At 41.5% G+C, this 208,165-nt stretch overlaps 2 protein-coding genes and 1 long non-coding RNA gene across 8 annotated transcripts; 1 reads left to right on the top strand and 2 right to left on the bottom strand.

Moving 5' to 3' along the window:
- Positions 1-3,455: 3,455 nt before the first annotated feature.
- FBXL22 (F-box and leucine rich repeat protein 22) lies at positions 3,456-7,401 on the bottom strand. Its single transcript, XM_072809027.1, has 2 exons — positions 6,950-7,401; positions 3,456-4,124 (listed from the first exon to the last, which is right to left on the bottom strand). The coding sequence occupies exons 1-2, from the start codon at positions 7,282-7,284 to the stop codon at positions 3,788-3,790; spliced, it is 672 nt and encodes a 223-aa protein (XP_072665128.1). The 5' UTR covers positions 7,285-7,401; the 3' UTR covers positions 3,456-3,787.
- A 2,706-nt stretch (positions 7,402-10,107) lies between these two features.
- On the bottom strand, positions 10,108-121,359 carry USP3 (ubiquitin specific peptidase 3). 5 transcript variants are annotated; one of them, XM_072809021.1, is made up of 16 exons: positions 120,979-121,359; positions 89,990-90,050; positions 85,673-85,804; positions 65,654-65,737; positions 62,131-62,212; positions 60,627-60,709; positions 58,988-59,101; positions 55,826-55,939; positions 47,939-48,085; positions 47,247-47,291; positions 44,522-44,628; positions 44,283-44,363; positions 17,146-17,264; positions 16,020-16,133; positions 15,813-15,880; positions 10,108-13,612 (listed from the first exon to the last, which is right to left on the bottom strand). In XM_072809021.1, exons 1-16 carry the CDS (start codon positions 121,067-121,069, stop codon positions 13,447-13,449), a joined length of 1,608 nt encoding a protein of 535 aa, XP_072665122.1. In that variant the 5' UTR covers positions 121,070-121,359; the 3' UTR covers positions 10,108-13,446. The 5 variants fall into 5 exon arrangements, with proteins under 5 accessions (XP_072665122.1, XP_072665125.1, XP_072665126.1 ...); XM_072809024.1 differs by lacking the exon at positions 120,979-121,359 and adding an exon at positions 120,841-120,935; XM_072809025.1 differs by lacking the exon at positions 120,979-121,359 and adding an exon at positions 119,060-119,193.
- On the top strand, positions 120,848-125,474 carry LOC140623072 (uncharacterized). Of its 2 annotated transcripts, XR_012022748.1 has the most exons (3): positions 121,423-124,180; positions 124,334-124,553; positions 125,008-125,474. It is a non-coding gene; the product is annotated as an uncharacterized lncRNA (long non-coding RNA). The 2 variants fall into 2 exon arrangements; XR_012022747.1 differs by having other exon boundaries at positions 120,848-124,553.
- The last annotated feature ends 82,691 nt before the right edge of the window (positions 125,475-208,165 follow it).

Here is a 208,165-nt window from a genome sequence, read left to right as displayed (position 1 = left end):
GCAGCTTTCTTATCCTCCAATGGTGGATGGGGAGGAGTTGTTCAAGGGGCTGGGGAAGGGGCTACGCTCTTAGTGCCTGAACCTAGCCCTTGAGGGCCCTGGGCAATGTGCACATTGGTTCAGGTGTGACAGTGTGTGTGTGGTTCTGGGAGGAAAGGCCGTCTTGAGAGCAGCTGTGATGGCTCTGGCTGCTGGGGGTGGGAAGATGAAGAGGGCAAGGCCTTTGGGTGGTTTGTCTTCATCTACAGCGAGTTCATGCCACAGGCTGCTCCCAGTGTACCTCACCGGTGGCTCAGGCTGACAGCCTGCTCAAGTGAGGTGCCAGGTGGAGAGCTTTGCAGGCAGTTGTTTTTCACAAGGAAGATAGAAAACAACTTTTCAAAGAGAAGTGGGAAGGAGGATACCGTTTTGTGGTACATAGATCTTTCCCAGTAAGAATGCAATAAGTATTACTATACTTTAATGGAAAAAGGCTTTGTTTTATTGAAAAGAGGTTTATGTAGGGATTGGGTCTTGGAGGAACTACAGCTTCTGGGGGGCCACAGGGGCTCTGGACAAAGATGAACTTTTCATACTTGACATAACAGCTCAGTCAGGAGGAGCGGTGAGGAGCCGTGGCCTCTGGGTGGGAGGGCACACCGCCCAGGCCTCTGGGCCAGGAGGGAACTGGGAGGAGAGAGGCCTCGGTGTGCTGCTGAGACCCTGGACAGTGCCGAGAGGGCTCCTCTAGAGCCTCTGGACTGGTTCCTGGTAACAAGTTGGCTCTTCCCTCTTCCTGGGCTGGGCTGAGGGTGTGTTGAGCTGAAGAATACAACCCGCAGTCTCAAATTATTTTAAATAAGAGTAACACAAGAGTAACACCTCAACCTTTGAGAGGCTCTGGCCTCTGCTGCCACATTTGGCTTTGGACTGAGGGACAGAGGTGCCCCAGCAGGTTGGTGCTTATGGCTCCAGGCCCCACCTGTCAGGCCTCAATGATGGCTTCTTGGGAGGTCTGACATGCAATGAAAATCAACACAGGCACCTTGATTTTATAACAGATGCCATTTCTTACTGGAAAGCTGTCCTGTTTTTTTTTCATTCTCTTTTAGGAGCCCTGGGAGACCGAGGGCGGTGTGAGTCTCTGGTCTGAGGGGCTGAAAGGGCCTGGCACAGGTAGTTCATCTTCCCTGGTTCGTTGTCAGCCCCTCTGTGGAGACTTGGGCAGGTTTTTTGTTTGCTGGATCATTCAGTTAAATATTTGTAGTTTTTATGATCCATAAATAGCCCCCAGAGAACTTGGACCCCTGGACCCCGGCCTTTACAACGTAAGATCTCCCCGGGGCCCTGCCGAGCACAGCTGTGTTCTGGGCCTCCCAGCTTCGGGGCCTTTGCCCAGCACTGCCCGTCAGATGAAATCTGTATCTCGTGAACTTAAGTTTTTAGCAAAAAGCAAGTCCCAGGCACAGAATCTTAGAGTGGAGAAATCCTAGAGCTAAGAGGTCAGGTGATCTTGCCCTCTACAGACCTTGAACCTGAAGTCAGGAGAGGGAACAGTCTGGATCACAGATGTGTCCAGCCAGAGCCCTGGCTTCCGGTCCGCATGCCCGCCGACGACAGTGGACCCGAGAGAGCTGCGTCCCCCTCTGACGTCCAGCCTGTGCGGAAGGGCCAGTGTGTCCCTGTAAGGCTCGCCTCCACCGGTAGACACTCCCTGAGGACCGCTGGCACCAGCCTTCCAGGGGGAGCCCCGTCCTGCCCGGCGGAGGCTCTGCACCCTCCCTGGCTGTCCCTCTAGGTGGCCATTGGCTGCCTCGGCCACAACAGAGGGACAGGAGCATCCGGGCGCCAGGGCAGGTTTGTAGTCTGTTCTGACAGAGGCTGTGAGGACGCAGGTGACCTCCGGCCGTTTCCACGCGGCTTGGAACACGGGCTCCATCTCCCCGCACCGCCCGCGACAGCACCCTCCCCGCTGGCCCTGTGGGAGCTGGGCCCGGTCCTCAGGCTCGGCTCCGAGTCCTCCACCGGGCGCTCCTGGATCACCCCCGGACGCACCCAGCTTGCTCCGTCCCGGGACCTCGGCCCACGGATGTGAGGACGCCCGCCTTTCCCTACCGCGGCCTTCCAGGCCCTGCGCACTCAGACATCACCTCACCGAGTGTCCCAGGGAGGGCACCGGTCCCGTCTCAGAAACGAAGGGTCCGAGAGGGCATGACCTGCCCGGTCCGGAGGGCCCGCTCCGCCCGCGAAGGCAACGGCACGCGCTAGGCGGTGGCGAGGAGGCCGCGGCCGCATCAGCCCGCCCTCGGCTCAGGGCTTCGAAAGGGCTCTCGCGGGGCAGGGCCGGGCGCCTGGGCTTACCCTGCGGGCTGAGCTCGCGGCGGCCGCGGGGAACAGTCCCACCGGCGGGGCCCCTGCAGGCCCGGAGCCCGGGGCCCCGAGGCACACCTCACCTGGGGCCGGCGCGCCGCGGGGAACTCGGGCCGGTCCGAACCAAGGAAAGCAAAGCCCCGGGGTTACAGCAAACATGCGACCCCCGGAAGCGGGGCTTTCTCCCAACGACGCCGCAGGCGGCCGGGGCTGGCCCTCCGCACACGGGGCCGAGCGCCGCGCCCCACCTCCGCCCTTGCTCCCCCGGCCTTCACCCGGACGCCCCCGCGCGGGCGCTGAGCAGCCGGACAGGCGCCCGCGTCCCCGGTTCCCAGCCTTCCCGCCGCTCCGCCGCACGGCTCGCCCCTCCGTCACCAGCCACGCGGGGGCGCTCCCTCACCCGAGGTTCCTCCCGCCCCTCCTCCCCCAGCAGCCGCCGCCTCGCCGCCGCCTCGCCCCCGCCCGGTGCGCCCGGCCCCGCCGCAGCCCCTCTTCCTGCCGGGCATCCGCCGGCCCCTTGCCGGAGGGGAAGCTCCGTGACACCGGGCTCCTCCTTTTCCCTGCTCATCCGGGGAGTACAGGGTCGCGACGCCCTTTCCCGGGGAAAGACCACCTGGCCCGAGGCGAGCGAGGGCCCGGGGCTCCCCGCCGTCCTCGCTCGGGTGCTCGCCGTGTCCCTGGGACCAGCGGCCGCCGGGCCCGAGCCCTGCGCTCCGGCGGCGCGTCAGCGACCAGGCCTGAAAGGGACGTCCGGGCGCGCGCCCACGGAAGGCCGCTCCGGCAGGCAGGGCCGATCGCGCCTCGCGGTCTCCCCACCAAGGGGCTTGACGGGGCTGCTGCTTTGGTCTTCAAATCTTCACTCGGGCTTTTTCAAAGGATCTCTTCTGCCTCCGTGACGGGAGAACGGTCGAAGAGCGTAACCGTGAGGTTTACGTAAGAATCCCTGGGCCGGCGAACACTCCGGAGGCCGCGGGAGCGAGCGGTCACCGCGGGGCACCGGGCGGCGACTCGCCCCGCTCCCGGGCAGCCCCGCCCCCCGGGCAGCCCCGCCCCCGGGCAGCCCCGCCCCCCGGGCAGCCCCGCCCCCGGGCAGCCCCGCCCCCGCGCCCTCCCTACGGCCCCGCCCCCCGGTGGGGCGCTCGGCCCCCGCGGCGGGCGCCGTCCCCGGGGCAGAAGGGCGTCGGGACAGGTGCTGGTGCTTAGCGAGAGCTGGTCGAGTGCTCTCCCGGCACCCGGCTACCTCATCCCGCAGTCCCGTGCGCAAAACCAAAACGTGAGGTAGGCATCAGTGTCGCCATTTCGCAGACAGGAAAACGGAGGTTCAGAGGCGTGGCGACAGTCTGGGAGGTGGAGGGGCCGGGGCCGGGGCCGGGGCCGGCACCCAGGTCGCCCCTTCCCCGCGGCCCTCGGCTGGCTCTCGCGCCCCGGCGCGGCGGGCCTAGCGCGGCAGCAGCTTGCGGAGCGCCGTGGCGGGCACGCCCGGGAGCTGGTCGGGGATCATGGCCGCGCTGTGCTCGGCCCGCAGCGCCAGGCGCGGGCACGCGGCACGCAGGCGGCGCAGGCCGGCCGCGCTCACGTTGCGGCAGAAGTCCACGTGCAGCGTCTGCAGCGCGCGCCCGTGCGCCGCCACGGCCGCCAGCGTGCGGTTAGTGACGCGCGCGCAGTTCTCCAGGCGCAGCGCGCGCAGGCGCGGGCAGCAGCGCAGCAGGCGCGCCAGGCAGTCGTCGGTGACGTGGCCGCAGCCCGAAAGCGTGACGGAAGCCAAGTTGGGGCACCTGCGGAGAGACGGTGGTGACGCCGGGTCGGGGCCGCCGGCGGGCCGCTGGCGTCCGCCCCGCCCCGCCCCCCCCCCCCGCGGCCCCGCCGGCGGCCGCCTGACAGCCCGTGCGCGCGGCGCGACTGCGCCCACTGGGCGAGGGACCGGGGACACGGGCTCAGCGGCTTTGCGGACCGAGCGTGCGGTGGCGCGGCCCGGAGCTGCCGGGGTCCCCGTGCCCTGTCGCCTGCTCCCCGCCTCTCCTTCCCCCCGCCCCGAGTCTGCGCGCTCCGCCTCCTGGGCCGCCCTGGGCCCGCCGTGGGCCGCGAGGACGCCGCCGCGTTCTTTGCTTTTCTCGGGCTTGTGGCGTGGGGGTGGGGGTAGGGGTGGGGGAAGAGACGCGTGGCGACCACTGCGGGCAGCGGGGCTCGGGGTTCCCGTGGGGGTTCCCGTGGGGGTTCGTGTGGGGGTTCCCGTGGGGCGGCCTAAGGACAGGCAGGGTCCAGCCCGTGAGCTGGGGGCCGGGCCGCGCGCTAGAGCCCTTTCTGCCCCGGCCGACCGGCACAGTTAGGCGCGCCCCTGGGATGCGAGCCCGGAGGTCGGGAAGCCGCGTGGCCAGGACCGGGTCTGAGGTGGGCGCAGGCAGGGCCGCCCGCGCGGGAAGCCGGAGGCCGCTTTGCCCCACCTTCCTAGCACCCGCTGCGGAAGAAGCTCTCAAGCAAAGGTAGATCTGGCTGCTTTGCGGCGGGTGTGACCTCGCGAATCCCCCCTGGGCGTGTGGGCAGGGAGGGGATAGGGCCCAGCAGGGGCTTGTGGTGGGGAGAGCGCCTGCACGGGGCCTCCTGTAGGCACCTGTAACCCGCTTCTCCAGGGGCACCCAGACCGAGGGCTTGCGGTCGAGGGCCTGTGGCCAGAGGGAGCTGGGTCTAGACTGGGCTGTCCCTTTGCACATCAGCTGCCCCACCACCTCGACCTCACGAGCCTGGGCAAAGGGGTGAGGAACTAACACAGTTAGTTGCACACGCTGAGCCCGCCCCATCTCCCCAAGTTCACGTGGCTTCTTCCATCTTCACCTCAAACCCTCCGCACCCTGTTTTGCGAATCAGGAAACTGGCCTCGGGGGCTCCGGTAACTTGCCTGTGACTCTGCTCTCTGACGCAGGACAAATGCCTGAACTGGGCTAGTCCTCTTTTGTCAAGTGGGGGAGATTGTTAGCTCTAGGGTGGTTATGACCATACGGTGTTTAAGCCCCAAAGGTGTTGAGTGGTCCCTTTTGCTCTAAGAACCTTTAGAATAATCCTGATGTAAAGACACACCAGAGAGGGCAGCAGCTCCTTCCCTGCCATCCTTTGCTGTCTCCCATCTGTCCCTGCCCAGAGCTGATTGCTGGAAGAACCCAATTCAAGGGATATTGTCAGTATGTATTGTGGGCCAGTGCCACCGGGTCATTTAATCTGTTATTAGCCTGTGACATAGGTGATTTATCCCATTTTACAGGTGAAGAAATGAGGTTAAGAGTTTAACTATCGGATCCAGGGTCCCATGGTTGGAGAGGAGAACTGGGGGACTCAGCATAGAACCTCACCACCAAGCCCTTTGCTGCACCCAGAGGGTGACATGAGAGGACCGCTCCACACCTTGCTGGTTTGGGAAATTAAGTTCTCTAGCAGCAAGGATGCGACAACTTTGGAGCAGGCTTGCCCCTCCCATACAAATCACTCCACTTGATTTCTGGGCCTTGCTAAGCCCATCGAAGTGGCCTCGTCCCAGCATGGCCCAACCCAGTCCATCTTGTTTTCTTCTGACTGCCTTAAAAAAAAAAAAAAAAGGCAAGGCGGGGCCACCACTCTGTTTCCTTCCACTCCTGTCACGCTGCCAGCAAACGGCAGCTATTAAACCTGGGCGGCAGCAAACTGGCTGAGCCTAGTTTGAAAGCACTGAGAGGTGCTTTTCCTCAAAGGCAGGACAGGACTGGTCAACCTGGGCTCAGCGAGAGGCTGGCAGCGGAAGTCTGTGCTGAGCGTGGGCTGCCTTAGGCAGGAGGCTGGGACTATGGAGGGTCGCCTGTGGCTTAGCCTCTGCCCGTGGTAGAGTTGACCAGTCATGTACAGGATGCATTTGGGACATACTTAGACCAAAAAAATTATTTCATCTATTCAAAATTCAAATTTAAGTGAGTGTCTTGAATTTTTATTTTCTAAAATCCGGCAATCCTAGACTGTGGGCAAATCACATGACCTCCTTGAGCTTTGATTTGCTCATTTCAAAAATTAGGCTAAAACCCTCCCTTAAGGGTACGGTGAGGTTAGTAATATTCTAATGAGGAAGCCATTCTTCAGTATCACCACCCCTCCTCCTGGAGTCTGGCTTGGTTCGGCTAACCCAGAGCACCCTAACTCCTTCCTGAGCTGGGTTCCCCGCGCCTATGGAGTTTGTTTGCTAGGAGAAGAGTAGAGGGGAAGCTGACTGCTGAATCCAGGACCTTTCCCCAGGGCCTGACCTTGAAAATCCAGGCCCAGCCGGACCCCCTGAGCTCTTAATGGCTGCCAGGAAGGACAGCGACAGCCGGAGGCCAGTCTTCCTGTTTGCCCCAGAAGCAGCTCCAGGGCCTGTGAGGCTGAGGGGCAGCCCCCACGCGCACCCCCAGCACCACTGTGGACTTCTCTGGGTCTGTGCCGGGGGTGGGCCTAGACCGACTGTCTTGGGCCTAGTCTGAGGCTCCCAACATGGAGCCGTCTTGGTCTGTAATTAGCTCTTCCCTGCCCCCACCCCACCCCCCAGAAGCCTCCTAGAGCTCTAGGAGCCGGACCGTGCAGAGCCCGTGCTGCTCAGGAGGTGGCCTACCTGTCGCACACCTGGGAGAGGAAATCATTGACTAGGCTCTCATGGCGGCTGCAGATGCTCCTCTGGAAGGCGCTCTTGAGCCAGTCCTCAATGCTGCACACCTGCACGCGGCTGGAGTACCAGCAGATGGAGAGGTTCTTGAGGGCCGGGCTCAGGAGGAAGTTGTCCTTCTTGAGTTCTATGAGGGAACGAAAGTGCAGCAGGGGCCAGAGTGTGGGGTCCTCGAACACGTCCTGGAGCTGGGGGCAGGTCCGGGCCAGGTTCTTCCTGCTGTCCTTGTCCAGGAAGGAGAAGAGGTGCAGCAGGCACTCCCGGTTGAGCTGGGTGATGTGCATGGTGTGTAGCAGCCACGCTGCCTGTGGCTGGAGCCTGGGGACCTGACCTGCCGCCGCCTCCTCCCCAGCTCTGGGCTGGTGGACATATATGGTTGAGGAATGGTGTTTATTTTTGGCTAACAACTGGTGCTGAAGCTCGGAGAACGGGGCCGGGGGGGGCGGGGGGTGGTTAGCCAGGATCCAGACATACGTGCAGCAGTCTGTGGCTCGGCTTATGTTCAGAGGAATTGAAAATCCTGGCAGAAAAGCAGCCTATTGAAGTTAAATAGCTTCCTTAAAAGGGATTTCTTTCCTTTTAGCTGACAGTGGTGCTTAGCAGAGAGCGCTTTTGCCTTTTTCCGAGGCATTTCCATTGAAGGTGGCTGGCCAGAGCACCTGTCTGGGCCTGCAGTCTCCGCTCCCTGGGAGGGACCCGGATTATAAATTGGATCTGTCTTCACTCTCTGGTGTATCACCGGAGCCTCTGCTCCACTCCTGTGGGAGTCGTTGTCTGTGAAGAGCTAAGGGTGACAGCTGCATGTGCAGAGCTGGGCTGAAGCCATGGGTGATGCCCCTTTCCCTGTGCTCTGCGCGGTGCTGATGGTTTGAGGGCTGGGCTGACCTACCTTCGGACCCTGCTGCCCTCTGCCAGGCAAAGGGATTTCCTCGGCCTCCCCGCTGGCTCTGTTTCTACCCTGAGTTGTTTCACAAAGATCTGTCGTAAGTAGCTTACGTCTCCGAGGCCCTTCTGGGTGTCCGCGCATAACATTTTAGGCTTAAGTTTCCTTGGCTTTACATCTTAACATTTTCCCAGTTACGTGCCATGCTGGAGCTTGTGTTTCCCAAATGTCAGGATGGGTGAGGGAGCTCTTAGTACAAGACTGCTCGAAACGATTTTTTTTAGGTTTTTTTTCTTTTTAAAGATTTATTTATTCATGAGAGACACAGAGAGGCAGAGACACAGGCAGAGGGAGAAGCAGGCTAGGCTCCTTGCGGGGAGCCCGATGCGGGACTCGATCTCTAGACCCGGGATCATGCCCTGAGCCAAAGGCAGGCGCTCAACCACTAAGCCACCCGGGCGTCCCTGCTCAAAACAATTTTAGGCTGAAGTGTTTTAGGATCAGCGGGCCCTATAAGCCCGCCACACACCACTGTTTTGTGCGGGCCTGCAGTGCCGGCCGGAGCTGGGCAGGCTGCCTGGAGGGCTCATCCCCTGAGTCCTGTCTCCTGCAGTCACGGCTTCCTCAGCGTCGGTTCTGTGATACTGCTCCACTCCAGGCCCACCCCAGAGCCTCCTGTAACTCTGCGGCTGTGAACTACGAGCTCTGCGTGCCGCCCGTCCTGTCGTTGGGGGTGCGGAGGGGAAAGGCTGTGTGGTCTCTGGCACTGAGGGAACACCCCCAAGTGGTTACGTTTGTTCGTTCTCCCGTCTGATTGGAGTTGGAAGGAAGGGAACACTGTCCAGTTGTGTGAAGTAAGGCAGAGCAAGCGGCTGTGTTGGACCCGCTTCTAGAACTAAGGCCTGGTCGTTCCTGGCGCAGCTTGGCCTCTAAAAGCACAACGCAGCTAAGGAAACAGGAGCCATTCTCACCAGCTCCATCTGAGACACCCCTCTCTGCGGCCCCGTGAGCTTGGTCACCCCAACTGCCAAGGGGAAGAAGGGGCGGCTTTTCTTAAAAACCGCCTAAACAGGGGGATCCCCGGGTGGCTCAGCGGTTTAGCGCCGCCTTCGGTCCAGGGCGTGGTCCTGGAGAACCTGGATCCAGTCCCACGTCGGGCTCCCTGCGTGGAGCCTGCTTCTCCCTCTGCCTGTGTCCTGCCTCTCTGTGTCTTTCATGAATAAATAAAATCTTTAAAAAACAAAAACAAAAACCGCCTAAGCCAAGAAACAGCTGCAGGAAGCACTTAAGGGCAGGGTAACTGGCTACTGCTAATACCGCAGACCCCTCGCTAATGGTCCCACCACGGCTGACAGCCAGCGCCCTCCGGCTCCTACCTACGCCGTCGGGAGGTCCGCGCGGCACCTCGGGCTTTCACAGGAAGCCCGATTCTCCCCACTTCTCCTCCCTAATCCTTTCCAAACCAGGACTTTCTAGTGTGCTGACCTCTGGAAATAGGCCGTTCTTTCAGCTTCTTGTAAGGCCGGCCCCTGGGAAGTCCCGGTGGAAGCCCCTGGTGGAAGCCGCCAGACTGGCAGGGCTGCCCCCCGAGCCTGGCCTGCGCACTGCCGCCCGGGGCCGGGGGGGGGGCACCCGGAATGCAGGGAGTGTCTGCGCCGCCAGGGTGGCGTCGTCGAGCCGTGCTGCATGGGACTTGGAGGCCAAACGAGTAGCCTGTGTCCGAAGACTGGTAGGAGCAGGCAAGGAAGAGAGACCAGTGAAGGGTGTGGACAGAGCGTGGTTGTTTGTTTGTAGGTCCCGCCGGGGCCAGAAAGGTCCTATGTGGGAACTACTGAAAAGCAGTAATGTTAATTTTTAACAGTGGCACTTACTTGTCTGTCTTCCTTTAGAGGGTGACCAGTAGCCTTTGCTCAGAGCCCAAAAGTGGGTTCCTCCGGGTGGGGGCTAGCGGTGAAGGAGGCAGTGGATCTCATTTTATACAGCGAGCTGTCCTCGGTTCTGCTCACGGGTCACTCCCCCAGCGGCCCCCTACAGCACTAGGGCACCCCTTCCTGCCCCCACCCGCCCCTACAGGCTTCCTCAGCCCAGGCTCTGTACACCCGCAGCCCTGGAGGGTGAGGGTTCTGGAAGAACTCAGTACTGCGAACTGACCGGGCCTGTCGCCTGAGCAAGACCATCACCTACTTGACTTCCCTGAAAGGAGTTCAGAAATAATAGTCAAGAGGAAAGAGACCAGAACTTTAATGATACTTTCATCCATAGAAGAGTTCAGGTTGGTGAAGCAGAAAAGGGATGTGATTACAACGTAAATGACATCAGTCACTTGCAGTTAAGCCTCTCGCATCATACAGACTAGGCTTCCATGGGAATGATCATGTCAGCCACAGCCAGCAGTGGGGGGCAGGGGGGCTGGAGCCCGTCGGGTCCGCACCCGAGAGACCCGTCACAGCACTGAAGGGCTGCGGGGACATCGCTCTACCGCACAACCCCCCCGCGTGCACAGTCCCAAGGCTGCACCCTGGCCACCCGGACCCGGGCCCTGGCGGCAGGAACAGACTGCTCCTGAGCCTTTTCCGGGCCCGACTGAAGAGGCCACTTCAGCAACAGAGTATGTGAGGGAGTTCAGGGACAGTGGGGATGAAGGTGGATGAAGTATGTCTAAATAAACGTATGTACACGAAACCAATGAAAGAGCAGTTTGGCTTTTAAGAAATAAATATGTCCCCAACCCCAGAAACCAAGCTGCTGAGCAGGTTCCCCAGGTGAGATACACATTTAACACTTAACCAGGGCCTGTACACTTTACTTGTTTAATTCTATTACATATGTCATCACTAGACACTGAGTAGAATACAGTGGATAAGCAAAGGTTTCTCCACCATGGAGAGAGATTTGTGTTGCCACAAACTGTTTCTATCACCCACGTGTGTGGGAGGACTTCTGAGGAAGTTTCCTTGTTCCAGGGAGCCATGTGGCAGAGTGAGGCACTGCCTCCGCGTAAGGTCTCCATGCGAGAAGCCACACACACAGAGACGACATGGCATGAGGGGAAAGCCCTGAAGAGCACACAAAGATCAGCTTTTTAAAATAGGTGTGATAAGGCTACACAGTTAAATTTTTTAAATACAAATAGGCACATTTACATCACTGGTGTTCAAATGCACAATTCAAATGGATCCAATCACTTTTCCCAAGAGCCTTCATAATGTCTTTCAAACATTTCAGCTTAAGTAAAATCGAGCAATAAAAACGCTCCAGAAACTCAAAGGGGAGATGCGTCCATCTCTTAAGCCAGCAGTGCTGCCTGTCTGAGGACCACTCTCCCCAACAAAGTAGTCTGGCTGTTGCCGAGTTCCTTTTGGTATCAAAAGACCATTTTTCTCCACCAACATCAGCACTGTCCAAGGCTATATTATATTGCCGAAGTCCTCCAGACTGCCCATTCAGAGAGATGGAGTAAGTGCAAATGTTAGAAGTCACAGCTGTTTACCTTCTAAGTCAGAGAGGCTGGATTCCCGGAGATACTGAGCAGATCAAAGAAGTGCACATTCCAAGTTCAACTGCATGTGGTGTTAATGTATTAATAGATTAGGTCAAACTAATCTTTCACTTTTGTAGATCAAAAGGTTAAACACAATTTCATATGGTTCAACCTAATGTATTTAGCATTAACTATTGTAAATATGTTTCCCTCTTAATTTCCTTCTAGACTCTAAGTTGTAAAGCCCAAACACCAAAGCTTTTCTCTCTGTCCCAAGAGAACTCTACATGCTGATGGAGCTGCCCTACCCCTAAGCGGTCCTATGCCACGGGTGGCTGCTGAGCACTTGAAATGTAGCTAGTGTGACTGAAGAACTGAGTTTTAAACTTAATTTTAATTAGAATGTTAATAACCACATGTGACTAGCGACTGCCATACTGGATGGTACAAGTTTAGATGCAACTGCAGTTTGGTCCTGGTCATGTTAAAGTGTTCAGCAGCTGATTTCTGCTCTAAGAAAACACGAAATTTATCTAATGAATATTAGAATGGAAATGGAGCCATCTCTGCTCCTGCAGCTTCAAATATCTGACCCACAAGGACAGCCAGACTATTAATATACTTTTAAATTTTTTTTTCTTTTAATAGAAAAGACAGGATTACCAAAAAGTCTGGTTGGCCAGCTTAATCTGAATGACATTCTGCCTCTCACACAACTTGTAGAGAAGTGAGAAGAAAATACCTGACTAGAACAAGAGATGCGCTGAAAATGGTGCACGGTACTACGCCACGGCCCTACTTGGAAGTGCGTTCTCCCTATAAATAAGTACTGCCACCACCCACTGCCTGCCCACCAAATCAATAGACTGGCCTGAAATTTTGCAAATTCACAGTTACCTTCCTTACATGGAATTCTGGTTCCAAATTTCAATTTAAGTTAAATCTTAATAGTGTTTGTACCTATTTTTCTTGAAAACAATTATTAAACAAAGACTCTTAAAAGCTCAAGAATACAAACTCTTCAAAATGAGAATGAGAGTTTGCTCTGCTCTCAGGATAGGCCGGTGAGTGTTGTAAAGGTAGCAAAGACTCCAATTTCCTTCTGTAGAAGCAGACCCCATAGTGTTACCTGAAGTGTAGGTGAAAGTCAGAATCCACTCTGGAGGTCAGCATCTCCATCTCGGATGACCAAGCAAGAAATAAGACAAAAGTGGGCATGTAGTTATTCCCCGCACTAGCCAGTGGGGGAACTAGATGCTGGTTTGAAAGGTAAATAAGCTATGGTTTTCTCTCACTGGGCACCATCTAGACCATGGGGAGGAGTCAGAGATTTTTAAACCATAAATGTGTTTGGTCTTATTTGGACTTTTCTATACTCCTATCTCCACGAACACGCACACAAGCAAAAAATATCCCCCAAACAAACAAACTCAAAAAGAGTAATTCTTGAATTTGCAGGACAGGTCCAACTGAACCAACCAATTTATTTAGTTTGTGCTGATAAACAGCAGCCTTGAGATACCAAGAGCAGCGATTACCTGGTCTACTTAAGGATGCCCTCCCAGTTCTCTTTTACAATCAAAAAGAACGATTACTGAGTAGTCACTGAAATCTTGTGGGCCACAAGTTACGTGCACACATGATCCTGGATTTAAGTCAACCTGATCTGTTACAGCTGTGAAAGGCAGCAGGCAGTTATGTTGCTCTTCACTATCAGGAACACATCTTGCTTTCAGCATGTGAGAGTAACAAAGCATTGATGTAAATGTGCCTCAAAGTGAGAACTGAAAACATTAATATAAAAAAGTCAAACAGAACTAAGTTCTTGAAACTACATATAAAAACTGAATTATTACAACTAAAGCAGCAAATCAAAGTATCTGCTGAGGTTTTCTGGTAGAACTAAAAAAACAAATTAGTTGGTGCCCATGTTCAATATGTCACTACCATTGACAAAATAAAACTAAACCCAAAATAGGAAATTGAAAAGTGCATAATGAAATTAAATCTTGGATCAAGTATTTACGGAAAATTGGAAATGTTTGTCCGGTATAGTTGACAAATAATGATTTGAAGGAGGTATTAAAGTTTATCTGATCCAGCTTTGGCCTGGCGTTCCACATAGAAAAGGATGTAGGCCTTTGCTTTCACGACGGTGTCCTCATCAGTCAGTGTCACAGTACTGTCATTGAAATGGAACCAGCGACCTTCGTGAGTTGCATATGCTGTGTAATGTCCAGAACCAACCCTGTAAGGGAAAGTAAAAAAATGAAAAGGGCTACAGAAATAACAGGATCTGTGCAATCATGTAATTTGTTAGGTATACGGTAAGTTCTAAGTGCCATAATAAAGAATACACCCTAGAGGCTTGTTTAAGATGGCTGATCGAGCTCATGTATTCATGTTCCTCAAAATCCATGGAAATGACAAGAAATATACTGACCTTGGAAATATAGGAAAGAGTGTCATCGGATGACCAGAAATTGAAAGATTTTCTACAACACATAAAGCAGTGTTCACAGGGCACTGAGTTAATGAAGAAACCAATGGGCTAACTAAGCACTCTCACCTGAACAAGTAGAGGTCAAGGCCTACGGAAACCTGGAACATGTTTCCATCACAGCCTTGGAAAAAAACCTGAGCTTGAGAAAGTAACCTGCCTCCAGGGAAGTACCTTCCTTGTTCTATGGCCCACAAGAACTTCTCTGTCAGCACGACTCACCCACAGAGCCCACCAGGAAAGAGTCCTCAGAACAAACACCCCGTAACTGCTAGAAGAACCCTTACCATTTACCAATAATGATCAATCTCATCATTTACTATGACTGAGTAAACAGCCCCAAATCATCAACCCTTGGCAGGTGTGGATAGTATGAAAGAGAAGCGCTGGGAAGAACAAGTAAAGCAATTAACCACCAACAAATTTAATGTAAAAAACCAAAGAGCTTTAAAAATCCTGGGATCCCTGGGTGGCGCAGCGGTTTGGCGCCTGCCTTTGGCCCAGGGCACGATCCTGGAGACCCGGGATCGAGTCCTGCATCGGGCTCCCAGTGCATGGAGCCTGCTTCTCCCTCTGCCTGTGTCTCTGCCTCTCTCTCATCTCTCTCTGTGTGACTATCATAAATAAATAAATTAAAAAAAAATTCTAATACCAGTGGTTTCAAAAAGATACTGCAACCATAAAACAAGAACATTCCTGTTATGAAAGAGAGTTATCAGAAAAATGGGATTGCCACAGTATTAAAAATTTCACAGAGGAGCTTATCTTCAGTTTGGATACAAATGAAATCCAAATTGGTGATTTGGAAAAATAGGTCATGGCAGTCTTAAGAAACAGAGATGGAAACCACTGAACAATAGTTTAAATGTGTGAACCAGAAAATTCACCATTTCCCCACCCCACCCCCACCTTTATCCACGGCTTCGTTTTCCAGTTTAGTTACCCACAGTCAGCTGCAGTCCAGAAGATGATCCTCCTCATCAAAAGGTCAACAGAAGCTAACACTATCACAATTATAATGAATTAATATTAAATTATAATTGTTCATGTATAAGAAAAAACAGAACATATATATAGGGTTTGGTCCTATCTGCGGTTTTAGCCATCCACTGGGGGTCTTAGAACGTATCTGCACAGATGGGATGGGGGCTGCTGTGTATGTTATTAAATATAAGGGTTCCAGAAGAAAGAGTAGAGAAGGCAGTAGAACAAATACTATTTCCATGAGCTGAAGAGTATCTCTATCAACTGCCAAGCCAGGAATACATTTACTGTAATTTCTGAAATCCAAAGAGCGGATCCTACAACGTTCCAATGAAGAAAAAAGTTGCCTACCAAGGAATGAGAGTCAGACTTGTAGTGGACTTGGCCCTTATAACTATGAATGATAAAGTCAAAGGAGCAATGTCATAAAGTTCTGAGGGAAAAGGGTTTTCAACATGGTCAGGGGTTCTCCACATCTGAAGGTAAAATAGCCATTCTCAAGAAATCAGAAGGTATAAACTAATACAACTGTTCAGAAAAAAATAAAAAATAAAAAGATTCAACAAAAAAAATGAATCTTTAAAAGAGATGACATGAAGTAAGGTCCAAATAATTTCCCATTTTCCCCCCACTTTAAATGTCAACTGGCAAAGGAAATAAACAACTTTGGAGTAAAGACTACTCAGGGTTTTGTGAACAAATAGCTTAGGTTCTGAATGCTGAGCTCAAATGAAGCTTTCTCCATTTTACCTTGATGTGCCTTCTTCCTTCACAACATCCTTTCAAGAATATTCTTTCACACCAAGATGGAAGGAAACTTCTATCTACTTCGCCCACTTTAATGTATCTGAATCCATTTTTGAGGGAGTTAAGGGAGAATTATCAAGAGTGGTGCATGACTGCTGGTCTTCACTGTGCTCTTCCCAACCACGAGAAGCCACTGACACATGTATGACACACTTACCCGGAACCATGGTGCACCACCACAGCAGCAAGGTCGTACAGGCAGTGCTCTGGGCCACTGTTCTCAGGCTACGGAACAAGGGAGAAGACATCCCAGGACTCAGTTAGGAGCAGTGGTCAATGACACCCTATCTCCTACCTCAAAGTGAAGATTTGATTTTACTGAAGAGCCATTTTTCCACCATCTAACAAAGGTATCTGATCTTACCTCTAGCAAGTAGCATTTCATGTCCAGGCCTCTCAGGGGAAATTCTACATAGGTATCAACTTTGTTTCTTAAATATGCAGTCCAATGAAACCGTTTCAAATGTAAGCATAGCACCTGGATGAGAGGCACATCAGACAAAAATTATAAACAATTTACATTTCAATAAAATTTACTTGGTACTAATGTCTCAATAACGTATTTATAATAATGTCTCAATACAGTTTTTCTTCTTCCACATACTTTATTGTGATGATGAGATTTATAATACACATGTGAAATTAATATTACACGGTATGTTCAGGAACTGAAATTAAACTATATATAATATTTACAAATAAGTAGGTCTTTATCCCCTTTCCTTACAGAGCTACTAAACCCTTAGAAATTCCTAAGTGATAGCCATAAAGGTATCTTTGTTATGTTAATGAGGTGACTTTCTGACTGCACCTAAGGATGGGGCTGGTTGCCAGGGGACCCAACCATGTGATCAGAGGGTTAGACCTTTGTTTCCCCCCACACAACTCCAGAGAAGGGAAAGGGGCTAGAAGTTGAACAACCGCCAAGAGCCAGTGAGTTAATCAGCCGTGCCTATGTAATGAAGCCTCCATAAAATCCAAAAGGAGGGGTTTGGAGAGCTTCCAGATGGGAAACCAGAACAGTTCAAAGTGCCTGTGCCAGGCCCCAAACCCCACAGGGACAGAAGCTTCTCTGTTCACCGCTCGGCCCTGTGTATCTCCTCATACATCTCTGTAGTTTGTTGGTCAGAAGCACAAAGTAGCAAGCTGGACTCGTGTCCGACTTCTGAAGCTGAGGCAGCCTGTGGGACTGAGACCCGAACCCAGAATCAGACTGCCATCTCCGGGGAGGTTGTGTCAGAGTTGCCCTGGGTTGTAGGACACCCAGGTGGTTGCTTAAGTGGTGGTGTGCTGGGAAACCACCCCTCTGCACACTGGAAACTGTGATCAGGATACATTAGTTCTGCATTCTCAAAGGGTTTATTTACCTTCACTGACAATTCTAGAGACCACTACAGAACAGATCTTATAGGCTAAAGTCATAAAAACGATTTCTTTTCATAAACATTTTTCCCTCAAAATTGCATTATTACTTGAAACTCAATGCTTACCTTGGGTAGTTTCTGAATCCAAAACTTTTTAGTGGACTTTTGTTTCTTTTTGCATTTGTGGCACATATATAACTCTGTCTCATCAAGTTCTTCTAAGTCGGTAAAACTGCGAAGACAATCTAAAACCAAATTGATTTTGGCAGCATTAAAACAGGATGCCTTCTATAGAGGCAGTATGCTGTAGAAAACAGACTGTCCACTTTGAGCTGGACAACTGTGGCTCAAATCTCAGCGTTATTTAACTCTGTGACCTTGGAAAAGTCAGCCTTTCTCGGTTGCAAAATGGAGACCAAAAAACCAAAAAAACCTACTTTGAAGCACTGCTGTGAGGAAAATAATGTGTGTCAAGTGCCTAGCATCATGTCTAACATCTGGTAATGATCAGTTAATGACAGGAGGTTATCATTGGGTTTGGTGCTATTAATGAAGAATCAGTCTGGATACTTTGGCTAAGGATGGGTTCTTTAATGAAATCAAGGTTTGAGCAGCAATTTCTCTCAATATCTTACATTCTAGAGGACAAGGCCCCCAAGATGCTAAAAAAAAAAAAAGATTTAGATCAAACATTTTCACGGTCATAACTTACTAAAAAATAAACACAGAGATTATAGGAGGCAACCTTACCAACCTTCTAGTGAATCCTCTAGTGAATCCTTTGTTCTAGGCTCTACTCAATCCCTTGAATAAACCAGAGATAAAATTTTTAAAAGGTTTTATTGTGTAATCTTGGATTTGGTAAACTGTACCCCAAGCCAAATCCAGCCACCTGGTTTTGTGAATAAAGTTTTCTTGGGACACAGACATGCTCACTCATTTATATATCATCTGTGGCTCCTTTTACACAACAGCAGAGTCGAGTAGTTGGGACGTAGGCCTTACGTGTAATAGTAATGGCTTAAGTATTTACTATCTGGCCCTTTACAGAAAACATTTGCCAACTCCTGTTGCAATCAGTATGTATTGTTCTGTAGCGAAATAATAATATATTATTCCCTTTAGAGAAGAATATGAATGCCTATGTACCCAGCACTCAATAAAGAAATAGATTGTCTCCAGTCCTTGAGGAGCCGTACTTTATGCGAATGGTATCCCCTAGAGTTGTACAGTGAGCAACCTAAGCGGTCAGGTGTGAGAGCCCTGTTAAGAGTTGCCTGTATCTTCCCAGAAACAGACCCTATCTTTCCTCCTAGAAATAAACATTATCCTGAATTTTGAACTCCCTTTTTGCTTGCCTTTATAGACCATATATATCCATGTATGCACCTTTAAACAATAAAATGTTTAGTTTGAAAAGTTGGGTAGCAAGGACTAAACTTAGCTATATAAGGAAAAGCAACACTGTCTCTGTAATTGAGTTTTCAGGTTGTAAGTCCCCCTTGGCTTCCGTGAGAGTTTAAGAACGAGCCTGGTGGCACAGGCCAATGTGGGGCAAAACAGACCATGCAGGGTTGGTGGTTTTTTTTTTTTGAGGTAAAATTAGCATATATTAATTTCAGCCATACAACATAATGATTCAATATTTGTATCATGACATGATCACCACAATAAGTCTGGTAAATATCCATCACCATACCTAGGTAAAAAAATTTGTTTCCTGCAATGAGAAGTTTTGATTTATTCTCTTAGCAACTTTTCAGTATACAATACAGTATAAACTACAGTCACCATGCTATAACTCTAAGTTTCTACTTTTTGACTCTTTTACACATTTTGCCCACCTCCCATCCCTCACCTCTGTTAACTACCTATTTGTTTTCTATGTCTATGAGCCTGGTTTGGGGGCTTTTTAGATTCCACATATAAATGAGATCATATGGTACTTGTCTTTCTCTCACTTTAACTTAAGCAATAATGCCCTCAAGTTCCATCCATGTTGTTATAGATGACAAGATTTCATTCTTTATGACTGAGTAATGTTCCATTGTATAAATATATTGTCTTTAGGGATCCCTAGGTGGCTCAGCGGTTTAGTGCCTGCCTTTGGCCCAGGACATGATCCTGGAGTCCGGGGATCAAGTCCCATGTCAGGCTCCCTGCATGGAGCCTGCTTCTCCCTCTGCCTGTGTCTCTGCCTCTCTCTCTCTCTCTCTCTCTCTCTCTGTGTGTGTGTGTCTCAATGAATAAATAAAATCTTTAAAAAAATAAGTATATTGTCTTTATCCATTCAATAGCTGCTTCTTTATCTTGATTATTGTAAATAATACTGCAGTGAACATAGGGATCATATATCTTTTCAAGTTAGCATTTTCATTTTCTTTGGAAAAATACCCAGAAGTGGAATTGCTGCATCATATGGTAGTTCCACTTGAATTTTTGAAGAACTTCCATACTGTTTTCTATAGTGGCTGCACCAATTTACATTCTGACCAACTGTGCATGAGGGTTCCATTTTCTCTACATCCTCGTTAACACTATTTCTTATATTTTTGGTAGTAGACATTGTAACAGTTGTGAAATGATAGCTCACTGTGGTTTTGATTTGCATTTCCCTGATAAGTGATGTACAGAATCTTTTCATGTACCTGTTGGCTGTCTGTATGTCATCTTTGGGAAAATGTCTATTAGAATCTCCCCTTTTTTTCCCCCCTTGATTTTAAATTGAACCAGTCGTTGTTTTGTTTTGGCTACTGAGTTGTATGAGTTCTTTATATATTCTGGATATTAATCCCGTAACAAATAATATTTGCAAATATCTTCTCCCATTCAGAAGGTTGCCTTCTCACTTTATTTCCTTTGCTGACAGAAGCTTTTTGAAGTAATCTCTCATATTTAATTTTGCTATTGTTGACTTTGCTTTTGGACACAGATTCAAAAAGTCATTGCTAAGATCTATGTCAAGGAGTTGACTATGTTTTCTTCTAGGACTTTCTTGGTTTCAGGTCCTAGGTTCCAGTCTTCAATCCATTTTGAGTTAATTTTTGTGTAGGGTGAAAGAAAGAAGTAGTCCACTTTCACTCCCTTGCATGAGGCTGTCCAGTTTTCCCAACATTATTGAAGCGACTATACTCTCCTCCTGCATATTCTTGGCTCCCTTGTTATAAATAGACCATGTATGTATGGGCTTATTTCTGGGATCTCTGTTCTGTTCCACTGATGTCTGTTTCTAAGCCAAATATATTTTGACTATTAGGCTTTGTAATTTAGTTTAAAATCAAGATGTGTGAAGCCTCTGGCTTTGTTCTTTTTCTCAAGATTTCTTTGCCTATTGGGATCTTCTGTGTTTCCATACAAATTTTATGATTAATTGTTCTACTTCTATGAAAAATATCAATGGAATTTTGATATAGATTGCACTGCATCTGTAGATTGCTTAGGATAGTGTGAATAACAACATTAATTCTTCCAATCCATGGGCACAGTATATCTTTGCATTTATTTGTGTCATCTCTAATTTCTTGCTTCATTTTCATTGTCTTCTAGTTTTCATCGTGTAGGTACTTTACCTCAGTTAAATTTATTCCTAGGGATGCAATTTTTGATGCAAGTGTAAAAGGGATTATTTTTATTTGATAGTTCATTATTAGTGTATAAAAATGCAATAGATTCTTGTATATTGATTTTTATCCTGCAACTTGACTGAACGTATTTTTTGGTTGAATATTAAGGGTTTCTATATATAATATAATGTCATCTGTAAACAGTGACAGTTTTATTCTTCCTTTCCAATTTGGATGCCTTTTTTTTTCCTTTGCCTAATTGCTCTAGTGGAAATTTTCAATAGCTTATTGAATAAAAGTGATGAAAGTGGGCATCCCTGTTTTATTCCTTCTCTCTGAGGAAAAAGCTTTTAGCTTTTCACCACTGAGTATAATGTTAACTGTGGGCTTGCCATGTATGGCCTTTACTATGTCAAGGAAAGGACTCTCTATACCCGCTTTCAGAGTTTTTCTCAGGGCAGCCCAGGTGGTTCAGTGGTTTAGCACCGCCTTCAGCCTAGGGCCTGATCCTGGAGACCCGGATTCGAGTCCCATGTAGGGCTCCCTGCATGGGGCCTGCTTCTCCCTCCGCCTGTGTCTCTGCCTCTCTCTCTCATGAATAAATAAATAAAATCTTCAAAAAAAAAAAAAGGTTTTTATCATAAATGGGTGTTGGGGCACCTGGGTGGCTTAGTGAGTTAAGCCTCTAACTCTTGATTGTGGCTGAGGTCATGATCTCAGGGGCATGAGATTGAGCCCCATGTCATGTTGTGTACTGGGTGCGGAGCCTGCTTTAGATTCTCTCTTTCCCTTTGCTCCTCCCCCCACCCCTACTCATGCTGTCTCAAAATAATGTGTATTGAATTTTGTCACAAGTTTTTTATGCATCTACTGAGATAATCATAATTTTTATTGTTGATTTTGTTAATGTGGTGTATAACATTGATTTGTAGATGCTGAACTATCCTTGCATCCCTGGAGTAAGTCATATTTGATTATGGCGCATGATCCTTTAATGTACACTTGATCCTTGAACAACATGGGGGTTTCAGGGCACCATCCCCCTGTGCTGTTGAAAATACCTGTGTACCTTTTGACTCCCTCAAAATTTAACTACTGTTAGCCTACTATTGACCAGAACCCTCCTGATAAATCAGTTAACACACATTTTGTATATTGTATGCATTATATACTGTACTCCAATAGTAAAGTAAGACAGAGAAAAGAAAAATGTTATTAAAAAATCACAAGGAAGGGGCACCCAGGTGGCTCAGTATAAGGATAAGTGTCTGACCCTTGGTTTCAGTTCAGGTCATGACCTCAGGGTTATGGGACTGAGCCCTGCATTGGGCTCTGTGCTCAGTTTGGAGGCTACTTGAGATTGTTTCTCTTTCCCTCCCCTTACTTGCACACTCACTCTAAAATAAAATCTTGAAAAAAGAATCACAAGGGAGAGATAATATAATACTGTACTGTATTAATCAAAAGATTTCACATAAAAGTGGACCTGTGTAGTTCAAACCCATCTTGTTGAACGATCAATAATGTTGAATTCAGTTTGCTAATATTTTGTTGAGGATTTTTGCATCTATGTTAATCAGGAATATGAAGCTGTAATTTCCTTTTGTTATGGTCCCCTTGCCTAGTCTGGTATCGGGGCAATTGTAAAATGAGTTTAGAAGTGTTCTGGGACGCCTGGGTGGCTCAGTAGTTAAGCGGCTGCTTTTGGCTCAGCGTGTGATCCTGGAGTCCCGGGATTAAGTCCCACATCGGGCTCCCTGCATGGAGCCTGCTTCTCCCTCTGCCTCTCTCATGAATAAATAAAATCTTTAAAAAAAAAAAGTGTTCTTTCCTCTTCTGTTTTTTGGAAGAATCTGAGAAGGACTGGTATGAATTCTTTGCATGTTCAGTAGAATTCATTACTGAAGTTATACAGTCTCAGACTTGTGTTTTTGGGAGATTCTCAATTACTGATTAAATCTCCTTGCAATCATCTGTTCATATTTTCTGTTTCTTCATAATTCAGTCTTAGTAGGTTGTATGTTTCTAGGAATTTATCCATTTCTTCTAGGTCGCCCAGTTTCTTGGTGTGTAATAAATTGTTCATAGTAGTCTCTTATGATCTTTTTATTTCTGTGTTATCAGCCGTAATGTCTTTGCTTTCCTTTTTTTTTTTTTAATTTTTATTTGTTTATGATAGTCACAGAGAGAGAGAGAGAGAGAGAGAGGCAGAGACACAGGCAGAGGGAGAAGCAGGCTCCATGCACCGGGAGCCCGACGTGGGATTCGATCCCAGGTCTCCAGGATCGCGCCCTGGGCCAAAGGCAGGCGCCAAACCGCTGCGCCACCCAGGGATCCCTTTGCTTTCCTTTCTGATTTGAGTCCTGTGTGTTTCAATAAGTCTAGCTCAAGGTTATCAATTTTATCTTTTCAAAGAACCAGCTATTTCATTGATCTTTTCTATGGTCTTTTTAGTCTCACTTATTTACACCCAAATCTTTATTTCCTTCCTTCTACTAACTTTAGGCTTTGTTCTTTTTCTTATTCCTTAAGGTGTAAAGTTAAGTTGTTTATTCGAGACTTTGTTTCTCAAAGTACTTACTTATTGCTATGAACATCCCTCCTAGAACTGCTTTTGCTGTATACCTTAAGTTTTGGTACATTGTGTTTCCAGTTGCATTTTCACAAGGCATTTTTAAAATTTCTCTTTTGATTTCTTCTTTGACCCACTGGTTGTTCAGGAGCACATCACTTAATCTCCACATTATTTGTGGATGTTCTACTTTTATTCTTAGTTGATGTCTACTTTTCTTCTTAGTTGATGTTCATACCACTGTGGTCAGAAAAAATGCTTGATATTTCAGTCTTCTTAAATGTATTTAGACTTCTTTTGTGGCTCTGAAGAATGTTCCGTGTGCACTTGAGAAGAATGTACATTCTTTTGCTTTTGGATGAAACATGCTGTGTATATCTGTTAAGTCCATCTTGTCTAATGTGTCATTTAAGGTCATGTTTCCTTACTGATTTTCTGTCTGGATGATCTATTCACTGATATACGCAGAGTTATTAAAATCCACCTGTAACTGTAATATAATGTTATTACAGTGTTATTGACTATATTCCCTATGCCTTATTTCCCATCTCCATGATTTACCTTGTAACAGGAAGTTTTTGTCTCTTAATCTCTTTTATCTGTTTCACCCATCTTCCCATGCCCCTCCCCTATGGTAATCACCTGTTTAATCTCCATATTTAAGTGTCTTCCATATCCTGGCTATTATAAATAATGCTGCAATAAACATAGGGGTGCATATATCTTTCGAATCAGTGTTTTCCATTTCTTTGGGTAAATACCCAGTAGTGGAATTACTACTGGATATTAATTAATACTGGATCATATGGTATTTCTTCTTTTAATTTTTTTTGAGGAATCTCCATACTCTTTACCAAAGTGGTTGCACCAATTTACATTCCCACCTACAGTGCACTAGGATTCCCTTTGCTCCACATCCTTGCCAACACTTGATGTTTCTTGTCTGATACTAAGCCATTCTGACAGGTGTAAAGCGGTATTTCATTTGGTTTTGATTCGCATTTCCCTGATGTGATGTTGAGCATCTTTTCATGTCTAGCCATCTGTATGTCATCTGTGAAAAAATGTCTATTCAACTCTTCTGCCTTTTAATCAGATTTTTTTGGTATCAAGTTGTATGAGTTTTTTATATATTTTGGATATTAACCCCTTATGGGATGTATCATTCGCAAATACCTCCTCTCATTCATTAGGCTGCCTTGTTTTGTTGATGGTTTCCTTTGCTGTACAAAAATAGCGTTTTTTATTGGTGCAGTCCTAAAAGTATGTTTTTGCCTTTGCTTTCCTTGCCCGAGGAACCTATCCATAAATATGTTGCTAAGGGCAATGTCCAAGAGATTACTGCCTAGATTTTCTTTCAGGAGTTTTATGGTTTCAGGTCTCACATTTAGATCTTTAAAATATTTTGAGTTTGTTTTTGTGTATGGTGTAAGAAAGTGGTCCAGTTTCATTCTTTTGCAAGTCCAATTTTCCCAACACCATTTATTAAAAAGACTTTTTTTCTCAGTGTGTATTCTTGCCTCCTTTGTTGTTGATTAGGTGTGGATTTATTTCTGGGCTCTCTATCCTGTTCCATTGACCTGTATGTCTATTTTTGTGCCAATACCACACCATACTAGCTTTGTACTGTATCTTAAAATCTGGGATTGTGATACCTCTGCTTTGTTCTTTTCTCATGATTGCTTTGGCAGTCTTTTGTGCTTTCATACACATTTTAGGATTGTTCTACTTCTGTGGAAAATATCATTGTTATTTTGATAGGGATTAAATCTGTAAATTGCTTTGGGTAGCATGGACATTTTGACAATATTCTTCCAACCTATGAGCATGGTATATCTTTCCATTTCTTTGGTCAATGTCTTAAAATTTTTATATATAGATCTTTTACCCCTTTGGTTAAATTTATTCCTCAGCATTTTATTCTTTTTGCTGCATCAATAAATGGAATTTTCTTTCTGCCACTTCATTATTAGTTTTTGGGCAAAGTCTTTAGGGTTTTCTTAGATGCTGTTGTATCATCTATAAATAGTGACAGTTTTATTTCTTCCTTACCAATTTAGATGCTTTTTTTTTTTTCTTGTCTGATTGCTGCAGTTAGGACTTCCAGTGCTATGGTTGAATAAAAATCGTGAGTGAATGTCTTTGTCTTGTTCTGATATTAGAGGAAAGGTGCTCAGTTTTTCACAATTGAGTTTGATGTTAGCTGTGGGTTTGTATCATAAATAGATGCTGTATTTTGTTAACTCTTTTTCTTCATCTATTGAGATGATTATATGGTTTTTATCCTTTCTCTTGTTAATGTCATAGATATATCACATTGATTGATTTGTGAACAGCAAACTACCTTTGCATCTCTGGAATAAATCCTACTTAATTGTGATTTTTTTATGTGAGTGATTTAAAATATATTGTTGAATTTGGTTTGCTACTACTTTGTTGAGTATTTCTGCATCTATGTTCATCAGAGGTACGGGCCTATAGTTAGTTTTTGGTTTGTTTTTTGTAGTGTCTTTGGTTTTGTTATCAGGGTAATGCTGGCCTTATTGAATGAATTTGGAAAATTTCCTCTCTATTCTGTTTTTTGGGATAGTTTGAGAAAAACAGGTATTAACTTTTCTTTACATGTTTGATAGAATTCACCTGTGAACTCATCCAGTCATGGACTTCCGTTGTTAGTTTTTTTATTACTAACAATTCAATTCAATTGAATTCAATTTCAATTAATTCAATTTCATTAATAGTAATTGATCTGTTCAAATTTTCTATTTCTTCCTGCTTCAGTTTTGGAAGATTGTATGTTTCCAAAAATTTATCCCTTTTTCTTAGGTTCTTCAATTTGTCGCATATAATTTTTCTTAATAGTTTCTTATAATCCTTTGTATTTCTGTGGTGTCCGTTATTTCTCCTTCATTTCTGATTTTTACTGGAGTCCTCTTTTTCTTGATGCATCTGGCTAAAGGTTTATCAGTTTTATCTTTTCAAAGAACTGGCTCTTAGCTTCATTAATCTTTTTTAAAATTTTCTATTTTTAAAAAATTTCCTTCTACTAGTTTAGTTTTGAGCTTCATTTGTTCTTTAGGTATAAAGTTAGGTTGAGATTTGTTTCTTGAAGTATGCCTGTATCATTACTAACTTCTTAGAGCTGCTTTTGCTGCATTCCAAAGATTTTGGATCTTTGTGTTTTTATCTTCACGTGTCTCCATGTATTTTTTTAAATTTCTTCTTTGATTTCTTCATTGACCAAATGGTTGGTTGGTGGCATGTTGTTTCCGCCTTCATCTGTTTGTGTTTTTTCCAGACTTTTTCTTGTAAAGAATTTGTAGTTTCATATCATTGTATGCAGGAAAAATACTTGATATGATTTTTTAAAAATATTTTATTTATTTACTTATGAGAGACACAGGGAGAGAAGCAGAGACACAGGCAGAGGGAGAAGCAGGCTCCATGCAGGGAGCCCAACATGGGACCTGATCCTGGGTCTCCAGGAACAGGCCCTGGCCTGAAAGGGGTGCTAAACCACTGAGCCACCCGGGCTGCACTTTATATGATTTTAATAGACTTGTTTTGTGGCCTAACATGACCTATCCTGGAGAATGTTCCATGTGTACTTGAAAAGAATATGTATTCTGCTGTTTTCTTGGGTGGGCTGTTCTGTATATATGTTAGGTCCACCTGGTCCAATGTGTCATTGGAAGCCACTGTTTCTTTACTAATTTTGTCGGACTTACCCACTGATTTAAGTGGGCTGTCAAAGTCCCTTACTATTATTGTATTACTGTCAATTTCTCCTTTTATGTCTTTTAATATTTGCTTTATGTATTTAGATGCTATTTGGATGCACAGATATTTACAACTATTCTATCCTCTTGTAGCACTGGATCCCTTTATGTAGTGCCCTTCTTCATCTGCTACATTCATTCATTCATTCATTCATTCATTCGAGACAGAGAGAGACACAGACACAGGCAGAAGCACTCAACCACTAAGCCACCCAGCGTCCCTACAGTCTGTCTTTTAAAGTCTGGTTTGTCTGATAGAAGTATTGCTACCTTGGTTTTGTTTGTTTTGGGGGCTTCCACTTGTGTGTTTCTGCAAACCTTCACTTTCAGTCTATATGTGCCTTTAGGTCTGAAGTGAGTCTCCTGTAGGCAGCATATATATATTTTTTAAAAAATCCATTCCATCACCCTATATCTTTTGATTGGAACATTTAGTCCATTTACATTTAAAGTAAGCATATATTTACTGCCATTTTGTTAACTGTTTTCTGGTTGTTTTTGAAGTTCTGTGTTCCTTTCTTATTGTCTTGCTCTCTTCCCTTATAGCTTGATGGCTTTCTTTAGTGTTATACTTGGATTCCTGTTTTTATTTTTTGATTTGTGGCTACCACTGGGTTAATATACAACATCTTGTGTTTATTAGCAGTTTATATTAAGTTGATGGTCTCTTAAGTTCAAAGACATTCTAAAAGCACTACTTTCTACTCCTCATTTTATATCATATTTTGCATCTTTTTATTTTATCCCAAATTTTTGTAGATAAAATTTTGCTATTTTTGCATTTTAACCTCCATTAGTGATTAATCTACTACCCTTATATTTGCTTTTACCTTTGAAACTTTTGTCATAATTTTCTTCTAGTTATGGCCTTTTCTTTCCATTTAAAGAATTCCCTTTAACATTTCTTATAAGGCTGGTTTCATAGCAATGAACTCCTTTAGTTTTCGTCTGGGAAGCTCTTTTTCTCTTCTATTTTGAATGATTACCTTGCTGGGTTGAGTATTCTTGGTTTGTATGGTTTTTTTCCTTTCAGCACTTTGAATATATCTTGCCATTTCCTTCTGCCCTACTGTTTCTGCTGAGAGATCACTTGATAGCCTTATAGGGTTTCTCTTTTATATAACCGTATATTGTTTTCCATTTCTACTTTTAAAATTCTCTATCATTATTTTGCCATTTTAATTATTATGTGTCTTGGTGTGGACAAACTTGATTCATCTTGTTAGGAGCTCTCTGCTTCCTGGCCCTGTATGTCTGATCTCTTCCCATATTAGGGAAGTTTTTAGCTTTCTTTCAAATAAGTTTCCTGCTTCCTTCTCTCACTCTTCTCTGAGATCCCTATAATGTGAATGTTGGTATGCTTGAGATCACTGAGGTCCCTTAACCTAACCTCATTATTTTTTTTTTCTTCTTCCCTATTTAGGTTGGTTGCTTTCCACTACCCTGTCTTCCAGATAACTGATCTGTTCTTCTGGATCCTCTAATCTGCTGCTGATTTCCTCTAGTGGTTTTCTTGGTTTTTTTTTTTTTCTTAAAGATTTTATTTATTTATTTATTTATTTATTTATTTATTTATTTATTTATTTATTTATTTATAGAGCGAGCAAGTATGAGCAAGGGGAAGGGGAGAGGGAGGAGGGAGAAACAAACTCTTTGCTGAGCAGAGAGCCCAATATGGGCTCGATCCCAGGACCCTGAGATCATGACCTGAGCCAAAGGCAGATGCTTAACTGACTGAGCCACCCAGGCACCCTCTAGTATTTATTTCAGTTATTGAATTCTTCAGCTCTGACTGGTTTTTATATTTTCTATTTTTAGGTTCTCACTGAGTTCATCCACTCTTTTCTCAAGTCCAGTGAGTATCTTTATGACCATTACTTTCAATTCCTTATTAGGTACACTACTTATTATCATTCTGTTTAGCTCTTTTACTGTGATTTTTGTCTTATTCTCCCATTTGGACATAATGCTCTCTCTACTCATGTTCTGTAACTCTATGTTAGGTCCCAGTAGGCTACATCTCCTGCTCTTCAAAGTGGTGGACTTGTATAGAAGAGGTCTCTGGTGCTCTGCAGCACAGCATACATCTCAGTCATCAGAACCAGGCACTCCAGGTGAGCCCTCTATATGGGCCACATGTGACTAACTGTTGTAAGTCCGAGACTGTCTCAGCTGCGACTGTCTTCAGCCTAGGGAGCCACAATGATCCACTTTGCTTGCTGTGGGTGCACTGCTCAGAGTTTGATCCCCATGCCATTAACATGCCTGTCTGAGGCTGCCCTGGGCTCATTGTAGGGTAAAATCCACATTCAGCCTGCCTGCTTTCAATTAGTCTCTCTGCTACAGCTGTGGGGGCACAGAAGGGCATGTTTTGCTCCATGCCTTTTTGAGAGGCTTAATCTCAAAGTGTGACCAAGTAGTCCCAAACAGACTTACGGATAAGATAATGCAGTTCTCTCTTCTTCATGTGAGGCCATGTGATAAACCAAAATACAACAGAAGATATATGAAAAGCTCATTAGACAATTCATAACCAAGCCATACAAGCTGAACCTGTTTTTTTCACACATTCTATTTAAAAATGGTGGCCCCAATTGCTTCTTAGAGCCATCCTGTACTCTCACACCTCTCTCTTTGTTGCTGCAACAGGCTTGGAGCCCATTTCTGCCGCTGTACCCTCAGACAATGAGGCAGCCTGTCACAGCTGCATCAGAAGGTCAGAAGACTATTGTGTCCATGGGCAGCCTCTAGAGAGTTTTAATAAAGAAGCAATATTACAAACCCTAGTTGGATTAGTAGAGAACTACCCAATTAGTAGAGAACTACCCATCTCATATGGATTTTAAAAGCTGCTTTTTAGTGCTCTGTAAAACTAATGCCTACTTGTAATGACTTCTATGGGTTAAAATAACAATCCACAATAATTCTAATTTTCTAACTGCTGCCTTTTTTAAGAAAAGCTTTTAAATTAGTTTTTAAATAAAAATGTCCTTGGGGCACCTGGATGGCTCAGTCAGTTAAGCATCTGACTCTTGATCTCAGGGTTGTGAGTTTAAGCCCCTGGGCATGAAGCCTACTTAAAACACACACACACACACACACACACACACACACACACACACACACAACAACAACAACAACAACAAAAAAAAACCTTAACCATAGTATTGCTGGATAGTAATTTATTTTCCTCTTTGTACTCTTGAATTTTCCCTAAATTCTACTATGAATATACAGGCTTTTCTTGATGTCCTTCAATTTTTACTACTGAAACATACATGCACACAGTTGTTATTTCTTAAAGAGGGAAGACTGCCTAGATACAGCCTATCCTTGACATTCACAGATTTGACACCTACCATTTTAACTGTTTGAAGTCTGAATAACCTTGAAATGTACTACAGTTTAATCTTTTGCATCAGCAAGAATACAAATTGAACTTTTCAAAGCTCATATGTGGAAGTGAATCACATGGCCAGTGAACAGTCTACTAGCTACCCGGCATTCATATCTCAGCAAAGCTTTGTTGTTCTCCACTTACCTTCACACCTCCCATCTGAGGAAGCTGCTTATTAAACTTTTTTCATTTGTACTTTATTGCATTTCATGAGGAAAAAAAAAAAAAAAAAAGCCATGATGGTTTTTGAAACTCCTAAGATTCTCAAAGGTTTCAGGGCATATATTTCACAAGTGTCAGTCTGCCACATTATATAAACTGTTAAATACATCCCTATGGAGAGGAGGGAATAAAACTGGTTTGTTGATGTTATTAGATCCCCTTTATGCACTATGTAAGTTGAAATTTAGCAAAGCATCAATTGGGAAGTATGTATAAGTAATCCACATTTTGTTTTACTCCCCCAAAGCAAATATATAATTATAAAGCTGATACAATAGGTTAAAAAATTCAGAGCAGGAAAAAGGAAGTCACAGTTCACTTTCTTCTGGAATCCCTACCCCTAAAAAATCACTGTGAACAGACATAATATGCTTGCTACCCAAGACTTTTAATGCACATATGAATGTTCATTTTATACAAATGGTCATTCTACAGACATATTTCCATATATAGTGTTTTACTCCACAGTATTTTAGTGGCTATCTTTCTGTGGCCTGCCTATTGATCAACTTAATATTTCTTAATTATTACACAGTATTTATTAAACCAGCACCCTACTAGTAGCCATATAAATTGTTTTTGATTTCTGCAATAACAAAAAAAGCTTTAATGAACATCTTTTACAGGTGTTAATGTCTACATTCAAAAGTAAAATTACTGTCTTAGGAAATGCTCTTTAAAAGTGGTAATCAGGGATCCCTGGGTGGCGCAGCGGTTTAGAGCCTGCCTTTGGCCCAGGGCGCGCGATCCTGGAGACCCGGGATCGAATCCCACATCGGGCTCCCGGTGCATGGAGCCTGCTTCTCCCTCTGCCTGTGTCTCTGCCTCAATCTCTCTCTCTCTGTGACTATCATAAATAAATGAATAAATAAATTTAAAAAGATTAAAAAAAAATAAAAGTGGTAATCATCCAAAAAAAAAAAATAAAAAGTGGTAATTACGGTCTTCCCAAACTACCAATTTATACTAATACCCATATGTGAGAGTATCCATTCTCCAAAACCTTTACCAAGAATGGATATTAAATTGGCCCATATTGGGGCAGCCTGCCCATTTTGTCATTTTGACCAATTCTACTTTACCAAGTACTCTTTTTCATATGTTCTCTCCTTTTCTACTTTAAGGTATCTTTCACCATCATGCAGTTAAATTTATGAATGTTTTCCTTTCCAAGTTCTGGTCTTGGTGAAAGATTGTCCTTACAAGATCAAAAATATGTTTGCCTATGGTGTCTGATGGTTTTATTTTCATATTAAATCTTAAAATTCAAATACTGTTTTCCCAAGTTTTCATTTTTACTATATTTTTCTTTGCTCTATAATAACTTCCCAGTTACACGTTTCTGCACTGGTACCTGCTAAGTCAGTATATATATATAGGTCACACATCCTACCTCATCTCTATCCTGCCTTCTCATCTTCATTTTAAAAACTTTTTAAGCTTCTCTTAAGAGATACCTAGGTGTCTCAGTCTGTTAAATGTGTGCCTTCTGCTCAGGTCATGGATCCCAGGGTCCTGGGATGGAGACCCACGGTGGTCTGCCTTGGGAAGTCTGTGCTTTTCCCTCTTCTTCTGCCCCTCCCTCTGCTTATGCTCTCTCTTGCTCTCTCAAATAAAATCTTTTAAAAAATAATAATTTCCTTCTGCTTACATAAAAGGAACTTTTGAGCAAATCAGAATAAATTTAGGGAGTAGTTTGGCAGAAAATGTACATCTCTACCACATTGGTCTTCCCACCTAAGTATATGACATGGCTGTTTATTCAGGCTTTTTATCTATTCTTATATAAAGTTTTATAATTTTCTTCATATAGGTTTATATGTTAATAAATTTATTCTTAAGATTTTATTGCTATTGTGAATAGGACTTTTGCTATGTGTATTAAAGCAACTGTTTTTTTTTATTTGTTTTGTTTTTGCCTATTTTTTATTTGGCTGCCTTATTAAACTTTTTAGTTCCAGGTTTAGAACTTATCAAAATAATACCTGTATTTAATTTTTTTTTTAATCAAGAGCTTTTAGAAAAGCAGGTCTCCTGCCCAAGGCTGTTCTCTCTCTCTCAGCAGCAGGTCTCCTGCCTGCTTCCACACTGTAATGGAAAATCATTAGTGCTTCACTGTTTATTATGATCACTGATAGCTTTTGTGAGATAATCTTCATCAAGTTAACATTTCTATTCTTAGCTTAATAAGAGTTAATAAAGAGGTTTTTTTCCTTCTTCTTTTAATCCATAATGGGTTTGAAATTTTATCAAAAGTTATTTGTTTTGGCATTTTTATCTTCTTCCATTATATTTCCTATAACATCTTCAGGGGCCTGGGGCAGGCTGCCCCAATATGGGCCAATTTGACATGAACATTATTTTGAGTTAAATCAAATAAAACCCAGCAGATTCAGGAAAAGTTCTTTACTTCCTCCTCAACTGCCTGCTTATACCCGGAAGAGATTTCTCTTTACCTAAGAAACTACTCTGCCTAAATAACAGGACAATGTTTTCCAAGCATCTCCTCTCACCTTCCTGCTAATGGTCCTTTCTCCCCTTTGTACCCTCAGGCCCTACCCTTCTCCTTAGCTCAGAGAAGCCTTGGGTTGCTGGTCTCCAGTATTTCATGTCTGTGTGAATTCCTTGTATATACAAAACTAAATCTGATTTTTTCCTGTTAATCTATCTTGAATCAATTTGGTTCTTCATCCAGCAAGAAGGACCTTGAAGGGCAGAGGAAATGTTCCTCTTCAACAGCTGACATAGTCAGCAGGATACTTTAACTTGCTGGACATGACTGCAACTGAGGCCCTACAGCCAGCAGAAGGTAAGATTTCTTATCCTGTCAACCTCCCAGAATCCGCAGAGTCCAACAGAGTAAGAGTGGTGAGAAGTCCTTTTCTCTCTGCTACATTTAGATTAGAAGGAGAAAATATTTGTGGAACCTAGTTCCTAGTTATTAAATTGCTTACTTAAATGGTCTCTGGTTAAATTTGGTAGCGTACTCCTTTGGTTACTGATTCATTTCCTCTCAGAGATAGTCTTTGGGTTTTTTGTTTTTGCCTGTTTTAAGTCATTTCTCATATGAACTAATTGCACATAAGGTAAAGACTGTTGCTAAGGAATATCTTGGGAGCTAAAGCCCCCAAATTGGTAGACACAGATCAAACACTTAAAAGCTATTATAGTTCTCACCCTGTCAAGCAGACCCTCATGATAGAGTAAGTTGGTCACAAAACAGGTTAGATTGACCCCTAGGTCACCTACTAACGTCTAGCAAACTTCTTTGCAACAAGGTACATTGTAAAACAACACAGTCCCCAATCCTGCAGCATATCCCTGCTAGGTATTAATGTGGCTCTAAGAAATGCACGGCTTAGCCAAGGCTGTTAGAATGAGAAGAAAGGAAAAAACCTCTTACATGCACGCTGTGTCCTAAGAGTTTGGCTTTGTGACCAATGAGAATATTCTCTGGTTTTCACCATCCAGAGGGTGCACTTACCAAGGTGCAGCTTCATTGCCAGGTGAATAGACCATGGATCTACCTCTCCCTCTGGCCATGCCAGCTCTCAGGGGTGTGCCTCTTGAGAGGCCCCAGCCCTTTCAAATTTTTGTCATCTCAACCTCTATCACCTGTTATTGCTGGGAATCCCAATTCAGTAGCAACTGCCCTGTGTCACAGGTTAACTGGTCTGTGACTGGAGGAATCTTGTGTTTTCATGGGAGACCAGAGGCCCCATTTCACCATCCTTACTGCCTATGCAATGAAGGCCTTTGCTTTCTTAGACTAATTTTGGGAGCAAACTTTTAGATCACGGGGGCCATTATCTGTGCCCCCTTTGGGGATCAGGCTCCTTGCTCAGTAGGGAGCCTGCTTCTCCCTCTGCCTGGCACTCCCCCTACTTGTGTGTGCTCATGCTGTCAAATAGATAAAATCTTTTTTTCAAAAATTGCTTACATTGAAAAGAAAAACATCCTGTATAGAGCACTCTCCATTGTCTTATAACGGCAAGCCTTAGAGACTCCCTTGCCAAGATGAACAGAAATTAGGCCTAACACTTAAGCAAAATCCCCTTAAAATCTAGCCTCATCTGCTTGTTTTAACTTCCCTTTCCTTACAAGATTTATAGGGAGCCAAATCTCCATGTTCAGACTATATAAGTTGTTCACATAAAAGCTGAAAGCCAGAAAATGAATTTAACAAAAGCACCTGAAATTGGCAATAAGGCTCCTTTTGCTCCTACCTTTCTAGGGCTCTGTAGGAGGCTCTGCCAGCTTCAGACATTCCTATGCAATGTATATTGCAGACATATCCTAGCCACCCCCTCCTCCACTGAAAGAGACGATCTTTTAAATTATGAAGTCCTTTTAACCCCTATTTTGAAAAGATGCTACCAAATTTAGAAATGAGAAGGATTAATGATTATTCACTACCTCCTCTTCACAGAGAAACACCACAGAGAAAACAGACCAAAACATTTCCTAGGCACTCCCACAAATGATCTGTGAAAGGCCAACATTCAGGGGCTAATAGAAGCCAAAGTCGAATTATGTATGCTGCAAGAAAGCTTTTGTTAAAATGCTTTATGCAGGCTTTACAAAGATATAAGTCTTTTTGATTCCCATTTTAGTTAAATATCCCTGATATATATTTTTTGAAAGTTTAAAAAGGCAGGTCAGTCCCTTGATATTCTGGCTTTATCCAGTTCTTTGGAAAATAGAAACAACTGCCTTACAAATCTGTACAGAACCAGAAATGCAACTCTAGAAACAAGTCAAAGCCCATCTATCTTTACCAATCCCTAAACCTCACCTATTCCCCTCAAAATGTGCATAGCTATTATAAAGGATCAAGATATTGGAACAAAATTGTAATTGCCCTAAAACTCTAAAAAAAAATTTTTTTTGGCATCCTTTCTCAGTTCCTTGAAATTATAAATCTTACCATGTCTTTAAAATGTAAATACAGCCCACAATCACCTGAGACTAAAGAAAAAATGGGGGAAAGAAGCCTTTCTAAAATAGCTCTTGTGGCCAGACTCCTGCACCTCTGGTAATAGGCAGACAGGCTCCAGATTCCACCTTGCAGAAAACTTGGGATTCTTTCTCTATTCCTTTGTGATGTTAGTTTCTATTCCCATCTACTCTAGGACCTAAGAGCCATTCTTTGAAATACAAACTTTAGAAAAGAGGTATTTGGAAATTGGGCCTTTAATGGAAATTGGGCCTTTAATTTCCTCTCCACAAATATTAGTAAAAACAAAAATAATAATTTTGTTAGCATCTTGTCTGTACATCCATATATGTTGTAAATGTAAGATATTTTCTTTACCTCCAATTGATCAGTAAAAATAATTTGTAAAAGAGCTCTTTTTAGTTGAAGTCAAGTGTGTTTAAGTTTTGGGAATTCCAAAATTCAGAAAGATAGAAACTAACACAAATGTTTTCCAAATTTACATGATCTGGGAAAATATTCAGTATTAAAGCTAATTTTAGGTTGTTGGTTTAATTTAAAAAACGTATCTTTAGGGCAGCCTGGGTGGCTCAGCGGTTTAAGCGCCTGCCTTCTACCCAGGGTGTGAACCTGGAGTCCCAGGATTGAGTCCCATGTCAAACTCCCTGCATGGAGCCTGCTCCTCCCTCTGCCTGTGTCTCTGCCTCTGTGTGTGTGTGTCTATCATGAATAAATAAATAAAATCTTTAAAAAAAACTGTCTTTAGAGTTATGAGCACTAAATATATGACTGTCATTCTACCTGTGTTTACTGCAAGTCAAACAAGTTCATCTCTGGAAATTTATGATAAAAAAATTTAGAATGATGATTGATTTTTTTCTCTAATGCTTCATGAAGTTTTGTGGGTAATCTAAACATAAGAAGAAGTAAATTAAACAGATGTAAATAAGATAAAAAGGTCTGTAGGCTGGAATGTTTGGGTGGCTCAGTCGTTTAAGTGTCAAGTCTTGATTTTAACTCAAGTCATTGTCTCAGGTTGGACTCTGCTGGATGTGGAGCCTACCTAAGATTCTTTCTCTCCCTCTGCCTCCCCCCACCCAAGAAAAAGATCTATAGCTAAACTTATAAATAGCTTTTTTAAAAAGTTTTTACTAAGTTAAATGATGAGCTAAATTTATTGAATATCTAAGTCATTTCTAGATAATTTACTTGTGTCTTACTACAGAGAAACTAAAGATAAATATAGGTCTGTTAGTAAACCTAGTTTGTGCTTTATTGAAAAACTATACTATGAAAAAGCACATTTTTAGGAATTATGAAATGTGAGTGCCTGGGTGCTCAGTGGTTGAGCGTCTACCTTTGGCTCAGGGTGTGATCCTGGGGTCCTGGGATCAAGTCCCACATCAGGCTCCCCTTAGGGAGCCTGCTTCTCCCTCTACTATGTCTCTGCCTCTCTCTATGTCTCTAATGAATACATAAAATCTTTAAAAAATTATAAAATGTATTCACAAATATGCTATTCTAAAGAATACTGGTATAACAGTTAACAATTGCTTACTAGTTTTTACTAGAAATTAAGGTTTCTAAGAGTTAAGAATTCTAATAGATGTAATTAAGACTACTAGAAATAATAAGGGAAACAATTCCAGGGCAGTCCCCGTGGCGCAGCAGTTTGGCGCCGCCTGCAGCCTGGAGTGTGATCCTGGAGACCGGGGATCGAGTCCCACATCGGGCTCCCTGCGTGGAGCCTGCTTCTCCCTCTGTCTGTGTCTCTGCCCCTCTCTCTCTGTGCCTATGAATAAATAAATAAAATCTTTTAAAAAAATTCCATATGCAAGGAAAGAAAGATGTGTTTTCGGTAAAAAAAAAAAGGTATGTGGAACGGGAATACATTTTTTGTTAAGGGAAAAGAAATTTTGTCCTAAAGTGAAACTGGTTTTTTAAAGAGGAGACAACTTAAAACAAGAGCTGAATGTGAAAAAGAAAGTTCCACAAGTTTTCTGGGAAAGGAATCTTTGGAAAGGGATTTCATGTGTGATCAATATTGGCTAAGATTAGGATACATTTAGTAAGTTTTAATATCGACAATACACTGCAAAATAAACTTTTTGTTGTTGAATGGACAAACTGCAGATCTACTCTTAATATAAAACTGTAAACAAATGTTTACATTTGTTATCTGCCCACCCAAAAAATGTTATCTGCCTAGAAATCAAGGATTCTGTGTTTTACCAAAATAATTTCCTGTTTATCAAGTCTTTGATTCTTTAAGAAAACTGAGTCTTGGGCGGCTCAGTGGTTTAGCGCCTGCCTTTGGCCCAGGGCACAATCCTGGAGTCCCGGGATCAAGTTCCGCGTCGGGCTCCTGGCATGGAGACTGCTTCTCCCTCCTCCTGTGTCTCTGCCTCTCTCTCTCTCTATGTCTATCATAAATAATAAATAAATAAATATTTTTAAAAAACTGAGTCTTTAAAAAAAAAACTGAGTCTTAATATTAAAAAAGCTAAATTTTGCTTATAACTATGTAAGGTTTTATATTTTTGTCTTTTTTCCCTTTGAAATCTTTTATTGTCACTTTAGTTAGATAATAAAAGATCACTTCATAATGATCTGTGATCCTATTAATCAAACATTCAAACCTTTTAAATCCTAATATGAAATCTTTTGACCACAATCTGAAGTGTTCCAGATAGTAGGTCCTAAAATATTTCAAAGTTTTTGTGAGAAATTAAATTAGGCTCATTTGCTATGTTAAATTCTGTGGGAAGCATTGTCAAGTAAGATAAGTGTTCTAAAATTATATAAAACTCCTAGAAACCTGATGTCCCAGTAGTTACATGTTGGGCATCACAGATACAACCGAATTTCCTTGTCAACTACATCGTAATGAACTCTAATATAGTTGCCATTTCACTCTGATGATATTGCAAATGTGCTTTATCTTCAGTGAGACTCATAAAAAGAACTCTCAGTTCAGGTTTCTGATAACCTTAAGATCATGAAACTGAACTGAATTCTTACCATAAAACTGGTAAGAATTTCTGAATTAGCAGAAAAACTAGATTCAAGCAAAACAAGAATAACATGGAACTGAAACAACGAAAAAGGATAATTGTAATTTTTACGACTTTTTAGAACATTCCTGACTTTCTAAAATGCTTTGTTTTTCCAAATTTGAAATTTTTTCTCTTAAGCTAATTGACTTAGAGCAATTTAACAGAATATATTTTTGTGAACAAACTGAAAAATTTATCTTTTCCCTACCCACACTCTCCAGAATTCAGAAACTCTCAGTAAGTATTCTTTATATCTTTATGGCAATATATTTGCATAGGTTCAGCACAATTCTGTTCTCCTTGTAACAGGACACAATTGAAAACACTGGTTATATAACCAAGGCTTTGACTGGAATGTCATATTTGAAAGAGACCTGCATAAACTCAGATATGACCAGACAGCTTTAAGAAACGAGGTTGACTTTAAGAAGCCAGTAAAGCCCCTGAGAAAGGAGGAGTTTGATACCTTGCTTACAGAGTTCCCAGCTGCCTTACCAAGTGAGTACAGGTTGTTAATTTCTGGCAAGTACAGGAACCTCAGGATACTTTGGCGAACTCAAGAAGAAAGGAATTCACCCAAACCTACAGGTATTGCAGCAGAAGTTCTAATGGGAAGTGTTTGGCTTGGTTTCTGGCCTGTAAAACATCAATCTAGAAAAAGTTCCAGCAGGTTTTGAAGAATCACCTCATTTTGCAAACAAATTAGTAACATTTTTAATTTTTCTTCCAACCTTTGAGAACTAAAACTGCCCTTTTCCTGAAGCCCTACAAACTAAATTTATGTAAACTTCAGAGAAATCACAACAGCTCATCTTCATGCCTGCTGCTCTGTGAGCCACTCAAAAAGATCACCAGAGACAGCTGAACTACAAACCAGGAAAATCTATCCCATTACCACTGTACTGAAGATGGTGCAAGCTTGACAGTTAGAAATCTACTACCTCAGGCAGCCCCGGTGGCCCAGCTATTTAGTGCCCCCTTCAGTCCAGGGTGTGATCCTGGAGACCTGGGATGGAGTCCCATATTGGGCTCCCTGCATGGAGCCTGCTCCTCCCTCTGCCTGTGTCTCTGCCTCTCTTTCTGTGTCTCTCATGAATAAATAAAATCTTAAAAAATTAAAATTAAAATAAAAAAAAAAGAAATCTACTACCTCAAAATTCAGAAACCAGTTTATAATTTGATCCAATCATTAACCACTGTTTTTTGTTTCCAGAGAAATGCCCATTATTTCAATACCTGATTGCTTCGACCTTAGGCCTAACTCTTGAGAACACCCCTACATTACTGCCTCCTGAAATTAGTTTAACTGAACTTATTGTCAGTACTGGTTCAGTAAGACTGAACAATCGGTCAGCTCAATGCTAATGTGTGAAATTTCAGGAAAGTTTCACCGGGGAAAACTGCAGGGGCCCAGGGCAGGCCACCTGAAGACAGGCCAGTGGCATGAACATTATTTCTTGTTAAAAGCAAACAAAGGGGCAGCCCGGGTGGCTCAGCGGTTTAGCGCTGCCTTCAGCCCAGGGCCTGATCCTGGAGTCCCGGGATCGAGTCCCATGTCGGGCTCCCTGCATGGAGCCTGCTTCTCCCTCTGCCTGTGTCTCTGCCTCTCTCTTACTCTCTCTGTGTCTCTCATGAATAAACAAAATCTTTAAAAAACTGGTCAAAATTAAAAAATATATATATATATAAAATAATATATAAAAATATATATAAAATATAATATATTTTAAATTATATAAATATTAAATAATTAAATATTAAATATAAATAATTATATTTTAAATATAAATATATATAAAATAATATATATTATATATATATAAATAAAATTTAAAAAATGAAAGCAAACAAAACCCAGCAGATTCAGAAAAGCTCTTTACCTTCTCCTCAAATGCCTAAATTTACATTGGAAGGGCAAGCCTGTACCAAAAAGAGATTTCTCTTTATCAAAGAAACGTACTTGCCTAAGAGGACAATTTTTATTTTCCAGACATTTCCTTTCACCTTCCTGCTAACACAGTCCTTCTCCCCTTCATATCCTCAGACTCCTACCTCCTAGCCTTAGCTCAGAGAAGCCTCATGTTGCTGGTCTTCAGAATTTCAAGTCTGTGTGGATTCCCCATACATGCGAAATTAAATCTGATACTCTCCTGCTAATCTCTCTCATGTCAACTTGGTCCTTAGTCCAGCTAGAAGGACTTCAATGGCCGGAGAAAATTCTTCCTTCCCTATATATCAGTCCTATGTTGCTGGAAAAAATCCTACTTGATCTCTGTAGGTTGTTTTTACTATAGTATTAGATTCTACTATTAGCTAATATTTTATATATGATTCTTTGGTCTATAATAATCTTTCCTTTTTATGGTATCTTTGCCAGATTTTAGAATTAGGATTATTTTAGCCTCTCCTAATACACATGTTTTTAGTTAAACAATTTCAAATTCCAGGGATCTTTCTCACTATCATCTTTCCTTCCTAAATGAAAATTAAGCTTATCAATTAACATTCCAGGGACACCTGAGTGGCTCAGTGGTTGAGCATCTGCCTTTTTCCCAGGGCACAATCCCAGGATCGAGTCCCACATCGGGCTCCTTGCATGGAGCCTGCTTCTCCCTCGGCCTCTGTCTCTGCCTCTCTCTGTGTCTCTCATGAATAAATAAATAAAACCTTTAAAAAAAATTAACATTCCAAAAAGCATGCAAGTAATCTTTGCATTAAAGCATCTAAAAGCATATAAAATGTAAAAATCATGACTCCATCTCTGTTTAATAAAGAAATGCATATCAACTAAACTTCATCACACTTTGGATGTCCAAGAAAAGGAGTACCCTTAATTGATAATAGTGGTAAACAAAGAATGAGGAGTTACCCAACTCTACCATCTAGTTTTTTAAGCCAATAGTAAGCTATTTAACAAAATAAAGTCTGAAAATTCCAAGGAAAACCAGCTGAGAATATAGGAAACCTGTTTCCAGCCAAACCAGAAACCCCTCAAGATGGTCCGGGCCCCCTGAAGCTAAATCCCAATTACATCAGATTTCAGTGAGTCTATGCCAAGAAAAATACTACTTAGGAAGCAAGGCAAATGCCATTTGCCACTTGTTTGTAGTACCAGTCAACCACTGAAGCTATGTCATACACTCTCCTCCTGAATAGTCTTAAGAAAGTAAGGTTTCAAAACAAACAAAAGTAAGGTCTCTCAGTATGAGAGCATTCTGGGATAGGTAATAAGCGACAGGGACAATAAAAACCACGTTATGTGACCAACACAGGATGAGGAGGTAAGTGCAAAAGGAAGAAAGAAGCCTGAAAAAACTAATGTTTCTGGGTCTTCCAAATATCATCTGGACTTGGCAGGTTTTGTTTAAGAAATATGGTTCAAATACATATCCACATATTTATGCTAAGGAACGTTAATGGGTTTTTGTTTTTTGTTTTTGTTTTTGTTTTTTTAATTAATGTCAGGATGCCTGGGTGGCTCAGCAGTTGAGTGTCTGCCTACAGCTCAGGTTGTGATCCCGGGGTCTAGGGAATGGAGTCCTGCATCAGGCTCCCTGAGAAGAGCCTGCCTCTCCCTCTGCCTCTCTCTCTCTGTGTCTCTCATGAACAAATAAATCTTTAAAAAAAAATAAACTAATGTCAATATTACTACTGTTCTCATTGAAAAAATTATAAAATGATGTCATAATCCACTTTACATTATAGTGTTTAAGGCTAATTCCTTTAATAATCTCTCCCTGCTTGCCTCTCTAAATGATCAAATGTTTTATGATTAAGTTAGCTTATACTTTTATACTTACATGCCATCAGTATAAAGAGAAAATAATCTGACATTTGATACCAAGTACATTGTGATATTTTTAAAACCTATAAACTGTAGATTTCAGAGGAAAGAAGAGGGGATGGGGCTTCCTTAAATTTCTTCGTGTACTCTTATTCAAAAGAGATCAACACTGTTGCAAAGATGGGGAACTGAGAGCATCTATAAAATATTTTCATATATAGAGTTACTATCCTGTGTGACAGTAGTCCTGTGTATCTTACAGCCACCCCTTGAGGGATTTTAAGGACTACCTGAGGAATGGGGCTATAAGCAAGACTGCTGCTGCTCCTCTTTTAATAAGCCCAATGCTGCCCAATGTACCTGTGACACAGAGAAGCCTGTCCCTCCCCCAACAGTTATGTTTTTACTAGAATTTTTTTTTAGAGTGACCGGCAGTAGGATAATTGGATTCTAGAGCAGCACTGCCCGATACAACTTTCTGCAATAATGGAAATGATCTCCATCTGTACTGTCCAATACAATAACCACTAGTCCCATGTCGTTACTGATCACATAAAATATGGTTGGTGCAGGGCAGCCCGGGTGGCTCAGCAGTTTAGCACCGCCTTCAGTCCAGGGCGTGATCCCGTAGACCTGGGATCGAATCCCGCATTGGGCTCCCTGCGTGGAGCCTGCTTCTCCCTCTGCCTGTGTCTCTGCCTTTCTCTCTCTCTGTGTCTCTCATGAATAAATAAATAAAATCTTTAAAAAAAAATATGGTTGGTGCAGCTAAGCAACTATGTTTTTAATTTTAATTTACATTTTACCAACCATACGTGATTTCACCATAGTGGATAGTGCAGTGTTAGACCAGTCAGAATCATTTGAAAAGACTGCGTGTGTATGTATATGTGTATGTGTGTGTATATATATATATATATATATATATATATATATATATATATGCAAGACTTAAAAAGACTATAAGCAAGACTGCTGCTGCTCCTCTTTTAACAAGCCCTATATATATGTGTGTGTGTGTATATATGTATATGTAAAATCCTTTTGACAGTATTCTCTAGAACAACTGAAGAAGAAACAATTACTTTTAGTCGACAACTCAGGGTTGCAATTACGTTATTTGCCCTCAGTGTAAAATTACTTAATGATAGAATACACACTAGGCCCTCTGTCTTTTTCCTATCCTAGTTTCTTTTTATGACCAATAAGAACGATTAGGCACTTTAATGAGTGGTCAAAGATCAGTCTTTTGAGGCAGCCCTCGTGGCTCAATGGTTTAGCGCCGCCTTCAGCCCCGGGCGTGATCCTGGAGACCCGGAATCGAGTCCCACCGTCGGGCTCCCTGCTTCTCCCTCTGCCTGTGTCTCTGCCTCTCTCTCTCTGTGTGTGTGTGTGTCTCTCTCATGAATAAAGAAATAAAATCTTTTTTAAAAAATCAGTCTTTTGCCTTAACAAAAGTAGTTAACACTAATCAAGGAAAAAAATTGTTCCAAATCTCACAGTCTTGCAATTAAAAGCAGGACCTCAGCCTTAACCAACAGATGTATCATCACTAGATTTCTGAAACTATTAGTCATAGAAAAGGATAACACCATAACTTACAAAATTTAGCTGAATGTTCTTTCCTCCCATGACTACTAGTGAGACACACATCCACAGAATAAATTCTATTTCTCTAAGTCAGAAACTGTTACAGACTCTCAATTTTAAAGTTAGTAGTAAAGAAAAAGGTGAGAAATGTCTTAATATCTCTGGCAACCATTCTTTTTTCTTTCTTTCTTTTTTTTTTTTCTTTTTTCTTTCTGATAGGAAGAGACCTTCAGGTCTGACTTTGAAAAATTATAACACAAATTCATTCAAGCAATTAACAACATAGCACAGACAGATGGAGTTTATGAGTCTATTCAGGGATTTCAGAGGGGAGAGGAATTCTACAACATTAAAGTATCTTTACCTCGTAATGAACAAACTGGTCCATTTTCTTGATTCTTAGAGCGCTTATTTCTGAACTGACTTGGAATATCTAATGAAAGATCTTAAAAGGAAATAGGAAAATAGCTGTTAAAGGCATACACCACACTTAGCAAAGACTCAACAATGTATTTTTACGTTTATCTCATACGGTCTTACATTTTCAAAGGAAACATTAAAATTTTAATACAATATCATCACTATATGCCAAATAGGTCTTACCTAGGAATGGATCAAACTTTCTAGATTCCGTCCCACATATGAGGCAGTTAACTTCATTTTGGAGAATACCTCCGAATATAGCCGTGACAACTGTAGATGCTCCATTTCTAAAGAAAATCACCACACAGGAAAATATCTCAGTAAAAAACTAAAATATGTATAAAAGTAAAAAAAAAAAAAAAATAAAATAAAATAAAATATGTATAAAAGCTACTACAGATAACTGTTTTGGAGAAATGTGTATATCATTTATTTAAATTATGAAATAATACAAGAACTTTTAAAAAGCTATATAGATATATAACCAAATAAAAGGCTGAAGCCACTGGCCTCCCCACAGCCCCACTTCCAGTCCTACTGATTTCTCCAAAAGCCACTAACACTGGACATTTGCCATAACTAACAAACAGATCACATACATGCCTATACTCAGAGCAAAAGGACCCTCTTCCCACAAAAATATCCCTCAAAAAAAGAGAGAAACCACCTTAAACTTTTGTAAGGCCTCTCATAGGGAGCTCTCTCAATTACTTTGGGTAACCTCACTCAGAGATAGTTTTAGATTTTTTTTAGATGGTCAACTGTCAGATTGGGGAAAAAGATAAAGAAATCTAATACATATTTAGTAATTACTGGTGGAGGTATGATTTCACAGTTGAGATCAGGAATATACCACTTTAAGAACAATAAAAAAACCCAGCTGCCCTAATATTACTTAACTTCTCTGTATTTCAGCTTCATCAGATTTTCAACAGGAGTAACATCTACCTACCTCAGAGGCCTGGTGTGAAGATGAAATGGGATATATATGTAAAGAGCTTTCAGATAGGTGCTTACCAAAACAAAGTCCTTAGGTTGTTTCAAGGCTTTTATTAGCATAATAATTAGGATCTTATCTGCCTTTGCTTTTATTTTTTCTTCCAAAGAATGTATCTTGAACATGTACCTCACTCTTTTTGACAGCAACATGGCATGCCACAGTACAAACACAGAATATATGGAAGAGCCACCAAGAAAGAGCACCATGAAAGCATGATTAGCAAATGCTTATTCAGCACTTACTCTTTGCGGAACTCCATTCAAAGTACTTTCTGTGTATTAAATCAATTAATCCTCAAAACAATGCTATGAAGCAGATACCATCATCCCCATTTCACAGACCAGGAAGCTGAGGTCCAACTTGGTCCAGGGTCACACATTTTTAACACTATGCTCCTTTTCTTAATCAATATAACATTAATGGTTTTTCAGGTTGTTTCGGTTGTTTGTTATCATTAATAGTTCTACAGCAAACCCATGTTAACCTTTGTGCACTTATGTATGCAGTTAAGTCAGTAAATGCTCTTTTTTTTTTTTTTTTTTTTTTTTTTTGCTAATAGTCGTTTGAGGTGGTTTCTCTCTCTTGTAAACAATAATACTCTTAGTACACTGAACCATACTTTCTGAGTTACTCCAGATTAAATCTACTGCAATGATGAGACAGACAAAAGCTTCTCCAGCATTATATTATTTTAAAAGTTTGCTTCCTTTTCTATAAAAGAGCTTCCTTTCTGTACTGGCAGAAGAAATATACTGCAGCTTTAACTTAAAAAAAAAAACTGTTCAGAAGATACAACTTTAGTAAATTAAACAAAAAGGGAAGATACACTGGAACTCTCTGATATAACAGCCATTTCAGGTTTCAGATCTATGTCAGGAACAAAGGACATACCAAATAAACTACTGGAATCAAGGCACTATGATCCTTTCATATTGATGTTCACATACAATACTGCCCTTAATAAAATGGAAACTACTTTATTAAAAAGCAATACATTTAAAATCAATGTAGTTCCTTAGAATTTCTTCCTCTGAGAAAAAGATACTCATTAAGTCTTGGCTATGTGATGAGTATGGCATTAAGTTAGGTATACAATGACTGGAAACAAGATTCATAAATGATTTCAAAATCGCTTTCCCACTTATTTTAACTGTATACCAAGGGTGTTTAAATACTATTCAGACTGACTCTGATGCTAGTAGAGCCTTTTATATTGTAATGATTTTCTACACACTAAACAGAACACATCTGTCATTTATTTCTATCATCCCTACCTTCAGCAGGGTTGAATGTGTTTACACAAGTAAACACAAATATTGCACTGGAGACCTTTTTCATAGTTTTAGTAAATATGATCCTCAGATCCTGAAATGATTATTTTGTGTTTCTGTTCCTCACTAATGGAACCTAAAATTACTTCTCTTTAAAACATCATGAAAAGATACAAGTTAATAGTGAAAACTCATTGGTTACTAGAAGATCATCCTGAGACACAATGTGACTCATGAGGGTGTCTTGGGCATCAAATAAAAAAGACATCTACCCTCTCACTTCCCAAAGATTTTCCTTGATAGAGCCCAATTCAATATTCTTGGTGTATGAAATGCCATCATAAAATACAAAGCAGAATTTTTTACTTAATACTATTTGGTGCTAGCAGCAAGAATAATTCTCCCAGGTCACACATCCTTCCCCTTCTGTACTGGATTCTAGTTGGAACCATAGTTATCAGGACCTAGAGAGCCAAAAATTTTGAAAAAGTATGGCGATTTGAATGGTTGCTCTGCTCTGATACAGCCAGATTAGCTGTGAGGCTGCTCTGTCATTAAAAGGACCCTAACTCAACACTAAATCAGATTTGTGAACTGTGAGGCGGTACTACAGTGATCCCTATATATTACTTACGCTTTTCTTTCTGTCTTTGGGGAGTTTGTCTTGTAAATCCCTTTCCTGTACAGGTCAAAAAAAAACTTTTCAAAAAATTTGAACAAAAGAAGACTATAATTAAATAAAATCAGACTGAAATAACAGTAAATCATCCCTACCTCAGGCAAAATAAGCTTTCTAATCTCAATGCATTTGTTGGGATATTAGTACCTGGGAAAGCAATCTAAAAGGTTTGATTTGTTCACACTGAGAGGCAAGAAAAATTCTGAGAACTGACAAATGCCTCAATTTCATTAAAGAACAGATGTATTTTAGGAAAATTCACATTCAAAAGATTTTTAAGCCTTTGTCTCTAGTGAATAAACATAATTATTTTAGTATAGAAAATTAAGTCTCCCAAACATTATTTAAAACATTTGGCAGGGAATTTTTAAATGCTAAATTGTACAAAATCCTTTCTGTTGTTTTTTCAAGTTTTAAAGTGATCTATACCGAAAACAATCAGTACTATACTAAGAGGCAAGAATAAGATGCCTCTGCTAGAGAAGCAGGAGGCATGTACTAGTCCACTTGTTTATAAAATTCAAGTCCACAGAAGTCCAAGGAAACTCTCCACCTTCCATTATAAATGTAATAAACAATAACACCATCAGAAACGTCTGATCCTCCTAAAAAAAAAAAGAGAGAGAGAGAAGGAAACCACATCTTACATGCAACATTTGTTACTTGCAGATAGAGTAGAATTCTCCTGCAGAATTGCTGAGCGGGAAACACCATTGAAGCCACCCTGGAGTTCCAAGTGCAGGTGGTCCAAAAGGTAGCGCATGAATTCGTGGGCATCCTGTTGCTGATAGCCCCTTAAAGCAAAAAGAAACAGGCCATCACTGGGGAGGCTCCACCTGCCCAGCCAAACACGCAGGAAGGCAAAGTGCTGAGAGGCGCTGCAGCCTGCACTCAAGAGCTCAGGGAGGCGCCCTGACAGTTCATCCCCACTTGTGCCAAGTTTTACTTCTCTTCAAGGAAAATGTCTAAAATTTCTCTACAAGGAAAAATTCTGCTATAACAAATCTGAAAACACAGAATATCAGAGCTAATTGGACGTGTAGTGATCTCAACTGACCTCATTTTAGAGATGAAGAAAACTGAGGACGGTGCATGACGTGTCTGAGTCCTCCAACAAGAGAACAGAGATGGGATGGGCTCTGACCCACGACTCTGAGATGGATTCTGGTTTGCCTACTATCCCACATGGCCCCTCTAAAAGATTCTCAAATGTTAAAATGTTACATCTTTCCCTCATCAGAAAACTTGGTCTTATAAACCACCATTTTAAGAGAGAAGGAATTTAAAACTCACTTTTTAGACTGAAAGATACTAATTGTTTAACACTGGCTGAAAGGAAGAAAACCTTTCTAACACAGTCTATACTTGGATCCTAATCTCTGATTCAAAAGACATTTTTCATAAAAATACTTTTAAAAATGCTTGATTCATATACAATTATGCTCTAGCCTAGGGCTTGAATATAAGCAGCAACAAATTCTTAAGCTATTTCTTATATTACATTCAGACAGAAAATTATACAGATTTTTTTTTTTTTTTTTTTAAAGAGAGAAAGCCAGGGAAGGAGGGGAAAAGGAGTGGAGGGAGAAGGAGAGAGATTCTTAACCAGACTCCACGCCCAGTACAGAGCCTGACTCAGGGCTTGATCTCACAATCCTGAGATCACGACCTGAGCCAAAATCAAGAGTCAGACGCATAACTGACTAAGCCACCCCAGCATCCCTGTATGAAATTTGTATACTAACAGAGACCATGACACGTGAACAGTAATGAAGGCTGACTGAAAATGAAGTTGGTACAGTTGAGAGTTATAGAGGTTTATGTAGATAAAATAAATCAAGCAATGATATACACATAAAGTACTTAATAGAATATGGAAAGAAAAGATTTCTGTCTACATTCTGCCAACAGGGAAGGCTCCTTTATCTTTTTTTTTTTTAAGTATTTTTTTAAATTTTTATTTATTTATGATAGTCACAGAGAGAGAGAGAGAGGCAGAGACACAGGCAGAGGGAGAAGCAGGCTCCATGCACCGGGAGCCCGATGTAGGATTCGATCCCAGGTCTCCAGGATCGCGCCCTGGGCCAAAGGCAGGCGCCAAACCGCTGCGCCACCCAGGGATCCTTCCTTTATCTTTCAAATGACAAGTTTTTCTGGGTTGGTCTTGAGTCAAAACTTCCACCACTCTTCCAGGCAGTGGTTCCACAAACAGATTTCTTTTCAGAGTTTCTTTCCCTCAATATACATTTCTCCCCTTTCCCTAAAATTTCTCCTGGAAGTCATAAATTATGAAAACCATATACCTAATCAATGGAACTTAAGTCAGAAGATACTTTAGCATTTCACTAACTTTTTTCTGAACTATTTAACAACTGATTATCAATATATGTTCGAGTAGTTCTTCTAAGACTCCTCTTAATAAAAATGTTAAAATTCAGCCAAAAGTTTTCAAAGTTGATGGTTCCTTTACATATCTACAGAGGTGCTTTAAACTTTTTCATTACAACATCCATTTTTTATGACTCAAGGGGAAGATTAGTATCTTAGGTCATATTTGAAATTCTATCACATATAGTTTTATTCTCATCAAAATAAACTAGCATCTAATCATTTTTCTAAAATGGATCATGAAACCAATACCTTGTAGTTACGCTGATTTGTACTTTCAGCAAACACATATCCATCCCTTTTTTAAAAACAATCTTCCTTGTGTACATTCATGAATGCTTCCAACCACACTGTGATACTTTTGATTCTTTCTTATATCAAAACACATTGTTTTCTAATGTTTCCTTTACAATTAGAAATACTTTTTAAAAAAATCTACATGAGGGGATCCCTGGGTGGGGCGGTGGTTTGGCACCTGCCTTTGGCCCAGGGCGCGATCCTGGAGACCCGGGATCGAATCCCACGTCGGGCTCCCGGTGCATGGAGCCTGCTCCTCCCTCTGCCTATGTCTCTGCCTCTCTCTCTCTCTCTCTCTCTCTCTGTGACTATCATAAATAAAAATTTAAAAAAATAAAAAAATAAAAAATAAAAATAAAAAAATCTACATGAGATCATGCAACACTCAGCTGTTTTATAAAGGTATAAGTTATGCTTCTGGGGGATCCCTGGGTAGCTCAGTGGTTTGGCGCCTGCCTTTGGTCTGGGGCGCGATCCTGGAGTCCCAGGATCAAGTCCCGGGGATCGAGTCCCGTGTCGGGCTCCTGGCATGGAGCCTGCTTATCCCTCTGTCTGTGTCTCTGCCTCTCTCTCTCTATCATAAATTTAAAAAATAAAAAAATAAAAAAAATAAAAAAGTTATGCTTCAGTTTCAATTTGTAATCTTTACCAAAAAGTACAAAGTCTCTGCTTCTTCTAAGACTAGGAAATTGGGACGCCTAGGCGGCTTAGCAGTTGAGCTTCTGTCTTTGGCTCAGGGCATGATCCCACGGTCCTGGGATCGAGTCCCACATTGGGCTCCTGGCATGGAGTCCGCTTCTCCCTCTGCCTATGTCTCTGCCTCTCGTTCTCTCTGTGTGTTTCTCATGAATAAATAAATAAAGTCTTTAAAAAAAAAGACTAGAAAATTTTTCTGATTCTGACTAAACAGACATTTACAACTCCATTTTTAAGCACTTACATAACAGCTTTACTGACTTATCTGAAAGTTTTTCAAAATACTATTTAGTAAGTTAAATTCAACAAACAAGGTTTTTTTTTCAACTATTTCCCAATTATATAATCTGGAGCTTCATCATTTCATCCACTGTCAATGTAGGTCTCTCTTGCTTGGTAATCGTGTAAAATCAAACACTCCTCACATTCAGGTTCAGTGTTTACATTTTGTATACAAATTACCTCAGTGATGTCACTCACACAAGTGCTGGTGAAGTAGTGAGGAAATGGATTTATAAAGAACCAACTGTATCTCTCTGTCAGAACAGAATTAAGAGAGAAAAGAAGACAGAGGGAAGTAACAATGGCTCCAATTTTAATACTGTTCCTTATCTTCACTTTGTAACCTTAGGTAAAGATTACCTCCTTAATGCTTACAGAAACTCTGTGTCATAAAGATGCTGTGAGAAATAATGGTTGGAGAGCACAATGCAAAATATAAAAGCCCAAAAGATCATGAAGCACCCCTTCTGAATGAAGGGGCCAAGAAAGAGGGTCATTACTAAAGCACAATGCGCAGGAATACAGGGCAACTGCTTCTCCACAATTTTTGGCACAAGGAGACAAGCTATATTTACCCAAATCTTACAAAGAAATGTTCCAATAAAGAATGATGAAAGAAAATGTTACTTTGTACCTGTGCTTAAGTATGAAAAGCAGACATTCCAAATACTGAAACAAATGTCACAGAATGCAGGCACACACAAATACTCCTATGAGGCCAACACACATAACTGTGACATACAGCTGTGTATCACTACCCTCTGCATTTTGGCAGTACCAGTACATAATAGGTAAGATGCAAAGACCAAACAGGAACAGGGTATGACTAAACAGAGTCAAATTTTATCACTCTAGAATAAACTTCTAGAATACCTAGAACACACTACAATTTTAGGTTCTGTTATTTTTTAAATATCTTTAAGAAAAAAACAAAATATCTTTAACACTCATAAAAGAGTTCTTTTCTTTTTTTAAGGATTATTTATTTATTTATTCATGAGAGACACACAGAGAGGCAGAGACACAGGCAGAGGGAGAAGCAGACTTCCTACAGGGAGCCTGATGCAGCACTCGAACTCAGGACCCCAGGATCACAGCCTGAGCTGAAGGCGGATGCTCAAGCACTGAACCACTCAGGTGCCCTTCACAAAAGAATTCTAAGTTGTTGTTTGACCCAAATTGTCTATAATACCCAAAACAATTAAATTTGGCTATTTATTCCTATCCATTTTGTGGCACCAACCATGGCTGAATTTCTCGAAGACAAAAACACCAGAAAATGAAAATGACAAAAATAACTGTTTTTGTTTACAAACACACAAAAAAACATACAACTGCAAAATTCCTAAGCAAAAGAATACTGCTTAGTTATAAAATATCAGTATACCTAGAAAGAATATTAAAATATCACATCCAGATACCTGTTTTCCAGAAAGATCTTTTATATTTACTATTTAGCCAAACAGAATAGCTAGTAGAAATAATGTTTTAATAATTTATTTATCCATCATTTTTAAATATTAATTACAACAATAACTGATAAAAATAAAACTAAGACAAGTCCTTGGGAAGTTAAGGCTACTATATTATTAAATCAAGTTTATGTGACAGTAGAAGTAGCACATATATGATGTGAAAAGAAAGGGAGTAAATACCATGACCCAATTTGAATTATTCAGAGACTTTCTTGGAGAGTTAGCATTAAGCTAGACCTTAAAGGAGTTAGAGGTCATAAGGCAAATCCCATAGGCCAACATGACAAAGATATAGAGGCAATAAGACAAAATCATATTAAGGAAGGCAAAGAGTAAAAAAGAAAAAAAAAAAGTCTAGCAGAAAGACTATCAAAACTAAAAACAAATCTCTCTTTTTTTAAAGTAATCTTTATGACCAATGTGCAGCTCAAACTCATGACCCTGAGACCAAGAGACTCATGCTCTATCAGCTGATCGATTAGGCACTCCAAAGCAAGTATGTTTTGACCCAAAGACTGCTCTCAGAGAGCCTTGCATATGCATGTATGAGACTATCTACTGTGGCACTGTCTGGAACAGCAAAAGGTGAAAAACAACCTATATAACCATTGGTAGGGGACTACACATAAATTATGATACAATCATAAAGTGGAACATGATGCAGCCATAAAATGAAAGGCTAAAGTTATTTAGATATTAGTATGAACTGCCTCAAAGCAGGGAAAAAAACTATGTTACCATTTATGTTAAAACATAACATATACAATATATATAGAATATCAACGAAAGGATACTCAAAAATCTAATAACTATGGCTGCTTCTGGAAAGCAAAATGAATGGCTGAAAAATAAAAGAAAAAACTTTCATTCTATACCCTTTCTTTACCTTTTGAAATTCTCAGCCATTTCTATTTTATCTATTTAAAAAACATAAACTTAGTGGCACCTGGTTGGCTCAGTCTATTGAGTGCCTGACTCTTGGTTTCAGCTCAGGTCATGATCTCAACCTTGGGGAATCAGGCCCCACATTGGGCTCCGAGCACAATGAGGAGTATGCTTGAGATTTTCTTCCTCTCTCTCTGCCCCTCCCTATCTGCCCCTCCACCTGTGAGCACATCTCTCTCAAATAACTAAATACATACATACATTTAAAAAAAAAAAACAGGCTTTAAGGTACTTTTATGAAGAGGAAAAGGGCAGGGAAGCAGGGCATACCAGGAATCCATAAGAAGTGTGGTATATGCACATCAGAAAGGTCAACTTTGGCAACAGTTTACCTGCTGGGTAACTGGCTTTTGGTTTGAGTGGGGGGGGAGGGGGGAATAGTTTTGGTGATTTCTATACCCAAAGCAGCTGATTATATTTACAGTGCTTTTTTTTTTTTTTTTTTTGCATTTACTTAATGAATGAAAGTTGTCCCTACTTCCACATGCATGTGTGTATTTGAGAGTCCTCATACTTCATTCCAAGGGATCAAACCTAGACCTTGTCATAGGTTAATCGAGGAATATGGGCTTCCTAACCGTTTTTTAAAATTTATTGTGATTATAAAAGATATAAAAGGCCTCAAGTACTAGGCACATAGCATTTAATAAATAAAAACTATTTTTGGGGTGGGGGGGGATCCCTGGGTGGCTCAGCAGCTTAGCGCCTGCCTCCGGCCCAGGGTGTGATTCTGGAGTTCCGGGATCAAGTCCCACATCAGGCTCCCTGCATAGAGCCTGCTTCTTCCCTCTGCCTGTGTCTCTGCCTCTCGTTCTCTCTGTGTGTCTCATGAATAAATAAATAAATAAATCTTTAAAAATATATATATTTGGGGCCAGCCCGGGTGGTTCAGCAGTTTAGTGCCACCTTCAGCCCAGGGCCTGATCCTGGAGACCCGGGATCAAGTCCCATGTCAGGCTCCCTGAATGGAGCCTGCTTCTCCCTCTGCCTGTGTCTCTGCCTTTTTCTGTCTCTCTGTCTCTCTGTATCTCTCATAAATAAATAAATAAAATCTTTTAAAAAAACTATTTTTATATAATAATAAAACCCAAAGACTAAGTCCCTATCAAGAGTCTAACTAGGAGACTATATTACAAATGTTATAGTAAGTCCAAACCTGGTTAGTGGTAACTTAGCAGTCATTTCCACCTTTCCTACTTAGAGTCAAGAAACTTTAAAATCCTTACAAAATTAGTCTCTTCTGAGAGGAGATTAAATGTCATAATACAGAAAAGAAGTTTCTTTCAAAACAAAGACCAAGGGTAACAACAGTCAATCATATCAGATCCTTAAGGCTAGACTTTTTGCTTAAGGCAACAAACAGTTCTTTGAGTTATTACATTTTAAACATTTCTCTATACTACTAATATATCTAAACCACTATTAGGCAATAAAGCAAAATAAAGTGCTAAGTTTTACTACAGCATGCTGTTCTTTTATGTTTTGTTTTGTTTTGTTTTTTTCTAAACAAGAGGGATATACATTAATTGCCAAAAACCTGACTAGCAAGAGAACAGACCTACTTCAGAAGGACAGAATCAGCAGAAGGTGGCAAAGGCTGTTGTCAAATACCTGCAGTGCCTCAAATCTGCTGTTACCTGAATCCCTACAGAGATGACTAACCTAGGAGAAGAGGCAGATTCCTCTGACAGCAAGGCTGTTTCCCTCCTCAAGTGATGCTAGAGAGAGAGCAAGGAAAACACAGTGACTCCACAGCCACATTAGGATGTGGCCCAGCTACCTTCTGAAAACTGAATCCCAATGGTCCTGACTTCAGAACCCAGCCCAGAACAATTGTCTGAATTTCAGACCGGATGGATTTCTATGGATTACATTTGGATTTTTTTTTTTTTAGTTGAAATAACAAGATCGTATATGATGATACATAAGATTTTGAAGGAATCAATGAAATTTTGTTCAGCTTGTTTTCCTAAATTATTTATAAGGGCACATAAGTTATTTATAAGGGCTTTGTTTTTAGAACAACAAAATATCCTACCATTTGTTAAAGACATTTTTAATGTCTATATATTATTTAAACATACACATTTGTCTAGTCAAATAATCCAACTGCTGTTCTTCTCCTTTTAAAAACAAAACAAAAGGGGCGCCTGGGTGGCTCAGTTGGTTAAGTGTCTGACTCTTCATTTCTGCGGAGGTCATGATCTCAGGGTCATGGGATTGAACCCTGTGTCGAGCCCCACATTAGGCTCTGCGATGGGTATGAAGCCTGCTTAAGATTCTCTGTCCCCACCAGCCCTCCCCTGTGCCTACTCTAAAAAAAAATTAAAATAAAATAAAACCAGTCTTTCTTATTTAGAATATCATCACTTCATAGGAAATCATTCCAGGAACAGTATAAAGATTAATATATATTAATGTTTTAAATAACCTTCATTAAGTAATACTTACCTAAAATTTGGCATAATCTTCCAAACGACATAAAATAAGGACTCTGGGCTAAATGCAGTCTGGCTACCTTGCCATAAAGCACAGAGTGTCTTTCTAAACTCTTCCACCAAAGACCTGGAAAAGAAGAAGGGACAATACCCCTGGCATTAGTGAGAGGCTACTATTTCAACACCTGTTCAATTGTCAAGATAATAAAAATAATAATAAAAAGTGAATATAAAAAGGGTTTCGTTTCTTCTAAACCAATTCTGAGAGTTAAGCAAGAGCATCTCCAAAACCCACATAAACTGTAGTAATGACAGACAAAACTAGTTTTTTAACCACATAGTGAACTTTGTGCCAAAGTAATGACAAACTTGCAAAATAAAGCAATAGATAAGTTATAAAGCAAATTACTTCACAATGTACATTTTTTAAAAACTTAAAACAAGGAACAGAATCTCTTTCTCCATTTCCTGCAGTTCTCCTCCTTGCCCCTCACAAGAAACACTTCTCAGACCTCAATGTGTGACCATCTGTTCATCTCTGCCAAAGACAATTCATCTGGCCACAAAGCTTCAACACTCAAGTCTATACCAGGACTCCCAAATCCAAATCAGAAAGACAGATTTTCTCATGAACTGTCAGGTTTCCCCAGTTTCCAAAAGGAATTTTCTCCTGCATGTATGTCCTCCTGTCATTTCAAACTCAATGTGCACTAAAGCTGCTCTCCATACTCTCCCTACTATCCTCAATACCCATTTTCCTCAGGCAGCCCTGGTGGCTCAGTGGTTTAGCCCCACCTTTGGTGGAGGGTGTGATCCTGGAGGCCCGGGATTGAGTCCCATGTCAGGCTCCCTGCATGGAGTCTGCTTCTCCCTCTTCCTATGTCTCTGCCTCTCTCTCTCTTTCTGTGTCTCTCATGAATAAATAAATAAATAAAATCTTTTTTAAAAAGTACCCATTTTCCTCTTCTCTCATTTTTGCTTAGCATAAGGACTCCTGGGATAAAAACCTTTGAGTGTGTTCAACTTCTGAGAAATTTCTTTAAAGAGTAGTCCTTCTCATTAACCCTTCCTTCTTCCTCCTGAGCAACATTTCAAGGATGAAATGGCATTCCAGCACCACTTTGAACTATATGGATGACAGCCCTACACTAGCACTGGTGGAACAGAAAGCTAGAAGGAGCCTGATGATTGTGGCAAACAGCCCTAGATGGATCATCTCCATCCTTTCCATGAGAAAATAAACAATGGATGTTTAAGTCACTATTAATTTTGTTTTTCTATGCATGTAGCTAGAATGAAACACCTCCAATAACCAGCTAAACTGAAACATCTCCAAACAAATTTAATATCTGTATCTGCCAATACAACCAACATACTAATGGATACCTAGATTTTATCTCAGAGAATCTCAATAACTTCTTGCTCACCTCCTATCATCCAATAGGTCCTGAGATACAAATCATACTTTTTACTTCCTAGTACCTGAAACCCTCTCCCTGCATTTGAGGAATTCCCCACCTTAAGAGTCTTGGTAAGAGTCAGAAGCTGCCTTCCACTATGGAAGTTGAAAAGGCCAGACACTTGCTTTCTCAAACCCTTTTGCAGCCAGGGCTCAGGTACATGGCCTGGGTTCTGCCTATTTGAAGCAGAAGTTAGTGATACAAAGAAGCTGGAGCAGTGCCAAATCCTTTCCGGTGACAAAGAGCATGACCTGGAGTGCAGGGGCAGCAATACCAGCAGCATTCACCCAGCACCCAACCCCAGTGTCACACTGGGCAGTGTAATGTTATGGGACAGTGATGTTATGGAAGCAGTAATATCCTTATGGGATAGTTCCATGGGGGTGATTGTGGCTATGGTGCTGGATGTCTAGATTCTAGACCTGATTTTCCATCCAACCAGTAATAGCTCTTCATTAAGTTCTTTTTCCGCCTAAAATGGCCAGAGCCAATTTCTGCAGTTTGTAAGTAAACCCTAAATGACACTAATGCATCAAGTACTAATTCTCCCTTTAACTTTAATGAAAATGTATTTCTTCTTCCTTATTTCACTGCTATCTCTTCCAACCCAACTACTATAAACTGTGAAATCTCCTTGAATGCACGCATTTTTCAGTTCATCCTATATGCTGCTACTAAAGCAAACTCTTAAGACATCAATTTTAGTGGTATAATTCCACCCCTACTCCAATGCCTGACTTTAAAGTTCCCTGGTATTTTGGCTCTATCCATACACTACATACTATTCTAACATGTTCTATCCTAATCTCCCTCAGCCACTTATGCAAACAATGTCAGATTGTAAAATGGCTTTTCAAAACGTGTGTGGATGTGGTGTGTGGGAGCAAGGATGGGCAGGCAGAAAGAATATTACATTAAAATATATGCAAATTAGGGGTGCCTGGGTGGCTGAGTCCGTTAAGCATCTGACTCTTGGTTTCAGCTCAGCTCATGATCTCAGGGTTGAGCCCTGAGATGGAGCCCCATGTTGGGCTCTGCGCTGGGCATGGAGCCTACCTGGGATTCTTTCTCTCCCTCTGCCCCTCCCTGCCCCAGCTTGCATACATGCATGCTCTCTCTAAAAAAAGAAAATACACACACACATACATATAGATCAGAGCCTGATTTCAGTAATGTTGATATAAAAAAAAGTGCCCATTACAATCATAATATAGATCTTCTGAACCCCAAATAGAGCATACCTGCACTGAATTTGCATACATATTGGTTCTCAATAATCATTTGTCAATTTTTCCTTCTCCATATCAACTAAAAATTGACTGTATTGCCCCTAATTAATTTGATGACTACAAAGTAATTTTATTAACCAAAACAGATTTATCTAACCTATAAGACAAATCAATTCACAAAAACTAATGATATTCATGCTGGTCTACACCTAGAACTGTGACATCTACAGATGTCCATTTTAGAGCTCAAATCCACAAACACTTAATACATAGAGAACTAAATTTATCCTATTAGGCAAACAGAAATAAAAGAATTCCAACAATTATTAAGATTACCAGCTAGACAGTTAACTCCAAGTTTTAGAAGAAGAGTGTTTTAAAATGCATGTGCCTATTAACTCACATAATGAATGCAATGGAAATCCCCAGTTAAGAGTCACTTGTTTTGTAGCTCAAAGCCAAAAAGGATATATTCTTAGAACTCACACATTGTTATCCCCTTGGCTCCTGGTGTGGTATGTTCGCCTTCCTGCTGTTTTCCCATTCCTTAACTCCACAGCGGGCAGTTCTTTGAAATAACAGCAAAACTGCTCAATGTTACTATTTAAAAAGGAAGGGAAGAAAATTATTTTTTTTTAAAAAAAGAAGTTATTAGGACTGTAAATTAAGTTACATATATATATATATATAAAACCTATATATGAATTTTTAAAATGTGATCTTTCAATTTCTCAAGAAATTGCTTTGAGTCTCCTTGTTAAGTTTTCCCCATTTACTCTAAGAAAACAGTATTAACAGACGACTTTGTAGAAATGAACAAAGAGCTTAAAGCAAAATCTGTTCAAAAAATCCTGAATTCTGGAGCACCTAGCTGGCTCAGTTGGAAGAGCACGCAACTCTTAATCTTGGGGTTGTGAATTCAAACCCCACACTGGGTGTAGAAATTACTTAAAATAAATAAAAATTTTAAATTGCTCTGGGGGGGGGGGTGCCGGTGGCTCAGTCAATTAAGCATCTACCTTCAGTTCAAGGTAATGATTCCAGGATGCTGGGATGGAGCCCTACACATTGGGATCCCTGCTCAGCATGGAGCTTGCTTTTCCCTCCCTCTCTGCCCCTCCCCCTACTTGTGCTCTCTTGCTCTCTCTCAAAAAAATAAATAAATCTTAAAAAAAAAGTTTTTTAAAACCTCAATTCCCCTTCCCCCAAAGGTTGTCAGCATTTCTTTCATTTTACGGTGGCTGTTTCCAGGTATTCAATAATTTCCTCAAATAATAAACTATGAAACCAACCATATTGTTTAGATACACAGTGCAGAGTAATAATGAGAATTCAGTAGTGACTTGAATTTCTTATTTGAACAAGACTAGATAAACCAAGAAATAGTACCTTTAAGGAAGGTTCAAGTATAGCTTCTGCTCCTTATTTGCAAGGTAGCCTTGGGAATTTATTCTGGCCTTTGATGCCACATTAAAATCTACAAGTACATTACTTTCAAAATAATTTCTTCTACATAACTGAGGTAGCATTGTTGGGTATTTTAGTTTTACTACTTATCTTACATTTTAAAGATCTTCTAAACATCCAATCTTACAACCGTATTTAAGACTCAACTAATGACTGGATTAAATTCTCTGAACAAGGTTCCCTTTAGTCCAGGGTTCTGCATACTACAACCCACAGGCCAAATCTGGTCCTGTACCATGAGTCTTTACATTTTTAGAGTTGTTCAGAAAGGGCGGGTGGGGGGGGAGTAGGAGAAGACAGGAGAAAGACTGTGTATGGCATGCAGAGACTAAAGTATTTACTATCTGGCCATTTACTGAAAAAGTTTGCTGACCTCTGCTCTAGTTTATTCAAGAAGCAAGAGGAAATAAATAATAACAACTAACAGTTATTTACTGCTAGGCACTATTCTAAGCCCTTTATATAAATTATATTATTTAATCTTCCCAACCATCTTATGAGGCAGATCTATTATCCTCAGCTTTACTGATGAGGAAACTAAGGCACAAGGAACTGATTGGAGTTAGTGGCAGAGAGAGAACGTGAAGCCAGAGCCTTTCCTCTAACCATTTCACCAGAAACTAACATCACCATCTTAAAGCTCTGACTTTCATGGTACCTGAGTGACTGGAGGATGGCATTCATGAAACAGGTGTTTCCCAGATTCCGGAGGCCTGTGGCACAGATGGCAGCAGTGCTTCCCTGCAAAATGGGACAAGAAAAGGCCATCAGTAATTCCAAGAGAAGGCTATTTCAGACATCAAAGCAAAGGCCTGTATGTGAAACCCTGGCATCAAGCCAATTTGGAACTGGTACTTTTCTGTCCAATGAATATTTCAAACTCTCCTTCTACTCTCTGTATAAGAATCCAGATATTTTTAGATGCCTGTTTCTGATCCAGGGATTGTCCTACTTGGGAGTACCTCATGGAAACTTATGAGGAAAGCAGCATTAATTAAAACCATGGAGTAGGGCAGCCCTGTTGGCTCAGCGGTTTAGCGCTGCTTTCAGCCCTGGGTGTGATCCTGGTGACCCGGGATCGAGTCCCACGTCAGGCTCCCTGCATGGAGTCTGCTTCTCCCTCTGCCTGGTCTCTGCCTCTCTCTTTCTCTCTCTCTCTCATGAATAAATAAATAAAATTTAAAAAATTAAAAATAAAAAAAAACATGGAGTACACAATATGAAAACTAGGAAGATCCTTAAAAGAAATAAAGTTTAAGACCTCATGCTTTAATAAGATTTTATTAAAACTACTACAAATTGAAAAAATATAAATATATATACCTGAAATATTTGTCCCCAAACCTTTAACTCTAAGCCATACACAAAGGATTAATACATGTATTCCTAGCAATGGGATCGCAGTCTTTAAAAACTACCCGAATTTCCCTTAAAGACCAAGGCTTGATATTCTGAATAGCTCTACGAACACACCATGACATCTGAATATTACATGGGGGAAGCGAATCTAGCAATCCAACCCAAAGCATCTCTGTCCATAACTCAGATGGCCAGAGAGCACTTTAGCTCTTTCTTGCACAAAATCCTAACACTTTAATTAAGTGCATGTCTAAACATGACTAGCATGACAGCAGAGAGGCAGATGTGGAGGAAAATTACTGCTGTACTTAAAAACAGTGATCTTTAAATTTTATCAATTTATTAATGGCTCATACATCTGGTAACTGATGTCCAACAGAATGAGGAAGCATATTCTTTCATGGTGAAATTGTATTAATAAAGTCCTAAGAAAGAAAACTTACCAAAACTTCAGACCCACAGAATTTGCACTTAGGACCTTTAACAGAAGGAAGCAAAGATCTTTGGGATCCTTAGAAACAGAGTAGTAAGATACATGAATAGACTTTAAGAAGGAACACTCACTAAGGCAGAGGAGCACAGCAGTAATCTTGATGGAAGAAAAGGCACTGAGAGATGGACTCACTGGGGTATTTAGTCACATCAAGAATCATTAGTAAGTGGCAAACATTTTGTAAGATATCCCAAATCCAAGGCATACATTTATGAAAGTTTGTAAGGAGCTACATTAATGTTAGAGTTGTAATAAAATAGTGACTAGGTCTCAACCAATTCTTATATTTATATGTATTTTAATTACTTACATTTACTTTTAATAACTTGCTGTTTAGTGATGAGTTTTCCAAGAGTTTTCTTTTCCTATGCCTGTCAGCTGTGAAAGCTGAGCTATTAAAACACAGACAAAAAGACATTAACACAAACATACTAGACAGCAGGTTAAAATATAAACATGGCTGTTCTAAGCGTTTGGAGTATAAAGCCTTGCCTGACTGCTTAGGAAGGCCAGAAAGTGACCTGTTGGGCCCATTATGGCCCACAAGTGTTTGAGGTAAGTGAGGAGTTCCACTTTCCCTGGCAATCCCCACTACTCCTCTAGCAAGGTGGGCTGCAGGCATCTACAACAAGGTGCTTCCCAGAAAGGCTGGCCAGGGAGACATAGTCTGTGAGACAATCCTCATCCACCCCCACTCTGTGTGCCTGATCAATTAACTGTGAAGCTTCAACAATGAGAAGACCCATTCCTCATAACAAAAGGAAAATCCTTGTTTAATATGATTATTCTGAAATTTAACATTAAGTCTCCAATGCTATGCTACTTCTTTATTAATTTTGATAAAGAGATACTGTTTTGCTCATTTGTCATAACAGATTATGATATAATCTGAATTTCTGGAATGATAAATAAATTACAGGCACACAGATACATATAAATTAATTTGATTCAGCTATGCTACAAAGAATAGTCTGAAAAAAATTCTAATTAGCACAGGTATTCTGAATTAAAATTTTTCAGAATTTTTCTTAAAGAGGTATTTTGCTTAAATTTTATCAGAAAATAATTCTTTCAAAGGATCACTTTAAATTTATGTATCAGGGGACCTAATCTAAAAGAAGTAAAAATTATCATTAAACAACATAGACTTCTAAGGTCTGTCAATTCTTTCCATCTTCTAAAAAGTACCAGGCTAGTCCAAAGTAAATGTATAATTATTTCATTTCCACATGAACTATAGTATCTTCAGGGCATCAGATCTAGTGACAGTTACTTCAAAACTAAAAATATTCTTAGGCAACGTGCCCTCAGAACTGTATGTATATCCCTCTCAGAGTATCAGTGACTATAAGGTAAGAAGAGACCAATTTCATATATTACAGTGTCAAGTTATTTCTTCACAATCTGTAAGTAAAAAGGTTGAATCACAAGCAATATATATATATATATGCTACTTAGTGACAATACCAGTTAACTTCCAGTTTTCACCTATATAAATAAAGCATTTAGCTTTTTAAAATACAAATTATTAAATTTTACCCTCAGCAATTCTCAAAATGGAACAATTCATTAGATCCACACTAACATGGTAGCCACTCACTACATGTAGATATATAAACTTAAACTTAAATAAATTTAAAATTCAGTTCCTGGGTTATGCTAGTCACTTGGCTACCATATAGGACAGTGCAGATTATACACTTTCTTCACTTCAGAAGTTCTTTTGCACAGTGTACTTCTAGAGGATGTGCAGAATGATCTAAAGTTAAATAAAACACAAATATAACCACAGTTTTAAAGCTGTAGTTTCCACTACAGACTGAAGTCCACATCTGAAGCACAGAAAACTGAACCCAAGTAATGGTTTTCAACATAGGAGAAGGACTCCAAGGTAGATTTTTCAGTGGGACCAAGCAGAAGTATAGACAAGGAACTCAGACTTTACCTGATAAAGTGGTCAATGGAAATAAAAGATCTGATAACTGCATAAATGCATGCAAGTTCTTAAATGTCCTCTTTTCCCTTTGATTTAGTTCTAATACATTTATATTTGGGATTGAGATGATAGTCTTTTCATAGAGAAAACTATTAGTGGCAGAAAAAATATTCTGGTAGCTGCCCACTTCTGTGACAAAAAGTCAAATCAATTAAGATCTTCACAATGACATCACCACATGAAAGAGTGACATCACATAAATTATTGTCAGAATCTCTTGTTAATTATGAAAATTTCAAACAAAAATATTTTGGGTCTGTGTAGCTGTACCTCTGTCTCTAAACCTAGATATGGCTTCTGCTATTTTATTCAGATTACAAGATGGGAGGAAGCACTTTGAAAAACAAAAAGAGAGGAGCCAAAAGATAACAAGCCAAAAAAGTACTTTAACTCTGTGTTTTAACTAGTTTAGATTTTATAGAAGTTGATCCGGGCAGCCCCGGTGGCACAGCGGTTAGGCGCCACCTGCAGCCTGGGGTGTGATCATGAGGACCCGGGATGGAGTCCCACATCGGGCTCTCTGCATGGAGCCTGCTTCTTCCTCTGCCTGTGCTCTGCCTATCTCTCTCTGTGTTTATGAATAAATAAATAAAATCAAAAAGAAGAAAGAAAAAAAGAAAAGAAAAGAAAAGAAAAGAAGAGAAGAGAAGAGAAGAGAAAAGAAGAGAAAAGAAAAGAAAAAAGGAAGGAAGGAAGGAAGGAAGGAAGGAAGGAAGGAAGGAAGGAAGGAAGGAAGGAAGGAAGGAAGAAAGAAAGAAAGAAAGAAAGAAAGAAAGAAAGAAAGAAAGAAAGAAAGAAAGAAAGAAAGAAAAGAGAGAGAGAGAGAAATTGATCCTTCTTCCCTTATCAGCTTTATAATCTATTTGGTCAACAAGACATGCATAAGGACTTTGGTTAACGAAAACTGTACAGTGTTTTACTCAAAGAACTTGGGCTATTTCCTCTCAATACGTGATTTAAAAATATTCTATTGCCTTTAAGTTTGCTAAGGGACTCTTCCTTTTGGTATGTTCTCACAATAGTTTTTTAACATCAACTGTCAAAATAAATTAGGTGGCACCTGACAATCAGAGGTGATTTAAATAAATTTCACTAGAGTCAGCAGGCATTCCAGGGCCATGCTTCTATGCACTGCAGCTTTAAAGCCATCACTATTTGGAGTTCTGTTTCAACTTTGGGTTCAGTGAGTTGTATCTGAATAACCCTATCTGGTTATAACAAAAAAATTCTATCCACGTAAGTACTTTAATTTCTTTTTTTTTTTTACTTTAATTTCTTTATGATGACAAAGCATTTTATAACCAATTGTAAGTTCAAGTGACACATACAGTCCCTAACAAAAGAGGAAAAGAAGAAACTAGGATCTTGTGCTATCCTATAGATACAAAATGGACAATATAATAAAACCTAATTTCCCTTAAAAATAATGCATTATTTTAGTGATTCTGAGAAGACTTCATGAAACATTTGACAAGGATTTTCTAGTATCAAAGAGTCTCTATAATGATTTTCTATAATTTTATGCCCTTTTCTTATACCTCCAAAATTTCCCTTGCTAATCAACTGAGTAGCTTATAAATTGCTGGGTAGTAACTAAAAAAAGGCTCTCAGACTCTTGGCTATGATTTATGATAAATATTAAATGAAATGAATGCTAAGCTATGACCATTAACTATGGGCACAGTTTCAGATATCCAAAGTTTACTTTATTAACATTTCAATCACACTAAAAACATGATGAAGTTATGGAACTCATTAACAAAACTCCCACTCAAAAATCTGCGAAGACCCCTCAACCCCATTCTATACCCTTCCTTTCCCAAGGCCTACTACTTACTTTTCCAAGTTCTGTAAGTGTTCTCTGACTTTCTGTACCAGTCCCAGCTTGGTGTCATTAACCACAAAATCATCACAGCGATAACTGCAAGAAAAATATTAATCAATGTGTGCAAAGAGCTTGAGGAAACCACAGTAATGAAATCACTAAAAGGCCTGGCTGCTGCCAAGTTGATCACATGGCTCTGCAGGCAGTTACTGTCGGTGGTTAAGTTTAAAGAGGACTTGGAATCCACAATGGAATGTTTTTTAAGAGCCTTTTTAAAAAGCCACGTAGGCAATGAACACTAGCTTCTTTTCACATTTTTACTCAAAAGCTCTTCAATTTCTCCTTCAAAAAAACAAAATAAGCTGCTACATGTGTTACATTCTTTTTAGTGCTGCACAATACAATGGAAAATAAAAAGCACCAAATCGATTTATGTAGCATTAAGCCTAAAGCTTTCAGGTGATACTTCCCAGCTCAAAATAATGGGGAATTTGGGGGGAGGAGAGATTTAGCTAAGATTAGGGAAAAGGTAATTAACCTATAGGAACAGTTAAATTTAAGGAGAAAAAAAAACCTAACTAAAAATAAAACTATACATTTAGAGTAATTTAATTAGAATAAACTGGATTCAAATGGGTAAGAATAATAATCTTCATTCTGAGGTGCTAGAAAACAAAAATATAAAACAGTGGCTACATCTTTTAGGAAACTGGTAACTCTTTAAAGAAAGATACTGAAGGTGTTCTTTAAAACTGGTATTTTGTGTGCAAGTGCATTTTAGCAAGTCAATAAGCAAATATAAGGACTCACACATAATAAACTTCACCTTGTACATTAGCATTCAATTTTTTCCTGGAATAAGGCCAATTTTAACAAAAACAACTTACAAGCTAGTATCAATATATTCTTTTGAATAGCAGCTTTGTATAAAAGTACTTATTATAACTACCAAAGAATAATGACAGTAACGCTGCCATTCTGAGCAAGTGAAACTTTGAATGCGTAGCAATTAGTAATAATTAGGTCATCTCTAGCAGAATCCAAAAAACATTTCTTATGTATCTGAAATCAGTCTATTAAAACATGAGAATAAAATAGGGGGAAGTAATGAAAAAAAAAAAGATTACACAGAAAAGCATGTCTCCCAAGGTCTTTTATTCACAGAAGGTAAAATTTCAAGTGAATGCTTTCGGAAACTTTAACTAAAGCAGTAATATAGATGTAATTATTTAACACCCTTCCCCCATTAACTGAGTGCCTATGCTGTTTAACAAGAGTCCCTAAGGTATTCTCCAAGTTTCCTGACATTTACACAAATAGCAAAAGCTACCTTTTTAATGTCCTGAACTTTTTTTTTTTTTAAGATCAAAGTACCAAAGTACCAGCAATGGCAGTTTTATGATAAATACATAAAAAATTAAATTAGTGAAAAGGTTTAATTCCTTGCTTTTCAGTATGTTGAGAGAGTTAGGTCTATTCTGTAAATTTAGACTTAAGGCACCTGGTTCCTCCATGAAGCTTAAACATTCACTGAAGAGTAAAATTGCGCTGCTACTCTAATTCCTCAACATTTTCATCTTATGTTTACATAAATTTATGCATGTATTACAGATAAAACAATACTCAGTATTCAAAGCAAAAACAGTATTAAGTGCTAGTGTTCATCTGGGGAATGAAGTCTAAGAGTAAATTTGTTTTGGGGATCCCTGGGTGGCGTAGCGGTTTGGCGCCTGCCTTTGGCCCAGGGCGCGATCCTGGAGACCCGGGATCGAATCCCACATCGGGCTCCCGGTGCATGGAGCCTGCTTCTCCCTCTGCCTGTGTCTCTGCCTCTCTCTCTTTCTCTCTCTGTGACTATCATAAATAAATAAAAATTAAAAAAAAAAAAGAGTAAATTTGTTTTATCATTTATTTTTTTAAGAGCAAATTTAGATCACCTTTCAGGTATTTACAATGTGCCATAATATCTAATTGAAAAGCAAACCCCTGAACCTCCATAAGAAATCTGTCGCTTTGTTTAAACAAATTGTTTCCAATTAAATTAAGCAAATATTTTTTTTTCTTATGAAAATAATTCTTTTTGGGGGCACCTGGGTGGCTCATTCAGTTAAATATCTGACTCTTGATTTCAGCTCAGGGTTGTAAGATCAAGTTGCTCCTCAGGCTCAGCACTGGGTATGGAGCCTGCTTAAGATTCTTCCCCTCTTCCTTTGCCCCGCCTCCCTGCTCTCTCTAAAAACATTTAAAAATAAATTAACTAACTCTTTTTGGTGTGCTATGGATTTAGTTAGCCTAGGATATAAAATAACATTTGTTAAAGTAATATTTTTCCTATATTGAAAAATAGATTTATTTATGGTTTTGCTCTGTTCTCTAATCTGGCTTAACTGGATCTAGTTGCTTCATCTCCCTGAACTTGCACCATTAAAATAAGTAAGTTGCTGGGAGTAGCTCAGTGATTGGGCATTTACCTTTGGCTCAGGGTGTGATCCCTTTCCCTCATCGGGCTCCTCGCAGGGAGCTTCTCCCTCTGCCTGTGTCTCTGCCTCTCTCTCTCTGTGTCTCTCATGAATAAATAAATAAAATCTTAAAAAATAATAATAAAAAACAAAAAAATAAGTTGCCGGGCACCTTGATTAAGGGTCTGCCTTCAGTTCAGGTCATGATCCCAGGGTCCTGAGATCGAGCCCCAATCAGGCTTCCTGCTCAGCAGGAGTCAGCTTCTCCCTCTACTCCTCCCCCCTGCTTATGATCTCTCAAATAATTTAAAAAAAAAAAAAAGGTAAGTTAGTTGTTCTAGACTCTAGAGCTGTGCTAATGTGGCTGATTCAATTTAAGAACTGACTTTTAATTTTAAAAAAATTTTAATCAATACAAAATTTCACTTAACAACTAAAGCAGTAAAAAAATACTCTTCCATTAAACACAATTTTATGGTTTGGGCAAAACTATATTTCACTTTCATTATTACATCACCTAAGATGTACTGCAGTGCGCATGATGGGTACATGTGTCATTTCTAGTATTTACATGTAGGTATATCACCAATCTAGTTTATGTCAACAGAATGGGTTATTTTTCTTTTTTTCTTTTTTAAAGATTTTATTTATTTATTCATGAGAGACACAGAGAGAGAGGCAGAGAAACAGGCAGAGGGAGAAGCAGGCTCCATGCAGGGAGCCCGACGTGGGACTCAATCCAGGGTCTCCAGGATCAGGCCCTGGACTGAAGGCAGCGCTAAACTGCTGAGCCACCCGGGCTGCCCGGTTGTTATTTTTCTATGCAACAGTGTAGCACTGCAACCTGCTTATTTGAATATTTTATGCAGACAGCAGAGTAATAGTGCTATCTATGTAAATAGTAATTGGTAGTTAAGCTGCAATGCTTATTTTAATTATAATGCAAATTATCTTTCTAGCTTAAAAATTAAGAATGAAAAAAATTTAACTTTCAAATGAAGGCACACTAATGAGGCATTATCAAGCAGAGAAGGTACATCACAAATTTTACACAGGATGGCAATTACAATTTGCCATGGCAGAGAAAAATGAGTAAGTTGTATAAAAGAAGTTTAAAACTTTTAAAGTAGACAATATTAATAGTCATTTAACTTAAATTCAATTTCCCAACATATAGTATAACACCCAGTGCTCATCCCATCAAGTGCCCTCCTTAGTGCCCATCACCCAGTCACTCCATCCCCCCACCCTTCTCTTCTTCTGGGATCCTTTGTTTCCCAGAGTTAGGAGTCTCTTACACAGTTTGTCTTCCTCTCTAATTTTTCCCCACTCAGTAAGAGTCATCTTCAACAAATGCATATTCATTTCATAAGAAGTTGCCTCTCAACAGTCAAAAAATAAAGCAGCTTATAAAATTACAATTAAACATATAACAAAAATGGGGGGAGGCTTGGTGATTATTAAAGGATCTGAGCTTATCATTTTGGCCAACTATGAAATGGCCTGGATTCTTGCTCAAGAAAGAAAACCATTTTTAGATGAAGAGATTAAAAAATCTAATTATCATTTCAGTTACGGGAATTAGGTTTTAAAAGTTGAGGAAAAGATTCAAAAGGATATTTTACAAAACATTAAAGATCACACCAAGTGAGTGTCAGTGAATAAAAGACTTTTGTAACAATATTAAAGATCAATCAATTCAACATTTGAAAAATTGCAAGTACTTTTATTTTTAGCTTTAAATGAGTTTCACAAGAGATACTGACCAATTAACATTCTGGGTATGTTTTGTCTCAAACAACTTCTAAATTTACAAAGAAATGTCTTCATCTTATCAATCTCAAGTTGTAGATACTATATTCTTTAATCTTTTACATCTGTCACTTTCAGTTAGACAGGAAAAAGTTTCACTCAAGACAGACAGTGGGCCAGCCAGGGGCGCCTGGGCAGCTCAGTGGCTGAGCATCTATCTGCCTTTGGCTTCATGATGATCCCAGGATCCTGGGATAGAGTCCCACATCGGGCTCCCTCTGGGGAGCCTGCTTCTCCCTCTGCGCCTCATGAATAAATAAAATCATTTAAAAAAAATGTTAAAAAGACAATGTACCAGCTTTATGAGGTCTAAAATCTGGATTTACTAGATTTCCCTTACTAAATATTTCTTCCTATATTGTATAGTTAGTATTCATTTTCTTAACTCTAAAAATTCAGAAATCAATTTTTTTGAAAAAAATTGTTTGAAAGTAACTGTTAGAAACTAAGTTAATAATTTAATCCTGACAACTGTTTAACTTCATATTTAACTCTAGAGTCTTCTAATTGTTGCCTAGGTCTTTGCTTCCTCTTGTGTATATATCCCTCTATTGAATATTTTACTCTAAAGATATACTTAAGTAAAAAAAAAATTGTATTTATTCCACTGTGCGATGTAAATTTTTTTTTACATTTTTATTTATTTATGATAGTCACAGAGAGAGAGAGAGAGAGAGAGAGAGGCAGAGACACAGGCAGAGGGAGAAGCAGGCTCCATGCACCAGGAGCCCGACATGGGATTCGATCCCAGGTCTCCAGGATCGCGCTCTGGGCCAAAGGCAGGCGCTAAACCGCTGCGCCACCCAGGGATCCCCACTGTGCGATGTATATTGAAAATATCTGTGTTCTGAAATAGACTGTATCATGGATTTAGTTATTAAAATTATTCAGTATAGGGGATTCCTGGGTGGCTCAGCAGTTTAGCACCTGTCTTTGGCCCAGGGCATGATCCTGGAGACCCGGGATATCCCGGCATGAAGCCTGTTTCTCCCTCTGCCTGTGTCTCTGCCTCTCTCTCTGTGTCTTCATGAATAAATAAATAAAATCTTTTTAAAAAATAAAGTAAGGGCAGCCCTGGTGACTCAGCGGTTTAGCGCCACCTTCGGCCCAGGGCAGGATCCTGGAGACCCGAAATCTAGTCCCACTTCAGGCTCCCGGCATGGAGCCTGCTTCTCCCTCTGCCTGTGTCTCTGCCTCTCTCTCTCTGTGTCTTTCATGAATAAATAAATAAAATATTCATAAATAAATTAATAAATAAATTTAAAATAAAATAAAATAGTTCAGTATACATGTACAAATGCTATGAATTAAATGATCTTTAACACTGTTAGAAAAGTTCTTTGCCAATGTTCACTGCTTCAGTGTGAATCATGGAAGAGTTTTATAAAGATGTATTGTACCATTAACTCTAACTTAAGATCTTTCTTTCTTTCTAAAGATTTATTTATTTATTTTAGAGAGAAAGTGCACACACATACACACACACACACACACACACACACACACACACACACGGGGGTCAGGAGAGAGGGAGAAAGAATCCTTAAGCAGACTCCCTTCTGAGCACAAAGCCTGACACAGGACTGCATCCCAGGACCCTAAAATCATGACCTAAGCTGAAATCATGAGCCAAAATCAAGAGTTGGCTGTTCAAAAAACTGAGCCACCCAGGCACACCTCTTTTTTTCTTTTTTTGTTTAGTTTTTTTTTTTTTTTTAATTGTATTTTTAAGTAATCTCTACATCCAATATGGGGCTTGAACTCACAACGCCAAGACCAAGAGTTGCACACTATGAGTCACCTGGGTGGCTCAGTTGTTTAACTGTCTGCCTTCAGCTCAGGTAAATATCCCAGGGTCCTCGAGTCCCCAGCAAGGAGCCTGCTTTCTCCCTTTCCCTCTGCCTGTCACTCCCCCTGCTTGTGCATGCTTGCTCTCTCTGTCAAATAAATAAATGAAATCTTTTAAATAAATAAAGTTGCACATTCCACCAAATGAGCCAGCCAGGCACCCCTCTAATTTAAGATTTTCTTGAAATGAAAGAACACTTGCCAGTATTCAACAAATAGAAAACATCACAGTATGATTTACATTTTTCTCCTATATCACAGGGCACATGAATGAGCTGAATTTAAACATCCAAGGAGAAAAAAGGCTTGTGACCTGGCTAGACAGGTACAAGAACACATTAAAATTTTAAATTTTTATAATACAATCAATAATGATTTTACACATTTTTCAACATGAATAAATATGCAGACAATTCTAATTATAAAAGCATTTTATAAATTGGCTATAAAATCTATGAGAAAACTTGAAGAGCATATTGTTGATAAAGATACATTCAGAGTCGACTTTCAGTTTATATAGTGCCTCTTTGAATTCAATATTGATAACACTAAATTGTTAGAAGAGTTAGATTTACTTAGATGTAGTTTTGAAACCCATATGTTTCTGCTTCAGAGTCAAATCAGTTGTTCTAAAAAGATGAGTCTGTTTTGCCAATACATATACAAACTTTTAAAATAGGATTTTTTTGTATTTCATTCATTGGAAAATACACACTGGATTTGGAAGGTTTTATGTAAAAAAACACAATCTCTAATAATTTTATGTTGATTACATGTTGACATGATAATATACAACTAATTCACCTTTTTCTTTTTGCTTTTTTAATGTGACTATTAGAAAGTTTTAAATTACATGTCTGACGTATATTATTTGTTGGATAGTACTGGCAATCTCAAGGGTATCTAGGACATTACCTGCTCTAATATTTTATAATACTACCCAATATCACAAAGGGGTAACAAATTTAACTTTATTGAACTATAAGAAATCAATTTTGTTTTGCTTGGGTTAATTTTCATTGGTTTAAAAACACTTTTTAATGTTTCCACAACTGTCCTATTTCTCAAGAGCCAATTTTAGGTTCTCTTACAGTCACTAAGAAGGACACTTTTTTAAAAAATTTAAATCAATGTGCCAACATATAACATCCAGTGCTCATTATATCACGTGTCCTCCTTAATGCCCATCACCCAGTTACCCGTACCCCCACCTACCTCCCTTTCTGCAACCCTTTGTTTCCCAGAGTCAGGAGGACTCTGGTTTGTCTTCCTCTCAGGACACTTATTTCTATTATTATAACTTACATGCCTTCTGAATTTACCACACTATGCAAGTGTTATTTGATGATGATAATGATGATGATGACGTTAAAAGGAAAGTACCTACTTCTACAGGCCAAACTTCTATGACTGCCTGGCATGTGGTAGAGATCTATAAATGTTAGTTTCCTTCCTTTGTGTAACCAAGAGCTGCCTCACAGCAAGGGCTTCTCTCCCTGCCCACAATTCCTTTTATTTCTTCTTCCTCCCTGACCAAGAGGTCAAAAGAAAGTAAGTACTAAAAGTAGGATATAAATGAGAATTTAAATGTCTGGTTGCCTTAGTCTTAGCTGAGACATTGCTTTCAAAGTGGAAACTATCCCACTAATACTGGTATTAAAAAGTCCCACGGTAAACAGGACTTAAAGTGAACAAATTCTAAAAATCTCTCCCTGGTTTACAACTGTGTTGAAGCCAATTAGTAAGAATTATACTTACACTCAAATACTTGAAGAAAAAAATATAGTCACTCTTTCCCTTCAAAAAGATTACTACAAAAAAGTACTTAACTTGTAGGTTGGGTTTCCAAAGCTTGTAGATCTCTGAAACTTGGAATGCATTTCTCATTTTGAAACAAATGTTATAAAATATGGTTAAATGTTATAAGGTGAAAATATACCTGGTTCCCAAAATGTAGTTGAAGTAATATTATAAAAAGTTGTATTCCTCTTTTACTTCTTTCTATACTGCTGTCACTAAGATACTGTGATAGGAGGAAGCTGTTCAGAGTTCAGATAACCTGATTAATACTTCACTAGGAGAGAAGTCCAGGGGTTAGCATCTCATACACATAGAACTTGATGCATCTAACAAACAAAAGTCAAGAACTACCTATATTATATGACCAATTTTTAGGCTATTAAATTTACACTTAAGGAAGTTTTTACTTAGTGATTTTAGATGATTCTCCAAAGTAAAGATGACCTCTACTTCTAAATACACTACTTATCAGATAAGGAAAAGGTTCACTTTTGTATTTGGATAAAACAAACAACTGTTCAAGAAAACGTAAGTAATTTGAACATTAAAGACAAAAAAAAACCCACTTAGAAATCATACCACACAACATATTAGTGATGTTAGACAAAGAAACAGGATATAAAAAAAAGCAAGGTAGGAGGGAGATTGGTATCTTTCTTTACTTCTAACACCTTGAGACAAATTATGCTGTCATTTGGCCATGTGAAGATTGGTCTTAAATCCAAATTCCTTGAGCCAAAAATGATCATAATTTTAAATTACTTTAAGGCCAATAGTTAATAAAGAAATTAAGCATACAGTATGGAATTACATGCACAATGATGTTAAGAGAAAAACTGATTTTAAACCTTGTACTGAAAGAACATACCTAAAGGAGCAGGTAAATTTTCATAAGAAATACAAGTTATTTATACTACTTATATAATTAGGGAGGTAAAAAAAAATGGGTAAAATAGCAGCTTTACTTCACATTTTGCTTACTCTAAAAAATAACAAAATTATCCAATTTCTTGATTACATTGATTCCTTATCTGCATACCTTTAAGTTCTCATTTATTTCTAATTTCTAACATTTAATCATGTCTAATCCTTTCTACCTTACTGTCTTTAATTTCTCTCAGGGATCCCTGGGTGGCTCAGCAGTTTGGCACCTGCCTTCGACCCAGGGCATGATTCTGGAGTCCCGGGATTGAGTCCCGTGTCAGGCTCCTTGCGTGGAGCCTGCTTCTCCCTCTGACTGTGTGTGTCTCTGCCTCTCGCTCTGTGTCTCTCATGAATGAATGAATAAAATCTTTAAAATAATAATAATAATAATTTCCCTCAAATCCATCTTTTATCTCCTCCATTTCAACCAACATTCTATTCTATACCTTGGTTATCTCCTTTGGTGTGATCTCCCTCACCCTATCCCCTTATACGGTGACTTTGAAATCCACAGATGTCTATAGCCAAATTAAGGTATAATATTTGATGGTTCCACAAAATTAGCCTTACCTATATTTTCTTCTCTCTTACCTTTCCCTCCCATTCTTCCCCTTCACTTCAGTATTACCTGCTTTACATTTAGCTTTAAGCTTTCATCCCATATACACCAAACTCCTTTATCCCTCCCCTCAATATTTTCCATGTAGCACATTCACTTGTTTAATGGCAAAAATATCCCTCACTTGGGAGCACCTGCATGGCTCAGCTGATTAAGCAACTGACTCTTGGTTTCCGTTGGGATAGTGATCTCAGGATGGTGAGATCAAGGTGAGATGAAGCCCTGTGTAGGGCTCCACCCTCAGGATGGAATTGACTTGGGATCCTCTCCCTCTCCTGCTGCTCTTCCCCCTGCTGGAGCTTGTATGCCTGCACACTCTCTCTCTCAAATAAATAAAATCTTTAAAAAAAACAAAAAAAAATTCCTCACTTGGTCATCCCCATCTGTGCTTGCTTTCCCATTCTCCAAAAGTGAAAACAGCATGACTTAATCACTTTCTTATCCTAAAATTTAATATGTTTTTTTTTTTTTAATTCTAACTTTAGGGGACATCTGGGTGGCTCAGTGGTTGAGCGTCTACCTTGGGCTCAGGGTGTGATCCTGGGGGGGGTCCCAGAATGGAGTCCCTGTTTCTCCCTCTGCTATGTCTCTGCCTCTCTCTCTCTCTCTCATGAATAAATAAAATCTTTTAAAAAATTATAACTTTAGAAACACTTGTTGCTTTCCTATTTTTTCCCCTGTACTACATGCTCCCTCTAATTCTAAAATGCAAAACACTATTCTATTAAGAAGAAATCTTCAGGGCACCTGGGTAGCTCAGTCAGTTTAGCATCTGCCTTTGTCTATTCAGGTCAGGATGGAGCCCTAGCTCAGGTTCCCTGCTCAGGAGGGAGCCTACTTCTCCCTCTCCCTCTGCTGCTCCCCCTGCTTGTGCTGTCAAACAAATAAATAAAATCTAAAAAAAAAGAAGAAAAAAAATAAAAAAATAAAAAAAAAGAAGAAGAAGAAATCATCTTCAAATTAGTTTCATGAGGTACCTAATCAGGTTAAAAAGTAAACCACAGAACTGGGCATCCACTACTCCCAATATATTCATACATGTTTCTATATAAGATTTCATATATAAGGAAATCTAAATTAATGTGTATATAGTATTTAAAAAGGGACATCGGGCAGCCCTGGTGGCGCAGCGGTTTAGCACCGCCTGCAGCCAAGGGCATGATCCTGGAGACCCTGGATCGAGTCCTGTGTCAGGCTCTCTGCGTGGAGCCTGCTTCTCCCTCTGCCTGTGTCTCTGCCCCTCTCTCTCTGCATCTCTATGAATAAATAAATAAAATCTTTAAAAAAATAAAAAGGGACATCTTAAAAAATAAATTAGAAAAAATAAATAAATAAATTAGAGGTGAAGTAACTATTTGAAAATGTCCTATTCGTGATATCTTCACACTATGATTAAACAAATATCTCAAAGTACAATATATACATAGGGTGAGATTTGACATTAATGATAATAGATATCAATTCATACTTCTTGTAGCTTAAGCCTTTTGTCCAACTTATTAAATCTGATTAGTCTGTTTTTATTAGATACCCAATATTTTCTTGAAATTTTAAAAGTATTTATAAGTGTCTGCTTAACTTTTCCCTTTACATGTTTTCCCCTTTTACATGTTTATTTATTTATTTATTTTTTTTTTTACTTTTTTTTTTTTTACATGTTTATTTAAATTCAACTTACCAACATATAACACCCAGTGTTCATCCCATCAAGTGCCCTCCTTAATGCCCTATCCTCCTACCCACCTCCCCCTTTCTGCAACCCTTTGTTTTGCAGAGTCAGGAGTGTCTTGTGGTTTGTCTTCCTCTCTAATTTTTTCCTCAGTTTCCTCCCTTCCCTTATGGTCCCTTTCACTATTTCTTATTTTCCACATATGAGCGAAACCATATAATTGTCTTTCTCTGATTGACTCAATTCACTCAGCATAGATAGTATTTTTACCTTGTCATGTGTTTTAGGAAAGCCTTTTCCTAAAGAAAAGCTGCTCTTTTCTTGTTCACCAGTATTTGTGATCTTATTATCTTACAGGGCTTGTTTGGTAAAAATCTCTTATTTAAAAAAAAAATTTTTTTTAAGTAAGGTTCACCCTCAGTGTGGAGTCCAACACGGAGCTCAAACTCATGATCCTGAAATCAAGACCTCACAGTTGAGATCAAGAGTCAGATGCTTAACTGAGGCACCCAGGCATCCCTTTTTAATTTTTTTAAGTAGGCTTCACACTCAACATGGGATTCAAATTCACAACCCAAGACCAAGAATCGCATGCTCCACCAACTGAGCTAGCCAGGCCCCACATTTGGTAAAAATCTTTTTTTTTTTTTTTTTTTAAGATTTTATTTATTTATTCATGAGACACACAGAGAGAAAGGCAGAGACACAGGCAGAGGGAGAAGCAGGCTCCATGCAGGGAGCCCAATGCAGGACTCTATCCTGGGACTCCAGGATCATGCCCAGAGCCAAAGGCTCAACCACTGAGCTACCCAGGCATCCCTGGTAAAAGTCTTTTAAATAGTTTATCCATTTGATGAGGGTTGACTTGGACAAACTAAGTAAATCCATGTAACTAGGCCGACTGCAATACAGTATAAAATGAACAAAGGTGAGTACTCAATAAGTGAAGCTCTGTTTGCAGACATTCTGTTCACAGAATGACACATGACCAATTTATCGAAAGACCACTGGCAGCAGGTATATTATTGACTAAAGCCTTTTTTTTTTTTTAAATAAAAACTTTTAGGGGTGCCTGGGTGGTTCAGTTGGTTAAGCAACTGATTCTTGATTTTGGCTCAAATCATGATCTAAGGGGTCCTGGGATAGAGCACCCCATCGGGCTCCCCACTCAGCAGGGAGTCTGCTGGTCTCTCTCCCTCTGACCCTCCCCTGCTTGTGCTCTCACCATCTCACTCTCAAATAAAAGTAAAAATATATTTTTTAAAAAAACCTTTAGGGACGCCTGGGTGGCTCGGCAGTTGGGCGTCTGCCTTTGGCTCAGGGCATGATCCCAGGATCCGGGATCGAGTTCCACATCAGGCTCCCTGCATGGAACCTGCTTCTCCCTCTGCCTGTGTCTCTGCTTCTCTCTGTGTGTGTCTCTCATGAGTAAATAAATAAAATCTTTAAAAAAATTTTTTTAATTAAAAAGAACTTTAAATAGAAGTTCTGTATTTTCTTTCCATCCCCTCAAGTGCATTATTTTGGAGACTGATGGCACTAAAAACTAGGTTCCCAGCACAGAGTAGGTTCTCAATGAATATTTATTTACTGAATAAGAGCAATACATCTGCTATTCTGAGTTTTTCAGATGCTGTTCCCATTTTGTTTGAGGGCTTGCACATAAATTAGACTCAAGTAAAAATTGTGAAGGTAAGGGGCACCTAGGGAGTCAGTTAAGTGTCCTGACTCTTGATTTCAGCTTAGGTCATGATCTCAGAGTGGTGAGATCAAGCCCCCCATCAGGTGCCGAAATCAGCAAGGAGTCTGCTTAAAATTCTCTCTCCCCCATCTCTCTGCCCCTCCTCCTGCACGTGTGTGCTTTCTATCATCCTCTCTCTCAAATTAAATCTTTAAAAAAAAATTTGAAGATAAAAAAGGGGGAAGGAAGGAGTGTTTTTAATACCAAATTTTCTTCACAAAGCATCTACAGCTTTGCTTTGTGTCTTCTTTAATACATTTATTCCTACACATAGTTTATAATTTTTATCATTTTAAATGGTTTTTGTTTGTTTCTTTCGTCATTTCCATTTTTGGCTGATGACTGCTAATAAAGAGAAAGCTGTTAGTATTTGTATTTATCACATATCACCATTTCAAAATTTATTAATTCCAGTTGTTTTCTACTAAAGTTTCCTTGAACTTTCTGGGCATTCTATTAGATAATCTGAAAACAAAATTTTTTTTTCTTCTTTTCCAATATTTATACCAATTATCTCATTTACTTACTATCTTATTAGAACTGCCAAAACAATATTCAATAATAGTCAATCATGTAAATGATTATAAAAGGTATTTCTGTCTTGTTTCTGAATTAATAGAAATGGCTTTAGTACATAATGCTTACTTTCCTTTTTCTTTAGTTTTTGGAAAACTATGATATCTTAATAGTTTCCTTTTATTTCAGTGTTATTAGTGGGTTTTTTTTTAATGGCTACTTATATATTTTTTCTTATAATGACATAATAATCTTGGGGTTCTTTATGATATGTTGATATCAATCATGAATATGTCAACAGATTTCAGGTGAAATTAACTCAGTAATTATGTAAGTTTTCTTTTTGATACATCTCATTGGGTTATATTTGCTTTAAGTTTTTTTTTTTTTTTAATATTTTTTTTCAATTTTTATTTGTTTATGATAGTCACAGAGAGAGAGAGAGGCAGAGACACAGGCCGAGGGAGAAGCAGGCTCCATGCACTGGGAGCCCAATGTGGGATTCGATCCCGGGTCTCCAGGATCGCGCCCCGGGCCAAAGGCAGGCGCCAAACCGCTGCGCCACCCAGGGATCCCTGCTTTAAGTTTTAATTATTTGCAACAACTAGTGAAACTGACTTTTCTTTTTGGAGTTTCTATCAGATCTTTGTCTAAAGATTTTGAAAAGTTTCATAACATTACAACACTTAATGTTAAATTTTAATAGTTTAGGGCTGCATCATCCAATATAATAGCTATCAGCCATATGTAGTGACTTAAACTTACATTAATTAAATTAAAACATTAAATCCCTGAGTCCCACTAGCCAATTTTTAATTGCTCAACTACTACCATATTTTATATAGCACACAAACCCAAAACAGCAAACTCTCTTCTTTAACTTTAAAGTTATAAAGGTCCATATAACATTCTTTAGCAAATAAAAAAACCCAAACCATTTGCCATCTATCTGAAACAAGAAGCAATCATCATAAAAATCAATCTGATTTTTTTTTTATGCAACAGTAAAGAAACAAGTCCTTTAATCTATTGGCCACAAAGTGATCTTTAAACAGTAAGTTGTACATAATACTAATGTCAAAAATCCCCTCAAAACAAAATGAAAACTTCTAGGCAAAAAGTACCCCTCAAAAAGGGCAACATCAGATCTGTCAATAAGTTTTAAATTCCTTTTCATTCCCTTGCATAATACTGTGACATCTGGAGGAAAATTTGAGCCCTGGTTTTATTATAAAAGATATGATTGGGGATCCCTGGGTGGCTCAGTGGTTGAGCATCTGCCTTTGGCCCAGGGCATGACCCTGGAGTCCCGGGATCGAATCCCACATCGGGCTCCCTGCATGGAGCCTGCTTCTCCCTCTGCCTATGTCTCTGCCTCTCTCTCTCTCTCTCTCTCTTTCATGAGATTTATTTATTATTTATCATGTATTTATTACATGAATTATTTATTTATTATTTATCATGTATTTATTACATGAATAAATAAATAAAATCCTTTAAAAAATAAAATAAAAGATATAGGGGGTAAAAAAGCTTGTATTCTAATGACTTCATCTTTTCAAACTAAGAAATTAAAATCCAAAAGAACTCTTACATAGCAAGCATAATCTTAAATTCTTTTATTAAACTCTGATGTATTGCCATCAAATAAGCCAATTTTGTAAAATTAGAAGAACACCTGCAGAGAAAACCTATATCCTTTTTTAAAAGCAAATAGTAGCTTATTACGGAAGAGTCTTTTATGTTTTCAGACCACCTCTATTGAAAAAGTTCTTTTTAAACTTCAAAAATACTGTTTTTAAATAAACAAACTCTTCCTGTTCTCTAATCTTTACAACACCCAAAATTTGTACTCAAAATGTTTATAAAGACAGTCAAAAGATTTTCCCTTTTTTTTTTTTTTTTTTTGAGAGGGAGAGAGAGAAAGCATATGTGCACATGTACAAGCAAGGGGGGGTTGTGGTACACAGAGAATCTTAGGCAGGCTCCACCCCCAGCACAGAGCCTAACATAGGGCTCAAACTCACAACCCTGAGATCATAACCTGAGCTGAAAGCAAGAGTTCCATTCTTAACCCAATAAGCCACCCAGACACACCTTTTTTTTTTTTTAACTTTTTCCCCCTTTTTAATATTTAATCATAACTTCCTTTGAAAATGATTTGGTTTTAAGTCCAAAAATAAGAGCTTTATTTTTATTATTTTTATTTTATTTTAACTTTTATTAGTTTAAACTGTTATTTGTTACAGGTGTCTAAAATCTGAAATACAGGGGTGCTTTGTGGTGTAGTCAGTTAAGCATCCAACTCTCAGTTTCAGCTCAGGTTGTCATCTCAGGGTTGAGGGACCAAGCAAGCCCCATGTGGGGCTCGTCTGCTTGAGCTTCTCCTCCTCTGTTTCCCTCCCCTACCCCCCAAAATAAATATATCATTTTTTAAAAATCTGAAATACAAGTCTTTTTCTAGACCAACTGATTCACATTTCATATTTCTTTGAAAGACTGCCTTAAAACATTACCCTGCTTAGTAGTTTAGTTTTATATTTTTATTTTAGCTTTAATATTCCTTTCATATTTTTGTATTCTTAGAAATTCGGTTACTGGGACCCTGGGTGGCTCACAGTGTTGAGTGCCTTTGGCTCAGGGCATGATCCTGTAATCCAGGATGGAGTCCCACATCAGGCTCCTTGCAGAGAGCCTGCTTCTCCCTCTGCCTGTATCTCTGCCTCTCTATGTGTCTCTGATGAATAAATAAGTAAAATATTAAAAAAAAAAAAAAAGAAATTCAGTTACTATTGATAAGGATCAGAGTTGACAAGACTATGTCAGATGTCAAAAGTTATCTGTTCAGCATTTTAAAACTATTAATTCCAAATGTCTATCTATATAAGACATCAAATAGAAGTTCCTAATTTTAATCACAGTTTCTTTCTGATACAATAATGTATACCACATACAATTCCATTTTTACTGACTGGAGAGAGAAGCTGGGGTGGAAAGAAAGGAAATATTATTTAATAAATAATAAAAGTGAACACTAGCCTTTATGTGAACACCTTGGGGAGATTTTCACTTTTACAGAAATCTTCACTTATCTCTAAGCTCAGTTTAGCTGATTTATCTCCTAAAGGAGTAGGTTTGTGTCAAATTAAAATGACAACTTTTGGAGTTGCTTTCCCTCCCATTTTATGTTGTTCTGTTTGGTCAATATGTGCTTTCTTCTGGATGTCCGGTTTTTTTAAGAAATAAAGGGAACTGCTCTGCAGCACAGTGTCCCTCTTGGGAGGTAAATGAAATAGTTCACACGTGCCACAATTTAAGTCTTTTTTGAGAAAGATGTTCTGTGGCTCTTTAGTCCTCCAAGATGATCAGTATTTTGGATTTGTGTAACCTTCCCCATTTGGGGAAGATATAAAACAAAATACAATCTTTCCGACAATACAATATATTGCCTACTCTGCACCAGATGCTGAGTACTATGGAAGGTATTATCTGACATATGGTTCCTGCAGTCAGTCCCCACTGACATTTACAAATAACCTAACCTACAGCAGGAAATTACAAGTATCCCAAAAACTATGAGTTCAGGAGAGATTACATTCAGCTACAATTGAAGACGGGAGGCGGGGAGAGTGGGGAGAATTCAATGGTGCTTAGATAGGACAGGGCAGGGACTCTTGGGAAGGTGAAACAAGGATAAAAAACTATAAACCTCAGAGCATGTTTCAACTTCTTTAGAGCAGAGAGCAGGTGGAAAAGGAGCTTTAACATTAGCTAAAGTCAAAAGATTTCAATTACAAGCATAATAAATTAACAACCAAATAGATTTAAACTAATGCACCAATTTTACCTCTGAAGCAAACTGAGTATAACCACAAGAAACTTATTTGCAAGGAAACTTGATAAACTGAAGTGAAATTACTGAAGTGTACTAGAAAATAACACACACAGATTCACACAGAAAAAAAGAAATCCTTTCCCATTTTTTCCTTAATTATGCTAAGATGTGAGGAAAATGTTAATTTAGACTACAGCTTTATCAGTTTGTTACTGTCACAGATTTCTTTTAAGGCATCAGGATAATGCTATAGGGTGATTCCCTGGCATTTTGTTCTTAAACATACAAATGATACAGTAATGTGACCAGCTGCAGTTCCCTTCCTGCATTTCAGAAGCTCTAAGGATCCACATACTTGAAGTGCTCTGTAACTTCACACAAAAGACTGGCAGTTGGCCAAAAAGCCTCTGCCATTGTGTATATTCCCCAAGGTTCAAGATCTGCCATTTAATTCCAATTCAGCCATGAAACCACATGTACTTTAGCATATTATACCAACATAAAACAAATCAAATTCCAATTCTAGTTAATAAAAATATTCCTCCAAAACGCATAAAGTATATTTTTATAAATAAGGACATTGAAGTATGTACCCTATATTTTTAAAGAGACCTATTCTACTCCGTTAAGATAATTGTTTAAATTTCCTCAAAGAGCCACCTGGGTGGCTCAGTGGTTGAGTGCCTGCCTTTGGCTCAGGGTATGACCCCAAGGTCCTGGGATCGAGTACCGCATCAGGCTCTCTGAGGGAAGCTTGCTTCTCTCCCTTTGCCTATATCTCTGCCTCTCTCTGTGTCTCTCATGAATAAATAAATGAAATCTTTTTTAAAAATTTTTTCAAAGAGTTACTGTTTCCTCATAATCTTATCAATTGCAAGAAAACCCACTGCAAACTTGTTACAACACACAGAGATTTAACTGTATTTCCAAACTTCCCTATTTATCATTTCACATACATCGCTAACTGAAAATCAAGAATGAATGTTTTCAACATCTGGTATGTACAGGTTGACGTGACTTAGAACAATGATTGTGAAATTATACCTAAAAAAATGAACTTCATTTCTGCTCTCAAAAGTCAGTCTTAGGGGTGCCTGGGTGGCTCCGTCTGTTAAGTATCTGTCTTCACCTCAGGTCATGATCTTAGAGTCCTGGGATGGAGCCCCACGTTGCGCTCCCTGCTGAGCAGGGAGTCTGCTTCTCCCTCTGCCCCTCCCCTCTGCTCATGCTCTCCCTCTCTGTCAAATAAATAAAATCTTTATAAAATAGAAATTTTAAAAAAATTAAAAAAATAAAATAAAATAGAAATTAAATTAAATAAATAAATAAAATAGAAATAAAAAAGAAAACTAAGTTTTAAAGAAACATGGTCTATCTATTAGGTAGCTATGTTGTTCTACTATATATGTTTCTTGAGGGAAAGGAGGTAAACCTAATGAGAACACTTTAATAGTCTGGCTAATGCTTACCTTTCATAGGAAAGAGCATTTTACAAGAGCAGATGACAATAAACTGAGCACTAGCCTACGTGTGAAAATCTTGGGAAGACTTTCATTTTTACTAAAATTTTTATCTACCTTTAGCTTCTCTCTCTTCCAGGTCTGGACATCTTCCACCGAAATAATAATGGTGTGAATGAGTAAACCTTAAGATATTTCATTTAACAGTCGCAATTTAGTAATGTTAAACCTATAAAAATTTTAAAGATGGGAACACACTCTTTCTTCCTTTTGATGGACATTTTTCTACAATACAATAATCAACTAAGAACGATGTAGAAAAGATTAGCACAAAACTCAGTAGAGTGTAAATCAAAAGTGATAGACTTTAAATCCCCATCCTTGCCCCTTACTGCTTTCAAGTGACATTTAAGGGTTGGACAACCAAAAAAGATCTCCAAAAGGATCTCTCAAATGGCCTTTTTTCCCTTCAATGCCAAAAACCTTTTGAATTGAGAGTAAACTAATTAAAGCAAGTAAAGAATTATTCATCATTTACTAGTCAAGGAAAAAAATTTGCTTCACACTAAAGGCAAAACTGCAAAAAAAAAAAAAAAACAGAACAAAACCCTAATCTAAGCATACCAAATGGATATGAATTGTTTAACATTACTGTAACCTAAATAACCTAGTTCTAAGTAGTCATAAAAAATCCATACTTATTTCATTGTCATTTATATGAAATAGACACGCATACTATATTACAGAGAGAACAGGGCCTCTGATCTCTTTTTAAAAGATGTGATGCTTAAAAAAAAAAAAGCCTGAAAGGCTACACACGAAATTCTTAACATTTATCTACAGAGTAGAAGAGAATGGCTCTGTACTTAGAGGGACGATTGTCAAAACAAGTTTTTAAACCAAAAAGTTGTATTTTCAAGATTACATAACAAAATGTTAGCTGGACAGTAAAAACATGGGCTTAGGTTTTTGAACATGAGTTTGTATCTTATTATTTATTCTTCAATTAAAAACAAAACAAGAAAAAGAAAACAAATTATAAAAAAACAACCACAAAGAAATACTTTTCATTGCCCTGAAGCTTATCAGGATGGACACGGAAGAGAAGGGTGGGAAAGAAACGGAGGCCCAGAAGTTGAAGGGAACAATGCGAGTAAAATCTGAATGAAAAAGAACAGGCATTCCTGATGGCTCCAATCCCCTATGCATCTTAACAAAACTAAAAGGAGGTAATGGCAGTAGCAACTGGTTTAGAGATTGATGGGGGAGCGGAAAGAGTGAGGAAAATGAGAAAACACTCGCACACACTGAGTAAGGAATATCATTTCCAGAACATATTAATACTTACCAGTATGTACTGTAGCTACTGCAATCCATACACACTGTGTGCTGAGGTTTATCTTGCTTTTCTGATTTCTTATGATTAGTTAAGGGTACTTGTGCATCTTCATAATGTTTTTTTGCATGGCCATTCACATACCTTATGAAAATCAAATAAAAATTTATTTTAATCTAAATACTGCTTTGGAAGTTAAAATAGTAGCAGATGATAATAAAATTAGATGATAAAAAAAAAAAAAAAAAAAATTAGATGATAAATTAGAATGAGAAAGAATTCCTCCTTATAAGAGCATTCAGTCCTATAAGGGCATTCAATTGGTTAGTGATTAAGCTGAGTGCTTAAAATATGCTTTTTTGCAATCAAACATGACAGTGAACTTTTAATTGTACACAAGATTAGGGCCAGGCAAGGAAAGGCTCTTCTATGCAAATCAGTTTCAGTATCATTGATATTTCATTTATCAACTCATTTGCTGATGCTTTTGCTATAGCTTTTTCTTTTCTTTTTTTTTTTTTTAAGTTTTTCTCAGACTGCTAACCAACTTGTTATTCTCAAAGGCAAACTTTGTGAACTAAATCACTCAACCACTTCCTATAGGGCCACCGACCATATAAAAGGTGAAAGTTAGATATGGAAACAGGATAATTAATCTCTTTCTCACCAGTATGGCTTCAGATCTTTTTTTCAAATGCCTAAATAATTAGCTCCACTCATATGGAAACATATTTGTTTAGAAACAACACGAAATACAAATAATCTTAAGCTTATATAAACTATTATTTATTTACATGGACAAAGATAATAAAGGTTGACTATATTCATAACAATTTTCTAATTTTTCAACTCAGATTTAATAAATCAGTGAATTACACAAAGAATGAAACTGAAATAATGCACACGGTGTACAAATTCCTCTAAACTTCTACCTAAACACTGTACCATGTTGTAACTGACCAGTACTGTCAAGACCCTTATAAAACAAAACTTCCTGGTTCCCAGAAAGTAGTTAATTTATAGAAGGCATGGTCTAATTGAAAATTCAGTCAAAACAAATGTTGATCAAATGGTACCAAAATAAACATACTCAGAAAGTTAAGGTAAATTTTGTCATGAGGCTCCATAATGATACCAGGAGCAACACTCACCTTGGGGAAAGTAGGACAGTAGGGATGGATAAATAGGAAGGACGAACTTCAGGCCCAGCCTCTACCCTAGGAAAGCTGGAAGCATAAGAGGCACTACTAACCTCACTTAGATTTTGATCATAGTTTTTTCCCACTTTTTCATTAGAGTAAACATAACTCAAAATTGTGCGTTTAGGGGTCCTCTGTGCACAAAAGTAAACTAAAATTAATTTTAAAATAAGATAATGATTAAGAGTATAAGCTCAAAAACTAGACTACCTGGGTTCAAAAGTAGCTTTGTCACAAGCTGGCCAGGTGAGCTTAGAGGAGTTAACCTCTTTGCACTTATGCTTTCTCATCTATAAAATGGAGATAATAGTACTTATATTTCATGAGTTGTTAGGTGATTAAATTAAGAAATTCATGGCCTAATGAACGCATAAAGAAATGAATGGATGTTGGTAATTACCTTTTTCATGTTTTCCTTTAAATGCATAAGTACTATTTATTCAGAATTCAAACAGTGTAATTAGAAAGTGGTCATATTAAGCACATACATTGCATAGGTCAAGAAATACCTAATATTTATTTAAAAAGGTAAACTCCAAGACATTGTATAGGTTACATATCTAATCACAGCTCAATTTCCTATGCTTATATAATTTATACTGTGCCATGAGAAACAAAAGTACTATTTATAATGAGCACCTTCAAAATCAAAGTAAAAGCAATACTGAATGATGATAAAAATAAGAGATCACTACTTTTAGGTCTTTGAAAACTGATCATCTATACATAGTACATATAGTTTATTTAGCTACCACACTGGAGTCTTTATATGTATGTACTAAATGTTTAAATGGTTACTATAAGGGTTGCTGAAAAGTAAGAAGCGTATTACTGCTGATGTTAAGATTGGCAATGTTTTGGCTAATACTCAAATAACACTCAGAAGTTAACAGTTATATATAAACTGGATAACATAAAAATAAATATTTCCCTTATCTAATTTTAGATTTTAACTGGACAATTTGGTCTAAAAAGGAAAAGCATCAATATAGTTATCAAAGATTTCTAACCACAATCACAAAAATTTGAAAAATAAATGGGATGATGTTATGAAGGTCAACAGAATATATAACTCAAATATGCTAGTGACTGAAGGAATATTCAATTTAAGACTTTCTGCAGACAACTGGCTTAGATTTAATGAAAAATCAGAATCCTTGGCAATCAACACCCAGGATTATACGATAAAAGAAAATTAACCAATCAGCTATATAAAAAGAAGATCCAAATGCAAGCTACTCTCATTATTTGTCTAATCTATTTAATCATATTTCTCTGAAACGTTAAATTCGGGCACCTGGATGGATCCGAGGGTCCTGGGACTGGGTCCCCGCATCAGGCTCCTTGCAGGGAGCCTGCTTCTCCCTCTGCCTATGTCTCTGCCTCTGGGTCTGTGCCTCTCATGAGTAAATAAATAAAATCTTTTTTTTTTTTTTTTTTAAATTTTTTATTTATTTATGATAGTCACAGAGAGAGAGAGAGCGCGCAGCAGAGACACAGGCAGAGGGAGGAACAGGCTCCATGCACCGGGAGCCCGATGTGGGATTCGATCCCGGGTCTCCAGGATCGCGCCCCGGGCCAAAGGCAGGCGCCAAACCGCTGCGCCACCCAGGGATCCCAATAAATAAAATCTTTAAAAAAAAAATGAAACTATGTTAAATTTCTAAGTTTAAGACTGCTCGCAACTGGAAACAGACTACCTGCAGAGTCTAGAAATTTTTCATCGTATTTTTCCAAAACCTACTTAGAGAACTATTTGTTGCTTGCTATTAGTAACATTAACCTCTCCAATTTTTGAGAGTTTGTCAGGTCTTTTGGCTGGCATATGACCTTCAAGATTTAGGTCAGAGAGCACTATGAGACAACTGGAGAACAGAACTATATAAATTTTATTGCATTATAATTCTCACCTCTCAAAATCTAGGAGAGGAATCTGTCTCTTCAAGTGCAGAATTTAAGTGCTTCTACTTTTCTTCTTTTTTTAAAAAAAAGTTATCTGTACAAAGTATTTTCAGGTTCCCCAAATCCTAGAGATTTCAAAACCACAACAGCCACAATTAAGATATGCAGTTAACATTTTCCAAAGGTACTTTTAAGTGTACATGGAAAAAATATTTAATTCCACGACTCAAAATGTGAAAAATCACGTTACATGAACATAGATGCTCTCTTCATGCAATGAGAGTTTAAAAATAACAATGGGGAAATAGTCCTAATAAATAAAATGTAGATTTCAGCCTGTGTGACAGTATGATTTCTCATCCTCTTGCTGCTAAACTATTAACTTCTAAGTAAATTCAAAGTATATATTCTAAGTTAAAAGAGCAATTGAAATAAATGTGCTACTACCAAGCTAAAAGAACACAAGGCTGATATTTAATTGAGTTAGAAGAAAAAAGTTACTAAAGTATTAAGTAACATCATTTTGAAGCCAAGAAAGGGGAAGAAATGCTCAGGTTTGAACAATATTTGGGGGGCAGGGAGTGTTAAATCCCTGGAGAGCAAAACTGTTTTATTGAAACAATGAAACATTTGGTACATCTTAGGCAGCAATTAATAATGACCTCCACAACGAGACCATTTTCAAGGGAATTCCTCTGTAAACATTTTGTTGTTTTGTTTTCAGAAGAATGATGTGATATCTGGAATTTGATTCAAAAGTTAGTAAAGCTGGGGATGGTGTAGGTAACAGGTGAAATAAGACTGGCAATGTATTGATAACTGTTGAAGCTGGATGATGAAAATAAAGGGCTTCAATTATATTATCTCTATACTTTTGTATATGCTCAAATTTACCCTAACTAAAAGGTTGAAGAAACAACCATAAGGTAAGCTTTTATTTAAAGAATTCAAAGTTCCTTTATTTCATCTTTTCAATCAAATATTACTAGATTATCTGATCATCAAATTAATTCTTCTGGGTACCAACATAAAGGCTTTTCCCCCTAGATTTTCCTTAGTTGTATCACTGAGCAAACAGACTCTATTGGGAAAAGGAAGCCTTATAGACAATTACATACAATGATTAAGCAATAGTGCTAATAAATCCAAATCGCAAAAACTTTGACATAAGCTTAAAGGCAAATTGAAAAAAGCAAGTAGGGTAGTGAAGTATAAGTATGTCACCTACCTTCCACAGTGGACACTTGAACAAGTCAAACAGACCCAGGGGCTTTTGTTGGATCGGCACACTAATAAAAAGAAAAATACACAATATACCAATTGTATCATGTTACTTCTCAGTTTCTCCCCTAATCTGTAATATCATACCCTGTGATTAAGTTAAAAATTCCATGGCTGCTTAGGTGTACCAAAATCACAAATCCCTGCTTTGTGAGTGCATTTACACAGAAAGGCTGCCTAATTAAAGTTATACTGAAAAGCACTGAAATGCATATCCACAATGGCTGCTCATTTTAATTGTTGACTCAAACAGTTCAACCACAAGTTAAACACATATACTTTCTTCCTTTATTATTTATTTCTTTTTGCCACAGTCTCCAACAAGTTAATGACAGTCTATTTTCTCTTAAAAACATTTTTTTAAGTCTAATTTTTTAATCACATGTCTTTGCCAGGCAGATTATATACTACTATAAATGACAACTCTTTCAGTTTACTTAATGAGAGGCATAACCTAAAGATACAATTAGGAAGACTAAATCCAGTTCTTCCCAAATTAATGTCTTGGTTGCATAAAATGTAATTCTAAATATGACAACTGCATTTAATTCTTCCTGAGGGTATAATCAAGACATTAATTATTTTAGTTTAAGTATTATGGGGGGGTGGGCAAGAAAAGCATGAAAATTTTTAAAATACTGATTGCAATTTTGCTTTCCGTTTACTCATTCAATCTTAAAAATAAAAAGCCCAATAAATATATAACAATGATTTTCAAAAGGTAAGGGACATAAAAATCACCTGAAAAGCTATTCAGGATGTGGATGTTCTACTTAGGCAGAGGTATCTACATTGGGGTGGGACAGAGGACAAAGAACATGTGTATTTTGAGAAAAGTAGCTTTCCAGGTGACTCCCTAATACAACCACAAGTCCACAGGGGTATGGGAGGGGTACCCATGGTACAACCACACACTCAGAAGTATCGCAAGTTCGCTGCCTAGCGCATAGTATGTGCTCAATAAGCATTTGTTGAAAGTTCAAATTTCCTAATTTAAGACACCAACCTCTTCCAAGTTCTGGTCCCCACTGTAGTGCTCTTGCATTCACAAATTTACATTAACTGCCAGGGCCATTTTGAAGGCATTTGAGTTTTTTACTCAATTGGGTCCAAGTTTATTTTATGTGCATGTAAGCTACACAACTGAAAGGTCAAAAAGTATACCTGCCAAATTGCTAACAATAATTATTATAGGCAGGTACACGAAAAGACTATATTTGAGAGGAGACTGTTGACTATTTCTATACCTCCCACGGTATTTGTTTTATATCAATAAGAATATGTTTTTATAGTTTGAAAAGAAAGTTCTATAAAGAGGGACACCTGGGTGTCTCAGTCCATTGAGTCCCTGCCTTTGGCTCAGGTCATAATCTTTGGGTCCTGGGATAAGCCCTGTGGGCTGTGAGTGCCCCTGCTCAGCAGAGAGCTTGTTCCTCTCCCTCTGCATGCCCCTCTTCCTGCTTGGGCCACAGGCATGTCTCTCTGTGTCAAATAAATAAATAAAATCTTTTTTAAAAAGTTCTATAAAGTATACTTTTTAAAGAAAAATAAATTAGAACACAGCTTATTTGAAACAGGTATTCATGGTTTGAGATATAATTTGGAGGACTGAAAAACTAAGAATACTGTTGTTTTGTTCCTTTAGTAAATCTCTTTTTCTCTTAGTACATACTAACACTATAACTCAATCTGGAAAAAAAAAGTTGTTAAAGTTTAATATTAACTGAAATAATTATGTTACAATAATAAGTTTAGTTCCACATTTTTAACTATCTAGAGTTTGTTTTCATTTTAATTATGGAAGATTTTGGGGCAACCCAGGTGGCTCAGCGGTTTAGCACCGCCTTCAGCCCAGGGCGTGAAGCAGGCTCCCGGCATGGAGCCTGCTTCTCTCTCTGCCTGTGTCTCTGCCTCTCTCAATCTCTGTCTCTCGTGAATAAATAAATACAATATTTAAAAAAATTATGGAAGATTTTTTTCCTTCTTTAAATGAGAAAAAGAAAATCTAGAGCAAAATCACTGTTACTTTGGTGTGTTTTCTACCAACTGTTCCTTTTTTCTCCCTTATAAATATACACACAGCACACAGAATTTTGTGATCTAATTTCTCCACTGTCAGTATATAATTTTTTTAAAGATCTTATTTATTTGAGAGAGAGCATAAGCAGGAGGAGTGGCAGGGGAAGAAGCAGACTCCCTGCTGAGTACAACATGGAGCTCAATCCTAGGACCCTGAGATCATGACCTGATTCGAAGGCAGATGCTTAACCAATCAACACCCCTCCACTATCAGTATATTAAATGTGTTTCTGCATGTTACTGAATTTAGAACAATGTATTCTATATCTAGTCTTATAATATCTCAATTATCTGAATTTTTAAATTAATTTTTAAATTTCTCAATTTCAAATTTTAAAATGGCACCCTAAGGCTGAGAGGAGAAAGAAATGGGGAATAACTACTTGAAAGGTACAGGGTTTACTTTGGGATGATGAAAAGGTCTTACAACTAGATAGAGGTCGTGGTTGCAGATGTACTAAATGCCACTGATTTGTCCACTTTAATATGGTTAATTTTATGTTATGTGAATTGTACTTCAATAAAATAAGTAGTTAAATAAACAGGTACTTCAGATAGGGATGAGGAGAGAGGGTAAAAGGAAATGAAGTACTGACTTTCAAAAACATTGCAAACAAGTGACGGTCCATTTTAGTAAATCTCAAAAAAAGAGTTTCATTCCTGAGTTAAGAAATCAGACTTCTTCTATCATGAATATTTATAGTAACAATGTTAAAAATATGGTGATAGGACAGTTGGTCTTAGCTATTTAAATGATAATACTCTCTGAGGGCTTAATACTTTAACACCATAAAAACATTTGAAAGCTAAAAAGCTACACAGAGAATTGGGTATGATGAGGCATTCTGAAGCCATTTATTGCACTGCATTGGGGAATATTCACTGTCTATACACACCTTATACAAATTAAGAAACTTTCATGTACTCGAAACAATTATAAAATAGGATGAAAAAATATTGGCTTTAAATTAAACTAACTAGGATATAACATGAATAAAAGAATACTATAAATAGGGGATCCCTGGGTGGCACAGCGGTTTAGCGCCTGCCTTTGGCCCAGGGCGCGATCCTGGAGACCCGGGATCGAATCCCACGTCAGGCTCCCGGAATGGAGCCTGCTTCTCCCTCTGCCTGTGTCTCTGCTTCTCTCTCTCTCTCTGTCTATCATAAATAAATAAATAAATCTTTAAAAAAAAAAAAAAAGAATACTATAAATAATCTCAGAATTATTTATCACTTTAAGGGTCACTCTCTTATTATAAAAAGTAGTCTCAATTTATAGGCAGATGAGTTTCAAAAGTTATCTGTAGGATGAACATATTTCCCATGGAAACAGTATAAGAGATTTCCATAAAATTATAAACTGTAATATGATTGAAATAATGTACAGCTGACCCCTGAGCAATGCCAGGGGTTAGGAGTCCCGATCCCCACACAGTTCAAAATCTGCATAAAACTTCTGACTTCCCCAAAACTTAACTACTAATAGCCTTTTGTTGACCAGAAGCCTTACTGATGGCATAAATAGTCCATTAACATATTTTGTATGTTATATTTACTATATACCATATTCTTACAATAAGCTAGAGAAAAGAATATGTTATTAAGAAAAGCCTAAGGAAGAAATAATATATTTATGATATTGCACTATATTAACTGAAAAAAAGTCCACATATAAGTAGACCCACATAGTTCAAACCTGTTTTAAGGGTCAACTGTGCATATTTATTTAAAACAAAACCACACATAGTCAATAAAAATGATTTTAAGCTATGAGTATGCTATTCAGTAAAACATAAAACATATTAAGCTGAACGGTTTATTTTTTAAATTTTAAATGCTAGAATTTGACAGAAAGAGAAGGATGGAAGTTTGTGGAAGCTCAAAAAGATAAGTCCAAGAACTTATTCGGGCTCTTTTTATTACACCTAATTACACTTCAAGGTTACATCACAGTGAGAAAGCTAGGTATTTCTCACACTGTTACACTTCACCAAAACAAGATCATTGGATCTCATAAACGGAGTTTTGCCTTTTACCCAGGTTATGTTGTCAAAGTTACTCTTTCTTCCGGCAATCTCTCCCCATTTGCTTGGATTCTTCCAACCACAAGCTCAGTATTCCTTTTCTAAGCTCAGGCATCACAGCCGGGAGGTTGCTCCTTCTAATCTCCTCCTTTAGCTATGGCCTCAGAACTGTCCTCTGGCCCTAGTCTCACCTCAGCCAAAGCCTCTGCAATTTGGCAACAGGGTCTTTTTAGAGGAAGAGGACAGTCATGATCCTCTCCTAAACTAGAGCCATTTTCCAGAAGATAGAAGCTGTAACACAGCTTTTGGGGACTGTGACGCTGGACCAGTTCTGGCTGGGCCGAGGACATCTGATCTTCCTGCCCTCCTCCCCCTTCCACCTTTACCCCAAAGCCCCGCAATTAAGTGGTTTGATTCCCCCTCCCCCCAAAAAGAAGCTGTAACACACATACTAGGCAGGGGAGAAGGTGGAGGAGCATCTGCCTCTAAATCATGCCCATGCCATGTCTTCTTCCTAGAGCCACCAAAGCTTTAACTCTCTTGGAAACCAGAAAGTAAGAACTGATAGAGCACAGAGGTAGAGAGAGGTAAGGCATCCAAGTGATCTATACAGCGAAGTGGTTTTATTCCTTACTATTTTTGTAAAAGGAATGGTAGTATGCTCCTTTATCAAGAGATGAAGAAAGGTCACAAACTAGGGAATTTTGTGTTTAAAGGGACCTGTTGACACAGATGTTTTCAGGTTGTGTTCAGAAGATACGGAGTTCATAAGACAAAACTATCTACACTTTCCACATCTACACTTTCTACATGACCACTCGTCTTCAATATCCTTAGTATTCATTACATAGAACCTAACGAGACAGTACATTTGATATTTAAAGCCTCTCAACAACTCTCTTGGAATTCTTTTTTTTTAATTTATTTATTTTTGAGAGAGAGAAAGAGAATGCATGTGAGCAGAGGGAGGGGCAGAGGGAGACTATCTCAAGCAGACTCTATGCTGAGCATGGAGCCCCATGTGGGGCTCTATCTCACAACCCTGAGAACATGACCAAAGACAACCAAGAGTCGGATGCTCAACCAATGGAGCCACCCAAGCACCCCTCTCTGAATTCTAATTTTTTTCGTTTATAAAAACATCATGCACCAGTGCTTATGATACAGCTTAATGTCTCTACACACAAAACAGTTCAAGCACACAGCACTGACAGGCAAGTCACTTATAGTGCATCCATTATTTAGTAGTTGCTTCAACTGGTAGTGAGGCTCTTTATCTTCTTAAGAATTCAGAAAGGTAAGGATCTGATAACCAAGATTCTAGTCCTGCCTCTACCATTACTAAGCTATAGAACTGAGAACATCACTACTATTCTTAAATGAAGACAACGCAATAAGCATATCCGTCTAATTATAAAAGTAGTCAAATATAAGGAAAAAGATTAGTGAAACAATAATGTTATCCTCCCCTATAGACAAAAGTCTTCCAACTCCACTTTCCACCTAATTTAAAGGCTTAACAACACAAGGATTAATTGCTAATGTAGTATAATTTTCTAAACCAATGGTTTTCAGCTTTTTTTCCCTGTCTCTAACCACTTGAGAGGCAAAAACATTCCCACCACATTGCCCATCAGTAGTAACAGCAACTCACTGCAATTGTGGGGGTGGGAAGTATATGGAATCACTGTACAAAAGTATTACAAACATGCCACTATGACTGTAAAACTCAGAACACCACTACCCCAGCACACACAGAGTTTTTAAAATGCAGCACTCTAAAAATATTACCAAGCCATAAGAAAACATCCATAATATAGATTTTTTTTAAAAGTTCACTTTTATCTAGTTAATATTCATCTAGGACATAGTATGTGCCAAGCACTATGGCAACCACTTTATGAATATTACTTCATTTAATCCTTTATAATTCAATAAGGAATTGGCCTGTTTTACATTACTTGTAAACAAACTTATTCTTTAGCCTGTTTTACAGATAAGAAAACTGAGACAGAGACAAGTTATGTAACTTGCTCAGTTAGTATGTGACAGAACTAGAAATCAAACTCTGTTTGAAGGCATGGACTGCTGTAAAGCAATAAGTCCAGAAGGCTGTCATTTTTGTTTTAAAAAGATTTTATACTGCATGTTTCTGTGTGTATATTATATACCTCTATATAAAATTTTTAAAGCCTAGAAGGATATATAGTAACTGTTAATAGTTACATAAAAGGAATGAGAGGAGAGATTAGAGCCACATGGACCTATTTCCCACTACAATGTTTGATTTTTTTCAGAAAATATTACTTCTTTTATAATAAAAAATTTTAATGGCTTAAATTTAAAAATACTGGTATTATAAAATTGTCCTAAGGAAACAGATTTATTCTAAATTATTAAGCATGAGTGGTTAAGCCAAAATCCAAGATTATAACTCTATGGGTTTATAAAACTATAATCAGTGAAAACAAAATTTCTGCAGCTATTATTCAACACACACACACACACACACACACTCCACAAGAGTATCAATACCAAAAGTGTTATTTCTCTTAAAACTAAAGAATAGGGCAGTATTATCACAAAATTCTAAGAGTATTCCAGTAAACATAAGTAGAACTATATTCTAGGACTAACCCAGGTAACCCTCCAACTGATATATTTTTAGATATTTAAGAGCAAGGCAAAAAAAAAAAAAAAAAGAGCAAGGCATATAATCTTCTTTATACCATAAATATTATTTGAACTACATGCTCACAAGCCTATTCTATGCTAAAAGTTCTGAAGTCTCTCCTATCTTCAACTTAAATCCTCTGAAATTACCAGGGGAAGGAATTGGTAAAGTCACATAAAGGAAACAGGAACTGGGCCATAATATAGTCCAGAAAAGAAGAAATCCAGCTATCCTAAGCAACTGTCACAGATGCCAGAGCAGCCTGAATGCAGCCAAACTCATTGTCGCCCACCATCCTCCAGTGCTGCTCATTCTGGGAATGGGCATTGAGTTCCCAAGGAACAGGGAAATAGGAGAGTTCTCTTAAAAAGCAATAGGAGGGGCCCAGGGCCAAAGGACTGAGCCAATGCACAGTTTGGGAGACTAAGCAGAGGTCCAAATACTTGAGGAAAAGAGACCAAGCATGAGCACCAAATCCAAAGTGGATGGAAGTGGCAGGTTGGGACTGAAGGCCAAGATCACAGAACCAAGAGTTCAGGGCCAAGGCAGGAAAGACAATTATGAAGCAAAGCTTATCTTGATCATCTTTCCACTTTGCCCTTGAGAATTTTTTCCACCTTCCTCCTTCTAGCAGCTCTCTCCTGTCTCATTCCTATTCTTATTCAAGGCTTAGCAATACATTAATCTCTCCTGAATCATTAAATAAGTAAATTATTTTCTGGTAAAGTCACAGTTCAGTATTTCTCATTATCATTCTCTCCTTTCTGTTTAATAGCTCTATGATAGATTAAAGATAGTCACAAAGTCTTTGATACTCCTCCCATTGAGAAGTAGATCTGTGTCCTCATTCTTTGAATTTGGTAGGCTCTGTAGCTGCCCTGACAAGCTGCATATGACAGAGTGACTCCGTATCCATTTGCAGGCCTAGCCCTTAAGAAATTGACAGCTTTCTCTGGCTATTGTTTAGAATGCTTACTCTTGGAAAAGCCAGCCACCATCCAAGAAGTCTGATCACCAAACATACTGTGAGAAACCCAAACCACATGGGGAGACTTTGGAGAGTATGATGCCACGGTATGGGGAGTTTGGAAAGGGAGAGAGACTGTGGAACACAGAAGCACCAGATATGTGAGTTAAGAAACGATTTTGAAAGATGATGCTCCAGCAACACCTGGGTGGCTCAGTGGTTGAGCGTCTGCCTTCAGCCCAGGGCGTGATCCTGGAGTTCTGGGATCAAGTCCCACATCAGGCTCCTCACAAGGAGCCCACTTCTCTTTCTGCCTATGTCTCTCTCTGCCTCTCTCTGTCTCTTGTGAATACATTTTAAAAATCTAAAAAAAAAAAAAAAAAAAAAAGATGATGCTTCAGCCCCAGGTACTCCAGCAGATGCAACACCAGCCAAGTTCCTCCTTTTGATCCATAAAACCATAAGCAAAATAAAATGGTTGTTTTAAGCTACTAAGATATAAGGTAGTTTGTTATGCAGCAGTAGATAATCAGAAGATTACCTATAGAAAGGGGGGTTTATCAGTGATAAAGCATCCATCATTTACACCTGCCAAACTCACTGAAATGACTGACACTATTCTTTAACAGAAGTGAGGATGAGAACCTCCAGAGGTTCTAGCTATAGGAATCAAAATTATACACAGGCTATACTATCATCTCTGCAACAGAGGTAGTAAGAGAATAAAGACATGGTGGTCTATCATTAACTTAGCTACCATCATCTTTGGGACTGCCTCTTTCTCTATCCTCTCATTATTGTAATAACTCAAATCCAGATGTGCTATCACTACCATAAACAACCATTCTTGAGCACTTCTAATGTCCTATATTGTAAAAGCAACCTTCAAAATCTCAAAAAACACTATTCCCATAGCAACCCCAAATTCTGAATAAAGATCCTTAAGAAGGTGTCATTGGCACCTGCAAGAACTCCTTTTCTCTCCTTTAAAGCTACAAGCCTATCCTTCATTCCCTTTGCTTCTCTGGATTATGTTCTTTAATAAACATTCTGGGAAACCTCAGATTTTACTAAAGTTTCAATTTAAAATACTGAGTAGTTATGAATTGAGAACATCCTACTTCATTTCTGTTTCCAATTCAGTCTTTGCTTTAAGAGTTCTGACATATTCCAGGGCAGCACGGGTGGCTCAGCGGTATAGCGCCGCCTTCAGCCCAGGGCGTAATCTGGAGACCCGCGATCGAGTCCCACCTCAGATTACCTGCATGGAGCCTGCTTCTCCCTCTGCCTGGGTCTCTGCCTCTCTCTGTGTGTCTCTCATGAATAAATAAATAAAATCTTAAAAAAAAAAAAAAAAGAGTTCTGACATATTCCTTACCCAGCCTGACTTGATTCGGATCTCTCAGCAATGTCTGATTTTAGGACTTTGTAGCTAGAATTAAGAGCCTACATGCTAATCAGAATCCCAAGATTTCTGAGGAAGTACTCACACTTTTCTCTTAAAGTTTTCATAAAATTGTTGCACACCCAGCCCAGAAAGAGGAGGAAAGGGAAAGGCACAATGATCAGAAAACTCCATTCCACATCATTTGGGCTGAATTAGGCAAAGGCCAGAACACCTCGGTGGCTCAGTGGCTGGCTGAGCATCTGCCTTCAGCTTAGGGCGTGGTCCTGGGGTTCTGGGATGAAGTTCTGCATCCTTCTGCCTATGTCTCTGCCTCTCTCTCTGTGTCTCTTATGAATAGATAAATAAAATCTTAAAAAAAAAAAGAATTAGGCAAAGATCTTAATCACCTTCCCTTGACTCTTAACCCTGACAAAAGAAATCTTTATTCTTTAATAAAAAAATGTACCAGGCAGCCCTGGGTGGCTCAGCGGTTTAGCGCCATCTTCAGCCCAGGGTGTGATACTAGAGACCTGGGATCGAGTCCCACATCGGGCTCCCTGCATGGAGCCTGCTTCTCCCTCTGCCTATGTCTCTGCCTCTCTCTCTCTCTCTCTCTCTCTCTCTCTCTGTGTGTGTCTCTCATGAATAAATAAGTAAAATCTTTTTTTAAAAAATGTACCAAATGACTAGGTTACCCTCATAGAATGTAAATGTTATTTTACAGACTCAAAATAAACCATGTTAGAGGTCATGTGATATAATGAAGCAAGCATGGGCTTCAGGACCAAGAATTTTACATTTACCTTCTAACTTTACCTTTCTTTTATTCAACGACCTAAAGGAGCTGACTCCAGAGCAAGCTTTATCATGTGTAACATAAGACAGATACCACCTCTATCTCACACGGTTGTGGTAAAGATTCCATGAGACAAAAGATATAAAATGCACAACAAAGGCCCTAACAAACAGAAAGCACCAGTGACTGTCAGTTCCTTTCCATTAAAAATACATTAAAAAGAATAAAATGACTGTCAGAGGTTAATTCTGGTGACTGTGATTATACACAACATATACCATGACCAGTAATTCTCAGAATTCTGTTTATACTCACTAAAAAAAAACTGCAGCTGACAATTCATTTTCATAGAAAAATTTCATATACATAAGTCACATTAAAGTCAGTAAAAATCTCAGAGACTCCCTCTACCTGAACTATAATTATATTCAAAACATCAAATAATGAGATGATACTCAATTTTAATAACTTATTGCAAAATTGAACTACAACCACAGTAATATCAGAATCATTAAACTTTATACATCTAAATAAAATAAATATACTTAGAAATTAAATGCATCTCAGATCCACATTTTAAGAGACGTGCAGAGAGGTTTAGACAACTTAATAAGATGATACCCAGATAAAATATTTAAGTAGAGAGGCAGCTTAAGTGTCAAAACCATACTGAAATACACCGAACTCAGAGATATTTGTAACAGATTAAATCATGGTTCACCAATCTAATCAAGCAAAATATACCTTGGGTATTCTTGGAATACCCGATATAATGTGACAGGCCAAGTCATTTAAAATATTTTTAAAATTACTGATTTTTATTAAACTATAGTTGACACACAATATTACATTAGTTGAACGTATATGACAGTGATTCAACAACTCTATACCTTATGCTATGCTTACCACAAATGTAGCTGCCTTCCAGTCATAATAGAACACTATTACAATACTATTGTGTGTTCCCTATGCTATACCTTTCATCCCCATAACTTAAACATGCCATAACTAGAACCTGTACCTCCCAATCCATTTCACTCACTTTGCCTGTCTCTCCACCCCTTCCCTCTGGCAACCCTTAGTCTGTTCTCTGTTTATAGTCTGTTTCTGCTTTGTTTGTTTAGTTTTTTAGATTCCATACAAATCAGACCCTATAGTGTTTGCCCTTCTCTGACTTGTTTCACTTAGCATTATACCTTCTAGGTCTATCATGTTGTTGCAAATGCCAATACCTCATTCTTCTTTACATCTGAGTAATATTCCATTTTACAGATATAATGGAATATTATATATGGAGATATATATATATATATATATATATATATATTACATCTTTTTTTTAAGATTTTATTTGAGAGGGAGAGAATGAGCAGTGAGGAGAGACAGAAGGAGATAGAGAGGGAGAGAGAAAGAAGCAGGCTCCCCGCTAAAGAGGAAGCCTGATGCAGGGCTCGACACCAGGACCCAGAGATCATGACCTGAGCCAAAGACAGATGCTTAACTGAATGAGCCACGTAGGTGCCCCTCTACTACATATTCTTTTTCCATTCATCTATCAATCAACACTTGAGTTCCTTCCTTATCTTGGCTATTGTAAATAACACTGCAATAAACATAGGAATTTATATATCTTTTTTGAATTAGAGTTTTCATTTTCTTTAGGTAAACAAAAATATTTTAAAATTTCTAACTTCAGTAGCAAAGAAGAAAACAGGAATGGTTTCAAAACACACCAGATTAAATATATGGTGGCCAGCTTATTTTTATGAACCAGTCGGCCGAAATTCAATTCCTTTTTATCCACCTTACTATCAGATTCTTTAAGAACCAATGTCCCTGGTTCTTAGAGGCTAATTTTCTGACTGTGCTCTACCTATTTTTCCAACCTTTTCCATGTCAAGACATGCACAGAAAATGATAACATCTGTATGGGCACATGCACATAAATATAAAAGGCTTCTCGGGACCAGAAGTGATCCCCTTGGAGGCTAGAGCCACCCTTAGGCTAAGAGAATCATTTACTTCAACACATGTATAATTCGTTCATGGTCCCTCTAAATGGGAAGCTGTGCTAGCCAATCTTTTACACAGTTATCCACCACTGTAGGAGGTGGTCTCCTTTCTGTTGCAATGCCTGCTTACTGGAAAAAGAGACTGGAAGTTCTCAACCACCTAGGAGAGGCAGCAGCATTATCTGGGAATTCAAGACGCCACTCCTCTGAAGATCTGCAGTTTATAATACTGAATAATGCTCTGAGACCTGTTAGAGAAAACAGATGCCCATATCCCCATTTCTACCCTATATATAACTATCTTGTCCCACTGCAATTCCAAGACCCTAGGGAGCATGGGGTGCTTAAGGTGGCTCAGTCCATTAAGCATCTGCCATCAGCTCAGGTCACGATCCCAGGGGCCTGGTATGGAGCCTCAAATCAGGTTCCCTGCTCGGTAGGGAATCTGCTTCTCCCTCTGCCCTTCCCCCTGCTCATGCTCCCTCTGTCTTCCTCTCTCAAATAAATAAAATCTTTAAAAAAAAAAAAAATGAGCAGCCAGTCAGCAGCACAACATGAAGGAACCTAACACAAATTAAATTAAAAGTAAGAGAGAAGTCCCAGAAAACAGTACAGTCTGAGTACTCATGTGGTAAAACAGCATTGATTAGTACATACAAGCAGCAGTCAACTGTTTAAAATGAAACCGGACCCAGAACATATATGATTAAGTTGCTACCATGTGTTGACTAAAAATGCTTTCAAGGTCACTTCTAGCTCTCTGATTTCAAGGTTTCCCAGACAGAAAAATAATTACAATAAAATATTTCCTGTCAACAGCCTTAAATATATTTGTGAGGCCACAGCAGATGGGAAGACAGGAGCAGGCAGGCAAAAAGGTTGAAGTATTATTATAAAATCACTTACACATTACTGCTCACACAACTAAAAAGTTAAAACTTTCCATCTTCCCTGTTGATACTCTTAGTATAAAAATGTATTTATACAAGCTTAGTTGCAGCATTATTTCTAACTGTAAAATACTGCAAATAACCTATAACAGGAGCCAAAACATAGGCGAATGAATTCACTGTGACATATCCACAAATGGAGTACTATGAACTTGTTAAAAAATAATAAGGAAAATTTCTACAAACATTAAGTGATATACAGGGTATACTGTTAAATGAAAGAAGCAAAGTCCAAAACTGTATACTTAGTTTGCTACCTTTTGTGAGACAGAGATAAGAAAATATTCATGTATCTGCTTCTTTTACAAAAAGAAACACAGAAGGATAAATCAGAATAATTGTCTACCAGATGGGTGGCAATGAGTGAAAGGATTGAGTAGTACTCTTCTCAGTATAGTTTTAACTTTTGGAACTATGCTAATATTTTATATACTCGAAAAGGAAAATAAAAATCAGCAAGGAAGAAGCGAAAAATATCCAAAATGGAAATCAAACACAAATGAACCCAACTATATGTCAAATAAATAAGTGTATTAAAATACAGGAGGAAAAGTAATTCAAATGACTTTTGAACATAATACTTGATACACTGTCAGTATACAACAAAAAGAACTATAAACAAATACTGAACTCTAGTTAAAAGGAGTTTCCTTTACAATGGTATGGGTCAGCAGTTCTGGAATTACTTTCTCCGATTATGGCAAAAAGCAAACAAGTACAGATGTTGCGGATAATGGGAACCAGATTTTCAATGTTGAGGAAGAGCATTACGAATACGAAAAGGGGCAAGACCAGGCTTGTGGTGCTGAATTGGAATTACAAGTATTAGTATGAACTCAAACACACACACAAATAAGATACAGACATACGTATTCATAGTTCTTAGCTCTTATCTGCTGAGATATCTTAGTTTACAAACATTATTCCCCCACTAAACAGAATAAGGGATACATGGAAAAATGGCTGGTTCCAAGGCTGGGGAAGGCTGAGTACAAGATGAGCCTGGAGTTTCTTGCTGTGTCCAAAAGGAAGAGCTCAAAGAACAATAGGGACCTGTCAGAATCATGGCTTAGGTTGTTCCCATTAGCCAAATCTATGATAATTTGGGCCTCTAAATATTAACAGTATCACAGAATAAAATAAAAACCTATGAGTCCGTACTAATACAATAAATTAATAAATAAGTGGGAGAGAAAGGAAAACTCTTTCTTACAGAATACTAATATATTTAGAACACAAGTTACAAATTCAACATCTTAAAAAACAAAAATCAGCATCTTGCAACCATCCCAGTAATAAGGGATTCAGTCAAGAATCATCAATGGATGCTTAATTATTGAGTGAAAGCCTGGTGAAGAATAGGATATATACACAAAATCTCAAAGCACCTCCCACAATATACTTACTAATAGCAAAGGGAAAAATGGTAACTTCACAGTGGAATAACCTTGCAAATATTACCTTAATGATTGAAGTTAATATCACAAAAATGAGACAAACATCATATACTTCTTGATATGATGCCCTGAGAAAACAGAGTATTACTTTTGTAGTATTTCCACCAAAAAAATGCATGATTTGAACTAAATCATGAGAAAAAATCAGAAAAACTCAAAATGAAGTACATTTTCTGAAATAATTGGCCTGTATTCTTTAAAAATATCACAATCTCAGGGGCACATGGGTGGCTCAGTCAGTTAAATGTGGGACTCCTAAAAAAACTTTTTTTAAATAAATAAATTAATTAATTAATTAATTAAAAAAATGTGGGACTCCTGATTTTGGCTCAGGTCAGGATCCTGGGACTGAGCCATGGGCAGGACTCAACAGGGAGTCTGCTTCTCTCCTTCTCCTTTTGCCCCTCCTCCAGCTCATGTGCATGCCCAATTCTCTCTCTCATAAATAAATTTTTTTAAATTAAAAAATACCACAATCTGAAAGATAAAAGCCAAGGAACTGTTCCAGATTAAAGAAGACTAAAGCATTATGACAACAAAATGAAATGCATGATCCTGGATTAGATCTGGGAGAAGCAGGCAGGTATGACACAAAGGGGAAACCGTTTTTCTGTTGTTTTTGTTTTTTGATTTTTGTTTTTTAAAGATTTTATTTATTTATTCATGAGAGAGACAGAGAGAAAGAGAGGCAGAGACATAAGCAGAGGGAGAAGCAGGCTCCCTGTGAGGAGCCCGATGTAGGACTCAATCCTGGGACTGCGGGATCATACCCTGAGCCAAAGGCAGGTGCTCAACGGCTGAACCACCCAGGCGTTCCAAAGGGGAAACTGTTGAAAGGACATATATAAAGGACATTATTGGAACAACTGGAGAAACCTGAACATGGAACGCGCATTAGATAATACTACTCTATCAGTATTAAATATCTGTTTTTGACCAATATCCTATGTTACTGAAAAGAAACTCCTTGTTCCTCAAAAAAAAAAAAAACAAAACTACAGTATTTATGGACAAAGTATTTTATCCGCAAATTACTCAGGAGGAAAATATATACACTGAGGGTGCATACATAAATGATAACACAAATGGGGCAAAATGTTAGCAATTGGTTAATCTAGATAAAGACTCTTAAAAGTATACAGAACAAACTGATAGGGATCCCTGGGTGGCGCAGTGGTTTAGCGCCTGTCTTTGGCCCAGGGCACGATCAAATCCCACATCGGGCTCCCGGTGCATGGAGCCTGCTTCTCCCTCTGCCTGTGTCTCTGCCTCTCTCTCTCTCTCTCTCTCTGTGACTATCATAAATAAATAAAAATTTTAAAAAATTATTTAAAAAAAACGGATAGTAATCAGAAAGGGAGGCTGGTGCAGGGATGGGTTAAATAAGTGATGGGGATTAAGAAGTACACTTGTGATGAGCACCGGGTGTTGTTGTATGAAAGTGCAGAATCACTAAATTTTACACCTGAAACTAATATTACACTGTATGTTAACTGGAATTTAAACAAAAACTGGAGGAAAAAAAGTAGATGGGAGTTCTTTGTACTTTTCTTAGCAATGCTTCTTTAAATGTGGAATTATATCAAAGTAAGGTTTTTTTTTTGCAATTAAACAAATTTTATTCTTTATTTCCAATTAAAAACATTATTATTTTTTTACCAAAACACAAGGGAAAAGGTTATCAACGGGTAGTGCCAAAAGAGTTTTATAAACCCAGCATTAACTCCATTAAGTTGATGGATAATGAATTAATCCAGTAAAATATTACAACATGTTAATTGTAGTAGTCCAAATGACCTTACAACTGTGTTTCTTTTACATATCCAAAGTCTGGCTTGTGATTTGGCTTTCTAAACAGAGTCAAATCCTCTGGTTTACCTACTCTTTCTGCTGACTCTGACAACAGCAACAATATTTTGCTCTGTCCATAGAGAAAGTAAATCTGAATTTGATCTTTTACTCAAATGGAGTAATGCAAATTTCAGTTTTAGTGATTTAAATACCTGAATAACTAATAAGATCTATTTTTGACAGGATAAAGTATCTTGCCCTAAAAACTGGTTTAAAATATTTCATTTAGGGCAGCCCGGATGGCTCAATGGTTTAGCACCGCCTTCAGCCCAGGGTGTGATCCTGGGGACCTGGGATCAAGTCCCATGTCCAGCTCTCTGCACGGAGCCTGCTTTTCCCTCTGCCTGTGTCTCTGCCTCTCTCTCTGTCTCTCATGAATAAATAAATAAAATATTTAATAAAATAAAATAAAATATTTCATTTAAAAAAAGACACTAAGGAGCACCTGGGTGGCTCAGTCAGTTGGGCACCAACTCTTGACTTTAGCTCCAGTAGTGATCCTGGAATAGTGGGACTGAACCCTGCGTCAGGCTCAGGGCTGCACTGGAGCCTGCTTGGTTTTCTCATTCTCTCTCTCCTTCTGCCCCTCCCCCACTCTCACACCCTACCCCCCTCAGTGCATGCTGGCACATACCACTCATGCATGCTTTCTCTCTCTCTCTCTCTCTAAAAAAAAAAAAAAAGAAAAGAAAAGAAAAGAAAAAAGACACCAAATAAATCATGGCAGACGAACTTCTCTCTTATCTCCCCTCCCTAACATCCACTAAAATGACAATAAAGGAATTAAATAGATACTAACACACAAAGATAAAGAGAACATGTGAGGCAATCAAAGCACACAAAAGATTTCAACATGTTTTTGGAAGTCAGCAAGAAGTTAGTCTTGGTAGTGCAAACGAAGCTACAACCTAACTGCCAGCAAAGAAGAATGCAGACAGGAGGTGGCCCTGGGCTCAGGGACACTAGGCACAGCAGACAGCAAGGGTAGGACAGGATTGAAAACAACTGAATCATGGAACTTCCTATATCCTGATGCCAAAACACCGGTGGCCAGGTGTACAGCCCCTAGAGGGAAGAGTGAAAAACTGAATGGAGCTAAAAGTTCTCATATAGACGTCTTCATGTTACCTCCAATGAAGATGGCTTGTTCCCCCATGTCACAGTGAAGCCCAATGACAGAGCTTTTTAGTGCCTCACTCATATAAAGACAGACAGGGATGCCTGGATGGCTCAGTGGTTGAGCATTTGCCTTTGGCTCAGGTTGAGCATCTGCCTTTGGCTCAGGGCATGATCCTGGAGTCCCAGGATAGAGTCCCACATTGGGCTCCTTATGGGGAGCCTGCTTCTCCCTCTGCCTATGTCTCTGCCTCTCTCTCTGTGTCTCTCATGCATAAAAAGCCCTTGAAAATTAAAAATATAATTAAATACCAAAATTCAATGCAAGGCAGGGGAGGGGAGAAAAAAATCATTCTAGTATCTCAGGAACTAGAACCAAAGGGCAAAGAAATAAAAAGATAAGAAAATTGCAGGTTCTACCTAGGGCACCCAACATTCAATTAATAAGAATGCTAGAAATAAAAAAGAACAAAAAGATATACGAGAGAAAAAAGAGATATAAGTATGGGAAGATAAGTGTGCTATCAAGCGACTGAAAGGCCCCTTGAGTACCCGTCACAATAGAAGAAAAACTACCCATGCCAACATACATCACTCTGAGATTTCAGAACACTAAGCATAAGAAGAATATTCTAAAAGCTTCCAAGAAAAAGAATAAAAGGATATATACTATATGAAGGCAGAGTAATCAGAATGGCATCAGGTTTCTCAATAGCAACATTGGAAGCCTAAAAACAAAGGAACAACACTTTCATATTTCTAAGAGAAAAATCTTACCTAATATTCTATAGTCAGTCCAGTAATCAAGTATGAAATTAGAATAAAAGTATCAGCCATGCATGTGGTCAAAAATCTGCCTCCAATGAAAAGAGAGCTGGATGATGTACTCCAGCAAAATAGTCTAATAAACCAAGAAAGAAAAAAAAAAAAAAAAAAACAAGAAAGACATGGGATCCAGGAAATGGGAGATCTAATACAAAAGAACAGCAAGGGAATCTTTGGATAAAAACTGTCCAGTGTAGGTCTAGAGAACAATTAGCTCAAATGGGAGCAAGATTACTCCAGAAAAGAGGTCTTCCGGAGGGAAAAATAGTACTAAGAGATTATCTATCTGCTTAAATGCCTGTAACATAATATTCATAGACATATGACAGATTTATATTTGGGAGCAAATACGTAGAAGGTAAATTTTTTTAAAAAAGACAATTATTGAGGCACCTGACTGGCTCAATCAGTAGAGCATGTGATTCTGGATTTTGGAGTTATGAGTTTTACCCCCACGTTGAGTGTAGAGACTACTCAAAAAATAAAATCTTAAAAAAAAATAAAAAGGCAATTATTAACTCAAGGAAAGATAAAATTCAAGTAACCTCCATGTTAACCAAAATTTGTAATCTAATCATACTGAGAAATGGAAAAGGTGGCAGAAGGGAGAATGGTACAAACACATTAATGTCCTCACTTACGACAGTAAGATATCAAGAGATAAAGCCTAAAGGCAAGAAATTAAGAAATAACAGTGTAGGGCAGCCCTCATTGCTCGGCGATTTAGCATCTGCCTTCAGCCCAGGGTGTGAGCCTGGAGACCCGGGATAGAGTCCCACCTCGGGCTCCCTGCATGGAGCCTGCTTCTCTCTTCTGCCTGTATCTCTGCCTCTCTCCCTCTCTCTCTCTCTCTCTCTGTCTCTCATGAATAAATAAATTTTTAAAAATCTTAAAAAAAAAAAGGAAAGAAAGAACAGTGTATTATTTAGAAGAATACAGGTATTAGGGCTCCTGGGTGACTCAGTTAAGCAGGTGCCTTTGGCTCAGGTCATGACCTTGGGATCCTGGGATTGAGTCCCACCTTGGGCTCCCTACTCAGTGGATAGTCTGCTCTTCCTTCTGCCTCTGCTCCTCCCCCCTGCTCATGCTGTCTCGCTCACTCTGGCTCTCTTTCAAAAAAAAAAAAAAGTATACCAGTATTTACTGCATAAAAACTAAATAGACTTTAAAGTGATTGTTTGTGGACAGTAAGACTGAGGATAGAAGGGTAGGAAATTGCTGCTGTGTTTTAAACCTTTTGATACTATCATTTAATTGGGCAGCCCTGGTGGCCCAACAGTTTAGCGCCGCTTTCAGCCCAGGGCGTGATCCTGGAGACCCTGGATCAGGTCCCACGTTGGGCTCCCTGCATGGAGCCTGCGTCTCCCTCTGCCTATGTTTCTGCCTCTCTCTCTCTCTCTCTCTCTCTCTCTGTGTGTGTCTTTCATGGATAAATAAATAAAATATTTTTAAAAAATAAAATAAAAAACCTTTTGATACTATCATTTAACTGTCTATATATATTTTTTTGAAACATGAATTAATATTTATTTTTTAAGACATTTATTTATTTGAGAGAAAGAGAGAGAGGGGGATGATGTGCGCATGCGTGTGGACAAGGAGGGCGACAGAGAAGAGGGAGAAGCAGGCTTCCCACTGAGCAGGGAGCCTGATGCAGGTTCGTTTCCAGACTCTGGGATTATGACCTGAGCCGAAGGCAGACACTTAACTGACTGAGCCACCCAGGCACACCATGAATTAATCTTTGAAAAGTAAGTTGATAAAGTCTTATTAACTCATGCAAGTACCCAAACCATGTTTTTTCATCTTAAAAAAAAATGTCTAAAATCTATTATATGTCAATGGGTGATATATGGAAGTGTGGAATCACAAAACTATACATCTGAAACTAGTATAAAACTGTATGTTGGGATGTCTGGGTGGCTCAGCAGTTGACCGTCTGCCTTTGGCTCCAGGCATGATCCCGGTCCCAGGATTGAGTCCCACACTGGGCTCCTTACAGGGAGCCTGCGTCTCCCTCTGCCTATGTCTCTGCCTCTCTCAGTGTCTCTCATGAATAAATAAAAATTAAAAAAAAAATCTTTAAAAAAAACTGTATGTTAACTACACTGGAATTAAAATTTTTTTAAATCTTTTTAATGGCATAAAAATTATAATAGCAATTTATCATTTGAGGTATGCTAGACACAAACTGAATTCCCTATATACTACAAGCAGAATTTACAGAGCTAATGTATCTGTTCTTTACTACAGCATGTAATTTCAAAACTGTCCAAAATGTGTCATCTATAAGTTAACAGATCCAGTTACCTACAGAGCTAGAAAAGAGAGGGCATCTGGCCCTGCTGACTTCCCACATTGAGGCAGATTCTGATCCATAAGGCTGGTCCCCTCACTGGCTCACGTATTTTTCCTATTTTGAAATTTCTGAAATCACTTTTCAACAGGAAATAAAAACACATATGGAAACAATGTATGTGAAACTATATAATTACCAAAACAGTATCACACTAAATAAATTTGTTATTATTCATTCTATCACAAATCTGACTTCCTCAGACCTACTTTGGTGAAACACCTAATGAAGCTATTATGTTGTATCTACTCTACCAACCTTCAGCTAAATACTAGAACTGTACCCCCAACTCCAAAAGAGAGGAAAGGGTCGTGAGGAGGAGCCTTAAAACTACTAAAGCCAAAGTAGATCACCAAATTAGAGTCCAAATGGGCCACTTTTGCCTTTGGAAGACCAGACACCAATAACTACAGAAAAATTACCAACAGTTTATATTATTTCAAAAATAACTTACCCTATGAAGCAGATTATGCAGAATGGAAAAAAGCCACGAATCACCTAAGAATAATTCTAACATACAATATTTCCATTTATTTAATATAGCAAGATCTGATGCTATTCCATGCTTTTGCCAACCTGAGTAAACAAATCCATGGTTAAACAGTGGGATCTTCAAATCAATAAATCAATAAATCATAAATGTAAACATACAACTATTACTTCATAACAGCAAGTATATGCAATGTAGGATTCATATATACATACACACATGTATATATAAGTATGCGTGTGTATGTATATATGAATCTTACATTGCATATACTTGCTGTTGTTAACATAAGTATATATATGTGTGTGTGTATGAAGCACTCTCTCCTATAATCTATAAATCAATAAAATCAATAAAATAATTAAGAGGTTTAGGAAATGCTCATTATCCAACACTTTTACTCAGAGAAGTAGGTTTAATATCTGCATTGTATAATTCTCTTCCTAGTTTTCTGTGGTTTTGTAATATAGGAGAGCAATAAAGCACGAAGAGGTGGGGGTGGAGAGTACCATAGTTGTATTTACTGATGTGCTGGGAAACTATTCTCCTAAGGTTAATGTGACTATTTATGAAGAAATGGAAAGAAAAAACATAAATTGCGCACATACTTATCTCTGCTTAACAGGCTAGATGCTGAATATTACAGAAAAGAGGAACCTGCAAACTCCAGTAGCTGTTCTAATTATTTAACAAAAACTAAGAGCTGGAATTTTTTACAACCGTAGACACAAGTTTAAAATCATATTTCCCCCAAAATATCTATTAATTGTTCAAAGAAAAAAGCCCACAAAAGCCTAAAAAATATGTTTTTAAATGCAGCTCTAAAAGACTACACAAAAACAAGGCACTTAAAGTAACTGAAATGAAACCGATATAGTATATAACGCTCTCAGAATCTCATGTCATGAATGTTGAGGTCTGGTAGCTATCGCACACACATAAGGTGAAACTTGAGTCCTTAGCTGGTACAGAGCAATTTCTCCAATGTTAATGCATCTCACTATTAACATTCAAAATAATTCAGGTGGAAGCTAGAGTTAATCTTGATTAAACCAAAGGACATTTTACTGTGTCGTACTAAAATTAAAAATCCTCAATCAATAACTGAAGTACTAGTCCCAAAGACTCTAAGTTTTAAATAGAAGTTCTTTTTTAAAAAAATATCATATGAGAGCATTTCTCTAACATGTTATCTATGAATTTTCCCAGGGAAATATTCTACAGCAAAAATTGTTTCCTTGAGGGGTGCCTGGATGGCTCAGTTGGTTAAACAGCTGCCTTCAGCTTAGGTCATGATCCCAGGGTCCTGGCTCCCTGCTCAGTGGAGAGTCTGCTTCTCCCTCTCCTTCTGCCCGTCTGCTGGTGCACTCTCTCTCAAAAAAAGAAATAAAATTCTTTAAAAAATTGTTTCCTTGGCACATCAGTATGATCCTCAAAAATCTTTGATCAAAATATTACCATCCCAATATTGTATAACAAATGTTCAAAACAAAGGAATGGACAATAATCTATTATTTGAAAAAGAAAACCCGAGCATGGTCAGCAAGGACAAAGATTTAAAGAAGCTAAAATAGTAAGTGTAGTATCTTATAATCAGTTAAGTTAAACCTGCATGAATATGACAGTTAATCACCAGCCTGCTCTTCCCAGTGATGAGATAGTACAAGAACAGTCTATAAAATTAAGAGTCTTCAGGGTGAGTCAAGGATAAACGGGCAAGCAGATTTCTACAAGGCTGTCTTAAACCTAACTACAACAAAGAAAAAATATCAGGACTGAATGTCTGCTCAAAATGGAAAATAGCCCACTGATAGAGCTATTTAATCCTAAAGCAGAGTACAAAGTCTTCAGATAAAATCCAGTTGGTTATATCTTTTTAAAAACACGAGCTGGTTCATCTTAAAAATAAACTCACACAGGCAGCCTGGGTGGCTCAGCGGTTTAGCGCAGCCTTCCGCCCAGGGCGTAATCCTGGAGACCCCGGATCAAGTCCCACGTCAGGCTCCCTACATGGAGCCTGCTTCCCTCTGCCAGTGTCTCTGCCTCTCTCTCTCTGTTTCTCATGAATAAATAAAATCTTAACAAAAATAAATAAATAAACTCTCAGGGAGCCTGGGTAGCTCAGTTGAGCACCCATTCTTGGGTTTTCTGCTCAGATCCTGATCTCAGGGTGGTAAGATCAAGCCCTGCATGGGGCTCCCTGCTCAGCTCAGCACAGAGTCTAAGACTCTCCTTCTGCCCCTCCCCCTCCATGCTTGCTTGCACTCTCTCAAAATAAATACATCTTTAAAAATAAACTCTCAATTCCTACCTAGCATTTATTAATCGTGAAGCTTAGCTCAAACACTAAGACAACTATAAACTTAATTTTTCAATGTCCAAGTTTAATTTCAACAATAGTTTCCAAAATCTAAAATTGCCTTTCTAAGCTCATCTGCATTTTATACATCTGTAAACAGCATACATAGATACTATTCAGTATTTTAGAGAGGAAAATCTGTTTTACACTTTGTAGTCTAAAGACTTGATTAACTTTTACAAGAAATACAATTGGAAAATCTTAGAATATAACTAAATGGACTCAACAAAGTACACTGGCCTAAAAGCAAAGATTCAAACAACCTCTGAGCTACCAGAAGCAAAAGCAAAATTCTTAAGAATTCTCTCCCTCCCCCACCCCGAAAAAAAACTACCTCCAAAAAGAATCTCCTCTCCTAGAAACAAAATAAAAAAATAAGAAGGGGTACTTCAAGAACAGAAGCACATTTAAAAAATAACCAAAAGCTAAGTGCATTTTATCCATGGCTAAGTTGAGAAAGCTGCTTTATTATATCTGAACTAAAGTAATATGAATTTCAGCCAACAAAAAAATTAGATCTGAACTGTAATGAAGTTAAGAAATTCAAAAACAGCAGTTTTCTTCCAACTGTATTACCAATCTTGTTCCAACTTGCCTGCACTTTAATCAATAAACAGAGAAGAATGGCTAATCAAATACAGAATTTTAAAATAAGTTATTTTCAAAACGTGGAATTTAAAACGTATTTCATGTCAAAAATCTTCAAAGGAATTATTTTAAGTATGCTTCCAAAGACTTTAAATCCTTTAAATTATTAAGCACTAAGTTACTGGATGACAAAATAAAGACCCCGCTTTTTAAAAGGCAAACTTAAAGTATGGTTTGAATGGCATTTGAATCTAAGCTTTGGGCTATCTCTAATACCCCCAAGCATCTTAAGCAACTCTCTTAATCTTTGTCTCAGTTTCACAATCCATAAAACAGGAAAAACTACAAGGATGGGCAGTTAATTAAATTAGTCAGGATTAAACGCTAGCAAACTTCTTTGAAGTTATTTTATGTTGTTCTCCATTCTCCTCCTACTCAGTAAAACTAATAGATGAGAAAACATCTGGAATTACTATAGATACTAACATCTGCAGACTGACGGCAGTTAAGAGATCTCTATATACAAGTTTCTAAGCCAAAGATCATTTGAAACCCTGAAAGATTCCAGGATACGACTGCAATAAACAAGTTTTAGGTAAATTTCCTTTCAATCTAAAAGATACCTCCTCTTACCTATATTCTCAAGTCAGACTTATTATGAATCGCAGAGCATCTTGAGAGGTTTTGGCACAAAAAAATTCTAGGTAAGACGAACAAGCTGTTACTGATATTAACGCTATTCTCACCATTCTACACTGTCAATCAAGGTAAGCTCCATGACAAATATACCCTCCAAAAAGTACTAGCCCCTGCTGAGAATCTAAGTACTTCCTTCTAAGCCATCTGTCCAGGAAAGCTCTATTAAAACACCCAGAATGCAGTTGCTCTCATGTCTAAAGGAGCTATGAATAAACATGAAACACTAAAATACATTAAACCGTATGCATTTTTCACTTCAAGCACTGATAAACTACCTACCCAATTCTATTCTGAGGCCTAGATTGAATATAAAACCCATAGGTAGGTTGGTGGAGAACTGCAGCTTAATCAAAGGAAAATATTTTTTTTTTCAAAGAAGGAAAAAATATACAAAATAGCTCAAGAAAGAGAGAAGAAAAGCTCCAAAAGAAAGAAAAAACAAAGTTAGGAGGAAACGTACATGTAAATTACTCCCTGATGGAAGAGGGACTCAATTAAATTTTAAAACAGGAATTTAAATTGCTCACTGAGCTTCGAACTAAATTACTCACTATTCTGCTTACTGAATTACAAATACTATAAAATGTAAGTATTTCTAAATCTAGTTTTAACAATCTAAAAATGAATGTATTAAATTCCAGTAAAGAAGGGAATTGCATAAATTAAGGAAAAAGTAGGATGTTATAAAAGCCTAAGGCTAATCCTGTAAAAGCAAATAATGATGAGAAGGAATTATTTTGAGAATAAATGAATAATGGGAAACCAAAACAAAGAGTGCACATTCTCCCCTCAACCCCTTCCTTTCTTCTGCTATGGACATGAAGGATAATCTTTGTATACTACTAAGAATACTATTTAGAAAATGACTTCTGATCTATGTGTCAAAACTTCACAACAGCAAAACGTTAGGCTCAATGCCTATACTACAGCCTCTTCAAACAAACACAGAGAGCACATTCTAGATTCCAGGTCTTTCACATCTACTACCAATTATTTAGAGACTTTGCTGAAGCTGATTTAAGGTTGGGGCGGGGGTGGGGGGGGGCAGCACTGCCAGACAAACTAGAAAAACAATTACATTTGACCTAAGCTTACAAATAATACCAATAAAGTTTAAGTTCTTCAGAGAAGTATATAAAATTCAAATGTTAACTTCCAGAATTAAGATGAAAAAGTATCCTCTGTCCTCTGATTTTTAACTGCCCCATCCACATTTACCCAAAAGTCCACCTGGCCATCTATAAACACAGAACTCAAAAGAATTCAGTTTCATTGTGGTAACACTGCAGAAAGCCATCTGCTCATAATTGAGTCAAAATTTACCTTACAGAAGAAAATATTGGGAGTAGGGACTGGTGACAGTGTTTTAGGGGGAAGTTCACTTTGTGTTTATTTTCAACACGAAGTCTAAGGTCATTCCAGCCAAGAACTAAATGGAAGAAAGTTCCTTCATTCATTAAGCAAATATTTACTGAGTGTCTTGTTACATGCTAAGCACCTAATAAATACTTCAAACTGTGCTACCAAAAAGCAGTAAATGCGTTTAACTTAAGGATGAACAAATAACTGATCCTATCTAGAAAATGTAATCTACTGGGCATACAAGAGTCTTCTTTAGATGGAAGGTTGTGAGAGAAATATGTCACAAAATAACCCATCATTGGATCAAGGTAATTTCTCACCTTTATCACAAACTTTACTACAAATTACGAATTTATTATCACTGGCAAGGATCAATAATCAGCACCTTAACTCACTAAATGGATCTCAAAAATTAAAAAAAAAGTTTAAAAAAAAGGCGGGGTTATCTCTAATATCCATCCCAGACTGCAGTTCACTTACTTCATCTATACTTACTTTTCCTGGGTAGAATAATGTGAGGGCAACTGTTTGCTAGAAAATTAAAGAGGCATCCTCAGCTCTTTGAAGAATTAATCAGGGAAAATTCTCCTGCCTATGCTATTAAAATATCTCCAATATAGCTATTTTATTTTACCCAAACCTCTGAGGTCCAAATGCTTATTCTTTGGCTTTCTTTAATTATTAAAATAGTTGTGTTTAGGGCATCATTTTTTAAATTTTGTGTGTTTTTTTCCTCCTGTATTTTACCACTGGTTCAGTCTTTTTACCCACAAAAATAAGAAATCCCCAAGCCTCCAGCTTCTGAAAATAACATCTGGTACGTGCACATAATAAAGATCTTGAGAGAATGTCCTAGTTTTTATTTAAAACTTTTTCACTTAAAATGAGAATGCCTTTAGCAAAGATTAGACATAAATCAGTTTTTACCTTATTAGGAAATTGCTATTTTCAACATTTACCTTAAACCACAACATGGATTTACCTTCTAACCTGTTAGCTTCCTGTCTCTCACCAGCTAGATTAGATTGTAACTTTTGAAAAGATGGGATGACTGGACCCCAACAGAACTGGATCTGTTCCCAGCTAATGTATTTCAAAAAAATCTGCAAGTCTCCCCAAAGATATAAATGTTGCTAGCCTTCAGGAGTTCTCTAATACTTTAAAGTTTTTTTTATTAGAGCAGTTGTCCTTCACTGTTACTACAGTTGTACACAGTGGCTTCTCAAAGTGTCGTCCTGCACCCCTTAGAGTTTCCAAAACCTTATCAGGGGGTATGTGTAGTCAAACTATTTTCATAAATAATATTAAGATGTTACTTTCATTGTTTACCCTCATTCTCTCACCAGCATGCAGTGGTTTTCCAGAGACTACATGATGTGTGATATCTCAAGAGACTGAATGCAGAAGCAGATATGAAAATGCAGCCGCCTTCTATTAAGCCAGACAACAAAAACAGTTGTAGAAATGTAAAATAATGCCGCTCTCCTCATTAAATTTTTGTCTTGAAAAGTATATTTTACATACCATTATCTGTCTTAACAGGTAATGGATTAATTACTGTTATTTGTAAATGATTTAATAAAATATATTTTAAATTTTTGTTTTAATTTCTAGTACAGTGAATATCAATAGATTCAAGCCATACAAAGGTGGAGCTCTCAATAATTTTCAAGTATAAAGGGGTCCTGAGAACAAAAAGTTTGAGAACCACTGCAATACCTAATTACATAACCTAACACACAGTGCCTTCCATAGATAAGAAGCTCAAGTTAATGCTGAAGTATAATTACTTCTTACACCCCCTAATCTTGTTGAGTAATATACCTCCTTGCAAAGCATAATTCGGCATAAAGCCAGTCTGTCCTAGGCCCTATTTAAGGGGCTTTAGATATTTAAGTATGCGGAGTCCTATTTATAAAGATGTGCTGGCCTGTAATACCACCTATTACTTGCATAGTGTACAGGAGTTTCCCAAAATTTTCATACAAAAAATATTACCTTGTTCATCCTAGCAGCAACCTTGTGAAGTAAATGTGAAGTACTACCCTTTTTTACAGATGACATAATGAAACTGATGCTCAAAAGAAAAAGAACTACTTGTCCAACGATGTATTGCTAGCTAGGAGAACCTAGGATGTTGGCCTTTTGCAATTTGCTTGGCTGCCTTAAGGCTGTTTCACTGTGGTGTAATTGCAAGCTCCCAAAGAAAACAAGGCAAGGGCATTACTTTTATTGTCCCGGTGCCAAAACAGGGACTTTTTTTTTTTCCTCCTTAGTAAGAACGTAATCAGACTCAGTACCCGGTCACAGCATTATTCAACACACTGACTACCCTTTTGGTCCACTACTTAAAAAAAAAAAAAAAAAAAAAAAAAAAGGAAAGAGAAAAACTCAAGAGTGTTAAAAGAATAAATATCAGAATAAATAACACTTCAAGATGATGAACTAGTTAAGGACTCACTGATTTACTAATCATTTAATCACTGAAACAGGCAGGCAAGAACAAGATCAAGCTCAATACAATAAGAGATTATATCAATGAATGGGTGCCAACAGGTTATAATGGGAGGCCCACATGAAATGGGTTCAATTCTGGGCAGCCCGGGTGGCTCAGCAGTTTAGCGCCGCCTTCGGCCTAGGGTGTGATCGTGGAGATCCAGGATCAAGTCCCATGTCGGGTTCCCTGCATGGAGCCTGCTTTCTCCCTCTGCCTGTGTCTGTGCCTCTCTCTCTCTGTGTCTCTCGAGAATAAATAAAGTCTTAAAAAAGAATGGGTTCAATTCACAAAATATAGACAGAAGGAAAAATAAAACACATAAAGTTGTAAAACTAGCTCTATTGGTTCCATAAATCCAAGCACATGATCAGCGACCCTTGTAAAGTATTGTCAGAGACTAACTTTGTTTTAAGATGCAAAGATGCCATCCTTCTCCTGGAAGAGAAATCACCCCATCCTTACAGCTAGACATACTAAGTTTGTTCTTGTTATCAGCCCAAGTCTCTTAGTTATGCTCCAGTTTACCTTAAGTTCCTCAAGAGATACTCCATTTTCTGCACTCTTTCCCACAGTCAAGTGGACTCCTTGACTGACAAAGGCAAGACTGACTCACAACAGGATATCTGCCACTTGCATAAGCTCTTTTCCTTTTTTAGATGCATGTGCCCAGCGAGGCCATCTTTAAATTTGATGTGAGTTTAACCTAGAAAAAGCCAGAAGTGTGCTGTCCACATAGTATCCATGAGGTTTACTACAGATGAGCAAGAGAGCATCATTCCTCGTGAGATAACACCTCTTCCTGGTGTTTACTCCGGTCATTTGTTTTTCAAATCTCTTGGGGGAAAAACATTAAAAGTTACAGTTATGGCACAATAGCTATAGCTACAATTATAGCTAATGTGCCCCCCAACCAGTTTGTAAAGCAATTTGATACACCTTATTTGTTTATCCATACTCAACATTCACTGTGGAAGACAAATTAGTGAGAGCTAATTTGTACAAGTTTCTGCACCCTCATTTAAAAAAAAAAGTGCAATACCGCACTGCAAAACACATTAACCAGTTAATCTTTAAAAGCTTCGCGCAGAAAATGATAATCTGACTTCACAAAGTCAAACAAAGCACCAAACCTCTGAGAGCTCCGAGAAACTGCAGTTATTTCTATTCCTTGCCCTGAAATACACATTTTTTTTTTGTAGCGCTGCCTGTTTTTCTCCGAGAACCTAAGCATCATTTACAAAAGTAACCTGTCAAAAGTGTTAAGTGAGGCATTCTCTAAACTATCTTCCCAGCTCCAAACCACAATGAAAAAATGTCACACACCTAAGCTGCACCGTTGCCCTCTTCCTTTTAGTTCTTCAAATGAACTTAAAGGTTTTTGAAATGCACAATTCAAATTTTACACTGCACCCCCAAGCTACCATTGATCATCTCAAAGCTAATAAACAAAAGACTCTAGCGGCGGCACCAGGGCCCTACCAGGAAGTAATCAAAGCAGTGTGTGGCTGGTGCGATCCTAAGTCGCTAGAGCAGACAATAAGAGGGCACCGGGGCTTCCAAAGAGCCCAACGGAAGGAGCTGAGAGGTTGAAGTAACGCGAAAGCATTACATAAACCCAGTAACTGTTTTACAGCACCTGAACTTGGGAATCCCAACCCAGTTCCAGCCAGCCCGCAAGATGTGAAAAGGAACTCGAGCCGCCCCTCCACACCAGCTGCCGGCTCAGCCTCCCGAGCTTTTCCGCCTGCAGCCTGTTTTCAAACTTCACCCTCCCCGGCTGATGAAAGACTCCGACCTCCGCCGCCCGAGTTCCGAGCGCCTCTCCCGGCCGAGGGCTCCCACCTGGCGTGGATCGAGTTGCCCGAGCCTGCCGGGAAGCGAAGGGAAACGAAAGGAAGCGGGGCCGAGGGAGCGGCGGAGGGCCCCGGCGCGCCCCGCAGCCCAGACAAAGCTGCGCGGGGAGAGCGGCGCTTTCTCGCGCGGCCGAAGGGGGACGCGCCCCGGGCCCCGCCGCACGTGCGGCCGCGCCGCGGGGGCCCGACAGCCGCCCCCGCAGCCCCGGACCCCGCAAGGCGGGTGCGCGCAGCCCCCCGGCGGGGCGGGGCGGGGCGGGGGGCGAGGCGCGGGGCCCGGGTCCCCGCCTGCCGCCGCCCCCACGCGCTCGCGGCCCCCGCGGCTCCCGCCCCTCTCGGGCCTCTCCTCGGCCGCCGGGCCGTCGGGCCGCGGGAAACAAAGGAGCCGCCGCCGCCGCCGCCGCCGCCGCCGCTCCACCCGCCGCTCCCGCCCGAGCCCGCCTCAGCGCGTACCCCTCCCCGGCCGCCGGGCCCGGCTCGCCCTCGTCCCTTCCCGGGTCCGCGCGCCGGCCGCCCGCGGCCCCTAGACGGCAGGCCTGGCGAGGCCGGGGCCTCGGGTGCGCGGCAGGGCCGCCCCGGGGCCGCACTCACCGCTGCAACACCAGGACGACGGGGAGCCGTTGGGGAACTTGGCTGAGTCCGGAGCGATGCAGACGCTGGAGCTGAGGTGCGGACACTCCATGGCCACGAGGAGGACGGCGAGGAAGGCCGAGGCTCGGGGGCCGGGAGCCGTGGGGGCGGAGGGGCTCCGAAGCCTCCGTCTGGGGTCGCTCCTCGCCGGGCGCTCGGCCGACGGCGGCTGCGTCCCGAGCCCTTGCGTCAAAGAAAGCAAAGGCTTCCGGGCGCCGGGTTTTCCCACCCGCCGTCTCCGGGAGCCCCGCTCCGAAGAACGTGGAATTCCGGGATCCGGGTTCTACCGCCAGCCCTAGGCTGAGGGCTTCCGACTTCCCAGGCCGGCCCCGCCCCGCCCCCGGACAGGCCCCGCCCCCAGGCCCGGCCCCGCCCCCGCCCCCGCCCCCTCCGGCCGGGTGGGGTCCCAGCGCGCGCGGGCGGGTGGCCCCGAGAACCAGGCTGCGTTCGCAAGGGAGTTCCCAACTCTGCAGCGCTGGGCGGTCGCGGCTAACCCCCTCCCCCGCCCCGGCACGGGTCAGGGTGGGGCGCCAAGCCCCCGCACGCCAGGCAGGTCCGCTGCGTTTACCGCGGCGGAGGGAGTGCTCTCAGGGGAGGCTGATCCTGCGTGTGGTGTGGTGGTAGAGAATCTAGCCACTCAAGAAAGTGTGAAGAAGAAAATAAAAACCACTGGTGCAGACAGGCACGATAGGTCCCATTTTACACACGCAGACACAAGCTCAGAGAGGTTAGGGCACTGGCTCCTGGCGGCCCAGCGGGCTTGCACGGATCCCAGAGCGGTCTGGATTTAGTGTGACGCTCCCTGCGACAGGTGCAACACTCCTCTAGCTCTAGGTTCTGAACACGTGTTCTTTAAGCCAGCCACCTGGGGGCCGTGTGGCTGGGCCCGCGGCGGCGCCCACGAAGCTGGGTTCAGGTCTTGACTCTGTGACTCACCATCTGCGTTACCTGGAGCACGTGGTTGGACTTTCAGACCTCACTCACCAGTGGAGGTCCAAGTGAAACAGTTGTAACTTGGGTTTGCTGAGCGCGAGGTCCCAACTACCGGGTGACAAAAAAGGGGAAGGGATCTAACATTTGTTAAACACCCATCACTGTCTTCTAGCCAGGCACGCGACGCACAATATCTCATTTAAACCTCGCACCGCTCCGCCAGCGGCTGTTACCAGTACCCTTTTTGGCCTCAGGGAAACCGAGTTCGTGATTGGTCGATCCGTGCGGGGAATGGATCCCCGGCTCTTTGACCTCTTCACCGAAAAGAGGAAAGGGCAAGCCTCAAGGGGCCGCTGGGGCAGGCATTACACCCGAGCTAGCCTGAGATCTCTCTGGGGAATGGCCTTGAGGACGTCCGGGGCTCTAACAAATATTGCCTCAAAGTTGGGGCTTCTTGTAAAACCCGGCGAAGGAGCTGGAGGGCCGGAGGCGAGCAGGAGGAGGAGGGGAGGCTGATGTGGCAATCCAGCGGGCAGGGAGAAAGGGGGAAGGAAGGTCAGGAAATGATTAACCGGGCCGGGCCGGGTAGTGGTTAGAGCAGGGCACCTCCCCGCAGTGCAGTCCCGGAGGAGCCCCAGGGACGCCCTCCTGGTCACTTGTCACGCCTTCGCATTGTCCCCCTCCCCCGCTTACACACTCTCCGCCGAGACTCGGCTTCGGGCTGCTTCTGCACGCTCCTCTGCCCGAGGATGTTCAGTCACCTGGGACATCTCCGCAGAGATGTCCCAGGTGACACCCCCCCGCCCCGCCCCGCCCCGCCGTCATATTTTGGAATTAAAGCTCTTCTGTCGCTTCCCAAGGCCCGGTCTGGGGATTTTATGACAGGGAGGAGTTGTGCAAGGTGCTCAAATCCTAGCTCTGTCGCCTACTTGATGGCCAACTTTATCAAATGTCTCTGGTCCTCCCAAGCCTTTTTCTTCTCCTTTTTTCAAAATCTGGAAAAATAATTCTTTTCTCACAAGGAAGATGTGAGCATTCATGAGAATTGCCAACACTTAGTAGGTAGCTAATAATGTATAGCTTTTTTTCCTTTTTAATAGCCCATGAGGGCATAATACCCTAGAAAGGGAATGAATAAACAATAAATCGGACCTTTGCTCGATCTGACCTTCCAGCCCTCTCCGTTTCTTCTAACAAGGCCTGGCTCCACCAACCTCTGATTCATTCTAGACTACTACCCCCCATTTAGCATCCATACCCTCTCATTTAGCCATGGAGCATGCGGTGACCCATGTCGTCTTCCACAAACAGTATGCGATGCTTCTTTTTCCACCTTCTGAGAGACTCAGTTTCCTTATCCTCTAGACCTCAGTTTAAGCATCACTTCTCAAGGAGGCCTTTCCAGACTCCACTCCACCCCCAGGTTACCTCCAGACCTGTGATGCCCTCCTCTGCCCTCACACTCTGCCTTTTTAAGACATCTTCATGCATATAATTATTTATTGAATGTCTGTCTCCCCCTTGGAGGTCCATAAGGGTAGCAAGCAGGTCTGTGTGGTTTCCCCGCTGTATTCCTGACGGAACATGTGGAATCTGGAGGATGTCCAACAAATAAGTCTAAAATAATGAATGAGTGAGAGATTGATTAGCAATGTCTACTAGGGGCAGGAGTATAGGAAGTGGCCAAGTATATGTCAGGTGTTTTCTCCCCCTCTTAATCCCCAAGTAATCTCTAAATTTCCATTTGGCTCTGAGTTTATCATGTTCACGGTATTAGGAATGTGAAAGTACCTAAGGTGTAAACTGCATTAAAAAAAATAAAAGAGGAGGAGGAGGAGGAGGAGAAGAAGAAGAAGAAGAAGAAGAAGAAGAAGAAGAAGAAGAAGAAGAAGAAGAAGAAGAAGAAGAAGAGGAGAAGAAGAAGAAGGAGAAGAAGGAGGAGGAGGAGAAGAAGAAAAGAAGAAGAAATGATTTTCATTAGCGTCTTCTCCTTCCAACTAGAAAACTCCTCTGAGCAGAGCCCCTAATTTAGTCATCATTCACTGCTAAAGTCCCCAGAGGGCGAACTATGACTTTCGAACAGTCCAGAGAAGCTGGGCAAAATCAGAAAGGCCCTCCCAGGACTTTCAATACATTTCCCTAAAACAGAGAACTTTCCTGTGTCTCTGAAAGTTTTCATAATTTAAAAAAAAATTTTTTTTTTGGACAACAACAAAAAAACCCCTTCGCGGTGAGTAAATATGTCAAACGGGTTGGGAGGTGGGGGTGGAGACCATGGGGCACACTGGGAAATCCGCTTTCTCAGTCCCTAATCTCTTCGGCTGCATATAACAACAACGTTCGCTTTTTTGTTCTTGGCCCGCATCCCTCTGGCGCTGAGGAGCTCTGGTGCACGGGGAGCCGTGGGGGTGACCAGCCAGCCTCCAGCTCGGGGCCCCAGGGAATGCGGCCGCGGGGAACCAGTCCCCGCCCCGCCCCGAGACCCAGCGCGGGGATGGCGGCGCTCCTGCCAGAAGCCGAGGGTGTGTTTTAAAAGTTTGCACCTTTCCGAGGAGAGGAATACAGGATTTCAACCAAGCTAGCAAATGTTTCTCTTCTAAAAGGTATACACATATATATAAAGGGGGGGGGGGGGTTGCGGAGAGGGCACGTCATACGTTGCCATGGGAACGATGATCAGGAAAGGTCTCAAGGTTGCTGTGACCTTCCCCTGGCCTTACACTTGAGACTGGTAGCAGAACATGGGGTGCGGAGAGGGGGGGTCCCGAAGCAAGGATTACAAACTGACCAGGCCCGGGGGAAGACTTAGCTCTGACTATCCCCACGCAGACAAAGCTTATTGGAAGCACCCAGAGAGCTGAGTTAATTATTTACCCTAGAGATTTTTCTAGGAGCAAAGCCTCCAGGGGAAACCAAAGTTAGACCCAGAAAAGGCTTGGTGAATAAGGAGGTGGGGGGAGGAACAGTGCCCCAGGGACTCTTTTATCACTGGTTTAATTTTCCAAGAGGCACTTATCTGATACTTTCTTGCTTGTTTACTTGTTTATCTATTATCAGGCTCTTCCATGAGAACAGAGACCTTTCCAGTCCTGCTCATTGCCTGATTTTCAGTTCCTGGAACTCGGCCTGGTACAGGGCAGGTCCTCCGTAACTACTCGGATAACTGAATGGAGGGTGGAGGGCGTGGCCTTTAGCCGGGCTGCGCTCTCCCCGGCTCTCAGGAATCCCCGCAGTGTCATTCTCCCACTTCTCTCCAGCGACCCCTTTCGCATTATCTCCCTGCCTAAAATTATTCAGTGGCTCCCCATCTCTGGAAAGCTAAAGTCAATCGAAAACCCTCTGCGGGGGCACCTGGGTGGCTCAGTGGTTGAACATCTGCCTTTGGCTCAGGCCCTGATCCCGGGATGAGTCCTGCATCAGGCCTATGTCCAAAGGGAGCCTGCTTCTCCCTCCGCCTATGTCTCTGCCTCTCTCTGGGTGTCTCTCAAGAAGAAATAAAATAAAATCTTAAAAAAAAAAAAAAAGGAAAACCCATAGTCAACCTATCCTTTCTCATTTGCTAAAGCTATTATTTATTTGTTTGTTTGTTTGTTTTATTGTTCAGCGGTATCAAAAATAGCTTCCTCATTATAGAAAACGTGCTTCCTCGCACCTGTGTGCCCTCCCCCACCTGTTTCTCTTCTACCTGGCCAGCTCCTACTCCTTCCCTATTGAAGCATGTAACCTCAAGGAAGCCCTCCACCGCTCACCTAAGCGGACTTCTAAGTCCCCACCCCCAAACCCACCACCCATTCTGTCCCATTAGCCTGTCACACAGTACTGTTACTTTCTGTTTACCGCTCAGTCTCCCTTGAGAACAGATGCTTTTCTTTTTCTCTATGGATACTAGGCACCTAGTTCAGCAATAGTAGATGTTAAGAAAAGATCATATTTGTCGACTAAATGTTGAAAAGTGCCCCCTTGGAGAGTGACTATATCAATCATTGTGAGTAACGGTCCCCTAGGTATTCACAGAAAGACTTGCAATTATGTAATAACAGAAACTTAACGTTTATTGGGTCCCAAATAGGTACCAAATACTGTATCAAGTGGTTTTCATTTCTTCTTTAATCCCCACAACAAAACTGCGAGGTAGATATTATCATTTTCATTTTACTGGTGAAAGAACTAAAGCTCAAAGAAGGTGAAATAAGTGCACAAATGTACACAATTAGTACTTGGTCTTTTATCAAAAGTGTTAGAATTTCACCCCTCATGTACATGGTCAGCTAAAGGGTTTTGCAATATTATGTGGGGGTAGCTGATGTTCCTAATCATGAGGTCTCTTAAGCACAACATGACACAAAAGAGCCTTCTGAGTAACTAAAGAATCATTTTGTACCATTGTAATAATCATTATGTCATCAATATTTTAATTTGTATTGCTTTTAATGCTTTCTTCTTTATCGAAATATGAATTTCACAGCACTTTGAGGAAGGTGATGAGAAGATTTCTTGGCTTGGGATCCCTGGATGCCTCAGTGGTTTAGTGCCTGCCTTCGGCCCAGGGCGTAATCCTGGAGTCCTGGGATCGAGTCCCATGTCGGGCTCCCTGCATGGAGCCTGCTTCTCCCTCTGCCTGTGCCTCTGCCTCTCTCTGTGTGTGTCTCTCATGAATAAATAAATAAAGTCTTAAAAAAAGAAAAAAAAACCAGTGTGGCCCTAACACCAAACAACTCTGACAGTGAAGGAATTGCTTCTATCTCTAGGTCCTAGTCTCCCATCTGTAAACTCAAGGAGTTGAATTAGATGACCCCCAAGGGCCTTTCCAGAGTGAGCATCCAGTGATCCTGTGATAGCTCATGGCCACCCTGTGACAGTGGCAGAGGCAGGATGATTCTTGAATCCTGTAGCAGAGACTGCTAGCTGTTCGCCCCAAATCTATTTCTTTTCCTCCTGGGTTCACAACTAGAAATTTCTCCACTTCCCTTGTGACTAGGTGTAGCCATTTTTAGTCAACGGAGTCTGAGCAGAAATTGCGAGGATCAGCCTTGGCCGGCAGTGTGGACAGCTGCCCCAAGACAAAAATACTTCAGTGTCCAGTTTTGTTTATTAACACTGAAGGAAGTGGGGGAAATATATCAGGCCAGATCTGGAAAGAAATGTGGGTCGCCTCAGCTTCCAGTCTGTTCTTCCTATGTTCTCTCTTCAACCATTCATTCATTTGTTCAACAAATCTTGTCTATGCTCCTGCCACATACCAGGCTCTGAAGATGCAGGGACTCAGAGCCAGATGCTATGTGGGGTTCTCCTTTCCAACAAGATGGAAAATGTTATGGTATCACTCCTTTTCCCATGCTTGTTCATTTCCTAACCAGACATCAGAGCCTTTGAGTTTTAAAGTGCTATCTAAACATGGGGCTTTAAGCCTTCTAATTGTAAAAATGGCTTTACACATAAAGGACCTGTCTTGGTGTTTGGCATACAGTAGATCTTCAATAAATGTTCATTTTCATGATACCTTGTCAAATAGGAATGATGTGGGAGATGGAGAATGGTGACATGAAATCATTGATTCTAGTATAGTTGGCATAGAAGGTTAGATCTTTGTCCTTTAAAAGGGATATGGGCCAGACCATTCAATAAATATCACCAATGCTCAAGGCTCATGGGATACAAAAGTGATGCTCAAGGCTCATGGGATACAGAAAGTCTCATTCTTAAAGGCATGAGGAAGGGGCTGAGAAACAGACCAGCAAGCAGGCAATTGCAGCACAGTGTGATAAGTGTGAGGAGGGGAAGTACAGGATGTTGCTTAGCCACAAACAAGGGGCAACTAACCCAAACTGGTGGGTGGGGGGTGGGAGGAAGCATCAGTCAGGGCTTCCTGGAAGAAGTGACATATGACCAGAGACTTGATTGATAGCAGGTAAAGTGTGGTGGGGGGAGTGGGGTATAGTGTCCAACGCAGTGGGAACTGTGACTGCAAATACCCAGAAGCTTAGAGAGGATCTGAACCTGTCAGTCTGGCTGGGGAGTCATGTAGAAGGAGACGGAAAGCTGAACGATGAGGCTGGGAAGCAGGCAGAAGACAGTGTAGGGCTGCTGACTCCCCAAAACAGAGAACTACTAACACAGAGAAATCCGGGGCCCCAGGACTCTGGCATCTTTCAGGGTTGGACTTTGCTAGGTCCTTGGAAAGGGGATAGGGTGCAAAGATGCAGAAAGATAAGTGATAAGACAGAGTAAGGAAGAGCACTAACAGTTATTAAACACCTGTAAGATGTTGAATTGCATTAGTCACATGGAAAATGCAAACTAAAAACACAGCACATACCTACCTAGAAGCAAAGAGGCAGGGATTAGAATTCAGATGGGACCCCCTACCCTAACCACGACCCGGAGACTGTGTGTGGAGGAGCTTACAACCCACTGAAAAGGAGAAGGCTCATACACGTTAAGAAGTAGAGTTTTGATGGAGGAAAGAATCCTAGGCTTGGAGAACCTCCATCTCTGCTTTCTCCTCTTCTTTCCTAACCTTAACCGGACCTGACAATTACAGAATTGGAACACCCAGCTTACCAGAACATGAGTTTCTCAAAATTCAGAACATAGTCCTTGGCCTTTTTCTGGGGTGCCTGTTGCATTGGAAAGAAGCCAAGCTTTGGGGCCTTACTAGGATCCTGCTTCCACCACTGGCCTGCTGTACGCCCTTAGGCCAGCAGCCTGACTTCTCCGGAGCCTCTGTCTATGAAGCAGGAATAATAATAGTTGCTTCCAAAATGGTGACATCCCTGCTCAACGCTCTGTCTCCCTTGGCCAGATATTTAATGTTTGGAAAGAGAGAACAGGGATTCATGTGTTACACTCAGAACCATTTTTTTCTTAAGTCGCCAACACCCATAACTTCTGCATTTATGTAATTACACATCAAAGGTCATAAGCATATTTTACAATTACGTCGTCTAGAAGGCTCTGCTGTGGCCGACCTGGTTATAAATTGGCAGAAGCATGGGAAAAAATGTATTTAACATTATTATCATCTGAAGAACAATGATGGGAAAGTAGGGGGAAAGGCGTTAGAGCCCTCTTAGCCATTCTCAGTTGTCTGTGGAGTGGCTGGTGCTTTCAGGCTGGAAATAGAGACCAGAAGCAGCAAGGCTTCACAAAAAAATTACCCTTCTTAAGAACCCTTTTGGACAAAATGATTAGAGAGCTGGAAAGGTCATTAGTTTCACAGAGGAGGAAACGGCTCCCTGAGAGGTGTCGCGTTTGTCCGGCACCCTGCAGAGTCCACTGGACCCTGATGCCACAGAGCTCCTCACTTGCTGGAGTCTGTGTAAAGCCACATTGGAGAGGAGGTTTTTTGTGCACTTTGTTTGGCCTTTCCTGTGCTCAGGATGTTGGTTCTACTGGGGAAAAAATGCTAGAGACAGCAGTCGGTATAGCAGGTTCTTCTACCAATAGCTTCTAGACTCAAGCCAGTGAGCCCTCTGAAGGCAGCAGTAGCCCTGAATAAAGTCCCTGGCATCTATGAGGCACTCAGGGAATTACATCACTCTGGTAAATGAGTGTGTGTTAAGCAGTGAGAAGCTCAGTCTAAAGCTTACTCTGGAAGGACATTCAAGAAATTGGTAACAGCTGTTGGCTCTGGAGAGGGAGGTTGGGTGGGAGAAGAGGGAGGGCAATTCATTTTTCACTGTACACCCTTTTTTTTTTTTTGAGTTTTATACTACTAGTTATCAAAAAGGTGAATATGTTTAAAGAAAAAAAAATGTAAGGCTAATATGATTTCCCCACCCAGAGAAATGTGCACTGCAATAGAAGGGAGAGCTGGCTGGGCCTTTTGTTTTGTTTTGTTTTTTAATTCATGATACACACACAGAGAGAAACAGAGAGAGGCAGAGACACGGGCAGGGGAAGAAGCAGGCTTCCTGAAAGGAGCCAGATGCAGGACTCAATCCTGAGACCCTGGGATCAAGACCTGAGCCAAAGGCAGTTGCTCAACCACTGAGCCACCCAGGAGTCCCAGGGTCTTTAGAGTCAAATCAACTTGGCTTTGACTCCCAAGCTAATCCTACTACTTCCCTGCTGTGTATCCTAGGACAGGTTACCTACCTTCTCTGAGCCTCACTCTGAGCTTCATCTAACTACATGGAAACAGTGATCCTCTGTTGGGCTATTGTGAAGGTGAATGTGATAATGTATCAACACTTTCGGAGTCTCACTACAAGCCAGATACCCTTCTGAATGCTTTCTGTGTGTGTGTGTGTGTGTGTGTGTGTGTGTGTATTCATTTCACAATCAGGACAACCCTGAGGGATACTACTATTCTTCTCTTCTTCCCCAGTATACAGATGAGGAAACAGGCCCAGAGAGACTCAGAAAATTGCTTAGAGTCTCACAGCCAGGCTCTTCCCACTTTCACACTGCTGCCTTGATATGTTACATCTTCTCCTTTTCAATAGGGAACTCTTAAAAATGTAAACATTTTAGGGCAGCCCGGGTGGCTCAGTGGTTTAGCGCCGCCTTCAGCCCAAGGCATGATCCTGGAGGCTCGGGATTGAGTCTGAGTCAGGCTTCCTGCATGGAGCCTGTTTCTCCCTCTGCCTGTGTCTCTGCCTCTCTCTGTGTCTCTTGTGAATAAATAAATAAAATATTTTTTTTAAAAAATAAACATTTTCAAGGACCTCCCCCCTCAAATGTCTTCATAATAGTAGGCTGTTGGATATGGTGACAGGCTAGTGAGGACAGCGCTGGTTAAGGAATCAGCAAAGCAGGTGGAAAGAAGGTATACACACACGCACACACACACACACACACACAATAAGTTCTAACAAAGTTAAGAATTTTGCAATCAGAGAACGGTAAATTGTAGCACATGTGTAATTTGTCCCTTTTATACTTTATGGAGGAGGACACCAGAAATTCTTCAGAATGTAAGGCCTCTAGAAACATTAATAGGGCGGAGCAAACTTTTAGGTGGGGTTGCTTCCCCCACACCCTTCAAATGGGTCCCAGGCTGAGTCATCCGCTTGCATTGCTGATTCTGCTTGTGGTATCCATAGTAGGTGTTTTTATGATTGACATCCTGATATTAACTTGTCTGTAGTCATTTACCTCGTTTTCTTATAATTCAATCAGATAATTGAACACCCAGGCAATTGGGTTCTTAATTTCATGGAGTTTTTTTTATTGTACTCAGGAGGAAAATTCATCTGTTCTTCCGTTAAAAAAATGTTCAAAGTTAGGTATGAGCTTGAATTTGTAAGGGATGAGGGTTATTATTTTGCTTTGGCTGAGTTGAAAAGATTTCCTCACCATGTCCCAAAATACGTTTCCTTCCCCATTCCCTCTGCCCCTGTCCACCACCTTCTACTACCTCAGGACTCTTCGAGTTTCATACAGACACCTCTTCCTGTGAGTCTCTCCAACAGGCCTTGAGGGCCTTATGTTCAGCCTGTGCTAAGATAGGGCGCTCCCACTGCTGGAAGCAATCCTCCTCTTTATGTCCTCCCAGCTGAGTGCCCAACCTAGCAGCAGGTGGTAGCCAAAGAAGGGAGGAACCATAGAGACCTCACCTCTGCCTCCCACCGCCAGTTCTCACTGCAAACTCTGGTCATGTCTTCCTGCCAATGCTCTATCAGAAGCTCCTCACTGCTCCCAGAAGCAAGCTAGACCCTTCCCTGACATCAAGCTCCACTACACTTGCCACTGACCCTCCTGCTAGCCTTGTTTCTCTCCACACCCTGCATGGGCAGGCCTGATTGCTGCTGAGATCCTGAGGGCTCTCACCCTGGCTTCTCGCTCAAACTGTGTCTCCTCTGCTCATTTCACTCCAGCCTGTGAGAGGTCTACTAAGGCACAACACAAACCCTGTCTTCTAGAAAAATTCTTGCCTGTACCCATTTTATTCATATTTTTTCTCTCTTTCCTCCCTTTCTCTTCTCCTCCACCCCTCACTCTTTTCACCTTTCCCATCCCCTGCCCCACCCTCTTGCACACATACAGTGAATTGATCTTTCTCCTTCATCCAGTTCCCATGGACACTGAGATAGCACTTATTTCAGTCTGCTTTGGAATAGAATTCTTCATGTTCACACCATCTCACAGTTAGAAATTGCATCCCTGGAATGCAAGAGCAACCCATTCCTCATTCATTTGCACATGTATCATGGCCCCAGGGTTTTACATACAATAGGCTCTCATTAAATGTTTGGCCCTTGAGTACAGCAACTTGGTGGATAGAGCTCTGGATATGGCAACAGACAGAACTGAGTTTGAATGCTCCTCTACCTCTTCACAACCATGTGACCTTGGACCTACTTTCTTTGAGCCTCATAGGCATAGGACTAAAGCTATCAAATAGGGGTTATAATAATGACTACTCCTTTGGATGATGAGGAATGATGAAGATAATGCATGTGGAACATGTAACTCTTGCCATTCATAAAGTAGGTTCCTAATAAACACGAGTCATCAACTTCGTCCTCTGCATACTTCTGCAGCCCTACTTTTGCCGTGGACTCCCTGGAGTGGATGTCTGAGGAGAAGGCTACTAGAATATTTGCGTTGGTAACTTCCTTGCAACCTAAGTTTGGGTACAGAGGGGATGGCAAAGACTGAAGGATTCAGAGGAAAGGGAAGTGGCCCAAAACTGGCAGCTACACCTTTGCAAATTAAAGAGATCAGACACTGTCCAGGAAATCAGCCCCTCCAGTTTCATTTATGATACAAGAGACTCTTCTCAAAGTTGTCCTCATACCTTCATGTGAGCCTGGGTAACTGGAGAGAATAGGAATGACAACTTGCAGCATGGAGAAAGAGCATTTTCAAAGGAACTTAGTAAGTGCGTCTCTGGCACTGGGGGTGGGGAACAAAGGCCCAGAAGGGCAAGACTCTGGGGTCCAGGGAGCCCCGCCTATCATGGAGACACACTTACCAAACAGCCTTTTGATCTCACCCTGGTTTCCAGGAACAGTATCCTGGAAAGGGTGATAGGGAACAGGGTATAGTGTAGGGTGGGAAGGGTGGGGTGGGGACACAGCAATATCCTCTGTCTGGCAGTTGTGGTTCTCAGTACACATTAGGTGGGCTTTCTGATGCATGTCAGTCTCCTGAGAATTTGGGCAGGGCCATCAGCTTTTCCCAGCACTGAGCTCCCTCAAATAAGCTGATCTACTTCCTTCTGTGCACCATCTCCACCAGCCTGTCTGAAATCTAGGTCCCTGTGATGGGATGGGGGGTGGGTGTGACACTGGTTTGCAAAATACTCATTGCAGGAGGATTTGAATGCCACACAGCAGCCTTTCCTTTGGAGTTAGGATCTTGGACTGGGATCTTGGCACTTGAATGGCTTTTGGAGATCATCTAATCCAACCCACCCTTTTACAGATGAGTGAGGAAACCAAGACCTAAAGAGTCAAGCCTGTTCACAATGTGTAGGTTATCAAATCACCAGAAGGAGAACCCAGATCTCTTCACCCTTAGTCCAGGGTCTTTATCCCTTTTCTCTATCGTAGCCCCATAAAGGCATTTGGTGTGGTATGATGAAGGTGTCACCACATGGTTGAAAATCCGGATTTGACTAGAAAGTGTGAATCTTGTTCTAATCTCAAATTGGAACCCCTATTTACTTCTTGCTTGACTTGTAGCTTCTCATTCCTATAGGGTGATGTGCTGATGGTACCTAGATTTACAATCAGATGGAATCTTGGGCTGAAGTTGGGGAAGGTCCAAGGCCTGAGAGTTTTGGCCTGATCAGTCTGCTCTTTTGAGTGCTGGGTAGACAGGCAGGCAGGTAGGCAGGCAGGCAGGCAGGCAGGCATTCTTTCCCTCCTTGCTTAAAACATCTCCAGTCTCTTAAAGTCCAAAGAAGGCTGGTGTGTAATGAGACACCCCTGGGAGGTAGCACCTGGCACCTCTCCCAGGGAAAGGAACGGAGTGAATGAAAAACTGACAGGAACTAATGTGGGCTCAAAAACAAAACAAAAAGCAACCCACAATTAAATGAAACTGGCATGGGTAAGACATATGGAAAGGCTAAAGGAAGGAGGGGGGGATGTCTGAAGGATTGATAGAACTCACAAGGGGAAATTCACTCGCTCATTCAAGAGATCTTTAATCGGGGATCCCTGGGTGGCTCAGCGGTTTAGCACCTGCCTTCAGCCCAGGGCGTGATCCTGGAGATCCAGTCCCGGGATCGAGTCCCGGGATCGAGTCCTACATCAGGCTCCCTGCATGGAGCCTACTTCTCCCTCTGCCTCTCTCTCTCTCTCTCTCTCTCTCTGTCTTTCATGAATAAATAAATAAAAATCTTTTTTTTTTTTAAAAGAGATCTTTAATTGAACACTTAATTAAACCAAGGTACAGTTCTAGACACTGGGGAGATCAGACCAAGAAGAGACACATTACTGTAAGTGGCCCAGAAGAGGAAAACACCAAATCATGGACAAATTCTCAGTTAAGTGGAAAGCATGGATAGAAGACTTTGGGAGGAATGAGATCCTTAAAAACTGGTTTTGAATCGAAGAGGATAACATCTGCACAGATAACATTTTTTAAAACCTGGGCTAAAGGAGGCAGAAGGAGATGCAATTTGAGAGCCACTTTGAACTATAAGGACTAAACTAAAGTGTATGCAGTGCATTCTGGGATGTCATTCACTCTGCAAGTACTGACTGGAGCACCTATTTCTCTGGCTACACCAGGCTCTTTGCTGTTCCTTGCTGTCACCAGACACATTCCCCTACCCTGCCTTTAATCCATCAGTGACCTCTCCTTTGGAGAGTCCCCCACCACCCCCATGAATAGAACCATTTAGCAGATATATAAACAAGCTAAAAATACCCTGACAGGAGAAGGAACAATATCCTAGCAAGGACCCTATCTAATTCATTTTTGTACTCCAGTGCCAGGCACAGAGTAGGCATTTGGAAATGCTTGATGAGTGAATGAATATCTTTGGGAGGCACTGAGAAGGCCAAGTTTTTAAAATCAGAAATGTTACCATGACTATAACTTTGTAAAAAGTACATTTTAAAAATGTTTTTTAAACCCACTGAAAAACATTAACAGCCACAGACTGATGTAGATATGGGAGATTTTCTTTCTTTTTTCTGTTTTCTGCATTTTGTGTACCGCATCAATATTTTTTAATAGTGAAAAAAAAGTATATTTTAATCCCATCCCTGCCCTGCTTCCTCTCCTCCACCCTCAAAAAAGAATTGTGAGAATTACAACTTACTACCTAATTTCTAAAAACATTTTGTGGTATATAAATTATGAAGACTTGAGACAACATGACGTCAATTTCTTAATGCAACCAAAATGAAATTTATCACCACATTATTCTGGTGTGTTTGATGATATGCGTGATCGTTGTGTAGCTGGGCATAAACAGCACTTCTCATAAAATGCTTTGATTAGTATTACTTGATACAGCCAGACTGGTCCTTTTGTCAAATTACTGGAGGAGGGGAGGCAGAAACTGGGCCAAGAAGGATGTGACTCCATCTGCCTCACTAGGGATCCCACTTTTCTGGCAGAGAATGTCAGGACCTGAGAGCTCTAAGGACCTCTGACTGACATAAATGCAGACTCCCAGGTGTTGGCACCAGAGCAAGATAGTAACCCGGGCTGCTCCGGCTGCATTAAGTAGCTTTTCAGCCCTAACTGGTCTGGTGCCACCACCTCAAACTCTCCTTTCTTCCCCTCCCAGGGTCTGCTTTCTAAATATGAGAAAGCCCATAAGATACTACCTAAAATATCAGCAGTAAAGATTTATTCCAGCAATGCAACCATTGCTTTTTTGAGGGCTAGAGGAGGGACATAATCATTCACAGGGCAGATACTTATTGAGAACCAACAATGCACAAAGCATAAGGAAGGTACCAAAGGTACATGATATCATTTCTTCCTTTCCTCAACATTACCTAGATGTTATTATTCCTACCATACAGATAGTGAAAAGGGCTCAAGAAGGTTAAGTAACTGGCCCTAGGTCACACATTTAAGTAAGTGGTGAAAAGTGGATGAAGAGGGACTAGAGCTGGACTAGAGGGGACTAGGAGGAGGGATTTGAACCAGTTCTAACCGACTTGAAAAGCCACTCTCCTCACACTTGGCAATGCTGCACAGCAGGGCTTTCCAGACTTGGTGTTTAAAGTCTGCGTGACCATTAGCAACCATTCTGGGTCTCAGTCTCCCTGTTTATAAAAATAAAGGGCCGGAGAAATATCTTTTCAAAGTGTCCTTCCCGCACTTTGTCACAGTGTTACCTCTTCTTGCCTTTGCAAAAGCTCTGCTGGACGAATTCTGCGGGCGGCCTGTGCCGCCGAGCACCACCAGGGACCTGGGCCTCTCCTGGGATCTCCCCCTAGAGGACATCGGTGATGTGGAGGGAGCCAGGGCTTCCCCTGAGAGTTCACGCAACTAACAGACGAACCAACGTAATCACACGGTCCCAGTCAACTTTAATTACCGCTTTAACTTAAAAAAAAAAAAAAAAGGATTTAGAAAACATTCTCACATGCCTTCCCACGCTCACCAGGGCAATGCTACTGGAACATTTAATGACAGGGAGCATTTGTAGCCTGAAGACCTACTGGTTCTATGAGTCATGTTTTAAAATTGGATTATATTTTACTTCCTACACTTCGGTTTCTTTTAGGCTTTGTGAGGCCACTTATTGATCCAGTGCCGATTTTGCAGGGCTGCCGAACTGTGATTAGAAAACAAAATATTTGTCTCTACTTATTTTTATTGCAATATTCTGCTTTTGGGTGAGTAACATATGCATAGGGGATAACATTCAAAAGTCACGGTATTTTTCAGTAATGACCATATGTCCCAGCAATTCCATTCCTCAGTATATATTCCCCTAAACTGAAAACAGGTGTCCAAACAAAAACTTTTATGCAAATATTTAAAGCAGCACTATTTACAATAGCCAAAAAGTGTAAACAACCCAAATGTCATCCACTGACTAAAGATAAATAAAATGTGGTTTATCCATACAATGGAATATTATTCAACCATAAAAGGAAATGAAGTACAGATACATGCTACTACTTGGATTACCTTGAAAATATTATGCTAACTGAAAGAAGTCAGATACAAAAGGCCACATATTATATCATTCTATTTATATGAAAAATCTGGAAGAGGCACATCCATAGAGGTTTCCTATTTGCAAGTTAGTGGTTGCCAGGGTCTGGGGGAAGGTGGAATGGCAAGTGAGTATGGGATCTCTTTTTGGGGGATAAATATGCTCTGGAACTAGATAGTGGTGATAGTTGTACAGCATTGTGAATGTACTAAATGCCACTGACTTGTACAATTTAAAATAGGTAGAACAATAAATTTAATGTATATTTTGCCATAATACAAACACATAAGGTTTATTTAGGTTCCCTTCCTGAAGACAAAAACAACTATTAGCACTCTTCTCTATCTTTCCAGAGATTATTATTGTATGTATATATATGTGTGTATGTGTGTGTGTGTGTGTGTGTGTATATATATATATATATATATATATGGATTTGTTTATTTTGAGGGGGCGTGAGCAGGGGGAGAGGAGGAAGGGGAGGGAGAGAATGTCAAGCAGACTCCATGCTTAGCTCAGAGCCCAAGGTAGGGCTTGATCTCACAATCCTGAGATCATAACCTGAGCCAAAACCAAGAGTCAAATGCGTAACTGACTGAGCTACCCAGCAACCCCCCTGCCTTTCTTTTTTATAAGTGGGCTCTATACCCAGTATGGAGCACAATGCAGGGCTTGAATTCACAACCTTAAGATCAAGACCTGAACTGAAGGACACCTGGGTGGCTCAGCCCCTTAGTTGTCTGCCTCTGGCTCAGGTCATGATCCCTGAGGTCCTGGGATGGAGCCCAATGTCAGGGCTCCTTCTCCCTCTGCCCCACCCCCTCATCATGCTCTCTCTCTCTCTCTCTCTCTCTCAAATAAATAAAATATTAAAAAAACAAACAGGGATGCCTGGGTGGCTCAGTGGTTGAGCATCTGCCTTCAGCACAGGGTGTGATCCCATGGTCCCAGGATCGAGTCCCACATCGAGCTCCCTGCATGGAGACTACTTCTCCCTCTCTCTGTGTCTCTCATGAATAAATAAAAATCTTTGGAAAAAAACACAAACAACCTGGGCTGAGATCAAGAGTCAGCCACCCAGGTGTCCCATCTGCATTATTTATTTATATAATGTTTATATTATATTTTGTATATATAATATAAATATATATTCTTTCTCTCTTTTTGTGCATCAAATGGTTACACCATTCTGCAACATGTTTTTCTGCTTAAATTATTTTGGATGGCTCTAAGTCAGTACTTTTTTTTAATGGCTTTTGATCTTTCCAAAGTGATAAATGAAAAATATATTATTTATAATTTTTATTTATTTTCTTATGAATGAGATTGAGTGCCTTTTCATGTATTTAAGACCCATTTGTATTTTCTTATCTGTGAATTTTCTTTTCATCGACTTTGCCTAATGTGGAGTTTTTGGTCTTTCTTTTTGGTTTCAGGCGCTCTTTATAAATTAACACTATTAGCTTCCTGTGTATGATATGAATTCCAAGTGTATTACTCAATTGTCTTTTAACCCTCCAGCATCTGTGTAACCAGATGCATTAATTTTCCCTGTTTGAGTTACTTAGCATGGTTTCTGTTTTCCTGACTGGATCTTGACTGATACACTTGGGTGATTTTTTCTTTATTCATTTGTAAGAACTCTTTGTATAAGGAAACTAGCCAATTATCTATCACATATGTTGTAATGATTTTATTAGGTTTTATTTGTTTTTACCTGTTTATATGTTTATTCTTGTTCAGAAATTTAAAAATTTTATATATTCAAACTTCTCAATGTTTGCCTTTCCAGTTTCTGTATTTCATGGCATGCCTTAATTCCAAGATTATAAACATATTCACTTATGTTTTCTTCTTATACATTTATGGCTTCATGGTTTACACTGAGTTTTTATTCATCTGGAATTTATTTTGGAGTAAGGACTGAAGTAGTAATATAATTCAAATAGTTTTCCCAAATAGAAAATGGAGTGTAGTCAATTGTCTGGATACCCACACACTTGAATAGCCCTTCCTTTCTCCTTTAAAATGCCAGTTTTAGGGGATCCCTGGGTGGCTCAGCAGTTTAGCACCTGCCTTCAACCCAGGGTGTAATCCTGGAGACCGGGGATCGAGTCCCGCATCGGGCTCCTTGCATGGAGCCTGCTTCTCCCTCTGCCTGTGTCTCTGCCTCTCTCTCTCTGTGTCTCTCATGAATAAATAAATAAAATCTTAAAAAAAAAGCCAATTTTATTAAGTGTTACATTCATATATGTACTTGGGTCTATTTCTGGCCGTTTTTTTCTACTCGCTTATCTGTCTATTTCTCAATCAGTAACACTTTATTTATTAACCCTAAATCAGCATTTGATTTTGTGGAATCATGCAGACAAAAGCCTCTGCATTTGAAGTAACTCTTAGAAGTCAAAACACAAGATAAGGAGGGTGGAGTCCTTTTATGTCTAAGAAGCTAGACATTGATTCAACAGGAAATATTGAAAACTTGATTTCCTAAACCAAGGCTTCCTGAACAATTTTTAGTTGATAAAGCAAATACATCTTACATGTCTGATTTAAACCAAAAGTCATGAGAGTTCTTTTGTTTACTTTCTTGAAGATTTTTAAAATTCTATTTTGCGACTGACTCTTTTACCAAGATGTCACTTCTGCTATCATCTTTTTAAGTCCAAGCATGCTTTATGCTTTCCAAATGTTCCTTTTTTTGTCTCAGAGATACATTATTTTCTCTTCTATTCTTGAAGATAAATGAATGAGTGGATATAGAATAGAATGAATATTTTTTTCCTCCTCTTTTCTGTCTGTTCCTATTTTCTGAGTACATTGCTTTGTTTTAGCTGCTTTAGGAGACTTCTTAATTATATGATTTTTGCTTATTTATACTTATTTAGGAGTGGATCATCAAAAAGCAGATTGGAAAATGTATGTGTGTGTGTGAGAGAGAGAGAAAGAGAGAGATTAGGAGAGAGAGAGCATAGGGTTGTTGATAAAAAGGCTTCAGGCAGGATAGCTAGGCAGAGATCCCACTGTTTATTTAGGTGACCTTCAACTGTCAATCTCTTAAGTCTTTTTCCCCTGGGGCCCCCAGTCTCCTGCCTGGTGGGTAGATATCTGGCTGCCTGTTCTTCAGAAGTTAAGCTAGGGAGGTGTGCGTGGAAGGGAGGTGACACTGGTAACAAAGAGACAATACAAAATGGGAAAATCTTTTGGGAAAAAATTTGATATTTGAGATCTCAAAACAATATTAAAGTACTACTATGTGGAAAATCTACATTCAAGGCCAGTAAGTTTGCTGGGTAAGAGCCTTTGGACAGGAGGTATCACTGTACTCATAACTATATCATAAGTGTGTTTAAAGGACACATACAACAGGTACATATCCCTTACTTCTCCTTTAATCTCTGGCCACTGGAATGCTACCACCTGCACCTATAATCTGAAAGAGTACATTGTACAGAACGCATGTGTTGGGGGTGGGGTGGAGGATGTGGATGGTGGCACTGGGAGCCCTTTGGAAAACAATTCCATTCATAGGAATCTTGAGTCTACTTCCCTACAACCTTTAGGATTTTGTGCTGATGAAGATTATTTCAGTGGCCTGTTTGGACTCTATAAAGCTCTCGATTGTTCCTTCTTCCCTTTTAACTGGGGATCGGATGTGTGGGAAGATTTTGCTTTGAAATATTTTTATTCTAGCAAGAAGGATCAGTTCTAAACACAAAACGTACTTGTTTTAGCTCTGGGCTCACAAACTTCCAGAGGGAGGACCTTTTATAAATGTGCTGGATTCTCTGTAAGCTTGTGTTTATTAAGTCCTGCTGTTTACAAAGTATGTTGCAGTGACATAAACATCATTTTAAAACAGGAAGTTAGCTTTTAATCATCAGTCCGAAATCAAGTGCTTCAGAAAATAAAAAGTCTTCAGCCTGAGAACTTAACATGACAAAAGTCACAACAGGAAGTTAGGTGACTCTGGCTTTGCCTCTTCATTCACAGTCTTTGGTCTGTTCATTCATTTGTCCTTCTCTTTAATACCTACTTTGTGCAAGACCTCATTTGACCATCTAGTCTACACCAATCAAATGAGCTACTCAGTCAAAATGCAAGAACTCTATTAATACATAGACGTCCCATGTACAAAGATGAGGGAAAAGGCTTTATTTTTACTGCTCTAAAATATTCCATTATGTGAATGAACCACAATTCATTTATTCATTCTCCTGCTGCTGGGTGATATTTGGGTGGTTTCCAGTTTTTTCTATTACAAACAATACTGCAATGAACAATCTATCACATTCCTCCTTGGTACACCAGTTTAAGTGTCTAGGGCCACAGTTCTCAAAGTGGGATCCAAGGATCCAGAGGTCCCTCTGCCCTTTTTGGGGGACCATAAGGTCAAAGCTATTTTCACAATAATTTTCCCTGTTATTTTCCGGAGGTTGCATGATATATCCACCATTATCAGAAAAAACTATTTAAAATATTTCTACCTTGGACACCTGGGTGGTTCAGTGTTTGCCTTTGGCTTGGGTCATGGTCCTGGGGCCCTGGGATTGAACCCTGTGTGGGGCTCCCTGCTCAGCGGGGAGTCTGCTTCTTCCTCTGCCTCTGTGTGCTCTCTCTCATTCTCTCAAATAAATAAATAAATAAATAAATAAATAAATAAATAAATATATATATATATATTTTAAATAAAATACTTCTACCTTATTCACCCTAAAGATACAAATATAGTGATTCAAAGGGGCACGCGCACTCCAACGTTTATAACAGCAATGTCCACAATAGCCAAACTATGAACAGAGCCCAGATGATCATCATCAGATGAATGGACAAAGATGTGGTATATATATACAATGGAATACTATTCAGCCACCAAAAAATGAAATCTTGCCATTTGCAATGACATAGATGAAACTAGAGGGTATTATGCTAAGCAAAATAAGTCAATCAGAGAAAGACAACTATATGATCTCACTCATATGTGGAATTTAAGAAACAAAACAGAGGAGCATAGAGGAAGGGAGGAGAAAATAAAAAACAAGGCAAAATCAGAGAGGGAGACAAACCATAAGAGACTCTTAATCACAGGAAACAAACTGAGGGTTGCTGGAGGGGAGGGGGATGGAGGGATGGGGTAATTGGGTGATAGACATTAAAGAGGGCACATGATGTAATGAGCACTGGGTATTGCATAAGACTGATGAATCACTGAACTCTATCTCTGAAACTAATAACATACTGTATGTTAATTAATTTAATTTAAATTTTAAAAAATAAATTAATTTTAAAAATACTCCTACCTTTTCTAACTATGTATCTGCGTGAAGTTGTCTTTTATTAAGCCAGACAATATAGAGATTTGCAAAATATAAAACAATGCCACTCATCTCCCTAAATTTTAAAGTATAATTCTTTTTCATAAAATATTTTAACATTTAATGAGCTTATTTTAAAATTAATAAAATTAATTTAAAATTTTTCAGTTTTGGGCAGCCCGGGTGGCTCAGCGGTTTAGTGCCGCCTTCATTCAGCCCAGGGCCTGATCCTGGAGACCCAGGATCCAGTCCCACGTCGGGCTCCCTGCATGGAGCCTGCTTCTCCCTCTGCCTGTCTTTGCCTCTCTCTCTCTGTGTCTATCGTAAATAAAATAAATAAATAAAAATAAATAAATAAATAAATAAATAAATAAAATCTTTTTAAAAAATTTAATTTCTAATTAGCAAAATCAGTAGACACAACCCTACATAATATGTAAGTGATTTTAAATAAAAAATTTAAAAAAATTTAAAAAAAAGATATAACCCCACATAAGCAAAAGTTCTTTGGGATGAGATCTTTCAATAATTGTTAAGAGCATAGAAGAGTCCTGAAACCAAAAAGTTAGAGAAGCACTGCACTAGGATACGTACCTAGGAGTGAAATTGCTGAGTTGCAGGTAGGTGCATATCCATCCTTAAATGTTAAATCTCATGACCACTGGAGATTAAATTCAGTTTGATATTATTTATGTAGAACTTCACCCTCAAAACCCAACACAGTTAAAGTATAATAGCTCAGAAATGCTAAAACTGATAAAAACCAGAAGGCGATTTTAAGCTCAAAATACAGGATAGTAGTTACCTTTTGAGAGGAGGCAGAGGATTGATGGAAGGAGACAGTTTGGATTAATTTTTTTTAATGCAGATTTATTTATTTATTTATTTATTTATTTATTTATTTATTTATTTATTTTATTTATTTATTTGATAGAGCGAGCACAAGCAGGGGGAGTGGCAGGCAGAGGGAAAGGGAGAAGCAGGCTCCTTGCTAAGCAGAGACCCTCCCCAACACACAATGTAGGGGTCTATCCCAGGACCCCAGGATCATGACCTGAGCCGAAGGCAGATGCTTAATTGACTGAACCACGTAGGCGCCCCGGTTTGGATTACTGTTTAAGTAGAGTGTTTATTATTGTGCTTTCTAACTTACAGATGTGCTGCATTTTTCTTTTGTATGTATTATGTAAATTTTTCTTTACCGAAAATAAGAAAGATTTCCTGACCCCATGGGGCTCCCAGTCTGTTGTGGATGCCTGAGCAGAATTTAGGCTCCTCTTTCCTTTGGATTTCAACCAATTGAGAAACTGACCCAGGGCTAAAGGTCTTAATTGTCAGCAAAGCTGGATTAGAGAAAGTGGTTGCCAAATGGTTTCCTCCTCCTTTCTCACCTCAGTGGGCTGGTCAGATGCAAACCGGAAGGTCCCCTGCTGACCTCTCCTCAAGTGATAGGGCCTACTGGGGGGAGGAGACAGGAAAGAAACCACTAGAGGGAAAAGGAGAGAGGGGCCTGCCTTCCTGATTAAGTCTCAGCCTAACTACTGGGATGCAGAGCAGAAATGCTGTAAGAGGGTCAAGAGTAAGTGAGCCAGGCAAGGCAGAGTTATTTGCAGCTAACAATGGGATGGAAGGCTTCCCTGAGGAGGCCACAAACATTTGCCTCCACGTGAAAGATGGGGAGTTCTGAGGGAGGGAAGAGAGAGAAGAAGGGGGAAAATGTATTGACACAGAGGCTGTAGTGGCCAGACTGACCAGGGGGTTGAGGTCTGAGTTGGGGCTACAGTGGGCTCCGTAGGACAGAACTGACTCTTCTCCAGATGATGAGGGTATGTCACCCAAAAGCAAGTGCGTGCAGCGGCAGGCTGGAGAGTGAAGCAGGGTGAAGGAGAGGTGTGTGTGAGGAGGAGCTAGCTGGGAGCACGGAGAACCCAGGCGTGGGGGAGTCCCTCCAGCTGCTGACTCCTGGGTGTGCACAGGGAGACCTGAGGAGGCATGGGGATCCTGCCCAAACGCGAAGTCTCCACCTTATCCCAGGGGGATGGGTGACTTGAGTTTGTGACCTGGGTGCCTGCCAACTGCTTGACTTTGGGCAAGGAGCAAGAAGAGCCACATTCAGTGACAACCTCCCTCCTATGGGTCATTGCCTTGTTTTCTGTGCATCATTTTCTCTACCTGAATTTAATGCTCACAACAACTCTGTGAGGTGGGCATCAGTGTCTCCCATTCACAGATGAAGAGTTGGAGGGTCAGGGAGGATAAGTAGTTACCCAAAGCCTGTGATATGAGAACCCAGTTCCACCCCTAAATAAAGGTGATATCCTATCCCTTATACCACTCAAGTCTTCTGGGCCAGACTCCCCTTCTGCAAAATGGGAATAACATTTATGTCCCAGATTTGTCACAAAAATTAATTGTATCACCTAGCACAGTGGTTGACTTTCTTCCTTCCCTTACAGCTCTGGGGGGCAGGGGCAGGCTGCATCCTGAAGTTGCCCGGATATACCTCTCTGGATTTGGCTCTTCTTGGCCTACCTTCATGTTTGGGACCTATCCAGAGAGGGCAGGACCATTGCATATCACTAATTCTCTCTGGTTTCTGAGTTACATTTTTCCCTCACTGTAGGTGGAGCTTCCCTCCCACCCCTTCTTCCCCTCCCCTGTTTACGCTGCTCATTCACACCCAGGGCTGAGCTCATACCCAGATTCTCTCAGAGGCTCACACTCTTGACTTGATTCAAAGCCAGTCGTTTACCACAGGCAGTGACTGAGAAACCAGAGTGGAACCACAGAGCAATGAGCTAAGTAAGAAGAGAAACCTCCCAAACTACCAGAATGGGCCTCAGTGCTGGGCCTGCCTCCCGCATAGACTGTGGCTTCAGCTGGGCTGCATTTAAGGGGCCAGTGGCCCTTACTTGCAAGGCTAGCTTTTGGTCTACCCGTTTAATTTGGTTTGATTTTATTTAATTAGGTTTGATTCCTTTGAACAATTGAGTGCCTGGTGGTGGGTGAGGCTAGTATTGAAGCTCAGCTCTCCAGCAAACAACTTTGGGACATAATTCCAGAAGTAGACTCTACTTCACAGATATTTTAACTGGGACAAGAGACAGAATGAGAGGGAATTACAGGCCACATGAGTTTCATTACTGCTGAGGAGTCTAGTTCTCTGCCCATCATGCTGAGATCTCTGATTTTACCATGGAGAGGGGGAATTCACACATGGCCTGAAAAGGCCATGCCACAGAGAGCTGCTCCTCCAGCGTAGGTTAGAAACATGTGTGTATTTGTGCTACCATGGAGCAGAAAAAGAAAACCAACGGAGGAAAAAAATGCAAAACAAACATAGTTAAAGCTCTTCTCTCCAGCATTCCCTCCACTGGAAATTTCCAAATTTCCAATTCTGACATCCTGGTTAGTTTTTAATATATTGAGAACATATATTCATCTATTTTGAGTGAGATGGGAGGAGGGTACCTGGGTGGCTCAGTGGTTGAGGATCTGCCTTTGGCTCAGATCATGATCCTGGGGTCCTGGGATCGAGTCACACATTGGCTCTCCCAGGGAGCCTGCTTCTTTCTCTGCCTGTGTCTCTGCCTCTTTCTCTGATTCTCTTATGAATAAATACATAAAATCTTTTTGAAAATGTAAGTAAAAAAGACAGTATGGGAGGTGTGAAAGACATCATGTGTAGCTGGTAAAAATCAAATGAGTTAAGTTGGTCAGTTGCAGGAGAAACTACATGTCAACCAGCCCTTATATAGAGTGACAAAGCAGGTTGAAGAACTGAAGAATGTTTACATTCTTGCAACCGCAAATGTGAAGGGAGCTCAGAACCCAGTGGGAGTTTAACAAAATAGAGTTAAGGTTAAGGTGGAGGCTGCTCTGTGCATTTTCCCCTCCTGGTTGCCCTGGCAATGAAACATCTGCCTTACAGAAATGAAAGCATGTTGAGAAGAAACCCACAAGCACAAGAGAGTTGCTGTGTCTCCATGACATGGAAATGTTGGGGTTCGGACTGAATGGTCAAGAAAGAATTCTTGAGATGTCTTCGGTGCAAAAAGGTGGTTTTATTGAAGCAAGGGGATAGCACCTGTGGGCAGAAAGAGCTGCCCTGGGGTAGTGGCAGGTGGCTGATTAGATACTTTCAGGTAGGTCAGGAGGGGATAAGGGACAGCACAAGCCTTCAAGGTATTTTGGAAGCAAGGTTTCCAGGATGTTGAGGGAGCTAGCTATGATCAAAAAAATGTCATTTAAGGGATCCCTGGGTGGCTCAGTGGTTTAGTACCTGCCTTCGGCCCAGGGAGTGATCCTGGAGGCCTGGGATCGAGTCCCACATCGGACTCCCTGCATAGAGCCTGCTTCTCCCTCTGCCTGTGTCTCTGCCTCTCTCTCTCTCTCTCTGTGCCTCTCGTGAATAAATAAATAAAATCTTTAACAAAAATAAGAATTTAATTAAAAAAAATAAAATGTCATTTATTACCATCCATTAAAACCTCAATCATGAGACCCTTCAGATGAGTATCAGTGGACCGTATGCTTGGAGGATGACTGCCAGCATATATCTTGGGGAGTATAGACAAAAGAAGTTTCCAAAGGACATAAAATAGACTTAAAATAGACTCACAGGATCCTGGGGGGTCAGGATAATGTGAAGCTAAGATTGCCTTTTGCCTTAGCAAAGTGTTAACACTGAGGCACCTGAGGTCCCAAAGGAAGGTCACTCTGCCCATTTCAAAGACTTGTCAATGAGTTGGTTATCAGTAGTAAGGAAATTTTTTTTTCTTTTGCTTTCGTTTCCCACATCATACAGACTTGCTGTTTCTCCCTCCGATGTTGGTCTAGTGAGTGTAGGACACAGATGAGGTAGTCGTGTATGACGCCTATGGCTGCCCCTTTGCCCCTTTTGCTCATTGGCACCACTGCCTCACAGAAAACTTCAGGTACCTGGGACTGGGAAGTGTCAGGAGCTTTTACCTCCTAGAGGCCCGCCCGAGGGGCTTTGATCAGAGACTTATACTAGGCTGATCTCTTGGGCTAGGTTAGAGAGAAGAGAGCCCGAGTCCACTCATTATCTAGCTAATTAATTCTTGAGCATGTCATGGAGTTGTCATTGAGAAGACAGAATGAATGGGATCTATGTTCCGAAGGTGAGGGGAAAGCAGATGAATTTATGAATTAGTTGTGATATGAACCACATTGAGGTGGGCGACTGAATGGAGTATTAAAGGAATGCTTTCCCCCTTCAGTATTCTTTTCCTTATGCAGGCCATGTTTTTATAAGAAAAAACTTAGTTAATACGAAAATAAGAAAAAGGAAAAAATTACCATCATTCCATATCACACCATCCAGAGAGAAGCATCATTAACATTTTGGAGTGTATCTTTTTAGGCTTTTTTCTTATGTAAATATATGCATGAGTTCAAGACATATATGTACTCTCTTTCTATAGATATATATTTTCTGAGAATTAAATATAGGATTTTACCTTTTTTTAAAGATTTTATTTATTTATTCATGAGAGATACAGAGGGGGGGGGGCAGAGACACAGGCAGAGGGAGAAGCAGGCTCCATGAAAAGAGCCTGATGTTGGACTTGATCCTAGGACTCCAGGATCATGCCCTGGGCTGAAAGCAGGTGCTAAACCACTGAGCCACCCAGGGATCCCCCTACCTCTTTTTTTTTTTTTTAAATTTCATTTATTTATTCATGAGAGACACACAGAGAGAGGCAGAGACATAGGCAGAGAGAGAAGCAGGCTCCATTCAGGGAGCCTGACATGGGACTTGATCCTGGGACTCCGGGATCACACCCTGAACCAAAGGCAGACACTCAACCACTGAGCCACCCAGGGGTCCCAGGATTTTACCTCTTTGGCATCTCACAATACCCCATAAACATCTTTTCAACTAACACATATATTGTTATCAACATATGTAATGTCTATCTCACATCCATTATCTGACCTTAAAATAATTTAGCCAACCAAGGTGGAGGGATAGGAGGTTCCTGTCCTTCCCCCCAAGTCAAGGGAAAGGGTTCTGATGGCAACACTCAGAGAACTTGATATGTTTTCAGAGTCAGCATTGGTATCTGAAACTAAGAAATCCAAAGGGCAAATGCAGGCTGTCAGGCAGCTGATGGACAAGATAAAAGAAGGGGGCTGTGCTGGGATCAGCCTTCGGTCCCAGGGTTGCTGCCAAGAACATGTGAGCATTTGCAAGTTGCTAGGTGATTCCATCAACATAAAGGTTAAAGCAGTAAAGATGCTCAGACATTATTTTGATGCTAAGGGGACTTTGGGGGAGGCCAATGAGAGGAATGATGCTGTCAGAGCCTTGTTGTCGGAGATCAGTCTACTAATTGTATATAAGAGAACTGGAGGGAGGGGAGACAAGAAGACAGAAAGTCAGTTCAGAGGCTGTTAGCAAAGTCTGAAGACAAATGTCCCCTCCTTCCAAGGGAGCAAGAGGATCTGGGTTCAAGTGTGGCCTCTACCATTAATGAACTTGAACCAGTCACTTTTCTTTCCTGAGCCTTACTATCTCATCCATAAAAAGGGCATAAAAACAACCCCAAGGGGCGATGAAAATGCTTTGGAAATTGCTAGAAGTGATGGTTGCACAACACTGCAAATGTACTAAAGCCACTGAATTGTACACAATATGATAGTTAATTCTGTTATGTGAATTTCACCTCAATTAAAACAAAACAAAACAAAACAAAACATCCCAAGGGTTGTTGTGGGGGGATTGAGTCTAGTGGGTTTGTTTTCATAGTCACCCTTACGTGGGCAAACATGAAACTAGCTTTATTGCCATAATGGCATTAACCCTTTTGGCCTGGATCCCTCCACAGGCTGACAGCAAGCACCATACTGAGGTCCCTCTAAGGTTTTACAGGCTTGTAGTTCCAACTGGTTATTAAAATCTCAGTTGCTACGCAGCTGATGATTTCAAAATCCTTTTTCCTCCTGGTCCTGAGGAAGGGGGTGGTGTTGAGAGGAGACAAATGAGTGCCTGTTGATGGCATTAGGAGGCTGCATAACTGGTTCAGAGTGATCTTCCTGGGGCTTCCCTTGCCTGAGTCATACCATCTGGCTCCTGGCCAAAGCTTCATCCAGGTGCTGCTGGGGAGCAGGAGGGCCAGGTTCTCCACCTTCTCACTCTAGGATCCATTGAAGAGATGGTCTCAGTGTGAGTCCTGCATAAAAGGTTTCCTTGGGCAGCACTGAGCCTGGCCCCATCACAGAGGACCTCAGAGGGGCAGCCATATATATTTGGGGTGAAGGAATGGTCTTTCCTCTTGGAGCTAGCTGGGCTGGGTGATCACTCAGGGTGCCTGAAATTTATCTTCCCTCCTCCCTCAACCCAACTAATGTCTATGCTTCCTTTTGAGAGTCCTTTCCTGTGTCCTCCCAGCCCCTGGCTCTCCAGCTGCTAAGGTGAAGCCATTCTGCTAAACTCTAATCCAGGACTTGCTTTCTCACTCGCCACTGGTTCTGAGACACATTTCAATCTCCTCCCATTCTGGCTTCATGCTCAACTTTTCATTGATTCCAGGCTAACATTTTCTTTCACTGACTCAACAAGACAGAGGACACCCATGGTTTCTGTCTCCTCCCTCATTTGTCCCTGGTCTGTCATGATCACCTCATGATGGACTCTAGGAAAATAGTCATTGAGGAAAAACGGATGACAGAAAGAGAAAACAATAGATCTTCTTAACTTTTATCCCCAAGCTGGCCCTTTTCATCTGAAAGAACACCCACTGGCCCCTGAGATGCCTGTTTGCCAGCACATTAGACATCCTGACTCTTCCAGAGGGAGCTGTCGCAGGAAGATAGATGTAAAAAGAAGTTAGAGCTTTTCAGATGGGAACGAAGAGGCCAAGAGACTGTCCACAGCCTCTCTCCCCCCAGCTAAGGCTTAAATGCCTACAATACTGAAATCACAAATGTAAGAAATGGCAGTGTTCCCTCCACCTACAGGAATCTCCTCTTTTCTTTTTTCTTTTCTTTTCTTCTTAGATTTTATTTATTTGGGGATCCCTGGGTGGCTCAGCGATTTAGTGCCTGCCTTCCACCCAGAGCATGATCCTGGACCCCCGGGATCGAATCCGACATTGGGCTTCCTGCATGGGGCCTGTTTCTCCCTCTGCCTATGTCTCTGCCTCTCTCTCTCTCTGTGTGTCACTCGTGAATAAATAAATAAAATCTTTTTAAGATTTAAGAATTTAGGGGATCCCTGGGTGGTGTAGCGGTTTGGTGCCTGCCTTTGGCCCAGGACGCGATCCTGGAGACCCGGAATCAAATCCCACGTCGGGCTCCCGGTGCATGGAGCCTGCTTCTCCCTTTGCCTGTGTCTCTGCCTCTCTCTCTCTATGTGACTATCATAAATAATTAAAAAAATTAAAAAAAAGATTTAAGATTTTATTTATTTATTCATGAGTGACACAGAGAGAGGCAGAGACATAGGCAAAGGGAGAAGCAGACTCCTTGTGGAGAGTCTGATGTGGGACTTGATCCCAGGACCTGGGATCACAACCTGAGCCAAAGGCAGATGCTCAACCACTGAGCCATCCAGGGCCCTCCTCCTCTTTTCTGCATAGAGAACTCCTACCTATGCTTCTATGCCCAGCTCAATTGCTATACTTCCAGAAGCCTCACTCACCCCCTCCTCTATGTGCCCCACAAAATGTGCCAATGGTCCATGGGACATCAGATGTGGAAGGACTGGAAGCTTAGCACAGCACCCTTCCTCTCTCCCCTGTGATAGTGTCCCTGTGAGGGTCGCTGAACACTGTGTGTGTATGTGAACAGGCTTTCTAAACCACAAGTACTCTTTTAAAATTAACATTTATCTGTCTGGGTTAGTTAGTTGCTTACACCTGTTCTAAAGTATGAGCTCTTTGATGATCTGATTTTATTTTATTTTTAATTTTTTAAATATTTTATTTATTTATTCATGAGAGACACACACAAAGAGAGAGGCAGAGACACAGGCAGGGGGAGAAGCAGGCCCCATGCAGGGAGCCTGACGTGGAACTCGATCCCGGGATTTCAAGATCACACTCTAGGCTGAAGGCAGGAGCTAAACCACTGAGCCACGCAGGCATCCCAATGATCTGATTTTATTTAAAAAAAAGAAGAAAGAAAGAAAGAAAGAAAGAAAGAAAGAAAGAAAGAAAGAAAGAAAGAAAGAAAGAAAGAAAGAAAGAGTGGCCTCATCACCTTGTACAACACTGGGCACAAAGGCAGACACTTGCCAGATGTGCCAAGCAGGGGACCTGCCTTCACACAGGCCCACAGTCTGGCCAGGAGGCTGGCACCTGCCTCTCTGGAGCAGTACCAGCTACTTTTGCCTGAGTTGAGGCCCCTGGCTGGCCACTACATCTTCCTTTGAGACCCTGCAATCCTGTTGGCCTTTGCCTGCCCCCATGTAGCTCTTGCAACCAATTCTCTTCTAGATTCCTAGGACCTCCCAGTTGCTCACCCAAGCACTTGACCTTGGCCTCTTTCCTGCCACTAGGGCAGCTTCTCAAACTGGGCCTGTTATCACTTCCCCAGCACTGACCACTACATGACTGACCCAGGTTTTGTCTTCTTAAGGCAGGCTTTGGACCTCATGTGTGGTGGCCCAGAGCTCAATAACTTTATATTGAAACTAGAGAGAAGGGCAGCCCCGGTGGCGCAGCGGTTTAGTGCCACCTCCAGCCTGGGGTGTGATCCTGGAGACCCAGGATCGAGTCCCAAGTTGGGCTTCCTGCATGGAGCCTGTTTCTCCCTCTGCCTGTGTCTCTGCCTCTCTGTCTCTCATGAATGAATAAATAAAGATCTTAAAAAAAAGAAACTAGAGAGAACATAAGTGTTGTGAATTGACAGGCCAGCAGTAGTGGGAGGAGCAGGGGCAGACCTGAGGGCAGATCCTGACTGAGCTACTTATTGGCTGTGTGAGAGCTGCTGGTTGCTGAACTTCTTGGAATCTGAATTTTCTCATCTGTATGTGGGGATCAAAAGACACCCGGCCCCCAACTCACAAGGTCACTGTGCAGAGTAAATACTCCAACACGTGTTAAGCGTTTGGCCTTGTGCCTGACACATGGCATATTCTAAGTATGAGTTTCCTTCCTTTCCTCTTCCACTAAGCTCTCTTCCAAGTCTGAAAGTTCGTGAGCTTTAGAAACACATGTTCCCATGTTAACCTGTAACCTGGGAAAGTCAGTTGGCTGCCAGAAATTTATCTTCCCAGGGGAACAAGGATCTCAGGTGACAGATAACCTGTGTCCCACATCATCCTGAAACAGATTTCTCACTCCCAGTCCAAAGTCCCCCAGCTCAGAAGAGGGTATTGTAGGCCACCACAGTGTGCACGTACTCCACAGAGTAGGTGGAAGCAGATTCACGACACAGAGAAGCAGCAAGTGAGTGACAGCCCAGGCGGGCCTGGGTTTGATGCCAGGGCGCAGGGTGAGGGCAGCTACCCGAGAGTAGATGAGCCTGTGTACAATGGGGAGCAAGCAGCTGAGCCGGGAACCTGTGCACAATGTGGGCACAGAGCCCTCAGTGTCTAACCACAGGCTTCCATGGAAACAGGAAGAACCGAGCCAGCGCTTGCCCTCACCCTTCTCTTCGGGCTGGTAAAACAGGTAGACTCTGGAGGAGCCAAGATGAACTGGAAGCAAGAAGCCAATGGAGTCAACTTGTGGCTATCCTTTCTGGGGCAGTGGTTCTGACAGGTCCCAGAAGTAGCAGCGCCAGGAGCACCTGGGTTTGTCAGAAATGCAGATCAGCAGGCCTCACCCCAGTCCTACTGAATCAGCAGCTCTAGGGGTGGGCCCCAGTCACCTGTATTCTAATAAGCCCTCCTGTGACTCTGGTGCATGCTAAAGTCTGAGGACCCCTGACTTAGCAGATACTTTTGTGAATTTACCTGAACTTTCCTTCCCATTTTGAAGTGGTGGGAGATGGCAGGACAGTGGAATGGAAATGATCTTTAGAGACAAGACGATCGGAATTCGGATCCTGGCTCTGCCCCTATGTGGCAGGGTGGCCTTGGACAAATCCATCAACCTCAATGAACCACGACCTCCTCAAGCGTAAAATCCTTGACTTGCAGGATTAGGTGGTAGGTTTAGAGAGAATGCACTGGAAGCATTTAGCAGAGTGCCTGGCACACAACTGGTGCTCATTATCATCATTTTTTTTTTAATTTTTTTATTTATGATAGTCACACACACAGAGAGAGAGAGGTAGAGACACAGGCAGAGGGAGAAGCAGGCTCCATGCACCGGAAGCCCGACGTGGGACTTGATCCGGGGTCTCCAGGATCGCGCCCTGGGCCAAAGGCAGGCGCTAAACCGCTGCGCCACCCAGGGATCCCTCATTATCATCATTGTCATCATAACCACCACGACTACGAAGAAGCTCCTGGGTGAGTAAGAATTCTAGATGCATCTAAGATCGTCAGGCCATATACAGATCACGTTGCTCCATAAGCTTTTGCTATGCTGCTCAGAGTGCTACTTCATGTCTCCTCATTGTGCAAGGAATATCTTAAAGATAACAATTCCTTTCAAATTTGAGGCAAAACAAATCCCTATCTAAACAAATCCCTATCCTATTTGGGTATACCAAGTGAAAACCGGACAGGAAAAACCACTCTTCCCTAACACAACCCAGCTGTTTTCTCACCCTACCCACTTTCTTTTTTCCTCTTAGTTAAGTCCCTTAAGTACACGGGAGCACCGAGCAAATATTTGCTGAGTGTTAAATGAATGGATTGACTCTACTTGATTTGAAAATGCCCAAATGTTGTGCAATAAAAGTAGTCAAATCTGTGGCCAGGTCTTTAGCCTGTTGGGTGGAAACGTGGCAGGAGTGGCCACAGTACCCACATGCGGAACACTTCGAAATCTTGGGAAATCAGGCGCCGTGGGGTATTTAAGAAATCAGCTTGGCTAGGGCAGGGAACGTAGGCGGTTTTCTGAATTTAGCAAAGGCCTTTTATGATGAGATGGCTGGTGCACCTCCACCCCCGAATGTCCACATGTCCATGTCTGCTTCACCCTCTAAGCTTGGAGGGGAACTTGCCTTGGCCAGCAAAGCGGTTGTCCTGTGGCCTCTGCAATGCAAAGCAAACTGGAATCAGAGCCCGAAATGGGATTCCAGTTTGCCCCCTGGAGTCCTAAATGTAAATATCTCCTTCTAGTTCTGGTCCAAAGCCATGACAGGTATTCCCTGGGTTTTGAAAGTTCATGCTACACCACTTTGCTTTTAAGAAAGGTCTACATTAGTATCCATGTTCACTAACCAGAAGACATCCAAAGAGGATTTTCACTTTAATGGGGGGGAAATTGGGCAAAATGAGACTAGCCTTTAGTGTTCCTTTTGCAGTGGGTCATTGCAGAGGCAGCGCGCACCCCAGCAGCGAGAGTGGCGCCGCCAAGCTGCTTCCCGGGGAACTACACTCAGCATCCCAGCAGCAAGCCCCCTCCACCCCCCTCCTGAGCTTTGAGCTGAGCCTGAGCATCTGTGCCTTATCTTTGATTTATGCTGCGCTTCTGTTAGCAAGATGTGCCCTAAGAAAGGCCTAAGAGAGCTTATTTTCTGGGTCTGGGAATGCTCAAAAATGTTTTCCATATAAATTAATGGTAACCACTGCTTCACTTTATACCACTTTGGGTCACGACAGCTTTCACGGTAACACTCCACTTTTGGGTGGCTGGGGACACCTGCAACTCAAGTCCTCGACATCTTTTACTTCCAAATGCTGCAGTCATCCCGGGCTTCCTGGCTCCTGTCCTGCTCTTCTCCATTCATCCTACTGCGTGCGACATATATCTCATCATTCGCTCCCTACTCCCTGCTCACAGGATAAAGTCCCAACACCTGTGCAGGGTGTTCATTCCTTTGCAGTTTGGCTCCAGCCTACATGTCCAGCTTTCCTGTCCACAGCCTCGGTGACACCTAACTCCTGCCTGCCAGTTCTTTCTGTTCTTTCATACTTCCTGGCCATGGACTGAAAGACCTTCCTTCTGTTGTCTGCCTAGAGCACCCCGACACCTCTTTCCAGAACATGCTCAAAGCAGCTTTCTGTGAACTGGGCCTACCAGTATTCAGTGGCTTTCTGAATGCTTTCCTATGTCTTCACTTGGCCTGGAATTCTCTTTTTCTCCTTTCCTTTTTTTTCAATTTTTAAAAAGATTTTATTTATTTATTCATGAGAGACACAGAGAGAGAGAGAGAGGCAGAGACACAGGCAGAGGGAGAAGCAGGCTCCATGCAGGGAGCTCAACGTGGGACTTGATCCTGGTTCTCCAGGATCACACCTCAGGCTGCAGGTCGCACTAAACTGCTATGCCACCGGGGCTGCCCTCTTTTTCTCCCTTTCCAATGTCAGAATTCCTAGTTTCCTTCCAGACTCGGCTCTAATATTGCTTAAAAGTTTTTTTGTAGTGTTATCTGACACAATTTCAGACTTAAAAGAAAAATTGCAGGAATAGTACAAAGAATTCTCATAGTTCACCCAGATTTCCTGTTAATGTTTTGCCATATTTGCCTTTTATCTCTATCTGTATTCATTCATCCATCTGGATACATAAATTTATTTCTTCCAAACTCTTCTTGAGTTACTTGCAGACATTATACCCTTTTACTTCCTCAATGTGTATGCTTTTTAAAACCAAAGAGATTCTCTTACCTAATCACAGAACAATTACCAAAATTAGGAAATTAACTTTGCTGTCAATTATCATCTAATATACAGATCTCACTCAGATTTCATAAATTACCCAAGTGAAGTTCTTTATAGCAAAGGAAAGCCCCAGGTCATGCACTGCATTTAGTTATGTCTCCTTAGTATTTAATCTAGAAGATTCCATCGTTTTAAAAAATCTTTCATGACAACTGACATTTTTGAAGTGCCTAGGCCAGTTATTTTACAGAAAGTACTTCATTTTGGGTTTGCCGGTTGTTTCTTCATGATGGGTTCAGGTTGTATACATTTGGCTGGAGAATCCCAGAGGTGATGCTGTGTTCATCTCAGAGTGTCATATCAAGATGTATATGATGTCACTGTCTCATTTTTGGTGATGTTAATGTTGGTCACTCAGTTGATTTGTTGGTTTGTCTGACTCTTCCTCTGGCCAGTGAGACCCTTCTCAGGGTCAAAGAGGGAATCGGCCTGATTCATCCTGGCATCCCACTACCTGAGAATGTGGACCTATAGGGAAATGAGGAACAAACTTCAGCTTAGCCCCTCCCATGTGCCTGGCTCTGTAGCTGCTTTTCATCTACGCCTCATAGCACCCCTGTAATTTATTTATTTAAAGATTTTATTTATTTATTCATGAGTGACACAGAGAGAGAGGCAGAGACACAGGCAGAGGAAGAAGCAGGCTCCATGCAAGGAACCCAATGCGGGACTCGATCCTGGGACTCCAGGATCACGCCCTGGACTGAAGGCAGGCACTCAACCGCTAAGCCACCCAGGCATCCCACACCCCTGTAATTTAGACATGTGGGCTCATTTTCCATGTGCACTCAGTGAAGATGAGCAATTTGCCTAAGGGTACTCGAGTGGTAAGTAGCAGAGCCAGATTCAAATCCGGCTGTGTCTGCTACTTTCCATAACACTAATACCCCAGAGACAAGACCATCAGCAACATTCATTAAATGGAAAAATCTAACACCAAGACCATAAAAAACTTAACACCCTCCTACGTCAATGAGGATGCTTTTTACTCATTTATCCTTTCAACAAATATTTATGGTGGGTCTACTATGTACTAGGCAGTGTTACAGATAATAGGGACAGAGTGGTGAACAAATAGTTTACATTCCAGTGGGACTCTGCAAATACCAGCAAATCCAACTAAAGTGGCTTGAACAATAACAAGAAGGCTAGCTGTAGGGTTGGTTAATTTAGCAGCTCAAAGATGTCATGGCTAAGACACATGTTCTATAGAGTTTTCTTAGCTTTCCCTTTGGGGATGCAAGACGTTTGCCTTAGTTTTAAGCTAGACATCCTGAAAGGAAACAAGGGGGGACGTTCCTGCCATGGACCAAAGAAAGTCTTGCTAGAATCCTCCCAGCTGACTTCTCTTCTATCTCACTGGCCAGAGTTGCATGTCCAGTCTGTGCCTACATCTACCACTTGGCAAGAGAAATGGGCTGCCACGCCTGACTTAGGCAATTTAGATTTGTACCACCCACCACTCCCCTTCCCAGGGCTCTAGACCCGAACTTCCCCAAAGCACTTGGTTGTTTGAAGCGTAGGAGGAGATTGAGCAAAATTACAATTTTCTTTTAAGAAGGAATGAGGGGAAAAGGCTGTTGAGTAGGCAACTGTTAATATTTGCCAAATCTCCCATTTGCTAATTTACCAAATATTTACAAACCCTGTGGCCTCTTAGAAATTCCTCTTTATGAAGATATAAATTTGCTTCATTGCTGTCCCCTATACTCATGATGTCAAGTTCTATTTCCTTTTACTAAGTCGTATACTCTCTCTCTCTTAACCTATCCTTGTATCTCTTATCTCATTCCAAAACAAGGTTTCTCTTATGTGACTCTACAGAATCTTAGCCAGGGGAGATTTAAAAATATTTAGGAACTGGTTCTAGTATGTTATTGACCATTGATAGGGTCGGGGCCTGTAGGGTCCAGCTGGGCCAGGCATTCACCATTTAGTTGTTGGATGGGGAGATCCAGGAAGGTCCTAGTGAAGGGGCCTGGAGGCTGTTGAATGAGAAGACACTCAGGGCCTACTATTTGCCAACTGGTGTGGAAATGCTTATTTCAGTATTGTAACAACTAGTGAGACGGTACCCATATGACAAGGCGGACATCAGCTCTGATCTTCCCAGGGTCAGTATAATATCCCCAACTCCTGCCAGGATCAGGCTTTCGGGCTGCCTCCAATTTTAACTGTAGTATTTATTTATTTATTTGTTTATTCATTCATTCATTCATTCATTCATTCATTCATGAGAGAGAGGCAGAGACATAGACAGAGGGAGAAGCAGGCTCCGTGCAGGGAACCTGACGTGGGACTTGATCCTGGATCTCCAAGATCACTCCCTGGGCTGAAGGCGGCACTAAAGCACTGAGCCACCCGGGCTGCCCCTTAACTGTAGTATTAAGCTCAATTTTAAGCATTTATGTATGTACTTCTGTTTTATTTTGTTACATTTCAGAAGACATAAAATTTACGTATTTATATTATGTCTCATATATTTATAAATATACATCTCCCAAAGTGGTGTTCCAAGGCCAAAGGGTATGATCAATTTTATAATTTGATGTAAAAAGCATTTAACTAATGGTCTGGAAATATCCTTGCCCACTTTTTCAGACTACTGCTGTGGGGGAGCTGGGAGGCATTTCGTACGGTGGAAAGGGGTAGGTATGGGAGTGAGGAGGGTTGGGTACTAGTCTGGACAATGCTCCTCTACTAGGGTTTGGGGACTTGGCAGTCTCTTGGCCTCTCTGAAATTTGTTGTTCCAGCTATGAAACTAAGGAGATGCCGTCTCTCATAGTACCAGGCACAATAGACATCAACTGCCTCCATCTGCTCCTGACCTTGGCCTGAGGCCCTGACCACGCTTGTCACACCCTCACCATGGCCCACCACTGAAATGATGAACTATGGAAGGTTTTGGGTCTTTCTGTACCATAAGGAAGTGTGTAGACTGCCACCTTCTGGTGTGAAGAGTCAGCATCCAGATGACTTTGGAGATCAAGTAGCTGCCCCTGGTGTCCCTGTGAAGAAGCTTTCCCCTAAGGGTGAAGCTGCAGGAGGAAGGGGTGGTTCTCCGCATGGAGACTGGCCCCAGTGTCAGTGGTGGCTTTAAGGTGATGTCCTCCTTCTGCCAGTGAAACTCTAGGAGAGAGAAGGTGCTGAGTTTTAAAAAGCTACTCGTAAGTGATGGTGTTTTTGGTTTTAGAGACTGTGAAGGTGCTGGCAAGGACATCTATGCAAAAACAGGAGGTTTCTATCAGTGATTTATTAGACCCTGATGAGAGACGGCAGTGGTTTAGTCCACAAATATTTACAGAGCACCTCATATATATCAGAGTAGGGTTTCAGTAAACAAATTTGAAAAAAAGTCAGGGTTCCTGGTCTCATTGTCTAGGGGGGAAGTTTGGGGATAAAATGAATCCTCCTTTAATTAATACACTTTCTTTTAACTGAAGACAAAAATGTCACCTGAACAGAAAAATTCAAAACACATTTCACCTCTCAAACACTACAGCTACTTGTATTTCAACACCTTCCAGCCCTTATATACTTGTATGCACATTTTACTTTATTTTTAGAGGTGGGGGAGGTAGAAGGAGAGAGAGAATCCAGCTTGACATGGGGCTTGAGCTCACGACTCTGAGATAAGGACATGAGCCGAAATCAAGAGTTGGATGCTTAACCGAGCCACCCAGGTGCCTATGTGTGCACATTTTAAAAAGCTATTAGCATATGTGTTATCTTAAAGCTTATTATGGCTCACTCATAATGAACACTTTTCTATGCTGCTATTTAATCTTCATAGTTATCCTTAGAGCTATTATAGGAGGCAAATGTGTGGCTCTACCAAAATCTATGTAGCAATTCCCTTAAGCTTAGACACACTTTTCCCCTTTTCTTTTTCTATAATAGAAATTGCTGATGTCGACTTATTCATGCAGATTTTTACTGCATCACTTCAATAATCATGGATATGGTTCATCCTATGTGTTGCCATATTGCTTCCCCATAGAGCTATTACTAGTTTATAATGCCACCCCTATTATACAAGTGAGCCGATTTTGCTGTAACATCAGGTACATTGAATATTGTTACTTTCACACATTTTAAAGAATATTTTAAAATAAGGTCTGAAATTTGCTTCAATCTGCATTTCTTTGGATACCAGTGGGCAGGTTCTTTTTCATATGCATATTATTTATAATTGCTCCTGTGTGAAATGTCTCTTCATATTGCAGTTAAACATTTGATTCTTTCCTTAGAAGACAGCAAGTCACCTGAGATTGTAATATTACGGCTTAGGGAGTCAGACTGGTACTTAATGCATTATTCATTGGGTTTAATAACTCCTTCTGAAATCTTCCTAAGAAACTCAGCTCTTCCAGAATCTAGAGTGCAAATCTCTTCTGCTGCCCAGAACTATTTTTTTTTGCCCAGAACTATTAAGTGAGGAAAGTGATTCTGTGACACCCTTGGCTGTGCTTGACTCAATAGTGGAAATGACATAATTGCCCACTGTTTATAAAAGAATTGGATATCAGCCCAGGTCACAATAATGCAAATGAAAATTATGTGATTGGAGAGTTAATTCGTTTCCTGGTGACTCTGAAGGATACAAAGCATCACTGAGCATCTCCACTGGAAAGAAAGGTCTTTCTGCTATGGCCCAGAACCTCTAGCTCCTAGATTCCAACATGGCTGACATCTGTCCTGATTTTGAATATAAATGAACCTGTGATTCTCTCCTCTCAGGCTCCTGCCCCCAGTTGTCTACCTCTTCCCAGCCTGGATGATTTCCAGAACACAGCTCTGGGAATGCTTTCTGCGTTGGGAGTTGGTTTCCTTTTCCTACATAGCCGCCAACAAGAACTCTGGGCCTTTCCTTTCTGGGAACTCAAAGTACTGCACCACACAGGGACCTAAGCAGTAGCTAAAATACTTGGCCAGAGCACAAGTCCCTCTCCTGAAAGAGAACTGGAAATGTGAGAAACTGGGCCTGTGTGAGGATGAGCAATTTGACTCTGTCAGAAAGGCTTTTGGTTTAATACCTCACTACTATTTTGGGGGATGAATCATCAATGAAGAAGAACTAACATTTGATTAACACATACTATGTAGTAGGTGCTGTTTCATTTAATTTCTTAAAAAACCCCATGGAGTAACAGATTGGGAAATGGAGGCTCAGGGAGGTCAGATAACTCCATCAGCTCCCACAGCTAAGATGTTAGCTGATCCTCAAATGGGGATGGTGGGGGCGGGGGGGAGGTGGACGTACCTGGAATGGTCAATCAGAATCACCTGGGAGCTTCTCCAAACCATTCATGCTATTTTCCACTGACAACAACTGCACCCTATAGAGCCATCTGCAGGATTTCTGTGCCAGGGTGACATCCCATGGATGTTCTAGTCTTGACAGGTGTCAACAAACTTATGACGTATAGTAGGGGGTAGATAAAAATCCACGAAGAGGGACTGCAACAAAGATGAGGAAAAGAAGCATCTGGAGAAATTCCTTAGGGAAGAAGAAATAGAAGAATCTTAAGGACTGGGACACAGGGAAATATAACTCAAGACCATAGAGGAAAGGTAGTCCTGGTGCTTGGGAAAGTACAAGGGGCCAGGCTGACCCATTCCCGAGAAGGATGTTGTTGGAGAGAAGGGCATGGCGCAGACTTGGCAGGGGTGGGAGGGTGAGTGGCTGGTGGTAAAATCTCTATTCACCACACTCAAAACAGTGAGGCAGCAGCTATGGCAGGTGGAGCCCTCCACTAGAGGTTCTGAGACCTAGTGCTGGCAGTGTGGCCTCAGGAAAGTCACAGCACCTCTCTGAGACTTGGTTTCTTTCCCTTTACAAGAGGCATGAAAATAACCCTTCTCTGGCTACCTCTCAGGGAGATTATGGTAACTGATCGAGTTAACTCACAAGAAAGGGTTTTGCAAATTGTGAAACCCCATAAAATATCCCACCGGGACTACTGGGTTCAGCAGTAAGTTCTAAGTCATGATCAAAAAACAAAACAAAACAAAACAAAACGAAGTCATGACCATTCAGAATTTCAGCCCCTCAGTTTGTTCTTGGCTTGTTTTACTGACAAGGCAGCATTTGGTGCCCATTGAGAGTGTGCATATTAGACCCCGGCACAGGGTAAGTCCCCGTCAACATTACTGCTCCCCACCCCAGCTCTGATGTTGTATTCTCAGCCCATTGGGATGGATTAGCCACATAGAAAATACCCTCTGAGACTCATCTGGCTGTCACTTCAAAACAAAACAAAACAAAACAAAACAAAACAAAACAAAACCCAGCTCTTGTTCTTTAAAAAGAGGTTTTGGTGAAAAGGTCATTCATATCACAAAACACATAAAAAAAATAACACATACTGACCTATAAAAAAAATATCCCCAGTGTCCCCTGTGAAGTCCTTACTTGTCCTCAGATGCTTCCCCTTCCCTCTACTATCCTAACTCTATCAATTTTCCTCGGGCTTTTGAAAAATAGCTGCATCACATATATAGTATCCTTAAGAAATATATTAGTTTTTCCAGTCTCTGAGCTTTTATAAAGGAGATCGATTGTATTATTTTCTGTAATTTGCTTTTTGCACCCATAATGTCCCTGTGTTGGTAGATACAGCTGCAGTTCATTCATTTTCACTGCTGTATAGTATTCCACGGTGGGGATGTACTGTCAGTTACTTATCTATCCTACGGCAAATGGGCATTGGAAACTGTTGTTGCCAGTTTGGGAATATCATAAACAATACTTGTATAAGTCTTCTGTTACATATGTGTAAAACCTTGTGTATATCTAGAAGTGCTGGGCCATAGAATATGCATGTCTCTAATTTTACAAGATAAGGCCAAACTGTTCCAACTGGTTATACCTCTTAACACACGCACCAGCGGTGTATAAGAATCTTCAATGTTCTGCATCTCTGTGCCTGCTTGATTGTCTTTTTAAATTTTCGCCAACCTGGCAACTGTGACAAGGCATGTTTTGATTAGTGAGAGAGATAGGAAGTAGGAAGGTGCTGGCAGGTAAGGAGCTCGCCTTGCCACAGAAATCCCACATGACCCTGTGACTAGCTACAGCCAGTTCAGTAGCCACATCCAGTGTTTGTTCATTTTGGTTTTAGTTGCATTTCTTTATTACTAAGGAGGTTGAGCATCTTTTCATATGCATGTGGTCCTTTTGTCTTTGTATCTGAAATGCCTGTTCATGTCTTTTGCCCATTTAAAAAATTAAGTTGTCTATTCATATTTATTTGTAGCAGTCCTTTACAGATTCTGAACATTAGTTCTTTGCCAGTCATATGTGTTGTAGTGATTTTCTTCCAGTCTCTGGCTTCTCTTATCACTCAGCGTATGCTTTATTTTTGATGAATAGAAAATTTTCTTTCATTTAAAAATTTTTATTTAAATTCAATTAATTAGAGCACCTGGGTGGCTCAGTGGTTGAGCGTCTGCCTTTGGCTCAGGTCATAATCCTGGCTTCCTGGGATTGAGTCCTGCATCAGGCTCCCCGCAGGGAGCCTACTTCTCCCTCTACCTGCGTCTCTGCCTCTGCCTGTCTCTCATGAAGAAACAAATAAAATCTTAAAAAGAAAGAAAGAAAGATTCTGTGGGTGGAGAGGGCTGGTGGGCACTGCAGGCCTGGCTCTCAAAGGCCCATGTGTCTTGCGTTCTCCAGCAGCCTCAGGCCCCTAGGAGGCGCCTCCACACCAGATATGGAGCTCCCTGCAGCCTGCCCAGCTTGAAGCCCTGCCTCTCTGTCCCTGCTCAGCTGTGCCCAGTTCCTGCCCCAGATGCTCTTATCTCCCAGCAGCCTGCAGGGGCAGCACCTCCCCATTGGCTGACACCCTCCTGCCCTCACCCAGCCTTACCCTGGGCCTGAGCCCCTGGGGCCGAGGCCTCTCTTCTCATTTCTGGAGGAACCACATGAACGCTTCCTGAGCCTGTCTTTCCAACCTGTCTTCCCACCTCTTGCTCTGTCTCCTCTGCTGGAATTCCCTCCCAATTCTGTATTGTCTTTTGGAGGATCCCGCACAACAGCTTGTTATTGGGTCAGATGCTGCTGTGATTTTAGTCTGCCCCAGACCTCTGCAGCATGGATCTGGTGATGGAACTGCAAGCTCCTCAAAGACCACAACGCTTAGGAGGCCACAGGAGGTAGAAAGTGTAAGGCTGAGAGGCATGGTGTCCTCTGTCTGTTTGAATATTCCGTGTCATCGTTCCCTTTTATCTCCACTAGTCAGTAGCTGCCTTGTTTCTTCTTACCTCAGTTTTCTTATCTGTAAGACCCTGTTGACAATCAGCCTCTTACAGCTTTTGTAGGGATGAAAAGAGATAATGTAGGTCAGGTTCCCTGTGCCTGGCATATAATAGGAATCCACAGATATTTGTTCCCCTTTTTCTGAGCTTGAGTTTCCCAGAAAACAGAGCCTGCAGCCAAGCTTCTGGCCTGATGCTTTACTGGCTGGCTTCCCCTGGCAAGAGTGAGGGGAAAGGAGGAGAGGCAGAGAGGCAGAGAGGCAGGGAGGCAGGGAGAGCACATCCTGGCTGGCTGGTGCGCCTGAGCTGGTGCAGCTGGTTGTGGGGGGTCAGCTGGGGTTTCTCTGGAGAGGCTGCCTGGAACCCCGGAAGAGATGACACTGTCTCTGCCAGCACCTTTCCACTTTCTGCCTCTTGCTAATCAAAGTTTGCCCTGTGGGGTATTGAGCCCCTAGCACTTCTGCTGCCCCCACCCCCCCCACCGTGAGGTTTCTGAGCAGCCTCTGGTGGAGCCAAGGTAGGAACTCCGTGAGTCAGGTCAGCTCAGGTCTGGGCACCTGAGTTGCTGTGATTCTTGTAGCAGTGGGCAGGATGGAAGTGTCCAGCACTCTGGCCCTTGTGCCTGGGGGAAGCTGAGGCACCCAGTGGCACTGGGTGTTGGGGGGAGGGCACGGGTGGTGGTGGCTGCCAGCATCTTATGAGCTCATGAGCTCACGAACAGTGTGAGCTGTGCCAGGAACATTGAGGCCAAGAAGCAAGGGGAAGAATCAAGGCCTGGAGGGCCAAGTAGGTGTAGGGGGCAGAGATCTGGTGTGCCCTTCACTCTTAGATATACGTGACCTCTGCTTTCCAGGACAGCTGGCATTGAGCGTAACCACAGGGATGTAGGTATGTCTGCATTCTCTAATTCATTCAGCACTTATTTGCACAATACCAATAAGGGTACATGACCTCATGTACTATGCAAATAGTTTATTTGGGAAGGCTGCGGTATGAGTGGGTTTTGTGTGGCACTGAATGCCGTGGAGGGTTATGTTAGAGGCATGGGTTATTCTAGGGCTCAGCAAAAATTTTCTGCCAAAGGCTAGAGAGCAAATATGTTAGGTTGGCAGGCCACATACAAGGCTTGCATTTTGTTTGTTTGTTTATACTCCTTTAAAAATGTAAACGCCTTTCTTAGCTTGTATGCCAGGTGAAAAACAGGCTGGGGCACTAACAAACTCCCATCCTAAGAGGCTGAACACATTGAAGGTTTAATCTTGCTCACTTTACTGTCCAATGCAGCTCAGGGACCTTCTGAGCCATTGTCCTCTGTGCGGTGCTTCTGGGACCCAAGCCACCCTCCATCTCAACTGCCAGCTCTGCCATCCAGCTCCTGTGAAATGAGAAAAGAGGGTTGATGGTTTGCATGTACATGAGATCTTTGAAGAGGCACACCACTCTTTTGCATACATTTTCTTGGTTAGAACTCAAATGGTCCCAATATCACAGCAGGGGAGACAAGGAAGTCATTTTCTTGGGTGTCTAGGAAGAGGCCACAGCATGGAAAAACACAGTATAGTCTATCCCAGAGAGTAAGGAGGAATTTAAGGCATGCACCTGTCTCAGAGGACCCTAGGATCTGGCTGGGGAGAAAAGTGAGCATGTATGAAAATTTAAATAACAAAGTATAATTGCAAATGCCATGTCAACAGTGTTCTGACAACATCAGTAACTATAAAATAACACTCAGAAGACTGGAAGAGTTGGTAGGACCAAGAGATGGAATTGAGCTGGAGTAGTTGGATAAAGTTTCGTGGGGAAGGTGACCTGAATCAGGTTCTGAAGGACTGGTAGGATGTAGCCAGAGGCAGAGGAATGAGAACTGCTTTCCAGGCAGAGGAAGCAGCTGTGACTGCTGTGACAAGGCGGTCACCCTGGAGAAGGTGGGGAAGGTCCAGAATTCACACTGGTAAAGTGAAGGCACTAGCCAGGCCAGTCTCAGGTGTTGGGTCTGGGGGAGGTTCCTGGGGAAGGACTGGGGTAGGACCCTGAGGTGTGTGTGTGGGGGGGTGCTGCTCAGGGCAGCAGTTAGAGATGGCTTGCATTCAATTTAACCCCCTTGCTGAAGTATTTTATTAGTCTTTGAACACCCAGGACAGCTCTGGCAGTGCATACAGGCTAAACATCTGGCCTACATAGGAGGCTTATAGCAGCTGAGGGTATAAAGACAGGCAGGAGTTAAACGTGACAGACTTTGAATGCCAGGGTTCATGGGATTCCCAAAGATGGACATCATTTATTTTCAGAGACAAAACATAGGGACCCCCCAAATAGATATATAATAATGAATGAATGGTTAAATCAACAATAGTATATCTATACAACGGAATAGTCTGTAATCGTTAAAATCAAGTTTCTGATGACTCGTTAATGACATGGAATAGGTAGAAAAAAATAGAAAACTATAGAGTATAATACCAAGTTAGTCATTAAAAATATAAAGATCTTAAGAAGAACAAACATTAAATCATAAATTGTGGTTATTTTTGGATGGTAGTATTATGCTTGATTCTTGTCTCTTCCCTTTCTTTTCCTTCTTTCCTTCCTTCCTTCCTTCCTTCCTTCCTTCCTTCCTTCCTTCCTTCCGAGGGGAAAGAGAGAGAATTTCACAAGCAGACTCTGCTGAGTGCAGAGCCTGACACAGGGCTCCATCTTAGGACCCTGAGATCATGGCCTGAGCCAAAATCAAGAGTCAGATGTCTAACCAACTGAGCTGCTCAGGAGCTCCTGATTTTTCTTTTCATCATTGTTTTTCTGTGTTTTAACGTTCTATAATGAGTGTGTGGAAATTTTATAATGAATAACATGTAGTAAATATTATTTTTCAAAAACAAAGCTTAAGCATTTGGTTGCTGTGGTTTCATTCTTTGAGGGCAGGTGGATTCTATCCTCATTTTCACAGTACGCAGGAACTGGGTGCCCACATCATTCAGTTCACAGTGCTGAGTGCCATCTGTCCCTGTGGTCCCTGTGGTCCCTGTGGTCCTTGTGGTATCAGACTTTGCTTGCCACTGAGCACACTGGTGGAAAACCCTACTGACTTGTCATCGTTCCTGAAAGGTCCTCCAGGGCACCAGGAATTCCAGCAATCCCCTGAGGCTTCCGGAGCCCCAGGGTGAATATCTATATCAGAAAAGCACCCAATCATCAGGAGCATGAGCTATAGAGATGTGGGAAGGCCAAAAATGGACACAGAGCTTTGAGGAGTGAGAACACATTCAGACATAACTTCTCAGTGTGTAGATGAGTAAATGGAGGTCAGAAAGAGGAAGGCTCTTTCTGTAAGAGGAAACTTACTCTTCTGTAGTAAGTGGGGACTTCCACCCAGGGTCTCCAGGGTCTTGTGCTCTGTCATCAATAGTCACAGGCCCTTTGACAACTGGCTTACCCTGGTTGGGGTCAAATTCGTGTTTTTGCCTACTTTTCAGATGTAGTTTGGGTTAAAGATCACTGTATCATCTCTATTTCTTGTCTATTCAGTTTTGCAGCTCTCTGAGTCTCTTTAACTCAATTCTGATCTTGTTCAAGTCCAATATAGTATCAAAATAGTGAAAAGATTCTCTGAAAAGTTTGGCAAGTTCTGAAAAAGTTAAGCATAGTCACCATAAGTCCTAGAAAATGCCACTCCTAGGTGTATACCCAAGAGAACTGCAAGCATGTATCCACTAAATCACACACCTATGTTCATAGCAGCATTATCCAAAATAGCCCCAAAGTGGAAACCTCCATGTCCATCAACTAATGAATGGCTAAACAAAATGTTCTATATCCATACAGTGGCATGTTATATGGCAATAAAAAGGAATGAAGTATTCCATTCTAATGTATGGATGAACCTTGAGAACACCTGCTAAGTGAAAGAAGCCAGTCACTAAGACCACGTGTTGTAGGATTCCATTCATAAGAAATTTCCAGAATGGGAATATCCATAGAGAGAATAGATTAGTGGTTTCCAGAGGCTGGGGGAGAGGGGGAAGAAGAATGGGAGTGACCGCTCATAGATGTCATATTTCTTTATTGAGTGATGAAAATGTCCTGGAATTAGATATTGGAGGAAAGTCACAGTGAGAAAACTATTGTAGTATAAAGATCTACATCTAAGCTAGATGCTTGAGCCTAACAGAGCATTTATGAGGAGGTCTTTTACTCTGAAAGGTAGAGTAGAGTAGTGGAATGCATCCTGCCTCATGGAGTAGCTACTCAAGACACTAAGGGAATCCCACTTCCTCCACTGACCCGATGCAAGGCCTTTGTCAGGTTGCTCACTTTTTATCAACGACTATTCTTTCATCTGTGAAATGGGGTAATGAAGTCCGTCTTGCAGGTGGTTGCAATGCACAGAGCCTCACACTCATCATTTGGTTGCCTTTGGTTTTCCTTTTCTCACCTCTTCGGTCTCTGGAGTCATCACGCCACCCTAGGGGTGCTTGTCCTCCCTGCAGGTATAAGAAGACCTCCCGACACAAGAGTTTGGAAGCTTTTCTTAGTGACTGCTTCTCCAACATCACAGCCAAAGGAATCACTTCTTCCCATAGCTTTTCTCAAACTCTGCAGCTAGTGACTAGAACAAGGATCCTCACACTAAAACGTACATCGAGTCACTTGGGGATCTTGTTGAAATGTAGATCCTGGGGCCTTGCAGGGAGCCTGCTTCTCCCTCTACCTATGTCTCTGCCTCTCTCTCTCTCTCTGTCTCCCATTAATAAATAAATGAAATCTTAAAAAGAGAAAAGAAATGTAGATTTTAAGAGCCTAAAAGTCTGCATTTCTAAAAACCTCCCAGGTGATGATATTGTTTCTGGTCTTTGAAGACACTTGCATAGTATGGTACTAAGTTCTTGGGAATGTTAAATTAATAATTTATGGAACTTTCCTCAAGTAGCAAACTTTGAATATCTATATAAGGCACAAAGAGGGGATGCCTGGGTGGCTCAATGGTTGAGAGTCTGTCTTTGGCTCAGAGCATGATCCTGGGGTCCTAGGGATTGAGTCCTACATTGAGCACCCCACAGGGAGCCTGCTTCTCCCTCTGCCTATGTCTCTGCCTCTCTCAAGAATGAATAAATAAAATCTTAAAAAAATAATGTACAGAGACAGAAAAATAATATGGGTTCAATAACTAAAAGGCTTTCAGAAATAGAGTCTGAAATACTACCAAAGATTCTTTAAAGTCCTTTCAGGTATTCAGAGAGATATTTTTGCCTTCCATGAGGGCCCAGAGTTGACATGAAATTCTAGTTGGAACCATAAAAAAAATCATAGTTGCATGAAGTGTCCACAATTTCCAAGCACGGCTTGCAGTTAGGAACCCCTTTAAATCTGCTTAGACCAGGTCTAAGAAGTAGGCAGAGAAGGACTAACTGTCCTCATTTTGTAGATGACAAAATTGAGGCTCAAGGTTAAGTGACCTGTTAAGACCCCCAGATTGTTCCTGGCTGAGCCAGGGCGCGTGGAAAACCTCTCCTTCCTGCACCTGGGTCCCATACCCTCCCACTTCTCATGATAGGATTCTATGCAACCCCAGATCTTCCTGCTACTCCTGGTTGTACCAGTGAGGCAGCTCCAGGGATGAGGAGGCAAGAGAGAAAATTTCTACCAAAAGAGTATCATCAGAGGTGCAAGAGAACAGAGCTAGGAATATCTCTACCCTTCTCCTTGGCCCTACCCCCAAAATTCAAGACTAAAATATCACAGTCTTGCCTATGCTACAACAAGCGTGTTTGGGATCTAAACACCCATCCTGCTATCTTCTTGCCCGTGTTGTTTATAGGACACAGGAAGGCCAAGGGTCCCCAGCCTTCAGCATGTCCCAGCCTCCCTTTCACGAGGCTTACCATGACCTATCCCACTTGGTCCCTGAAAATTCTCAGGCCTTTGGTGGGGGCCCCAGTGGGAAAGCAGAAACAACCTCTCTTCAGAGCTGGGAGTTCATGTCTGCTAATTCTTTAGCTTGGCGTTTGGGACTCCAAGGGTCTGGGTGATTTTCAACCTTGAAGGTTTCATCCTGAGGAGGCTCATAAATATCCATGCTAGGCCTCCACCCTGAGAGATCTGTGGTAGTGCTAGAATTTCTTTAAGCTTTCCAGGCATGCTAATGGATAGCCAGAGCTGCATCGATCGATTTATGGATCTGCCTCCCCCAACCCTACAGGCGGGTTATTTCTCTCCAGTCTGTCCTCTGGAGAGAGGCTTTGCTCATCCTGGATTAAACATGTCATGTGAATTCCATTCCACACAAATTAAGTCGTATGTGTGAAGTGTAGGCTGGAGGGGAGACTGGCTCACTTCACAGCTCTACTGCTTGCCACTCCGAGAGGCAGTATTTGGAGGGGGTTATGGGCACAGACCTTTTGGGTTTGCCTCCTGACTCCACTGCTGACAAATTTAGTGAACCTGGACACACATCCTGAGCCTCAGCTTTCTTAGCTGTGAAATGGGGCTGTGGTTTGTTGAAGGGACACAGGGCTAGGGAGTAGACACATTTGCATGGCCCTAAGCATGAGAGGCCCTGTATGTTTTGCATTCTAGACACCTCACTTGCTTCACCTTGGTCCTTGCTCTGAGTGGGTGCAAGGAGATAAGCACCCAGTGCTTAGCACAGAGCCCCGTGTAAGCCAAATGCACAATGTCAATTAAGGGCAGGAGGAGATGGGTCTACAACCTGCCCCTTAACTCAGCTGACTCCACTATTTTATTCCAAATGAGATTCCATTCCTTTCTATTTAACTCAAGTCAACAACCCAATTCCACCCCTCGGCTCCCTTCCTCCCCCGCCCCTCATTCCCCTCCCCTGCAGCTTTACAAACTGGCCACAGCAACTTAATTTTACTCAGCTCAATTCTTCTAACATCCCCTTTACTCATAGAATTGCCAGATTTAATAACCACAAAGATCCAGGGTGCCCAGTTAAATGTGAGTTTGAGATAATCACGGAGCAATTATTTGAGCATAAGTATGTCCCTGCAATATTCAAATTTAAAATAGAAATGTTAGAAATATTTTAAAATACGAAATCAAGGGATGCCTGGGTGGCTCAGCAGCTGGGCATCTATCTTTGGCTCAGGTCGTGATCCTGGGGTCCTGGGATCGAGTCCCATAGCGGGCTCCTCTTAGGGAGCCTGCTTCTCCCTCTGCCTGTGTCTCTGCCTCTCTGGGTCTCTCATGAATAAATAAATAAAATCTTTAAAAAAAAGTATGAAATCAGATTAGGTGTACTATTATTTTATTTGGCATTACTACTACCTTCTGGTTACCACTCAGGCAGAGTTGAACTCTTTGCTCTCTTGTGCATTTTCTTTCCCTCCTTATGGCTCCTATGTTTCAGACAAGTTGTAAATGCTCCCTGGCAGACTGGGAGCAACCAGAAGGAGACATTATCTAATTAATATCTCTACCTCAATTACTTAGCATAGTTCCTGGTACTGTTTGAGGAAGATAGAAAGAAGAGGAGAGAGGGAGGGAAGGAGAGAGGAAGAAAAGGAAAGAAGGAAGGAAGGAAAGTTTTGGTCTTCAGCCAATCTGATTTAGCATATGAAAAGGGAGAAGCCAAAATTTCTCCTTCCTTTGTGCTGAATACTCTGTATTTTCAATAATTAATGTGTGCCCTATGTTTAACATCTACAACTGGCTTATACACATTTATCTTATTTAATCTTTGCATCAAGACTTTAGGTTGTATTTTTAACCCCAGGCAGCCGACATAGGTGGTAGGCCACTCACTGGTTATTTCAGGGATCCCCATCTGCCTCCTTTTCCTTGTGAATATTGGACCTCGACTTTGTTCCTATCCTCCTCCCTCCTGGGCCTCGGAGAGGGTGGACCCCGCTCCCCACTCCCGGATCTGGGGGGCGTGGTGGGGGGCATGCCCTTTGCTAATCATGGGTTTAGGCACCTGGCATGGTTCTAACCGATGGACACGCAGGAGCAAGGCCGTTGAGGGGCTTCAAGGAATGACTGTCCTCGCTCTTCAAAGAGCTGTTCTGCTCTTTGTCTGCTGGACTGTGCTGTGTCTGAGTTTGAGGTCTGGAGGTGGGACGGCTATTCTGAGCAGAGCCTGGCAGAGTGGAAAGATGCAAGGAACCCAGATGCTTGAGGACACCCTGGAGCTGGGAAAGCCCACCCTGACCCTCCTCCCTTCCACATCTCATTTTAAGACTCTTTATTGTCTCAGCTGTTTTGAGTTGGGTTTTCTGTTCTTTGCTGTTGAAAACATCCCTCTCTACCTACTCCCTCTTATGGGTAAGAACAAATTGAGGCATAAGAAGGGAAATCCATCATGCTCTCCTCAGGAAGCCTGCTTCTCCCTCTGCCTATGTCTCTGCCTCTCTCATGAGTAAATAAATAAAATCTTAAAAAAAAAAAAAAAAAAAAGAAGGGAAATGACTTGCCCTGGGTCGCATAGCTGGTAAACTCCAGAGAAGAGTCCCAGTCCTGGCTGTAGATGAGTTCAGGTTCAAAGTGGTCTTCACTACACTTCATGGTCCCTCCTTGGGATCCGCCACCATAACTCAAATTCCCACCGTTCGGCTGTCTTTTTGGTAAGTAAGCTATTGGGGACCTTTGTGAAAATGCGACTACATTTATATTTTACTTCTGAATGTGTATGTGTATGCAATGTGGTGGATTGTTCTCCTCCTGACCTCCAGAAGTAAAAATCAATCCGTCTTATTATATCAGCAGATTACCATGTGGATACACCCACTCACATAACTGATTTTTCTTATAGCCCAAAGAGGGATTTTTCTCGTTTTATTTTTTTATTTTTTATTTTTTTTTATTTTTCTCGTTTTAAAAAAATACATGTTCCTTAGAAGGATGAAGCATTTTAAAAGCGTGTATTTTTGTAGTAAGTAGAAATTACAAATAATCAAATTTTTTAAAAAGTTGTAAGGCATAGGGCTGGTCAGCAGGAAATCTGAGGGTTTTAAATTTGCTTTCAGGTCTCCCTTCTATTTTTTAAAAAAGATTATTTTTATTTATTTGAGAGAGAGAGAGAGAGAGAGAGCACAAGCAGGGGGAGAGATAAAGGGAGGAGGAAAAGCAGGCTCTCTGCTGAACTAGGAGCCCCACCTGGGGCTAGATCCCAAGACCCCGGGATCATGACCTGAGCGGAAGCAGACTCTTAACTGACTGAGCCACCCAGGCACCCCTCCCTTCTAATTTCTTCTTCAACTTTCACAAATTGTATATGTATCAAAACACAAAGATTTCATCCTCTCTGCAGAGAATTAGAAGACTTTACTTGAAAAATCAACTTTTTTTTTCTAGTAAGAAAAATAGTGTGATATCAGGGATTGTAAATATAATTAATGCCACTGAATTATACACTTTAAAAATGGTCACAATGGCACATATATATTTTACAATTAAAAATTTAAGAATATACAAATTACATACTTTAAATGGATGAGTTATATGGTATGTGTGTTGTATCTCAATAAAGCTGATATAAATGCAGAATAGACTATCATTTCCATTAAGAAGGATATGCTTTCCATTGGCATTTATATTTCTGAAAACGTGCCCCGATTGTTAAATAGTTTCAAACGCATTAATAAAGGAGACCCCCCCAAAAAAATAAAGGAGACCCACGTGTGATCATCCATTTACAAACATCATTGATAGTTATTGCAGCCTTTATGATGACTTTTGGGGCATAATGTTTGATTTTTATACAATTTCAAACTTACAAAAAAGTTGTTAGCATTTTATATGTTTTCAAAATAACATCACATATACAAGCAGACAAAGAGGGGGAAATCAGACTATCTAAAGTCAGTATTATGACATCAGGAGAAAATCCAGCATACACAATAAACACAACTCTGAAATAACTAAAGAGATGCCACCACTTTCTTTTTTTTATTTTTTAAAGATTTTATTTATTTATTCATGAGAGACACAGAGATAGAGGAAGAGACATAGGCAGAAGGAGGAGCAGGCTCCCTGCGGGGCCCCAGGACTCCAGGATCATGACCTGAGCCCAATGAAGACGCTCAACCACTGAGCCCCCCAGGTGCCCTGAGCTGCTGCCATTTGAGCACAATTGAGGCTCAGCCTACAGCTGTTTCACTACCCAACCATAATATGCCTGGCACCTTACAGGAGAGGAGTTTCATGTGTTCTGCATTGCCCTAATTGCTGATCTCCACGGTGGCTGGGGAACCTCTGTCCCTGGTGGGCTCCGTCAAGCCCAGGTAGGGCAGGACTCAAGCTCAAGCAATCCCTTTGACATTGGTCCGTGAGGGATCAGACTCCAACTTCCAGCTGCCCACCCCACCCCACCTCTTGTGCATCCCGGACTGGCGGTGCCACTCTGCATCTTGCTATCCTGGATTCTTAGCCTTCTGGCTCCGGAGCCTCCAGCTGTACTTTCCAAGAACTGGGATGAGAGGATGATGGTCTGAAATCCTCTTAGGAACTTCCCCAGTGTAATCTGAACCAGGCTCCTACACAGAGCAAGGAGAGGCTGAAGAAAGAGGTAGGTTGTTCCAAGTTGGCAGGTGGCAATTTGAATAAGCAAAGGGAACTTACATATGAGGCTTATGGTGGGCTGCGGCAAGACTAACGGGTCCCTGCACTTGCCCTCCGAATCTTAAGTTTATAAAGAGGGACTTAATTGGGTTAAGTCACACATATAATGTAGGTGCTCTCGACACCACATCACCATCTCACGGTGATGGCCTTGGAGCAGGCTCTGAGAGCAGGAAAGGGAAGCAGAACTCACTTTTTGAGAACAGGGGAGGAGTGAGGGGACTCCTGGAGCCTGGGGCCGGTTTGTGGGTCAATCCAAACTCACATCTCTTTGATGATATTTCCCAACAGAGTAGGTGGCTTGGCCCCTTCTCTCTAACTCACCCTAGGGATCAAGCCTCCTCTTCACCTCCCCCAGCTCTTCTCAGGCCAGTAAGCTCTGAGGCTCTATGAAAGGTTGACTTAGGGTCATTATCTTGGTACTCCCACCATTGGCCTTGAGGCATGGGACCTGTCGGGTGACCCTCTCACAATGGCAGGAGATAACAGAAAAGTCATCTCAATTTATAAAAGTGCACACCCCTCAAAGTTAATCATCAACCCCCACCCCAGTGCATCTTGCAGAGATTAGGGTGGAGTCATAGGGTTCAGGTAGGAATTATGGGGTTCGCAGTACAGTGGGTTCTATAGAAATTATGTTTTGCCTTTCAGAAAGTTTGTACAGGGGTAGCTGGTGGAGTTGCTTTAAAAATGTGAAGTTTCAGGGATCCCTGGGTGGCTCAGTGGTTTAGCGCCTGCCTTTGGCCCAGGGCGTGATCCTGGAGTCCTGGGATCGAGTCCCACGTCGGGTTCCCTGCATGGAGCATGCTTCTCCCTCTGCCTGTATCTCTGCCTCTCTCTCCCTCTCTCTGTGTATCTCATGAATAAATAAATAAAATCTTTAAAAGAAAAATGTGAAGTTTCCAGCTCTGGGCTCTCATAGGGCATTCTGGAAAAGAGGAAAGATCCCACTATCATGATACATTGTGCAAATACAGCAATGCAGGTGCTATACCAGCAATGCTTATGGGCAAGAAGCAGGGCATGGGTTGGGGTGGGGCTGAGGTTGGAGTGGGACTTGAAGGAGGCACCTGCTGGCAAGAGGGAAGGAGTCTCCCAGTCAGGGAAGAATGTTGGCAAAGACTTGGGCTTGAAAAGACAGGGCCTGTTCAGGAAAGAGCCTGGGAGTGCCTGGGGCAGGGAAGGGAGATGATTCTGGAAAGTAGGTTGCAGCCAGTTATGAGGGCTTAGGAGGGTCCATGTAAGAAGCATGGATTTCTGTTGGCTTAAATGGACACTCCAAGATTCTTCAAGGAAGAAAGTAACACCATAGGATGTTTTAAGTATTTTGTATTGTCTCATGATAAAGACTATTACAATGCACTATATAAAGTCTCCACTTCCAACATGTTTCTAAAGTCATAGGATGGATGTACATCAACATCCCAGAATGAGGATGGGCTCAGCGGTTTATCGCCGCCTTCAGCCCAGGGCCTGATCCTGGAGACCCGGGATCCAGTCCCATGTCAGGCTCCCTGCATGGAGCCTGCTTCTCCCTCTGCCTGTGTCTCTGCCTCTGTGTGTGTGTGTGTGTGTCTCATAAATAAATAAATACTATGTTAAAAAAAAGTCCCAGAATGAAAATTCCTGTGTAATTTTGTTTATATAAACAAAAGTACTTTGTGTAGCCACTTTAATATAGTAACATAGTATGTATTTTCATTTCTCTTGAATTATAAGCCCTGCTCCATAACTGTGACATCTGAGCAAATCTGCGAAGTCTATAGAAAAATAAAATTCTACAGGAAAACATTTTTTAAAGACTTTTATTTATTTATGAGAGACACACAGAGAGAGGCAGAGACATAGGCAGAGGGAGAAGCAGGCTCCCTGCGGGGAGCCTGGTGCCGGACTCGATCCCCAGACCCAGGATCATGACCTGAGCTGAAGGCAGACGTTCAGCGGCTGAGCTACCCAGGCGTCCCTATAGGAAAACATTTCTTAAAAACTTTCATTTTGGGGGACCTGGCGGCTCAGTTGGTTGAGCATCTATCTTTGGCTCAGGTCATGACCCCAGAGTCCTGGGATCAAGCCCCACATCAGGCTCCCTGCTTGGCGGGGAGCCTGCATCTCCCTCTCCTTCTGCTGTTCCCCTGCTTGTAGTCCCTCCCTCTCTCTTTCTAGATAGATAGGGAGATTTTTTTAAAAAGTAAAATTTTCATTTCCTATTAAAAAAAAAAAACCTTTCAAGAGCTTCACCTAGAAACGACTGACACCCAGCTGTGCTTACCAGGCATACAGTCCTTTCCCACCTCCTCAAGGACAGAGTCCAATGATTCAGTAACTTTTTTTGCTATTCGCAGCAGGAGTCAAGTTTCAGAATAGAAGTACTTGCCCTGGCTCTTCGCAGCTCACCTCGAATATTGTTTGGCTATTTCTAAAACTACCTGTACTTCCTTTTCTTCTTTTTATTAAAAAAAAATCAACTCTACAGAAGAGTGGCAAAGAATACAATTGTTTATATTGTTTATTCTTCAATGAGATCGACTAACTTGTAACATTTTAGTGGATTATATATATTGACATTTTGGAAATTTATGGGCACTGGTTTTGTAGCATATCCCTTACTTTGGATTTGTCCGGCGGGTCTGTCATGATGAGGTGCAGCTTAGGAGTTTTTGGTGGAAACAGTGTGGCCTCCTCAGTGCATCATACCAGAAGACACACGATGTCAGTCGCCTCATTGTTGGTGACGTTAGCTTTGATAAGTTGGTGAAGGTTGTGTTTCTAGATCTCTCCATTGTAAAGGGGCTCCTTCCACTTTGTAATTAAAAATATACAAATCAATGGGGTGCCTGCCTGGTTCAGTCGATAGGGCGTGTGACTCTTGATCTCAGGGTTGTGAGTTCAAGCCCCGGGTGTAGAGAATACTGAAAACTAATATCCCAGGGCACCTGGGTGGCTCAGTGGGGTGAGATCTGCCTTCCAATCAAGTCATGGTCTCCGGATCCTGGGATCGAGCCCTGAGCTCCCTGGTTAGCGGGGAGTCTGCTTCTCCCTCTGCCACCCCCCTCCTTCGCTCTCTCTCTTTTTCTCTCTTCCTCAAATAATTCGGTAAAATCTTAAAAAAAAACCCGTAAGTTTTTTTAATACACAAATCTTTTACTAATAGTTACAAAATGATAATTTTCTTACCTACCATTTCTTCTACACTTATTATTTGACACAGATAGCTTTCCTTTTCCTTACTGCTTCCTATCCCTTAATTATTATTTATCTATTTGTGTATATGTGTGTATTTGTAAGTATCTGTATAGGCTGATAGATTCTTTGGGTGGAGAATATATTATAATCTCTTACAGTTATTTATTTCAATGTTCAAATTGTCTCTGGGAGAATAGTAGTAACCAGTAGTAACCTTTTCAAGCTGTTTGTTTTCTGTATTTTTTAGTGCTCCTATTAACTTTTTAAAATTAATTGGGGTATTTTCCATAAACTAAAAAAAAAATTTATGGAGAGTTTTACATTCTCTGACCCTACAAGATGTTCCCTTGCCCTAGTCCTGGATCAACTATTTCTCCAAGGAGCACTTGTTCCTTTTAGTGAAGAATGGTTTTTAGAAACCAAGATCTGGTGCTGGGTGTGATAGAGAATGTATTTTAGAAAAATAAGACTCAGAAGGTCATGTTGGGGCAGCTGGACGGAGAGCCAGAAAAAACGGCCTTCTCCCTTCCTTCTGGTCCTTCCTGGGAAGGCAGCCAGGTATTAGTGGCCTTACACTTAACAACAATTGTTCCCTGAGCTAGGCTGACTGAAAAAAGCCTATGTGCAGAAATGATGGAGCCAAAAAAAAAAAAAAAAAAAAGAAAAGAAATAAATGATGGAGTCTTCTTTTGGCTTCCTGCCCTCTTTTGCTGCCTCCTGGGTAGTGAAGTCTCTTGGGTTCTTGCCTTTGGTGAACCCGAGAGCTTGTCCCACTTGAAAACTTTCCAGCCTCCTCTAGAGCCCAAAAGTCACCTCCCTACCCTCTTTACCAAGTGCTCCATGCTTTAGAAATAGGAATAAGAAGATTCGGACCAAACCGTGGTTCCTCTACCCGAGTAACTATGAGCAAGTTAATGTTTCTGGGCCTCAGTTTTCACATCCTTAAAATGGAGGAATAATATCGACGCTCATAAAATAAATTACGTGAAAGTGCTCTGTGAACCATAACACCTCCATAAAAATGTAAGGGCCTATGATTACTAGAAATTAAATCTTCTGATGTATTAATAGCTTAATGAGTTAATGCTTCCAGGTTATCAACGCAGCCTGATGAACTGGGAATCACTTTGAAGCCAGAGAAACCAAGTCTGCCATTAATTACTTGTGTGTTCTTGGGGAAAAAAAAATCACTTAACCTCTCTGGGTCTCAGTTTCTTCATCTATAAAATGAGAACACAATACCTACCTGTAGTTTGTTACTGGGTGTCTGCTGAGCCATAGGCTTGCTAGGCTGATGGGGGCTGGAGAGGGAAGGTGAGAGGAGGAGACCATTGAGCATTGGGGCGATATTTAAATTCTCCAGGTAATTCCAATGTTGGGTGAGTTAATAAACCTAATTCCTGCTGTACCTACTCGTCTCTCCCTTTGGGCCCATGACCCAAAGAGCAGCTAATGATGGCAACCCTAGGTCTGGGGACAAGGTGAGTAGGGGAGGCACTTCCTTATGGGCAAACATAAGCAGCCGTGCATCGGGGCTGCTTGTTTCCTGAGGGTATTTAGGTTGAAGTTGTTAAGTGACATAATGCCGATCCTCCATCCCTCCCCACCCCCTCCCCAAGTACAAGTACAAAGGATCTTATTTTTAAAAACTCTCCTTAATGATAGGTATATACTGAAATGTTGAAGCTGCCTGTTCAAAACATCAACAACATACCTAAATGTATAATAAGCACATTATGCATTTAACCTGGGGTTAGACGGAGACTTGTCATCTTGACCATATGTTGTGCTGTCAGGGAGAGGTTTCCAGGAGACCACGTGGGTGCCCTCCAGCCAGACCCTTCTGTGTCGGGCTGGTCCCTGGCCCATGTTTGCATAGTTTTGGCTTGGGAATTACAATGAAGCTTTGTGTTTATATTATGTTTTTGCTTGCACGTTTTCCGAACTGCTATAATTATTGCCTCCACTCCCAAAGATAGAGGACGGTGTCCCCTTGCTTTGTCAAAGGGGTGGCAGGAAGAGCAAGAGCAGGACCCAGGAGTCTTGGTTGCTCAAGTCCATTTCCTCTCTTGAGCAGATGTCTTTGATTCCTTTAGAGCTTTCCTTTCCCCAGGTAAATGCCTGCTTCACCTGCAATGAGGTCTCCTGAATAGATCTCACAATAAGTAGTGCAGTTGGTTCTAAAACTGGCTAAGTGGCAGGGTGCCTGGATGTGGTGGTGCTGTTTGGGCTACTGTGTACTGATCATCTATGTGCAGGTGCTTTGTGTGCTTTATTGTGTCTAATCAGCCCTACACCTTGCAAGGTGGACATATCCCTATTTATTTTCCAATGATAAAAACAAAGCTCAGAGAGGTAAAATAAGTTGTCCCAAGTCACACAGCTAGTAGGTGGTGAGATTAGAAACCAGGGCTCACCAGCAGGCTCCACTCTCAATGCTAAGCTATACTAGTCCATAAGGCTCAAGTTACCCAGCTCCATCAGCTCCCCTGATTTAGAGAAAGATGAGGACTCATAAGCAAGCCTTGTCTCTCCACAATACAAACAAGCCAACAGTCAGGACTCGAAGAACTGTCCTTCCGCAATGGTGTCCTCTTACCTCTATGACCATCATAACACAGGTGTGACAATAATTATATAAGAAGCAGCAAAGAAGGGCATTTCTCTCACTCTGGCAACAGGGGATCATTCTTAGACTTGTCTATAAAGTTCATCGTGTGGACACATCCAGAACACACCAAGGGCCACTGAGACTCGTCTCTGGCTTTCACACTCAAGGTATCCACTATGCTTTTGTGCCCATCCTGTTTTAGTCCCCCTGGGCAGCAGAGGCCAGAGTTGTAATGAATTTATTTTAAAATTTAGTCTTGATTTGGTGCACCTGGGTGGCTCAGTGGTTTAGCGTCTGCTTTCGACTAGGTCGTGATCCTAGGGTCCTGCGATCGAGCCCTACACCAGGCTCCCTGTAGGGGAGCCTGCTTCTCCCTCTGCCTGTGTCTCTGCCTCTCTCTGTGTATCTCTCATGAATAAATAAATAAAATCTTTAAGCAAAATAAAATTGAGTCTTGATTTAAAAAATCCAAGTCCTTAGAATCTTCTCCTCACAGGATTTTAAAACTGGGAAGGATCTTAGAGATTCCTGACTTAAATCTCTTCTGTTTTACAGTTAGAGAAATGGACATCTCAGGCAGTGTAGGTACCGCTGAGGTTACACCATGAGATTAGCGGTCAGCACACAGCATTATGAAGAAAGGCCAAGTCATGGGCTCCCTTTCCCCTTGCCGGTGTGTCCCAGTGTTCTGTTCCTCTCTGACACTTTGATTCCTTTTCTAGAGCCTACTTCTGGGAACACTCCATCAAGAGATGAGGCAAGGCAGGCAGGACCTATGGCATCTCTGGGTGGGCACAGAGGAGGGGGCAGGAAGTCACTCACCCCCAACTTGAGGCCACAGCTCGGGATCAAAGGCAGCCTGGTGAGATGCTGGTCATGGAGCATCTTTGCTTCAGAAACCAGGAACGTTTTGAGGCCACAATGCCATGTGGCAGGAGGGGGACAGGGCATTAGGCAAAGCCCCTCCAATGGAAGCCAGTATGAGCAAGCCCCAGTGACACAGGATTCAAGGCCTGGATCCCGGTTCCCACTCGCCCAGAGGACAAGCTCTGATCTCCACAGCTTCGGCCTCAGCACAGCCCCTGGTGTAGCAGGTGCTCAGTGCATTTACTGCCTTTGAAACCACCTGTGGAGCCACTCGTGGAGTCCAGGTGCATTTTTGAGGTTTCTCATCTTATTTGGGACAAAGAACAGTATCTCACTCTTATTCCACAGGTTTCAGTTCTGAATGACTTTAGCTGTTTTTCAAAAATCCAGTCTATCTTTAAATGAAGATGATTAGGGGCACCTGAGTAGCTCAGTCAGAGGGTCTGCCTTTGGCTCAGGTCATGAGTGCAGGGTCCTGGGATCAAGCTCCACGGCAGGCTCCCTGCTCTCGGGGAGTCTGCTCCTGCCCTCTCTCTCTCATTCTCAAATAAATAAATAAAATCTTTAAAGAAATAAAGGGAGGAGATTGGTTACTGTTGACAAGATTCAAAGGAAAGTGCCACAGACTTTGAAGGCATTCCTACAGGAAGAGTTCTCAGCTCAGAGCAATGATTGTCAACACTCTGCATGCTGGAGCCACCTGGGGAGAGGCACAGAGTCCCCGTGCCCTGGCCCTGCCTGCCTAATTCAATCGAATCTCCGGAGGTCGAACCAGCATCAGTATATTAAAGCTCCCCAGTGGCTCCAACGTGCTAGGTTGAGACACAGTAAGTGGAGTCTCCGGGCGGCCAACCTTGAAAAGGTTTGGAAAGCTCAGTGCCCATGTGATTGCTCCAAACTATCCTTAACCACCTTGTCATTCCAGCTAACCCCCAACAGTGGGGTACGCCTGAGTTCATTGCCTCTCATTTGATTCAGGTGCAGCCAGATGTCCTCGATGGCAGCTTAGAGATGGTTCCAGCCTGCTACATGCCTTGAAGTGGAAAAGGAAGAAATGGTCTGTAACAAACGGAAAGGTCTTGCTGTCATTCCCCTGGTTGGTCCAAGCATTACTCTCTTTATCTTTTCATCTTTGTTGCTGAAAAACATCCAGGTGTCTGCTTATCTTGGGAAAGTTACTTAATGTTTTTGAGCTTTGGCTTTCTTTCTTTCTTTCTTTCTTTCTTTCTTTCTTTCTTTCTTTCTTTCTCTTTCTTTTTTCTTTCTTCTTTCTTTTCTTTCTTTCTATTTCTTCCTTTTTCTTTCTCTCTCTCTTTCTTCTTTCTTTTCTTTCTTTTCTTTCTTTCTTCTTAGCCACTTATAACGATACTGTCAGTCTGGTGGACGTTGACCCAATGCTATCATCCCAGGGGCAGCCGCATTTCAGGGCTATAATGGAAAGCAGAAGGTGGGAGAGTATGGCATCCTTCAGGAGCACCTGGGTGGCTCAGTTGGTTAAGCGTCTGCCTTCAGCTCAGTTCATGATCCCAGGCTCCTGGAATCTAGCCCCACATCGGGCTCCCTGCTCAGCAGGGAGCCTGCTTCTCCCTCTGCAATAATAATCTTTAATTAAAAAAAAATACCATCCATCGCAATTGAAAGAACAACTCAAATCTTGGACATACTTTCAGGTTTGCCTGCTTTCAACGTTGAGCACAAGAGATCTGAGAAGAGATCCCCCATCGGCAATGGTTATAGCCCCTTATGCTTATAAGATGCTTTCAGATTTCAAGTATTTCCCACATTCATTGCAACAACCTTGGGAGAAAGGCAGGGGAGCCTTATACCCATTTTACAGGTAAAGGAACAGAAGGGCTAAAGTTTCTCAACAGAACTGGGGCTGAAATGTCTGATATTTCCAAGAAAGCATGCTGACTCCAGTAGCTACATGAGGACAGATCGAGTCCACCCAGCAATATTTATTGGGCACTCCCTTGGGCTGGGCCCTGTTTGTGTGTTGAGAAGGACAGAGAATAGCACAGACATGGTGCTGTCCTCATGGAGTTGATCAGGAGAGTCAGTCGCTGTCTCCGATTTGTCCCCCAGCTCAGGATGGTTTCTCTGTCCAACCTGACCTTAGCAATGAGTCTCTAATGTATATCTCTAGTGGGCATGCGTTCCAGAAAAGGCAGCTGCTTTTGCTCATCAGCCAGACATAGGCCTCCTCCAAGCCTATGGCTCATGACAAACCATTCAGTTTGGTCAGCTGGTGCCCTCACAGGCTGGTAATCAGAGCCCCACACATGTCATTGTTCACATCTCAGACATTTGAGGTCTGTGGGCCAAGCCAGAGCCCAGCGGCCAGAGGCCCATCCTCACTTGTCCATCCAAAGCTAACAGAGGAGCGTCCTTTGTGGTTATCCCCTTCACCACAGTTTGGATTACAGATCTCTGGCCATGGGCCTGGTGACTTCTCTGTCAGGTGTTGGAGGTGGAAAGCGGGCTCCAGGGAGGTTGGGGAGCTATTTTCATCCTGTCCTGGGAGCTTAAAACACCAGCTTCTCTTGTGCCTTATTTAGATGAATAGTCTTGACCTAAAAGAAGCCAAAGCTGTGACTCAATGGAGCTCCCAAGTTGCTCAAAATGCTCTGAGCTCCTGTCTGGGGCTATTCTGAACAACATCTTTAGATGGTGTGAGGTGGACACCATGTCTAGGCAACTGAAAAAACTTTCTGAAATCATTACCCTTGGATTCGGGGGCCAGAATGACAAACACTGGTGTTTGGGATCACAGCTTGCTGTTTGGGCCCACTCTGATTTTATTTTTATTTTTAAAAGATTTTTATTTATTTATTCATGAGAGAGACACACACACAGAGAGGCAGAGACACAGGCAGAGGGAGAAGCAGGCTCCATGCAGGGAGCCCGATGCGGGACTCGATCCTGGGTCTCCAGGATCACGCCCTGGGCTGAAGGTGGTGCTAAACCGCTGAGCCACCGGGGCTGCCCCCCACTCTGATTTTAAATAGCATGGGTGGGAGGTGGACCTGTGCATTCAAGGAAAAGTGTGTTTCCATTCTTCTTAAGCACAGTGTGTGGAACTTGTAGACATACCCAGGTAAGCCCAGAGACCAGATCCTACCTGAGAAACCACGCTGCTGGGTGCACCAGGGACACATGCCCTGGTGGGAAGGGCTACCTGGTGGGGTAAACACACTCATTTCAGACCTCTTCTCAACACCAGGGTGGCCTGAGGGAAAACTGGAATAGGGCAAGTTTGCCTCTGCTGTTCTGTGCTGTCCACTGATCACTGCACGCCCCCCACTGCCCCAGCCCCACTGTTGAGTCCCATCCATGTCTTCCTCTCCAGGACAGTGACCTGTGCTCCAGAATGGTCCATTTGTCTTGCCACATCCATATAATTAAACTATTGCCTTTTTTAAAAAAAAATTATTCATGAAAGATACACAGAGGGAGAAGAAGGCTCCCCACAGGGATCCTGATGTGAGACTCAGTCCCAGGACCCTGGGATCATGACCTGGCCAAAGGCAGATGCTCAACCACTGAGCCACCCAGGTGTCCCAAACTATTGCCTTTTCTTCATGTAGAACTTCCAGTGGCAAGAGAAAAATGCGTCTTTTGCTTTGTCCCGGTGCCCAGCCTGCCTTGTCTCAGGATCTAAGCAGGATGCACACACAAGAAGAGGTGGCCAGGTGTGAGGGCAAATATGTGAGTTCTGGGGAATTGGTTCAGATACTACCCACGCTACTTCCTGGCTGTGTGACCATGGTCTAATAAGGCTCTTCACTTCCCAGCCTCAGTTTCCTTTTCTGTGACAGCGGCATGGGACACTCATCTAAAACATTTCCATTGATGGCCTCAGACAAATACAAACAGTAATAGTGGACCTTGTACAAGTTTTGAAATCAGCCTTTGGTCCAATGTCAAGACTCCTAGCACCCCACCATCTACTCTTAACACCAACAGGCTTGACTCAGTTACAGTGAGAAGATTTATAGGTAGAGGTGAAAGTGAGTGGTATGGCAGTGATTCTCAAGTGTGTACGCATGCTTAGGCTCTACAGTCAGACTATATGGCTCGTATTTGAGGGCTTCCACCTCCTGGATGAGTGGCCTTGAGCTGGCATCTTGGTTCCCTCACCTAGAAATGAGGGTTTTAGCGGGACCCACCTCCCAGTGTTGTTAGGAAGCATAAATTGAGTTGATTCATGTAGTTCTTAGAACAGTGCCTCACATCAAGAAGGCACCCAATAAATATTGTATCTAGCAGTTTACATTTGTAGAGCATGCACAGATGCATCATCTAGTTTGTGTCTGATTCCTACAACGTCCTATGAGAGGCAGAGAATCATATCCATTTTACAAATAAGGAAACTTGGATTCCAACGGATAAAATGTCTCACCTGAGAAGAGTGCCCAGGTTTTCTGACTCCAAGACCAGTGCTCTTTCTATTGTTCTCCACCACATAGACAAAAGCCCATTACAGTTAAGTCATAGGTCAGTGTTTTTGGAAATTGTTGCAAAGGCCTGGATAAAATCATGCAAAGATTTAGATGTGGCTTTTGAGTGGAGGGCTCCCCATCCCAATGTTTGCAGCTTTGCAGAGTTGCCAGGTCAGGTCTGACCTGCCAGGTGACAAAATTTCTCTAAAGATAACTTCAGAGGGATGGTGAAATTTCCCCAGAGATGACCCTTGGGAACAGTCTGGGCTCTTTCGGGGCTGCTGGCGGGGAAGAGGGTGAGGAGGTGAGAGGTCGGACAACTTCTTCCAGCCAACTGTACTGAGAGAGTTTCTTCACTGGAGTTCAGCTGCCTTTATTAAGTTCCCACTTCAAGTTAAAAATGAAAATAAATTTGGTTAAAGGCAGCATCCAACGTTCTAAACTGAAAAACAGCTCCAGAAATACGGAGGAGCAAATGTAACCAGAACCCTGTGCCTGTGAACACCTTGATGGCAAAGCACCAATACCTTTATTCTGTTCCTCCATCCATCCATCCATCCATCCATCTTTTATCCCACATGTATTTATTAAGCTCTGACTCTTAAGGCCACCTCTTGAGTGACTCGTGGCACATCCAGTGGTCATGGTTAGCTGCAGCTAAGAACAGCAGCCCTGGCGCCTCTCCTCAGGGGGCAAACCTGGCTCGAAGCAGCAGCTTGGCCTCCTTGGTTTGCCCCTACCCTCCCTCCTTCCCTTTTAATCCAGGCCAGTGTCCTCAGACATGGCGAGGATGGTGATTTCCCAAAGCACGGCTATTATTTTGTTTCCATATTTGGCCCACCTGGCTGTCATGCATTTAATTTCAAGGCACCATTAGACTGTTTTTTTCTTGGCTTCTTGGAAACAGGTCCTCCTAGGTCTGCCTCTTGGGTCCTCCCCTACCACGTACAGCTGGCGACACCTACAACCTCTCATCAAAAGAGCCCAGAATGATCCTCCCTGCTGTCATTGTCAGTCATCAGCGCCTGAGTCACCTGGCTGTTGGGAACATGGGTGTCCCAAGCTCTTCTCCCCTGAGTGGGTGGGGGAGGTGGGGGAGGGGAGGGTGAGTGTGAGCAAAATGGTAAGCACACAGCACCCTGAGATAGGACACCTGGGTGCGTCCTTGTTCTTGTCCCGAATCACCGGTAAATCACTTACTCTCCAGTTTATCTGTATCTCAAGGATGGGCACCTGGCCTTGGCTATGGGGAGGGCACTAGAAGCAATATGCTAAAAGTCCTCAATCCAATCTAAAAATTAGTTATTATGGGTGACTGGTTGCTAGAATGACAAAAGAGCATTCTATGATTCAAATGCCTGACCCCTGCCTCTTGCTTAATGCTTTTAAAACCAATCACCTAGGTGAATAGGCTGGAGGTTCATGCCCTGACAGTTCTAGAAAGGGTTGAGAAACCAGAAGTCTGTCACACAAGTTCCTACAACTCACATGGCAAGGGCTTAGAGATGATATCGCTGTTGGTGCCTGTGGTTGGAAAAATGCCACATGGTTTCAAAATATTTATTGTCTTAAAAGGCACCGGTGTAAGAATATTCATCTGTGTAGGTAGGTCTTTTATGCTTCTTTTTCTCACCATCTGTGTACATCATCTCTGTGTCTTCCTATAGTTATCTCATTTGGTTTATTTTTTTAAAAATTACTTTGCCTTTTTATTTCCATTTCCCCTGGTATGTCTCCCCTTAAACTGGTCACAACTGCTTAAAAAACAAGGTTAAAAGAATTCAGGCAGGGCTCATTGTCATTACCTGTGCTTATTGAAATATCCTGTTCCAATTTTTGAATTGGATGGATAGAGTATTTTATGAATGGTGGAGCCAGTAAGCGACAAAGCTTATTTTTTGCCAACATACTAGAATTTTTACAATGGAATGTTTTGGAACTATTTGCAGAGGATTCTTTTTTAGATCCTTAATGAGAACAAAATCTTCCTTTAAGGGAAGATTTTTTAGACGCAGCCAAAGACCAGTTTGGGTTTGTATCTGATGCTTTCACAGCTCTGTCCTTAGCACCCTCTAAACAGATTTTCATTCCCTCTTTCCCATCTCAGGCAGATGCTCCAGGCTCCACTCCCCAGGACCCTCTTTTGTCTGCCAGACCCGCTGTGGGGTCTGGCAAGGAACCAGCCTTAGATCTGGGGTAGGGGCACTTGCCCTGGGCCTCACACGTGATGGGCCCTACTCTTCCCCGGGGTGAGAAGTTCATGGTACCAAGTGGCTGTGCCCCCACTACTAGGGCATCCTCAGGGCAGGTACCAGGAGCTCCCACATTCCGTGGCCAAACGCCACTAAGTCCCAGTTTCGGGGCCTGCATGACCTCTCTCTAAGACTGTACTGCTGCCATGCTTATCCTTGGCTGAGAAGATGTCAAGTGCAGTTGTTTGTGAGCATGAAGTTTGTGTGGGGAGTTGGGGTGTTGAGGTGCATTCACTGAAGTCCCCTCGTGGTTTGAGGTAAGAGCTGGCAATGGAAAGAAAACTGGCTGGGGGACCGACAAGTTAGAAGCTCTCCTCTGCTACCATGTTTGGACTTGAAACCTCAGGGAATGTGAAAATTCTAAATCCGTACCTGGCATCCCATCTTATTAGGAAGGTATTTGGCCAACATAGGAGGATAATGTATTTATTCCATGTTTTGTTAGTGTGATTTATAATTTTTAAAATCCTGAGGCATGTGGTCTGTGACCTCTGTTCATACTCTCAGCCTGTACAGGTTAAGGAGATCCAAGCTGGCAGGCCTGTCGCTCTGATCTAGTGTCTGCCTCTTAACTTGGCCCCATTGGAAGACCCCCAACTTCACCCCAGATCCTGACTTACAGCTCCCTGGTGGTGTCATGCCACGTGGCCCAGGGCCAGCCCCACCCGGCCACTCCACCCAGCCCTGGTTCCTGAGAGGCCTGGGAAGGGAATTTCAATAATTGGGAACTAAACCTGGTAAATCAGGCTGGGACTTGAGCTGGATTATCGCTTTTGTTTGTTGCAAGATGTGATGGCCATCAAAGGGGCGGGCGGCTCCTTTCTTCTGTGGCTGATGGGCTGGCTCTTCGGGCGGCTCCACAGATCTGAGGCACAGGCAGTATGATGGCTGGAGGGAGCTGATGGTCACTGGGGCTCTGTCAAGACCTGAAACTCAGAGATCAGGGAGGCTGGGCCAGGAGAGAGAGAAGCCCGGATGCAAGGCAAGACTGGTACACTGGTCGATGAAGGACAGTAGCACCTGCTAGAGTCTGAATGCTTATGTCCTCCTGAAATTTAGATGTTGAAATCCTTACCCTCAGGGTGATGGTATTAAGAGGCAGGCCTTTGGGATTGTGATGAGGTCATGGTGAGGGGAACCTTCATGAATGGGGTTAGCACCTCATAAAAGAGACCAGGAGAGTTTGCTTGTCCTTTCTGCCATGTGAAGACTCGAGGAGAAGGCACTGGCGATGAACCAGGAGGAGGGCCCTCACCAGAACCTGCTGGCACTTTGATCTCGAACTTCCAGCCTCCAGAACTGGGAGACGTAGATTTCTGGTGTTTACCAAACCTGTAGCATTTTGTTAGAGCAGCTGAAATAGATTAAGACAGTACCCTTCTGGAAATGGGCTTCTCTGCATTGCTCCTGGAGAGCACGATGAGGTGTGGGAAGGGGACCTCAGTGAGGGGTGGGAGCTGAGAGCCCCGGGGTTGTGCTGCTAATAGCAGAGTTTGCACGGTGCCCTCTGAGGCAGTGCGCTCAGCTTCCCCCTGGTGCCCTGCTCTCCTCCGGGCTCTCTGCAGGTTCTGAGATGGGGCATGTCTGATGGCAACGTGAGTGACTTGGGGACTGGAGCCTAGAAAGGAAGGCTCTGAAGCAGACAACTACTTCAACTGGCAGGGGTCCTGCTCACATGCCAGTTTCTCCAGAAACTACCCTGACTGACCTCTCCCTGGCCAGAACTCTCATGGCTGATGAGTCTGGACCTTACATTTCTCCATTCGTTTAGCCTAGAGTCATCTCTCTATTATTTTCCCCTGAGGGTGGTGAAGGAGGCCTTACACTCTAGTATAAGAAAGTCACTGGGGGGCATCCCGGGTGTCTCAGTGGTTTGGTGCTGACCTCAACCCAGGGTATGATCCTGGAGACCTGGAATCGAGTCCCATGTCGGGCTCCCTGCATGGAGCCTGCTTCCCCCTCTGCCTGTGTCTCTGCCTCTCTGTGTGTCTCTCATGAATAAACAAATAAATCAATCTTAAAAAAAAAAAAAGTTACTGGGACTGCCATGTATAAACTGAACTGAGAGAGACTGGGATGGAAGCTCTTGCAAAACTCCAGGTATTCTTATCCAGAATTTGGGGAGTTCAGGCACTTAGATGCTGGGGTGGCTATATATATATATATATATATATATATATATATATATATATATATAGAGAGAGAGAGAGAGAGAGAGAGAGAGAGAGAGAGGGAGAGAGAGAGAGAGAGTTTATATATATACAAAATTTTTTATATTATATATTATATTTATTTTTGGCATAAAGCCAAAATATATATTTTTTTGGCTTTATTTTTATTAACCTCTAACTAAATGTTAGCATTCCCTTCAATGATACATGTAGGCAAGCAATCACAGTAAGAGCAGTGCCTGTGACTTTGTCACCAATAGAAATCACAGATGGTTTTACAACACATGACATATAGTTTCTGCAAGTATCTAGAAATACTGCTTATACTCATCACTACCTTTGTAATTAGAAGAGTTATTAGACTTGCCACAGATCTTTTCATTTAATGTGGTACCAATGAATCACATATATTAATATACTGTAAGTCTGTTCTCTTATTTTTTTAAAAAGATTTTATTTATTCATTCATGTGAGACACACAAAGAGAGGAAGAGACAGAGACACAGGCAGAGGGAGAAGCAGGCCCCATGCAGGGAGGCTGATACGGAACTTGATCCCGGGACTCCAGAATCATGCCCTGGGCCAAAGGCAGGCGCCAAACCACTAAGCTACCCAGGGATCCCCTCTCTCTCTCTCTCTTTTTTTTTTTTTTTAAGATTTATTTGGGGGAGGGAGGGGCAGAGAGAGAATCTCAAGCAGACTCCCCAGTGAGTGTGGAACCTGACTTAGGGCTCAGTATCATGTCCCAGACACCATGACCTGAGGGGAAACCAAGAGCCAGATGCCCAACTGACTGAGCCACCTAGGCACCCCCATAAGTCTGTTTTGTTTTGAAAGATTTTATTTATTTGACAGAGAGAGAGAGAGTGCACAAGTAGGCAGAGTAGCAGGCAGACAGAGAAGGAGAAGCAGACTCCCCACCGAGCAGGAAGCCCGGCATGGGGCTCCATCCCAGGACCCTGGGATCATGACCTGAGCCAAAGGCAAGACGCTTAACCCAAAGAGCCACCCAAGCACCCAAGTCTGTTCTTTAAAATATTTTGTATCTGTGCTGCCAAAGTGAGCGCATGTTCTTTAAATTATTTTGATAGCTATATTTCAATATGATTGGTTTTCTTTGTAATCCCCGGCACTTTATGTATTTAAAAACACTATTCTGATTCTGATACAGGGATCCATTCGGTTCCTGGCAAAAAAATGCTAGGACTAGGTGGAAACAGTGTATGTGGTGAGAAACAATCAGGTTCTGGATGTATTTTGGGGTGAAGCTGGCAGAGCTAGCCGATGGATTAAGTGTGGAGAGGGAGGAAGAGGAGTTAGAGCCCTTGGGTCTTTGGCCTGAGCAGGAGGATGGAATACCGATGGTGTTAGAGAGAAGCAGCACATGAGGGGAGGAACGGGTTTGGAGGGGCAGTTCTGTTGGGATGTGTTGATTATTGGACATTAAGAGCAGAGGTCCAGGGGACAGTCGCACGCATGAGTCCAGAGCTCAGGAGAGAGGCCAAGGATGGAGATTCAAATGTGGGAAGCACCAGGCTCCAGAGGGTATTGCCAGTCATGGACTGGAGGTGGGAAAGATTACTGTGCCCATCTTCTGGATAAGGGAACCGAGGCTAAGAACAGCAAAGTGTGGCACCCACTGTGGGTGGAGTTAGTTCTTTCAGCTGTTTCTTCTATGAAGCAGCCCCTGCTAGCTCCTGTGGAATGCAAGTAACCTAGCAAGGTAGATCCATGCCCTCACCTGAGGACCACTGCAGATGGGGGTTGTTTGACAGAAGTAGGTCCTGTATCGAGCAAGATAAAATAACTGAGGTTTCCTTCCATCTTGAGGGGGGGAACATCTTTCTCCTGATGCAGACCTCTGCATGCCCACAGAGCCGTGGTCATTTCACGCTCAATAGACTGCTTCAGCCGCAGCGTATTTTGGGCAGAGATGACTCGAGAAAGGTGGTAATTTAACTGCACAGCCAGAGACGCTCTCATATATGATCGCTCGTATTGATGTGAAACCTCAAACACTGTTTACCAGAAACACAGGGTGGTTAGTAATTTTGTTTCAGACACAAAAGCGTTGAGCGGTCGTGATCAACGTGACTGACTGGGCCTCAGTTTCCTTATCTGTTAACAAAACACGAGGAATATCTCCAAGGCTTTAAAGTGCAGTTTTGCTTTTCTCTGAGTTTGCTTGCTCTTGTGTGAATGTCCAATTACTCCAGGGAAAGCTGTCATCCAAGAAGAAGTGGGGACAGCTCTACATGAGGCCATCAGGTTTCTGTTCCTGGTGGCTATTATTTATTTTTTTTAAAGATCTATTTATTTATTAGAGAGAGAGGGCACAAGTGAGAGGGGCAGAGGGAGAGGGAGAGAGAATCTCAAGCCGTCTCTGTACTGAGTGCAGAGCCTGATGCAGGGCTTGATCCCAGGTCATGGCCTGAGCTGAAACCAAGAGTCAGTTGCTTAACCACCCCTGGTGGCTGTTATAATCTGGGGTATATCTTTCTATACTTTGGGATCGCCATCCTTTCTGAGCTCCCAAATAAGGGAAACTTTCAGAAGTGAGTGTAGAGATGTATCTCACGATTATAGAATGCTCTGAACAAAACACCCAGAAGAATCCTTTACTTGAATCAACAGAAAAGTATTTCTCCGGTGTTCAAATCCCACACAGACCATGGGATTTGCATAGAAAGAATGGTGGTGGAGACCATGGGGACTTTGCGGAGGCAGGACACCTGGCCCCAATCTCAGCACTGGGGGCAAGTTTCAATTACAGCTGCCACTAGGTGTCTAACTCTGTGCCTGGGGTTCTACAGAAATGGTTTCTTCCCAGCATGATAATCACCTCCGTTTTGCACACGGGGAAACGTCACAGACAGTTGTATGTAGTTCCCCAGCTTGCGGGGGTCGGAATTAGGGTGCAAACATGGGTGGCCTCGATGACACCAGGTTTCCCTCGCACAGCAGGGAGGCCTGGGGGAGCAAGTGCATGTGAAACACCTGGGACATAAGAGTTGTTCAGAGAACACCAGCTTCCTCTCATTTCTGGGCTACGATGGATAATACAGGCTCCCGGGTTCTGAGAAGTTTCCCCTTCTCCTTCCTTCAATCATTTCATTTTCACCAGCATCAGAGCCACTAAGAAATATCAGCCTTTCATCTAGGAAGCTCCTGTGTCATGGGGCAGATCTGTGGGTCGGGCTTCTGCATCCTTTCCCTCTCGGCAGGGCCGGCCTCCACCTCTCATGCACGGGCCGTGGGGGAGCAGCCTGTATCCGTGAAGCACTTACTACAGGCCAAGCTTCGCATCTAGAGTTTTGGTGCTTTTCCTCACTTCATCCTCAGAATAGACCCATGAGGTAGACATTGTTGATTATCTGTTTCAGAGGTCAAGAAACTGATCGTAGAGAAGGCCACTTTCTGAAGGTCACACAACTCAGCAGTCGAACCAGGATAAGAAATCAGGTCTGCCTCACTCCTAAATTCGTCAATGCCCCTTAGAAAATAGACATTTCTTTGGGCAAACCCCAGTTTGTCTTCTTCAGCCTCCCAGCTGTCTTCTCTAGCCTCCCTACCACCAAGTAAAACAAAAACAAGCCCAAAATAGATGATTTCTAAAATGAAGATTCCTAGGCATTTGGGAGAGCCCAGGGCTTTCAGTACACAGCCATTGTCAAAGGGAAAGCTTTATATGTTTCGTGGCAAAATTCCACACAGACAGTCACACCCCCTGACTTAGTAATTGTACCCCTGGGATCCTAAGGTTATATTTAACATAAACAAAAACCTCCGTGAGTATATTTATCATAAAGTTATTTCAATATCTAAAATTTAGAAGCAACATAAAATGTTGAAAATAGAGAACTGGTTGAAAGCACTGACTAACACGACTAAACATCATGCAGCCATTAAAAGGATGACTCTTTAGACTAGAAATGGAGCAACATTTATGGACGTATCACATATGATTAAGTGAGGAAAAGAGTATAAAGTACATGTGCAATATGACGGCAACTCACCATATGTATGTGTGCCGGCAAGTCTGGAAAGGGATTAATGGAAATGAAGCTAGTGGTCGTAGAGCTTCTATACAGCTAAGGAAACCCATCAACAAAACAAAAGGGCAACCTACGGAATGGGAAAAGATGTTTCTATATAAAAACATAAAAGATGTGGGCTATATATCCAATAAAGGTTTACTACCCAAAATGTATAAAGAATTTATACAACTCAACACCAAAAAACCCAAATAATCTGATTAAAAAATGGACAGGGGACTGAATAGATATTTCTCCAAAGAAGACATCCAGATGGCCAGCAGACACATGAAAAGATGCTCAACCTCACTCATCATAAGGGAAATGCAAATCAAAACTACAATGAAGTATCACCTCACACTGGTCAGAATGGCTAAAATCAAAAAGACAAGTAGTAACGAGTGCTCATGAGGATGTGGAGAAAGGGGACACTCATGCGCTATTGGTAGGGATGCAAATTGGTGCAGCCACTCTGGGGAACAGTATGGAGGATCTTCAAAAAAATTAAAATTAGGGCAGCCCGGGTGGCTCAGCGGTTTAGGACCGCCTTCAGCCCAGGGTCTGATTCTGGAGACCCGGGATCGAGTCCCACATTGGGTTCCCTGCGTGGAGCCTGCTTCTCCCTCTGCCTGTGTCTCTGCCTCTCTCTCACTGTTTGTCTCTCATGAATAAATAAAATCTTTTAAAAAAAATTAAAAATAGAAATACTATATCATCTGATAATTCTGCTACTGGTATTTACCCAACGAAGATGAAAACACTAATTTGAAAGGATATAAACACTCCTCTGTTTTTTGCAGCATTATTTACAATAGCCAGGATGTAGAAGCAGCCTAGGTGTCCATTAGTTAATGAATGAATAAAGAAGATGCGGAATACACACACAATGAAATATTATTCAGCCATAAAAAAAATGAGTTTGGGCACCTGAATGGCTCAGTTGGTTAAGCGTCTGCCTTTGGCTCAGTCATGATCTCAGGATTTTGGGATCGAGTGCTGCATTGGGCTCCCCGTGGGGAGCCTGCTTCTCCCTCTATGTCCCTGCCTCTTTTTCTGTCTCTCATGAATAAATAAATAAAATATTTAAAAAAAGAATGAGTTCTTCCCATTTGGGACAACATGGATAGACTTAGAGGGTATTATGCTAAGTGAAATAAGCCAGTCAGTGAAAGACAAATATCATGACTTCATGTACACATGGAGTCTAAAAACAATGAACAAACAAAAGCAGAAACAGACTTAAAAATACAGAGAACAAATTGTGGTTGCCAGAGGGGAAGAGGTGAGGGGAAGGGCAAAATGGGTGAAGGGGAGAGGGAGATACAGGCTTCCAGGTATGGAATGAACAAGTCATGGGAATGAAAGGTATGACATAGGGGATCTAGTCAATGGTATTGTAATAACCTTATATGGTGACACAAGGTAGCTACACTTGTGAGCACAGCATAAAGTACAGCGTTGTTGAATACTGTTATACCCCAGAAACTAATGTAACTGGTGAGTCAATTATACTTCAATTAAAAAAAGAAAGAAAAAAGGGGGCACCTGGGTAGCACAGTTCATTGATCATCCAACTCGGCTTTGGCTCAAGTCGTGACCTCAGGGTCATGAGACTGCGCCCCTGCAATGGACTCCTCACTGGGCATGAAGCTTGCTTAAAATTCTCTCTCCCTCTCCCTCTGCACCTCACACTCTTGCTCTCTCTCCAAAGAAAAATAAAAAGAAAAGAAAAAAGAAGAAAAGAAAATAGTGGTGTTAAATTGGTAGAATCATAGGTGCTTCTGTTTTTTTTAAAGCAGGTTCTGATAATGTTAAAAAAAAAAAGTTCAAACAGAGAAGGTATGAAGATGGAAATATTTCTACTCTCTAATGACAGTTCTTATTATATTTTCTTGTGCTCTTCTCATGGATGCATTTTTAAATGAAAAAAAATCCTTAATTCTTAAGATCATTTGGATTCTTTCACTAAGATTTTACTTTGGTTATTACTTTTCAATTAAAAAATTTTCAGACATACAAGAAATTTAGAGTATAATGGTCATATGTATACCTACTACCTGGTATAAAACCAAAACACTTAAAATACAGTTTTATTTTAAGGCCTCCCAATGTGTGCCCTCTAATCCCATCCCTCCCTCCCTCCCAGTGGTTATGACTTGCTTGAATTTGCTGTTCATCATATTTTCTTTCTTTTTTTTTTTTTTTCAGGCTCTGAGCAGCCTTTCTTTCTTTATGATAGTCACACACAGAGAGAGAGAGGGGCAGAGACACAGGCAGAGGGAGAAGCAGGCTCCATGCACCGGGAGCCCGACGTGGGATTCGATCCCGGGTCTCCAGGATCGCACCCTGGGCCAAAGGCAGGCGCCAAACCACTGCGCCACCCAGGGATCCCCCATATTTTCTACTTTTACTATGAATATATAACTCTCAAAAAATACTTGTTCTTGTTTGGCATGTTTTAAACTTTTCCATAAATGACACAATATGGTATATCTCCTTCTGCAACCTGCTTGTTTCACTGAATAATGTTTTTGTGAAATTTATTCACATTGATAGAAATATTGTATTTACTTTTGCTGCTGTTTACTCTTTTTATGAACTTTAGCAGTCCCTGTGCTGGCCAGGAATCTCGCCTCCCCAGATCCAGCACACAGGCCTGCCTCCACTGCTGGCTCCCTACATTATTGCTGGAGGGTTTCTCTGGCTGCTGGAGCCTGCTCTGCTACCAGGCCAGAGGGCTGGGATTTAAGAGCCTCCAGAGCAGCCCTCGTCCTTGCCTGGGGGAGATGGTGGACACGTTCTGCAGCGGCCTTGCTCCTCAGCAGAGTAACTCTGAGGCACCTGCCCTGCACTGTCACCTACAGGTCCTCAGAGGTTAAGCTCCATTTAATTGCCCACAATAGTCACTGGCTTGATAATCATCTCAGACTGGCTTCTGGTTTAGCAAGTGCTAAACCAGAGCTTGAGCACAAAGCATTTATTAGAATTAACACCCTCAAAAGGAAGGCAAAGAAACCAGGATTGGGCAGAGGGAGAAGTAGAACTGCTATGCAGGCCTGACAAAGCCCCAGCCAACCAACAGGGAGCTAGGAATGAGTAGTGGCCTTCAGAGTGTCCCACACTGATCCAAAACGTCTGCTTCTCTCAGTCCCTCGCTGAGGGCATGACCTCGGGTGGGGATGCTCTTGGAAGCTGACGCAGACCCCCTGCTAACCCCAACCCCTGCAGTTGGGTAGTGACACCTTCCCTAAAGGGGACTTTGGGCACCATGTCCTTATCTGCCACAAGAACACACTTTGGCTTCTTCATCGGTCACACATCTGATCACCTCCCACATAAACTACTTGTACTTGTATCCTTGTCTCAGGGTCTGTTTTGGGGGGCCTCAAACTAAGACAATGAATTTATGGTGATGCATTTATCCATTCTTGTGTTATGCGACACCCAAATTGTTTCCAATTCTTTGCTACTGCAAACTGTATTGCAATGGATCTTCTTGCACAAGTCTCCTTATGTACACGTTGTGGGAGTTGTTTGCTTGTTTCAAAGAGGAGGGAGGAGAGAGAGAATTTAAGCAGGCTCCACTCTCAGTGCAGAGCCCGATGAGGGGCTCCACCTCAGGACCCTGAGATTATGATGTGAGCTGAAACCGAGTTGGATGCTTAAATGAATGAGCCACCCAGGTACCCCATTATGGTAAATATCTAGAGGCAGAGGCCCTATAAGGAATGCATGTCTTTGACTGTACTAGGCGTTGGACGGACAAAGGCCCTGTACTGAGGTCAAGATTGAGGGTATGGATACACTGGGGACACAGCCTCACACTGAAAAGTTTTTGTGCCAGATGGACTTTATCACAGACATACCCTCAGAATCCTTCCTCTAGAACAGACTTTCTCAAACTTTAATCTGCACGTAAATCTTTTCAAGATCTTGTTAACTTGCAGAGTCTCATTTGGTAGGTATGGGTTGGGACTTGAAATTCTGCATTTCTAAGCCATCAGATATACTTCTGCTCCTTTATGGATCTCCTACTGAGTAGCAGACTCTAGAGAATGAGTTTGATTATGAGGCCATCAGAATATCAAAGTAGCCATGATTCTCCATCACCATTGCTAACAAAATAGGGCAAAAAGAGATGGCCTGAGGGTAATGGCCTGTGGGCTAAACCATTAGGTTACTAGATGGGATATTATGCTTTTAGGGGCCTAGTGACTCAGGACCAGTAGAATTTTTGGGGTAGTGTCAATTCCAGGTTACTTCTACTTTTGTCATGGGGAGCAAGACAGACCAAGTGGACTTATAGGAATACAGGTCTGTCTTGTTAACGGATTTTTCAACTCTTTCTTTGTTGTTCCAAACACAATGTTTGGCTGTCAATTTAAGGGTGGTATAGGGCAGCCTGGGTGGCTCAGCGATTTAGCATCTGCCTTTGGCTCAGGTCATAGTCCCGTGGTCCCAGGATTGAGTCTCGCGTCAGGCTACCCACAGGGAGCCTGCTTCTCTCTCTGCCTGTGTCTCTGCCTCTGTGTCTCTCATGAATAAAATCTTTTAAAAAAAAAAAAAAAAGGGTGGTGTAACATTTGCCTCTGAAGAGTGCCCAAGTCAGGTAGATCTGTACATAAGTCCCTAAGGGTGGTGGTGGTGGGATAGACCTGGTGGGCTGCTTTAAGGATTCATAGTCATGGACCAGCCACATGGGAAAGTCCTCTGCCCCATAAGCAGAGAGGGACATTTAATATTAGTTAAAGGACTTCTATTTCTATTTCTACTCAAGATGGAGTAACAAGGATTGAATCTATTGTGCAAAACTACTAAAAAACTGGACAAAATATTTGAAATAATAGCAACAAAGGAGACGAAGAAGTAATGAAGTAGACACTACAATCACCTAGCTCACTGCCTGATGAAAGTTTTCAGGCTGCAGCAAATAGAGGGGAACCCAGGCAGAGACCAGGAGATTCTCCAAGTTGAGTAACAGAGATGGGGTCCAGGGAAGCCAAAGCAACAGAGGTCACATGACAAAGTAGCAGAGAGGAGAGAGAACAATGAAGATCTGCAAAGGGTGCCCTTGGGTACACATTTGAGTACTGGCCAGCCCATGCATGTGAAGAATCTTGCTGAGACAAGAGAAAGGGCCACTCAAAAGGATTTGAGGGAACAGTACTCAGAGGTCATGTAGAGCCCAAAGTAACTCCTGCTCCCAACAGCCAGAGCGGAAAACATCACAAATCAAGAGGCATTGACGAGAGTACTAAGGAAATTTTGCCTTGAGAGAAAAAATTAACTCGAAACTAAATGTAACTCTGATCTAGTCTAACAAAATTCAAAAATAAGCCCTGAAATGATCAAATTATTGCCAACTTAATTGCATTCCAGAACAAAACTCAAGAATATTTATATAAATACAAAAATATTCACATCCAACAAAGTGAAATTCACAATGTTTGGCAACCAAACAAAAAGTACTAGACATGCGTAAAAGCAGGAAAGTACAATCCAGAATAAGAAAAAAAAAAATCAGTGAGTTAAAACTGACCCAGAAAGAATGCAGATGATATAACTCCACATATAATATTTTTAAAAAGTTATTAGGACTATATTTTGAGAAGCTAGAGGAAAGAATGACCATGATAGTAGAGACATGGAAGATTAAACTAGGCCCAAATTGAACTTTTAAAGATGAAAACTATGATGTGCAAGATGAAAAATGTAGCTAGGATTAATAGATTATACATTGCAGAGAAAAGAAGAGTGAACTTGGAGATAGCAATAGGAACTATTCAAAATGAAACTTGGGGAAAAAAAAAACTTGAGAGAAGTTAGCGTATCAGTAAAATGTGGCATAACTTTAGTGGCCTAAGATATGTGTAATTTAGAAACTAGAGTCTCTGGAATGGGGGCCCAGGCGACCAAAAATAATATTTGAGGAAATAATGGCCAAAAATATTCTAAATTTGGTAAAAACCATAAACCTACAGATCCAGGAAGCTTGACAAATCCTAAGCACAAAAGCATGAAGAAAGCATCATCAAGGCACATCATCATAATCAAATTGCTTAAAGCCAGTGATAAAGAGAGAATAAAAAATAGCTGAGGAAAAAGACATATTACAGAGAAACAAAAATAGATGACAGATTTTTTTTTGTTAGAAACAAAGCAAGCTAGAAGACAGAGGAATGACGTCTTTAAAGTACTAAAAGAAAAAAAAAAAAACTACCAAACTTGATTTCTATACTCAATGAAAATATCTTTAAAAATGAAGATAAGAGAATGAGAAGATAAGCCACAAACTAGGAGAAAATATTTGCAAAAGACATAACAGATAAAGGATTGTTATTCAAAATATATGAAGAACTCTTAAAACTCAATAAGAAAAAAAGAAATGTAATAAAAAAACTTTAATAGACACCTCACCAAAGAAGATATACAGATGATAAATAAGTATATGAAAAGATACTCCATAAAAAAATAAAAAATAAAAAAAAAGAAAAGATACTCCATATTATATGTCATCAGGGAAATGCAAATTAAAACAATGAGATGTCACTATATGCCTATTAAAATAGCCAAAATCTGGTACACTGTCAACACTGGCAAATTGCTGGTGGGGATGCGGAACAACAGAACTCTCATTCCTGCTAGTGTGAATGCAAAATGATACAACCACTTGGAAGATAGTTTGAAGGTTTCTCATAAAACTAAACATGTTCTTTCCATATGATGAAGAATTGCACTCCTTGGTTTATAGCAGCTTTATTCATAATTGCCAGACCTTGGAAGCAACCAAGACGTCCTTCAATAGATGAATGAATAAATAAACTGTGTTACATCCAGATGGAATATTATTCTGTGCTAAAAAAGAATGAACTATCATGCCATGAAAAGACATGCATATTACTAACTGAAAGAAGTCAACCCAAAGAGGCTATATACTGTATGATTTCAACCATATGACATTCTGGAAAAGGCAAAATTATGGAGACAGCAAAAAGATTGCCTGGAGTTAGAGTGAGAGGAATGAATCGGCAGAGCACAGAGGACTTTTAGGACAGTAAAAATACTCCATAAGATACTACCACAGTGGATACATGTCCATACATTTGTCTAAACCCATAGAATGTACAACACAAAGAGAGAACCCTAAGGTAAACTGTGGGCTTTGGATGATTGTCATATGTCAATGTAGGGATAATTACAACAAATGTTCCATTTTGGTGGAGGATGTTAATAATGGGAAAGGTTATGCATGTGCAGAAGAGAGTTATAGGAAGAAAAAAGAAAGGTAAGATACTTTTTCAGATACTCAAAAGCTGAAAAAATTCATCACTAACAGACTTACTCTACAAGAAATGTTGTTGGAAGTCTTATAAGCAGAAGGAAAACAATACCAGAGGGAAACCTAGATCCTCATAAAAGAAGAGCATCAGAAATGACAACTATGTCAGCAATTTAAAGACTTTTTTCTTCTTAGCTAAATCATCTCCTTAGAAGAGAGTTAAAAAAAAAAAAAAAAGAGAGAGTTGAATGTTTAGGGATGCCTGGGTGGCTCAGTGGTTGAATGTCTGCTTTTAGCTCAGGTCATGATCCCAGGGTCTTGGGATTGAGTCCTGCATCAGGCTCCTGAGAGGGAATCTGCTTCTGTGTCTGCTTCTCTCTCTGTGTTTCATGAATAAATAAATAAAATCTTTAAAAAAAAAGAGAGAGAGAGAGAGAGTCGACTGTTTTGAGCAAAAATAGGGGCACCTGGGTGGTTCAATCAGTTAAATGTCTACCTTCAGCTCAGGTCATGATCCCAGGGTCGTGAGATTGAGCCCCACGTGGGACTCCTGAGTTTGCTTCTCCTGCTCCCTCTGCTTCTCTCTCAACTTGTGCGCATGCTCTCTCTCTTTGTGAAATAATATAACCTTTTAAAAATTAAAAGTTTTTTTCTTTTAAAAAAAGCAAAAATAATAATGCCATCATTTAGAAATAATGTATGACAATACCCAAAGGCCAGAAGGGTACGTTTTATAAGATTTTTATATTATAAAGTTCTTATGTTACACAACAAGTGCTATAATGTCAATTGAAGTTAAACTGTGATAAGTTAAAGATGTATACTATAAGCCCTAAAGCAGTCACTAAAATAGCACAACAAAGAGTTATAGCTAATAAATCAAGAAAAGAGGGATCCCTGGGTGGCTCAGTGGTTGAGCGTCTGCCTTCAGCTCAGGGCATGATCCTGGAGTCCTGGGATCGAGTCCCACATCAGGCCCCCTGTGGGAAGCCTGCTTCTCCCTCTGCCTATGTCCCTGCCTCTCTCTGGGTCTCTCATGAATAAATATTTTTTTAAAAAAAGAGAGAAATAGAATTATGAAGACTATCTAATTATCCCCCCAAAAAAGCAGAACGAGAGCAAAATGAACAAAAAAAAAATCAGAAAAATAGAAAACAAAATGCAAGATGATAGAATTAAAGCTAACCATATCAACATTCACAACAAATGTAAATGGGCTAAATATCCAAATTAAAACAAAGACTGTCATATTGGATAAGAAAATAGACTCAACTATATGCTATCAACAAGAAAAACACTTTATAAAAACACAAATAGGTTAAAAGTCAAAGGATACAAAAAATACACCATGCTAACACTAGTCAAAAGAAAACTGGAGTGGTTATATGAATATCAGACAAAGCAGATTTCAGAGATAGAGTAATAAAATAATGACAAAGGAGTCAATTCAATAATCTTAACCATTTGTACACCTTATAATAGAGCTTCAAAATACATGAGGCAAAAACTGAAAAAAACCGCAAGGAGTTATAAACAAAGGCATAATTATCATTTGAGATTTTTAAAACCTCTTTCCCAATAACTGTTAGAATAAGTAGATCAGCAGGAAATGGAGTTCATAACTCTGGGGCCTAAGGGAAAGGAAGTGTTGGATAAACATGAAGCTCTCCTATTACTAACCATAATTAGGTCAGAAGATTTCCAGTTTCCATAGTTTCAGGCATCCTTTTTATTTTTATATAAATAATCTATAAGGTTTTGCCACAGGAATATTGTTGCTCTTTGATCACACAGAACCAGTTGGGAGCAGAATCCTTTGAATTTTAAAAAGCCAGACTGAGAAAACAGACTGTGACTGTTCACCATCAAGACACACCCAGATCATCACTGTCTCTTGGGGGACTGGTAATAATAGACATCCTGTTGCTTGAAATGATGGCCCAGTTTGTCAGCTCAAACCTTTGCAAGTCAGGCCCCCCAAATCCTGGATCACCAGGAATTTGGGCTGAGTGGAGACACATCTAAATCAAATTGTGTTGAAAGGAGAAGGAACCAGTTGGACAGGAGGCTCCAGAAAGAGAAACAGAGATGGGTGGGAGTGGGGCTTCATGTCTTTCCCTCTATTTTTCCCTTTCCTCTCCTATTTCGGTCTCTCCTACTCACAACCCAAAAGCATCATTTGGTTAAAAGCCAGCTGGCCTTTTAATTGGCAGATGTGTGAACCTCTCTTGGAAAAATGCTGAAATAAACCCCACTTAACAGAGAATATGGAGTCCTGAAGAGAGCATTAGCTTTGGGATCCAGAGCACCTAGCTTTGACACTAACACTCAGCTCTAACACTTAAATGTTATACAACCTCAATTAAGTCATTTAACTTCTCTAAGTCTTGGTTTTCCCATCTATAAAATGAGGGTGATACCAACCTTGCAGGAGTGGTTGACAGGACTAAGCCAGTTAACACACGTGTGGGTGTTACACTTCCCAGGCTACAACTTTGGATATCCAGAAAAGGAAACCTAATTTTATTTTTCTATAATGTAACTTGCAACACTACCATGAGTTCCCATCTTGCCTTCTAGTGAAATATAACGTACCAACAAGACAACAGGTGATTCCAGGCAAATTCAGACACTTGAGGGTTTTCTGGGTCATTTTAATTTTAAGCTCAGTGAAATCAGTATTTTCTCCTCTCTTTTCCCTAGGGCACCCATCCTCCGTTATCCTGGGGGCTTATGTGTATCACCAGAGTGGAGGGAGACACCTGCCCTTGTTCACTCCCTGCAATGTGATCCACTTTGACTAGGCTTTGGCGCAAAATATGCTGGCTTCTGGGACATCATATCTCTCATCTATTGTCTGGCCATCAAGGTCATTCTACATGAGTTACTCTACACACACTGTGTCCTCCTTAGGGCCTCTGGCCTTCCTATGCTGTCTTTGAAATATTTTAAATTCTACCTTAAAAACCCCAACAAATCCACATTGTTCAACATGCGAAGGGTACAAAAAGAAAAACAGAAAATTCTCTCTCTCATCCTTGTCCTCTGCCACTCCTCCTCTGCAGAGGCAATGATTTTTACCAGTTTCTTATGTGTTCTTTCAAAAATAATTTATGCATTTAAAAAAAGATTTTATTTATTTATTTATGAGAGATACAGAGAGAGAGAGGCAGAGACACAGGCAGAGAGAGAAGCAGGCTCCCTGCAGGGAGCCCAATGAGGGACTTGATCCCAGGATCCCAACCTGAGCCAAAGGCAGATGCCCAACCATTGAGCCACCCAGGGCCCAATTTACACATTTATAAACATATCCCTCCTAAAAATCATCTCCTATAATTTTATATATGTATATATAGAATTAAAGCTAACCATATCAACATTCACAACAAATGTAAATGGGCTAAATATCCAAATTAAAACAAAGACTGTCATATTGGATAAGAAAATAGACTCAACTATATGCTATATGATATATACATATATAAAAAATCATCTCCTACCTTTCATGCATCAAAGTTCACCTCATGTATACATAGGTACACAAATATATGCTTATATATACAAATATATGCTTATATATACAAATGTATATATAATACATATTACCATTATTTATATATACAAAAATATATATAAAATATATTTTAAAAATATATATACTATTTTTAACTGCCTTAGACAACAGAGCCTGAGGCCAAACTTATGTCCTAACACTTTTGGGAGGGACATAATCCCAGGGTACAGCAAGAGCGAAGGAAAAATGGTAGTGAGGCGAGGCAGTGTATAAATTTCTTGGGCGGCTGTAACAAAGTACCACAGACTGGAAAGAGGTAGTGAAAAGCAGGAGCCTGCCTCTGATGACCTCTGGGCCCCAAATCATCTTTCTTCAAAAAGCCTGGACTTTTCATTTTCCCTTAATTTCTGCCAGAAACTCCAGGGAATCATCAGGCATCCATCTGGCACTTAGAAACAGTCTCTGAAAAATTTAACTACCTTCAAGTATATAGGAGCATCAACCCCACGTATTGAGTTGTTCTATCAGATTTGTTATCTTTTTTATTTTGTTTATTTTTAAAGGAGATTTATTTATTTAAGGGGGGAGGAGGGACAAAGAGGGAGAGAGAAAATCTCAAGTAGACTCCTGCTGAGCCACCCAGGTGCCCCCAGATTTGTTATCTTTTACAATCCTGAGCAGATTCTCACGGAGCACCTACTATTTGCCAGCTGCTGCAAGGCAGTAGGAATATAGCAAAGGCAGCCTGCCCTCCAGGAGCTTGTGTACCAGCCAGAGGGAGAAAGACAATCAACAAACTATTAAGTGCAGTTATAATAGGGTTCTGAAAAAAAAAAAATAATAGGGTTCTGAGCAGAGAAGGACAGGGGTCATAGAATCCAGTTTTGTCTATGTTGTTATTTATGTTTTCCCTCTTTCTAATTTTAAACTATTTGACAAGAAAATTTGGAAAATACAGAAATGTACGGGGGCAGTACTGGATGTTGGATGCTCTTTTATTATCTAGCAGACAAGAGCTACACCATTTTGTTAATGGAGGGGAGGCAGGTCATTGATATTTTGTGGCTAGCCTAGGCCTGGATGGCTTAGAGCCTCCTAAATTCAGGGACAGCCAATCCAGCAGAGAAGGCGCAGACTTTCTTGTGCATTCTCATCTCTTGGAGAGCTTGTAAAATACGATAGATTCCTGGGGTCTACCCCCAGAGATTCTAAGTCGGGGACAGGGCCAAGAATAGACGGTTGGTTCGTAGCAGCTCTCAAAATGCTTCTGTTGAGTGAATGAATTCTAATGCAGGTAGATCCAAGGATCCCACTTCAATCTAGAAAGAGCTGCCCACCCCAGAGATGTTACTAGCATGTTGTCTAGGCTAAAGCAGGAGGGAATCCTTTCCTATGTCCCTTAAGAATCCTGTGGCCTCTTCCTCCCAGGACCCAAAGTTCAGGCTGGGAGAAGTATTTATACTCTAGTTTGGCTCTGTTTAGGGTTAAATAGGCATTGGGAGTTGGCCTGGGAACTTAACTATGACTTATAACATCATTTCTTTAGGGAACCCTAAGTGAGGTTCAAAGGCCAACTCAAGACATAAACACTGGATGAGTTGGGAATTGCTGGGTGGAAAAGGAAACGACAACATATAAAACGTTGTAAAAAGTAACTCGAATGTAAAAGATTACATATTATATGACTCCGTTTAGAGGAAATGTCCAGAAAGGACAAATCTAAAGCAACAGAAACCAGATCAATGGTTGCCTCGGGCATGGGGGGTGCGGGATTGTGAATGTGGCTCTGCAGCAAATGGGCATCAGGGGTCCCTTTAGGGTGATGGAATATTCTAAAACTGGATTATAGCTGAAGTTGCATAACTCTTACTTTACCGGAAAAAAATCACCAAGTTGTACACCCCAAATGGGTGAATTTTATGGTATACAAAGTACATCTCGTTAAAATGATTTCTTAAAAGTGACTTGTAAAGATCTCCAAATTACCCAGTAACACTCTTACATCTGTGAAGCACTTTATAGCATAAAATGTTTTCATCTACATTATCTCAACACACACATCATAGCCCTGTGAGATCTATTTTTGTTTTATAGTCAAGAACCCGAGGCTCATAACAAGTTGTTATGTGACTTAAGTGGCGGGTTTCAGGACCAGCTTCCACACTATTCCTTTCCCACTGAATCCTAGGTCTGTAAGCACCTTCATCCAGGTCCTCTAACTCAGGAACAGAAGGAAGGGCTGAGCATCCATTTTTCTCACCTGTTCTCCTGTCTGGTCTTTGAGCGGATCTGCCCTCTGATTTCTGCACCTTGTCAGTTCTGCACACTTAATGGGGCCTCATGGGTTAAATCTACTGCATTCGCTGCTTCAGGCCTAGATCATTTTAGGGAGGGGGCGGGGCGAAGTGTGTGTGTGTGTGGGGGGGGTAGTCCTTAATTGGAAACATGCTGGGAATAAATTGGGAATGCGTGGGCTGAGGCCAGCTTTAAAGAGACATTTTAGGTGGTGAGGGCACAGTCCTTCTGAGTTCCACTCTGGGGCCTTCCATCAGGGCCAGGGATATGCTTATCAGTCCTCTAGAACTAGGACAGCCAATGCTTCTCCCCTTGGCTTCCCAGCTCGGCTGGCATTGGCACACAGTCCTCAATATCGCCCTTGGAGCAGTCAGGGTTCCTTCCCTATACACTCTGCTTTATAGGACCATCTGCTCAGGCCCTCTTCTGCATGGGCTCTTCCCCATGGAGTAAGGAGTCAAGGGGGGCCAGGGATAAGAAGTGCCTTCCAAATGAGACTCTGGGGGCCTGGGGCCCTAGGGCCCTGGGATTCTCTGTTGAAATGATCCCAAGACCTCCTCTAGGGCCTTTGATGAGCTT

The sequence above is a fragment of the Canis lupus genome, chromosome 32 (assembly GCF_048164855.1).
Source record: "Canis lupus baileyi chromosome 32, mCanLup2.hap1, whole genome shotgun sequence".
Taxonomy (NCBI): Eukaryota; Metazoa; Chordata; class Mammalia; order Carnivora; family Canidae; genus Canis; species Canis lupus.
Note: the sequence above shows the minus strand (reverse complement) of the source record. Positions and strands in the feature narration are given on the sequence as shown.

Coding starts and splice junctions, on each gene's coding strand:
- FBXL22 (XM_072809027.1), bottom strand. CDS start 7,284: ATGCACATCACCCAGCTCAACCGGGAGTGCCTGCTGCACCTCTTCTCC. Junction 4,125..6,949: donor CTCTCCCAGGTGTGCGACAG/GTAGGCCACCTC, acceptor GTCTCTCCGCAG/GTGCCCCAACTTGGCTTCCG.
- USP3 (XM_072809021.1), bottom strand. CDS start 121,069: ATGGAGTGTCCGCACCTCAGCTCCAGCGTCTGCATCGCTCCGGACTCA. Junction 90,051..120,978: donor GTCGTCCTGGTGTTGCAGCG/GTGAGTGCGGCC, acceptor TCTTTTTATTAG/TGTGCCGATCCAACAAAAGC. Junction 60,710..62,130: donor GCAAGTTATTAAAAGTAAAT/GTAAGTAATTAA, acceptor CCCATTTTGCAG/GGAAGCACTGCTGCCATCTG.